The sequence below is a fragment of the Tachypleus tridentatus genome, chromosome 9, assembly GCF_004210375.1.
Source record: "Tachypleus tridentatus isolate NWPU-2018 chromosome 9, ASM421037v1, whole genome shotgun sequence".
NCBI classification, from domain to species: Eukaryota; Metazoa; Arthropoda; class Merostomata; order Xiphosura; family Limulidae; genus Tachypleus; species Tachypleus tridentatus.
The window spans coordinates 143732956-144011381 of record NC_134833.1 but is presented as its reverse complement, the minus strand read 5'-3'; the positions used below and the strand labels follow the sequence as shown (position 1 = coordinate 144011381).

General features: G+C 32.7%; 6 protein-coding genes across 13 annotated transcripts; 3 read left to right on the top strand and 3 right to left on the bottom strand.

Moving 5' to 3' along the window:
* Window positions 1-844: 844 nt before the first annotated feature.
* Window positions 845-27087, top strand: l(1)G0004 (RNA-binding protein pno1). 3 transcript variants are annotated; one of them, XM_076457725.1, is made up of 8 exons: window positions 845-994; window positions 13280-13449; window positions 14236-14385; window positions 16917-17000; window positions 17821-17881; window positions 19821-19938; window positions 20639-20709; window positions 22691-22849. In XM_076457725.1, exons 2-8 carry the CDS (start codon window positions 13297-13299, stop codon window positions 22756-22758), a joined length of 705 nt encoding a protein of 234 aa, XP_076313840.1. In that variant the 5' UTR covers window positions 845-994; window positions 13280-13296; the 3' UTR covers window positions 22759-22849. The 3 variants fall into 3 exon arrangements, with proteins under 3 accessions (XP_076313840.1, XP_076313843.1, XP_076313842.1); XM_076457728.1 differs by lacking the exon at window positions 22691-22849 and adding an exon at window positions 26273-27087 and having other exon boundaries at window positions 849-994; window positions 13278-13449; XM_076457727.1 differs by lacking the exon at window positions 845-994 and adding an exon at window positions 1075-1196 and having other exon boundaries at window positions 13278-13449.
* Window positions 27088-78956: 51869 nt separating this feature from the next.
* On the bottom strand, window positions 78957-89406 carry LOC143226573 (uncharacterized). Of its 2 annotated transcripts, none has more exons than XM_076457722.1 (2): window positions 89075-89406; window positions 78957-84096 (listed from the first exon to the last, which is right to left on the bottom strand). In XM_076457722.1, the coding sequence occupies exons 1-2, from the start codon at window positions 89120-89122 to the stop codon at window positions 82798-82800; spliced, it is 1347 nt and encodes a 448-aa protein (XP_076313837.1). In that variant the 5' UTR covers window positions 89123-89406; the 3' UTR covers window positions 78957-82797. The 2 variants fall into 2 exon arrangements, with proteins under 2 accessions (XP_076313837.1, XP_076313836.1); XM_076457721.1 differs by lacking the exon at window positions 89075-89406 and adding an exon at window positions 85913-86327.
* A 29942-nt stretch (window positions 89407-119348) lies between these two features.
* Window positions 119349-180554, top strand: LOC143226572 (N-terminal kinase-like protein). Its single transcript, XM_076457720.1, is given in 22 exon segments — window positions 119349-119449; window positions 121876-122004; window positions 129951-130010; window positions 131846-131926; window positions 134908-135033; window positions 135937-136092; window positions 136094-136152; window positions 141003-141093; window positions 144505-144660; window positions 149183-149341; window positions 150464-150571; window positions 153856-153969; window positions 158318-158410; window positions 159672-159734; window positions 160599-160787; window positions 161194-161269; window positions 166743-166901; window positions 168337-168464; window positions 168572-168697; window positions 172614-172769; window positions 174676-174778; window positions 176155-180554. Coding segments are annotated over 21 exon segments (2460 nt in total). The 5' UTR covers window positions 119349-119449; window positions 121876-121890; the 3' UTR covers window positions 176298-180554.
* Window positions 180555-181574: 1020 nt separating this feature from the next.
* On the bottom strand, window positions 181575-195488 carry LOC143226569 (TNF receptor-associated factor 6-like). 2 transcript variants are annotated; one of them, XM_076457714.1, is made up of 4 exons: window positions 195145-195488; window positions 187040-187204; window positions 186356-186469; window positions 181575-185771 (listed from the first exon to the last, which is right to left on the bottom strand). In XM_076457714.1, the coding sequence occupies exons 2-4, from the start codon at window positions 187165-187167 to the stop codon at window positions 185585-185587; spliced, it is 429 nt and encodes a 142-aa protein (XP_076313829.1). In that variant the 5' UTR covers window positions 187168-187204; window positions 195145-195488; the 3' UTR covers window positions 181575-185584. The 2 variants fall into 2 exon arrangements, with proteins under 2 accessions (XP_076313829.1, XP_076313828.1); XM_076457713.1 differs by having other exon boundaries at window positions 195015-195482.
* A 15930-nt stretch (window positions 195489-211418) lies between these two features.
* LOC143226570 (KICSTOR complex protein kaptin-like) lies at window positions 211419-240425 on the top strand. Of its 4 annotated transcripts, XR_013014675.1 has the most exons (14): window positions 211419-211632; window positions 212928-213144; window positions 213876-213958; window positions 214659-214743; window positions 215817-215871; window positions 226324-226399; window positions 226997-227070; window positions 228559-228689; window positions 229498-229605; window positions 230425-230524; window positions 231588-231723; window positions 234694-234864; window positions 237194-238161; window positions 238318-240425. XR_013014675.1 is itself a non-coding variant. In XM_076457715.1 (13 exons), exons 2-13 carry the CDS (start codon window positions 212952-212954, stop codon window positions 237266-237268), a joined length of 1287 nt encoding a protein of 428 aa, XP_076313830.1. In that variant the 5' UTR covers window positions 211419-211632; window positions 212928-212951; the 3' UTR covers window positions 237269-240425. The 4 variants fall into 4 exon arrangements, 3 of the variants coding, with proteins under 3 accessions (XP_076313830.1, XP_076313832.1, XP_076313831.1); XM_076457715.1 differs by having other exon boundaries at window positions 237194-240425; XM_076457717.1 differs by having other exon boundaries at window positions 211420-211632; window positions 228580-228689; window positions 237194-240425.
* Window positions 240426-242735: 2310 nt separating this feature from the next.
* Window positions 242736-268519, bottom strand: LOC143226571 (uncharacterized). The gene is made up of 5 exons (XM_076457719.1): window positions 268498-268519; window positions 265325-266119; window positions 254248-254371; window positions 251076-251131; window positions 242736-246246 (listed from the first exon to the last, which is right to left on the bottom strand). Exons 2-5 carry the CDS (start codon window positions 266084-266086, stop codon window positions 246109-246111), a joined length of 1080 nt encoding a protein of 359 aa, XP_076313834.1. The 5' UTR covers window positions 266087-266119; window positions 268498-268519; the 3' UTR covers window positions 242736-246108.
* Window positions 268520-278426: the final 9907 nt, after the last annotated feature.

Sequence of the window (278426 nt, the reverse complement as noted above, 5' to 3'; positions counted from 1 at the left end):
CTCTTAATAAAACCATGTTGCGTGTCCAGTAAAATATTAAACTTTATTATATGACTTTGCAAAGCTTTTTTTTCAGAATCTCCAAAACGTTTTTCGCAATATATGTCATAACTTCATTTTTGTAATAGTAATATTATCATAATAAACAAAAAAGAAATATCGCATTCATTTTTTATCAGTTTTATTCATTTTTGACAAATGATTGATGTACATTATAAATTGTAAGTACAAATAACTCGTAATATAAATAAGTATAACATAATATTTAATTCAACACCTTTTAGTAAGGTTTAAAACACTTTGTGTCGTCAGTAAATAGATAAATAACGTTTTATTGTTGTATTGTTTTTGTTTGTTTGTTTTGAATTTCGCGCAAAGCTCTTCCAGGGCTATCTGCGCAAGCCTTCCCTAATTTAGCAGTGTAAGATTAGAGGGAAGGCAGGTAGTCATCACCACCCACTGCTAACTCTTGGGCTATTCTTTTATCAACGAATAGTGAGATTGATCGTCACATTATAACTTCCCCACGGCTGAAAGGGCGAGCATGTTTGGTGCGACGGGAATGCGAACCAGCGATCCTCAGATTACGAGTCGCACGCCTTAACCCATCTGGCCATGCCGGGCCTTTTATTGCTGTAAAGCGCGAAAATGCACAAGTGAATGTTTGTGCTTTGATCACTGCCATTTTTGAAACCCGAAAATTGCTTTCCAATCTCTCAAACATTTTGCTGGGCCGTTCGAGAACAAATAAATAACAAGTAATAAAATCAGTGATGTCGAGAAAACCCACTTGTAGAGAAATATATATGCAAAAACGGCTCGTTTGGGTTGAGAAAATATTTTACATAGAAGAGCGAACAATAAGTAATAAAATCATTGCGCAAATTAAACGTAAAGGAAGATTAAGATTTTATATATTAGTGCCCTCTATTATTTTTTTCTTTCTACTTGAAGAGCGTGAAAGTGATCCTTCCACGTGTGTTCTCAGGTGTTGGTAAGGAGATTAGAATTATAAATTTAAGTATTAATATTAACTATAATCATCTGTTCATTTTTACTTGTTTTTGTGAGCGGAAGTTCACGAACATGTCATTTCATTTATCGCCAAGGGAATGTACTCTTTGTCGGAAGGATAATTTTCTGTAACGTTTCTAGAAAACAGTAATTTAGGTTATGAGTGACACTTTTCTGTTCAGGTTAGTCGTCACGAGCAGAGTAGAAATAAGAGCTTCTAAGTAAAACAGAAGATAAAGAAGACGAGATTGTATAATACCAAGCACCCCAGTGGGATTTAGTTCAATGTCGCGTTAGGTTCTACACTGCAGTAGGAAATCAGTAGTCTAAGCCTCAAAATATTATTTGATTACTGAGTAAATCACTTATTTAATGTTAGTATTACTGTAGACAGTACCAAAAGAATCTTTTATTACCATTCTTTGTTTAAGGAAAAACTAAATACATTTTCAAACGGTTCTTTTATCAGTCATCCTCTGAAATGTTTCCATTAAGTTTTTATTACTTCAAGGATACCAACACTTTATACAGTTCTTCAAAGTCTAATAGCTCATTTGTATAAAAAGATCATTACATCTTTTGATCTGAAATTAATATGTCTGTAAATGCATTTTCAAATTATATTAGCTTGTATGCTCTACTGGCTACATGATTATATTACAGGCTGTTTTTCACTGAAGTTAAAATAGAATCTATGACTTAAAAGCCTATTTTTTTGTTGTTGTTGTTTTTGTGATTTATCAGAATGGTGATATTTATAAGTGTTCTTAAGTCCTATTTTATTCACCATGTAGCTGAGTTTAATTTAGGTGTGTGAACAATATGGCATTATGCCTAATTTGTATCAATATTATGCAGTGGATCAATCATTTATGCATTGGTTATATTAAAGAATTCTTTCCCCCAAAGGTAAAAATGGCAAATATAATTTGTGACATGAGGCCTAATGTGTTTTTTGGTATCCTATACTTTCTGTTGTGAACTGTAGCTTTGCCCATTGTACTCATCAGCACAGTTTGGATCAGAAAAATAAAGAAATGCATTATCTGCCTTTCACAATGACAAGAATCTATCTTATGACTATTTTGTAATGGAGTGTTAGTAAAATTGACTTCTGAAAATTTATAGGGAGAAAATAAAGGAATGGTATGATCCATATTTTTAGCTTGTTACAGGTTTTGTTGCATATAGGATACATTTTCATGTAGAACAGTTTAGAATTTAAAAAACAACTTGATCCTAAGTTGTACCTAAAGATATCTGTCATATTAAATGAAGGGTAGTTAAAAAAAAAAAAGTAATCAAAAACAAGCTGAAAATAAGAATAAGATATTAGCAAATTACACTAACTGCCTAGCTCCAAAATCCTTGTTGAACCTCATTTTATGATATATGTAAAATACAGAAGAGATCATTGGAAGTTTCAACCATTTTATAGTGTCCAAATTCTTTGCAAACATCTTTGCATGACCATCTTTCTATGTTAACATTACTAGTTGGCTGTTTCTTAAGTCCTTTTTATTTGTTGAAAAAATAAAACGTGACCTGTTACTCTGGAAAACATAACTATATTTACACAAACATTTTGTCATTACATTTTCATCGAGACAAATAACACAATTGTTAACTCATCATAGGCTTATAAAAAAGATTTAGAAATAATTTGAGACTGCTCAACAAGGCAAACTTCAAGCAAGTTTATACAAACATTATTGTTTTAAAATTATATTGTACATAAAGCTAATGTGAAGGGAAGTGTGCATAAACAGACAATATTTTACAATTTAAAGTGTACATAAAATATTTATACAAATTAGCTGTGAAAAATAATAATTAAAATTCCATTGATTTTGTTGTGTAACTGTGACATGTTTTTTATATTACTAGGATGTCTTTATTTTCTAATTAAAAAAATCTGTTGCAATGGGTAATGATGTTTGCTGTTATGAGACAAGCCACATCAGTTTTATTGTATTTGTCAACAAAATGTTTGGCCACAGTACTGACAGGAAATTAATGATAGCAAATCCTGCCATATTTTTCTAAATAGCCATGATACCATCTGAAAACCACTAAAATTCATGGCCATTGTTTGATATCCCTTTAGATGTTGTGTTCTCACTATCTAAATTTGTATTCCATATCACAATAAAGGGAAGTCATTGGAGGTCACAAACAGTAGACTTAAACTTACAGAAACTACCTTGTTACAAATAATATACCACACACAGTTCGCATAGTGGATGGAGTAAAATTTATACCTTGGATTGGCAGTGATAAATTCATGCAGTTCATTGAGCCATAACATACCACAGGCTATTATCAAGCAATTCAAATTGATGTTCATACAACAAAACTTTTTCCTATGGTGACCAAGTGCCAGAATTAGTAACAATTTTTTTAACAGTAAATATCTGGATTACATCCTGATTTTTTTATGAAATGAAGAGAAATAGGTTGTATTAATAATTTGGTTCAATAAATTTTATGTGCAAAACCATCAAAATGTTAGGGCTACAACATTAGATGACTACAGTTAAAGTTACTAAATTACAAATAGTAAGTTTTCCAGTACAGTGTGTTATTTATAGTTTATGATCATGTGCTATGTTGTAGTGTGGGCCGAGTTTACAGTTTATCAGCATTAGTCTGTGTTAGTAATCATGCAAAAAAATACTATTTGTAGCACTGTTTGGAAATACTGTTGACTTTATACCATGGTAGTGTGTCTTTCTACCTTTCTGTCTGTCTGTCAGTTGAAACTTTCAAAAGGCTGCTGTTTGGAGATCATGTATTTGATTTTAGCAATCTTGGTCAGGTAGTCAGACATGTTGGGGTTGAATTTTCTTGATGGAACTTAGGCCTTTAAATTTCTTCTTCTTCCAGATACTTTAATCATTTTAAGGTTAGACAAAGTAATAAATAGATAGTGGTGCATAAAAGTTTCTTAGGTCAAAGATCCTTTCATGCTAGGAGGGGCATAAGCTAGAAATTCTATAAAGCAGTTGTTCTTGTTATATGTACGTCTGATCATTATCAAAATTGGATAAATTAGTAATTGGGTATAAGCACCTGGAACTTACTCATTGTTTGTAAGGTCACCAGAGGTCAAGTCCTGGAAACCTTCATAATGGTTTTCCTAACAGGAATTTTCCTTCTTAAAGTTAGACAAATTAATAAGTAGAGAGAGGTGCCTAAAAGTTGTAAATGATTTTCGGTGAAACATCATTTGGGGTCATGAAGGGACAAAGACTAAATGTTATTAAGGTCACATATTTTAAATCAGTATGACAAACCTTTTCTTTTTGTTCTTTAATCTTTAAATTGATGTTCTGTTGTAAGTCTTATTGGTTACATTATTTTTTACCTACCTGAAAAACATAATTTGGAAGAATAGGGTGCCTTTCTAAGCCTATAGCAAAAAACATTTACTGCCATATTTACTAAACTAATTGGGAAATTCATGTCTTTAATTAACATTAATGTAATGTGTACTGTGGCCTTATGACCTCTAGTGAATTTGTTTTTGCCTTGGTGTCTTGAAAATGATAGATCTAAGACCCAATAGGCCTTGCCCTAAAAATACTGAATTTTATGGCTTATGACTTTATTTTCTAACACATGCAGAGCTCAGAGAAGATCATTTATTTCTATCCCTGAAGATTCTGTCTGTTTCACCAGTACATATGGAACAATGAAATGTGCATATTAAACTATATACCACATTCTCATGACTAAAATTTCATTTTATTTATTGTAGTTTTTGAGTTTAAAGGATGGTGCTACTAGCATATTATTCAAAGTTCTACATGGTTTCTCTGTAACTCTTGATGGCAAGACTTGCTCATCAGCACACCTACCTGAGCTGAAATCTTAAGACTAATGTACAGTCCAACAAAATTTTTATTAAACTGATGTTTTTCTGTGTGGAAAAGTTTTTGCACTGTCATTGTAAACACTGCATTCATAGTTTAGTAAAAGATAAACAATAATTTTTTTTGGAATATCTGTTAATATTTAGTTCTTGTATAACTTTGAACTTACCTTCTTTAGTTGTACAAGGTTTATTGATACAGCTTAGATATGCAGTAGTAATCACACATTTAATGTATAGTGAGTGATAAGGTAAAAACTAGTTTATCACAGGGCTTTGTGATACAGTTTTGTTACAAATGAGCTGTCTCCTAAGGTAACCTGAATGAGAAGGAATGACAAGATACTTAATTTTTTGGTGTTCTTAACAATGAATTTTAGAATAGGATTAAAGTTATCTAATAAGGATGGTTACTCCAGATTGAAAGTACTGCCTTCTATTTGTTGAACATCTTTCAAATCAGTCTTCTAATCCTGTTTATATTAATGGTATGTTGTGGCTTGGTTGTTGCTTACAGGATCCCTTCTACATATTTTGTGTTCCCTGTCAGGTTGTATGCCATTTCATTTACCCTGGATCATGTAAAAGATATCTAGTACACTGATTGTATCATTTACACTAACTCTCTTAGCTCTCTACTGGCCCTGGAGTCACTTCATGTTAGTTTTCACCCTATTCTCATCAATGATAAAAAAAAAACTACTGGCCAATTTTTCTTTATCTTCTGTTTCCATTAATTTTTATGGATAAGTAACCATGTCAGTATTTATGGGAACGAGCTCTCTAACACTGCAACTAAGTCCATCTGCTCTGGTGCTGTTACAGCCATGTCTATCCCATACATGGATTATAATCCTGTATTGAAGATTTGGCTTTGTGCCAGTTGGCAAGTGACTTGGTGTGAGTAAAGTCATAATAAGCAATTTCAGATCAAACATTCTATTGCTCTTTGGCTGTCTTGTTTCCAAAAGGATCAGAAGAAGAAAATTTTTCTGGTTTGGTTACACATTAGTCACAGTTTTTAAACTCATGATTTTCTTTTATCTGGGACTGATCAACCAATGTGTAGCCTCTTTGAAACTTAAGTTACAATAAACCACATTTTACTGTCATGCCATCTTAACGATCATGAGTGACAACACTGTTTTAGACATCTTTTCTAATGGTTTATCCTTCATGTTAGAAAATGATTTAAAATTTTTATGATTCATTGGCCTTTTTAATTTTGAATCTTTTATCTGACTTTTGAATGCTGTTTAGTTTTTCACTTGATTTATTTTTACATTTTATGATTTTATCAGTTGGTTGATGCAAATAACCTAGCTGCTTTGTTCCAGAAATGCCAACCAAAGGGATACTTTCTTTGCAATCTGTGGGAAGACAGTAATATTTGAGTGGTCTGCTATTCTTTTAAATTAAGATTATCTGTCACACATGTATGAAGTGTTGAGTTTTTACAAGTCTTTTTAGTGAAATGTGAGCATGTTTTTCTTCATTATTAGTAGAACTACACTGTAGTGTTTTGTTGTTCTCTTTATGAAGATAATCATTAATATTTTTAATGTATACATCTTTATCCATGACCACAAAATCTCTACCTTTATCAAAACATTTTATAATTATCTTATGATTATCTCTTAAATCATACAAAGATTTCTTTTTACAGAAATTAATTTCTCTTTGTCTACATCACATAGCACTTATTACTAAGGAGGCTATTTTATACCTAAGGTTATTATGTTTATGCTCAATGTCCTCTACTTTTGGAGGAAATGAATGTGACTGATCAAATGGGAGTTGTTTTTTAAGTACAGTGTTACCCAGAATTATCATTCCTATTTTAAAATTCAATGCTTGAATAACTAATAAAATACAACTATGCAGTTTTCAACATCTTATATTTCAACTCAAACAGTTTTTACATTTGAACCATTAATGGCTCTCTACATGTCTAACTAATATACACTTTCAGTCCACATTTGCTGCAGTATACTCATAGTTACAGTAATGATGACATCCCTTATCCTGATCTTTAGCTCTGTGATGTTTCATATAGGTGTACAATATATGGTATCCTTGACATACCCCTAAAGAAAAAGTCTAGTGCAGTAAATATATATGTAAAAATGGCTTGTTTGGGTTGAGAATATTTTTTATGTAGAGGAGTGAACAACGTTTTGACCTTCTTCGGTCATCGTCAGGTTCACAAAGAAAGAGAGGTAACTGACCGGAAGCTGACCACATGTTTGAAAGGGGTTGTGTAATGAGTGTCGGAATGTAGAGGGCGGGCTTAGATGTTAAATGCAGTAAAATCTGACAAATGTGGAGTCTGTGGAATTGGCCTAACGTGACAAATCAACCCCCTTTAAAATATCTGATCTAGGAATTATCTGACCAGAAAACTCCAATCATGTGGAGCACCATCCTGTTGAAAGATTATCTATGTTTGCATTTCCTCCAGTTGTGTGACCACAGATTTCTCCAGCATGTCAAGGTACAAATTCTCAGTGACAGTACTCTCAGCAAAAAAAAAGAAAGGACCAATAATCCTCTTACATGTGGGACAGCATTGCACAATCATCTTTGATCCATCTCACACAATTTTATTGGTGTTATGGAGCTTTCCAAGCCACAAGTGTGGACATTATGAAGATGTACTTTATTCAAGACATGAAATGTAGCCTTTTTGGTGAGCAGTATACGAGCTAGAAATTTGTTGACTTCATCTGTGTAGTCAAGGAGATGGATTATTTACAGAATATGAAAAGCATTCTAAGCATACCTTAAAAATATATAAAAGAATAACCAACTTCAAATTTAGTAACCATTTAGCTTTAGATTATGTGTTAAAAACTGTGTAAACTGCAGATCTTTTTGTTATCATCTTCCTCATAACTTGTTCATCTTGAATTGAAAATCATAGGCATGTTTGAAAACAGTGTTTCAGGTCTACCTTTTGTCTCCCAGAAGTAACTAGCCAAGAGATTTTTGATCAGTACCAGAACTCATCATTTGTGTTAGATAATTGGCCTAAAATGAGAGGAATGTGAATACAAAATAGTATTTGCAGTTTGTTATTTTTGTTACATATTTTAGGCCTGTTGTTTTCTAATGCTTTCCTAACTTTTGATGTTTAAATTAAAACTAAGTTCAGATAAATTAAAGATGGTTTTTAGAAAGGGAAAAGAACAGTAAACAATTAAATATGATGGAAGCAAGCAGATAGAAGTAGTTAAAAGTATAAATATTTGAGATATTGATGTAACAAAATAGGAATATTCAATAAAACATTCAAAATATATTGAGGCCAAAGCACTTTAAACAGTAAATTTAACATGAAACATTGGTCAAAGAAGCAGGAAAAAGATGGACAGTTGTACTTGTTTCAAATACTTTAATTCTATAATTAATTATGAAGCAGGTATATTAGAGAGGAGAAAGAAATAAAAAAAAAAAATGAAAACATCTTACATTTAGACTAAGGGTGCCATGATTACTTGCATAACCATTTAGAGTTTGATTCAAGGCCCAAAGTGATTAAATATTTCATATAAAACCATTGTTTTTTGTTTTATGTATACTGCTGTGAAAATACATAGTGTAAGTACAAAAATGTACTTACTGTCTGATTCTACATGAGCTAACATGACACTTTTAAGCTCACCTGAACTATTCATTATATTTTGCTCTAAAATAATCTGTTTAACTTTTAATGCATGAGTGAGTAATGAAAACACCAAGGAGGACTTGGGTTTAATAAATTCTGTAACCTGTGTCAGTTCCACTAGGTGACAACAACTCTTAAACTATGTAAACTCTTGAGTTGACCCAGTTGTTTAAAAATTGGTTCAAGCATGATGAATAATATATATATATAATCAGTTACAAAAATTTCAAACCACAACATCTTTTGTTTAAACAGAAGCACCAACTTTACATTTGAGTGGATGGAAGTGGAAAGAAATAATATTACAGTTACTACAATGAAAAATAAACATGTCCGTGTGTATCAAAAATAGAGGTGGTGAAAACCTTATTTAAGAGTAATTGGAAAAGGAACAAAAACAATAAAAGAAATAGATGAGGATGAGAGATGAAGAGAGTGAAAATCATGAAATATGTAGGATAATAACTGAATAAGAAGTTCTGAAGATAATGGTGCAAAGGCAATAAAAATATGTGAGAAAAACTTACAACAAAATTGAGATAAAATTGAAAAGTATGTGTTACCAGTATAACTTACCACAGTATTAATTAGAAATTTAATGTTTTAGAATTTATTTGTCTTTGTTTTATTAAGATTATCTTATGCTGTACCACTTTTTTAATTTTCATTATAAATTATTCACATTGTAAACTTAGTTTATGGATTTAGGACTAACTAAACTGTACAAGGTCAGCTAAGCTATGTGTAACTGTTAGCAAAAATGTGGTAGTTTTTACTTGGATGCATACTGATGGTTAGAATATTTAATATACTTAATTTTAGTTATTTCTAATTTTATTATGATTATTTTGCATTGTTAACATACGTATGGACTTATGTCTAAGTCTTTTGGATTGGCTGAATTTTGTAAGATTATTATTTGGTTTATATCCAAAAGTATAGTTAACAGTGTGTGTACCCAACTGACAAAACAATTCATTTTCGTTATAAGTAGACAGTTTGAATGATATGTTTGTCCGTACGCAATACCAGTTATGTTTTTTCATTATTACTCATGTAGCTTGTTTGAATGAGAAGGTAATAAAGATTGAAGGATATATAAAGTTGAAAAGGAAATAGGAAGAAAATTACAGTAATATTGTAACCATATGATGTGGGGATATACAAGATGGAATAAAAATATATAAGATTAAGAGAGAGGATGTAGAATTTGTAAAGGAAAGCATGAGAGTGTAATAAATGTGTAGATTTGTAAGAGAGTGGAAGAAAAATCTTTCACAATGAATGGAGTGAGAGGAAAATATTAGAAAATGGGAAGATGCTAGTTTGTGGGAAATATTAATTCCTTAAATGGAAGCCAATGCTGAAAGCATTGATTCCTTATCAGATTGTGGTATTATCCAATAACATTTGTGTTTCTTTGCCTGAAAAGTAATCTAAATTATGTTGTTATCCACAACATTATAATACTAGTTATAAATACAGTAAAACCTGTTTAAGCTGGAAACTGCATAGGGTGGAAACCTGTGCAAGCCAGAAATATCAAAATTTTGCAGAATTATCTTAAGATTTGTCTTATAAAAGGCCCTCTATATGGCAGAACCTGCTTTGTGAACATTGTTAAGAATGTTTTAACAAACTGATTTAAAATCTATAATAAAATCGCAAGATGGTAACAGTATGAGAGATTCAGAAGATGAACAAAATGGAAAATATAGTAAGGAAATACAAATTCCTATTTCATCTCAAGTGTTAAGTTATATTAACAGAATCAAATTGTATGCAAAATGAAGGGGAGAAAATGAACTTCATGAAAAGGCTGTAGAATTGGCATTTTCTTTTAACCACATGAGAAAGTCCATTAAAAACAAATGAACAGTTGACATTGGACACTTTCTCCAAATAAATTTAATTAAGATTTTGTGTACTTGTGTATATTTTGTATGTCTATTTTTGTTCTTAATCTAATAAATATAGCATAAACAGTATAATAACTTTATTCACAAATGTCTTACTGCTCTCGAGTCAAGCAAGTGTAACGTTTCCCTTAAAAATTATATATAATTAAGGAAATGCATGTTCACTGTTTAAGCCAGAAAACCTGCTCAAGTCAGAAACTTTACTCGGTCTCGTGTGATTCTGCCTTGGACAGGTTTTAATGTAATTTGAAAATTCTTTTAAGGTATGTTGATAATTATTAGGATATCATATAAATACTTCTGGCAGAATACACAAAATGCTGTGGGTTTTAAACAGTTAAACGTGTATATGTGTGCATGTCTTTATATATACGCACTTATATTTTCAGCAAAGGGCATCCTCTTTCCCAAAAGCTAAAAATCTAAGATATTAATTTGATTTGACTATTCAATCTTATAGTGTGATGTATTGAGGGCAGGAGACAATTGCTTCCGTGAAAATTGTTTTTGCAAGAAAAAAAAAAGGAGCAAAAATTAAAATTTCCATTTATTTCTCAGGAAATAATTTCCCAACATAAACTTGTAAGATGCCAACAGCAGCTCATATCATGAATAGATAATTATGTTAAAAAAATAAAACTGTCTTAACTAGCAATTAACCTGCCCTTTCCAAATTTTAAACTTGTGTCCTTTTATCTGCACAATAAAGCATACAATAGTGAGGGACCTTTATCCCCTAAATAATCTTGTTTTCTTTAATGACTCCTATTTCCTCAAGAATATATAAAGTATCTTAACATATCCTCATGAAACAAACTTTATTTTCCCAGAATCATCTGAATAACCTTCCTTCAAATCTTATCAAATAATAAATATCATAAATAAGGAGTCCATATTTGTTCAAATGAGGGCTAACTAGTGACTTGTATAGAGTTAAGAACCATTTTGACTTAAATATATCTCCAAAAACAATTTAAAATTGTGGTACTTTCAATAAAGCCGTACATGTACACAGAGAAGGTTGTGATGGAAAACAATTTTGATTATCTATATTTTAGTCCAGCTGCTTATGGTACTTAACATTTTCTGTATAGTCTACATTCTTTTGATAAAGTCTTAGTTTTTGCTCTTGTCATTTGTACTTTGCACTTTGTGTTGACAACTTAGAACCTTCATTTCAAACATTCTGCGCATGGGCCTGAAAGTACATCTGTGCTGACTTTATTCACCTGTTTACCACTGCAAAGGCCCTTTGCTTTAGTCATGCCTTTTGTCTGGATTTTTATTTACATTAAAAATGTGACATAATAAATTATTAAATTTTACATTTATTACTGTGCCCATACTAATGAATTGACTCAAGTCATTCTAGATAATTTAGTACTTCACATATAATTAGGCTTGCCGCTTGTCCTGTGTTTCAGTAAAGTCTTTTCTGCCCTGAATGTGTTATCTGCTAACCATTCTAGTAGGAATTATATATGTTCTATATAAGAGTAACCACAGCTCAGTTTTATTTTCCAGAATTCAGGCCCAGCATGGCCAGGTGGGTTAAGACATTCGACTCATAATCTGAGGGTTGTGGGTTCAAAACCAAACATGCCCTTTTAGCCATGGGGGCATTATAATGTTACAGTCAATCTCACTATTCACTGGTAAAAGAGTAGCCCAAGAACTGGCAGTGGGTGGTGATGACTAGCTGCCTTCTCTCTAGTCTTACACTGCTTAATTAGAGACGGCTAGTGCAGATAACCCTCGAGTAACTTTATGTGAAATTCAAACCTGATCCAGAATTCATTCAAACTTTGTATAATGTCAATGGATGAATTTGAATGAAACTGCTTGCTACATAAGCACGCCATTATCTGACTGAATCGTTTCCTTTGATATCTGGTCCTAATAATGAGAGAAGTCACCAGAATGATTGCATCAAGAATATCTAACAGCTCAATATCATCATTAAATCTTGCCAGTTTATTAATTATGCTCCTATTGATGCTAGTGATGCAAGTAAATAAAAGCCAATAACTAATATCTGACACGCACCATTAGTAACAAAGGTTTGGTTTCACTTAACTCTATTTATAAGTATGTTTTCTCTCACTAAGCCATCCTTCAGGTAAATTTAGTCTTGCATCACCCCAACAGTGTGATTTTTGTATCATATATGCTCTGTATGGTGCTTTATAAAAAGCTTTTTGAAAATGTTACATTGCTATGTCTTTTTCTTCTTCCAAGTAACAAGTAACATCCTCACAAATAAAAGTTAGCAGAATGGTAAAACAAGATTTCCTGTTAGTGAATTCATGCTGGCTATGTTTTGAAATATTTCGGGAAATCATTTTTGTATAGTTTTTTTCTTGAGTAATTGTGTACAGGTTTAGTCTTTATTTTATATGAAAGATGTTATGCTAAACTCATGTAAATATGAATTATTAGTCAAATCAAACCTAAAACTTGCACATTTTTTCCAAATAAAATTTTGTAAGAAAAACCTTTTTAATTGCCACGTTATCATTTGTTAATCAAAAAGTATTTATAATTATAAGAGTTCTTGATTAAATTATTAAACTGCTTTTATTATTAAACTTATTAGAAACAAAAGGCTATGGTTTTTATCACTTAAATGCAACTACTGTGAAAATCACTGATGTGAATAGAGGAACACGTTCTACAAAAAGGGGAAAAGCCTCATTTGAAACATTGAAATCACCTAATTTATTTTTTTTTAAAATTGCAATCTTCATGTGGGCTAAAGTGAACAATGTTCTATTAATTTTGTATATAAACCTTTTTTTAATAGAGCTTAACAGATCAGCAAAATGGAGCAGACGTGTGATAACTCTCAAGAGCCCTTTCAAAAGGTACACAGACAGAGAAATAGAAAAAGAACACAACTAGAAATGGAAACTGCTATGGAAACTGAAGTTATAAAGAGACCAAGTTTTCCACCAGCAAAGAAAGAAAAACTCTTGGTGGGTAAACAGTAATATTTTAATTATCAGAATCTTTTGAGTACTTCCCTTGCATTAGTTAAGCAAATTTTAAAAATAAATGCTTGTCACTTGCTTCAGTAATTTTTGTAAAATGGACTAGTATTTAATGTAATAACACTACATTGAAGGCCAGGCTAAGTAAGTCCAATTTAGTAGGATGAACATTTATTTATCAATAATTTGAGTGTTGTCATGCCGTAATAAGGTAATACATTAAAGGTGTAGTATAACAGAAGGGTATGCTGTTTTGGTGGGACCAATCACTAATGATCATAAAATCTCTATTATTGCCTAAAATGCATAATTTATGTGGTAATGAATAATTGAAATTTTCCAAAAATTAACGAGTTAACACATAAACAAGATAGATGATTAGAAGTGTTTAAGAGATTAAAAATGAGACTTGCCTCTCCTGTGAAATGTGCCAATGAAAGTGACTTTGATGTTTTTATATAATATCTTAAATCATTGCAGTTGTTCACAAAAATAGCAAGTTTCCTAAGCTCCCTTTATTCTCAAGAGCATGTAAGAAATCCTTATTTGATTTGTGTTATTAATTATTTAAGATTGTGAAAAAATATAGAAGGCATCAGAATAAGTTTTTATGGCCACTTTCTGCTTCTAAAAAGCCCCACAAATTACATAATTTTGATTCATATTAGGTTAATACTTTTCTTTAGTGTTGATTTTGTTTCTTCCTGTATACAGTAATTAAAGTTTTTGATAATATATTGAAATTTTTATGCAACATTTTTGTATTCTTAGGATGGTCAAGAAGAAATGAGAAAAGTAGCCATTCCAGCTAATCGTTATACTCCTCTCAAAGAAAACTGGATGAAGATTTTTACCCCAGTTGTAGAGCATCTACACTTACAGATTCGTTTCAACCTTAAAACAAGAATGGTTGAAATTAGAGTGAGTATCGTCAGTTGGATTGCTGTGTGAAGAGTGCATTAAATAGAAATGTATTTTTCTAATATCACAAAAATGTTTCATAAGAGTCTTCTTTATATATGTAAAAATGGCTGGTTTGGGTTGAGAAAGTTTTTATGTAGAGGAGTGAACAACATTTTGACCCTCTTCGGTCATTGTCAGGTTCAAAAAGAAAGAAAGAGGTAGCTGACCATATGTTTGAAGGGGATTGTGTAACTGAGTGTAGAAATGTAGAGGGCATGATTAGATGTTTGATTATATTTATTAATATAGGTATAAAGGTGTTCCTTTGTATTGGTTTATTTTGGTCTTGAGTTGTGTAAGTAAGGCTTCTTTAATTTTACGTTTGTTTATGTTTGTTTCTTTATTTAGTATTTGGTTGTTTTCTATGGTTATGTTGTGTTTACTTGATTTGCAGTATTGGAAAACGTGTGAAGGTGACTTTGTGTTCTTTGAATCTGGTTTCCATTTTTCTACTTGTTTCTCCAATATAGAAGTCATGGCAGTTATCACATTGTATTTTATAAATAATGTTGGTGTGATGTTTGTCAGTGTAGTTTTTACATAGTATAGATCTTAGTTTTGTGCCTGGTTTTTAATAAATTTGGTGTTAACTGGAATGTCAATTTTGTTACTAGTATTTGCCAAATGTTGATTATTTTTCTGCTGATGTCAGACAATGACCGAAGAAGGTCAAAATGTTGTTCACTGCTCTAATAAAAATGTTCTCAACCCAAACAAGCCATTTTTACATATATTTTTCTTGACAAGTGGGTTTTCTCATCATCACTGAAGAGTCTTCTTTATTTAGTATCACAAGTCTTTGCTACAATAGGTTCCTAATAGTAAGAAATGCAAGTAGTAGAAATTATTGTAAGTGCCCTTTAGGTACGTTATATCTTGTTGTATTTAGTAGTATTGCCTATCAGCTTGATATTGACTTTTAATTTTTATAGCAATTTGTTAATCCCATTTGAAAATGTGGAGCTATACTTGAGTGTCTCTACTGTTGCCAAATTAAACAGTAAATTGTATGAAACTCTGAATGTTATGTGAAATGGAACACTAGTATGAGTTATCCATTTGTATATTGTTTCTTATTAGAGATATACAAAATGTGATAGTGTCATGTAATTATTTCCTGTTATTTCATATGCATCATAAATTCATAATTTTTCTTTTTAACAGTACATTTACCAAATAATTCAAGTCCCTTACAGCAGGTGCTCAGTATCTGTACCTACATTTAGTGAGCTGTTACACAATATTTAAATGTGATGTGTGTGGAACTTTTTCACCAATTTCTATGATATCATGTCTGTAACATATAGTACACAAGTGAAGCATCTTAATATAAATATTGAACTACCATATTTTTTGATGTATAAGATGCACCCCAATTTTCAAGGCTATCTTCAGGGAAAAAAATATTCTTCACAGTTATCATTTATTCATTTGTTCAACATCAGTATAATCTTTTATTATTCTTCAGAATACTTCAAAAGTAGTAGAGGCATAAAACTTTTAACCTTCAGTGTGTAGGATGCAGGAAGATTTTGAGATCCCTTTTCTTGGGGAAAAAAAAAAGTGCATCTTGTACAACAAAACATACGGTATTTCATATATACGAAAATAAAAGATCTACCTTTTGAAATGTTCTGGAATATTAGTATGTTGTTGTTTTCTTAGTTGTATACCTTACTATCCTATGTTTTAAGCAAACCAAGAATTTAACTAAATGATAAAAAATCTGTTAAGCCTAACTGTAATTTTGATTTAATTGCTTCTCATAATGTTTCTTACTATCAAATGATAATTATTTATCTATTTACCTCTTTTTTTTTTTTTTCATCAGTTGTTTACAGTTTGATTGTTAAAATTATTTGAAACCTAAATTGAAAGATATTAAACAGTTGATTGTGATTTGGGTAACTTACAATATAAGGAAGCTTGGTTAAGGTAATTGATAAGTCTGTCCCATTCACTCTCAAACAGTTCTGCCACATTAACTGGTCATGTTTTGCTTTGAGGCACAATAACTTAACATTTATGGAAATTTTGATCTGTCTGTGCTATATTTTAAAAACCCAGTTAAATTTATATACATTATATATATCAACACTAATTTCACAGAATGAAACATTTAATAGAAAAACAAATATTATAGAAGGAATTGGAGAATTGCAAGTGTGGTAAACTTTTCACACAAAATCAAAAGCTTGTGTAAACTGTAAAAGTTTGGTTAATATTTTTCAGACCAACAAACAACATCATCAACAACAAAAAAATTGTTCATCGCTTCCAAATAAAAAAAAAAATTTTTTCATACACTTTCTTCTGGAGTTGCCTTAACCCCACTTTCAAGGTTTGATTATAACTACATCCCATCACAAATATTTAATAAAATGTCCAGCTTACTTAAAAGTAAGAAGAGTAGCTGAATAAAGAGAATAATGTTTCCTGTGAAAGATTGATAGACATCCAGTGAAATTGTTTTTTGTTCACCTTTACAGACATGCAAGAACACAACAGACATTAGTGCCTTACAGAAAGCAGCTGATTTTGTTAAAGCATTTGCTTTGGGGTTTGAAGTTGAAGTGAGTAATCTTATTTCTGTATTTTTATCCCACTGCTTTATGATCATGTAGCAGTTTAATTTATATATTTGTATGTAATTGTCATGTCAGGTAACAGAATGTAATCTGTTTTATTTATCAAAGTTAAAAATAATACGAGAAAGTGACAGAAACGAAAAATATGTTAGTGTTTTCATCTTTTTTGAAGTAAATCCTTTTTAACACAAGCCTGTGATGGTTTAATTGTCTTAAAATGTTTGCATGTTGTACAATAATTCCTACTAATTGAATCTAAAAATTATATCCATTTTTCTCCATCATGTATAGATTTTTCACAAAACATCTTGCCACTTTTATGTAACTGAATCATGCTGAAAGTGTTGACAACCACTGACTATAGATTTATCTTAATTAATCTAAACATGAGAGTATTATCGTTCATTCTAGAAGCCAACCATAATAATAACAAAAAATGTTTATCATGGTAAATAAATTAATAATTGTATCTAAGAGTGTTTTTACATTCCTAATTTATAAACAATTCTAATGTGATAGAAAAAAATTAATATTATTTTCAAAATATGCACAGCAGAATTACAGAATTTCCATTATTAAAACCAAAATAACTTTTATGAAGTTTAAATATGTAGGCCTGTGTAATGTTTTAAGTATTGTGTATAAGAAGTAAATATAAGTGTTTGAAAAAAAAAAAAAGACCACAAATGTAGTTTGGATCTGAAAAACTGCAAGTAAAACAAACTTTTACTTATAATTTGTCATGTATAACTTTTTTTACTACTTTTGATTTTATTACTAAAATTTCTTTTTTTTATTATTTTAGGATGCATTAGCACTAGTAAGATTAGACGAACTTTTTCTGGAATCTTTTGAAATCAAAGATGGTAAGAAGTATTAAAATACTGAGTTAAACAATATTTAAAGAGATTTCAGCACTTGATTAGCTTATTTCATTTATTGTTAATTGTTTCTTGTTACTAATGGGTGAGGCCTGGTATGGCCAGGTGGTTAAGGCACTCGACTCATAATCTGAGGGTCGCAGGTTCAAATCCCCCTCACACCAAACATGCTTGCCCTTTCAATCATGGGAGCATTATAATATGACGGTCAATCCCCGTATTCGTGTGTAAAAGAGAAACCCAAGAGTTGGTGGCACATGGTGATGACTAGCTGCCTTCCTTCTTACACTACTAAATTAGGGATGGATAGCACAGATAGCCCTCGAGTAGCTTTGCGAAAAATTCAAACCAAACCAAACTGAAGGGTGAACTACACAACTGTATCTTATAATATCATCTTCAGTTAGTATATTTTCCTTTGCTTATGTTATAATTTCTTCAGTTGAGAATCTTTAAAACATCTCATCTTCTGAGGAGCTTCAGTTTAGTATATAGCAGTTTTAAAATATCTTAAACTTAGCATTGATACCATGTTATGAAATGACTTGTGTGTGCATGCTTGTCCACAACAAAAGTATTTTCAACTTTCTCACTCCTGATTACCATGAAACATCCCAAAGTTCTTTGGTATAACCCAAAGAGGTTCTAAAATCACTTCTTTTATCCATTTTCTAGATTTTTTTACTTTGACTAGCATTTCAATTTTTCTCCCACACTGCTGTCTTGGTGTCAGCAAATGACACACATATGCCATCTATACAAAGTCAGTGCAATGAATGTTGGGTCTGTTGTCAGGTGCCTTTACCAGTAAAGGTAATAAGCTGATAGCTATTGACTACTTTTAATGTTTAAATAAATTTAATAACACTCCACAAATTAAGCTTGATAAAAACAGTATTTAATGGTATATGTTAAGTTTTATTGTCATGCCACAGCCCAAGAAGCATAGAGAATTGTCAATAGAGCAGAGAATTTACATAAAAACTTTATGTGTTGCTGGTTGGACTCTGGCAAATTGCTGCAGACTTGAAATGCTCCCCCAATATTGTCAAGTACATCCTTGATCATGAGACCAAGACAGATAAATTTGGAAATATGAAGGGAAGAGACAGAACACCTAAACTCAATGATACTGATGTTAAGTATCTTTGTTTATGCAGCTTTTGGGACAGAAGGAAGCCTGCCACTGATCTCAAGCATGAGATAAACAACAATGTACCAAATGACAGAAAAGTGTTCAGATCTACAGTATCAAGAAGACTCGATGAGAATGTAGCAGTTTGAAAACATTTACTTTGAAGTTTCTGTTGTACTAAATATGAAGATTAATAAAATTACATATTTCTTTGAAAGAAGCCTGAAATCTAATATTTGACTTTGTCCCAACACTTTTACAAAGTACTGTAGTACATCATTTGATAGATTAAAACGCTGGCTTTCCATTGGTGATAAATAATATAGTATTAAATTTTAGAGAACCGTTGGCATTTTTTTTAAACAGAAGTTGTGAAAGATGGGCTCGGCAACTGGAACTAGTTTTTCCAGTTTATGTTTCTGTAATTAATTAAAACTGAAGACTGCAGAAATTATAACGAGTAATTTTAGTTAAATTCTGTACTTCTCAGAGGGGTGATAAATAAATTAGAAAAGGAGAAAGGCTTTGACAATAAATGTCACGATTCTCATACTGGGAAAGACTGAGGTTTTTAAAAAATATTTGAGGTAAGATGAAGAAATTAAAATTTCATATTTTTACCTTTTAAAATATTAATAGAACCAAGGATGTTTAGGTAACATAACATGGTTGTGAAAACATTTTAATGGAACGACTTTGAAAATATGCCTATTTATAATTAACCAGTATCACTTACTTATAACATTTCATTAGCATAGTTGTTATTTAAAGGTGTTTTTGTTTGTTTAGTGAAACCATTGAAAGGAGATCATCTTGCCAGAGCTATAGGAAGAATAGCTGGTAAAGGAGGCAAGACTAAGTTTACTATTGAAAATGTCACAAAAACGAGGATTGTGTTAGCTGACAGGTAGGTCTGTTCTTTAATATCCACACTTAGAGAAATCCACATACATCATAATGCATCTGAAATAAACTGCTTTACTAAAGTTAACAACAACAATTTTGATATAATGAGTTAGTTGTTACCTGAGATACATTGTAAAATAAATAAGAAAATTGTGCAGCATTTGAAATTTGGACTTATTTATAATTTTAAGTATTTTTGGGTCCAAATTGCTATTTTCAGCTTAAGAACAAACATGCCATTGTACAAAGTTGCTAATACAATGTGTTTATGTTTGTTTGTTTTATCTTCAGTTTAGAAAGGATTACCTATCTTTTTCGTAGTTTGGCTGTTAAATGTTTCATTTCTTTTGTATGGAAAACTTTTTAGGACACACGTAGCAGTTAATTTGGTGTTATCCAACTAGTGTTAACATTTGCAAATTTTCCTTTAAACCTAAAGCACATGATTGTTAATACCTTGCAATGCAATGATTGTCATTAAATGTTTCAAGTATAATACATGGAATTATATTCTTCGGGACAAATATAGCAGTTTTGTGTTATTAAACAAGTATCAACTTATGAAACTTTTCCTTGAACCTTAAAGCACATCATTGTTTAAACTTAGCTATACAGTTGTATGTGCTTGTGAAATGTCTTAAATCTTGTTTTTGTGGTAAGAATTTGATAGTGTTAATTGGTTTGATAATTTTTTCTTGCAGCAAAATCCATATATTAGGCTCTTACCAGAATATTAGAGCTGCCAGGACTGCTATTTGCAGCTTAATTATGGGTAACTACATTTCTATACTGTTTTTTATGATAATATTCCAAATGATACTGGTTGTTCTATATATTAAGGTTTAAAGTGACACAAAAGTAATTATTTAATGATGTGGTGGAATCATTACATCAATTCATACAATTTTTTTATGAGATTTACTAAATATTAAATATGTATTTTCACTTTCCTTCATGTGTACAAATTAGGGTTCCCTTAATAAGGGCTGGAACATACAGTATTCTTGCTTTTAAAATATCAAACATAAATACAAACCTGTTTCAAGCTGAGAAACATTACAAAACATTATTTACAGAAGCTCTTTCCCCAATACAGTGGTACCTCGGTTCTCGAACAATTCAGTTTTCGAACATATTGTTTGAGAAAAAAGTGTCTCAGTTGTCAAACATAAACTGGGTTCCCAAACCAAAATGTCGTGATCCGAACCTTCAAAATAATCCAACTGATGACCCGAACGACCTTTCGACCATTTTTGGCCCATGCTAAGCTTGCCTAAAACATTTTACCTGCACCTGTCACTCAGTCCACATCCCTGCTAAAATCTGCTGTGAACGTTCTCGTTTTTCTTTCTTTGTTGTTTCTCTAAATATTCTGATTAAATAAGCCACCATGGGTTCAAAGAATGATAATGAAAGCAGCAAACCAAAAAGAAAAGTTGTTAGAGCCACAATAGAGGTAAAAAAAGATCTCACTGCAAAGTATGAGTGGTATTCGCGTATCTGACCTTGCTACACAGTTTGGCATGGCAAAGTCTACAGTCTGCCCCACACTGAAAAATAAAGAAGTCATCAAAGGAGCTGATGTTGCAAAAGGAGTGACAGTGCTTACGAAACAAAGATCACAAACAATGGAAGAGGTAGAAAAACTGTTGTTGATTTGGATAAACAAAAAACAGCCTGTGATAGCATTTCTTAGACCATCATTTGTGAGAAAGCAAAACAGTTTTATGCTGACCTCCTGGAACGAGTGCTGATACAAGTGATGCCTTTAAGGCTAGTAGGGGGTGGTTTGAAAAATTTAGGAAGAGAAGTGGCACACATAGTGTGGTGAGACATGGGGAGGGTGCCAGGCAGAAACAAACCTCATTAGACAAGATTTTAGTGAGAAATAGGTCCAGTGAGTCTCAAGCAGGTTGTAGTGGTGCAAAGAGACAGAAAAGAGAAAGAACCCCAGAAGGAGAGTTACCTGACGTTTTTATGGAAGGTGACTCCCCTTCCAAACAATAATAACCCTCCTACTCTCCACGTTCTTCACCGCCTTTCACTTATGCCATCAGCTTTCCTCAGCACAGGTAAAGTGCAGTTAAATTTTCGTTTATTGTTTTTTTATTGTGTTTATAGTTTTTGTGGTTGACTTTATGCATGTAAGTATCATTATACAGATGTAAATAAGCAATATTTTTACTTAAAATGCTTCATAATGCGTAATTTATGGAGTATTTATGGAAATACTGTAAATTTAATTTACAGTATTTCTTATGGGAAAAATTTATTCAGTTTTTGAACAGCCTTTTGGAACAGATTAAGTTTGAGAACCGAGGTACCACTGTATAGGTGTGGTTAGGACATGTCTAAAGAAGTATTACTTGGAATAAGTACATGAGAATTAAAAGAGGAAAATACTTGAAAAATATTCCCTATGATTTTAGATAATATTTTTTTGATTTCTCAGGGAGAAAAAAAGTCAAATATTCATTTGAATGTTTTGTAAAACTATTATGAGGAAGCATCATGTTTTAAAAATATAATAACAATACTATTTAGATGTGATTTAACTTGAAAACTTAATGAAATTACTTGAGAAGAAAAATAGTATATAAAACATCTTTGTAGTTTGAAATGTTACAAGTGTAACCTTACAAAAAAAGTTTTACATGGTAAGATTTTTTGTTGTTGTTGTTGTTTTATTCAAGTAATTTGCTTTACTAATGTGGCTGGTAATTACTTTTAATGCTTCATTTTTGTGCATGTAGGAAGCCCTCCCTCCAAGGTTTATGGAAATCTCCGACAGATGGCAAGTCGACTGTCAGAGAGATTTTGAAAAGAACATTCTGTGAATATTTTGTATAGATAAATCTGTAAAAGGAAGTAAATGTAGATTTTCCAAAGCAGTAAAGGATTCATTAATGTTTTCCAAGTTCTCGGAATACATTCTTTCATGTTAACTTGACTTCAACTGTAATACTGATAAAATTTGATAACCAGAGTTTCCAGTGGGTACTGTGTGTATCAGGTTGGTCTGAATCTTGTAATTTAATTTATGAAGTAGGTGATTAGAGAAGCAGAAAGGACAGGATGTAGCTTTGTAGTTAATGTGTCATGTGCTACAGGTCAGAAGGTACAAAATTTGAACACATTTCACACACTCAGCTGTGGATATATAAGAAGAGTAGCTGTTAATCTTCTAATTTATTTTCAAATGAATCAAAGTGATTGTGGCAATGGGTGTTTTTTGCTTGCTGTCTTCCTTCTGGACTTCGCTGACCTGGCCATGATTTTGAGTCTCAGAGACAACAAGGTTTAACTAAAAAAACAAATTAATTTTTGAAGCTATTTGACAGAAAGATGTAGTTGTCCATCATAGAATAACCAATTCAAGTATAGAGCTGGAAATGTGAAAATGTCTGTATGTGTGTGTGTATTGTTCTGACAACATGTTGCTTTTGTTATAATCATTTCATTTAAGAGTTTTGTGTCATATGAATATTTATTAATTGCAAACAAAACCTATAAAGTTTTATTTCTTCATAGTAAAGCTGTCTGCATCTATACCTAATTTTGAGCTTTTAACCACTGGGAGAGAAAAAAACAGTAGAATCTACTGCCAACTCTTCAACTGTACCATTTTTGCCATTACCATATACCCTTCCCTCTTCCCCATTATTGTGAAAAAGTTAGAAATGAGTATATTGTATTCATAGAGCACCAAATTGTAATAATATAGATGTCCAGTCCAAAAACTAAATAATAGAACTAGATCATCTGGAACTCGTTTCTTTATTAAACATACAGATGTAATAATACAACTTTCCATTTAAAACTATGGTAATGTTGTGAAACAGTGTAGCATGAAACATTTAGAACATATAGCACCAAAATGTTATAACAGCTATTTTTCAAACACTAATAATATTTGATCCACTTCAATCAGAAGCTGGTAGAATATTTATCTTTCTGGATCATCAAAATGTAATAAAGTGTTCACTTCTAATCTATTAGTAATAATACAGGTTGGTCTAAAATTATCTTCATATTTTAAAGAACTAATTATCTAAAGAAATACAACCTTTTTAGCTGAACTCGAATATTTTTTGTCATGTTTTTCTTTTGTTATTGTTGTCTGTCTGTCACTCCAATGCGTAATGTTAGACGTGCTGAGAGCCATTATTGGTGCAAACGTATAAGTTTACTGACATGTCACTAAATACAGTTTGAGTTTGGCTACAAGATACTTAAAATTGCATAGTTGTATTTTATTAGTTATTTAGTTATTAAATATTAAAATAGGAATTATTATTTTTGCTTAATATTAAATTTATAGAATGTACTTTGATTTCAATATTTATTAAAGTGAAACATGAGTTCGTTAAACATGTTGGCACATTTTCCAATAAAAAAAAGTGATTTCCAATATACAGAGTGGCTCAAAAGCTTGGTATACAGTTGGTAATTGCTAAAGTATTTAGAGTAATTAGAATTAAAGTATACAGTTGAATGATTATATTAACAGCACTGAACATATGACATGAAATTATGGGAAAGTTATCTCGAAGGTGTTCAAACCCGTCGCTGTTCACAAAATTCTAGAGTATACCTGCTACACGTCTGCAATCTTTCTGATACAATGTCTTTCTGTCCATCAAGTTCTGTAAATGCACATGTGATGTACCCTTTTATTTGGTCAATATTTCACGATTTCCTACTGTACATTTTGTTTATGGCTGCTACCCAGAGAAAAATGTTCATACACAACTGTATACATACTACTAATTTTTTGTTCATTTCGGTTATTAGACAACTTTGTTCATCTATCTTGGTAACTAACGGTAGAAAATAGTGAAACTTGTGTTGACGAAGAAAACATAAGCATTTATACTTCTCTTGATATTTATTGTAAAACTTCATTAAATATTTCTTTAACAGTAGTTAAAAAAAACTCTTTCAACTTTATGTAGATGAGTTAAGAATCACTAATGATCGAATGTAATTAAACATGTTTCTTAAGCCACTGACAGTTTATTTCGAAACAGAAAATGGTGTGTAATTTGTGTGCATAGTCTATCCAGAAAGCTCATGCTTTTTAAACATAAATTATTATCAAGAAATGACAAAACTTGTTCACTGACTAATAAATAGTTATTCTTCTATGCGTTAGTTAAAAAAAAATAATTTAGACCTATGTGAAACTAGTTTTGAAAAGAAGGAACATGACGAAAACGTTGACGTTTAGGTAATTGTTTCACCACAGAAAATTAGGTTTACGAGAGAGAAAGTATTTATTGTATAAGAAAATCAGTATTTGCTTAATAGGTTTTTTTAAAATTCAAGCTCTAAAGGAAAATGAAAGAAAGGGATAATGATAGGATAATTGAATTTCAATTGCCTGTTATACTATACGAGATTGTACTAGGATTGAGATGAAACTTACTGTAATTGTGTGGCCATTAAGTATATCTATCTTTGTATGTGACCGAAATAAATACATTGTTAGCATCTATTATGCTAAAATACAACCAGATCACAATGCCAAAAGTGTTGATTGATGCTTATGAAATATGGTGCCATCTATATAATACCACAAACAAAATTAATATTCAAGATTCAGATAATTATAAAAATATTTGATATGTGCAGCAACCACTTATTTATAACAGAATGCAATTGTAACTAAAATTACTCTTCCCACAACAAGAACACTACTTTCACTAGGACTCCACTTACTTATGTTATTGCCCGGCATGGCCAAGCGCGTTAAGGCGTGCGAATCATAATCTGAGGGGCGCGGGTTCGAATCCCCGTCGCGCCAAACATGCCTTTTCAGCCGTGGGGGCGTTATAATGTGACGGTAAAAGAGTAGCCCAAGAGTTGGCAGTGGGTGGTGATAACTACACTAGTCTTACACTGCTAAATTAGGGACGGCTGGCACAGATAGCCCTCGTGTAGCTTTGTGCGAAATTCCGAAACAAAATTTATGTAATTTTAAATGTAGCATTGTAAAACGGAAGTCCTTAAATAAAAGATAACATTTTTAATGTGTAAAAACATTACAGTAAAATTTATGAAATTTTTAAGTTCAGTACGTTGAATCTTTTTGATGCAATGAGTTGTGTCCAGTACTTTACAGAAAAACGTACTTTTCTAGAAAATGCTTGTTTTAAGTTTTATTACGGTGATGTGTGAATACTAGGATGATTAATTATTAGCACAAACAACTGCCCATATGACAAATTTTCTGCTAGTATGAGATAATGATAGTTAATGGCACGTTCGTTGTTCGATCTAATCCGTGTGACTAAAACGTTCAGTTTTTTATTAATAGCTTTTTTCCTCAACAGGTGGCAATACGAGTCAAAAGTGACTAAAGAATCTGTGTAGCGTTATCACCCAAGGTCGTAGTCCTGTAGTTGCTCAATCCCTGGAATGTAATGTGTGACACTGTTGCTTTACCATGCGAGGTGCACGATATGAGTACATGTACATTATGGTTAATGCACATATTGAACTGTTAAAATCATATTGATTTATCCTCTTGATTGAAAGAAACTTTTAGCACTTTTCAAATATTTTAACTGATGTGTTTTCGTCCATTATTCTCTCAGATCATGTTTAAAGACACGCATACAAAGTCGCTCATTTCACAGTTCTCGAATTCATGTCTATTTACAGAAGTAATTCGTTGGATATTCTAACAGCCAAGTTTGTAGTTGTATTAATTTCTAATAAGTTAAAGTGATGTTTTAACAAATCATAATTAAGAGAAGCACATCTAGTGAATGTAGTTTTATTGCTGTAAAAACAAAAATATGATTTCGTTTAAAGACATTTTTCAAAGCTGTTATATCGTGCTCAACTGTCTCTCGTTAAGGATCCCTAAAAATTATAAAGCAATTTTGATTTATTAAGTTTTTGGTTCATACAAAATATCATTTAAACATTAATAATGTTAAAAAGTATTGCTCGTGTTTCCGAGTCTAACTCGGAAGGTTGTGTCATTGGCTTGAACCTTCATGACGTCATATAGAATAACTGGTTCCTTGTTACGTAGTGCATGACTGTACGGATAATAGTTAATGAATCATTTTCATGATACCTTATATAATATTTGCAAACAATGTAAATTCACAGCAAAAGAAATAAACATTCAGAATAATTTGATTAAAAGTGATTTCTATAAAGGCATAGCTAAAGTTTGCCGGACAGTCAAACTGTCTAATAGTAATACCCAAATGTTGAAATTATTATATAACTGAAACTTTTGCAAATGTTATTACACACGAGAAAAGTTTATAACGCAATATACAAAGTAACGTAAGAGCATTTCAGTTCCACATTTTACATATTCTAATATTTTAAATAAAGTAGAGATATAACTCTTTCTTTTTTAATACAAAATAAAACCAAATTATCTTCACCTAGTTGATGTATATATTTGAATATCATTTGCTCCCATGTTTGTCAAACTTTGGATTGATTGTTCTAACTTCTACAGATATCTTCTCTCTGCTATTCTACAAAGCAAAAGAAAATTTATATGAGTTATTATTCCGTCTTATAAATTTTATATTCCACCAAGGATATAAATAAAAGGTTTGTCCAAAACCAGTTGTGGATCATATTAGCCTAACAATTAATTGGTTTATACATTAATAGGTTGTGGGTATAAAATAAAGTATTACATTTAAACAACACTAAATCAAAAACAAGAAAATAATTAGAACGGTTAGATAACCAAATAGTTACAATTAATACTTTATGGACTACATTTTCAATGTTTTGATTAGTAAGTTAGAGGGTGCGTGAAGTTAAGATCAAGTAATTTTGTAATAGTATGCCTAAAAAGTTCCAAATTCTGTCATGAAAGTATGGTAACTTCGGGTAGTACCAAGAAATATGATTTTATTATGAATACGAAAATCAGTACTTTGCTTTCAGCGAGCAGAGAATGGTGAAATAAGCATTTATATTCTCTATTCAGTTTAGTTCAATGAAGTGTTTGGATCAGTGTTAGTTGTAGCAAATATCTAGTTTCTCGATTGATTAGCCGTAAAAATGTACAAGTTCACTTTTTGCGTAAATTATTGTACCGTTAACGAAGTATTTCGGTTTGAATGTTCTTTGTAAACCTATACACTTAAGATACAACAGGTTACAGGGAACTTGTAAAAACGTCAAAGAAAATATTAATTAATTTGTTAACGTTAAGGGGACTGGACATTATTTACACTAAATGGTTTTGGGGGTTGGATCTTATTTACACTAAATGGTTTTAGGGTTGGATCTTATTTACACTAAATGGTTTTCTGGGTTGGATCTTATTTACACCAAATGGTTTTGGGGGCTGGATCTTATTTACACTAAATGGTTTTGGGGGTTGGATCTTATTTACACTAAATGGTTTTGGGGGTTGGATCTTATTTACACTAAATGGTTTTGGGGACTGGACCTTATTTACACTAAATGGTTTTGGGGACTGGATCTTATTTACACTAAATGGTTTTGGGGGTTGGATCTTATTTATACTAAAATGGATCTTATTTACACTAAATGGTTTTGGGGACTGGATCTTATTTACACTAAATGGTTTTGGGGGCTGGATCTTATTTACACTAAATGGTTTTGGGGACTGGATCTTATTTACACTAAATGGTTTTGGGGACTGGACACTGGATCTTATTTACACTAAATGGTTTTGGATCTTATTTACACCAAATGGTTTTTGGATCTTATTTACACTAAATGGTTTTGGGGCTGGATCTTATTTACACTAAATGGTTTTGGGGACTGGACCTTATTTACACTAAATGGTTTTGGGGACTGGGGCTGGTTTTCTGGATTTACACTAAATGGTTTTGGGGACTGGATCTTATTTACACTAAATGGTTTTGGGGGTTGGATCTTATTTACACTAAATGGTTTTGGGGACTGGATCTTATTTACACTAAATGGTTTTGGGGGCTGGATCTTATTTACACTAAATGGTTTTGGGGGCTGGATCTTATTTACACTAAATGGTTTTGGGGGTTGGATCTTATTTACACTAAAGGGTTTTGGGGGTTGGATCTTATTTACACTAAATTGTTTTGGGGACTGGATCTTATTTACACTAAATGGTTTTGGGGGTTGGATCTTATTTACACTAAATGGTTTTGGGGGTTGGATCTTATTTACACTAAATGGTTTTGGGGGCTGGATCTTATTTACACTAAATGGTTTTGGGGGCTGGATCTTATTTACACTAAATGGTTTTGGGGACTGGATCTTATTTACACTAAATGGTTTTGGGGGCTGGATCTTATTTACACTAAATGGTTTTGGGGACTAAAGGGTTTTGGGGACTGAATCTTATTTACACTAAATGGTTTTGGGTCTGGATCTTATTTACACTAAATGGTTTTGGGGACTGGACCTTATTTACACTAAATGGTTTTGGGGACTAGACCTTATTTACAGTAAATGGTTTTGAAAGAATAACGTTAAAGAAAAATTTATTTGTTTTTTTCTAATGTGGTACAAAGCCACACGAGGGCTACCTGCATTAGCCGTCCTTAATTTAGCAGTGTGAGACAAGATGGGCAGCTTGTCATCACTATTCACCGCCAACTCTTCTACCAACGAATAATGGGACTAATCGTAACTTTGTAACGTCCCCACGGCTAAAAGTGCAAGCACGTTTGGTGTGATGGGGATTCGAACCTGCAACCCTCAGATTACGAGTCGAGCGCTCTAACCACGTGGCCATGCCGGACTCTTGGATAGAAAAAGATTAGCACAAATGCTAATTTATTTTTGTAATATCATTCACATGTAATATCATTTCTTTAAAATTTTAAATGTAAATGATATGATCTAAATGAAATTCAGTTTATGATCTAAATGAAATTCAGTTGATATTTTGTAGTAAATAATGAAGATTGATTTGAAAGGTCAAGTTTCTTGAAATGTGGCGAAAATATAGCCAAACAATAACTGCAGTTTAACTTAATACGTTTAGTTAAAAGACAACTTTAACGCTATAAGATATCCTGGTGGGGAAATGGTAAGTTTACAGGTATGCGAGACTACAGTCCATGGTTCGATTCTCTACACTTGACAGAGTGCAGATGGGCCATTGTGTAACTTTGCGCAAATAACTGTTCGAGGGCTATCTGTGCTAGCCGTCCCTAATTTAGCAGTGTAAGACTAGAGGGAAGGCAGCTAGTCATCACCACCCACCGCCAACTCTTGGGCTACTCTTTTACCAACGAATAGTGGGATTGATCGTAACATTATAACGCCCTCACGGCTGAAAGGGCGAGCATGTTTGGTGCGACGATGATTCGAACCCGCAACCCTCAGATTACGAGGCGCACGCCTTAACACGCTTGGCCATGCCGGGCCTGCGCAAATAATAACAGGCTTATTACGCTATAAAAATTGGAAAATCAGTTACTTAATCAAAGCTTGTCAATTAGTATTTTCATTCTAATAACTCCAGAATGTCGTAGTCCACCTGGAGTTGTTACCATTATTCTTTTGTGTAGCTACACTTAGGTGAATCTCACATTCAATTAGCACATTGCTGTAGATGAGATGTGTTATTGACGTCAAACGTGTCATTACGTTTTTATTTTATTTCCTCAAAATACATTCAAACTCTCCTGCTTGGCCCTTCCCTCTATCTGTAGGCTTCTTAATATTTTATGTCTATCATTATGTTTCAACTTAATTTTCATGTTATTCACTTGGAATATCAACGACTTAGGTTACTGTATAAAATATAATTTTCTTCACTAAATTGCTTCTGATAGGGATAGTCGTGCATCTGTTTACTGGAGTAAACACAAATAACTTGATTCATTACAATTACTAGCAGGAAGAACGCATGTGTCTAAGAAGCTAAGGTTCTCTATTAGTGCCAATGCAGATTTTCACTTGCTTGTTAAATACTGTCGTAAGTCAACTTTTGTATTCTGACTTATCCTTTTAGGCTTAGCCCATAGTTTAAAACCTACATGTAACTATATTAAATAATAATCTCCTTTTTTATCTTCACTGAATTCAGTACCCCAGTAACAGAGTTGATTAATATTTATAATTGGCTTTTAAAAAATTACTTTTTTTTTGTTATAAATGCCTAATTGTTAAGTGTTAAAGAAATGAACCCTTGGCTTTAAACCATGAGACCGACTTAGACGCCCCCCAGTGACACAGCGACATACCTACGAACTTATACTGCTAGAAACCGGCTTTTGATACTCGTGGTGAGCAGAGCATTGATGTCTCTTTGTGTAATTTTGTGCTTAATAACAAATACCAACACCTATAGAGAGTGAAATTCAGTCGCTACTTGCCGTACGTATTAATAAACAGCTGAGGCCTCCCAGTGGCACAGCGAATGGTCTGCGGACTAATAATGTTAAAAACCGCGTTTCAATACGCGTGGTGGACAGAGCATTGTGTAGTTTTGTGCTTAATTTTAAAAGCAACAACAAAACAAACCGCTGATTCACTGGATATATTTATTTGATTCTCTTCGAGCTACAAATGAACTCTTAAATAAAACATTTAGAAAAAAAAATCGACGAAACAGAGTGCGAATGTGCCTCCACCCTAGTACAGCGGTATGTCTTCCAATTTACAACACTAAAATAAGGGGTTCGATTCCTCTCGGTGAGTTCAGCAGATAGCCTAATGTGGCTTTGCTATAAGAAAACACACACACAGTCTAAATGTAAACAATTTCAGTGTCTTCTTTTTGTTTATTTTATTTGAAACATACTAGGGTCAGCTTTGGTTAACAGCATGAATTATATAAATCGAAATATATAATATGTATTTTTCGAGAAAAAATACGATTTAAATGACAAAGACTCTTACGTCATTGACACGAAATAATTTTTAACTAAAGTGGCGCTTTAACTATCCCGCTGCGACCACAAAATAATATATTCCTCTGAGAAACTTGAGCACGCGGAAACCCTCTGCAACCGTCTGAATAAATTTTATTATTTTTTTACGTGTGTGTGTGTGTTCTTCTACCTTACAAATTCATTATTTGATGTTTCAATGCTTCAACATTGTCCGTAAATAATGCTTTTATATACTTAAAATTTTTATTTTTCAAGATCTACAAAAGTTACGTTTTGCTACTAACCCTTTTCCGTACCTGAATATATTTCTAGCGTATGATTGACCTACAACAGTGAGAACATGAAATAATAAACAATGGTTGCATTAATAAATTTTAAATAACAAATTTAAAAAAACCTCGGAGGTGACCTATAAATTACAATTAATATTTTATATGGACTCTATTTTCAATGTTTTAATCTGGGTGTTATATAGAGAACGGATGAAGCTTAGATCATTTGGTTTCTTTTTAATTTCGCACATAGATTCGAGAACTATTTGCACTCGCTATCCCTAATTTAGCAGAGTCAGACCAGAGGTAATGGCAACTGGTCAACATGACTCACTACCAACTTTAGGGCTATTCTTTAATCAACGTCACATCATAACGTACCCACGACTGAAAGTGTGAGCATGTTCGGTATGACGGGGATTCGAATCCGCCACTCTCAAATTGCGAATCGAGCGTCCTAACTACCAGGTCATGCCAGGCCCTTTTAAGGTCAAGCATATTCGTAGTAGTAGGACTAGAAAATCCGAAGTTTGACGTTATGAGTATCGGGAAGTATCGAGAGATGAAGTCAGCTGTTTTAAAAATAAAGTATAAGTTACTATCAATATTTTCCGAGATCATTACTTATAAAATAAAATGCTAAATTTTCATTATTAGTAATTCCTGTGATTATTAATGCTACAATAAAACATCACAATCCTATTATCGGTATTTTATGATAACATAATGAAGACTGTTTAAAAATATAAAACTATCACTACCAGTATTTTCTGTGATCACTGCTTCTAAAAAAAATTATAATATCAAATATTCATTATCAAAATTAGAGACGGTTAATGTAGATATTCCTCGAGTAGTTTTTCCCAAAACTCAACGAATAATCACATTTTCAGGTAAGTGCTAACTGTTGTCAACATGATTAGCAAAACTAATTTAACTTAGATATTGTGTAAATTTTTACCACTTCGTACTTAGCGTGTAATACCACGACTCTCCTAAATGTGTATTTTTTAATATAACTGTTTTGACATATGTAGTAAAGAATTTTCTTCAACCTAGTATTTTGCCCTAATCTTATACTAATAAAAATATTTAACTTTTAATCATTAATAAATACCCCTATTCGTCTTCATTGATTCCTGGTTTTACTTCAATAAGACTATTTTGTGATTTGATCACAGAATTAGAGATTCGCTTATTTGAGAATTTTAGTCACCTATTATTCATTATTATACATGTTTTTATTAATGGATACAAACGAATGTATCAGTGATAAACTGCAAATACAATGGCTATACGAGAAACACTTGTTACTGCGCAATGTTTCATGAAATTTACTATATGAGAGCCTAAATAACTTCAGGCATTTGTATATGTACCAATATCAAATTTTTAACGTCGGATTACGACGTACAAAAACATTCTTGATGTTTGAAATAAATTAACTTTATTTCTCTTTCAAGGAATGTTCATTTAATAAAATTTTCCACTCTGTGTTGTTGTTTTAAATGTACGTGAGAAATGCAGTTTTACTGAGAAATATTAATATCCTCGTTCAAAAACACATTTATAAGCAGTCGGAAACTGATCGTTTCCTGTGAGTTTATCTCTCTTTACAGATATCGTCCAATCCTGTTGAATGTCTACCAAAGCAAATGGGGTGAAGGCCCGACTGGCCAAATCTGAGTTGGTTGACCCAAGTACAAGCGCTCGAACGCCACCTGTAGTCTTATGTCACGGTTTCTTGCTCATGAAAACTGCCGTGAACAAAGGAATAATATAATATATTTAGTTATTCTAAAACAAAAATGTAATGTTTTAGTTGATTGGTAATTAATGTAAGATGACTAAGTGAAAGATCGTAGATGTTGTTTATGATTAAAATTAATCTGATGATGAAATACAAATTTTATACTTTATTTCGCCACAAAGCGGTGTCTATTTCCGTTGCTAAGCAACAATCTGCTTGTGAGACGCGTGCCAGACCATTGCTAAGCGTACAGGTGTATCGTTCTTTTGTCTACGTCAGCAGATAACTTCATTCCAGACAAACGTCTAGAACAATTCCCGTTGTGAGTTTGAAAATATTTTCGTGATTAGATATACGTGCGATATTACACTCCATACATCATAACTTTATGTTCCATCAAAAACAAAACAATATATAGTTCGATAATTGCCCCCTATAATAAGAGACATATTTTAGATGCCCTCATCCCCCCCCCCAACTCACTAATAGCCAATTTCCCCATTGTTATCGTACTTGGTAAGTGACTCTGAACGTAGATAAATTAATTTTAAGCTCGCAATCATTATGGGGCGGAGAGTAATATTAGTTGAACAAAACGTAAACATCTAGAAAGTATCGGTTCAAAGTTCATGCGCAAGTCATAGTATATTAATTAGTTTATTCGTTTTCATGTCAGATGGTTTAAAAACAACAGTCCGATCGCTGACTACACCAAAATCATTTACCTCAACATCAATATGTATATTAACCATCAAAACGAGGCGTGAAATCGCTCTATGTGGAACCATTTCTTTCCTCTTTTTGTTTTTGTTTTATTAACTTGTCACCTCACTGTAAACATTAGATTGTTTCATCATTTCTCTTCTATGAATCTCCCTAAATCTTACAGCTTTGTATATTTGAATTAAACCTCAATTATTCTAGTAAGAAGTGTAGATCAAATCGTTTTTCAACGTTCAAATTCAAGTATATATTTCTTTCGACGTCCCTATCGTATCTAAACATTATCGTAGATACTTACAACGGATATAAACGTCATTTCCTGTCTTCTAAGACTAGGTTTTTCATTCACTACTACAGTAAAACGTAATATTTCCTCCTATAAAACCTGTAACCTGATTCATAACTGCTTTACAAATGTATAGAGAGGTGAAAATTTAGCACCAGCGAGTCTGTATAATTTTCAGGACCTCTCTCTTATAAAAAAAAATAAAATAAAAAGATTGATTAAAATTAAATGAATACACGTTTGATTCTTGAATTTCACGATAAAATAGAGAGGAGGTAGTCAACATCGTCCATCCCCAATTCTTGGACTGTTCTTTTCCTACAAGAAGTAGAATTGATAATAGCAACTTATTGCCCCACATCTGAAAGATTTAGCACTTTCTGTGATGGAATTCGAACCTGCTATCATCAGGTTACAAGTAGATTGTCCTAACTATTAGGCCCTTCATTGATGTTAGTAACACGTTACAACACCAATTTCTGAAGTGTGTTATTTTATTTTAGTGAAAATATCAACTGGAGTAGAATATATCACCATGACAACCCAATCAAAAAGTGAGGTCAAGGTGTTACAAGAGATGATGAAACAATTAAAAAAGGCCGAGAAGAAAGAGACAGAAAATCTAAAGAAGAGGGGTAGAAAATTATAAGATAAAGAACTAAAAACTGGGAATTAGAATGAAAAGAAGACACATAATTAAAATAAAATAGAAGACACATAATTAAAATAAAAAGAAGACACATAATTAAAATAAGTTTGTTTGTTTTTAATTTCCGGCAAAGCTACACGAGGGCTATCTGCGCTAGCCATCCTTAATTTAGCAGTGTAAGACTAGAGGGAAGGCAACTAGTCATCACTCCCCACCGCCAACTCTTGGGCTACTCTTTTACCAACGATTGGTGGTATTGATCGTCACATTATACCGCTCCCACGGCTAAAAGGGCGAACATGTTTGGTGCGACGGGGATTCAAACCGGCGACCCTCGGATTACGAGTAAAACGACTTAAACCACCTGGCCATGCCAGGCCTATTAAAGTAAAATCAAAATGTAAAGGGCAAAATATTAAAAGAAGACCATGAAGAAAAAACACAAAAAATAGAATAGTAAGTCAGGACTTTGAAAGAATGGTACAAATAAAAAGATGAAACATATAAAGGAAAAGATGTGATTAAAAATAAGATTGATGAAGCAATTTGATAGTACAGAGGGATTACCACGGCAAGACTAAAGAAGCACAGAAATAAATTAATGGAAATAAAAAAAAACATTGACAAAATAAAAAGAACTAGAAAAGTCACATTGCATACAGGATAAAGCATCTGGAAAACGAATTTCAGATAGACAAAATTAAACAACCACATCTCTTTCTGCATCTGCCCAAGACTTTCAACCCAAAATGCTTTTTTCACCAAATAGATTTTCATATTTGGTCTACACTTATTATCATTATGGGTTTCCCATCTGTCACTTCAAGACCTTCCTGGACTACTCAAGCTATGTCTTTACCAAATCCAGTTCCAGAACTTAGCTGGTCAATTTCACAACATCTCCAAATTAAGAAATCAATGCACTACGACAGAAAGGTACTGTGGGAAACGTATTAGACTTGCTTTGAAACAATTAATGAGAACTGAAACACTGGTAGCTGCCTCATCCACTAGCTTTGGAATGGCATACTAAAAGAAAGTATCTAGAGTAATGTTCCAGAACAGCATACAAAGGAAAGAAAAGATCTTAGCCAAACTTTCGAAAGATTTGTAAAGGTCTGACCAACATTCTTCTCTGGATGATGAACGTGAAATGGTGGATTAATTAGCACATGGCATATTTACTGTTGTCATAATATATGGGGATATGAGAATTAGGTTAAAACAAAATGAGAACATGTCTTTAACGGAAGTTCTTCAATTGCCAAAGAAAATGAATCCATTATTCTCACAGATAAAAGACTAAAGCACCATCTAGAGGTTAAAGGATCATCAGATCGTGAAGCATTAAAACATCAACTCTCTCTGACGATAATCTGAAAGGAGTTAAATGATTAGTTACAGAGAATGAAGGAAATAAATCACTAGAAAGTAGATGTTTCATATGTAACTTCAATGGACAGACTGCCCAATAAGAGCTCCTCCCAAAGGATACCAGAAAGAAGAAACTGTTACAGATATAGAAAGCCTGGGCATTACATCTGCGACTTACGAAATAAACCCCTGTTAATATACAAAAGAGGCAATACCCAAAATCTTAAGATTTCAAGTTCAACCAGATCAAAGGAACTACAACAGGCTAAATAATCAGTTATCAGAAACAGGAATAAGCAGGATGCATTGAGAAAAGTTCTGATAAAAACACGTCATTTACCCCAAATAAATTAAAAAAGTTTATTGTTTAAAGTAATCACCTCACGAGTCCAAATTTATTTATGGGAACCACAACAATGTTGTGATTCATGCTGTTGACTGACACTTCTACATTCATAATAGTTTGATCTACTTGATTACGAAAGGTTGGAAATTTCCTCCAACAATGATGAAAAAAGATGTAGTGATGCAAACAACAAGTACACATAAAGTTCAAGTAAGAGGGAAGTTGGAACTTGCATTAACTGCAGAAAGTATTGTCGCACCACGTGACGTGTGGATTATTAACACCGAGAAAGAGTACATATTGGAAAATCACTTTGTATGAAGATATGGATGCGATATTAGGATAGTTTCCAATGGCTTCACAGTATATGATTAGAAAATCCTTGTGCACTATATGATAATCACTACATCAGAGTTTGGACTTTCACTAACAACAAGGAAAGCAGACTCTGAACTACCATGGTGTGAAATACACATATCAGGAGTTATTAGGAATAAATTCATGTCTAGTGACTGGGATATAATAGAATCAAACACTCAGGCCTTTACTGACTAGTTAGAAAAATTTTCATTGATATGAATGATAAAGGTGTCATAATTAAAGCTGTCCTCACTACGTATCATAGAATTCGAGTCAAGTCTAGATGGGGCAATGCATGAGTAGTACTTTTACACCGAGCAACACAAAAATAGTAACCTTTGAGACAAGACGTAAGACGTCTGATTTCAAATCCTCATATAAAGAGGCAGTTTACCACCTTATTTACAAGAGCTATATCACTGAAGATGTGATGTATGAAGACGTATGACTGACCAATACTATATATTATATACTACTTACTAATGGAATATTAAAATTGAAATAGAAACCCTTATAACCTGAGCGCTTTCGAAAGGTGGACCTTTCTTCTTCACGGACAATCTGGATTCCCAACTTTCAACAGCGCTCGGGGTATAAGAGTTTCTATTTCAGTTTTATCAAGACTTTTGGACCTTCGTGTTTTTAGTACATCATGAATAACGGAATATTAAGATATCTTCTCTAATAAACCTCAATACTTAAATGACTCCCATTTGCCAAGCAGGCGTATGTTTTCAAGGAAATAGAAAGTATGAAGGAACAAGAAGTCATAGGACTGAGTACTAGTCCTTGGGCATCTCCTATCCTTCTTATGTTGAAAGACAGATCCACAAGATTCTATATGGAAGTTACAAAGAAGGATAACTACTGATTGCCAAGGATCAGTTCTACTCCAGATCAAAATAGTTTTCAACGTCCGATCTTAAGAGTCTGATATTGGCAAATGTAAGTTGACAAAGATAACAGAGAGAAGGCAATCTATACAGTGAAAAAGTTGCTTCATATAGCCAAGAGATAAAAATGTGGTCACAGTGTGATTCATTGTGCTTACAAAAAGGAAAGTAGCAGCGGACAGAAACAGTGTCCAAGGTTGGTACTTTTACAGTCTCTACATTCAACATCACTCCATCATTTCCAAAAACTTCCAACAGTTGAACACTTAGGTATTAAAAGGACACTAAAGAAAGTAAGAGAGTGTTTATTCGATTGGGTGTTCAGTATATATTGAAAATTGGTGTATTTAAAGTATGGTTAAACACGAAGATCCATAAAAGAAATAACAGACAATTACAGTACCACTGTGTTGGAGTTTATTAAAGGAGTTGCTGTCAATCTTTTGGCACAAAGTAACAGTGGGAGTGTACGTATAATGGTTTTGATGAAATATTTCATCAGATAACCAAGATCACATGATCTTCCTAACTAGAAAGCAAAAACTCTGGCCATGCCTCTAAAAAATGAATATATTTCAAAATGTAGGATGCTTAAGGGATTCCACTCAAACAGGGATGAAACTTTGAGTAATTGTTTGTGGAAATATGTCAGATTTTTTAAAAATTTAAAAATCAGATCAAAAATATTTTATCCATCTTCTGATTCAACCGAATTTTATCCTAATATGTTGATTTACTTATAGTGCAATTCATTCACTAGGAAATACTAAATGCAATGTTTAGGCTATAATTTATTATATCCTCTAACTTTTATATATTAGGATGTGTCATTACTACAAATGTATTGCCCAGCAGTAAAATGAACACTTTCAAGATATCGAAATGACCATAAATCAGCAGTGTAAGAGCTTTTTAAGCCCAAATAGCATAAGAAAACACTTTTAAGGTATCGAAATAATTAGATGGTACACATTTTCGTTGTTTGTAGTTGTATAATTTTGTAGGCCTTTTAACTTTGAAAATAACCTCCTATAGTGTAATGATAAATAAAAAGCATTAGAGACTGTTTGTTTTAGAATTTCGCACAAAGCTACTCGAGGGCTATCTCTGCTAGCCGTCCCTAATTTAGCAGTGTAAGACTAGAGGGAAGGCAGCTTGTCATCACCACCCACCGCCAACTCTTGGGCTACTCTTTTACCAACGAAAAGTGGGATTGACCGTCACATTATAACGTCCCCACGGCTGAAAGGGCGAGCATGTTTGGCGCGACTCGGGCGCGAACCCGCGGCCCTCAGATTACGAAGCGCACGCCTTAACGCGCTAGACCATGCCAGGCCCGGATAAATAAATAGCACTATAAGTTTAAAAACTAAGTATTACGTAATTTATCTATACGGATTATACACATTCCGAGTAATATTCAAAAAGGTAAATTGAGTTAATGCAATTTGTTGTATCCAATTGCAACAAAAATTTGTATATGATCTAGCTAAAAATATATTAAACAGCATTTATATTACTTATTATTTTTAAAATATTATATTTTATTATATTCCTGCGAAATATACCAGTTTGAGTTACTTATACACATCCACACACACACACATATATATTTATACTGATTCAATCGAATCACGTTTTTATAGAACATAATACCACCATTTAACATAATACACTGAGTTATTTATAGTATAATTCCTTTACTAGTAACATTATGCCCTTTCTCCGTCATTGAAAAATTCCCTTAATAATACGATAAAACACCTTTGGTGGAAAACAGTAACAGCTACAGACAGATGATGCTGGATTCACTGCTGTTTTGTTAACATGACTGCAATCAGCATTTTCCTTGTTTGTAGTGATATAAATTTGTAGGCCTTTTAACAATGAAAACCATGGCCTATGTCGACGAAGTTGACTAATGAAAAACGTACGAGACAACGTAATGTTCAGGCTGTAGCCTTATTATTTATGATAGTTCTGGATATTTTATATTTTGGAACGTGTTGCTACCTCAAACGCACCACCAAGCGGTAGAAAGATAACAGCCTAGCTGTTTTTTAAAACAATAAAAAAGCTTGTGAGAAACTTAAAACCTGATCGCAAATCGTTATAACTAGAAAAGAAGTAGAAACAGTTTGACTCTCTAAAGTAAACTGAATATTTATTTTTATATTCCATAATTTGGTTATACATCTCACGAGTGCAGAGAAAAAAATAAACTGATAAACTGCAGTTACAAATTATAAACCTTTGCATCACCTTTTATTTAACTGTAAACTTTCAACCCTTTTAACCATGTAATTTAAAAGAACTTACTTATTGACTGACAAGAGTTAGGATTAAAACAATGTAAGCAGTTGAGGGTAGTAAAAATAATTGATCTTACGATATGATGCGGTATACAAATTGTTTCGCATAAAACTACGTCGTTCTAAAAATATGTGTGAATTCGTGGTTACGTTCGCTATAATATATATTCATACAATATTGAAAAATAAACGTGAAAACACACATTAGTTATACACATACACCAATCATGAACAACAAGTAATGGTAATAATATGGTGAACTTATTTACCATATAAAACATTAAAACAGTGACGTATTTAGGTGGGGGCAAGAGGGGCCTCAGCCCCAGGGCCAATGATCTTAATGGAGGCTCATTAATAATTTGATTCTATGTAAAATTACATGGGATATAAGGCCCACAAAAATTATTAGTCCCTGGGTCCACAGGACCTTAAGTCCGCCACTGCATTAAGATAGAAAATACAAAAGAAAAGCGAGTAAGTTGTACAATTCACATATGTTTTGTACGTAAGCCCATTGACTTATTATTTTGGTGCCATGTAATTTATTAAAGTATGACTGCAAAATATTTTTCCAAATGTCCTATAGCGCTACGCATAATTTAATCAAATTATTTGGTCGTATTTTGACTTTCTCAAATTTACGTAAGCCCTTAAAGCTTCAAGAAAGATGTTCGTATAGGGATTTTTCATAGACTAAGCCATGTTTATGAGTGTTATATCGACTCCTTACGGTCAAGATGTTGTTTAACTACACTTGCAGCGTGCTTGGACCACCTGTCTTGTTTAAAGATGAATCCCCTCCCGATGGGCTGTGCTTCCGATAAAACGAAATTATTGTTAGTCTGGGCACCATCAATTTTACGTAGACCACCGGCTGAGATACAATCCCAAATTTATCCTAATCTTCTCCATCTATTGTCGATGTTGTGTGTTAACTGTTATACCATTCTCCTTTCCACCTCAGAAAAAAAAATTGTTATTTTATATTGCTGAACAAAGCGAACTCGGAGTTATCTGTAAAGAGCACGCATCTTCAACTTGACTGATTTTACTGTTTATGGTCTAATTCTCATTTGAAAATTAAGTAACATATTAAAGAAGTTTATGGCACTCATTAAATCACACTTTACTTCCTTTAATGGAGCTCTTTCGCGACTTATTTGTCAGTGTGTAGTCCAGGTAATATGATGTTATTCCAAATTCTGAACTACAGACCACAGGAAGGCAAATAGCTGGAAGTAACTACTTGACTATATAATTAATTTAATTAGTATATATTTATTAGTATTGAACACTTTTGTTTTTTAACACGGTTAAGGTAAAGAAGAAGGCCGCAACTCTTCATGTTAAATATTTTGGTAATTAAGTGTGAAGACTCAACAACTTGTGTTAATTTTTGGCTTGTGATGTATCAATAAAGAATTAGTAACTTAAAAGGTAAATAAATAGCACCGTAAGCTTAAAAAGTGAGCATAAGTAATTTATTCATATGGATTATACATTTTCAAATTAAATTAAATCGAAAAATTAAAAACTGTTGTAGAATTCCAATTTGAAATACGTTTCTTTGTTTTTTGAATTTCGCGCAAAGCTACACGAGGGCAATCTGCGCTAGCCGTCCGTAACTTAGCAGTGTAAGTCTAGAGGGAAGGCAGCTAGTCATCACCACCCACCGCCAACTCTTGGGCTACTCTTTTACCAACGAATATTGGGATTAGCTGTAACATTATAACGCCCCCACGGCTGAGAAGGCGAGCATGTTTGGTGTGACCGGGATTCGAACCCGCAACCTTCAGTCTACGAGTCGAACGCCTTAACCCACCTGGTCATGCCAGGCCCGTAGAGTGCAGAGTCTTAGATGAGAATAATTTTGAAAAATTGGACCCTGCTAAAATTATTTATAGGGAGTATCCTTTATGAGAAAGGCACTTGATTTTCACATATTTTTATATGGTAATGCAGTGTTTCAGTCTTTGAAGTCGTAATCGATTCACTCTACTATTACAGGGACAACACCAATGTTTCTACTTTGAAAGGTTGCATATTGAACTGGCACTTCCAATTAGTTGGACAATAGCCAAACACATTTTAGATCCATCGCATTACGATATTCTGCTGCAATTCATTTTCACGTGATTAAAGTACCTTTTCCTCTTGCCCTTTTTTTAATTTTGAAGTGACGCCACCGTGTTTTCAGCTACAGTTTCCCAGCAAGCAATGGGATTGACTATCACGTTATAAAGTCTCAACAGCTGAAAAGTCGACCATGTTCGATAACAAGGTTCGATCCTGTAACTCACATGTTACAAGACGAGCGCCTTATCCGACAAGTCATACCAGGGTATCACTACTACATGATAACAAAACATGTCTTGTTTATTGTCACTTTTATCAATAACAACTCTTTACAGTAGGTGTCAGTTACTTGTTGGCGATAGATTTCAATAATAAAAGGACAGCACACAATCCACTTGTTTCAAAATAATATATTAAAACTTAAGAAACATACATTACAAAGATGAATTCAAAGCTTTAAATAAATCTATTTTTCATCAAAAGTTCATACAGTCTGGTTCAGTTACTTTACTACCCAATTAACGAGACGAATTATTCTTCTATACTCTGCTATCACAATACAATCATTGATAAATTCACTTATGTTACCTTGTAGTTACCACGCTTTTATCCAGATCATTAATAATTCTCTCTTTCTTCAAAGTCCACACAGGCAGATTCATTTGCTTTTGAATGATCTTTGACAAGATAAATTATTTACCTCTATCGCTGTATTACAATACAAGCTGTAAAACACACGTTAGAAATCGCCTATTATTATTGAACTCATATGCAATCTAACTTCACTTTCACTAACTTAATTATTACCTTGGTCGTTTATATATATATTGCCCAACAATATTTTATGATGTAACAACACACACACTTAAAACAACGAGCAGATTTAGTAACATTGTGTTATATCACAAATCTGATACTATACAGCCACAAAACGAACTTGCAATAAACAGTCACTTCTAAAAATAAGTAAATTTAACACTTGGAACATACTTAAATTAAAATAGTCATGTACATGTAACAGTAAGCTCTACATCAAGAAAATATTTATGACATTTTTTACACTAAGTACAAAGACTGTTTTCTGTTCACACACAGTCTATTCACAGTCAACACCAACATTTGCAGTCTCCTTGATGGCTTCAGCGCTGAACCTATATTTCTGGAGGTACAGTACCTACTTCATGATCTTCACACTGTCAGTTTTGCACATCTGGGTTCATTCTTTCCCTTAGGGGTAGTTCTGAAATTTTTACATGGCACATATAATGGTCAGAAGCTCTCGTTCAGTCACAGAGTGGTTCTTGTCACCACTCAACAGCTCTTTACTTATTCAGATTGCTGGAAACTGTCCATCTTTATGTTCTTGTAGAATATTGCTCAGATTCCAATATCTGAAGCATCAGCCTGAACAAGTAACGGTTTTTTGAAGTCTGGAATTCTAAAGATTGTTGAACTTACTAACTCGTTCTTCAACTTTTGGAATGCCATCTGCTTTGGTTCTTTCAACTTCACCTTATTCAGTTGGTTTTTCTTGGTCATGTTCATCAACGGTGCAGCAACTGCATGGTAGTTTGGTATAACCTTCCTCTAGTATTCTTTTAACCACAGAATAATTTGACTTGCTATTTGGTCGTTAAAACTGGTGCATCTTTTATGTGGTGTGGCTTCTCTTCTTCCATGACAACGTCTACATTACTTCACAAAAGTGTAACACAGAACAGTCGTTATAACACTTAAGTGGTCTGATGGTCAGACCTGCTGCCCTTACTTACCCAAACAATTCTTTGATTTTCTTTAGGTTGTATTCCCATCTGGCTGTATGGTGCGGGATATCGTCCATATAATGCCTGATGGTGGTGGGTTTTTGCAGCCTCTTCCTTATCATTCAGTTGAATGTTATTTTTGAGTTGACTAATCCAATTAGCATCCTCTCGAACTTGTAGCATCCATCTAGTGTTGCAAAGGCTGTCTTCTCTTTGGATTTTGCTACCATTGGAATCTGTCAATAACCTTTAAAAAGTTTGACTCCATCTAATCTCGCCGTGATAGCCCCTGGGTCGTCCACAAGTTCGAAGTCAAACATAGTCAACAATAGGCTGAATTTGATGACTCGATGATTTCAACTTCTAAAATTGTCTCAACTTCTTGTTTTATCAGATATTTCATCTAACATAGCATCTGGTAGGGCTTCACTATGACTGGGACTCGATCTTTTGTTGCATAAGGTCTGTCTTTCCTGGTCTATCTATAAAGACATCTACATGCTGGTACAGTAGATCTTCTAGCTCATTCCTCTGCATGATAGTCAGTTCTTTACTAATATTAACACTTTTGTACGTCTTATTTTTACCAAGTTGTTTTAAATTTAATAGGTTTTCATTTCCCATGGCTAAGTCACCATCTTCAAGTTCTGCATCTGCGAATGCCATACCTTGAATAGTTATCTGTGTATCAATAGCTGTTCCTGTTAGGTCCCCTTCCCTCTCACAGTACCTCTTCAACACATTGGCATGGTAGGTCATTCCATCCACTTTCACCCTATAGTTCTTTCTGTTGACCACTTTTTGCACTTCAAAAATTCTGTTTCGTTGTAGGGTGAGTAGGTTGTTTGTTAATAGCAGAACCAAGAACTTCTGTCCGACTTTGATCTGTGGCATTCTTGTCAAAGAAGTGCTTCTGATTGCTTGAGTTGCATATTAGCTCTCTTCAGCGAATTAAGAGATCTCATCCATTTGATTTAAAATGTAATGGTATGTGATTTTCACTTCTGACTCTTTTTCTGCTGTCTATAGCTTTTACAATATCCCCATTGGACCTTGTACTGTTCTTCTGTACAGTAACTTGAAGGATGAAAATTCTGGACTTGCTTGTGGAGCTTCTTGATAAGCAAATAATACTGCCTGCAAATACCTGTCCCAGTCCCGTGATCTCTTTTATAACATTTTTTTTTCAGTATGCTCTTTAACACTCCATTGACTCTCTAAACTAAAGTTATTACATCTAGGGTTGTGTGGGGTGGTAAAAAGCTGCCTAATACTGATGAGTCTACCCAAATTTTGCATACATTTTGAGGTAAACTAGGTCTCTCTGCCACTCAAGACTTCTTTTGGAAAACCTACTCTTCAGAACACTTCCAGGAAGGCTTCTGCTACTCACTCTTTCTCTGTCTTCAACAGTGCTATGGATCCTTGGTAATGTGTTGCATAGTCAGCTACTGTCAGCATATACCAGTTGCTCTTGTCAGACACAAATACTAGTTTGATGAAGTCTACAGCTACTCTGCTAAACAACTCTTCTATAAGAGGCACTTCACCTAACGGTACCTTGACTACCTTCCCTCTAGATATTGCCCTTTGGCAGATGTTACTTTACATGTATAATCTGGTCACTTCTCTGATGACATTCAGTCAATAGAAGTTGCTATTGATTCAATCTGATATCTTCTTTGCTCCTAGGTGTATTCCCACAATCGATTCTTAAGCCAACTTCATCTGCCAATCCTTCAAACTATTTTCACATTCACCCACGTCATCTTGTGAAGTAATACGTTAGACATTTCACAAACTGAAGTACAGTTTCTTCAGTGTCAGGTTTAAGTTCTCTGAACTTTTGATGAAATCGTTCTTCAGTAAAGTCATAGCATTTCAGCAAGGACATTTTCAGAAGATGTCATGGAAACATACACCTGTAGGCCTTTTCCTGTGAGAAGGTAGAAGAGACAGACTTCTCAGTCTCTGTATTACTAGAGTCTAGAAGACAGAAAAATTTGTACTTTACTACATGTGTACAGAAGACAGATGGTTCATGTTGTATTAAGGTAAAGAAGACAGTGTATCTTATGTTGGTGCATTTCCTGCAGTGTTACCATGTTTACATAAAACAAATAAAGCGGGTGCAAAAGTAAAGTATCTCTTACGATATATTATTTAGAATTTTACGGATCATGTAACCTAGTAATTAGAGTGCCGGACTTAAATTCGAGAGTCCATGGCTTTCGTTCCCTTGTAGTAACATTGCGCTCGGCAACTTGGAGCTGTAGGTGCATCACATTCCACTGTTGAATTAGAATATTTCAAGAGCTGGTGGTGGTCTGGTGGATGCTGTTGATTAGTTGCCTTCCCTCTGGTCTGTCATTTCAAAATTTAAGGCTGCTAGCGCAAATGTAGTGAACAAAGAAACAAAAACATTTCTAATTTAGCGGCCTCTGGTGATAACACTATGAATAGGTAAAAATAATACCCAAAACTATTTCAACTGATATAATTCAAAGTGAGAAAGTCACATTATATTTGAATAAAAATACCACCCCCAGTGATATGATAGTGGACTTATAACACTATAAACCGGGTTTCGATGCCATGGTGGCCAGAACACAGATAGCCCATTGTGTAGCTTTTGTGGTTTACTATTAGCATAAAAAAAGAAACAAAAACTTTAAAAACTCTGATAAGAACAATCATATATTTACAACATCTTTTGTTTTTTACAAACAAATTGTTATAGTTGCTGTTTGTAATCAAGCACAAAGATACAAAACGAGCTAGCTGTTTTCTGCCCACCACGTGTATTGAAACCCAGATTTTAGCATTATAAGTTCGCAAACATATTGCTGTGCCACTGAAGGGGAGGCACAAATAAATTAGTTTTTTTTACGTATATGTGTGACTTTAAGCCAGTGATTTATAATTTATGTTTCTATTTGTATAACATGATTGCAATTCATTAAGCTAATGATTTACAATTATAAAACAGCTGACTGTCCCCTCAGCCCTCGGTGTTTGTCGTGACAAACTTGTCGGAATCGATAAAAATCGATTTTTTCCAGGTGTATTCTGTAAGCACGTGTAGTATAACATGTATCAATTTTGCGTCGTCTAATATAATGTAGAGACGATAAAAGTAGTGCACTTGTGAATAAACATGATATGTACAAGGGTGTGAAGGAAATGTGTTCAGAATATTAGCTATTAAGAACAAAAACAGCCTAAATAAAGCTGTGTAACTTAGGTTCACAAATCTGCTCTTAGTAGCACGATAGCAGCACCAGCGCTTATGCTATCTCATTTCCATTTTCCGAAACTAAAGAGCGTCTCAAAACTTGTATCAGTAAGGTAAAATAATAATAAGAAGAAAGCTATTCCATCATAAAATAACACTATGTAACAAAACGTTTACTTTTTCTTGTTTCTGAGCAGAAAGTTTTATTTCCCAATTGCTTATACCTAAGGTAAATGGAAAAGATCTATTTTTCTCTTCAAGCTTTGCTTTTGTGACCTGGGTAATGAAATTTTCAAATTTACCCATTGTTCCAGAACATTCCAGGTAGATTCAGTGCTGAGTAGCTGACAGAGAATTCTCTCGAACTTACAAGAATTTTCTAGAATGTTGTAGAGCTTACAATAATTTTCTAGAATGTTGTAGAACTTACGAGAATTTTCTAGAACTTTCCATAGTAATATATACACAGGGGCTCACCACTCACCATTTCAGTTTAGTTCTAGCTGCCTAAGTAAACACATAGACCTATCTGATTTTATCAAAAATAGCATCAAAAAGCTACAAGCATTCTCCAGACGCATTCTGCTGTGTATGTGACCAATTTATCAAGACAAGAGCGAAAAAGTACTCTGTGACAGCATCTGCTAAAATGTGTGAAGCCTACAAGACATATTTCAACATGCTTGTCAGGGATCAAGACAAACCCTGGGCACCTCGTTTTACCTGTAAGCACTGCAAAAAAACTCTAGAAGGTAAGACGGACAATTTTTTTTCCTTGAACAGTAAGATTTTATATTATATAAATAGTAAAACTATTAAAATTTAATTTTTTTTTAAATTTCCAATAGTATAGAAACAATATCACATAAAATATTTTGCATGAACCTCTCATACATCAGTTGTGGATAAAATAAATTTATTCTTCACAATAACAATTTTCTTTTGCTCTTTCGCAGGATGGTACAAAGGACAAAAGAGCGTACTACAACAAGAAGCACTGACCACAATGGACCAAGTTCTCTGTTGGGAGGCACAATGTCAAGTGCGAGCCACTAGTGGACCTGTAGAAGATGTTGTTCTCACCATTGCACATAAAATTGGGTCTTATGAAACAGTTTGTCACAGCTCTTAATAAGGTGTCTGCAGCCTTCAAGTACCTTCGAAACTTCTTCCTTAAGCTGTCTGAGGCAGAGGTCAAAGCTGGTGTCTTCGTTGGACCACAAATAAAGAAGATCCTGGAGTGCACAGAATTTCCCAAGAAGCTCAGTAGGAAGGAAAAAAGCTTTGTCGCAGTGGTTCGGGGCTTCTTAGGCAATCATAAGGCCGAAAATTATGTGGAACTTGTTGAGGCTCTGGTGAAAAACTACGGCAAAATGGGCTGCAGGATGTGCCAAAAAACCACATCCTTGACGCTCATCTTGATAAATTCAAGGAGAACATGGGAGCATACTCAGAGGAGCAAGGCGAGCGCTTCCACCAAGATATACTGGACTTTGAACGCCGCTACCAAGAAGCGTATAACGAAAACATGATGGGAGACTATTTGGGGACTGATACGTGAAAGTGATTTAGATTACAGTCGCAAATCTCGAAAAACTACTCACTTCTAAACATTTTTGTTCATTTTTGTATAACTTTACTATAAATACATGTAAATCTTGATTAATATGTTGTTTTATTCAGAACTTATGTAAATAGAAATATGCAAATTTGCCCGTTTTATATAGAAAATAGGGTAATTTCTAAATTTTATTATCCAGGTTACAAAAGCAAAGTTTGAAGGGAATAATGGCCATTTTCTGTACTTTTACATCATAAGCTATTAAGAAATAACACATACTATCCAGGAACAAAATTTATGTTACATAGCGTTATGCACATTGTGTGATTGAAAACGTCTACCTGTTATAATGAAACTGAAATTTAATTACTAACACGTGTCTCTTCCATGTAACATGTGCCCCGCCCCTTTCAAGAGTTCAGCGGTAAGTCTACGGGCTTACGACGTTAAAAAGCAGATTTCATTACCCGTGGTGGACAAAGTACAGTTAGGCTTTCGTGTAGCTTTTCGCGAAACGACAACAGCCAAACCAATTGTATATAATATAAAACAGAATGTTCTAGAATGCACTTAGATTTATATGAATATTTTAGCACGCAAGCGTTCTACCTAAAATGTACTTAGGTTTACACTGAAGTTTTAGCATATGAATATTCTATAATACATTATTTTTATTGAAAGTTTGGCACACGAATATTCTAAAAAGGAATAAAAGCACGTGGAAATTTTGGCACAAGCGCATTCTATAACATGCGCAAACTTCTAAAGAAACTTTAGTTACGAATATTCTGGAATATGCTTAAATTCATAAGGAAATTTTGACACCACAGCATCCTATGACACACAGATTTCTATAAAAACTATAGCAATGGCTATTTTGGAATGTGCTTGAATTCATATAGCGATTTTAGCAAGTGAACGTTCTATAATACACGTATATTTCTATGTAAAGTTTAACATTCACAATTCTGGAATATGATTGAATTTTAGCTGCAAGGGAGCATTCTGTATTACAACGTAGATTTCTATGGATACTCCAACATATGGCTATTCTGGAATATGTTTGAATTAATATAAAAATTGTAGCACGTGAGTATTATATAATACATGTAGATTTCTATGAATATTCTAATATATGACTGAATTCATGTAATGATGTTATCAGTACGAGAACATTCTAAAATACACGTAATTTCTATGAATATCTTTGCATATGACTATTCTGGAGGCCCGGCATGGCCAGGTGGTTAAAGTACTCGAATTGTACTCCGAAGGTCGCGGGTTCGAATTCCCGTCACACAAAACGTGCTCACCCTTTTAACCGTGGGGGCATTATAATGTTATGGTTAATTCCATTATTCGTATGTAAAAGAATAGCCCAAGAGTTGGCGGTGAGTGGTGAAGACTAGCTGCCTTTCCTCTAGCCTTATATTGCTAAATTAGGGACGGCTAGCGCAGATAGCCTTTGTGTAGTTTTGCGTGAAATTCAAAAAAGAAACTAAACAAACAATAATGCAGAGCTATTAAATGTAGTTATATTATAAAAATATCATTGATACCAAATACTTAATACAAACAAAAACATCCTTATCAATAATAAAACAAGAAGTTGTATATTGTAATTGATTAAAGTAATAAGTGTCTAGAAGGTTTTTTTTTTTGTTATTGTATTACAAGCTGTCTCTGAATTTCTAGTTTTTTTTCAGGAAGTTATTCTATAATTGTTCATTATAGGTCTTGTTTGTTTGTTTTGACTACTCTTTTACCAACGAATAGTGGGATTGACCGTCACATTATACACCCCCATGGCTGTGAGGGCGAGCATGTTTAGCGCGACGCAGGCGCGAACGCGCGACCCTCAGATTACGAGTCGCACACCTTACGCGCTCGGCCATGCCAGGCCCTCACATTATATACGCTTGCCATACGTACATACACTGAGAAATGAAATGGAATGAAATAAGATACCTGTATTCATTGTTTTGTATTTTACTAAACAATTCTCTAAATTTCTAAAATAATCATGAGATTTGTATGATATTTGGCAGTTGAGTACGTTTTGTGTGCTATAATGAAATATTTTGGTGAACTATTTTTTACATTTATGGCAAATTTCAAGTTACCTAACAATATTATTGATTTACATAACTATTTCTGGGTGTGTGTCCAAAGGAAAAGTTTTAAACCTTCTACATGAAAGAGCACCAAATTTTGAATGTTATGAACTAAGATATTTCCGGTCCCTGTAAGTGCGGTGTTTATTGGGTAGTTTTTACTTTAAATTAAGCTAGTTTAAGAATTATTTTTTTAAAAAAATCACTATTTATGAAGCATCAAATTGTATTATTTTTTTAAAAAATTACTATTTATGAAGCATCAAATTGTATTATTTAACCAAAAGAGTTGAGCTGTTTGAATTTCAAACCGCGATTCTCTTTCCAGAGAACGTTTAGCAAAACACATCCAAAATCCATATGTTACAATATGTTTGAAAATCTTGAGTATTAGAGACCACCAAACGTCTGTCTTAGAAACTAAGCATGAACATATTTTTATTTTAGGCGGAGCAACAATGTTTAAAATCACAATTAACTTGCGGGCATGAGCTATTGTTAGTGCAAAAATGTTTCAGTATTTCGATAGTTATGCGTTTTCACTATTGCTTGCAAAGAATTATTTAACCCATCATGTGGCGTTAATAATCATAATATATATAAATTCTAAGACTAATAATTATGCTCGCTGATTTAATCAACATTTTGAAATGTGAACGCCATCATGAAATTCAATTTAAAAATAAAGCAACTAAAAATTATAAGTTTGCAATAAGTTACAACTTATTTTATGCTAATAATATTATTTTTGTGGCACCTAGTAGGTATCATCATAACTATATCATTTCGAAGCCTGAGAAACAAATTTATGAGCCTTTAAGCTTATAGCTGAGCCACGCGCACGAAGTGTTTACAGCTTTATGAATTATGTTATGTGTTCCATATTAAGAAATATATAAATAAGAGGTACCTCAGTTTTGTAAATATTAGGTTGAGGAATAATTCGTGAGCGTTTTTAAATAATTTCATTCAAGCATTACATGCAAGACTATACAATACTTCAATGCATGAACACATTACACCCAAAACATTTATTATGAAACTTTATTTCATGTAATACCTAGGTATATAGTATGCATTGTTTTAAACGAAATTGCAAGAAATTAAATGCGAAAAGCAGATGGTGTCGAAAATGCTCGATTTTGTCCACTTGACATTCCAATTAATGAGCTGAAAATGAAAGCAAAAATTAAAGACATATGAAAATCAAACACACCATCTATAAGAGCAAAAAATTATCTACCAACTGACATGAAATATTTTGCGAAAGCGTTTCATTTATGAATATATTTTTTAACTTGAAAAAACGCTCACGAATTATTCCTCAACCCAATATTTAACCCGTTGATCAATTCAGTGAACATAAATTATGTTTATATTGTTATCCTTCTCGAAGAAAGAAGCGAATACTTGCTGAGCCTTGTGTGTGAATTTTTTAGAACATATGGGTGTAAGTTAATAAAAGAGCAGAAAGATGTAGAAAAAACATAATGACATTTTAATATGGCATGTCTATTAGTTGAATTAGATCACTTTACAATTTGATATTTTTTTTTAATGTCTTGTAAATATCATTGTAATCATGTATTTCCTTCGTTATTAGATAGATAGCTCTAACTCGAAACAACTCTGTTTAGTCTAGTAAACGTTGGACAATTTATAAAAAGTTCTAATAAAGTTATTGATATAACATCTCTGTCGCCATGGAGACACGGACGCCAACGATGCATCAGATTTAATTTATGCAGAAGATTAAAGTAGTGCGTTTCGAAACTTGAAAACAACAAAAGAAAGAGAACAATATATTTAGAACAAGTTTTGTGATTATATAAGATATATAATCTTTTTATGTTTGACTGCTGCAACATTTTAAAAAATTACTTTAACAATTACTCAGTAGCTTTCTTATTATAAACACATGGATATCATGAGTCGATCGTTGAGTACGCGGGAAACAAGAGTTTTCCATGTTTGGACTAATAAAGGGTCAAACAATGATAAATCAAAACCTCCATAAAGCTATTTCTTTCTCTTTTTTGTTTCTTTATTAACCCTCCCTCATAGAGAGCGTAACTCTGATTAAAATACAAATATCATTAATCTATGTATTTACAAATGTTAATAATGCTGCGTTGCTTTGAATTAATTAATGTTAGTTTGTTTCTATGATAGATAAGCACAAAGAAATACAAGGGACTATTTTTGCGGTGCCCACCACGATTATTGAAACCCGAGTTCTAGTGTTATAGACCTGCTGACGTATCGCCATGCCACTGAAGGCACAGTGATATACCTTGAACAGATGTCGTAGTAACTTCAACATTTGAAAATTAAAACCCAATATACACATTTTCCCAGTATTTCCTCCACAAAATTATTGGATAAAATTACAGCGCAGAACTTCTGTGAAACATGTTCAACTACTTTGGTTATTGCACGCATTGAAGTTCCAAGATAAAAAGGACCACGCCTTCTATAACAAACTAGTTACGTTCAACGATGTTTTATTGCATATATATTTCACAAGAACGTAACGGATTGTTTCTGTTAACAGTAAGAAAGTAAAAAATAAGTAATTTCTAAAATATTATTATCTCACATTACATTGTTTATTTTGGAATTTCGCACAAAGCTACTCGAGGGCTATCTGTGCTAGCCGTCCCTAATTTACCAGTGTAAGACTAGAGGGAAGGCAGCTAGTCATCACCACCCATCGCCAACTCTTGGGCTACTCTTTTACCAACGAAAAGTGGGATTGATCGTCACATTATAACGCCCCCACGGCTGGGAGGGCGAGCATGTTTGGCGCGAACCCGCGACCCTCAGATTACGAAGCACACGCCTTAACGCGCTAGGCCATGCCAGGCCCTCACATTACATCCGCTTGTCATACGTACATACACTGAGAAATGAAATGGAATAAAATAAGGTACCTGTAAAATTTTTTTACGAGTATGAGAGGCACTTGGCAACGTTTCTTCCTATTAGGGCATCTTCTCTGTTTCGTTTGATTTTTGAAACTTATATTCACAAAAAGCACTTAATTTAGTTTCTTTATTATTATAGTTTATTTGAAACTTAACGTTTGAGACTCTTTTAATGTTTGTTCTCTGTTTTGTTTCTGTGAATTATCTGCGCATGTCTATCTGGATTTTACTTTTATTGACGTACAACAAAGCATTTTGTTCATGTTTAAGAATGTCTTTTACTTCTTATCTTTATCTAATTTCTTTGTCTTTAAACTCGCGTGTTATTTTGTTTTATGTCCAGTTTCTATATTGAAATAATGGCTGCTAGGCAACGAATTTAAAATAGTCCCATTGGGTGTTTCAAACCACTTCGGTGAACTTATTCTAATGGCCACGACAACAACACATTGACTGAATAACTTTAAGTATATTTACTACACAGATGATGTACATAAACAAAATATATATATACATATATTCTTTATCTTGTTAAATATCACGGTTTAGCAATATATATATATATATATATATATTGAGTATGCTTCAAGAGTATACTTCCCGGAGTTTTATCTCGTCAACAATCTATGGTGTTTTGATTCCATTTTGTTCCACGATACAATAACTAAATTAATTTAGGTATGTGACTAATGTTGTGGCATCTCGTCGAATTTATTATACAATATTATGCAGGTATAATATTGTATATATTATTGTATATATATTGTATATGTATATATATATATATATACATTATAGATGTATTTTTCAACAAAATACATCTTTTCTTTTCGAATTAGTCACTTAAGTTTCGTAAACATTTTCGAGTTCCTTTTTTCGTACATTGAACCATGTCATTATATCCATCTATATACACGTTCGTTTTAGATACAAGTTTATTTATTAAATTAATTAATGTCACGTGTTTGTAGAATTGATTCACCAAAAACTCATTACAGTGATCATGTAATTTCTTCTTTCACCTCTGTAATGTACTATTTTATTACATAAAATACTTTGCTACTGAAAGGTATATTTACAAAAGTGTATATTCGTATGGAGAAAATCTCTTCTCGTGCAGTTGCGAGCTATTTGACATATTATGTTATTGGAAGTGCGAGAAACATCAGAGAACCAGAATACAGGTTTAGGTTTCATTAATAAATTGTCGTTACGCCACGTTCTACTTGCTTTACGCACTTTAGTTTATATTTTCCACTACAAAAAAAAACTCACTGAAACTACAGATATGATTTTTAAAAATTATTTGAACATTTATTACGCAAAAACGCATGCTTAAACAGGATATCAGATTAATATCCATATGAATATAATAGTACTGAATGCTGCACGTCCATTAACTACTTCGCAGAGTGTAGATGTTCACCAAAATTGGCAATGAGGTTCATTGGTGACATACAAATTTTCCGTTTTGCGGTTTTTTTTACCACTACTTTGTCCCCTATTGATGGACTTTTACCAAATTCGGCATGAAGGTTTGTTGGGTCCATGTAGAGATACCTGTAAATTTGCGGTTTCACGGTTTGTGTTTTGCAGTTTATATGGGCATTATTTACAAGTACATATAAGGAAAGCAACGTTTCATGCCCTAAGATAATTTTTCATTAATCATAAATTCACATAACGTCCATCCAGGAGACAGCTTTTCAAACTAATATTTATATGTATGGATTTCCGTAGAAATTTATAAATATTACTTAGAAATTTTTTTTTTTGTTGTTTGTTTGGGAATTTCGCACAAAGCTACTCGAGGGCTATCTGTGCTAGCCGTCCCTAATTTAGCAGTGTAAAACTAGAGGGAAGGCAGCTAGTCATCACCACCCACCGCCAACTCTTGGGCTACTCTTTTACCAACAAATAGTGGGATTGACCGTCACATTATACACCCGCACGGCTGGGAGGGCGAGCATGTTTAGCGCGACGGGGGCGCGAACCCCCGACTCTCGGATTACGAGTCGCACGCCTTACGCGCTTGGCCATGCCAGTCCTCACTTAGAAATATATAGTAGAGTTTCTACATATTCTATATTAAATGAATAATTATATATATATATTCCTTTTTCATAAATATACTGTACTTCAATATATGATTTAACAATTTATACATATTTAGGTTTGGGGTGAATTTCGTGCAAAGCTACACAAGGGATATCTGCGTTAGTCGTCTCTAATTTAGCAGTGTAAGACTAGAGGGAAGGCAGCTAGCTAGTCATCATCATCCACTCACAACGCTTTACCAACGAATAGTGGGATTGAACGCACATTATAACGCCCTTACGGCTGAAATGGCGAGCATGTTTGGTGTGAGGGGGATTTGAACCCGTGACGTGATTCGAGTGCCTTAACCACCTGGCCATGTCAGGCCACATTGGACTATCTGTGGTCTGCCCACCACGGGTATCGAAACCCGGTTTTTAGCGGTGTGGGTCCGCAGACATACCGCTATGCCACTGGGGGCGCACATATTTAGGTGTTTTATTGGCAATAATATTTAATAATCGATATTTATCAATATCATTTTTAAAAGTGCTTCCACGGGTCAGGTACCCAGGATTTTGACTGTATGGCAAGCCTTAATCTGTAACATCATACCGGAATGAGCCAAAATCTTATTTATGGCATTTTCAGGTTGAACTGAAATTTCACACGATTTAGTGATGCTGTCGCAAGTTTTTGACTCCCATAGTACACAGTTTCGGTGGACGTTCACCTTAGAAGATGTACATGTAGTGTTGTTGACTTACCCTCTGGGCCTCTTGGCTGAGTTCAAGTATAGTTTGTTGTTTTCTTGGATATTTGTTCCCCTTCTTGTTCTTTGTTTTTAAGGTAGATACGAAGACCTTGACCTTGTCATCAGTGGAATGCTTCTCATCACCTTCATCAATGATACTTTACCGCTTTCAGTGCAGCTCACTTACAGTAATACTGGAGAAATCACACTGCAGATTTTAGTTGAAAACCAGATTTCAATTGACGAAACTGCCATCTAGCTGTTTCAAAAGCTTGTCCTCCAATCTCCCCAGTCCCTTCTTTACTTGTTTGGATGTCATCGACTAACACAACAGTGGAGGCACAACTTTTCTCTGAATACAATTTTCTGGTGGAACGTTTTGTGCATCGTTGGGAAATGAGAATAATTTTGTATCATCAGATTTCTCACAAATGTTGTTTCCAATCACGTTCATAAGACCATCTAAGAGTAACATGGTGCACAAAATTCTTAACACAGTCATGCAGAACGCAACTAATCGATTGTTTTTGTCAAGATTACTGAAACCTGATGCCTTCCGTCGGGCTTCATCATTTGGAAAGTTTGATGTCGCTGTGGATTTGATACCAAAGAACTGTTGGATTGAATAGACATCGTTCCAGAGCCCTGTTGGAGTACCACAACAACACCTTGCTTTCACACTGAAGTTCTTGGATTATCTGCGTCGTTTCTACAGTGTCACGAAATCCAATGTATCCTCAAAAGTGTCGCTAGATGTTTCACCTTCATCTCTCTCCAATAAAATAACGTAATCACTTCTTATTTTCTTCTGTCTTTATGTCACTACAGCTGTTTCCCACCTTCTCTTCGTGCCATTTTGTCCTCTGAGTCTTAGCTGTTGCAGCCACATTGAGATTAAAGACATTTCTCACAAGTACCACGCATACTCACTTAACACTTAGAAGCCATTTTCTTCTTTTCCAGTACTAACATTACTTTATCAATACAAGATCAGTACAACTTACTCACTGAATGTCGATATTTCTTTTATGGCCAATCATGGATTCAGTAATCACAAAGGGTGTGGCAATTGCCTGCTTTTTGTCCAATCAGGTTTTGGTAGAAACGATCCAGAATGACTTGAAGAATTGGGTTCTGTAAAACCCTTGGTGCCTGGCCCATAGAAGCTCTATTAAATTGATTTATTTCATATAATTACATTTATATGCTTGTTTTGCATAACAGTTGTTGTATGAGTGTATTACATTTAGTCTCTCATCGAATATATGTTCCATACTTTAGCCCTATAGTAGCAGAGCGATATGTCTGGGGACTTCTGACGCTAGAAATGGAGTTTAGATATTCACGGTGAGCACAGCACAGACAGTCAGTCCATCATTTAGCTTTGTGTCAAACTATAAACAAACAAGAACCCATACCATAATACTGAATGACTTCAATAAAAATAAATAATTGGGCAAAACACAGTCAGATAGCTCATTATGAAGCTTTGTGCCAAATTATTAACAAACGAACCTGTACTATTATTAAAAATGAACCAATTAAAAATATATAGTTCCAAACAATCAACAGATGTTTTTATAATGTAACAATGTTTATGTTATATATTATTATATATTATTATTTATATTTACAACTACGATTGTCATGGAATTTAATAATTTTTCCGTTTATTCAACCTTTAATTTAAGATGTGTATATTTTGTTTGATTTTTAAATCGTTTAATGTTACTTATGTAATTTAAAACTAGTTTATGATTTTTTTGTCAGATTCTTTATGAGTAAAGAAATCACACCCTTCATATCTGTGCTATATATCACAATAGTATCGTTTCTTTGTAGTTAAACACAAGCTACACAAATGGATCTCTGTGACGTGCCCATCACGGGTATTGAAACTGGGTTTATAATAGTATAAGTCCGTAGACATACCGCTGTGGAGCGCACAAAGTATAATCATCAGCAAAACATTGTTATAGTTTCTATATAACATTAGCTTATAAAAAACATATAAGTGTTATAAATAATTTGAGTCCTAAAATACATATCAACTTCATAAGGAACTCATAACATTATATTAAAATAAACTGTATTTGTCTGTTGTTAAGCACAAAGCTACACAATAAGTTATCTGTATTGTACTTACCACGGGTATCGAAACCGAGCTTTTAACGTTAGAAGTCTCGAGCCTTATTGTTGCCATATTTGGTCATGCTCCATCTGAAAACTGAGCATCTTGACAATACCTCAGAAGTACATTTTTCATCTCAAAAGACTCGGTCATAAGGTTTTAACGTCCAAAGTACACCACACCTCCCTAATTGTTTTTATTAATCCATCTAGTGTAAGATATTAATAATTTATCAATGCTCAGTTCAACAATCAGATCACAGAGAAATTCCTAGACACTACATCCAGTAGCTTGACCAGTATGTTTCTATATGGAATAGCATGAATACCATTTCAGTCTCTACCTACATGAGGAATGTGAATGTTGAATTGGAAGTATTACTGAAAGCCATATCCTGGTGAGCCCATTGCTTGTTGGCCTTGTTTCCAGATGGACACAATTCTTTATTGTACTGTTTGCTGTCGCTTGGAGCATATGGATGGCTTTTATCACTTATCTTTATGCTAGTGAAATGTCAACTGTTACAAGATGTCACATTTTTCTTACCAGGGCTGGAGTACGCCTTATTGTAGGCCTATTTTTGAATGATCCTGGTGCCCTAAGTAGTTAATACATCTTATCTTGTTTTCCAATGTCGTTAAGTGCAAGAAATGTCCCTTGTTTGGAAATTGTAAAACCTGACCCACAAAATGTTTAATTATCTCAATTTATGAATATTTTGTGCCTTAAATGGATGTTGCATACCCTTCCTAAAGTAATCAGTTTTCTGTAGCACCACACAACCTACAAAATGCCAAGCAATGTCGAAGTAGTTCTAATTAATGTTGAATCATTGTTGTAACTGTCTAAAATAAACATGCCACTACAATAAGGGTTCAACAAGGAAAGCACATTTTATTCACACAACACTCAGAAATAAATTAAACACAATTAATAAACAAATACCTCGACAGGACTTCACACCAAAATAAATAAATAATTTTATTATAGATATCAATAATAATGAAACCAAAACAAAACAGCAATTACAATACTCAAACAATATATTTCAATAGCAATATCAAGTGACAAACACTATACCCTTCAATAACTATTTCTGATGCTATTTAACTCTTTACTGAAGGTTCTGGCAAGTATTTAATCACTGAGTATGTCAAGAGAGTACATCTTCATGTGATAATAAATTTACATTTCCTACATTAATAGCATCTGTATGTCACCGCTAGGGAAGCTGGTACCAGTTTCATCATACTTACACACACATAAATATTTACTCAAAATACAAATGATTCCATAGAAGGTAGGTTAGTGTTTTAAATAAGTGAATGACAAACACAATCATAATTGATAAAAATATATATAATTTACTATCTTACACCTGGGAATGATGACAATAATCACTTTGTGTAATGTATCTCAATTTTCGTATCCTTACTTTTAACTTCCTCTTTATACTGACATTGTGAATCTTTTAATGGTTTAAGTTCAAATACTTTACAAGAAAAACACATTTCACATTTTTGAATCTTCAGCCAGATTTTCTATAGTTTCCTGCTCTGGATAAGCTTATTGAAAGCTTAACACTTTGAAGACCAGCTAACTACAATAATTAATTCTGCGATGTGGTCCAAATATCTTTTGAAGAAGAGAGATAAATCATCAGTAGGACTCGTTGAAGGGTGAAAAGTGGACACAACAGCAGAAACCCTTTTTTTTTTTGTGAGGGGACAGCCATCAAGTCTTCTGTAGTCGATATTTTTATTTTGCTACAACTGCCTAGGACTACTATCTTCTTCACTGTTACTAGGAAAATATATTTATATTAGAAATATGAAATCTTCCTACAGCTGCATTTAATTTATGGTATTTTGATTTATACACCAATAGAATACCACACTTTGTAATTCGGAAATATCCATTCCTTCTTGAAGCAAATTTTGCAGTAGAATTATTTACTACAGAAGATAAAGGATGTGTCTTTAATAATACAAAATCACCAACTTTAAATGCGTGTAGGCATGTCTAACGGTTGTGTGCTTGTCACTGTTACTTCTGAACCTCTTTAGCGTTATTATTGCCTTCTGTATAACATCTTATAATTCTGCTGTTCGTTCATTTCATCCACTTGATCATGTAGCACTTGTAATTTAGTGGAAGAATAAAGATAAGGTTTACTAAACACTAACTTTTCTGTCGTGGTTACAATACTACACCCTTGTGCAAATTAATTGAAACAAATGGTCATTTTACAATATTTTCAGCAGGGCGGCCGGTGTAGGCTCGCTGGACCCGCTGATTTCCTTTAATAGCCATTTTTTTCACACATATGGCGTCATTAGTTGTGTTTTGCAGTACGGTCGATTTATTTTTGGGATATATGACGAAATTTTTAGGAATATTACGTCATTCGAAATTGCGTTAGAAGGGCAAGGAGACCAGTCAAAAAACAACTTCTTATCAACTCAATGAAAAAAGAACGGTATCAATGGGGTCTGAAATACAAGAACTGGACGCAAGAACAATGGAGTAAGGTGTTATTCAGTGACGAGACTCATTTCTTCGTACAGGGTCAAAGAAGTCTGCATGTTCGCAGTTCTTCAGTTAAGAAACTTCGAGAATCTCACATCAATCAGTTCGTAAAACATCTCTTGAAGAAGATGTTTGGGGCTTTTTCAGCTACTGTGGCGTCGGAAGCTTACATATCGTAGAAGGTATGATGCGAGGACCACAGTACATCAAAGTTTTGTTGAGAAGAGTCGTTCCAGAATTGAAAAAGAGATTCCCAGATGGATCTGGCATTTTTCAGCAAGATCTAGCTCTGTGCCACACATCGAAACTTGTGAAGAATTTTATGACTACAACGCGAATAAAGGTGCTGGACTGGCCTGGAAACTCTCCGGACTTAAATCCTATTGAAAATCTTTGGGCGATTTATAAAGAAAGACTTCGGGGAAAAGAGTGTACTACGAAAGATAAGCTGATTGAGGTCATAATTGAGGTGTGGTACCGCGATCCACTACGAAAGATAAGCTGATTGAGGTCATAATTGAGGTGTGGTACAGCGATCCAAAAATTAGTAAAGATTGCAGTCAACTCGTGGACTCGATGCCAAAGCGGATTAATGATCTTCTGAGGATTAATGATCTTCTAAAAATAAAGGCGGTCATATCATGTATTAATTTGTGAATAATTTTTTGGATTCTCAGAAATAAAACGCAAAAAAATGAAAAAAATCGTAATTTTCCGTCTTGTTTCAATTGATTTGCACAAGGATGTATGCACATACAAATCTGTGAGGCTAGGTTTATTGTTAACAATATTGGTATATTTCAACACAATTTGCTGTGATTATTCATAGTCTTTACTCTTCAAACCTGAACATTACAAATCTTCAATCAATATCGTTTTAAGCCTAACAGATGGAACATTTGTAAAGAAGTTTACGTTTGCTTCATTTTGCTGAAGGAAGTGTAATCCAGTAAGCCAAGATATAATCAAATCTTTAACAACAACAAAACATTGATTTGCGATGTTAATTGTTACCAACAGTTTTGCTTCAATATATCTCAATGGTTGACAGTTCGTCATTCCATCTGCAAGAATCTGTTATCTTTACTCCAAGTTTTTAGTTCAAGTGTTTCATCATTTCTCTTGATTAGTTGCTGTATACTTTCATATAATATTAAATAATCCGAACCAGTATCCATATGACCTACTGCTTTCACACCATCAATTTTTAGGGTTAGGTGTGCAGATTCATTTCAGTTGTTGTTAGATAATTAATGGAGTGTTTTACTTTCACGGAACTCAAAACCTCCATTTCTATGTTTCCTATTTAAATATTCATTTTCTTGAGACAGTGTAAAGATAAGTGTTTTATTTGATTACAAGAACAACGTCGTAGGAAACTATTAAGGTGCTCAGTTTTAATCACTTCACTATTAAAAGTTTCTTGTTAATTGTTCCAGTGAGACTCGTATTGTTTAGTAAACTTAAGCACATCAGAACTAAATGTAACAAAATGGAATTATAAGTATTCTCGTAAAGAAACGTCCAGTTGTGATATCATACATTTTACAGTTTCTCTTTCTGTAATTTCAGAGTTCCATAGCTTATAAATTTTCATAGTTTTCCTGATAAATCTAAGAACTGACTCCTCTACTAAAGAGTTCTTTAGCCAATTCGATATTATCTAACACCTCGAAATGTAAAATAATCAATATTTGTTTAACTTCTCCCCAGTGTTCAAAAACCATCTCTGATGGAAAGCTTTCCACCGTTTTAGTGCCCCCCCCCTCAAACAAAAAGTCGTAGTTTCCACCCATTTATTCTCAGGCACTTGTCTTTCGAAGCTTTTAAGAGATTCGAAAATATTAATATCTGACTTATGGTCAAACTTTTTAACAGGCAAGTGTGGTGGGTTGACTGCGGTGACGTAAATCGATCAATTTTCCTCTGGTCTTTAGGTAAAATGAACTCTTGATGTTTGTGGTTGAAGGGAGGGAGACTTAGCTTGCTTGCTGGTAAAACAGTCACCAGCCACCACGATTGTTACCATTTATACCTGTTTTGTCAACACTGACAGAAATTACTTCAAGCTTGTCACCTCAGACTAACTAATCTCCATAGTGACACAGTTATTTTCAAATAGTAATTAAGTTATATTTAACTGAACTTAAATTATTGCTAAATTAATCATTCGATTCCAAACTGAAATCCCCATGGAAAACTCTAAAGTTATAATATACCTTTTATGGAAAAATGTCCTTGTTCGGACGCCAATGTAATAGTCTAAAATGAACACATCGCTACAATCAGGGTTCAACAACAAACACAATTTATCCACAATAATAACATTTAGAAATATATTCAACGCAATTAATGAAAAATGCCTGACCAAAACTTCACACTAATATTAGTAAATAATGTAGTATAAATATTAATAAATCAACAATAATAAAACCAGGAAAAAGAACCAGAGAGAAAAAAACCTAATTCCCACCTCCAAAGAACACAAAAATTACAATATTCAAACAATACATTTCAATATCAATAACAATAACGAGTAATGAACAACAATGACTATCATTTTAATGGTCTGGGTATATGAATATTTTGCGTCTGAAAGGAGAGTTACATTCCCTTCCCTGAAGCGACCAATTTTCTCCACATTACCAAACAATATTGAAATATGCTTCTGAATCATATTAAATTACTACGACTTTACGTCAATTGTGTTTTTCGCGTGAATTGCTGATTTACACAGTGAAGATCGTTTTAACATAAAACACCAAACCCTCCAAACAACTTAAAATATATTTTAACAAATATTATGTTTATTAATGCTTAATAAAAGGATAATTTGATACAAATTTTAAAACTTATCTAACAATCAGGATTGTAGAAAATAATTATTATCAATCATCATCAAAGAAAAATAATGTCGTATATAAATATAACTAAGAAATTCTGAGTAATAATTTTTGAGTTACTGACATTTAAGGGTAAAGTCGTGAATAAAATATTTAGAAAAATATTTGATGGTAATATTTGAGTTACTGGCAGAAAAGGGTAAAGTCGTGAATACTATATTTAGAAAAAAATACTTGATGGTAATATTTGAGTTACTAACATAAAAGGGTAAAGTCGTGAATAATATGTTTAGAAAAAATATTTGATAGTAATATTTGAGATACTGACAGAAAATGGTAAAGTCGTGAATAATATACTTAAAAAATATTTGATGGTAATATTTCAGTTACTGACATAAAAGGGTAAAGTCTTGAATAATATATAAAAACATATTTGATGATAATGCTTGAATTGCTGAAAAAGAAGGGTAAAGTCGTGTATAAACTAAACATAAACCTTTTGATGTTGTTCAAGTTAAAATGAAGAAGGGCAATACTTGATAAAACACTACTGCACAAAATATGCAGGTGAAAAATAATAATGACAACCTCTGATGATAGACATGATAAAAATTAGCAAAAATGATCATCAAAAATCAGCAGATTTCAAAGGGTCCAGAAACTCTAGTGTTATCTGATAAAAAACGGGTAAAGATTTAAAACAAATTAGTAAAATAAAATATGTGACAAAGAAGGATAACACTTGATATTTAACATCATAACACCGAAACATCCTTTAGATGAATGTTTGTTGAAGATATCAATGACCACTTCATAGTTTATACTTTATCAATAGTAATATAATAATACTATGCAACTTAATCACTCCTGGATAAATACGTGAATGTTTGTTGAACTTTTGAATGAAGGTAAATCTTATTAAATAAACAGTATAATAAAACTGGAAAACTAAAGAGTCACTACTCACTTTCATTGTGTGGTAAGACAGCAAATCCTTAAGGGTCATAATGGACTTAGTGTAGGTGGTAAGAAAGGGTCAAAATGGACTTAGTGTAGGTGGTAAGAAAGTAAATCCTTAAGAACAAGAGTAGATTCTTGTAGATGATAGTGAGGGTCATACTGGTAAGACAGCAAATCCTTAAGGGTCATAATGGACTTAGTGATCTCATTGGAATAGAACAGGTCATAATGGACTAGGTCTAAGACAGCAAATAATTTATATTTGAAGAAAGTAAATCCTTAAGGGTCATAATGATGGAAGAGTAGATTCTTGTAGATGATAGTCATCTACTTGAGGATCTCTTTGAATAGAACAGGACTTTCTAACTCTGTGATAATTCTATTTGAAGATGATGGAACTTCTGACACTTCTTAAAAGTGTGGTAGCAAGGCCAGTCTCTGTCCCACTCGAACAAGGCCCATGTCTGCATTCATATAATTGCCTGAACCTGAAAGTGTTGTATAACGTCACAGACTAACAGTCCTGATTTCATTTCAGAGATGTGAGTAGGAAGTGGATGTCGAAATGGTTGGCTACAAATTTAATCCAAAGCATTTTGGTTGTGGTTGCTCATCCGTTGACGTAAAGGCTCTAATGTTGATATACATTTAAGTTGAAATTTTCAACATTTCACACTTTGCTGGTAACATAAAAATGCTAGAACTGGCGGAATTGAACCTTGGATCACTTCTGGCCAACTTTTAGTTCTGAGAATGTATTCTTAGGTTTTGAGTTGTAGCGATCCCATTGACAGTGTCACTCTCCAGCTTCTTATCATGGGAGTCCATTAGCACAGACATCTCACTTTCACTGATTTTATTTCACATTCAAGTTTGTGATATAGCAAATTATTTTTATTATTATTGTTGCTGTTTTGTTTATCATTCATTTATTATTTTCTTCTATTGTATATTTTATTTATTATTTTTTTAGTTGCAATGAAACGTAAACTTACATTCTAGCTTATCACTTGTATTTTAAGTAAAAGTATACGTATGATGAAACTGATATTAGCTTCCCTAGCGGTGATGTACATATACTTTTAATGTAGCAGAAAATTATATAAATATATGGACACATCAGGTTGTACTCACGTGTATTCGTGGGTACTTATAAAACAAGAAACACGAAGTCCTTTCACCTTTAAATGTATTAAAACTCCAGCAATCACTCACAGTTCTTCCAACTAAAAGTGGTCTATGTGTTACAATTGATAATATGAAATGTCTAAACTATGAATCTGCTGTACAGACATTCGACTGTTATTCAGATCGTGAGAGTGATTCTTACAAGAAGTCATTCAAACACATCGCCTCTGAAAATCACTCTATGCATTGGAAAGTGAGTGTTATGATGTTCTCTTAGTCTCTCGTAAACAATTATAATTTTACAATAATCAAATAGCAATGGAAGTTAATCACAACTATATCAATCAGAAGGTTGGCAGCACCATTTTTTGATCATCAGAGTTGTCTTACAGTTCGTACTGATTTTTTTTGTCTAACTCTTCATCAACATCCTAGATAAGTACATCCAATATCTTGTTCCTTATCAGCTGAGTTGAGATCATACAAAACAGTTCTATCGCTATCTTTTGGACTAACAGTTTCAACGTTTGGTTCTTGGTGTAACCACTGTATAAATGGTTCATCAGACACATATGGTCTTAGGTTTTCAATGTATTCAACATGCTTTACATATGCCACATGATTATTATAGCTTTGTTCCCAGATAAAAACCTGTCCAGCTAAAATCAAGTTGCTTCTATAATGATAGTATATACTAAAGCCACGTCTAGCCACTCTGCTCTAATGCTTGTTTTATTATAGTCTATATTTTTTCATAATGCAACTTTTCCTAAATGTAGCACAGAAGTTCATGTGCATCAGTTAATGCAGAACCTAATCTCTCCACGTATTCTTGCAGACGCTATAGCGCAACTGTTCTGAGATCAAGCTATATATAATGTTCATAGGAAGATGTACTTCTTGCGTAAACATGAACGTGTTTTGTAAACAATTAGTCAACCTACGTTACATTGAAAAATATTCCATCATGACATCTTTATTAATTCAAGTCAGTTATATCATTTTTTTCACCACACCTAACACTTCAAAGAATAATTGATTGATAGCCACCTAGTTCGCAAACATTTATTTAGGTGAGCCAAAGCATTCGAACCGGGATTTCATTAATTCATCAGAGAGGGTGCATCTCAGCACAGTTGCAGTAATTAGAATAACCATCAGATATTAAAATAGATACATTTAAAACATCAAAAGCCTCAAATCCTTGCAATATACAAATTTTGAGGTATCTCTTGCTTAAGAACCTTTGGGGGCAATAGCTGAAATACAGGTTGGAGTCATGTCTCAGTGACTGATAACTATGGAATAGCAAACCTTTTTGCATTAATAACTAATCAGCAAAACTTTTGGCACAAGTTGGATGTCGTAAATATTTCTATTTATGGAAAATGCTGCTTTCTCATTCAAAGATATTTAAAGTTCAAACACACTAGAGCTAGGAAAACACAATAAAATGCACTCGTTAAGAAATTAAAGAATTCCCCTGAAACAATTCATGTGCCCACGGCATCAAACATTCTTCCTATTACATTATTATTTAGCATTCTCATGTGTACTAATATTTCAAAAGTAAAAAAATAGAGTCACAACAATTGAAGAAAATCAGGAAATGAATTAAACTGAGTTCTCTGACTGGCTGAGTTTGAAGTATAAAAGAGATTGAATACAATGTAATAAAATAAAATAGTAATTTTTATGGTGATAGACAGTGCCTGTGGACTTGAAGCTTCTTGACATCATATTGGAAGGGGAGTGATCCACAACAATATGTTACAAGAGCGAAAGGAACTTGGAGATATTCCTTGGTTAACATTCTATTGTGGAAACTCAAGTCTTTTATATGCAAAACAATTATCAAAATCATTTGTGATCTTGAAATGTTCAACTTATTAACTTACATAACACAGGAAATGGTAATTTGTTTTACCACAATATAAACGCCGAAGTCAACAGCAAATATGCCCACTGGAATACTCCAAATTTTTTCATTTTATACTTGAAAATGCGTGTTGTCATTTCTGTACTCTTCAATATTATACTATGATGAAACAATAAATAACTCTTTCTTACAAAGTGTAAAATCTTATTTTCTACTTTTACAACGTAAATATCAAAGATTCAACTTATTGTTATAATATGCAGTGAGTTTTTACGACCACTACTAAAAATGCAATACAATATATTCAGGTGTGAGACCTCATCCATACATACCTGGACCAATAGTCTTGTTAAAAAAACTCAAACAATTTCACATTATTCTTTTTCATTCGGGAGAGGTTGCAACATCCCCATCTTTCCGACAGACTACCAGTTAAAGGTACACTTACATCTAATTAACAAAGCGAATTTTTTTCAAAAAACTCCATGGACTAATGGAAAAACCTTTTCTGCCTTTAGACTTAATAAAGATAGAAAATTATTTCCAAAAGGCTTCACGTACTAATGAAAGAAGACTTCTCTACCTTTAGACGTAATTAAGAGAGCAATTTTTCTCAAAAGGCTCAATGGACTAATGGAAAAACCTTCTCCGCCTTTAGACCTAATAAAGATAAAAAAAAAATTATTTTCAAAAGGCTTTAAGTACTAATGGAAGTAGACTTCTCCATCTTTAGACCTAATAAAGAAGAATTTTTTTTTTTTTTTAAAGGCTCCATGGATTAATTGAGAAAAAACAAAAACTTCTCTGCCTTTAGATCTAATAAAGATAGAAATTTATTTTCTTTAACAAGTAAAGGAAGAATACTTCTTCATCTTTAGACCTAATTAAGGAGAGACTTTTCTTTAAAAGGCTAGATGAACTGATGAAAATTCTTTCTTCGCCTTTAGAGCTGATAAAGATATAAATTATTTTAAAAAGGTTTTGAGTGCTAATGGGAAAAGACATCTTCGCCTTTACATCTAATAAAGGAAGAAATTTTTTTTCAAAATGCTTCAAGTATTAATTGAAATAGAATTCTTTATCTTTTGATCTAATAAAGAAAGCAATTTTTTTTTTCAAATGGCTCCATGGACTAATGAAAAAACCTTCGATGCCTTCAGACCCAATAAAAATAGAAAATTATTTCCAAAAGGCTTCACGCACTAATGAAGAAAGACTTCTCTACCTTTACACCTAATTAAGAAACTTTTTTTTTCAAAATGCTCCATGCACTAATGGAAAAAACCCTCTCCGCCTTCAGAGCTAATAAAGATAAAAAAAATTGTTTTCAAAAGGCTTTGAGTACTAATGGAAGAAGACTTCTTCATCTTTCGGCCTAATAAAGGAAGGAAAATATTTTCAAAATGCTTTAAGTAATAATGGAAGCAGGCTTCTCTATCTTTAGACCTAATAAAGAAAGCGATTTTCTTTTTCAAAAGACTCGATAGACTAATGGAAAAATCCCTCTCCGCCGTTAGACCTAATAAAGACAATTTTTTTTTCAAAATGCTTCAAGTACTAATGGAAAATGAAGAATCCTAGAAAGCAATTTTTTTTCAAGAGGCTCCATGGATTAATTGAGAAAAAACAAAAACTTCTCCGCCTTTAGACCTAATAACGATAGAAATTTATTTTCAAACAGCTTCAAGTAGTAATAGAATAAGACTTCTCCATCTCTAGATCTAATTAAGAAGGGACTTTTTTTCAAAAGGCTAGATGGACTAATGAAAATTCCTTCTCCGTTTTCAGAGCTAATAAATATAAAAAATTGTTTTCAAACGAGTTTGAGTACTAATGGAAGAAGACTTTTCCATCTTTCGGCTCAATAAAGGAAGGAAATTATTTTCAAAAGACTTCAAGTACTAATGGAAGAAGAATTCTTCATCTTCAACCCTAATAAAGAAAGCAATTATTTTTTAAAAACTCCATGGACTAATGGAAAGACCTTCTATGCGTTTGGATCCAATAAAAATAGAAAATTATTTCCAAAAGGTTTCACGTACTAATGAAAGATGACTTCTCTACCTTCAGACCTAATTAAAAAACTTTTTTTTTCAAAAGGCTCCATGGACTAATGGAAAAGCCTTCTCTGTCTTTAGACCTAATAAAGATAAAAAATTGTTTTCAAAAGGCTTTGAGTACTAGTGGAAGAAGACGTCTCCTCCTTTAGATTTAATAAAGAAAGAAAATTATTTTCAAAGTGCTTCAAATACAAATGGAAGAAGACTTCTCCATCTTTCGGCCTAATGAAGGAAGGAAATTATTTTCAAAAGACTTCAAGTACTAATGGAAGCAGGCTTCTTCATCTCTAGACCTAATAAAGAAAGCAATTTTTTTTTCTAAAGGGTCGATGGACTAATGGAAAAATCCCTGTCAGCCGTTTGACCTAATAAAGAAAGAAAATTGTTTTAAAAAGGCTTTGAGTACTAATGAAAAAAGAATTCTTCATTTTCAGACCTAATATAGAAAGCAATTTTTTCAAGAGGCTCCATGGACTAATGGAGAAAAAAAACTTCTCCGCCTCTAGACCTAATTTAGAAAAAAAATTATTTTCAAAAGACTTCAAGTTGTAATGGAAGAAGACTTCTCCATCTTTAGATCTAATTAAGAAAGAACTTTTTTCAAAAGGCTAGTTGGACTAATGGAAATTCCTTCTCCGCCTTTAGACATAATAAAGATAAAAAATTGTTTTCAAACGTATTTGAGTACTAATGGAAGAAGTCTTTTCCGTCTTTAGACATAATAAAGAAAGAATTTTATTTTCCAAGTGCTTCAAGTACAAATGAAAGATGACCTCTTTATCCTTCGGCCTAATAAAAAAACGAAATTATTTTCAAAAAACTTTAAGTATTAATGGAAGCAGGCTTCTCCACCTTTAGACCTAATAAAGAAAGCGATTTTTTTCAAAAGGCTCGATGGACTAATGGTAATTCCTTCTCCGCCTTTAGAGCTAATAAATATAAAAAATGTTCTCAAAAGGCTTTGAGTACTAATCGAAGAAGACTTCTCCTCCTTTAGAGGTAATAAAGGAAGAAAATTATTTTCAAAATGCTTCAAGTACTAATGGAAGAAGAATTCTTCATATTTAGATCTAATTCAGTAGTGACTTTTTTTCAAAAGGCTAGAACGACTAATGGAAAATCCTTTTCCGCCTTTCGAGCTAATAAAGATAAACAATTGTTTTCAAAAGGCTATGAGTACTAATGGAAGAAGACTTCTCTGCCTTTAGACCTAATAAAGAAAGAAAATTATTTTCAAAATGCTTGAAGTAATAATGGAAGAAGAATTCTTCATCTTTAGACCTAATGAAGAAGCGATTTTTTAATTTAAAAGGCTGGATGGACAAATGGAAAATCCCTCTCCGCTGTTATATCTAACAAAGATAGAAAATTGTTTTTAAAAAGCTTCGAGTACTAATGGAAGAAGCCTTCTCTGCCTTTAGACCTAATAAAGATAGAAATTTATTTTTAAAAGGCTTCAACTTCTCCGACTTTAGACCTAATAAAGGAAGAATATTATTTTCAAAAGGCACCAAGTACCAATGGAAGAAGAATTCTCCAACTTTAGACCTAATTAAGAAAGCGATTTGTTTTCAAAAAGCTCCTAATGGAAAAACCTTTTATGTCTTTAGACCTAATAAAGACTAATGGAAAAAAAACCCTCCACCTTTAGATTTGATAAAGATAGAAACTTATTTTGAGAAGGCTTCAAATACTACACGGAAAAGACTGCTTCACTTACCAAGAATCCAAATCCTGAATCTGTCCGTGAACAGTGTATCATCCATACCTTCATAACTTTCAATCCCAGTATTCGTTGGTAAAAGAGTAGCCCAAGAGTGGGCGGTGGGTGGTGATGACTAGCTGCTTTCCCTCTAGTCTTACACTGCAAAATTAGCTGATAGCCCTCGCGTACCTTTGCTTAAAATTCAAAAATAAACAAACCTTCATAACTTAAATGTAGCTACTACCCAAATCCAACAACACAGAGTACTTTCCATATATCGTAAGAACAGAACCGTCCCTCAACAACTTGGTTCTAAAACACATGTGTTGCTAGTTAATGTTGCTATTCCTTAGTTGTCTTACTTGTACTTCTTAGTTGCCATTTTACAGCCTATATTACTGTATTGTTATTTCAAATTTTATTATTTTTCAACTTCTTCATATTCAAATCCATTACTGTATTAATTTAATATCCATTGTCGTCGCTGTATGTTTTGCAATAGTAAAACCTTCATTTTCTTTACTTGCATTTGTTCGTAATATTTTAACAGTGTTCTCCGATCACTCAGTCTGCCGACAACTGGCTGTATATTTATAATTTCATTAAATAAAACTTGTCTTAAAAGCAACATAAGTTGTTCTGATGCGTGAATGGGTACAACACAAGTTTAAGATAAAAATACTACGATTATTGTGTCTTAACAATATATGTCTTGGGTGATATATGACCTTTGTGTTGAAACTACACAATCTACAAACACAGAATGAGGCCCGGCATGGCCAGGTGGTTAAGGCGATCGACTCGTAATATGAGGGTCGCGGGTTCGTATCCCCGTCGCACCAAACATGCTCACCCTTTTAGCCGTAGGGGCATTATAATGTTTCAGTCAATCCTACTATATGTTGGTAAAAGAGTAGCTCAAGAGTTGGCGTTGGGCGGTGATGACTATCTGCTTTCCCTCTAGCTTTACACTACTAAATTAGGGACGGCTAGCGCTCATAGCCTCGTGTAGTATCCCCTGATATTAGCGCTGAAAATCCGCAGACTTACTGTTGTACCAGCAAAACCACATGCACACACCCTCGTGTAGCTTTGCGCGAAATTCAAAAATAATCAAACACAGAATTTAAATACAACTTCACAACGCAACAATATATTTACAAAATCGTTATTTTGAATAGAAAACCACATTCCATGTGTGTTGTTAAAAAGCGCACAAAACCTTGGGGTTTGTATGGTTAAAATAATCTCTTGGGCTGTACTTCATATAAGACTGACTTTGTGAAACACACTTTATGTTGCTGTTGAAAAAGAGTCGATTATTCCGTTAAGAATACCAAAACACAAATTTTGTATTCCATTTATAAAACATGGAGAGAACATTAACTTTTAAATGTTTATTATTGGTGTGTTTAATATTTCTGACTTAAAGTTGTTGAGATTTTAGCCTAGTTATTTCATACTTTAATTACTTTATATCTTTAAAAATACTAATATTTTAATCTAACTTCAGGGATAACCTAAAAATGTTCGGTCTCACAATTCCGTCGTCAAATAGTAAATTATTACTGAATTCAGAGAGAGTTTTTAAGCAAGATTCGAATTATTCTCCATGTGACCTGAAATGGTAATGAATGACCATTCAGCTTACGTTCGTAAATAAAGATTTGAGATATTGGCTTTAGATCTTTACAGTTGACAGCATTCCAGTGTTATTTGGGCTATGGTTATCAGGCACAACAAGGACAGATTCGTGTCGAAGCTGATGTTCAAAATCAGTCTTGACGAAGTTATGTGGTATGCTTCACCATTTCGTCTTAAAAGTATATTTTCAAGGCCACTTGATGGAATGTAACGCATCTTCCAATAGTTCCGCTACATCTTTGGAGCAGATGATGTCTGATTAACGATATTGCATTCGGTTAATCACATCAACTAGTTTAGAATGTCCATTAGTGTGAAGTCAGACCTAACTATTTCAACTTATACTAGCAAATTGGGTCGTATGATGTGTGGCATTGATATTAACGTCTGTAGGATGGAAGTTAATACGTTTATCAATGTTTATTCCTTCCATACCTTTTTTTTTTTTACCAATACATTTGTCACATTTCTTTAAAAACAGGGAACCGGATCTGGTTTTAGATTTAAAGAAGTATGTGTCTGTCATCTGACTGCAGGATAAAGTGCGTCTCATCTATAAAACAACCACGCCCTTCCTGTTATTGGTATATTGTACATACTCTTGTTTCTACTATCGGCAAGCCATCTGGTATTTTCCTATTAGCAGAATACACATTATTAAGCATCTAGAGTACTGGTTAATCTTGTGAAGTCTGTTTCTGAACTCTTGCATACTGATACAGTGTTTAATTCTGGCTGTGAACAACTGATTAATTTTTGACGCAGGTACCCCACCCTACATCAACAGCAACAATTAGAAATCCTCTACTTGTGCTGTGAATGATAAGTTGCTTTATCCATTTATCCGAGCAGCTATACTATGGGCTTGAAGGAAACACTACATTCTGCCAAGTACACAATGAGACAATGTCCATGTGTGTGGCTATTGTTTCCTGCATCTTTATTTGTCTATCAGTATCTTAGTACTTCTAGTATTTTTTACCAGATTATCTTGTGATTAAATAGACTTGTTTGTTTCTTTTGAATTTCGCGTAAAGCTACCTGCGTTGGCAGTCCCTAATTTAGCAGTGTAGGCAGCTAGTCATCACCACCCACTGCTAACTCTTAGGTTACTCTTTTACCAACGAATAGTGGGGTTGACCGTCACATTATAATGCCCCCACGGCTGAAAGGATGAGCATGTTTGGTGTGACAATGGTTCGAACCTACGACCCTCGGATTACGAGTAAAGTGCTTTAACCACTTGGTCACACCGGGCCAAACAAGAGGGAATCTACTTTAAATTAAAGTAAATTAATCTGTGAGACTTTTTTTTTCGTCTTTTTTCTCAGCTATATTTTTATGCACCAGCAACGCCAAACGTGGCGCGCGCGTATACCTGATTTAATTATATTACTCATCAGGGTTTCTACCAGCCTACCCTCAAATTGAAATTATTCTAGGCAGGATTAACGTAAATTAAAATACAATCTTGGATATTGTCAAATATATTGATTACAATGGTTCGACCTCCTGATTCCAAAACTGTAGTTAGATCTCAAATCGATAAAGGGATGACAGAGCTATGAGCTAAAGGTTTGTACTTCAAAAAATAAATAAAAAGTCAGAACCATTCTATGAACCGCTATCCTCCCCTTAGGGGCATAGAGACATATCTGTGGATTTACAACGCCAGAAATCAGGTTTCGATACCCGTGATTGGCAAAGTACAGATAGCCCATTGTTTAGCTTTGTACTTAATTGCAAACAAACAGTCTATGAGCCACTATGCTGCAGGTAAATAACTTAAGAGCACAGTATAACAAACCCGATAATCTGTACCCTTTCAAAAGGTAAGTCCTTTTCAGAAGTTACACGAGTACCTTAGATGTTTTCGAAAGACGGGTAAGAAGCAAATTTAATAATCCGAATGTTTTCATAAGGCAGGTTCTCCCGAATTATCAGTTTTCTTAATTATGAAAGAAGTAATTTCAGTCACTTAAACATCCTTAGTTATACAACAGTTTAACGCCTGAATGTATTTCAGAATACGATGTGACATTAGTAATATTATCAGACATCCCAGTAAAAGTATTAGATTGTCCCAGTTTATCTGCACCTCTACATGAGTTATAGTTTGTCATTAAAGTTTACGTGAAGAATAATCTGATAAAAACAGATCGGATGATGCAGTGTTAATGGCCTGGCATGGCCAAGCGCGTAATGCGTGCGACTCGTAATGCGAGGGTCGCGGGTTCGCGCCCGCGTCGCGCTAAACATGCTTGCCCTCCCAGCCGTGGGGGCGTATAATGTGACGGTCAATCCCACTATTCGTTGGTAAAAGAGTAGCCCAAGAGTTGGCGGTGGGTGGTGATGACTAGCTGCCTTCCCTCTAGTCTTACACTGCTAAATTAGGGACAGATAGCCCTCGAGTAGCTTTGTGCGAAATTCCAAAAACAAAACAGATGCAGTGTTAACATAACATATAATATTTTGGGACAACAAATGACCTATTAGCCCATCTCTGCTGCTATCTTCTCTGAATTAAACTTAAACTCTTACTTTAAAATAAAAGAAAATCCCTCAAAGCCAGCTATAATAATTCATATAGTTATCAAGCTTTTTCTTAAACTCGCTTAAATTTACTGCCTCCACAAAACCTGAAGGCAACCCATTTCAGAGGCCAACCACCCCGTTAGAAAAGTAAAACTGCCTTAGCTGAAAATTACTCCCATCTTTCCAAAATTCATGCATTCCTTACTACTATCATTTTTATCATGTATGAAAAAGACGATACATAAAAACCCTTGACAAGCCTAACCAATTTAATCATATCTCCTTTAACTGTTACTTTTTAAAGAGAGAACCTTCTTCAGATTTGTATTCAATATCTCTGTAGATACAATCTAAAATACTATTCGTCCTGCCAATAGCAACAGCACACTGCTTGAGAGACAGAACAACCATTACATAAAGATTTTTACGACACTGTTAAGGTTATTCACATACAAATTATATTTATAATTCAAACTATGATAGCCCACATGTGTTATCTTGCATTTATTATAATTAAAACCCATTTATTTGCAAAACTCACTAAGTGATAAAAGTTTTTGTAAATCAGCAACATCCTTTTCACAGCTAACAACACTCAAGACATTAGCATTATCTGTAAATTTAAGTAATTTATTAACTATTTCTTCATCTTTTTCATTGATGTAAATCAGAAAGAGCAAAGGTCATAAGACTAAGCCCTAAAGTGCTCCACTTGTGATATTAATCGAAGTTTAACTGTACTCCATTTATAACAACCCTCTGCTTTCTTCCAACCAATCACTCCTCCACCTAATTAGCTAACTTATCCTCCACATCTATAGAAATAATTTTTACAAACTTTTATGTGTCACGTTGTCAAATGCTTTCTGAAAATCCAGATACACCAAATATACAACCTTACCCTCATCTACATAAATAGTAACCTTTTCAAAGTGTTAAAATATTTGTAAGGCAAGATTTTCCACTAGTGAAACCATGTTCACTATTCAATAACTTTTTTTTAGTTCTTTGTTAAGTGACTCTCCAAAGCTCCCAGTGGCACAGCAGAATGTCTGCGGACTTACAACGCTACTAACTAGGTTTCGATACCAGTGGTGGACAGAGCACAGAAAACTCCTTGTGTAGTTTTGTGTTTAACTTTAACTTTAACTACTCCTCATGTAAGTCTAATACCTGTAGTTATTGGAACAATTTTTATCACCTCCCTTGAAAATGGGAGTTACCTTAGCCAACTTCCAATCCTCTGGTACCTGCTCATCATTCAATGACTTACAAAAAGTAGTAACAAGTGACTATATGTCAAATCCCTAACCTCCTTCAAAACCCTCGTGGAAATATTATGACCCAAGAACCTTACTTTTTAAACTTCCCAATTTTTGTAACAAGCTTAGAATTAATGTAATCATTGTGTTTCCCTTTATCACCTGTTTAATTTAAGAAATACTACTTAAGTCTACGTTGGTGAAATTTGAAGAAAAAGCAAACTTTGATAACTCAGCCTTCTTATAGCCATTAGATTCCATCCGTATCTTAACATATTATTTATCCTTAATGTACTTAAAGCAATCCTTACTGTTAGTTTTATATTTTCAGTTACCTTTCTTCGGACATCTTTTTTGGTGTTCTAATATCATAAATCTCCCGTCATATCAGTTAATATAAATTTGTTTTTCTTTAATTTTGTTCCTTATACCCTTTGTGAGCCAATCTGTTTTTGTTTGTTTTTAACTTGCTGCCATCCTTTTCTTCCTATATGTTTATCTTGAATATTTAAAAATTATCCACATTTGATCAATGTTAACAAGCTGCTCAATTCACAACAGTTAATTCTTGTCTCATCTCTTCGTTGATTAAAAGAGTAGCCCAAGAGTTGGCGGTGGGTGGCGATGACTAGCTGCCTTCCCTCTAGTCTTACACTGCAAGATTAGGGACGGCTAGCGCAGATAGCCCTCGAGTAGCTTTGCGCGAAATTCAAAACAAACAAATTGTCTCATCTCTGCTACATTTTATTACTTAACCTGTTATTGGTCAGTCGCAGGAATTGAGATTTCAAGAATTGTCCAGTTGCTAACTTCAGCGTTTTTCATTTTATTTACTGTTTTAACTAAATGGATCCTTAAGAAATGTTGTATGTCTATGGTTTTAAATTACTATGCAATAAACAATAGGTTATTTACCAAATGCTAAAAAAGTGTTACTGTAATTTATACTATTTTTGATATTTTATGCTCCCACTCTAGATTTCCGGGCATTAATTCAAGACCCAAATGAAAATGTTTTTAGAAAACAAATAAATGTTACAAATGACAAATACACAGTTCTAAAATCATTAACATTGGTTTAATTGGAAGATGCATACATACTATAAAGGGGTTTTATTCATAGGAAGTATATATATATATATATAAATAATATTGAATGGATATTTGCTTACTAATTTACACTAGCTTTTCGTTTTTTCTGTGCTCGAATAGCAATAAATATATTGTCACGATCTATCCAAATCACAGGAAGGCCAGGAAATATCTAGTAACTGAAACACGATATTCATTTTCACAAAACGGTAAAACAATCTAAAATAAATAAAATCATTCAGAATGCAAATTCCTCAACATTTTCATCTATCAAAATCAAAAACATATTTTAAGAGAGCCCACTTATATTCACCTTTCACATGAAGTACTGCCACCTGTGGCTATAATCTGTAGAACAATATTTCTGACATTTAAATTTAAATTTTTAGAGGTATGGAAGAGCATAGTATAACCTTTAATGTAAGTTTTCCTTTCTTGGTGAAGAAGATATTCAAGAAAATGTTAGGAATTATAATACAAAACTGGTATGTGTATCTCAGGACAATCTGTTTACCTAGAATCTAAACAAGAGATAAAATTTATCTCTAAAACATAATAATGAATAACATCTTCCCTAGATGTAGAAACTACCTCTGACGTCACACTCAAACCCTGCAGTTATTTGTTCATCGATTCCATAATCACTTCGCGCGCAGACACGTCTGATCAACGAAATTATAAATGGAAGCCTTCTCATTCCACAGTAATATATCTAATACAATACTGTTTTAACTCATTCTGTTCTACATACTGAAGTTTTTTCAATACAGTTCAACTGTTCAAAGTAGATAAGATATTTCTCAGTAATTGTTAAGGGCCACACAAGATTTCATAGTTGTTACAGTAATTCAAATTAACAATCTCAGTATCACTATCATGTCGTGTTTTTAAACTAGTGTATTTTACTAAGGTAATTAATCAACAAATCCAAACGAATTTTTGCGGGTATTTACACTTTATAACAAAGCTTAATATTACGGAACTTCACAAATATGTATTTAGTGTTTAACTTTTTAAGGCTACAGTTTTATTAAAAGAACTTGGTAATTCATACACTTTTTTTTTTCAAAATTTATTTAGTAATAAAGATTGAATGGTGATTCAAAATTATTTCTTTTTCAAAGTTTTCTGAAGTTTTGCGGAAGATCAGAAAATAATAAAGTAAATTTTGTTATACGCTTTCAAACTAGTTTTATAAACATATTGGAATTCTGTACTTTAAAAACACTGGATGAAAGAGAACCATATATAATAACATAATCATTACAATTTTGTTTTGAAATCAGTAGTTTGCAATAAGTTTGTTATTTTACTCTTCAGTTAAAAAACAAAACAGGAGCAGGTATATTTCATAACTATACAGTAGCGTTGAAATGCAAGAATGTGTTATAAAACAAAATTTAAAAAAAAATAGAGATTGTTTAATTTAAAAGTATGCAACAAAGCAGCAGGTTAATATAAATGTACTCACACATGTACAAGAATATTCATACATACATATACATATTTACATATACAGAAAGTGAAAATTGAATCCCCACAAAACGTGAGAAAAGCAAATCTGACACTGCTGGCTTCAATGTTTTCACACTACCATTAAAAATGTAACTTATGATTTAGGAACGACAGATTGTCGATAGAATATAGGATACGCGGAATTTTTGTATTATTCATAATTCAACCACAGAAAGCCACAAAAGATGGTTTATAAAAAAAAAAAAAATTGCTTGCTTATTTTCAATCCACGCAATATTTGATGCATGTTAACAAAGTATACCCAATTATCACACTCCTATCTTTTTATGATACACGATATCCCATTATCTATCACATGTAGACAGAGAAGGGGATCGTCTAATGATAACAAAAGTGTTTAATCAAAGAAAGAACGTGTTTATTTCGAAACGCCAACAAATTATACAGGATAAGAATCTATGTAACAAAGGTTTGATGTCACCAGAACAGCATATGTATGCATGGAACAATTCGGTATTCATGTTAAAACACGTCTTTAAAATTAAATTCATATCATCAAGAGAAAACTATAAATGTTTCATCATTATCCAGTTATAATTAACAAAAACGAAATAAAAATTATCAGTTTTTAAAGCAGCTATACAACATGATTGCAATTTAATTAATTACTCAGCTAGTAGTTCTTGCTTGAAATTAAAATATATAAGCAATTTTTTTCATTCAAGGCTAATCGCCACCGATCTTCAATTGCACATTATCGCAGATCGTGCAATAACAAATAAACGAGGGAAAAATAGTTCTTGTCAGTTGATTTCTAAAGTAACTGAATCAGCCTGAGTGGACTTTTGACAAAAAAAAAAAAAAAGAGAGAGAGAATTATTTAGTTTATTGGCTTATTTTAAAACAAGTAGACTGTGTGCCGTACGTTTATTGTTAACACTCGTCGCCAACAAGTCACAGACAACTACTGTGGACGAATCCTTACCCCAACCTACATACTTAAAACCCTGACACACATCAAATATAAAAATTGAATGAGAGTTGAGAAACTGTTTGTGACTATTCAAAAATTGTTGGACCTAGAACATGCGATTGGACAGACTTGCAATTTATAACAAGATGTAAACGTTTTTGATAGGAAAGTGAGAAAACAATTATCATTAGTGTATATTTTAGATATCACGCTCTGATGTAAAAGAGGGTAACTCATCCGTATATGTCAGCGTTTATTCAAGTAATGACGTTTTTATATTTCAGGTTATAATAAGTAAAAGATTTAACAGTTATTTACAGTTAGAAATATAGTATTGGTTTATATTGTAATTACAGATAAAAATATACATTGTTCTCCTTATTAAACATCTCTGACTTGTAACCATGTATATACAAACCATCCGTAATTTAGGTTTAGGTAGCTCTAGTTGGAAAGCAAATATAAAACTACACCCTTTTTTGGTGCAATAAATAGCAGTTCTTAAAACCTTGTGGACGTACTTTTTTTAGTATGTTAGGCGTTGTTATATGCGCAACAAGTTTTAGCAACAGTGAAGTAGGCTTAACTCACTTAATAATTGAAAGAGCTAAATAAAGAGGAAAAAAGTTTATAAAAACGTATATAGATCATGGAGATCACAATTTTAAATAAATACTTGGGACTTAATTTTAGATTGATATTGTGGCCTAGGCTCATTGGTCAATACTTAACTCGAGTTAAGCCTCCTTCGCACTGGTTTATGCGCTTCACTAACTTGTAGATCCTTACTTTCTACTTGTATCACATAATATCATTTCCTACACCAAACTACGATGATTTTCTCTAGGTTTATGAAAATTTGAAGTGGCTTTTTCGTTAACAGTGATTACATCAGAATTAAATAAAAAAAATTATGCTAATAGGTCTTCTTAACAATTTCATGTTCTTGTTTTTTGTGACAAAGTCGATAAAAACGAACATACACCACTAACACTACTTTAAATTCTACGTTTGTAACCAATTACTGATCTTTAAAACCAATATTTGGTCCCTTATATTACATTACACTTTAAACTAATACTGGTATTTCTACCGGTTGATAGTATAAAATTTGGATAATATTCTAAGTTACTAATACACAAGGCTGTAACCACCGATGACTAGAGCACTTTGATTTGTACATCATGCCCCACACATTTCCAATTTGAGTCTAGTCCTGCCCTCTCTTGGTTGCTGAGATGAATATATTTAAAAGCAGTATATTTAAGAATAAAATTCCAAATATTTTTTTAAGTTAAAACACTTTCTGAAAATGTAAAATACTGCTAGTAAGTTAAAACTCCACTTTCAAGCACAGAATCACGAGACCACAGTAGTGACCTGGCATGGGGGATGGCCATTGTCTACCAAAAATCTTAAGAGCTCTTCGGCGCTTACCGGAGCTAGTTTCACGTTGGGCGGAGACAGTGGTGAATACACATCAAAATCATACAGAGACAGATCAATATCTCCGAAAATTTCTTCCCCAGAGCTCGAGTTACTGCTGGAGCTACTGCTACTTACGGGGCAAAATGTGTCCATCGAGGAGCTTGAATGACCAGATGTTGGGCTTGTGTTTGAGCTTGTATTGGACTTTTCTTCGGGCCCAACCAGAGAAGACAATGACGTCGTGACGGCCATCAATTGACTGCTGGTAGCTGGCATGAGCAAATGAAGTTGGGAGGATTCTGTCGATGTTCCAAGAGTTGTTATTGGTGTCGCAGGACTTGAACTTTCATCAAAGGATGAGTCAAAATTATTGTCAGTGGTGGCACTTCCATCAACGGTGACTGTTCTAGAACTATTACTTGACGAGGAACTGAAGTTTAGAACTGAGCTCCAATTCAGACTAGTTAGTCTGTCTCCGTCTTCATTCCATAAGGCACCAGAATCGAGACGATCGCAAAGCGTTCTGATGAAGGGGGTTAGCCTGCCCGAGGAAGCGTCAAAGTCCATCATGTACCTTTCATAATCATCATTAGGTTGATGACTGCAGCTTCCATTACAACTAAAATCATTTGAACTCTCTTCAGGTGAGGATTTTGTCCAACATTCACTCTGTGCACAATTCTTATCGTTTTCTTCTATTGCTAAAAGTTTGTTTGAATAGTAGCTGCTTATCTCTGTCACTTCTGATGATCTAACCACATTGTATGCATCTATATCCATTCTGGTGATTTCTGTGGTAGCTGGATGGTTGGAGAATTTCAAGCTTTCATCTGAAGAGTCGCAAGATTTCTGTAGAACACCGTCAACCGCTACAGGTGAAGGATCTGGAGGTGGATCAAGGGTCATCATCTGGGGGTTATAAGGTGGACGAATGATATGGCCACTGGAACCATAGTTCATTTTCACCCCTTCCTGTTCACATTCCCTTTGAATAGTACGCATGGTGTTATAAATTAGCACTGATCGTCGCAAACTGAGTGTTTGTCTCATAGGCAGTCTGTTTAGCTTGCATACGCTCATGTTAAATACTAACTGTCGTTGGCTAGAGTAAAGAGGGTGTTTAAAATCTAGTGGGTCCACTCCTGATTCTTCATCATACTTCCGTTTTGTGCCAGGGGCCTTGGTGTCACACATACTGTCTGCTACATTGATGATGGGTGTTTGGACACTCTAAAGAAAAACAAAAGGAAATAAATATGTTTCACATAATGATGTAATTTAATTTGACATTTTAGTAACTACCAGGTACACGTTGCTAATTTCCTCATTTGAGATGTATATTCCCAAATTAACAAAACTGTGATAACTAACCGAAAAATCTAAAACATCTCCATTTCGAATCAATTTGAAATTATCAACTTAATTTATATCATTTATGGCTTTTACAAACATCTACATAAAACGTTTAGTGGCCTTACATTCAGACGTCTTAAAAGACTTAAATCAACCTACTGTATGTGAACCGCCGATTTGGGAATATGACTAAATATTTAGGCTTTACACTACGATGAGGTTCAGGCTGTTCTACCTGTTTTTATTTCTGAACGAAACATGCTGATTTATGCTACAGAAAAACTGATTAAATAAGATAAATGAACGGACTTTTTTTAAAATAAATTGTTCAAGGTTCATTCGGTGCAAGCTTTCGACTACAGCAGTTATGATTCATATAGGCCTAATCAGACTGTTTCAAAACTACAGCAAATCTAAAAATGACAACAAAATGGCATATGGGTAAGCCTTCATGTTTACCGCTATGCCACTGAAAAATGGGGTTTCGATACTCGTTTTAGGCACAACACAAACAGTCCACTGCGAAGCTTTGCGCTTAACTAAAAACGTACAATTAAACTGTCTAGTTAGGCCTATACTAACAACCACGAGAGGACTTCAGCACTAGACTGGAAATCCTGCAATGAATAAATCGCAACGTGCAGAAACGTCTCTTCATTTATTTTACTTTATCTGTAATAACACGTTTCAAACAAGTTTTAAAAACTATCTTAAGTAGCTGCTGCTTACCTAAAGATTAACTCTTTTTTTTCTAGAGTATTGTAAAACCTTCAACCACAAACCAAAAATGTGCGCAATGATTTGAGACATTTAAACTTTTGACTACTAAATAATTCGCGGCTCGTTGTATCTCAAGACAATTGTTAACACAAATATAACATAGCCTTCAAATGTCCCTTTCTACATTTTACTACATTTGATAAGTGAAAGATGGATACTGAACGAATCTTCGCAAAATAAACAAAACTGTGTCCATGAATTAAAACCGCACAGGTTTATCAGAATAACGACTCTTTTTTTATTAATTAAAAATAAATAATCATGACATATAAATGTAAATTGTACGAAATTCCCAGATTATAATTATGTTTCTAACGTGCACTGGTGAAGACAAAGCCGTAAGTTTTACCTTCGCTTACAATAAACAGAAAGTGATAAGAGAAGTAGTTAACTCAAGGTTCAAATTTTAAAGCATCTCTAGCTACTTTTCACTTAAATTGGCAAACAAAGATGGCTCTAAAGTCGTAAGAATACAAATAATCGTAAACAACTTTCAGAAACAAGGTTAATTCTCGTTGTTGCGACAGACGTACTATAGTCCTATGTGAATGGCTATGAAGGTGTATCACAATGAAAAATTTAAAAAAATATATAATGCTGTTAGAATTTGAGAATCTGTATAATTTATGATCAAAATCGTTAGACATTTAACATGCAATCCTCGAAACCGAAAACTGGTTCACGAATAATGAGGCAATGAAATCATTTTGTGCAAAAGCATATTTCAGATTACTTCAGATTTGTGGTAAAAAGATAAATGCACACATTATACTTTTTCACGAAAATAGCAAATCACTTCAACCATATCTCCTTCCTTAAGCATATTACTAAACTACCCACTTCTCAGTTTGTACGTCTTATAAAATTAAAGTTTTATTTTTACACGCCTCCAGTGAAACATTTGCGGACTTACATAGCTAGAATCCTGGTTTCGATACCTGCAGTGGGCAGAGCACAGACAACCCATTGTGTTGCTTTGTGTTTAACTTCATATAAAACCAAAAGCAAGACCAATCTGATTTTGAATCAAAAACGTAGAAAAACATGCAGTTTTAAAAGGAGAAATCGAGAGTTCGACACCATTTTATGCTTAAATATAATTGATAATGGTTGAATAAGCAATTCTATTGTGTATATTTGGTGTTTACGGCTTTGCAATCGGACAGAGAACACTATTCTAATGATAAATAAAGTATGTTCAATGTATACATTTCAATACTGTTGGACGAATTATAGTCGCATAAAACAACATTATATATGATTACTTTATACGAACAACGAAAATATCTCAACACATGCACTCAAAAACACAAACTGATGCAAACCAAGAACCCCCCCCCCCAATCAGGAGATTTGCCCACGTGCTCCTAGTCCTAGACCTATTCTGTACAGTTTATTTCCTCAGCGAATATGTATATGTGTGGGAAGAGAGGCTCGTTACTGCCTTTCGCGACACTACGGAACCAAGTAGAGGCTTGCGTTGTTATTGATCGACGCAAACTTTGCAGAAGCCCAGAGATTGAAGCTAGTCGTTATGCGGAAAGGGCACAGCGGAAGAGTGAAACAATTATTGATCTGATGTTCGCGAAAGTTCGCTTCGCGTTGAAGATTCTCTCTAGAATCTATTTACGTGCTTCTCTCCGCCTATGGGAGATATTCAACATCCCCATACTACGGCTGTAACAGGGCAAATGAATCACCCTAGCGCCGAAAAGCCACAAAATCCGCGGCTGACTCAGTTCTTTATTATTTTGACATTACATATACTTAAAAGTAAATGTGTATACGCATGAAAAACAATAATCGAAAAAAATGTGTAAGAATAATTTGCAAAATTAATTTACATGGATGTAATTATTACATTCAAAATGGCCACCAGCTGGCTCAGCGACATCTGAAGGCTTATAATTCCAACACTAAAAACCGGGTTTCAATGGCTTATCATAGATGGCCCACTATGTAGCTTCGTATTTAAAAAAGACATACATCGAATGTGTGGTATTCGCACTTACTCGTAAGTATGTGCCTTAATCTATAACTGAAAATACATGGTTTTATAAAACATTAAATTTCAAAATACACAACTACTACGTTGTGTTTCTTCCAGTCATACTTGCAACTCCAGTTCCATGTTTTTCTTTTACTACAAATCACTTAACCTAGGATTCAATTAACAATTTCCATCTAATTTTATTTCATTTCCCATAAGTTATGAGCACGCAGACACACAAGTATGTATCTGCAAGACGAAACAAAATTTATTAATTGTAATTAAAATATCTCCCTAAAATAATTATATACATATGACTTTTTTTATTTAGAACATTATCCATCTACCCACTTCTGGTAATAAAAGTTTTGTGTATTGTCGTAGAACTAGTTGCTTACAAAAGCAACATCTCGTTTTTACATGTATGGAAAAAACTGTTTAAGTCAGTCTTAAGTGTACGATTTCCTGTTCTACGTCATTTGTTGTTGAAGTTGGAGCATTACATTCGCCTGTTCATTCGTCCAATAGGGGGCGCTAAGTATGGATCTTGCTGAACGTCTGATCGTTCATTACACGCAAAGTTTTGAACTTTAATGTGAGATTTTTGAAACAAAAATTCTTAAACTTTTTACAACAGCTTTAAAATGTAAGAGTTGTTTATATTGGTTCAAAAAGCTTCAAAATCCTAGATGACAAAATTTCTTGTACCTAGGTTGTAAATTAGTGTACTTAAAATAAATGTCGCATATATTACAAGCATAAATCTGTTTCTTAGTCGTAAAAAACGTTTGGGGAGAGAATATTTCAAATTTGACATTATATATTTACTTCATACCTAACATACTAATTAAGTTTTCACAGAAAAACTCAATAACGCAAGTGAAAATATAATTTAAATAGCAATAAGTAAACAGTTTTCAAAAGGTATATGCAAACAACTTTGTAATGAGTTAGAGCTGAAGTAAAACGGTTCATACATAAAACTTTACAAAACCATATCATTACTAATACCGAACTCTAACCTACATCCTCAACCTACTTCGATATTGCAGAAAGTCGCAAAGTAGCGCCATCTCGTGTACTGATGTAATAATAAACTGGCAAGTTATGTTTAAAAATGTATAACATCTTTCTTCGTGTTCTGTATCATGTTGTACCACAATGGTGAAATTTATACCTATAAATTTACGTCAGATTGACTAAAACTGAAACAGGAAAAGTTCAAATTAATGTGTTTTCTTTATTACTCGCATGCACTTTATAGAAAACACAACTCTGTAAGTGCAAAACAGTTGTAATAAAAAAACAAAGACAGTGAAATATTAAAAATTAAAAGCTTCTAATTTCCAACAATAAATGGATTTATTTTTCAGTTTTAAAGACACTGGTTTCCCTTCATATTAAGTTTTGCATAGCGAAAATAACTTTCATTTATAGAAAAGGAACCTTGCCCGAAATATATTGCTGTAGTACATTATCAAATATTTAGAGAATATACATATATATATCCCCAAAATATTGTAATTGAAAAAATAAATGTAATTTAGTGTGACTTCCTCTGAATTTTAGAACTTAAATGAATGACAAAAACTTGTTCAAACGTTTAAACAATTTTTTTATATATATGCCTAAATAATATAGAAATATCATTTTAAACAATACTGAACATTGAATTTACTTACAAAACAAAGTTTAAATTAAAAACAAAAACTATATATAAACATTTACGATCAAACAATTACACAGCATACTAACTGTTTTCCAAAGCTTTCACCAAAGTCATGTTATTAATTTCCATAAGTGATAAGTGTAGGTCTCCGATACTAACAAGTAGGTTCGTTTTATTTTCAAACCGATAAAGAACTGAATCAAACTCAAGCTATTCTCTCTGACTTGTCACATGCTGTTTAAAAAGTTTAACACACGCTCGTATAAGAACAAAAACATACAGTATGAAAACATTGTTTACAAACACCAAAGATAAAACATAACAAGAGATACATGTAAATACAGGCAATGCATGTCCAAACAGATAGAAGATCCAATAAATATATTACTACAATTATTGAGTACTAGTAAACAAACCTTGATGCCTAGCTGAGGATAATGTACAGGGTAAATCTCAACCCCCATGCCATAAACGTCCGCCGGACAAATCGTCGGAGTTTCACTTAAAGTCAAGTATCATTTATTAGTTGAAATGAAAGGAAGTTAATGGTAAGACGACAGTGTTTTATGTAGTTTTAATAATAAACTAGACTTAACTATTCACAGGACAATAGTATGATACTAAAAAAATGGCGCATGCAATAGAACAGACGTCCTAACCACGACACGAACCACGGTTAACTGACGCTCACGAGGTAGTCGACTAGCTAAACCTCGCGTATGTGTTGGGCAATGCTGAAGCTAACGCGGGGCTGAAGAAAAGTGTGTATACGCGAATGACCTGATTTAGATGACGTCAGTTTGTTAGGATTCCCGCTACCTAACCACCAGCTCAAATGAACCAATCGCAGTGCTCAGGCTTCCCACGTGATGCTGCATCTGTGGGTAGCAATATATATATATATATATGGCTACGTGTCTATAAACACCTGAGAATGGACACTAAACCTGAATTCGTTTCACTTTCTCCAGTGTTTTAAAATCGCCTTGACGTTTTGAAAACCTTGAATTATCTTTACGGCAAACTAACATACAACCACCAAATATTTCAGGGCAAATGTGATTTAAAATATAATTTTGAAACAAAACTTCAAAGTAAAACTGCATGTAATACCGTAATCAGTCTCGCCTACTGACAAAATGTTGTGAATATAATGACATTTTTATTGCCATTACATTTCGAAACATAGTCTTATTTTAACAAACTGTATAACTTCTTATCACCCATCGCTCTACACAGTCAACTTATCTCACCCCTTCATCATTCAGTTGAGCCATGAGGAAGATAATTCTTTTATAGTACACAAACACGTTATCCGCTTATAACTTTACGGATTTGAGTTTAAAACTAGGTTAGTTATAAACTTTAATTATAGTAAATATTTATATAGTTACATTTGCACACTTTATTCATAACCACATCCACATTCGAGATTGTAAATCGTAGATAAATAGTAGTTTTTAAATATGTTTTCAAATATCGCCATCCTACTCAACAATTTTATAATATAGCTCGCTGTCAAAAGTATCAATTAGTGCGCATGGGCAAATGTTTTACATATTCTAAGCTTTGTTTGTTTAGAATTTCGCGCAAAGCTACTCGAGGGCTATCTGCGCTAGCCGTCCCTAATTTAGCAGTGTAAGACTAGGGGAAGACAGCTAGTCATCACAACCCACCGCCAACCCTTGAGCTACTCTTTTACCAACGAATAGTGGGATTGACCGTCACATTAAAACGCCCCCACGGCTGAAAGGGCGAGCATGTTTGGTACGAACGTATGCGAACCCGCGACCCTCAGATTACGAGTCGCATGCCGGGCCCCATATTCTAAGCACTAATGCAGAATACAAGATTTAAAAAATAATTATTTACTATGCATAAATTTTGCGCTTCGCGAGCCATTAATTTTAAGAATACAGTTGATATTATCAAAGTATTCTTGACTGCAAACGCATAAAACTTGACACTCTACATTCAGGCCCAGCATGACCAAGCGTGTTAAGGCGTGCGACTCGTAATCTGAGGGTTGCGGGTTCGCATCCCCGTCGCGCCAAACATGCTCGCCCTATCAGCTGTGGGGGCGTTATAAAGTTACAGTCAATCCAACTATTCGTTGGTAAAAAAGTAGCCCAAGAGTTGGCGGTGGGTGGCGATGACTAGCTGCCTTCCCTCTAGTCTTACACTACTAAATTAGGGACGGCTAGCACAGATAGCCCTCGAGTAGCTTTGTACGAAATTAAAAAACAAACAAACTATACATTCGTGAAACTACCATAAATGAAGTATATTTTCAAATACAAAACTAATACACTAATAACGTTTAACAAACCTTCGTCCGTTAACGGTAAGCATATTTAATTCACAAATAAGCTTAGTTAAGAATTTACTCGCTAATCGTTTGAGTATCTGTTTGATTGTTTTTGAATTTCGAGAAAAGCTACTTGAAGGCTAACTGCACTGGGCGTGTCTAATTAAGCTGTGATAGACTAAATGGAAGATAGCTAGTCAAACCACCAACTGATAGCTAGCTCTTGGGTTACTTTCTTACCAAAGAATATTGGGATTGGCGGTAACATTTTAATTCCTCAACGGCTGAAAGGTTGAACATTCTGTGACCAGGATCCAAATCCGCGAGGGCCCGGCAGGTGGTTAAGGAACTCGACTCGTAATCTGAGGGTCACGGGTTCAAATCCCGGTCACACCAAACATGTTCGCACTTTCAGCCATGGGGGCGTTATAATATGATAGTCAATCCAATTATTCGTTGGTTAAAAGTAGCCCAAGAGTTGGCGGTGGTTGGTGATGACTAGCTGCCTTCCCTCCTTTCTTACACAGCTACATTAGGGACAGCTAGCGCAGATAGCTCTCGTGTAGCTTTGCACAAAATTCAAAACAAACCAAAACAAAAACTAATCGAATTCGCGACCCCCAGACTGTGAGCCGAGCACCCTAACCATTAGACTATGCCAAGAATTAAATAAGTAAACAAATACTATAATTGTACTTCTAACACCGAACGTTTTTGATGCTGAACTGATAAACTCACTAATTATCATTGGATCTTCACATACCAGATTACCGTGTTTCTCCGAAAATAAGACAGGACTTGTATTAATTTTCACTCCAAAATATGACACTAGGGCTTATTTTCGGGGGATGTCTTATTTTGATATATTAAAAAAATGAAGTTACAAAGTAAAAATTATAAGACCTCTAAATAAATAGAAATTACGAAAAACATTTCTTTACAGAAAGCAGTAAGATTCTTGCCCTGTGATTCCTCCACTATGCTTCTTTTATACTCGATCGAATAACATTTTCTTACATTCATCTTGTTCTGGAGTGAAAATGACTAAAAAAATTATATTCTATTTAATGTTGCAAACTATTAAACTAACCATTTAAAATAAACTATTATTAAACTATTAAACTAACTGATTAATACTTAAACAAACTAATTAACTAACTATTAAACTAATTAATAAATTAATTTTTTTTATTTCTTTCATCTTCCTGCCACTCTTAACTAGGGCTTATTTTAAGGGTAGGGTTTATATTAAAACTATCCCCAAAAATCACACTAGGTCTTATTTTATGGGTAGGTTTTATTGTCGGAGAAACACGGTACTTATAATTATGTTCTCCCACTTTTCTAAGTTTCACAATATTTCTATCTCATTACAACATCATGATTCATTAGGTATTCTAGAACTAATTTTACGAATTGTCTAGATCTTGCGTCGTCATGATTAACAGTTTCCTCCACCAAATAACATTATAGCTTACAACACATAATGTTACTTCTTTTGAATTTCAAATAATAATTTACCAATGAGCAGTTGGTTGTTCTACAGAGTTTCTAATCTAGAATAATGGAAATGTTACAGTTTTACACGTGTGTGTCAGGAGTTTGTTATATTGAAAATAATCTGACAAAATGACAATTAAAAATATTTAAGTGGTGTCTGAGTGATTGTTAATTGTTGTAGTCCCTTAAGATTTAATTAGTAAAACTTCTCCAATCCTTATTTCATTGATAGTTCGTGATTTAATATGATGACATTATAGAGGGGGAAGTATGGTTATTTTGTTTGTTTGTGAATTTCGCGCAGAGCTACACGAGGGCTGTCTCCGCTAGTCGTCCCTAATTTAGCAGTATAAGACTAGATGGAAGGCAGCTTGTCATCACCGCCCACCACCAACTCTTGGGCTATTCTTTTACTAACGAATACTGGGATTGACCGTAACATTATAATGCCCCCACTTATGAAAGGACGAGCATGTTTGGCGTGACGGGGATTCGAATTCACGTCTCTCAGATTACGAGTCGAGCGCCTTTACCATCTGGCTATGTCGGGCCTATTTTGTTTATGTTCAAGCACTTAACTGGGAGAGGGATTTGGTGTTACTTTATCCGCGTGTCTAACTTATACCCTGTTTCGTCAGTGTAGATTAACTTAAAATTATTTCATTGTATTTTGTAAATGTTTCCTGTATATCAATAGTAAAACCCAAAAATTAAACAGCTTAGCATCGCCAAAAAATACAAACAAAATGGCATGTCTAGGATGTGAACTTTGCATGAATAGATGTTAAAAACATGGTTAGGAAATCAATTAATTTTTAAACCAACACTGACATCAACAACACAGCTGAAAATTATTATCGAACTTTTTTTATTTGAACTTACTATAAAATACAAGCAAAGACTGGGTTAGAAATAACTTGACTTATATTTGTTTAGGGTTAAGCACATAACTACACAATGGGTTACTTGTACTCTTCCTACGAGAGGTATCGAAACCCGGTTTTTAGTGTTATAAGTCCAAAGACATGAAGCTGTGTCACTGGGGAAGGAGAGGGGCTTGATTTGTGAAACGAACCTTTTGTCTCGTTAACGGTGTGTTTGCGCATGCGCTTAATAGAAGTTTTGTGTCAGGTGCGATACGCTATCTTGTTATGGAATTTTAAAATGTACGATGACATTTTTTCGTAAAGTATATACGAAAGTAACCAATCAAGACGTAACTTTATGATTTTTAAGAAACAAAGGTTATTTAAAATTAGTTAGAATCAGAATATAACGAAGATAACGAATTATGTAATCAGCGATAGCAAATCATGCCAAGTTCATGCAATTATACAAGTATAGTTTACAACTAGCCGCTGGGAGGCAGTATTGTGATTTTCTTTACCAATATTTTTATCTATATAATACAGACAACACCAACACAGTTGTCGTACAGTTGCGGAATGGAGGTTATTAGGGAATAGAGCTGGAACCGTTATATTATAAAACTCCACAAGGTGATTATAGAAATAAAGAAGTAGCAAACAATATATAAGTATATATATACATATAGGTGAATGTAAATAATTAAAAACAAAAAAGCACGAAAAGATAATGCTGCTATAACATAACATTAACACATAACAGTCCGTTGAAGTATAAATTAAAATAGGTTTCAGTTATAAGTGTTAACTGAACGATGAGGTTGTCTGAATTCTACTTACTTGGGGAGAATATTGGCATTATATTTATAAAAAAAACAATTATTAATTTTTTTATCTTATAACGTTATAAATCGGTTTGTCGATATCTGTGGTGAGCATATCATAGATGGCCCATTGTGTAACTTTGTGCTTAACTACAAACAAACAAATTTTTCATCTTCTTTATATCGCAAAAAAAAAATCGAAAGAAAATATTATTTTGACCATTATTTAATAATAATTCCGTTTAGTTTAATATTACAGAAGAAATTGGGGAAATTTTATTATAATTGTTATTAAGTATTAACACTGTTTATCTTAGCGTAGAATAATCGATAGAATACTGTTGCAGCTATTATTAACAATAATTTCAAACAAAACTTATCCTAATATTATGTATATTGGAAAATAATTATAGTTGGTTTTAAGCTTGATACAAAAGACATTGATATAACATTATCAATGTCTTTTATATTAAGCTTATATTATATCAAAATCTATATAAATGTAATGGTACTATCCGGTGTATGTCCGTACAGCAACTTCGCTGGGTGTGGATGAGGTTTGAAAGCTCAAACATTAAGGTTTGAGCAAGTGAAACCGGCAAGTTTCACCAAAATTATTATGGAGATTTTCAGTTTTGCTTTTTTCGTCGTTTTTATTTTTTTTTTATTTTAAACCACCACTTCACCTCCTATAGATGGATATTCACCAAATTTTATATGGAGGTTCACTGGGTCCATGAAGAGAGATATTCAAATTTTCAGATTCGTATTTTTCGTTTTGTTATTATTTTTATAGGCGTTTTTGCGCTATCTATCATTGCTTCATCCCCTGTAGAAGGATATTTACCACATTCTAGTACGGAGGTTCGTTAGGTCAATGGGAAGATACTTACAGTTTTTTTTACTTTCACCTACTGTGTTTTACAGATTTGATGTGTTTTTTACAACTGCATATAAGGGAAGCAACTTTTCATGAATTTACACAACTTCCATCCAGAAGACGGATACTCTAGCTAGAAATAAATAAACATGCATGTGTTATATACTGATATATTCCCGTTGGATAAGTAAAGTTCTTTGGTTTTAGTAACGCTCAAATTATCATCTTGGAAATACCTATTGCGAAAGTGAGTTCCACACTGTGTAGCGATTAAGCAAGTAAAACTTGATAAATAAAACATGATAAAGAGGAGAACTGGAGAAATGTCAGTCCGTTTTGTCAACTTGATCATAGCCTAACTCGTTTAATATAGTTAAAGCAGCTTTATTATAATAAGTATTGTCAAACTGTATCCCTCAGGTGGTATAAAGATTGTTTACGCGCATCAAGTGAGTGAACATTTTGCCAGTAAATTCTGAACACATCCGTCACAACTCGTCAAGTTCATGGATATTTCTGTGAAATATTACGAAAGTTTTTTTTCTCTCTCACTATGGTGAACATTAGTTCGCATTTGTAGCAAGATACGTAAATTTAAATTATTATTTCCAAAAATTAAATCACATGATTCATTATTTTAAAATACTGAACAATTTAAATCTATCTAAGATTTAGATGCAAAATAACAACATGATACTTCAATATAAAAAGTTTTGAAATATATTCAAAAGAAAAAAGCTACAATTCTCAATGGCCCAGCATGGTCAGGTGGTTAAGGCACTCGAATCGTAACCTGAGGGTCGCAGGTTCGAATCCCAGTTACACCAAACATACTGGCCCTTTCAGCCGTGAGGGCGTTATAGTGTAACGGTGAGCCTACTATTTGTTGGTAACAAAGCAGTCCAAGATTTGGCGGCGGGTGGTAATAAGTAGCTGCCTTACACTGCTAAATTTCGAGTAGCTTTGCGCGAAATTCCAAACAAATGCAATGTAATTTTGAAGCACTAGATTTGTTGTTGCCATTATATTCCCTTTGTTTATTTTTCATACGTATGTGAACGTATATTCTTTATAAAAAAGAAATGCTGGATAAAAAGTTAGAGTTTTGAGCGCCAAAGCTTATTCTGAGAATCTAAAACCAATCAGGAGTTTCAGCGTACATGGTTGTCACTCGTGCAAATTTTATTGATCGTTTCTTTCGTCTGTAAAAAACTTTTTCTGTGTCATCTCGTTCTTCTAGACCTTTCCTCCCATTTCGATTGCTTATTAATACCGTTTGTGTTTGGGTGAACTATATTTCTGTGATCATTAATTAAATGTTTGTGTTTTCTGATAGCAAAGCCACATTGGGCTATCTGTGGAGCCCACCGAGGGATTCGAACCGGTGATTGTAAATCCGTAGACATACCGCTGTACAACTAAGGGGCGTTAATTAAATAGGCTGTTAAATGTTTTACTTATTTACCTTACCATGAATATTGGTTTTTAACGTGTAAAATAAATATTTGTCAGGGTTTTCTAAATTATCAATTTTCTGTCCTTTAACTGTTGTAATACGTCACGAGTCTAAACCATAAATGTTATCGCTTAGCGTTTTGTTTTAATCAGAAGTTAAACTTGCGTCTTTTTCAGATTGTGATATTACTGTAAAAGAACTTAACAGACGATAAAGAGACTAACCCGGCGGAAATGACTAAAGATGACATCACTTCCGATTGTCCTTAAATAGCTCTAACAATCGTCACCTCGTATTTGTTTTTCTTTCCGAAGTTATTCAATTAAATACCCACCTTTTCTATTCTTTTCGTTTTTAATGTTCTGTTATATTGTAACAATTAAATCGTTATCATAATGTTGCTCATAAATAATTTAAAATCCAAGAGGAATTCGTACTTAAAGTATAAAAAAAAAAGACACGAAACAATTGAACACTGGCGCAAGATGGCTGTTGAAGCATGACTTGCAAAACGAACTCTTCATTGGTTGGATAAAGTTTGTTCCTAAAATTCGCACTAAGCTATACAAGGGCTATGGCCTTTCATTTTGAACTGGAAATCTAGAAAATAGATAGATAATTAAAAGCGTCCACCTCCAACTCTTAGATTACTCTAATTGTGAGTTCTAATTGTCAATCTCATAACGCATCCAAAATGAGTAACGCATTTTTGCGGTAACGAGAGTTGAACAAAGAAATGTACTTTTCTGTCCCTGTAGTCTATAGAGGTAAACAAAAATATAAGCATTGAAAGTAGTTTTATATGACGTTGGAATGTTCATATTGTAGTGACAGCTAGAGTTACAAAAACTGTAAGATCCTTCTTAACAAAAAACTTGTTCAAACACACTTTATGTTCTGATGTTGTTGTTTGGAATTAAGTGCAAAGCTATACAATGGGCTATGCGTGCTCTGTCCACCACGGGTATCGAAACCCGGTTTTTAGCGTTGTAAGTCCGCAGACATTCTGCTGGGCCACTGTGGGGGCGTTTTATATTTTGAATGCAGTTTGAGACAAAGTTTCGAGCAAAACTTCTGCCTTACGGAGAAACTACTTTGGGCAAGATTTAAATCAATTATAATGTGTAAAACCATTTCACTGTGGACCATGTTTTCATAATAAAAGGAGTTCTTAAGAAGTTAAATTAGTTGATGTATTCATACAAAACACCATTTCTTTGTTTCTATCATGCTCTTCTTTTTAAACGTTTTCTAAATATATTCGCGTAAAATAATTTTATAATGTTTATTGCCAGAAATGAAATTCTGCAGGTAGTGATCTGGGAACTTATTTTTTGAGGAGATAATAGTGAAGGGACTTAACTTGAGCTGTTTTGTCGCGTTTATATTTACACATAATTTTTCGCCCCCAAAAACAGGTTCACTTTATTCAGCCGAGAAACTACTTTCTTTAAAAATCCGTCCCTAATTTAGCTGTGTAAGACTAGAGGGAAGGTAGCTAGTCATCACCACCCACCACCATTTCTTGGGCTACTCTTTTACCAACGAATAGTGGGATTGACCGTCACATATAACGCACCCACGACTGAAAGGGCGAGCATGTTTGGTGCAACGGGGATTCGAACCCGTGACCCTCAGATTACGAGTCGAGTGCCTTAACCACCTGGCCATACTGGGTTCTGAAAAGTTGTTTACCGCTCTTATTTACAAATTTTGTTTGTTTGTTTGTTTTGGAATTTCGCACAAAGCTACTCGAGGGCTATCTGTGCTAGCCGTCCCTAATTTAGCAGTGTAAGACTAGAGGGAAGGCAGCTGGTCATCACCACCCACCGCCAACTCTTGGGCTACTATTTACCAACGAATAGTGGGATTGACTGTCGCATTATACATCCCCACGGCTGGGAGGGCGAGCATGTTTAGCGCGACGCGGGCGCGAACCCGCGACCCTCGGATTACGAGTCGCACGCCTTACGCGCTCGGCCATGCCAGGCCATTTACAAATTAAACACGAGAAAAATAAATAAAATGTATGTTGTTTACATAAAGTAATAATTTCTGTAGTCATCCTTATGTAACTGTACAAATATGTTATTGTTACTTATTTAAACCCTCACCAGCTTTATAGTGTGAACTGGTTGTCACTTAAATAAGTTCCATAAAGAGTACTACTAAAATTCAGACGCTAAGACTCAAAACTGTGTAGACCATAGGTACTCAGTAAAACAGGGAAGCTGTGAAATCAGCGACGAAGTAGGCGGTAAGTTACAACAGCGACTCGCGGACCTTGGTACACAGGCCAATTCCATTCTACGATAACGGGGGTGAAAAATGAAATATACATGGATAACTTTGTGTTTTATTGTCTGTGATTGTAAGCAAGTGAAAAATGCTTTGTTCTGCACCAGTATTCAACGTTAGATTTATAATATTACAATATCATAAAGTATCTAATAATATTACACTGTAATAATCCCGTGACACAGAAAGATACATGTCATGTGAGGTTCACGTACTCTCACGCGGCCCTCTAAACATAACACTGTCGTTAGAACACAGTCTAGGATACTTTGTTTAAACAACATCTAGTATATGTACCTATAATATATTTATATGTTGTATTTCTCTACACTGAACGCTGAAACTCGACTAAAAGAATACAGATCATACTACTTTATCACAGGTTTGGTACACACCTTAAACTTTTATAAAATGTTTAGTTATTTTTTAAGTATTTCGTACGATTGAAGTAATCATTTTAAAATATGAAAAAAGTGCCTTAATTACTTCTAAGTTAAAAATGCTTTAATTCTATTGGCATAATCTTGCAGGTTTAACACTTTCACCTATTAACAGTTGTTGAAAATACTTTCACAGGTACACGTACTCAAAGCTTTTATTTCTCTTTAATTTGTTTATAGAGGTTTAATACGAAGTCATAGACAGAAAAAAAGTTTAGATTTAATCGGTTTTAAAGATAACAATTAAGTATTATTTTTAAAGTATTATCATAAATAAATTTTTATCCTTAAATCAAACTAAATGTGAAAGGAAAAATTAGTAAAATGCTGCTGTGAAACGATATTCAACTGGTTGAATACTTCGTTTATAAGAGAGGTGCTAATGAAATTAATTCGAGTTTTCTTTCAAGATGAAAAGTTTAGCAATGAAATTGTAGTTAGGGTGATTTGTGTAAAGTTTTAAGTGCAAGATTTGAATCATAACGGTGTTGTACTTTAACAGACATTTTACATCGGTATCAACTATATGTGGCCTTCACACAGACAGCATTCTACATACTTTAATATTATTGGTTAAGTGGTATTCAAGTCTATTCTGATTGGTTCATTGAGCGTGCTTGTTGTCTGCTGCGAGATTCAACACCTACATGCCAGTCATCCATACATAGACTGAGGCTTATAGATAGGGCTGTCTAGGTTTTCCTTATTTCTGTTCGTGTATGTGTGTTTTATTATAGCAAAGCCACATTGGGCTATCTGCTGAGTCTACCGAGGGGAATCTAACCCCTGATTTTAGGATTTTAAATCCGTAGACTTACTGCTGTATCAGCGGGGGACATTTCTCTTTGTATTGTAACTTATATAAATATACTAAAGGATTGAACAATGTAGAACACTTCAAATTATAAGTGAAAATCATGGTTATCTCATGTTAAAACAATTGCTGTACACGTGCTGTTAATTGTTTACAACCTGTCATGTTTGTATTATGTATTAGTACAAATAAGATTAAACCATTTTAAAGATATCAGTAATCGGAACTATGAAAAACACGTATAATACATTTATTTATTTTTTACGGCCGTTAAAAAGAATAATATAAATACGGTTAGGTGTAGATTGAAAATTATTAATCAAAATGACAAATTGATAAAAATCTAAAGAATCATCTAAAAATAATGTTGTATAATCTGTCTTATTTGTAAAATTATGTAATAGTTGACGTTATCGAAACAAAACCATCAACATTAAGTGGGGCGAACTCAAAATATTAGTCCTACCGAAATTTGCTGGGTGTTTGGCAATTTTTGTTTTAAAAATTAATTGTATATAACTAATAATCAATTTCTTACCAATACATTTTTTTACAAACAACTACAGTTAATTAGTTAAAAAAACACTGATAAATAAAAAGTTAATCAAAACCTTTATACTCCGTGTCATAAAGTTTGCATAGACTTTACATAACTTGAAAAGTGATCAAATAGTTATATATAGCTTAAAAATACGAATGTATAAAAATAAGTAATAAGTCTTCTGATGCATATTTTTATACTAACCTGACTGGTATCTCTTACAGATATGTCTTTGATCAAATTCTAGTTTGCTTGTTCTGAAGTTGTACCTCATCTTCTACCCTGCCCAAGATTTAGGAAGAGCATTACTTTTTATAATTATTTCTAAGGCATTGCCTAATTTGCTGTGTTGTCTTTGAAATTATATATATATTTAATAGTAATAAAATATTTATTTCTTGAAAGCCTTATATTTGTTTCCCAAACATTTAAGGATCCGCAGACACGATGTTAAGCCTCTAACAAAAATCGATTAAAATTCTAGATTTTTGCCATCTAGCGATCAACTGGCGTACTTGTACTCTCCAAATGTATTAAGGAAGATTGCTCGATGTCTCGCTTAGCTTCTGAGCATATAAAAATCGTAGGAGGAAATTTCTCACTAGTAGTCAGTCAGTCACTGCTAGAAAGCTGTGAGAAAAAAGATAATAAAAGTTATTTTTCGAGGTTTCTTATGTTAAATAACGAGATGTTAAGTGCAGTAATAATTGTAATTTCGTATACTGTGTAAAAACTCCATAAAACAAATAATTTAGCAACAATTCAACATAAGAAGACAAGCACAACAGTAGGGAAGAGAACTGGGGGCTTTAATATATTTTCTGACTTTATCCTGACATATTTCATTTAAGATAAGAAATTAAAAGTACCAAGTGGAAAGTAACTGCAGTTAAACACGACGGAAGTGAGAAAGGTAGAATTAAAAGATATAATAATTTGTTTGTTTTGAATTTCACGCAAAGCTACACGAAGGCTATCTGCGCTAGCCGTCCCTAATTTAGCAATGTAAGACTAGAGGGAAGACAGCTAGTCATCACCATCCGCTGCTAACTTTTGGGCTACTCTTTTACCAACGAATAGCAGGATTGACCGTCACTTATACGTCCCCACGGCTGAAAGGGCGAGCATGTTTGGTGTGATAGGAAAAGATATAACAAAGAAATAGTTTCAAAAAATGTAACAATATGGAAGAACTTGAATTAGTACATACACACATCACCGGAACAAAATTGTATTAATTATCAAAGTATTCAAGCTAAAAATTATTCCAAGAGATATAAATGATTAAATGTAAAATTGTCATAGTATGAAACTAGTTAATTGATTCAGGCATCTGTTGCCTTAACTTTTCTGTGATTGGTTTGAATACTGTTTTATAGTTAAATAGCCTGAATTAGATTTCAATAACACGAGATTTTGGGTATGAACCAAACTTACGGTTGCTTTTACCAATAAGAACTAGCGAAACAGATGTATCTAGAGAGATCAGTAAACAAATAGCAAATACAAACTTACAAACTGATAGTCAGATATATGTTGCCATACTTACAGTTTATATTTTAGTTTAACGGAAACGCTTGGGTACCTCAACTAAATTTTAAACTCTCCAAAAACGTATTGTTGTAAAAAATGAAAATAAGTTATTATACAATTATTATTCTCTGTACACATTAATTACAAAGTAATAACTGAGAGATAGTATAAATTTTAATGGATTTACATGTCTACTGGGGCGTTTTACATTTGAACACTTGCCCATCACAATTCATGACAATTCTTTTTTAGTCTCATGTTTAAAAGTTACATTGTCATTTCTTGGTTATATTCTCCACTATGCAGTGTAAAATATAATTCGAAATAGTTGATAATTTAGATCCATTTCAAAAGTAATGACAATAAATATATTTAGTCGTAAACACAAAAGCGAAACCTATCACAGAAAATAATTTTCTATAAAATTATCCTGTCAAATTCAAAAAAACAAATTATTCAAAATCTGTCATGTTTTGAACTTAAAATAATTAACTTTAGACAAGATACTGCTTTTAACTACTTTTTTCATTTTCTTTTTTATCAATGGAAGGTTTACAATTTCATATTATTCAAGATATTTTTTCGAAAACTGAAGCGATTAATCAGTTGATACGATAAGTGAAGTTCTGTTATAATGCAGAGTGAGGCGTTTGACTCATAATCTGAGGGTCGCGAGTTCGAATCCCCATCGCACCAAACATCCTCGTGGGTCCGTTATTATGTTACGGTAAATCCCATTATTCGTTGGTAAAAAAGTAGCCCAAGAGTTGGCGGTGGGTGGTGATGACTAGCTGCCTTCCCTATAGTCTTACACTGTTAAACTAGGGACGGCTAGTGCAGATAGCCCTTGTGTAGTTTTGCGTGAAATTCAAAAAAGAAACAAAACAAACAATAATGCAGAGCTATTAAATGTAGTTATATTATAAAAATATCATTGATACCAAATACTTAATACAAACAAAAACATCCTTATCAATAATAAAACAAGAAGTTGTATATTTTAATTGATTAAAGTAATAAGTGTCTAGAAAGTTGGTTTTTTTTGTTATTGTATTACAAGCTGCCTCTGAATTTCTAGTTTTTTTTTCAGGAAGTTATTCTATGATTGTTCATTATAGGTCACATATACATGATATAGTCAACAATGTTAGGCCTACTCTTAATGGCTTCTTTCGAATTGTATAATGGATAGGATCAGCAACATTAGACTTGCTCTTCAAAAACAATAAGTTAAGTAGTTTAAATGTTTTACTTTGGGTTTTCTTCCTTAAGAAATTTTTAAATGTTATCGTTAATTGGTAGAATTTTCCATTCAGTGTAAAATAAAAAGTAATCTACTTCTAATAGTTATCTGAAACGAAATTTTTCTAGTGTGAAATTTATTGCTGCATAGAGATACGGAGTTGTCATAGTTTTCTCTACGTTTTATTGAAAATGTAAGTTATAGTAACGAGTTAACATAAAAATTATTTCGTGTGACAAAGTTAAAGTATTTACCAGGTTTAAGAGCAGTAACTAATTAACAAATGAATTATATTTTAATTTTGATGTAAATGTTTTTTAAGTGAATTCCCCCAGTAAAAAACCGTGTAACAGGTTTACACTCAAGTATACATAAAAAACTGTGGTAATGTGAAAAGTATATACGATTTAAATATACATATATACATGAAACACCTTCAGTAAGTGGAATATTATTTACAAATTTAAGGTCGGATTTTATATGTTTATTATGTTTCAATGATCACAACTGGAGAGATGTTGGGTGGCAAAAACAAAAAAAATAAGAAGAAAAATTTTGGATGGATACCATTAAGAATTGGAATGGCAAGAATAGTGGACATCATCATGGTTATAGGAATTGGAATAAATAAACTGACAGTAGGTGAATTAAGATCCAACTTTTATACATGAAAGAAATGAAAGTAAATATCATATCTTCATAATTTACTTGTGGTTTCATCAACATTTGAAACCAAACTAATCTTTATATCTTGTTGTAAACGTATATATGGCAATTGAATACAAATGTTTATTTTGCAAATAATAAGTGTTCATCTTGATTAAACCTAAGTAAGTAAATATATTTTTAACACAAGTAAGTGACATCAGTTTGACAAACTGTTGGTAGGAAATGTAGATGTTATGTTGTTTTTTTTTTTGTAAATTAGGTTTTAGAGCCAAATCCTCTTTCCTTTCTACACAAATGTAAATAAAACTTTCATAAAATGTGTATAAATGTTTCATTAATTTTGTTGTTTCTGCATACAAAAATAAGGTCAGCAACAAATGAAGGAATAGTTTGTTTTTTTTATTTCTACTTAAAACCTATATATGAACATTTAGAACTCTGAAAACAAATCAAACTCACAATCCATGCTGAATATTTTACAAAATAAAAACTGGATGTCAAAAGTAGTGCTGGTATTTAAAACAAAACCAAAGTCAATATTATGTATTTTCTGAAACAAGCTATACACTAAGTGCACCAGTTTTCAGGAAAGTACTGTGTAATCAGTAGCTGTTAATGCATGGTGGATCAAATTACTTTTACTTCCAACGGCTCTTTTGAAACATATACTACATGCACTTTGAAAAAAAAAGGAAAGAAATGCACATTAGTAAACAATATATTCTCCTACATTTCTTATCCTATAGTTTTATATAGCATTGCAGTAAATTGTGACTTGTAGAATAACAAAATTTTAACATTGAACATAATAAATGTAACCTAAATATAACATATGTATATTTATATACCAGTTACAGAGATACGCTGCAACTTCTCCCAGACTGTAAAATGCAAACCTACTTCCATGGCACTTAATATTTTGATTTTAGTAAGTAACAAAATTACACAAAATCTTTGCCACCACTATGTATACAATTTATTTTCTAAAAGTAGATTTGATATATCAAATGATTGAAAATTCCTCTAAGTATTCCTTTATTAATGCAATTGTTCTAAAAGTTTGCAAATAAATGATAGCTTAGCAGTAGAGAGTACAGTTTTTATTAAAACAACAAATGGATGTATAACCTTTCTAAGGGAAGGAGTTTGAATGAATCTTAATTTAATACTGATTAAATAATATTGCCCCTTGAACTGTTCACCTGACAACCATTCATGTCCCTGAATTTTTGTGTCATAATTACTCAGGATCAACTAACCCACTCACTCATCCCAAACTGATAACAAACCCCATTGTTAAAATTATAAAATAATCAAAAACATGAGCAGTTGGATGAACACTTTTAAGCAATTCAATCTTGAATGACAAATACAGCAAAAAGGTTGTTTGTTCGTTTTTCAAATACACATGTAATCGTACTGAATTTTCTATGTATGCTTTTAATATAATTATTTAGGTCTGATTATTTTCAGTACAAACACAGAAGTGCACATTTTTCTTTTGTTAATACTACTGAAGAAAAACACATTTTATTGCCACACACAGAAGACATTGCTAAGCAGGAGTAACTGTTATGAGTAATAAGATATTGATGTGCAGGAGTAACTGTTATGCGTAATAAGATATTGATGTGCAGGAGTAACTGTTATGCGTAATAAGATATTGATGTGCAAGAGTAACTGTTATGAGTAATAAGATATTGATGTGCAAGAGTAACTGTTATGAGTAATAAGATATTGGTGTGCAGGAGTGACTGTTATGAGTAATAAGATATTGATGTGCAAGAGTAACTGTTATGAGTAATAAGATATTGATGTGCAGGAGTGACTGTTATGAGTAATAATATATTGATGTGCAGGAGTGACTGTTATGAGTAATAATATATTGATGTGCAGGAGTAACTGTTATGAGTAATAAGATATTGATGTGCAGGAGTAACTGTTATGAGTAATAAGATATTGATGTGCAAGAGTAACTGTTATGAGTAATAAGATATTGATGTGCAGGAGTGACTGTTATGAGTAATAAGATATTGATGTGCAGGAGTAACTTATGAGTAATAAGATATTGATGTGCAGGAGTAACAGTTATGAGTAATAAGATATTGATGTGCAGGAGTAACTGTTACGCGTAATAAGATATTGATGTGCAGGAGTAACTTATGAGTAATAATATATTGATGTGCAAGAGTAACTGTTATGAGTAATAAGATATTGATGTGCAGGAGTAACTTATGAGTAATAAGATATTGATGTGCAGGAGTAACAGTTATGAGTAATAAGATATTGATGTGCAGGAGTAACTGTTATGAGTAATAAGATATTGATGTGCAGGAGTAACTGTTATGCGTAATAAGATATTGATGTGCAGGAGTAACTTATGAGTAATAAGATATTGATGTGCAAGAGTAACTGTTATGAGTAATAAGATATTGATGTGCAGGAGTGACTGTTATGAGTAATAAGATATTGATGTGCAGGAGTAACTTATGAGTAATAAGATATTGATGTGCAGGAGTAACAGTTATGAGTAATAAGATATTGATGTGCAGGAGTAACTGTTATGCGTAATAAGATATTGATGTGCAGGAGTAACTGTTATGCGTAATAAGATATTGATGTGCAGGAGTAACTGTTATGCATAATAAGATATTGATGTGCAGGAGTAACTTATGAGTAATAATATATTGATGTGCAGGAGTAACAGTTATGAGTAATAAGATATTGATGTGCAGGAGTAACTGTTACGCGTAATAAGATATTGATGTGCAGGAGTAACTTATGAGTAATAAGATATTGATGTGCAGGAGTAACTTATGAGTAATAATATACTGATGTGCAGGAGTAACAGTTATGAGTAATAAGATATTGATGCAGGAGTAACTGTCCATATTGTAGCGTAATAAGATATTGATGTGCAGGAGTAACTGTTATGCGTAATAAGATATTGATGTGCAGGAGTAACTTATGAGTAATAAGATATTGATGTGCGGAAGTATCGCATATAGGAGATACCAATATGCAGGAGTAAGTGTCCATATAGTAGATATAACAGATATAATTATGCAGGATTAATTGCCATATAGTAGATATAACAGATATAATTATGCAGGAGTATCTGTCATATAGTAGATATCACTATCCAGGAGTAACTGCCATACAGTAGATATCATTATCCAGGAGTAACTGTCATATAGTAGATATCATAATGCAGGAGGAATATGTCATATATCTGTCATATAGTAGATGCCATTATGCAGGAGGAATTTGTCATATAACAGATATCATTATGCAGGAGTATCTGTCATATAGTAGATATCATTATCCAGGAGTAACTGCCATACAGTAGATATCATTATCCAGGAGTAATTGCCATATTGTAGATATCATTATGCAGGAGTGACTGGTTGCAGTGCAGCTGGCTACTTTTGAAATGACCGTGTTAATAACTGTTGATAAATGCACACTGTTAATATAGAAATGATTTTAAAGTGAAGGCTAGCAACATCATGGTTCTTCCCACATCTCCCACTTATTACAGTTTAAGAAAATAGTAAGTGTTCCAGTTTTGTTTGCATGAGAAAGTACTACAGTAATTATCAATGACTGAAGGACACTGTATTATAATATACACTATCCTATGCTTCTATAATTTTTTTTTAGTTGCAAAAAATTATTTGAATACACACAAAAAAGTTTGATGTATGTGATTAAAAAAGGCCAGATGTAAACTTCTGATCTACAAATAACTTTTCAGTAAAACAAAAATGAGCTACTTAATACAATTTTAAAAAATGAGTAAAAAAATACATTTCTATAACACTTGTGTGGATAGGTTGAGCTTGTATATTACTGATAAATTAAAAGATGTGTGTAAATCTACTTTACACAAATTTTATTAAATTATGTGAAGTGAAAATCGGTTTAGAATATAAAATAAAGTGATAAATCGTACTTCACTCTTAAATTCCTGTCAGTTACTCCCATGTCAGATCAACCAATTCAGTACAATGTAGGACACTTACCAGAAAGGACCATAAACTCGTTTCTTAAGAAACACATTAATCAGATTACAATGAATACTTAATAAAGTTTTCCTAAGTAATTTCATTTGATCTTGTTTAATCGTTTAAAATATAATACATTTTCCTAGTAATGTCACTGTAATGAGGAACGCTCTTAAGAAGTATATATGCAAGTGAAATGGGTAACAAATCTGAAACACAAGCAGTATGGGATATCTTGGACAAGTACTGATTTTCATTAATTTCAAAATGTGTCAACCCAATGACTTGAACAAAATGGATCAAGACTTCACGACGAGAACGTAATCAATACTTCGTATATGAAGTCATGAATTAGTTCTGAAGATGAAAAAAATTCTATACATAGAAAATAAAAGAAATATAACAGTATAATATATTCATGTTAAAACATGTCTATTACAACAAATATAACACAATGCAAAATAATATTTTGTTAAAATTTCAATTGTAATTTCAATATTAATCAGATTTAAAACACCCCCGCCAGTACAGCGGCAAGTCTACGGATTTACAACGCTGATATTAGGGGTTTGATTCCTCTCGGTGGGCTCAGCGGAGAGCTCGATGTGGCTTTGCTATAAGAAAGCACCCCAAAGATTTAAAACATTATTTTTTAAATATATGCTGCAGATTTTAAAACCGCTTATTAATTGTCAGAAAGTTCACAAATAGTTTTCTGTTCTTAACAATAAAGGTTCTGATATCTTTAAACAGATATGTTACTTTTTAATGATTAAGAGATTCTCGCAACTTATAATTCTATCAAAACTTGAATGTAACGCTTAAACATCTCACTTCAGCATCCACAAACTCCATGAACATGTATCAAAAACTAAACACTCACAGTTCCTCCGACTCATAAATATGTCGCTCTCTATTATTACTGCATCATGTAAGATTAGTTATATTTAAAACATTTAAAAAGTTTATTTTATTAAAGTATCTGGTGAGTATCACAATTATATTTTATTCTTATTTCATCTGAGGTGAGCTCAAAAATATACAAGTACTGTGTAACCTACATTTCAGTAGCAAACAGTGCTGCCATCTGTTGGACAAAAATATATTGAAATAATTATCAACTTAAGACCCAGTAGATATTAATACAATTAACAATCGTAACTCTTCACAAGCTTAACATGGCATATTATAAGCTCACTTGATGAAGCCTACATTAAGAGACATTAGTCTGATCAATAATAAGTACCTGGGAATGAAATAAGAAATGACAACATTTTAATAAATCAGCAGTCATTACTAAACCAAGAAAACAAAAATAGCAAGCCCTTCTTTAAATGCAACTAACATCTTTGTTATGAGTCTTATCTTTACAAAGATAAATTTACCTCAGTATTATTTGTCCCATCTGCATATACCTTTTTATATCCCTTTGCTTTTATTAATTACAGATTTAACTCAGAATTGGCTAATTACATGATTTCATTGTGAAAACCTTTTTTTTTTTTTCAGGGGATGAATTTTAGTAACATTTCTCACTTGTCAATCTTGCATTAAAAACTAAATTTTCAAATATTTAGAGAAACATCTAAAACTTAAGACAGATATGAGCAATGACACTTCATTTTTTCTTCCAGATTATAACTCTAGGGCTTAATTGAGTCACCAAAATAAATTTTTTTTATGCTTTTAAATATAGTTTTATCTCAGAACAAACTATTTTGAGACACATACACGTATTTCGATGTAACAGGTATTTTTCTAGCCCAATATTTGTAAGAAGCAGTTACCACAGTCACTCCCTTACTTACTTTCATGGCTAACAAATAATACAAAAGTTTCTGAAAATTATCATTCTTGTTTTCCACATACTCATGTCCCTTACATTGAATGGCTTTGATATAATTCTCATACTGCACATCAAATATATAGGTGAGCTATAAACATTTTAATGAAGTACAAATTAAGCCATACGTTTTGCTTACCAGAGGAAATGTTCTAGTCTTATTTGACCAGTCATCTTAATGTGCTGCAGCACTTAAAATTAACAAGAGAAAAATGAACTAGGATTAGTCTAAAAGCAACACCAGCTTGTGATAAATAATGACAAGTTAGTTCTAAACATTAGTCAGTTTATAGAACTCTTGTATCCTGAGATTGTCACTAATGATTATGAATAAAACCATGAAGAAACTTTGTAGAATGGATGGCAACTGCCTGTTGTGGAGACATAAGGTAGAGGGCGATGTTTCAAAAGTCTTCTGCCCTTCGTCTTCAAGTCAGTGTGTGTGTAGGTGTTGTTGGTCTTTTATAGTGTCCTGCCTAAACAATCTTTCAAAGAATAAAACCATGTTTTACAAAGAAAACGCCCTTTACTAGTAATTTCTTTTCTTAAGAAAAGGAACAGTACCCTGAAGAACCTTATTAAGAAGACAGTAAGAAACTGTATTGTCAGTTATGCACAAAAACTGCAGTGCCATTCTTAAGCTTGTGTTTTTGTTCTTGATACACATCATTTTGTACTTTCAGCAGTTCAGGTATACCTTGTAATCAGCTGAGAATATTTATTGGTAGCATATTAATTAGTTCTTACTTAATCCCCTTGGTGACATCTTATACAGAAGCTCTTCATCATTGGACTAGATGACAATTTTTTCAGACCTCTTTTGATCTACTGAATGATGGCTTATTCAGAAACTATTCATTTCAAGATCAGGCCATGATAAGCTGGATAGGAGTTTTTGAAAATATTTAAAACATTATTTGATTTCATTATATTTATAAATGTCTGTAGTGTATCTCCAACACTTGCTTTGAGGAGAAATCAAAATTTACTTATCCCATTTTTTGGATGAAAAATAAAACCATTGGTTAAGACCTTGGAATGAAGCATTAGCATTACATACATTTGCCTAGAATAACTAGAAATTCTGAGCAGACTTTCATTATTTACACCATTTTTCCCATAAACACATCAGTATAAAATCCAACTCACTCTAATTGCTTACATATCATTTAAAATTCATTGGTTAAACTCATAATTTTTACAAGAATTAATTCACAATGGAACATTCCTACACAGCCTGATTCCATCCACCTTTAGCACAGTATGTTTTTAGTGAAATCACTTAAGCTAATTCTCATTAACATATTCAATACATATCATTTAGGGTATCTGTCCATGATGATCTCCCTTGCTCAAAGACACTGAGTTTTTACGTAACACTAATTACTGATGTTACTTCCTGAAAGTTTTCTGCCTTACTTGTATTGATGTCCAGTGACAGTATGTGCACTATGTAAAAGGAGATTTTTGGAAAAGGTAACTAAAATCATTTATTACATGTCTCTGTAGATTAATTAACAAATCACATTACAGCACATTATAATGAAACTGTTAAATAAATGTAGTTTTTCCTGGATCAATTGTTTTTTTAATTTATTGGTATTAAGATATTAAAAACCTTTATGTGTGATATACTCATTACTGTTTTGCTTGGCCCGACATGGCCAGGTGGGTTAAGGTGTGCAACTCGTAATCTGAGGGTCGTGAGTTCGCATCCCCGCTGCACTAAATATGCTCACTTTTTCAGCCGTGGGGGCGTTATAATGTGATGGTCAATCCCACTATTTGTTGGTAAAAGAGTAGTCCAAGAGTTGGCAGTGGGTGGTGATGACTAGCTGCCTTCTCTCTAGTCTTACACTACTAAATTAGGGATGGCTAGTGCAAATAGCCCTCAAGTAGCTTTGCGTGAAATTCAAAACTCTCTTATGATTGAAAAATACAAAAGACATAAAAAAAACAATTTTGTCTGAACACAAAGTAGTAGGCAGTAGCATCAATCCTGATTGTGCAGAAGAGTTGTGGTCAACCCCCAAGGAAACGTGTAGGACATACCTCTGCTGAGCTTCAGAACTGACTCCACACACTTTGCCAGGATTACAGTTCTGGATGCAAAACAATGGAAGCATTCTGAGTGATGCAGGATACACTATTATGTTCTACATTAACTCTGTGAAATGAATTATCAGCTGACTCTGCTAGTGATAAACCATGTCCTATTATATATTATAATGTGCTATAATTGTGTGTGTGTTACTATATATGACATATCCGGTAATATTGTACAATAATTATTTTTGGTAATGTGAAATTTAAGAATAAAACAATAAAAAAGATTTAATACATTTCTGTAACTTTTTGCTCTGGTGAGACATTGTCCTGGATCTGAAGTTGGAGGCTATCCTAATCAAAGGAGAGCCAACAGATAAAGAGAAGCATAGATTGTTGGAAATGGCAACAGGATTTCAGGAAAAACACAAGTTTTTACCTGGAACTTGCCATGGTTACATATGCTAAAAATGACTTTCAGGAAGTTTAAAAGAGTACTTTTTAAGTGAAAAGATGTGATTTTAGTTATAATGAGCTTATTCTGTTTAGCAACAAGTTTCAGCCCTTGGTTTCTGCAGACGAGGAACTCTTGAAGGGAAGGAAAATAAAGGGTCAGAGAGTGATGTAACTGATAAGGAAGTTATAGATGATCCATTGTTCAGGCATGTAGAAAGAACAGTCTGTGGGAAAAACAGGGAGAAAAGCATCAGATTACGTTACCCAGGGGCAGAGGTGGAGGATATAACTGATAGCAGAAAATACAATAAAGGGGGCTAGCATAGATGCAGTTTTGATGATGCATGTAGGGACTAACAATGTGGGGGATATTAGGTTAGAGGAGCTAATTAATAATTACAAAGGGTTGATAAAGGCAATTAAAGTAAAAGGCCATAACTTAATTTTGTCAGGGATATTGCCCAGAATTAACTGTGGGGATGAAATTAGAAGTAGATTACTAGAGCTAAATATTAGGCTTAGGTTACTATGTAAGGATGAGTAGATTGGCTGACTGAACTTCTGGGATCAGTCTAATGGGAGAAGGAACTTTTTGGAATGGATGGTTTATATTTAAATAGAATAGGCACTGGTTTGTGTACTAAGGCTATTAATTTAGCTATAAGAGAAGTTTAAAACTAGTACTAAACAGTGGTGAAGGCCTGGAGAAACCAAATGTAAACAGAATAAGAGGCAGAGAAAAGTTTAGCATAAGAAATGAGAATAGAAGTAGTTATAAGGATAGAAGGAATGGTTACATTGTAATACTAGAAGTATAAGGTATAAAATAGATGACCTTAGAACATTAGTAGTAATGGTGAATTTTGATAAAATGTGAATAACTGAAACATGGTTAAACACATAATTTTGATGGCAGAAGTTTCTTTGAAATACAGGGTTACAGGCTATTTAATAGGGATAGAGCATTAAAGTGGTGGATCAGTGGCATTATTCATAAAATATGAGTTACATTCTGTTGAAATAAAGTATATTAAAGACAAAAGCAAGAAGATCGAATCCATTTGGGTTTCTGTTAGTGGATATAAAGAGAAAAGGATTTTAATGAGAATTTGTTACAGATCACCAAATGATACTGATGAAATTGGTGAGAAATTTTACAATGAGATTAGGGTTTCAGTTGTTAATGAAGTCATAATTATGAGTGATTTTAATTTAGTTGTATAGATGGGGAAATGCACAGTCAAACCATGAAGAGGAAAGGTTTTCAGAAACTATTCAGAATGGCTTTCTTCACCAATTAGGCAAGGGAACCACTAGAAAAACAATGCCAGTTTAAATTTATTGTTAACTTCAAATACAGAAATTATTGAGAAAGTAGAAATTGGAGACCATCTGGATGCAAGTAATCATTCCTCTATTAGGTTCAATGTTTTGCTGCATATAGATAGAGGGAATAATGATATTTTGGTTTTTCTTCAGTTTTTACTAATGAAGATTTATTTAACCAGTATTCCAAGTCTTGAACAGTTGGTAAATGAAAATGACATCAAACAAGATGATTGGATTAATTTGGAGCTAATTAAGAAAAGTGTGAAATTTAAAAAAATGATAAGGCTCCTGGGCCAGATAATATTTCATCCCAAGTTTTGAAAGAGATTCAGTATTGGATAAGTGAGCCACTATTTTTTTTTGACAGTCCTTGAATATTGGACAAGTGTGACAGGCTAATGATTTCCTCAAGGGAGGTGATAAAAATTGTCCCAACCAATTAGTTTTACACCAGTTGTGGAAAAAGTTTTGGACAGTATATTAAAAGATGTTTGCAAAGTCATTTAACAAAGTTTAGAGTTTTATTGGATCATCAACATGATTTTACTAAGGGAAGATTTTGCCTTCAAATCTTTTGACATTCTTTGAAAAGTTTACTGCTTATGTTGATGAGAGTATGGATGTGAATTTGATGTATCACGATTTTCATAAAGCATTTGAAAAAGTGCCACATAAAGGCTTGTAAAAATATTGTCTCTGTAGATGTGGGAGATAAGTTAGCAAATTCGATAGAAGAGTGGCTGGATGGAAGAAAGTAGAGGGTTGTTACAAATGGAGTTCAGTCAAACTGGATTAATGTCAAAAGTGGGATAACTCATGGCTCAATCTCAGCACCTTTGTTGTTGTTGTTTTTATATACATTAGTGACATAGATGAAGGAAAAGTCAATAAATTATTTAAATCTGCTGATTACATTAATGTCTTGGATGTTGCAACCTGTGAAGAGGATGCTGCTGATTTACAAAACGATTTATATCATTTAGTAAGTTGGACAAATAAATAGCAGATGAGTTTTAATTGTAATAAATGCTAGATACTGTATATAGGTTATCATAATTTTAATTATAAGTATAATTTGAATGGGAATAACCTTAACAATGTCATAAAGAATAGGAATCTTGATATCGTAGTTGATCAGTCTCTTAAGCCATACAAACACTGTGGTAAGGCAAATAGGAATTTAGGTTCTATCTAGAGAAATGTTGCATGTAAGTCTAAAGAGGTTATAATTTCATTGCATAGGTCACTGGTTAGGTCACATTTGGAATATTACATTCAGTCCTGAGCTCCTTAACATCAAATTGTTAGAAAGGGTCATGAGAAAAGTTATAAGAATGATGGTTGCCTAGGACACAGGAGTTGTCAGATAAGGAGAGGCTGAAATCTCTCAAATTTTTTTCTCAAAACAAGAAAAGTTAGAAGAGATCTGATTAAAGTGTTTAAGATTGTAAAGGGAAGTGATAGTATTGACGTATCATATTTCTTTCACATTTAACAGTGAGAACAGTAGGACTAAGAATATAAATGTTGGCAGGTTAGGAGTCATTTTCAATTAAGACAGTTTTATTTTGCTAACAAGATGGTTGGTCTTTGGAATGGGTTGCCTTAAGGTGTTGTTGAGACAATAAATTTAAATGAGTTTAAAAAAACTTGATAAGTATATAACTGATAAGGTCTAAGATTGTTTTATTTACTAAGTTAGAGTGTAGAGCAGCCAAGATATACCAATAGGTCTCATGTTGTCACAAAACAGTTTGTTAATCTTTCTTTTGTACCACAGTATCTTGTTGTGTTGTGTCATTAGTCAGTAAAAGAAAGTAAAGATGCACTTAACGTTTGAATATTTTAGACACTTCTCCACATTCTGTGATGTTTTAAATTTATTGTATTTACCTTTTTAATTATCCCCAAATGTCATTTTATTAAGTCCTTAATTATTATTCTAAAGGTACAGTTGTGATGTGCTGGTTTAAAAGTATAAAAACAAAAGTGAAGAATACAACTATTATAACTTACATGTATATATACCATTATTAAAGTTTAATAATTCATGTCTTAAGTTTTTAACCCAGACTATATACTATATCATCAGATAAATAATTCCACAAGTTATTTAAAAGATGGTAAAATCCCTTTTCAACATTTGCATAATTTTGACAAGTTGATGTTGTTATAAAACATTTTAACATTTTTTTCAAGGCAATAAGAAATGAAGTTAAAATAATATCATGCTAAAATCTTTCCATTTCTCTCCTTGTTGGAAAACTTTCCCTTCAATAAAAAAAATATATTTTTTTGTAAAAATGTTACAATCTTATGTTACTCACTGACACACAACACTGGCACCATTCATAAGCAGATCATTCAAGTATTTTAAAACATAAAAAAATCTAAATCTACAAGCCAATGTCAAAGAAGAATTTCTTAAAACAAGTTTCTCTTTAGTGCAAGGGCAGGATTGTTTCAAAGGGAGCCACATGGGATCCTGACCTCCCTCTAGGCTTCCAATGAATTTTAAACTAGGAATGAAATATGAATGAGGAACGTTTGTCAAGTCTATTTCTCTAGTACAGTCCAATAGTTTTCTCAAGAGCTGGTCATGATTCCACAATATATAGTTTACACTACATGTTAGTTTTATCCTCACCATGATGTAAACTTAAATTGAACTAAGTATAACCATTCTATATCTACACCTACAGTCTCCCCTAGCACTGCATTGCGACTTCCTCTCTTTCAAATGTTTTTGACTTTTAGAACCAAATTCTTTTGGCTATAGGTCAAGCTTAGAATCCCATAAGAAAACAAAGTATGTGAACTGCATAAGGTTAGCAACACAGATAGAAAACAGCAAAACTGAAACCATCCAAAACTACTGTTTAATATGCATTATATTGTTGTTCTTGGCAGGTTCTTTTAATAAATTTTATAACCTTTTTAGAGTGACAAAAAGGAGCTTGTTAACCCTTCCAGCTTTCAACTACAACCACCACTTACTATTCATGTATTTGTCTAATTTATTCTTGAACTCAGTTATATTTTCTGTTTCCACCACCTTGTTTGAAAAGTAATACTGTCTAAACTATAAACAACTCCTACACTGTCAAAATTTGAACTTATGACCCTTTGCCCTATTGTTTTTACTGCTAAATACAAAAAAAAAACTTTTGACTGATCTGTATTATCATTAATAATCTTAACCTCAACCAAATCCATTTTGACTCTTCTCCTCTCTTGGAAAAAAACAAGTTTAGAGATTTTAGGACAATCCCACCATCCCAGGTATCATAAGTGTAGTGGCTCTTCCCTGAATCTTCTCCAATTCAATGTCTTGCTTGAGGAAGAGAGCCCCAAAACTGTACACAGTACTTTAAAAGAGCCTTAAGTGCGACCTATAAAGTGAAACAACATCCTTTTTCTATAGATGTTACTCAAAATCCTATTAGCCTTAACACTAGATACAATACATTGTATAGATGACTTACGTGGTTTCAACCACAACCCCAAGGTATTTTTCTTTATCCACAATATTTAATGCATTCCCATTTAAATTGTAACAATAACTTGAATTATGAAAACCCACATGCATCATCTTACATTTTGAATAGTTAAACATCATCTGCCACGTATCGGCCCAGTGCATCAAATATAGTTAATACAAATCACAAAGAGGACCCAGCACAGAACCCTGAGGCACATTACTTGTAACTGTGATCCAGTAAGATCTAACACCATTTGTTACTGTTCTGCTCTTTCGTAAATTTTCTGTCCAATCTAATAGCATCCCACAAAGTGAAAATAAATAATCTAACATCTAGTCCACGAAATGATAAAAAAAAATATTGTTTATTTCCTCTTTTAACATTTCTACGTTTTGAATAGTTGTACGGTGTCATATACTTTTGCAATCCTACATTACAAATAACGTTCAAGGTACTCTAACATTAATATCAATAGAACGTACGTAACTGTACGTAACTCGGTGACTGATGCAAACACCGATCCAAATATTTCACGAAAAAACAATGAATGTTTTAACTTTCTATCTTAAAAGAACAAACTAAACCCTCTCTTAAATATATACTACGAAGTTCGCATTGAGGGTTTTATTGGCTCCAGCATTTTCAACTTATAGAGACCCCTCGTGTTAGAACCTCTACGTGCAATACAGTTATAGTCATAGTTTGATGCCCCCTAATTAGTATACTACTCTTGATGCTTCATAGAACTTTGCATTGGTAATACACTTTCGAATATACTAGAAACTTTTACATCACATCTTTATCATTTTACAAACTGAATGCCCATCAGATGAAGGAAATTAGATTATTTTTTCCCCCAAATTATATCTAAATCAACGTTTTATGAACACGTTTTATAATAATTGTAATCTGGTAACAATATATCTATGCACGAATAATTACTCTCCTATTTCATGTATTTCACGAAAATACCATTAATAATTCATATTTGGTAATTTCCTTTAAGTATTGCTTGATTAACAGTTTGACTTCTCTATATTTAAGTTATTTTTAAATGTTCTTTTCGGTAAAGCCTTATAAATAGAAACGTAAAAAATTATTCTCAAAGATATATTGCTATTTGATTAACTGTTATAACACTGCAAATTTTTTCGTATAGCAAAGCTACAACAGGTTATCTGCTATGTCTATCGAGGGAATCAAATCCCTGATTTTAGTGTTGTTAACCTGAAGACTTACCGCTGTCCCAGCGGGAGGCTCTGTGATGGTAAAGTGATCTTTATTATAATTCCGAGGTTTTCGCTTTAGGCAGTTTTCCTAGTTTTGGCTTTGTTAGTCTGCTGAGCTGAAGAAGTGAGCTCTAATTTGAGTATTTTCAAAATAGAAATACGCTTCTCGTCAAACATGTGGGTTGTTATAGACATATAGCCGAGAATTCCAATTGGACAAAATTTGACGATGTTCCATCAATATATCTGTTTGACAACCAAGCAAACGTAATGCGGAATTTCAGCCAATGAATATGATTTTTGTGTGCCAGCAATTCATCCAGTGGAGCGCATGTATACCCAATTCAATTTGATTATTCACCACGATCTCTACAAACCTACTACCTTCAAATTCATTATCTACATTATTTTTCGATCAAGAAGCCAAGACTATTTTCAATAGGAATAACATTTTCTATGGGGCAAACTCTTCCCAGCTTCTTACAATAATTAAATTCTGAATACATGTTCAAATCACAGAGGAAAATAATGGGACAGAAATAATTCAAAATATATCCTTGATGATTTGTTTAAGTCATTCATTTAATTTCGCATAAAACTATACAATTGAGCTATTTGCATTATATTCGCAACGAAGACTGAGCCTCGAATTTTAGCTTTATAAGACATGAACATTACCGATGAGCCACTAGAAGACATCTTCAATAGACCTTACTAATTATATAATTTTCTCTCAAACGGGAAAAATCGTCATTTGTCAACTTTATTTCCCTTTGTGATACTTATTAAATTCAACCAGTTCAATAGGACAGTTAACACACAAAGCAACATGATGTTTGTGTCTAAAAAAAAAAAAAAAAGGAAAGGCCCTAAAAAGGGCTAATTACCTATTAATCTATAGTGTTTATTTATAAAGTTAATTTAGTCGCAGCGTAGCGCTGATGATCATAGAAACTCAGTGCAGTTTGCACAGATGGTTGTGTCGTCAGGCAGATAGAGTTGGCACCTAATCGAATAAGAATTTGATGTAAGGTTATTGATATTTCCTTGATTTTGTATTTTTCTTGTTGTTTGAATGTTCTGTGACAGTATGTTTGTGCAAAAAGTATCATAACTTAATTAGTGGAAATGTATGAGATAAAATACATAAAATGCATATACAAATTAAATTTTTCGTTACCTAACTGCAACTTGCGAGTGCAAGCATTGCTCATGCTGAAACTATAACTCACATTATAAGTTGTTATCAAAATATTTGAAATGGTTGCATCGTTTGAGTTCCAGAAATTCCTAATTTTCTGTATATTTTTGAGTTCAATTAAATTTCCCAAAATATATATACAAGTACAAAACTTTGCCTTTGTTTCTCATGAAATTATGATGTACAATTACAACACTAATTTGTGGATGAATTGAACTTGAAAACATCTATTATTTTCTTTATTTGACAGACTGTAGTAGTTTTTTGCAAATTTGGAAAGTTGTTTATAGCTATCATAAAATATGAAGCTTTCTACATTAAATTAATGAAAACACTGGTGACCCTTCAATAGTGTCCTGTGTGTAAAAAAAAAAAAAAAAGCTATTAAACTACAAATCTTAATATGTAGAGTAGAACTGTATATGTGATGTTCTTTAGCTTCTGGTGTATCTACACCTTCAAATTTATGGAACATTTTATGTAATACTTAAGGGTTGTATTGTCATTCTGTTTGAATTTAGTGTAGAATTATTAGTTTCAAAACTGTATTTATTTATTTTTCACCTGTATGGATATTTTGCAGTCATTTGAACAAAGCATAGCAGAAAATTTTCTTTTATATTTTACAGCTTGAAGAAATTAAAAATTTATATATTAAACAGGAAACAAGTAAACAGAATTTAGCATTTAAACTCTGCTAACAAATTTTCTTTCTTTTTCTACTGTAGTAGTAAATTATTTTACTCAAAAATGATTGTTGGACCTCATGACATACTTTTTATCAAAAGTATGTAAGCAGTTTTTAAAAATAAATTCTTACATGAAAGAATGTATAAGCATATCATGGCAGAATTTTTTAAAATATGTATGTAGCAGGTTTAAACCCATGTGGTAGTAGAATATTGTTAATATTGTTAGAATATTCAGCATAGTCCTGAAACATAAAATTTGTAAAGTAATATTTTTGTGTTATTCTATATTATGTACCTGTTCAATGCACCTAATTATTTGCAGTGGAATGTTACTATCAATGGCTAGTAGCAGCAAACATACAAGCTTCCCTTAGCCCATGAATCTCACTAAAGTAAGGAACATGTGCTTGCTGCTACTGGTTTTTACCAGTTATACCTAACTACTTCCCAACAGAATAGTACAGGGAACAAGTAGAGAATTGTGGGGAGTGATATAGGGGGATGAGATCAGAATGTAGTCTCCTCCTTTTTATATGCACAAAGCACCTGAAAGTGCATGTTAAGTTTGGTTGTGATTGGTAAAAACATCTAGGAATAAAAGGCTGACACACAGGCAGACAAAACTTCTAAGAATGTCTGTAAAGTATCTTGGAAAAATTTACATTCAGCTTGTATGATACTAATTAAATCCTCTAACTCTAAAGTAATCCTTCAAGTCTGGTGTCATTTGCTGATATTTTTCCAAATCAGAGTTTCCTCCTGACATTTTATTGTAATTAGCAGAGATATCCATTTAAGCTGTATTCTTAATGGTATCATTAACATAAATAATAAACAAAAATTTTGAAACCAAATTATACAGAACTCTACTGGTGATGTTTCACCAATAGAGTTCTGTTTAATGATGGTTAATAATTAAAAATATGTAAATATAGAGATTTTTCTTTAACATTATCCTTAAAATTACTGCTTATGAAATAACTTTCTTTGATGTGTCTAATGAAATACCTTATGAAAATCTAGTTAATTTAACAAAACACTATATACTTATTTTTAAGAGTTCTAATTAACTTGAGTTAATGTCTCTATTTTGTATATTTTTCCAGTTAATTAATTTTTCTGTCTATTACATATGCATTCTCATATGTTTTCTCATCAGACTGCTGCTCATAAAGATTCTCCTGACTTTGCCATCTCTATAGAGTTAGAATGTACACAAAGTTTCACATTTTAGTGGTGGTTTACACATCTTATTAATGAGCACCTGTTTTTAACTATTTATGTATGATATCAAAAATTCAAATAATCTGTGCCAAAAAAAACATTGGTACTATTTCTTTCAGAATATTTTATTGTAAGGTAAAAATGAAATATTGTTCTTGAGCAATCACACACAAAAATAAATCAGCTCTATATTCAAATGACCGTTTTGTTCTTTTGATTTTATTTTGTTACTATAAACATTATCCTTGTTTAGGTTTTAACTAACATAGTATGTGAGAGAAGTGTACTATGCAAAACAGATTGGTTTCCATAAATATTTTTTTTCAATATTATAAGGTATGATCCATAGAGATGTGGTCTTTCTTCTCAAGAGATCCTGCTCGTGACTTTCCTTATGAAATTAGTGATGTTATACCTGGCCTTGAAGAAAAATCAATATGGCAGATGCATAAAGGAAAGAAAAAGGTTTGTGATTGCTATTAACTTACTAATTTACTTGTTACTGTTTCTTTTGCTAAGTCATCAACCTGTGTGTTACTGGTCCTCTAGTTAAATTATCAACTTGGCCTTGAGGAAAGATCAATATGGCAGATGTATAAAGGGAAGAAAAAATGTTTGAGATCACTGTTTTTCTGTTAAATTATCAACTTGTTTTTTTTGCTAAGTTAGCAACTTTCATATTACAGTTTCTCTTTTAAATCATCAACTTGCTTGTTACTGTTTCTCTAGCTCTTGATCAACCTGTTTTTTACTGTTTTTCTGGCTTTCTTTCTTCTACTTTTGAAAAGATACCAAATTTTAAACATTTCAACTAGAAATTTGATTCTAATTTTCTTTGATTTTTTTCCTGTTAATCAAATAGGCAACATTTAAACCCATGTTCAAGTGTCTGTTTTGTTAAATATTCTTCAGTTTTGTCATTATGCCAATGACTTAGGTCTAAGTACCTCTGACATGCTAAATTTTATAACAACTAAAAACAAACTTAAGTTGGTTTCATAGATGATTTGGATTACAAGTTTTTGTGATTTTAACATGTCCCAAGGTTTCGAAATTCCTGGTTAGGGATCATTCACTATTCCAATGGTTACTGGAACCACTCTGAAAGCATGTGATTGTTAATACCATTGTGCACTAGGTAGCTTGACCTACTCTGATCTCAGATCCAAGAGTTCCAACATCCTGTTTTTATTATTTAAGCTTAGCCTGTTCCATGATTACTTAATTGACTGACTGACTGTTTCAACTTTTCCCTACCTTCCACTTTTCACCTTACCTAACTGTAAATGCCATTGAACAGTGCCTTCATCCTATTCTAGGGTTTTATTCCTGTTTTATGTTGTTCTTATGAACACAGGAGATTGGTGACCTATCATAAGATCGTCCTGTTTTAACTTTAATTATTCCTCAATTAAAAATGAGGAGTTGGGTACTGTTTCAGGATGTGGATAACCAGGATTGATATTTCAGATGCTTTTTTCACATCTTCCCACCTTTTGTTTCCCTCAGTTCATCTACAGTATTCAAAAAATTTATTTACAGCCCTTCTCTTTGGGTTGCTTACAGTCTTTGATGTTTTCAGTTGAGTTCAGTGAAGTTTTCCAAAGAGGTTGCATTCATTAGACTTCTTGTTCCACTGCTATATGAACAATTGGCCTTTACTTGTCTTATCCAACATGGCTTTCACTGTTGTGACTTCTTTGAATATAGTAATCTCATTCTTCAGCTCTTCAGTTCAGCCTTGACTCCACCCAACATATCATTCATTGTTATGGCTTTCCTTCTCCTTCTGTGGACATTTCATTTGAGGTAGCTGTTCAGTTGTCCAATCCATTCTTGATCTCCACTCAGTATCTTATTCATGTTGAGGTCTTTCTTATTTATTATGAGGCAGACTCAGGCTTTATCTATATGTCTTCAAGATGCAGAGTTTCTGATTACCAAGGCTCTCCTGTTTCTCTCTCTTTCTGTCTATGAGGTTTTGTATCTTTTGGGGATACTTCTCTTAAGTCTTTTGTTATTATTGGATGTGCCTTACATTTTACTTTCAGTGGACCTTGGCCTATCAGTGCAGTATGGCAAGAAGTTCACCATTTTGTGTCTTCGTTATCTCTTACCGTTGTGGTGACTCAGTTGATTACACATGACCCTGGTCATCCTTTTTGTTTCAACTTGCTTAGACTTGCATCTATTCAGAGCCCCCTGGTTAGTCAGTGATAAATCTTAGAATTTATAATACAATAAAATCATGTTTCTTCAGTTGTGGATGAATTTGGTTCATTATTTACCTTTGTATATAAAAACAACACTTACATAAAACCTTTAAACTGATGCCTCTGTGTTTGGACGTGGTGTGGTTCTGGACAGCTGTATCACTTTCACGGCTTAATGTTCATAGGAGCAGTCTCTCCTTATCAAAATTCTCAAGATGTTAACTAATCAACATGTTTGCTATCATCTGTATGGTCATCTTATCATGATTGAATGAAATAACTCTTCTGTTTTTCTTGTATCAACTGATAGGGAGACATTTTCAGGACCTTTGTTTTCCTGCTCTAACTTTTTTCTTTTGAGCCTAATGGCCACCACATATGATTATTAACATGTCATGTTCTGGGAGCTTTGACTCTGCTGGTAGATCAGCTGTCTCACCAAGACTGGATCCTTCCCATAGATTGTGGTTTCTACATTTTCTGGTGTTTTCATTGAGTTTTCTCTACTTTTGTAGTCCCTTTATCACTGCTTTTATGATCTCTTTCAATGCTGGTTTTTCAGTTTTTTGCACTCATGTCTTGAAGTCTTCCCTGACCATCCTTTCTTTCTTTCTCTGGTTCTTATAGATCACAATTAAACCTTTTTTGTCAGCTCTTATCCTCATTCAGTTTGTCTTCCAAACTGAAATCTTTGTTTAGTCCTCAGGGCTCCTGTATGTATCTTATTCAAAATATTGGCTACCTGCTTTCTGTGCCATCTTTTCCTTAAGACCAATTTTATTTCCTCCTTGCTTGTGGAGGACATCATTCTGAAATTTATGCCTTAGATGCCTCCTACACTACCACAGGGACAGGGTTGTCCAAGAATGTTATCAGATATTTTCTTCAGTCACACTTATATTCTTTCAAGATCTCACAATTGAAATTGTTTTTCTTGCTGTGGTATTCCTCTTCTTCTTGTCACTTCTCCTCTTTAACAAATTGAGCTCAACATCTCAGCCAGCTTATTTGTTTTTTCCATGGTAGAGAATGCTCTTTGAATTTTTCATATCTTCACCCATTTTGTTTGTCATCTCACATCTTCTCTTGAAAGGAAATGAGAAGATAACTTATTTAAATAAAAAATAAAGAAGCCTTGGAACTTTCTTACTAGCAGAAAAGAAATGTATTTGTAATATACTCTTTATTTTTAAATTGAAAACCTTTTCTTCAATGTTTGAAAAGTTAAATTAAGAAGGAAAGATGCTTATCTTACAAACATGTTAATATTATTGGATGATCCTGAGGTTTTTTTTATCAAGCTTCTGATATAAAATGTTATACAGAAAAAGATTAGTGTTAGTAAGTTAGATTCTCACAGAACATGTAAAATTAAAAAGTGGTTGAAACACTGGCTTAGTGGCAAATATCAGAAAGTAGTGTTAAATATAAATGTGACTAGTTTATTTCTTACAAGGTCAGCTTGGGACATTTGTTTCTCAACAGTTATATTAACTGTTCAATGAAGACTTGTTCAGTAATATTTCCAAATTAACCCATGATAATAGAAAGTTATGAAAAACTTATTTTTGTAGAATAATTTTAATCAGAAGAATCTTTGCTGTCTAGGTGAGTGAATGGGTAAGTATGTGGGATACAAATTTTAATACTGAGAGAAGTATAAATTATTATTTCTTAAGAAAAACAAATGGCTTTAATTCTGTAATGATAGGTGAAAGGCCATGTAATGTGTTTTTTGACTCATATTCAAAATTTTATTAAACTACTATTTTATGAATGTACGACAATAACTTTGGTATCAAATTGTAGATTATAACTCAAATTTTAGTTTTATACATTAGCTAATTTGTTAATGTAAAAGTAAATATTAAAAAAGAAATTCTAAGTATCAATTTTTATGTGTCATGTGGTATGTTAAATGTGGCATTGGTTCAGATTAGATGTTTGTGATGTTCAAGTACAAAATTATATAGTTTTTTACAAATTAGGAACTTATAATACCAATATTGACAAGCTAGAATATAAAATAAGAACCTTTTAACTTTTCTGTTTGTTGAGATATCACAATTTAGTTAATCAAACAGTGGTCCATTTCACATCTTTCCATTTTGGAAACACTGCCTTGTGTACACTAACTCTGTTTATGATGTGAATATCAGTTGAAAGCTCAAAATTTCCCCAAGTGACTTTTTACTTAGCCATTTTCAAATATTATGATGTCATATCGTTACTTTGATACAAATCTTCAAATTGGTAAATTGAGTCTTTAGTCTATTCAAATTTTTTTTTTTTTTTCAAATTTGGTACGTTGATAGAACATTACAACCTAAATTTAGGTGTCACATTTGGTCTAAATATAAGGCTCTTGTGTACATTTATTCAACAAAAACTGCTTGAATTTGACAAAACATTTTGCACATGTCTACACTAAATGTCACATGAGCTATTTGTTCAAAGTTTTACCACAGCTTCACCAAAAAGTAAAAGTGCAGCTGTTTTTATATTACATCACTCAGATTAAAAACAACTGATTTAGTGCAGCAAAAGTTCAAGGTGAAAAGATATGCAGATACATAAGTTTTGGTTAGGCCAAGCAAACTAGATTAGTAGCTTCTAGCTCAAGTTTTCAGAAGAACAGTATGAGTGAATGTTTATTATTCATTCAAAGCTTTTAAAAACAAATTAGCAAAATTTTTTGAAATTCTCCTAATTTAAGAGCATTTAGCAACATATGATATTATCTTAAGCAGTTGGTGTAAGTAATGATTAATTAGTGTTAATAACTTCCTTTATACTGATGCCATGGAATCTAAATTAATAGTTTTTTGTCATCACCCACATGTGCTCAGTACAACTATATCAAAGTGCATGTTGGTGATGACAACAAACTATTAATCTAGATTCCATGGCATTACTATAAAGGAAGTTATTAACACTGTTTTACAGAAAAAAACAAAAACAAACTACCACCACACATTTTAAATAATCTGGTTGGTTCTGTAAAATATATGTTTTGAATAATAGGATTATGATCTTAAAACTAATATTGGTTATTATCAAGTGTTACTTTCTTACTTGCTGTAGTTTGAGTGTATTGAGAAAAAATCATAATATCTAATTAAAAAAAATACCTTAAGTTTGATAAAAGGGTGCAGTCAAATGAGGTTTGAATTAGTGCTGTAGTTCCAAGTTTGGTTTGTTGCACTCTGAGCTTCTTCAGGTAGAAGGAAACAATTGTCCTGTTGGTTGTTGCTTGCCTTCCATTTGTAATTCCAGTGTCTTACATGTGGCAACCTTTTAGATTGGGTGTCTGGTTCTGTAATTTAAAGTTCAATTTGTTACATTTTGTGCTTCTTCAGGTTTGAAGTAAGGGTTTGTCCACTTAGGTATTGCATGCATTCTCTTTGCAATTCTGGTGGCTTTACATGCAACATCCTTTAACTTCAGGTTGGATTCCCTTCATATAAATATCTGTTACACATTTAGATCATACTGTGCCCCCTTGCCCTAGTTACTAAACCTTGGATCTAGCTTTGAATTCACAGTCATATAATTCAAATGACAAAATGTGGAACCATGGTAATGAATAGTGTTGACTTTGTAGACAGTTGGCCTTTACTGCTCATGTTTAGATTTCACTTTACCTGGGCATAAAACAAACCTATTTTAGAAGTAGTGGTGATCCCCACTGGTGTGCTTTATTATATCGTAATATTGCACATCTGTTTTTCTGTTCAGATGCTTTCAATGTAGATTTTTCTCTCATTGGCCCATTTATCTGGTCAATGTATGTTGCAGAGGTTTATATTTTCCTATGCTGAAAATATATTTCTGGTAATATTTACTTTCTCTTACACTATCCCTGCCCATCCTCTCCATGATAACCAGTGTTTGGGTCTGATAACCTTGCCAGTCTTGAAAAGGTGAATATGAAAAAAAACAAAAAAGCAAGGGAGCTTATATATGGATTGAATATAGAGATTGCCTTGACATAGGTGGGAGAGGGTCATGAAGTTACAGTCACTTGGGCAGTATAGTTAGGTATAAAGACTGGAGCAAAAGTGTGAGAAGACTTAAGTAACTTAGTATAGAAAAATGTAAACTTTAAAGTCAAACTAGAAAGAAAAAAGTGGTAATTTACATTTATTTTCATTTTTTGATGGTTACATGATTAGTCAAATTAACCAACCTTACATATAGTTAGGGTAGAGAAAATAACAGGTAAAATATAGAGCTTTACTGAGGTTTCAGAGCTTAAACAAAGGACATTTGGAATTTTTGAGATGAAAAGTATTTTTAATCATAACATTACAGTCACTTAGTACTGGGACTGGTAAAAAAAACTTTATTCATAATCAAATCTTTAGTAAACATATTTAATTTAAAAAACAGATATTATGTGTTCAAATGGCTTGTAATGTTTACTAAATATCTGCCTAATTTTGTGAAGATAAACATGCTGCATTAAAACTATATAGAAATAGAAGTGGTCACATGGTTGGTCCATGTGACTGAGTCTTTATTAAGAGAGTTTGTAATTGGTTCATTGCTAAATGTGCAGCGTGTGTACTATATGCTTGTAGTCCTTTCTAGTTGGTTGTGCTGCTGACACCAACTGGAGAATTCCAAATGTTATGAAGAGACTACTGCAAAGTGTACATGTATATGATTTGTGCATGAGAAAGTGTGAAAATACAGTATGCCATTTGGAGGGATTTTCCATACAATAAACTATGGCATTGGCATATCAAATTGAAACACTACAGCACTTTCCTTGAGTTGTGGGAGGTCTCAAAGACAACATACAAGAGAAGGAAATTATTTGTGTATTATGCTAAGCAAAGAGGAAAGTGATTCACAACTAGAGTTGTTTCAATTTGAAAGTTGTAATGTAAACACCCAGATATTTTGTCTGCTGATATGTACCATTCACCTGCAATCATCTGTTCATTTGAGTTCAGGTGAGCATTTTCTAACAACTCGTATCTTCCTGCAGTGAATGACTTTCCAGTTGAGTTGATGTGTACACTTTTCCTATTGAAGTCATAGCTGGTGTTGACCCAGGAGTCTGATGGTACTTGCAGTTTGTGTTAGGCCAAAAGTCTGACAGTAGAGTTGGGGTGAGACCCTCCAACACTACACACTATATGGCAGGAAATCTGGTGTTGGTCTAAGAGTTTAACAGCAGAGGTGAGAAAAATACATACTAAGAATTCTATTGTCTTCCTCCCACATCCAGTGTTGGTCTGATAGGTCTTGACAGTAGAGGTGAGATGAGCACTAGGAATGGTCAAAACACACTCCAACTGTCCTGTACACTTTGGCTCTTGACCTCCTGTATGGACAGTACTTGCACAGCTGTGTTCATATTCTGCCCATACATGCAACACATAGGGTTTGTTTGCCTACTCTTCTCTTCCAATCTCAACATAAAGTGTACTCTGGAAGAGATGGGGTCTCCCATTAGTGTGCCATTATATAACAACTGCCATCTGGTGTCACACTCCATGGGTTTCCTTTGAGCACTTTCAGAAAGGAACTTATCAAGGCAGCTTTTACACCATATTAGTGTGGGATTCTAACCTTTTGTCTGCTGAGGAGTGTATCAACTTTTCTTTACCTGAAAGTGTATTTTTGATACATATTTGCCTTCACAGACACTTCCCATTCTCCTCCCCTATTTCCAGTGCAACTTTGTATTCCTTGCCTAATCACAGAGTGAAGATCACAAATGCAGGGAGCTGGTGTGCAAGGCATCTGTATTGACCTTCTGTTAGTGAAGGCTTTTTCCTGTATGATAACTTCATTATGCAGTAGTGCAATTTACAAGAAATCTCATGAGTTTAGTTGAGAGTTTCCTGAAAGCTTGTAGCAAACAAATCTCTGAGGCAAATGCACTGGAAATACAGATTTCTGTATGTATAGGAAAGTGTGTATCAAATATACATTTTAAAATGAGGAAAACGATAACATTTGAGGGAGAACCATTGCTTGAGTTCTTGAAGGGCCCACCAGGATTTTTGCCTGGTTGTTCAGCAGGACAGTCCACCACTGTTCATTACAACATGTGTCTAGCTAGCAACTGACACTTCTTGTATAGCTTACATTTGTTTAGTATTATATTGAGATCTAGTTTCTTACAGATTTATACTATGTTAGCAAAGAGACAGTATCTAATGAACTTTGTTGTATTTCTAGGCTAGTGGTGAACCTGTAACTGTATTTGTTTTTGAAGTAAAACCAGGTGGTGAAGATTTGGTAAGTCAGTTACAAAACAAAACAAAAGTTGAAGTTTCACTGAATATTACTTAATTATATAAATTTCTGTATATTTAATATTATTAATCTTTTTAATTAATACTTAAGAGAAATATAAACAGATTATTTCTGTGTGAGAATAACTTTTGTATATTATTATATTTTAATTCATAGTATGCAAAATGCCTATTGCAAAAAACATCAATACAAGTCCAAACCTATTGCTACAGTAGTTAATATATTACATAGTAATAATAATGTGCAAGGTGACCAGAAAGACTGGAACCATACGCACTTCATTGAATTTTGCAGAATGTGTTCCAAGTGCTGTTCTTGTAATTTGAATCTAGTTTGGATTAATTTGATCTTCTCCTGCTTTGACAGTGCTCTAATCAGTTGTATATGGTAAATTATACAAAGCTGAAAATCACCTATGGTTCATGGGTTTTCAGACACCTTGTATATGATGAACTTGTTTAGAAATTATATAGACTAAATCTTGAATTAAAGGTAATAATTGTAGAGATTAAATACAAAATAATAATGTGATGGTTCCTGTTCAAAAACATGCAGATGATTTACGATGCTTATAGTTTATTTTTTCTTCCTGTATTGACTTTAATGTTAATTTGCTAGTATAAACAAGAGAAGAATTTAATTAAATATTGTGAAGCTAGACTATTAAAAAGAAAATTTAATTTATGAACACCTCCTGCTCTCTTAAAGGCTTTACTCAAAATTATAAATCAGATTTTTTTCAACCCAAGTTACCCTATACAAATGCTGTGAAGTGATGGCCTATTTTCCGAAACTGTTTACTGTATAGCATAATTTTTGCTTACTAAGGATAATGGTTTCAGAGTTATTGCTGATCTTTTTTTAAAAATTAGAGAGGTTCTGTCAAAACTTGCAAAGTCTTTGAAATAAATGAAACTAGAGAAAAGGAATAATTTCAAGTACATGGCATTTTAATATATATATACTGCTTGGTGTTAACTAGTGGTTATTGTGCTGAACTGGGGATGTAATGATCAATGATCACATTCCATTGTTTTCAAAAATGAAAAAAAGTGTGCTCTGCATTTTGGAGCCATGAATACATTAGAGGAAAGATGGTTCCATCCTATTATTTGACTAGAATAGCTTTTTAATAGCTGCTTTCCCTCTAGATTGGTTCAAAATTAGGAATGGTCAGCATTGTATAGCTGCAAGTGAATATATGAAATAAACCAAACTACTTTCACATAATATTTGTTAAAACAAATAAACTCTGAATGTTTTTTGATTTACATGATATAAAAACCCTATAACCCAATTTATTTAAAAATGGAGGATCTTTCAGGACAAACATAGTTTCTTAAGTTAATTTAAGCTCACGTTTAAAATGTATTTTAATGTAATTCAAACTGTGGAAAGACAAAACATATAAACGTAAATATAAGTGTTAAATAATATACAAAGTCATGAGTGTTGTATGCCTGTTCTTTTACTGAAGAGTTTATTTGATAAACTCTTTTGTATTAGGTTAGTGTATGTTTTTGTTTTAATAGATCTTTTGGTGACAAGTAAGGGATATTTCAAGTTCCACACTTATTTTTGTACAACTTGGAGAAATGTTATTTTCATTTGTAAATATTCAACTATTTATCATACTACAGCTGATAAAAAACCATGAATGAAGTAGCATTTCTTTTATGTGTTTAATTACTAAGACTACTAATAATACATATTCTATGATTTTGTGTTATTTGATGCTTTTGTAAAAGAAACATTTTTTTATCCTTTTTTGCTAATATCTAAGGAACAAAATTTAATTGATTTTGTTCTTGGTTTAGCTCGAAACAGCAAAGTCTGCAGTTAAACGTCTGAAAACTCTGAGACATCCCAATATACTAACTTACATTGATAGTTTAGAGGTAGGTAAATATTAAAAATAGAAAGTATACTACTTTTTTATTCAACTTTCTATTTAATGAGGGATTTTTCTAGTTAGTTTAGTAGATAATTTAAAATGCTCAGGTGCAATGGGTAAATCCAGTATGGATTTATACAGTTCTCAAAACAACCAATGGATCACCAAAATCTATAATGTTATAACTATTGTAAGGCAAACGCTTGTGTTAGAAAATATTTCAGTCATCCCTTACAGCCTACATTATGAAAACTAGATATATGAGTGTCAGTTACCTCATCTGAAATCTATATCATTGGTCATTCAGTCTGTCTATACATGTAATCTATTTAAGGTGGCTTAACTTAATTGTTTTGAAGTGAAGTACAGAGCTTAAAATACTCCATGTTAGTTACGGCTGTAGCTAGATTTCACAGAAGAATTACAAATTAGAAAGAGTCTGGGCAATATGTAGAAATGACTTTTTTTTTTTACTAAACAGTGAGTGTATGATATAGAGGAAGATGAGGCAGAACAGATTGCAGAAAGGATAGTGAGAACCAGCTCTTGGGTCTGGGATTTCACTGTTTCTGTAAAAGTCTGACACCATCTCATTGCAACTGTAAGCCCAGGATGGAGAATGAAGGTTATCTAAAGCAACTAAAGAGCCTGAGAAAGTTCTTCTCCAGAGGTTTAGGTTTGATGGTGCTAGAACTGGACAACTGAATAGCACCAGGGTGGCAGGTTATCTAAGGTGTTCAAGACTTTGTAGAGTGGTCTTTATATAACCTTTGATATTTGTCAATTTAAAAAAAGAGCAGAACCTTGCCTTTGGCCAATGCTACCCATTAAAACTAGGGAAGAAGTACAGCTAGTAGATGACCTCCACCAACATGATTTGTTTTGCTGACAGATTAGACAATAAACACTTGTTGCTAAAATCTGCAATCAGTAGAGTAGTTGAAAGCCTCTCTGTGCTCTAAAGTATCATACTGAGGCAAGAACTAGACAGAAGGTGCTGTTGGCAGATGAGGGAGCTATTTTGGCAGTATGTGTGATGGTGGTCTCTAGTGCAAGATATCAATGATTGGTTAGGTCATAGAGAGCTTCTCTGTGAAGGGAGATTCCTAGGCCTTTAAGCAGAAGGGAGTGAACTACTATTGGTGAATAAATACTATCAGCATGAGCTGTATAAATAACTGGCAATACAGTGAGTACTCACGGAGGAGGAATATGCAGGGTGGAGTAAGAGGGACATTAATCAACAAGGGAAAATAATTATTTAGACAACCAGTGTTGAAACCTGTGAAGGAGGTGTGGCCAGTTTCAGAGATTCTGGGATCAGAACTGACACTCATGAGAGTGTAGGTGCTACAAAATATTTCTCACTCAATGATATCTCATTGTTGCTAGGGGTAATTGGTCTCAGGAAAAGGTGATATAATATCTGATTCTAAGTTAGACAGCTTGGCTGTAGATGCTTTTATGTACTTTATGGAAGCACATTTTGCTGATTAGGGAACAGTCTTGGCCAATTTGCATCAATGTTTTTATCCAGAAATGAACTCTCCACGAGGCTGAACTCAGGGCTCACAATACTGGCCCCTTGAATAACTTGAGTGCCTTCACTGATGATCTATTCTGGTTACACAGAAAGTCATGAATACCCATTATTGACATTGGCAGACCATGAGGGCAAATTTGTCAATGGAAATCCAAGTAAAGCTATGGGGCATCACTTAGGAATATGGAATATTCGTACCTCTATTGAGTAATATCAGTGTTTACCTTGACAAAGTTGCTGGATAAGAAAAGACCAATGGCAGCAGCTGTTGTGATACCATAGCCAACACATCAAGGTGTCATGCCACAAGCAGACTAGTGTCCAGTAACTGGGTAGGGTTGCTCATGCTTTCCCTTGTTGCTTATGCCCAAGAAAATATAGCCAGTGCTTTTATTACACATTACTTTACTATGGTGAACCCAACCATCTGTTAAGGTTGTGGGCTGCAGGAGCATTTTCTCCCCACATCTTGTCAGATAAACAGATTTTTTCAACCTAATTGACTGAACAGTAAATGCATAAGGATCAGCAGGGAGAAGTTGCTGTAATTTCTCAAGCTCTGGAATACTAACAGTCTGAGTGGAGTCTTGTCACTGGTGGTTTGTCCATCTCTTTCAGGGTTTAATGATGATTGGTATGTACTTGCAAGTTTTCACAGTGGGACATTGGAGTTCTTGGTTGACAGGGACACTGGTAACTGCTGTGAATCAAGCACTGTAAATAAAATGCCACTTCAGTCAGTGAATACTCACTCTGTTCTATATAAAGTAGAACTCTTGGTGTGAATGTAGAAGTATGTTTCTGGATACCTCTGGTCCATGCGGACAACAGATTGAAGATCATTCTTGCAATACTTGGGTCTGGCTTTGACATCCTCGAAATAGACATAATGTAGAGGCTCTCTGCTAACTTGTCTGTGCAACAGGTAAATTGAGTTTTGTAGAAAAATTGATCCAATCGTGGTTACAATTGACCCATGGACAGTGTATTATTTATGTACATTTAAATGGTTATTTCAACATGTTTTTGATCTAGATAGATGTTGTGGCTACAGTATAATTTGCTTATTTTTAATCCTGTTTCATGAAACTGTGCAAGTTTTAACTTTATATTTCATGATACCAAATGTACTTTATCTTAAATTCAAGATAGATATATATATATAAATAGATGGGGACTATAGCACAGTTTGATCTTTTAATCCATTATGGTAAAGCAAAGTATTAATGACTACAGCATGCTTCAAACCTTTAGTAAAATTCATATATTAATGGTACTGTTGCAAGTTGTTTTTGGTCCAGACATTTTGCACTTGTAGTATTGTATAGTAATCTAATGCAGACACCTTAAATACTTTGTAATTTAGTTTCTTTAAGAAAAAATGATGTAATGTTTTACTTTATGTATTTTAATGGTGATTATTTTCTTCCCCACCAATCCAGACAGACAAGATAGTGTACTTGGTTACTGAACCAGTGGAAACTTTGGAATGCCACCTGGCAGATGAAGATGTTTACACTGAAAGCCAGAAAAAGCTTGCGATTTCTTGGGGTCTTCATCAAGTTGTGGTAAGTTGCATGACAGCAAAGTAATGTTTAGAATAAGCAATGTGAATGGTACTGTTGTCATATAAAGTTCTGGTGTTCAGTACACTCATAAAGATTACTGTAGACTTATCTGACCATTATATTTGTTTTGATAATTGTGTACAAGGTTTCATAATTTCATCTTTATTTGTGTTTTTCAAGTAAAATCTTTTGAGCATCTTAGAAATTTAATAGAAAGAAAACTACGTAACATATTTTTATTTTTGTTGATGTTTTTCAAGTTTTTTTTTAACTTTTAAAAGGCCTCAGCATAGAGACCAAAATGTTATGAAAACACCTTAGCTATTTTTTGTTCACTGAAGATTCTTAAGATTGTTATCTTTCTTTCACCAGAGTTTCATGATAAAGTACAACAGTTTGTTAAAACATTTTTAAATAGCTGTTTTATGTTTTAGTTTATTGTGCAAAAACAAGGTTACATATATGTTATGTATTTTTTAATTTATTGTTCAAGAGTAAGTTTCTTTATAAGCTGATGTATGTCAGTTTATTTTTTAAAACCTAGACTGTATAAGATGACTTATCATTTAATTTATTTGATCCAAAGCAGGCTTTTATGTAATGTTGTGTGTGAATCAGCTTATTGCTTAAAAACAGGTTTCTGTGTAAGCTGAATTATGTTGTAGTTTATTGTTTGTAAGGAAATTTATATATAAACTGATTTATGTTGTTCAAAAGCAGGTTTCTTTATAAATGGTGTATGATTTTTGTTTATTATTTAGAAAAACAGTTGTGTATAAAGTGTTTAGGTTTTGAGTTAACATTGAGAAGGAACTTCATGAAGATTTAGAAGTTTTAAGGTAGACAAAGAGAAGTTTCATAAGTGGTGTTTGAGTTTAATAATTTTGAATTATTTTCCTTTAGAAAGGCCTGAGTTTTCTCATCAATGATTGCAGTCTGGCCCACAACAATGTCTGTTTATCATCAGTTTTTGTGGACCAAGCAGGTAACTGGCGACTGGCAGGTATAGAATACATGTCACCAGCTTCAGATCCATCCCCTTTCAAATCTGTTCGCTATCTGGGAGAGGTATAACACCCCAGAAAGAGGTGATCCTGCTAGAAAAAAAGTTAGTAAGTGGTAAGTCAGATAATACAATTTTTTGTAGCTCAGTTAATGGGTGGATTTTTTTGGTACAAACTAATAGTATAAAATAACTTGTAAGTTAAATTAAGTGACTGTTATAATCTTACCATCATGATAATTCTTTTTATTAAAATATATAAATGATTTTAAACATTGGAAAACAAAAGTTAACATTATAAGACCATGATGATATATATTGACCTCAATAAACAAATCTGGTGAGTTACATACATATTTAGATATTATATTAAATTTAAAAAAAAAAAAGAAAGACATGTTTTTGCTTTGGAAAAACTCGAACAGAAATATATTTGGCTAAACTGACTTCACTTGCAGTTCACAGACTTGTTGCAATGAGGCATCTGAGATGATTCAACACAATGACAAGAATATTTTCTGATGCAAAAACATTATTTAAATATTTCTGTTTATTATTAATATACATGCCAGGAAATATAACATTTTTTCCAATCTTTTATATTTTTAGCAGTTTTTCAAAACACAGTTTTTTGAAACTGTTAAGTGACCTTAGTTGTAAATGGAAGCGTGATTAACATTCTTATCTTATAATCTTTTATGAACACCATTTGATCATTTGTTTGTTATTGGAAACAAAAACACCAACTATTAAGAATGCACTAATTTCTTTTTTGTTGCCATAAATGCAAGTTTTTTGCATTTAATCTATTCCTAGGAGCAAAATAGGATAGCACAAAACCCATAGTTCATATTGATAGAATAGGTTGTAGCAATGATGTGGTCCTAATTGTAATTGAAACTTAGAGTTCTTTGTTGAAACTTATCCATATTTTAAGTTCTAGTTGATATTTTACACTGATTGAAATTTGCAGTATGAACAAAGTAAAGACACATAGATTATCAAGTAATTTTAGGAAACCTATAAGAACACTGAAGTAGTTAGAAGTCATAACACAGTGTTAAATAAGGAATTAATGTATTCTGTTGTGTCAGTTAATGTATTTAAAAGATTTGAATTAGTTGATTAGGCCATGTGATTGAGGCTGTTGTGCCATTAGGCTTACCTACATAAGGGTTTAGTGTGTGTAAGATGATGGGAATATTTGATAAGAAAACTAGAGCAATGACAACAGAAATCCCTAACTGGTAATGTACATTTTTAGGTTCATACTTATTTATCACCTTTTTTAAAATCAACTCATATTTCTGGCTTAATTTGGAAGAAGTTTTAATATTTTTGATTTTTCAAAGTTAGTAGATATATTCATAAATTTGCAGCTTCTCTTTGTGCAATATAATTTTGTTACATGTATGAACAACATCTGAATATCTTGTCAAGTAAAGCCCATTCCAAATTTTATTTTTGATTATAAACTTAACAAAATATAGGATAAACAAATGAAATGTTCTTAGTAAGTTCAAAATTTGAAACGAGAAATTTGATGATAAAGGTGTTTATCTTTATAGTCTGAAATTTCTGGTCAAATCTCAACTGAACTTAATAACAATGTTCATTAATTTGATCTTTTGCTTGAGTATGGATTATTATGTGACATATTTCAAATACACACTGATTTAATGTACAGAAGATATTCATCAAAGCTGTTCATAAAATGAATGCTGGGGATCTAATCTACATATACAGCAACCTGAACTGTTGGTAATGAATATATACATGAGGCAATAAGTATTATAAGTAGGAACAGTACATTTAGTTTCAAAAGTTTATTTTTCAAGGTATTCACTTTCAACTACTGTTGAGCAGGTACCAAAATTTTAGGGAATTATCCTTCTAGCATAAATTTTGATTTAAGAGAAAAAAAAATACTAATATATACAACTAAGATGTTACACACACACACACACACACATATATATATAAAGTAAATATGTTAATAAGCTAGTGTTCATTACACTATTCAATTAAAAATGAAGTAAGTCAGTGTACCCTCATACTCTGTGGTATTACTGATCCACAAATTTTGGTCTTGCAAATGGGTCATTTTTTTTTCTCCATGAAATCAGAAACTTTCAGTGAGTGAGGAATATTTTTGACTTGTGGTTTGTATAACAAAAATGCAATAGATGAAGAAAGTTAAAAAGTAAGAAGGGAAGTAAACATGAGTGAAGAACATGGGAGTTAGGTTGAGCTGGAGGGCACAACAGTGTGTCTCTGGACTCACACTACAAGAAACTGAGTTTTGATATCTGTGGTGGGCATAGCAGAGATAGCCCATTGTGTAGCTTTGTGCTTACTCCCGAACAAACAAACAAAAGCTCAAGGTTATGTCACATAACGTGGCTTAAGTTTGTTTGTTTGTTCTGTTTAATATCAATATGCACACACACACAAAAAAGAATTTGTGTGTCATATAAGTATTCAAGCTGCACACATAAAATTTTGTTTTAATTTTGGTATATTGCTAATAAAGTTTATTTTGTGCACACAGTTACAAAACTGGATATATATATATATATATATATATTTGTTTACTATAAAGTGGTGTGTGTATGTGTGTGTGTGTGGATTGGAAGGTCTATAGTTTGAGCCACAGAATGATAATGAACATATTACATACTCTGCACTTTCAGCTATAAGGTTGCTATAGCTGTGACAGCCTAACTATAGTTTTGTTAAAAGTAGTTCTAAATTTGAGTTTATTGTGTCTAAAACCTTAGAGGTATATGACATGCCTATATTGCATATGTATCACGTAAGGTTCTGTTCAGAGTCAAAATACGTGTGTTAAAGTTTTTTGTATAACAATTCTCATAAAAAAAACGACTAAAAACATGAAATCAAATTTATATGTATATAAATATATTTATAATTTTTTTTAGCTAAATTAATGTTAAAATTGATTGGGATACTAATTAAGACTGTGTGCTCTATCAGGTATTAAATGAAGACCTAACTGTCTCATGTACATTCACACACAACACAAGTATGTTTATTATGTCTTTGTATTCTGTTAGAGGTGGTATCATCAACAGTGTAAAACACAAAATGAATTTTATGAAATAAATATCAACAGTGAGAATTATAGACCAGTCATGGGTAACTTTATTTATAATGAGAATAAAAGTCTGTATTCAAATCAAACTACAGTATAACCTAAGGCAGAATCGCATGGGACCGAGTAAAATTTCTGGCTAAAATTTCTGGCTCAGACAGTGAACATGCATTTCCTTAATTATATATAACTTCTGAGTGGAACATTATACTTTCTTGACTTAAGAGAAGTAAGACATTTGTGAATAAAGTTATTATACTGTTTATGCTATATTTATTAGAATAAGAACAAAAATAGACATTCAAAATATACACAAGTTCACAAAATTTTAAATTTATTTGAAGAAAGTGTCCAATTTCAACTGTTTCATTTTTTAATGGGCTTTCTCATGCGGTTAAAAGAAAACACTAATTCTATGGTCTTTTCATGAAGTTCATTTCCCCCTTTCATTTTTGCATACAATTTGATAGCATTAATATAACTTAACACTTGCAATGAAGTATGAATTTCTATTTTCTCACTATCATTTCCATTTTGTTCATCTTCTGACTCTCTCGCACTATTATCATCTTGCCATTCTATTATAGATTTTAAATCAAGTTCATCAGTTTTTTGTTAAAATATTCTTGTCAATGTTCACAAAGCTTTCTACGTTCACAGAATCATCTGCATCAATCTTCTCAGAGTTTGGATTTCACTAGAATCATCATAACAAACAACTTCTCCACAGTCTCCTCCATTATAAAAAATAAATCCACAGTTTTAAAGGCACTTTATTACGCATTCATCTTTTACACATTTGATTGAATGACTTAAAAATGCAATTGCATCTAACACGTCAACTTTCATGGTTGTTTCAGATGTTCCTTTACAGATGTCCATGTTTGCAATAATATGCTGATGCATCAATTTTCTGTATTTTAATTTTATACATTGTATAATTCCATTATCTAGTGGCTGTAGAACTTATATTGTACTTGGAGGTAGAAAGACTAAATGAACATTTGAAAGTTGAACTTTTGGGTGCATTATCTAGGTAAAGTAGAATATTCCTATTTTCTTGTTCCATTGTTTTGTTTAATTTCTTCAAAAATTCCTCGAATATAGCACTTGTCATCCACCATTTATTATCAACTTTCCATCCCACAGGAAGTTGATTCTTCCTTAAATTTTTGAAACAGCACAGATTTTCACTTTTACTTATTACCCATTGTAAAGTTTCCTTAAATTTTAAAATTAGGGAAGATAGTTATTTTTTTTCATGAGAAGTACTTAAGGAGTAGAATTTTGCACTTAAAAGACAAATATATTTCTACAAATCATGAATCTAATTTAGCTTCAAAAATAATGATGGCAGAAAAAGAGCAGTATATATTCAACCAATACTTATTGTAGTAAAATGTCCAATAATTTATTAATATTTAAAGAAATTACTAATTAAATAAGAAATTTGTATTTTTTAAAAAACATTTTTTTCCACCTAACTCAGGTTCTAATTCTACTTGCTGAAAGATGTGGTAGGTGAGAGAGTTTTACGTTCACATTATGAAGGTTCTGCCATATAGAGGGCCTTTTATAAGAGAAATCTTAAGATAATGCTGCAAAATTTTGTTATTTCCAGCTTGTACAGTTTTCTGCCCTATGCAGTTTCCAGCTTTGACAGGTTTTACTGTTTATTATTGTATTTTTGAAATTAAATACACTTGAGATTTTGTATGTTAGGCAGTTATTTTTCTATACATTTGTATATAAAACCAATAACTATAGCTTAATGAGAGAAATATTTAACAAGAGCATAATTTATCCAACTAGTTTAATATTTATAAATATATGCATTTTGATATGTGTTAGGTCTACAGACAGTTGGGGTTTAGGTTGTCTTATATGGGAAGCCTTCAATGGTCCTCTTCCAAAACCCACATCTCTGAAGTCTTTAGGCAAGGTTGGAATATCTTTGGTTTTAGATTACAAAAAAAAAACATTTTAAAATTTATGGAATATTATGTCATACATAAATTACATTAAAATGCCAGATAAGTTACGATAGTTGTAAGACATTGTCTACTTTTTGCATGTTATTATTCTGTGTTCTTTGGTATATTATTTAATTAAATAAATTATTTAGGGAAGTAGTAGTATAAGAAAGTAGGGATAAGTGATTTCCAACTTCTGTGATGAGATAATTAGACACAAAATACAAAGGACAATAAAACAATAATATTAATTATAAACAGATATAAATTGTTATGATCATTAAGCTTTTAAGGATAAACAAATGTAGTTTTTTGTCACAATTTGCAGTCATTTTAAAAATAAAAAGGGTGATTTTAGAGATATTTCATAGTTTATGGTGGTTAAGTGGCTCAACAGATTGACTGAGTACATATAGAGGTGGTTAAGTGGCTCATCAGATTGACTGAGTACATATAGAAGTGTATAAGTGGCTCATCAGATTGACTGAGTATATATAGAGGTGGTTAAGTGGCTCATCAGATTGACTGAGTACATACAGAGGTGGTTAAGTGGCTCATCAGATTGACTGAGTACATATAGAGGTGTATAAGTGGCTCATCAGATTGAGTGGCTCATCAGAGACTGAGTATATAGAGGTGGTTAAGTGGCTCATCAGATTGACTGAGTACATACAGAGGTGGTTAAGTGGCTCATCAGATTGACTGAGTACATATAGAGGTGGTTAAGTGGCTCATCAGATTGACTGAGTACATATAGAGGTGGTTAAGGGGCTCATCAGATTGACTGAGTACATATAGAGGTGTATAAGCAGTTCATCAGATTGACTGAGTACATATAGAGGTGTAGCAAAAATGAGAGATAAATATAAAGTTTAACAAAAAAAAAGGTTGATATTTATTTCGGAGGTTTCATGGCTACATAAGTAAAATTTGAAAATCTTCAGGTAAAGGAAAACATTTTGAATATTAATATGAAAAATCACTTTGCAGTCAGAACAGACAACACTTGGACTCCATTTTTCACATGAGAATTTCAGTAAAAATGTTTAATTAAAAGATTATATTTTTTTGTGTGCAAAAGACTTGTAATGTTTACTTAGAGTTTGTCAAATTTTGTGAAGATACACAAAGCAATTTAAAAGTTATAATACAGGAACTCTAATGGTTCTCTCTGAGTTACAGGGTTGGTGAAATATACCGACCCCACAGCAGTGTTATCAGTATAACAGTTGATGTAACTGGTTTATCATCTACAAACTTTTAGCAAACCAAAATTAACCTATTTACAGTAGAACCATCCTAACAGACTTAAAAAACAAGAAATATTAATTTAAGTTAAAAAAAAAAAAGATTAAAAACATCAGTAGCTTTTGGTCCAAGTAGAATGAAAACACCAACCAGTTTGAAAGAAAAACCATTTAGAACAATCTGATATATGTTAGTAAAATAAACTTTTAATTGTGATATTAGTGTTTATTTACGTTTACTAAATGTTTACAATGTAATTTAAAACTAACTTTTCACGTAATTTTCATTAGTTCACCATTTGACAAAATGCTAAGCTCATTATGTAATAATACAGTACAATTTCCAGTTATAAATCTTGCTGAAAACTTATTCAACTGATTAACTCTCCGAGCCTGGGTTAGATCAGTTTAACTGAACATGTGACCTTTTATACTTATTTAAAAGTCTTTATAGGTTTAATACTTCAAACTTTCAGTACAGTGTGTGTATTATTACAAAATTTGGCAGCCTTTCACACACAAAAATATTTTTATTGAGGTATTTTTAACAAACTAAAATAATGACTTGTCAATGAATATACTGAAATCCATGTGCAAGGCAATTTTCCAGTTAAGACTAAAAATACTTTTATTCCTCTCAAAAATCTTAGATTTCTTTTGTGTAATCCCTAAAACCTCCTAAATATATTTCAAATGTTTTTGTTTTTTCAGTAAAACTTTTCTGTTATTCTTTCTACCCCATCTCAAAATGGAATCATTCAATTTGATTAACTTCACCAAAAATGAAATAAATCTAAAATACCTTTCTTATTTCTAGAATGACTTCAGGTTGTAACATGAAACTACCTTCTTTTATTTTAATGAGTTTAAAGCTCATAATCTGTATACATCTATAAGTAAATAAATTTTATTGGCCTTTAAACTGTCTAATTATTATAAGTTGTAAATCACTCGGGACACATGCAGCTCATGTTATGCTGTCGAGTTACTATAAGTTACTTACATGCATACCTAGAGAAACCTTTTTATTATATTATTTATTTTATCTAATATATATTTTAACTCATCTAAAAAGATCCCTGTTTTTATATTTTAGTTATATTTACAATAATAAAAAATAAACATGAAAAACAAGAAATAAAGTACTTAACCAAACATTTCTTGTTATTAGTGAAGCTTAAGCTTATTGTTTTATACTGCTGAAAGTAATGCATTAAATAATTTTTATTTAATTAAATAATGCATCAGAGAATACAAACTAATAAAGTGCAAAAGGCAGACAATTTCTTCTAAGAATCACAGTTTTTCTGGGTTTCTAATTATGCGACAAGAGCTGTTACAAATTCATTTAAGCTAGCTGTTCTGATTTCCATGAGAATTGAAGTTGTATTATAAGTGAAATTGATGCTTATCTGTTTAAAACACAAGGTAATATAATAAGTCATTTGATAGATGAAAACCTAGACTTTCTATTGGTTGTAGGTAATAAATAATAAAACTTAAAACATGTGTTGTGACATGTGGGTGTGGCAGGAAGGATCTGATTTTCTGTTCAATAACTCTCTAACCAAACAAATTAAAGGCTATAAAAATTGTAGTTTGTCTGAGCAATAATGATTTCATAGTGAGGAATTTACTCATAATTTCGTACTTTTTGAAGAGGTGATGGATAAAATAGAGGAGATGCCTGCAGAAAATGTGTCATGAGTATCACACTAGAGGAAATTTTGAATTTCTAAAAATATTGCTTTGTAGAATTAAAACTTAAAACGTCTATACTATTAAAATATGAATTATTAACTAAGATTCTATGCTATATTAATTGGTGTAACATAAAACAAAAAGTAGTTTAATTAAAATTTGAATGTAAGACACTAAAACTTTGTATCATGTGCACTAAAGGATACCTTGGGTGAGAGGGTTACAGGAATGTAACTCTTTTATTGCCATCTTCATTGTTGTAATTGTTTTGTTGAGTTTTCACACCCTCTTATTTTGTACTGAAATGTGTTTTACTCAATATGTGAATGCTGTATTAGGTGTAAAATTTGCATGAGGTTAGTTCAGTAATTTTTTGCTACTTTTGTGATAGCTTCTGTGTATGTATTATGTGAAAAATTTATATTTTTTTAGATACCTAAAAACCTATCTGCACATTACTGTGAATTAGTTGGAGCAAATCCTAGCAGCAGACCCAACCCAGCTGACTTTATAAACAAGTGTCGTGCAAGTGGTGGCTTTTTCAAAAACAGTTTTGTTGATACAATGATATTTATTGAAGAGATGCAGGTGAAATAATTTATGATGTTTTAAGTGTTTTATTATTATTATTATTGAATTTAAAGTAATTCTATCTCTTAAAAGTCAGTTTTTTCTGAATAATTCTATTTTTAGAAAATATTTTTCATTATTTCTTATATGAGTTAAATTGCTTTCAGAATGTGTTACAATACTGAAACAACATTCTTTGGCTTTTATGTCATACTTGTCACAAGTTAAATTCTTACTTTCTTACAAATGAGCAAGTTTTTATTTGGGCATATCTGCCAACAGTGTAAAGCACATTTTGTTTGGCACACTTGTCCTTAAAGTTTAAATACACAAGAATTTATTCCCATTTTCAAAGTTTTAGTACATGTGTGGTACAAATTATCTAGCTGTTTAGGTATTACAAATCACAGTTAAGATTTGATGATGTGGATGTGGTTATTATTATTTATGTGATGAGTAATTCTTAAACCACTGCATATTGTGGTATCCTGCTGACTGCTTCTATTGTATTTTAAGAAAGTATGTCTTTCATGGAGGTAAGAAGAATGTTTAGTTCCCACCAATGAAAATGATTGTTAATAGTTCAATCCAGCCATAAGTTGCTACCACACTTTTTCAGCTCAAAGAGCAGTTTGTAATATTTTTGTTGCAGTACATTCTAATGCAGTTTAACTAAAAATATAGATATTTATTTAAGCTAAAGTTTTTGAGTGCAATTGTTGAGGCTCTTCCTGTCAAAAACCTGATGTACAATTCCTGATAGTTGTTGATTGACATCATCACTATGATTGCTCTGCTTTTCAAAATAGAGTAGTATGGTCACAATAATATTGTATCCTATGTTATAGTCCCCCAGAAGCTCCAGAACATTTTTTACCTTCTTCTTGTGGACTATTGAAGTCCTTGCCACTAACCACTTCCTAGCACTGGGGTAGTATACCATGGAGGTCTGTCTTCCTGAGTGTGTACAATACCACTCATTTGAGAGTGGGGCAGTGACATTGTGCTAGTGTAGAAAGCAGAGACCGAGTGTTGGTTGTAGCTGGGCCAGCCATGTTAGTCCTTCCATGTGTTTGGATGGTACTCTCCTCCCACTATGGAATGGATTATGAATTCCTAATGCCACCAGGATTTGGACTGGAGATGCAACCCCAAATATGGGTCTTTCTTCCTACTATTTGTTGAATGTTGCTTCCCAGTAAATGTGGTGTTGGTCATAGCTAAATGAGACATGAATTTTCATATGTTTGAAACTGCAAAAAATATTCCCAATGCTGCCACGTTTTGGACCAGAGAGGAACACCCATTTAGATTTTACACCTTCCTTCCATTTTTGAGGTGAAAGGTAGAGGGCTGTCTTCTTACCAGAGTATCCCATTATTTATGTAATTTTTTCTTAGGGTTCTTTGTTTCTGCCTTTTCTGGTGACAGCGTTACAAAAGGATGAAGTGTATACCTGGCTCAAAAGTGGTACAGTCTCCCACGTTATATTGTGTTTAAATTCCCTTTTATACCTCATGGTTTTTCTTTAGGTACTTCCTAAATGGGGATCATCTTGCCATTGACCCTCCACTGGTTCAGTGTGAGATTCTAGCTTTTTGTTAGTGGAGTTTGTTAGTGAAAACGTATTTCCAATTGATACTTAACTCTACTCGTATTTACCCCGTCTTCCTCAGTTTCAGTGTAATTTTATGTGATTTGAAAAATCTTGGTGGTTAACTGCAAGATTAGAGAAGGCGCTAATTATGATAGGGGTAATGTTACACTCCTATTGGTGGAAGATTGCTACATAATCATTTGCATGTCAGTAAGCAGAGACAAGTGAGAGTTTAAAGGTTAGGGGTGAGCTCCAATAGGGTGAAGAATGAGTCAAGAAGAGGTAAGATATCAATAGTTAATTTTTAGTGTCTATCAGAAATACCTTTTCAGTTTGGAAGAATGTTAGCTTTTTAAAATATAGCTTGTATCACACTATCATTTTAAAATAAAGAAATTACTGCAGTCAGTGTGAAGAAGTCAGAATGTTATTTGTTAACATAATAATATATGAATAAACTTTCTATTATATTCTTATTCATTCTTTAATGATTTTCAAACTTTGTAACAGTTGTAACTATCAAAAATTTAATCTTACAAAATAAATTGATGTATTCTAACTTTATGATTGTTGACATTCAATTTTGGCTACTTGAAGAATATCAGAAAAAATTAGGTTTTTCAGATGATGTCAAGAAAACTCACTTGTAGAGAAATATATATGCAAAAACGGCTCGTTTGGGTTGAGAAAATATTTTACATAGAAGAGTGGACTGTTCAATTTGCAAATTGGTAATTTCTGATTACGTGAACCTGAAAGCTGTAAACATGCAGTCACAGAGTAATCTTGTTGCCACGATACTTGCATGTATACTTAGGCTTACTGACTGATACTTACAAACTATCACTTAGATCAAAAAAGCTTAGAAGCACGCCTATATTAAAGATGTACATTTCGGCTACTGAAAAAGCCTACATCTAGGCCCAATTATGTAATTCGATTGGTAAGAACACAAGAATCACAAGAACAAACACACAATTTATAGGCCTGTGATGCAAAAAAACAATTCAACAGACCAAACTGTAGGGGGGGATGATTTTATGCACCATACCCCCCACCTAAAATGAAGGGGGGTTGTATCCCCCTATGGTCTATGCCCCTGGCTACGACACTTAAGGCTCCAACACTGTTGTGAGCATGTGAAGCACTACTGATTTGTCCAGAATAACAAACCTGGCAAAATGTGTATTGTAAACCGTATTGCTGTAATATGTAAATAAATATTTTTCTCTCTCTTTCTTTTGATCTTGAACAATGCCATTGCTTGCTTGTATGGTACATTTTCACATACTGAGTTTAGGACTAAAAAGTAACTTAATTCTAAGTTGTGCCTGAAACAGGAAGGAACTATATCTAAATACTTTTAACTCAAATATTTTATAATCAACATTGTTTCATTTTCTGGCACATATTTTGCATAATTTATGAAAGAAAAGCTGATATTTTAATTTCTGCATAACTGCAAGGAGTTTTCTATTTTGCATGTAAAAAAAAACAAAACTTGTTAATTTGTTTGACCTAATTATCACTTGAGAATATATTATCCAATTCTTGATTTTTGATTGTTTCTTTTCGTTTTTGTACAGGTCTGAGTTGAAACCTTGCTTTGATGCCACAGCAAGTGGTTTACTCATTTATTAATAAAACATGGTTAGAAAACAACTGTGAAAAAAATTGTCTTAAAAGTAAAGTAAATATACAGGTCTAAGTTTTTTATAGTTTCTGTAAATATTTCTTTCAGTTCTTTTTTATTTTTGAATTTTGAAAGTATTTGTGTGTGAAATTATATGAGTTTTAGATAAGAAATTTAGTTTTTGTTTTCATTTTTAAGTAACCACATAATTACATTATAAAGTACAAGTGCATTTGTTTCAAATGTTTATTTGTAATTTCATTATTTCTTTCAGGTGTTATTAGGATGTGCAAGTGTATTTGTTATAACTTGTCAAACTTTTAAAAAAATCTTTAGACAAACATCGTATTTTAAAAAAGGAAAATGGTATTGCCAAAGTTACTTTTTGCTTTGCTAGTCCTTAACACGTACATTTAAATATATACAAATTCTTATAGTGTCATAAAGAGAATCATCACATGGTATATAGATACCTACAATACTGGGGAAACTGCTTTAGAACAGTTATGAACTGTGACAAGTTTTAGGTTGATAATAAAAATGTAGCTTTATATTCATATAAGATATCAAATAAGGTATGTCTTTCATAAATTCTTCCTAGTGGCACAGCAGTTTGTCCTGTGGACCTTCACTAGTTGAAATTGGATTTTCATACCCGTGGTAGGCAGAGCACAGATAACCCTTTGTGTAGTTTGGCGCTTAACAACAAATAACCACCCAGGAATATAAGCACAAATTATATTTCTTCATGGCAGTTACAATTCAGATCAGCTATGCTGATGAGAACTGAAATAGCTGAAAATTGCAGTTATGAGCTGACTGGGATATTATGAAAAGCAAATGTTTCCATAATGTTTGCTATTTCTTTGACACTGTTGAACAATATTATATAGATCAAATAGTATGATATAATGCTGGCATTCAAAGCAACAACTGTGAGCAAATTAACAATATTTTAACACAATTTAGGTAAACAGTTCTGTATAATCATCATAACTGTAAAAAGATACGTGTTAAAAATACCTAATTGTAAAAAAGTAACCATATTTAAAGAATTTAGTTGTTAGTAATTCCTGATTGTAAAAAAAGTACATATGTTTAAACAGTTTCTTGATTAATGATACCTGTACATCAAAGGACAAATTTGTACTCTATATTTTTACGTTATTTGTCATGGATATTTTACAAAAAAATCTTGTGGAGTATGTGTGTTTTTTATTGTTGAATTAACTCTTATACAACATAACTTGAAATTGAATGTATATCATTGTTTATTCATATAAAACATCAGTACTTTTACTTTGTTACAGATCAAGGACAGCCATGAGAAGAGTCGATTCTTTGCAAACTTAACCCCTTTACTAGATTCGTTCCCACAAAACATATGTAAATACAATATTCTTCCACAACTTGTAAATGCTTTTGAGTTTGGTGATGCAGGATCTGCTGTTCTGTCTCCAATGTTTAAGGTACAGATATATACATGAAGATAAATCTTAGTATATATTAACTTTAGATACATATGTTTTTTTACTTCAGCACACCCTGATGCCAGTCAGTAATAAGACTTATCAAATGAGAAATGGAAATCTGGTACTGTCAGTCTAAACATGCATTTATGTGGTATATTAAATAGGGACAAAAACTTAAAAATGTATTGCCACTTCTTTTGTGCGTTTCTTTTTTGTATTTCCATACTTTAAGATTTAGAGAAATGTCTTAAAACAGTTACCTTGAAGAAGGATCCTCAATCTTAAAAAAATAAAAACTTGTATCTAGATTAACAGTTAACTGATAATTTATAAAAAAAAAATAGTTGAAACTGATTTAGCAGACAGAAAACAAATTTTTGTAATAAATATTATAGACAACTTTAAAATTCCTAATTCCAGAACTGAAGGTTATGAGCTCTTTATTAAAGAAAACCTTTCCATTACCATGTTGTTAATATTTATTATTAAACTATTTTTCTTAAAAAAATTAAATATGAGTTCCAAAATAACAGTATGTGTTTGTATTGTTTTTTCAAAATGGAGAAATGTTTTTGTATCCACTGGTAAATCAAATGAATGTAAATGTGATGCTTTTGACATTTATAAATATCAGTAGTTTAATGTTCTCACTTCTCCAAAAATAAAAAAAATAGAGAAATTTATGAGTCTCATCTGGGATTCAGTTCATTACTAATATCATTTTCAAAGCAAGTTCATTATAGCGTCAGGTTCTAAATGTTTCGTCATTTAGAAATTTACAAAGAATACAATTTAAATGTCTAGTCCACTGAAGAGAAACAATGAAAACCACTGTTGAATAGTTGAAAAAAATAAAAAAAACAACATTTATTAATGCAAGAATATCAGTTTATATGAATTATCAACATTTAGAAATATGTTTTCAAGGATAGTCATAATTATTCATCAAAAAATATTTTTAGAAATTATCAGTAGATAAAAAGTACCATGCAAGTATAATAAAGTAAAATATGTATATTAATAGGTGTCAGACATTTTGTTTACTTGTTTTATTTTAATGTTTTTTTTTATTGGAACTTGTCTTTCATTGTTCACATTAACTTTTATTTTTTTGACTAGCTTGGTAAGTTGTTAGATACAGAACAGTATCAGAAAAAAATAGTTCCATGTGTGGTGAAACTGTTCTCTTCAAAAGATAGAGCAACAAGAGCTAAACTTCTGCAACAGGTATATCATATTTACTGTTTTTATTTGCTTTGTATCACCTGCTAACTTTTATTGAACTTAAGGATTTGTATAAACCTAGAATTATGTCACATTTTGGTGTTTTTTCAGAATTAGTTCTGAAAACATGTATACTTGAAATTAAATACACAAAGGAGAAAACTGTGTATAAACTTAAAACAACATGCTGTTGGTAAGCTTTTTATGGTAACCTTTTTGTTATAATTGAAAAATAAATTTTGATTCCCTTTCACATTATAGATATATTACTGTGAGAATTTGTTCAATGAAATATGGATACAGTTTGCAGAAAAGGATTTCTAAAAACAAGTTAATGACTTTCTGTTTCATGCAAACCAAAGGTATTAATATTATATATGGTGAATTTTGACTGGTTTCCACTGCAATGAACTTGGATCATTATAATTACTGTTATTGCTTCTGTGATCAAAGTGGACAGAGGTTGTTTTACTCCTAATTGTTTGTGTGTTTGTTAGCAAGATGTCCTGAAAACAGCTGAATGGAAAGTTAGCCTTTGTTTGGATAATGATCCACCTTAGAAGTGATTAGTTTTTAAGATTATGTAGAATATTATTTCTCATTGTCCTGCTAAAAATGATCTTTGTCTATTAATAATGATGAACATACAGACATATGTTTTGAAAGCCAAATATAGTCTTTACTGCATTGTGAAGGTATGCACTGTACCTAGTGCTTCTGTAGTTATTATTATAAAGAATAAACACAGGTTTGCTGTAAGATTGTGGTAATGTATTTATCATTGAACAGGTTCTTCCACATTAATCTGTTAAGAATAATACCAAGTCTAGTCCATGTAACAGTACTGGCTTAGTTTTCCTTCTGTAATTTTTTACAGGCTATGTTACTTCTGACACTAGTATTAGGCCTAAGTTCACAAGCAAGCATTTCAAAATAATTTCTGAAACTATTGTAAGCCTAATACATTAATCAAATGTAACAGAAATTTTCTCAATTGATAACAACTGACTTACTGATTGGTGGAACAAAAGTTGTAACTCTTATTGAATTACTCAATTAGACTTCTCTTAGTTATCAACTATTTGTATTTATTCTAAACTTGCATCCATCCTGCAGGGCCCAGCATGGCCAGTTGGTTAGGGCACTCAATTTGTAATTTGAGGATTGTGGGTTCTAGTCCCTGCAACACCAAACATGTTTGCCCTTTCAGCCATGGGTGCAATATAATGTGACAATCAATCCCACAATTCATTGTTACAAGAGAAGCCCAGTGTTGGTGGTGAGTGGTGACGACTAACTGCCTTCCTTCTAATCTTATACTGCTAAATTAGGGATGTCTAGCACATATAGCCCTCATGTAGTTTTGCATGAAATTCAAAAACAAACAAATAGTCCATTATTTGCAGAAAGTTTGTTTTATTATTATTAATATTCTTGATTTTAATGCCTTGTACTCTCCAGCTAACACTTAGATTGAAACACTGAGTATATAGCTTACAGTATTTTCTAGATGCTTTAATATACATAGTTAATATTTAAGCACTGAAGTTACTGTATTACTCATGTGGAACATAGTTTTCATTGTTTTTTGGTTATATAAATAAAAGAAAGGAAAACTACAGTGAATATGTAATTTTCATTCTGCTTATCACTAAGTGTTTATTTATAATCCATTTTAACAGACTGAATACAAGTTCAGTTGGTATTCCAAATACAATGTTTTAAAAGTGGTTGTAAAAAACACCAATATATGACAATTCTGTTTTGTATTCTCTGATTATAATTATCAAATTTTACTTACTTTGAAAGTTAATATCATTAAATACAGTAGTACTTAACAGTAAAGATCACGATGAAATAAAATGGTGGCTATAAAAATTGCTTGTTTGAAACCACTTTAAAATAGCTGAATATTAGCAATGGCTACTTTGCAGTATTGGCTGAGCAAAACTAAAGCTTATTATACTTATAAAGCCTCCTAAGTTGTTATATACTATGTTTATAGAATAAGTTATTGAATGTTTCACTATTTCAGGGAAAATATATATCAAAGTGAATATTCCAGACAAATGTACAGAAAAAATGACAAGCATTACTGCTTTTATTCTTTTACGGAACTCTTCTGTCTGAAGTCATAATGATTCCTTTGTTATACCAAAAAGGATACGTGTGTGTGTGTGTATGTATGGAGGTTAAGACTGATAGATGGTGTGTCCCCATTACTATGCATGTCCTACTTCTTCATTCACCTCAAACCTAGGGTACCTTTTATAATCCCACATTGTAGCTTGTACCTTGGGATCTCTTCAGTTGATGCAGCGATTTTTGTTTCGGCTTGTTTTTGAGCTAAAATAACAAATTATAATTAGATAAAGGTTTGGATTTGCTGTTTTTAATACAGTCCTTTCTTATGATTTTGCTTATTTTACTGTTTAACTTCATTGAAATGTAATTACTTTCACTGTATATACATAGATGTGGACATACACACACATAATGGACAATGCACTATTTTGGGCATATAAGTAGATTTCAGTGCAGATTGGTAGAAATTTTGATGAGTAATAAAACTGAATAAGGTATACACGTGCTCCACACTTGGCATTGCTGGCACAGAAAAATATAGCTAATACAAAGGAAATAAATAAGTACAATAAAACACATTTTAAATTTTATAAAGACAAGTATGGATTGATATATATGAAACATAGCTAGCTATGGTAATATAGAAAACTTTAATGCTACAAAAAGTTTTGAAATAAAGAAGTCAAAACTATAAAAATTGAATAACTCAACTAAAAAAACTTTTATCCCTACTTTAGCTGAGACCAACATAATTACAATTATTTCTGATTACTTAAACTGTTACAGAATTTAGAATGCCAAGCAAGCTCAAATTAATTTCACTAAACTAAAAGTACTAAAATCAGTGTTTCAAAACTTTTACTATATTTAAGTCGTAAAAATAGTGAATTGTTTTTTGTTTGGAATTAGTTTAATTTTGAAGAAAACAAAAGTTTCTCTTGTGGACTGAAATCTAAAATTATATATGTTGATACCCACCCTCCTCCCACCCTAAAAAATTAGGAGCAGATTTGGAACAAATTTTGTTATGAGAAAATGAAGTAAACATTTATTTTCTGTGTAAGTAAATATAAACTAAACTTGTATTCTTGCCAGTATACATATGCCATACAGGTAGGTTTTTAAATATTTACAACATAATGTTTGAATAATTATTCCAAAACACCTTTTAACTCTGTAACTTTATTTATCTTTCTTAACAGATGGACCAGTTTGTACATCATCTTCAACCTTGTCTTATCAATGATCAGATTTTCCCCCAAATCATCCAGGGATTCATGGACACTAATCCAACCATTAGGGAGCAAACAGTCAAAGTTAGTAAAGTGTATTACACTGAAATTATCTCTCTTAATTCTTTGTTTTTTAAATCAATGTTTTAGTAAAAACTTTCTATTATTTCTTTCAAATGTTTAAGTGTGTTTTTGCCATCATTTACAGACTAATTTCAGTCATGGTTTGAAATCATTAACCATTAATTTTCATGAGGAAACATTAATTTGACTTAAGAAAGACTCAGATAAATTTATTAGCACTAAAAGTTATTAAAATTGTTTAAAATGTCTCACATGTGTAGACGTTTTCAACACAGTAAAATTAACATTCCACAAACATTTTTTCACTTGTATATTAAATTTCCAAAACACAATTACCTTCTCTCATAGTTTAGTGTTATTCTAACAAAAAAAAATTCTCTCCTATGCCTGTCTAAGGATTGGTATGAGTTATACCTCACTTGCTCCAGTCTTTATACCCCAGGATATTGCCCATAGTGATTTGATACATATACTTTCTATATGTAATTTCACATTAATACTTCTTCTTCATTTTTTTCTCAGTGGCAGAAATTATGTTCACTATCTTATGGGTTTCTCTTCAGCATTATTACTAGGTTTTCTTTTGGTTTCTTTAAGACTTGTTTTAGTGGGTTTTGAGTTTATTGCTTATTTTATTTATCTTACAAAAACAATTTGGAGACATTTTTTGAATTGGAATATATTTGTTCACGTCTTAGATGTGGAGGAACATTTGATACTCTGCAGGCATCTGGGGTGGGACTGCCTTTTACAGAGGACAGACAGTTCCTAATACACAGAGGTAGAGTCTTACATGCTTTCTCATATTTTTTCTCCCATGGACTGTGAGGCTGAGTCTGTGGTGGATGAATGGTAGACTGATGAGAATTTAGACATTATATTCTTGGCACCTTCCTTTGTTGAGTCATAGACAGATATTCCTCCTTTCTCTCTGTTTTTGCAAATAGTATATCAAGTTTGCAGTGTTTTGAGTAGCTCTCCTGTAGCTTAGGAATTTTCTCTTTCTTTATAGAGGCATAATCATTTGTCTGATTATCTGGTCTTTTTGCCTTTGCCAGACATTACTGTGCATGCGAAGATATTTTCTGATCATTTGCCTCATCCAATGCATTTATTAGATTAATCATACCTTGGCCTTCCATTCCTTAAAGAACCATAATTTGGATTCTCAAATATTAGATACTCTTCTTTCTATATGGGGTCATAAATAAGATGCCAGGTTTTGCATTAGTCAGTCTCAGTTTTCCAGAATTTGTCTGTCACAATAGTTTTGCTTTTAGATCATTTCTGCAATTGTTGTCTGAGGCTACTCGGAGATCTCCTGCAGAATTTTTATATAATATTTTTTATTTATTGACTTCTATTTTGGTCAGGTTGTTAGCTTTTGCTCTCTCCTTGGTATCTTGGTTGGTTTATTGTTGTGATCTTTTGGAGAGAGATGCCTTGGTGGAGGGAATTTGCTTTCCTGCTTTGGCTCTTAGGGATATCAGAGAAACTCCTTTTCTCAGGTAGCCTATATTTGCTGATATTCTTGATTCCATGGAGTTATGAGTGGATGTGGCCCACCTCTACTCTTTTCATTCTACTCTGGCTTCTTAACTGTCACAAAGATCTGCAGGATAGTTTCTTGTTTAAATTTCCAAACCTTCCTCAGCTCTGTGATCCATTGGAACATGAGTGATTCCAACATTACCAGAGGGTAACCTCCTCTGAGGTGGAATGAAGACTTACAATGTTGATGACTATCTTATAGGGTCAGGTCCTGTTGGGCTTTGACCTGGAGATTTTGTGCTAGTATGAGACCTTTCACCACAGATCAGTGGGTCACTCAAGTTCTCAGGAGAGGATTGGTCATTCATTTCATATTTCCTTCATTGTCTCTCATACCAGTTGGCTTTCCATTTCCTAAGGATCATCTCATCAAGCTGTTGAACTCGAGCCATATAGGATGTTTTGCACTCTGAGAGTTTTTATTCCTGGCCATTTGAACTACCAAGAAAGATGGCAACTGACAACTTATCCTTGACCTTTTTCATATCAGTTGTTTCCTTCAGCCTTTTTGGTTTTCAGTGTACTTGATTCTGTCACTTTGGTGGCTCTTTTCATCTGATCTATGGAATTAAACATTTGATATTCCAACTGTTTACCTTCATATTCTGGTCACAAAGTCTTCATGACATTATTTCCATTTTGTGCACTACAACCAGGTTTTCAGCTTTGTAATCTTCCATTTGACCTTGCATTGACCCCATACGTTTTTTGATGGAGTATAAGTTCCTTTTCACATGATCTTCACAATTACCATAAAATGGACCTCTGACTTCTTGCTCCTTCTCATTACTTTTCTGAACTTTACACTCAAATGCTGTTATAAGAATCTGAGAGATGGATTTCTTATTAAAAAGGAGAAACCTATTTTTACTCACATACAGTACCTTATCCATTTATAGGTGTTTTTCATTTGCAGACTTAGTAGGGTTTTGTCACTCACTAGATGAAATTGTACAGGCTGGTATGTGGGCAAAACCTAACACCTTCATATCTTACTATTTACATGATTTAGTGGTTTACTTCTTGGATGGGTTTTGGCTACCAATTAGCTATCTATTGTGAGAGGGGTGATGTACTTTATTTATTGTGTGTTATTCTATTCCTTTTCAGGATCCCTCTTGTCATTATAATTTGGATCCCACTCAGTGCTAAGTGTTGTCTGGTGAGATATGTTTTTTTCAAATCCACACTAGCTACAAGTAGACTAATAAGCAAAATTCTTGGAAACAAAAGCTCTGTTGAGATTGTGTATTTCATGAGATCATCTTGGTGCTTTCCAGGTATTGCACAATTATTCAGCACCAAACATAATATACAATAATGGACTGCTACTTATGGACTATCAGGAATAAAGCATAAAGGAATTTTGCCCATTCTGCTCCCCCACGGGTTGAATAAATCATGGTTGGTTTGCTTTTAAACATAGGGAAAATGATTCATCTATTGCACTATCACCTCATGACTCTCCAGTGCAAATTCTTCCCCCATTTCTTCATAATCAAGCATTGGAGTTCTTACCACTCCCAGTTTCCAGTCATTGGAGAGGTGGACAGTGATGTGTGAACACTATTCTACTCAAAGAGAAGAGGGCAAAGCTGAATAACCTCCCACCCATAACCCTAAATGATTTTTCACAGATGTTTAGTGGGAACAGAACTAGCCTAAACGGGAATCTCCTTGCAATTCTAGTTCAGAGTTGACATTGCACTATCCAGATGGGTTGAGTGTGGCTTTTCTTTTTAGTCATCATATTACTTTCCATGGTCATCAAAGAGGATTCTTGTCTCCTCATAATTCTGCACGTGGAGTGTCAAGTTCTTGATCCATTGGTTGAACATCTTTTGTTCCACAACCTTCTAATTCGAGGGGCAGTGGTGTTTACTTGTCTCTAAGGTTAAGGAGTTAAAACTCATGTTTTTAATCCCAGGCTGAATGATTTATATTTTTTTCAGGTTCAGATTCTTAATTCTCAGTTTGGTTTGTTGCATTCGGTGGTTCTTCAGGTTGGGGAGGAAGGCTTGTCCACTTAGGTGTTGTTTGTCTTTGCTTCTTAATTTGGGGGGCTTGCATGCAACATTTTGTAACTATGAAGTTAGGGTTCCTTAATACCAGATGTATCAGGTATTGTAGCAGGAATAAGTTTTAAAATAGATTCCTCTCCTTGCATGTTTCTTCTGACAGTGTTATAGTTTCAACACTTTGGCTCATTGGCCTTTACCTCCCATATTTTAGATTTCACGTTATCCAAGTGAAAATCGTACTTTTTCCAGTGTGACCTTAACCAGTGTTATATTGTATCTCAGTTTTTACACCCATTTTTCTATGGAGATGTTTTCTGTGTGAATCGTATGCTCACCGGTTTCTTCACCTTGTCAATTAATGTGTAATTTTCACATAATCCCATCCATTGTCCCACAGTGGACAGTGTTCAGTCTGATAATTTTGCCAGTCTTTAAAAAGTTTAGAAGTAATAACGCAGAGCTTATGTACAGGTGTAGTGCATTGACATAGGTGGAGAGAGGCACAAGATTAAAATTACAAAGAGCTATGTAGTGGGGTATAAAGACCAGAAGAAGCAAAATATAATTCACACCAATGCTTAGATGGACATTAAAGAGAAACTTTCATTGGAATAAGGCTAAAGTGTGAGAAGGGGGTAAGTATTATCAGAAATATGTTTTCAGTATAGGAAAATATAAACTTAGAGGGAAAGAAATCAGTGCAAGTAGTGAATAAAGCATATCCTCTGGTTTGGATGTGTTTAAGTTTTAATTGGAGTTTTCTTTTCCTATTTTAGTGCATGCTTCATTTGTCTTCAAAGCTCAACTATCACAACTTGGATGAAGAACTACTAAAACATTTTGCTCGACTTCAAGCAAAAGATGATCAGGTCAGCAGTTTTTTCGTTTGTTCATTAAGTTATAATTCAACAGGTGTCCAATGGTCAAGTTCTGTTTTGTCATTATCTTTTACATACAAATTCACTAAAAGCTGAAGTCATTGAAATGAAACCAGAACTGTGATTTTCAGAATCCTAGCATCAGTATTTTTCATTTTCTCATGTAATATTGTTGGTGCTTTTTTTTTTTTTTGTAATCTCAAGGTCACTCTCATTTCTTTTAAATGTAAAAGTTTATTTTAAATTATGGAAAGTTATATTTTAAAAAAGGTTACCATACATGTGTTTTTGAAGATGAGTTTTTAATTTCTAACAGTTAAATATGTAAATGAATGGTACGGTCTGTATATGAAATTGTTTGAAACTACTGGTAGACAGTGAATGTTGAAATTATTTAGACCGGACGAGAGGACTGACTCACTTGGTGGTTAGTATGCTGGATTTTTGATCCGAGTGTTTGTGTCGCATTTCTACTAAAACGTTGATTAATGTAGCTCAAGAGTTGGTGGTGGCACTGTTGGCTGGGTGCCTGTACACTGGTTCATTAGTTCAAATGTAGGAATGTTTGAGGTAAAATAACTGTTATGTAACTTTGTGCAAAATTCTGAAATAACTAAAGTCTTTTCTAACATTTTGTTTAACCCTTTTAACTACATTTTCTAAGTAGATTCTGAAGAAGGTGGTTTTAACCCTCTATGTAGATGTGTGTTAAAGCATGGAACTAACTCATCTTTTAACATATACTTTTCAATATTTGTATATATATGGTGTCAGAATTATGAACTATTAATTTTACCCAGCATTGTTTGTTTAGTGACAGTTTATCGTAGAAGAGAGTAAGTAACAGATACAATATATATATATATATATAAATCCTAAACCAAATTATAGATAAGCATTTCATAGGCTCTAGACATTATGCAAGCTGTACAATGGACAAAAGTACTTTTATTCTTCACATAAATATAACTTTGCATTCCAATTGGTCAGTTTGAATGTGACTGACGTTGTCAATTCAATTTATCTTGAGTACAAATATCTTTTCAACACATCTAATTTTTGTGTGTAAAACTTGTACATTTTGTGCAAATACACACTATAAGTTTAGAACTGTAGTTCAGTATTCCTTGTCTAGTATATGGTCACTTTAGTGGACCAAGTCTATGCATATTTGCATGAAGCATTAAAAAGTAAACTTAAGAATGCACTTACTAAAACATTGTATCCATGGATATTTTTTTAATTATTACAGGGAGGAATCCGAACAAATACGACAGTTTGTTTGGGAAAAATAGCAAGTTATTTGCATCCACAGGTAAAGTTTATTTCTTAAGTTTGTTTTTGTGAATATCTTTTGTTGTTTTAAAAAGAATTATGGTATAGCTATAGAAATTTTATGGCAGGTTTGAGGAATTTTTGCTGTTATTTAGATACAATCAAAAGAGTATTATTTGATAGAGATTTTAGAAATTGTCATATCACCAGATTTAGAGATAATCAAGAAATAATACTTAATAAATTGTCAATAAATCTTTTTTGACACTGCAGTCGAACCATAAGAAAATAATATTATCCAATACAGTGGTTAGTGGAACATTGCTGGTTGACATGAAGATTTTAGCCAGTCCATAAGATGGTTGAAATAAAGCAAGCTTTAAAGTATATGTAGTGAAATATATTCTTTTGTAACAAAATTTAAAAGTGCTTTTAATTTCTTATGAAGTTGCTCATGAAATTTTAGGCCCAGAACTAGTTGGCTCTCAAATTTTTTTTTTTTTAAAGTGTAAACTATAAAGATTTTCATCATCATGTTAACATGTCATGAAAGACATATTGTGTGACATGTAGGTTTTAGAAATGCAACATTTACATAGATATAATCAAGAACGAATTTTTAAGATATGTAATATAAACATTGTAATTGCTTTAAATATTAATTTGTTTAAACCTTTAACAATAAAATTTGTTGTTTTAAATTTAGGCTACTTTTTTCCACATTTGAATGAAATTGCAATAGAAAGCTAAAACAGCTTTGAAATGTGTTGAAGAAAGGATAAAAATTTTAAATATGGTATAATGAAGTTTTCTGAATCTATTTCGAAGTAAGACTGTAGTAACTATTTTTTATTGTTTAGAATAGTTGGACTCTCTGAGTTGTGAAATATTTTGTCGTTTTCAGACGAGACAAAAAGTTTTGATACCTGCATTCTCCCGTGCGATGCGTGATCCTTTCCCTCCTGCTCGGACAGCAGGAATTCTTGCACTTTCTGCTACACAGAGTTATTACACCCTACGAGACTGTGCCACAAGAATTTTACCAGCTCTTTGTGCTTTAACAGTTGATCCTGATAAATCTGTAAGAGATCAGGTGTGTAGCTACTCTGAACAGTCAGAAGTTATCATATTACAGTTTCTAAGCTATAGATCAGATATGTATCAATCTTGCTGCAAGTTTCTGAGCTAAAAATAAGGAACATAATGACTGTTTAAAATTAGAAGTTATCCATGCTGCAAGTTTCTAAAGAAATTAAAGAAAATTGGTCATGTTGTTTGTAAAATTTTCATCAGATATCACATCCATCATAAAGTATTAAAAATTTGTTCATAATTTCTAAAAACTGAGAAACTATTTTAGACTTTTTTACCACAGAACAGTTTTAGGTAACACTGTAAGGTTTTTTTATGATTATGTGATTTAAATTAAGTCTAATTTTTATAAGGATTGCACTCAGTTATTTGTAATATTATTATTCTTTGTATTTATTTTCCTCCAGGCATTTAAAGCGGCAAAAGGTTTCCTGAGTAAACTGGAGAAAGTTTCGGAGGACCCTAGTCTAGCTGAACAAATGGGTATGTCTGAATCCTAGTGTTAGGAGGTAGTTGAGTGCATATTCATTTATTGACTCCTCTGAGATGATTAAAATAGTGTATTGATAAGAAAGGTAAACCTACAGTTTAAAATATTTGAAAAATGTTCAGCTAGCAAGTTCTCACACTTTCCCACTACATTTTTAAATAAGCAAGTAAGAATATGTAGAATACACTAAATTAAAAAGTTATATATATGAATAGTCAAGTAAAAAATTAAATTATGCAGTATAAAATTAGAAGTGTCATATAGATTTTTAGTTTAATCAGTTAAAAATAAGATTCAAGAACAGTATAATATAGTTCCCATGAACAAAATTTGACTTTATTTCTAAAAAAAAAGTTTCATAGATTAATTATGATTAACTAAAATAGTACAAAAACATTTAAAATTATTAATCAATTTGAAGCTAAACTCCATACATTTCTGATTAAATTTACATATATTTCCAGTTCAATAAAAACACTTGTCAACCAACCAGCCATTTTATTAAATAAACTTCTTAATATGTTATTTGATAACATTGAAAATGTAAGTGTCAGTGATAAGAGACACACATTTGGGTGATAAAAAATAACCCATTTTAGAATATCAAAGAAAATTGCGAACAAGTAAATAATATTCAAACATTTGATTTCACCACATTGTACACCACAATTCTTATTTATAAAATAGTTCTTGTTATAAATTCATTAACAGAACAGTTCTATTATTCTTTCATGGAAGTGGAAGAAAGGAAATTTACTTTCAGAAACATAAAAGATACTCAAGTTTTTGCATTTATAATAATTATATTATTTTGTCCAATGACCAGCTATTTAAACAAGTAATAGGAGTTCCAGTGGGAGCTAACTATTCTACTTGTATTGGAAATATGTATCTTTATATTTATGAAAATAGGTTTATTTAGAATTTTATAACCTGTACACTTTTGCTTTAACTTAGATGAATAGATGATTTAGTGTCAATAATCATGAGATAATGTTATTAACAGTATTTATATGGTAGGTTTAGAAACTGAAAGTACTTCAATATCTGATGTAGAAGCACATTATTTAGATTTAGAAATTAAAATAATTGATAATGATATCAATCTAAAAAAATTTTTGATAAAATATTTTGCTTTTCCATTATATGGTTTCCCCTCTTTTAATAGCAATGTACCATACTGTTCTGTTGTAACTTCATACTTGTTCAGATTTTGTAAAATTTGTAATAAATTACAATATTTTATTGTTAATGTTGAAATATTAATACAAAAATTAATATTTAATAGATGTAATAAAGAAACTATACAAAATATTCTGTGATAAATATAAGAGTGTATTAAATAAATATAAAGAAGTAAAAATTAAGAAGAATTTACTGAAACATTTTAATTAGGTCATTTAAACAATTTTCCTCTACTTTTTTGTGTATGAACACCTTATCACACACAAAGACTTGTGTAGAGTCTGAAAATTAGTAGTTACAGTGGGCTTAATAAGTGGTGTGTAGGAGTTATACTTAGTAGTAACTGGTTGGGATTCTATATTAGTATAATTTGTCTACTATTCTATTAATTAGTGCTTTACTACTATAATGGGGGCTGGAATGCCAGTTTCAGGAGGTAATTTTTATCTTGCTCCCATATTTTAGAAGCTTAGTTTACTTTGGAGAACAGTCACCTTCCCACAACTGTCTGTAGGCAGTGGAGAGTTAATATAGATGTGGGATGTTGTGGGCTTGAGCACTCACATCTTACTCTCCTAATTTCTATTTCTTTTGATTATTATTATTTATTTGTATGAAATTCTTCATGTGAGATTGGCAAATGGAGGTTAAGGCTGAAAGAACAGGTATTCCCACCACAGTGTGGGTCTTATTTTCTCAGTCACCTATAAAATCTAGGGTATATTTTACATCCCATATAGCCTGTACCCAGGAGATTCTTTTGATTTGTCTTTGGGCTTTGATTTTTGTTTGGCATTGTTTTTGTTTATTGTGTGTTTATATATATTAAGGTGGTTCTTAGCTTCATGAAGCAAATTGTTTTTAACACTCCTACGAAAAGACGTTTCTAGTCCTGATTTCTTCAAGCCTGTTCCCCTGGCTATGGTTTCGCTAGATAGTAGATAGGGACAATGGGAATCTCGTTAATCCATTCATTAATGGATTTAAATGGCAACTTCATTTAAATACAAAATTATTAGCCTAATATTAATAACCTTTCAAGTTGCTCTGGGGCCTATTAGGCCCCACTTTTCGTAGGACTGTTAAATTGTTTTTACTCCTAACCTTTAATTTTTTTGTTGTTGAACTAAAACTTCTGCACATGAAATATTTTTTGAATACATCAAGTTTTAGGGGTTGTGCTGTGACTTTAAAGTTTTGATGAATATTTCGATTCAGGATACTTTCATAATAATAAAAAGGAGAACTTTAGGTGGCCTAAAAACACAAGCACTTGGGTCCTCCTCCCTAAAGAGGGAGTATTAGCCACTGAGAGGTGAGGTATCATGGTTGCCAGCCATTCATTGTTGCCTGATAAGCATAGATTTCCTAGAATAAGGAAACTTCCTGCAGTGTTCTATCACAACTAGAAGCAGATACTGGGTTTTGCTGTTCATCTCTTCTCAGGAGACAATTGTACTCTTCAATGAGAGCAGCTGCATGCTCTGCATGATCATTTGTGTCAGTGAGGCTGTTGACAACCTTGAGAGCCTCCTTATAATCCTTTCTAGCTGGCCAAATGTCTGGATCCTGTTCTAAGAAATCAGTGGACAGATGAAGTTTTTTAAAGAAGGATAGAGACCCTCCAGTCACAAGATCAAAGGACTGAAACTGTTCAATAGCTGCTGGATTGGCTGTCTGTCACTTAGGAGGATCTTCTGTTCTTTCAAATTCCCTTGTTGCCCTTGTCATAAGCTTCTTTGTAGAAGAGAACACAGATGGATAAAAAAAATGTAAAGGCCACCAGCTCCTCTGACAAGCACCAGAGGTGTGATGAGAACTTGTCTAGAACAGTTTTTAATACAGTTGTGTTGACAGTGGCATAGGCATGGAGAGCCTTTAGAAGATTCAGGTCATTGGTTGCTGCTGATGCAGACAGAGAAACTTCAATCCATGTCCATCTGTCAGTTTGAAATGATCATAAAAAATAAGAACTTGAGTGAATATATTTTCTTGGACATCCACCTAGCATGGTGCTTGGGACCAGATGCAATAAAGTGGATGCCCTGTGGAGGTGTGGCTCCCATGAAGATCAATAAGAACTGTATGAATTTCCAGTAGTAGTCATCACACAGATACTTTTGCTCTGTCAGTGACCTTTCAGCCCAAGCCACTAGCTCTGGGTCATTGATGAAATCAGCTATCTCCTTTCAATCAGCTGCATTTGCATATTAATTTCTGTTAATAAACTCCCACTGATCACTGTTGTAGCACTTCCCCTAATTGTTTTTCCCTCCTTAATGTGAAGGTGCATAAAGAAGGAAAGAGGTTTTGTTCCATCAATCCCATCACCTGGTTTGCAAAGGTAATCATTAGAACGAGTTGTCGTGACCAATCATGGATAGGTAAAAATTATTCTGAAAAAAAGTATGTGAAATTGATTAGAATTTAATGAAAAAAATTACTGTAAATAATAAATAAATGCTAATACTAATTGAATAAATAAATTTATCCCACAGGTCTGCTTGCATCAGATTATAACTGAACTATACAAAATTAAAAACTTCAAAATGTGCAGTACATAGCAAGGTCAACTAGAGAATGGTCAAAATCATAAATATAGCAGTGGAGAATAAATAATCAACTCCAAACATTTATGCAAGCCACATGTGTGAATTTACAAACTGTTTGCAGCCCTAAATTTAGTCCAAATGACTTAAAATTTCACCACAAGGGTTTTTCATACATACAAAAAATGTTGAGGGTTAGGAGCATTACTTTACTAACTTCTATTTTGAAGAACCACTTTCATATATATATAGTGAAATTAAATAAATACATTTAAATGAAGTTAAATAAGTAAACATAATCATGAAAAAGGCCTGTATTGGAAATAGCAAATGCCAACCTCTGATTAATTATATTATAACCATACATTTTTAAAAGCCAAAACATTGTAGCTGTACCCTAGGATCTTTTTTTAAAAATGCAGTGTATTTTGTTTAATTTTTTAATTTTAATGTGTTTTGTTTTGGCTTTTAAAAAACTGTGGTTATAATATATGTATAGTTTATATATATAGTTGAGCACTTTCAAAAGGTAGATTTTTCTTCAGGTTTTAAATATATCAATGAAAAGTAATAGTCTTTTAAAGTATTTAGTGAGTTTAAATCTAAGTTCTTTTGATTTTTGATTAATCCTAATAACAAACAAATTCAGTGATTTAAAGCCACCTCTATAATTTAACATTTATAGAGTAAACTTGAAAACACTATTTTTTACTGAAATGGGAAGTTGAAGTTATTCAATGCAAAATGAAAAGGAATTTGCAACTGAAAATTTAAAGATGTGGTTCATGCTGGAATGTGGATCTGGATGGACCACTTCTGTAGTTTTATATTAATATGAGCATTAGATATAAAAGTAAGATCTACACTTTTCATGCATACAATAAATGTGTTTCCTGAATTAAATTGAGATTTTGTGTATTTGAAACGAGAAATGTGAATATCTGCATTTGTTTTTTTTTACCAAGATATTTATAAGAAAAAAAATAGAAGCTTAGGAATTTTGTAAGTAATGTGTTGAGAGCACTTAATATTTATTAAAATAAAAAAATGTTAAATACTGTTGTTAATCAAAGAAGTATAGATTGACCAATTTTAATTTCTTTAAATATCTGAAACATTTTCATATTGACTCTAAACTGAAAAATTGATATTTTTCATACATGTTCTTAAAAACAGTGAGCACTTGTGTATGTTATTCCATACACTAATCTTCTGAGAAATACCAAATTGCACCGAAAATGATTTTTCTAAATGTATTATTTACAACAGAAATGTTTAGTTCATTACTCATTAGCAAACCTTGATCTCAACATATACACACATGGACACATTTTGTGGCTACTGTAGTGTATGGGCCCGATATGACCAGGTGATTAGGGCACTCAACTTGTAATCCGTAATCCCCGTCACATCAAACATGCTAGCTTTCTCAGCTGTGGGGGCGTTATAATGTGACGGTCAATCCCACTATTTGTTGGTAAAAGAGTAGCCCAAAAATTGGTGGTTGGTTGTAATGACTAGCTGCCTTTTCTCTAGTCTTACACTCCTAAAGTAGGGACGTCTAGTGCAGATGGCCCTCTAGTAGCTTTGCATGAAATTAAAAACAAACAAACAAACAAAACAAGCAGTGTATGAGCTTAGTTTCATCTGAATTGTTTTTAAGTGTAGTTAACTGTACAAGTATATTTTAAAATATTGTAAATGGTTATAATTTATATTCTGTATTACTTAGAGGCTGATGTTAATGCTGTTGGCTCTGGATCTTCTACTAGTACAGCAGCCAGCTGGGCAGGTTGGGCAGTTTCTTCCTTAACAGCTAAGTTTTACAAGTCCAGTCAACAGTCTCCTTCTAAACCTGCTACTACTCAAGCCAGTTCTCAGTTACCAAAACGTGAGACTATGATGCTACTTTATATTTTTTTTCTATAAGTTTGATTAGTGATGATCACATTTAAAAATTCCTTGTTTGCATTTTACATTGTTTATTTCTCAATTTTTGTCATTGTGTAAGTGTTATGTTCTCTTTCTACACTTATTATTTTCCATCTCTTGTTCTAAACAGCATTAAGTACTGTTTGTTGTTTTCTATTCCAATATTTATCAGTTGTCCCCTAGTGGGACAGTTGTAAGTCTTCAGATTTAGTGTTAAAATTAGGGTTTGATTCTCCTTTATGTATACAGAAGATATCCTTGTATGGCTTTACTATAAGAAAAATACACATACTTACCAATCTCAATTTGTTGTTTCCACATACCTCTGTCATTGTCCAGCGACTGTTTCCACACACCGTCATGATCCATCTATTGTTTCCACACACCGTCATGATCCATCTGTTGTTTCCACACACCACTGTCATGTCTGTCTGTTGTTTCCATGCACCACTGTCATGTCTGTTTGTTGTTTCCACGCGCCACTGTCATGTCTGTCTGTTGTTTCCACGCGCCACTGTCATGTCTGTCTGTTGTTTCCACGCGCCACTGTCATGTCTGTCTGTTGTTTCCACTCGCCACTGTCATGTCTGTCTGTTGTTTCCACGCGCCACTGTCATGTCTGTCTGTTGTTTCCTTGCACCACTGTCATGTCTGTCTGTTGTTTCCTTGCACCACTGTTGTTGTTTGTCTATTGTTTCCTCGCACCACTGTCATGATCCATCCATTGTTTCCACACACCACTGTCATTGTCTGTTGTTTCCTCGCACCACTGTCGTTGCTTGTCTATTGTTTCCTCGCACCACTGTCGTTGCTTGTCTGTTGTTTCCTCGCACCACTGTCGTTGCTTGTCTGTTGTTTCCTCGCACCACTGTCGTTGCTTGTCTGTTGTTTCCTCGCACCACTGTCGTTGCTTGTCTGTTGTTTCCACGCACCACTGTCATGTCTGTCTGTTGTTTCCTTAACACCACTGTCATGTCTGTCTGTTGTTTCCTTGCACCACTGTCGTTGTCTATCTATTGTTTCCTCGCCCCACTGTCGTTGTCTGTCTATTGTTTCCTCGCACCACTGTCGTTGCTTGTCTATTGTTTCCTCGCACCACTGTCGTTGCTTGTCTATTGTTTCCTCGCACCACTGTCGTTGTTTGTCTATTGTTTCCTCGCACCACTGTCGTTGCTTGTCTATTGTTTCCTCGCACCACTGTTGTTGCTTGTCTATTGTTTCCTCGCACCACTGTCGTTGCTTGTCTATTGTTTCCTCGCACCACTGTCATTGCTTGTCTATTGTTTCCTCGCACCACTTTCATCCTCCAATTTTTTGTGTTTTCAAACCACTTTACGTTGGTTTTATTTACATTTTACTGTTGTGTTTTTAACATCTGTCTTTTGTGTTTCTAGCGTCTTCAGATTCTAGTCATTCTGTGGTGTCTGATCATTCTCATGCTGCTGCAGCCACTATTAAAGATGATCATCAGGATTCTGGCTCAGATTATGAAGAAGAGTGGAATGATTGGGGGGACATAGAGGCTAGTATCATACTTTAAAACATTTAGTGAGTGACAAATGCTTGGAATTTGTGTTGTGATCAAAGATAGAAACTTATGTTTTAATTTTGTTTTTTTCCCCCTACAAGGACTCTTCTGTTACTTCATTAACCACAGCTGTGCCTACTCCATCTTCAAAACTAGAGGGATGGGATGTGAATGAGGATTGGGAAAGCTTTGAAATTGATCCTGAAAGAGCAGAAAGCAATAAAATAGTAAGTTTTATTTTGAATACAAAACTGCCCTCCAAGCTGAACTTGATGGGAAATAAACATTCAGTACATTGGACAAATTTATGGAGTGTTTTCCTGATTGTGTAAAACTTGTGTAATGTAGGTTTGTCAAGCAGGTCCCACCTCTTACAAAACCTACTGCAAAGTTTGACTCATTGTATTGCTTAATTTAAAATGATTTGCCTTAATAATTTCTTTTATTTAGCTTCTTGAACTTAAATGTTAAACTGAATATGTATGGAGTAATTTGTTTAACATCTTTATCATTTCCACCCATACAGTTACACATGCTAGACACCATCTCCATCTGTACATTTACACCAATTACAGTAATAAAAAAAAACAACTTTTCCATGGATGATAAAGGGTTAAAGAGAAAAATGAAATAAAAATGACCAAAAATTTACATTGCAGAATTTCTGATGATATCTTGTTCCTTAATAGCTTGTGTCAAACATGTATGTATAATGGCTTTCGATTGTAAATTACATAAAATCTGTTTAGTATACCTTTTGTTCTTTCTTTATATTTTCACAGTTGAATATATAGTGACAATTTACTCTTTCAGTTAAGAGCAGGTTATCTTAATTTAATAGCAAGATATTCAAGTTTTCTAAATTGGAATTCCTCCTAAGAATGGAGGATGATGCAGGAAACACTGGAGGTGAGTACAGTGGTTTTGATGATAGTTGATGACACTACTGATGGTGTGGGTTTCAGCATTACAGTGTTCTTTTATTCAATAACAGAACTTCCTAGTGTTTGGTCCATTATAACCCTGGCTCATCTTAGGTATGCAAATTTGTATTCTGCTTGTGAGCTTTTCCAGCTGATGTTGTTTGTCTTCAGAGTTGAAGATTCCTTTTAACTTGGGCTATGTTTGAAAGGTATATTTTACTTGAACTACTGGATGTACTATTTAATAATTTTCTTAATCCAGTATGAAATTGTACCAAAGTAGAATTTGACTGATGACATTTTTGGACATTTTACCACAGATGAGGTATTAGGTTTTTCAGTTTTCTGTTTAGAAATGACATTGGAAAACAATTTATTCCAAGCAGTTGCTTAATGTTCCCAACTTCTGCTTCAAAACGCTTTTGGTTTACTGATGTTTTAAACACTTTTTGTATAGCATAATTTTGATCAGATTTTCTTTAACCCTCTTGCATTGGATAAGTCAAAGTGCACGTCACAACCTTTTACAGAGTTACATTCAAAACTTGATTAAGCCAATTTATTATCATTGTATTAGAATAAATTTGGCATCAAAATGTAGTTGATAGATAAAATTTTAATATTTAAGTTTGCTCTGTCTTCCCTCATCTCTAATGTATTTACCAGCTCTCTGAGAGGTACAGAATTTGATGTAAATTATTCATTATGATAAAGTTCTAATACTCAGGTAAAGAATAATTTTTGTAGCCTTCAATACTATTTGGTTTCAGAGCCATAAACTAGAAAATCAGACCCATCCTGTTATGCCTACCTGTCACATCCTCTCTTTTACAAACTGTCAGAGTTTTATTCTATCAAATGACATATGATATTTTTTTCTGTATAGAGAATTGTCTAATTTGCTTATAACTCAAACTTTATTCCCTTGGGAAACACAAGTGAGCTCAGCTGACTATTTAGAGGTTTTATCTCATAGTTAGAAAGCTAGAAAAATTATGATAGTTATAGAACAGTTTGCATTTTCATGTTCTGTTATTCTGTGTTCTTAGTGTATTATTTAACAGATTACTTAGTGTTGTAGTATCATTAGTATAAAAGTAGGATTCATTTTAGTTGATAGTCAACAAGAAAAAAGTGCAGTTAAGCACTATATTTTTGTTTTTCATCAATATTTATTTTTTATTATAAAAGTACCTAAAATGAGAAAGTAAGACTCGTTGGGTTAGATATACTTGCAATTAATGTATACTTACATAGTTTGGTAGGGTAATGTGAGCTACACATGTGAGCTGAATGATTTACAACTAGTGTGGCAGGATCATTAATGAGACATGGTTCAAACGGCAATAAAACAATGAAATTAAATATAAATAGATTTATAATGATACAAGCTTTAAGCTATTTAGCATAAACAATTGTGGTTTCCTGTTACAGTTTTTACAGAACAAAGGAAAGGATAACTAAGAATTATTTCCTTTTATTGTGATTACAAAGTCTGTCAAATTGACCAACCTTATACAGAGTTAGGTTATAGAAAATAACAGATATAAAATGTTTCTAAAAAAACATTTGATATTTATTTCAGGGATATGCAAAGGAAATTTGAATATTTCATATGTCATATGAAGAAAATGTTTTAAATCTTAATATGAAAATCACTTTACAGTCACAACAGTCAGCACTCTAACACCATAAAATTCTGAACAGAATTTTAGTAAAAATACTTAATTTAAAAATTCTGTTTTTTGTCTACAGAATACATTTAAAGTTTACTAAAAGCTTGCCAAATTTTGTGATTCTTTATGTACTTTCAGAATCATTGTGCATATACCATTATGATTATGTGGTTATCGTCATGTAAATACATGAACCCATTACAATGAGGTTAAAGATTGTAGGAATGAAGTTTTGAAATGTGAGTGACATCCAGTGAAATTAGACTTACGATACACTTTATTGGCTAGTATACCCTGGTTTTAAAACATAAACATCTAAGACTTTGTCTTTTTTATATTTTCAATGACAAAATTTTTAAAAAAGGTGGAATTTGTTAAGTGACTTGACATGTTAAATATCGAAAAAGTGTCACGAGTTTTTCTCTTGTAATACTCAGGCTTAACATGTTCAGGAGAGGAATGTAATAAAACATTTTTTTGAAAGCATGGGAAAATGTTAAGAAGGTCAGAAGCAAGATTAGAGCCTGTAGCTGCTCCATCAGTTTATTCATAAATTTTACCAGTAACATAATATAGGTTTATTTGGTCACACAATGTGTTTTGAAAACATCATTAGTCATACTGTATACAACTTTATTTTCAATAAACACAAGGTTGAAACATAGGTCAATCAATCGTTTTATTTAGAGGTAAATTTGAAAAAAAGAGGTTCAGTACCATAAACCTATCATCATCAAACTCTTTTAAGTTAATGATTTATTCAAACATATTCTTAACAGAATATGCATTTTATACAAAATATTTCAAAAACGAGATGAAACTTGCTAATGGCTGATGACAGGTTCATACAAAACAATTGATCTAACTGAAACTCCCTGTTAGCTTTAAGAAGTCCATATAGAACCCCACACTGAGCTGTGGTTTGATGCTTTGTTATGAAAATATAAAGAACATAACGTGAACTCCAGTTGATAAATATTAGGAGGACTAAAAGCTTTTGCTATAAGGTAAATAAACTCAGTGCTGTGTGGGAAATTAAATATCTGCACTGTTGTGCTCTTTGTATTGACACTTTTGGAATATGTTATTTATTTTTGTGTGAAATATCCTGTAATGGATAGAAATGTTATATCTGATTAATCATTCTGATATCACTTCCATAGAGAGACCAATAAACAGGATATTGTTAAAGATATCAATTTTTATCCAGTTATTAAAAGTAAAATTTCAGGAAATAGTGTTGTCTCGCCAAGTTGCAGTACTGTTTTCAAACTACTTTATCATAGGCCTAGTTCTGTTTTTAAATTACTTTATCATAAGGCCTAACCTACCTCTCTTACACTATTTTAAAACCACTGTCAGAGATGTATCCTTCCATTTGCTGTACTAATTTCACACTACTCAATTGTAGGCTTAAATATTTCATTCTGGTACTGTTTTAAAATTTCTGTGCTTCAGGCTTAAAATTTCCTTACATGGTACAGGTATAATTTTTTAATGAAATTAATCTATGTTATTGTATTTTAATTAACTTATTTGTTTAGGTTTCTTCAAGTAGAGGGGATTGGAGTGAGGGTTTGCATGAAGATTTTATTCCAGCAGACCCTAAGTTAAAACCAGCTAGTTCCTACAACTGGAAGACCCAACCATCTTCAGTATCAGATGATGTTTTCTCCTCTCTTGGAGTTTCTTCCAAAATGGTGAGTTAAGCATTCTAGAAATGCCTAAAGTACCACTTCCAAAGGATATTGCACTTTCACATGTATTGACTTGTGTGACCAGCATGACTAAAATATAAATAAAACATATTTGATGCATAAAAACCTTGAACCATAATTTTTTTGCATTTAAAAGACCCAAAAGACATTTTACAGTATGATTTCAGAAAAAAAATATTTATGCCTTTAAATAAAAAGCAAGATTAATAACTGGCAATCATTATTACTTTCCAATAATTCAGTATAATCACATCTTTTGTAGTTTCGTCACTGGTGAATGTGTCATGTACAAAATCACGTCTTTTGTAGTTCTGTAGCAAGTGAATGTGTCCTGTACATAATCACGTTGTTTGTAGTTCTGTAGCTAGTGAATGTGTCCTGTACATAATCACGTCTTTTGTAGTTCTGTAGCTAGCGAACATGTCCTGTACATAATCACGTCTTTTATAGTTCTCTAGCTAGTGAATGTGTCCTTTACATAATCACGTCTTTTGTAGTTCTCTAGCTAGTGAACGTGTCCTGTACATAATCACGTCTTTTGTAGTTCTGTAGCTAGCGAACATGTCTTGTACATAATCACGTCTTTTATAGTTCTCTAGCTAGTGAACGTGTCCTGTACATAATCACGTCTTTTGTAGTTCTGTAGCTAGTGAACGTGTCCTGTACATAATAACGTCTTTTGGAGTTCTGTAGCTAGTGAATATGTCCTGTACATAATAACGTCTTTTGGAGTTCTGTAGCTAGCGAATGTGTCCTGTACATAATCACGTCTTTTGGAGTTCTGTAACAAGTGAATGTGTTTTGTACATGCGTTTTGAGGTTCTGTAGCTGTTGTAGATGACTTGTGCATTCTTGACTTTTAGAAACATATATCTAGTTTGCATAACATTATACATAGTTAGAATCTTTAGGAGTTTTAAAAAGTCAGTCTTTAATGTTAAGTCATAAAGTCCGTGGCAAAACAAAAGCCATTGTAGTTGCATTAAACAGAACACAACACCATGGAAAATGCCATGATATGTCATAATAGTAGTCTTCAACATAAACACATTTTAATACACAAGTGATATAAGACAAGCATACTTACCAAGCTAGGTAAACAAAAAAACTGACTTAAGGTTTTTGTTTTACTTAAATATTTTTGGTGAATTCATAAAATCAGAAGTAACTATTCAAGTTAATCCTTGAGCATCAACTTTGTCACATCCTGCCCATACAGTAACATTCTTCATTTTTCAGATAATGTAAAACAGAATGCTTATTTTCTTTATAGTAGCTAAAATCTGTCAAACTATTGCAAATTTAAGAAATAAACTTTTCCTCCAATAGTAAAACATTCAGTAATCCAAAACAAAACTACATATTATGACAGTGTATGTTAGTCCTGGTTTTGAATCATGTTCTGATTTAAACAAATAAAATCTAAATTCTTCAAGCCAGAGAATTATCAGTCATTTTAGTGAGTGGTTTATCACTGAAAGATGGCCAGTGCTCTAGAAACTTGCTTGCAAATATCTGGATTGATAGGCCTACGCATTCAAAACAATAGTGTGAACATTTGCAGTTTGAAATGATTGTATCATTTAATTTTTCCAAGTTATTTATCATAATTTTTATGTAAAAATCTTAATATCTAATGTTAATCACAGGATAAATTAATGAATTAAAGGATAAAACAGTTAAGATTTTTTTTTCTGTTGTACTTCCTATTTATTAAAAAAAAAGTTGCAGCTTTTCTAGTAGCCTTACTCTGCCATTTGTAATGTACACCTGTTCATAAGAATCAATAGTTTTATTGTACTCTTTCATGTCTGTGGTATCGTCTTTGGAAATGATTGATAAAAATATCCTGTATTTATTTATGTCATCGCTATGTATATTTATTCAGGAAACAAAGAAATCATCAGAACACCAGAGTAGTAGAATAGAAAACCAGATGGTTACAAAGTCAGTGGATGACAAATGGGGTGACTGGAATGATCAGTTCCAAGGTAATTGAACTGTTATCAAAACTATGCTTACTTAGGTCCTGAAAATCATATTCAATTTGTACCTATTTAGTGGAGAAGAAAATATGGATGAATGCAGTGTAGTACAGTTAGAAGGTTAAGTCTAAAAGCTCAATAAGTATGGAATGAATTTTGTGTAATTGCACTGTAGATTTATAAAGATTAAAGAAGACCAGGTAAAAGTTAGGGTATCTGTTTGAACAACACATGAAAGGGATAGGAAGCCCAGTTGACCTTTATACAAATTATTAAACAGATGAAAACTGAGAGGAATTTAGATGGAGATTAGTTGACAATTGGCATTGAAATTTCAATTGCCAAGAAGTAAATATCTAGGGTGCTTAAACATAGATTTATCTTCCTCTGCCCTGCATGAGGAAATTGTTGTTTAATTAGAGCATATTACCTATTGAGGAAGGGTAATTTTAGGTGTCACGATGTAAGATTTTGATGAACGAGGTGTGAAGCAGAGAAGACAGTTTCTGGTGAGGTTGAATGGATGATAAGACCAGAAAAAAGTATGATAAAAACAAATATTCCAACAAATGGTTCTTTTCAGGGCATGGCAGGAATCATTGTAGTTGAGCTTTATATGAAAGCAATAGTCTGTTTCTATGACACTTGAAAGGGTTAAGGGGCCTGGTTTTCTATGTAATAAGTAAATATGTTCTGTACACGTGTTTTGAGGTTCTGTAGCTATTGTAGATGATTTGTGCATTCTTGACTTTTAGAAGTATATATCTAGTTTACATTACATACACATAGTTAGAATCTGGGGTTTTAAAAAGTCAGTCCTTGATGTTAATTCATAAAGTCCATGGCAAAACAAAGGTCATTGTAGTTGCATTAACCAGAACACATCACCATAGAAAATTTAATGGAAAATCTATTTCAACAGTTTAGGAAAGGTTAAAGATGATCCCAGTATGGAAGAGTAAGGCCTCTTTAAACAACTTATAAAAGGGAAAAGAGGTCCTGTAGAGCAATGAATGGATGAGTAAGTTTGTTCAATGAACAAAATATGGAGGAGTTGTAAGCTCTGTTTCATACAGGAATTACATTTTGTTTTTTATATGCATAACTTAGAAACCATTAAGCCAAGAGCAAAGCTAGAGATTGAATAGATTTAATATGCAACTAAACTGGATAAAAATGGTTAATGAGTACAAGTTTCTGTAAAATATTTTGAGTTTGGGGAGAGAAGGTGGAGTACATTGATAAAATTTAGTTTACTTGTTTTAAAATTTTTTAAATGCCATTTGTGTAGAGTATCACCAGAGTTTTCCATACACGTTGTTTTTCTCTGGATGTGTATCTGTACGGCTGTAAAACTGATAAAAGTGACCGTGAATTCACAGATAAAACACAGAATAAGACTGAAGAAGTAAGGAAAAAACGAGAGGAAAGACGACAACAGAAACTAAAAGAATTTCAAGCAAGAAAAGCTGCTCGACAGGGAACTAGTGGTCCAATGAAATTGGGTGTTAGAAAAGAGCATTAATGTTTGAAACAGACTTGCAGTAAACTTATCCTTTCTACCGACTGTGTATATTCGTTTCACAGCTATATGAATGTTTAACTGAAGCACTTGATGTGTGTATGTATTAAACATGACTTATTTTTTTACTTGATAGCAAAAAACGTCTGTATTTTTGACTTGTGGAAAGTTAAATAACACTTTGTGTACAAAAACAAGTGCAGTGTTTATGTAAACACACTGGCTTTGAATACTTCCCTTATTCATTTGTTTTCTTGCAATATTTTGGACAAACACAGAGGTAAAAATCACAACAGTATAATCAGTATTTTGCAGTCTTTAAGAGGTTAAGTTCTTGAAGTACAGTTTTTAAAATCTATGTTTCATACTTAGAAACCTCTTTTCTTCCACCAACTCTGTTTTCACTTTCGCCTGCAGTATAAATTAAAACTGTGTGAAAAGCAGGGTGAAAATATGTATTTGGTGTGTAGAAGCTTATTTGTAGTAACGAGAACGGAAAATATAGTTTATATAAGGATTCTTCAGCATTGTAATACAGCTCACTATTATTTTCACTTCTTATAATCAAGCATTACAAATGCTATTTGTGATGGATTAATGTATATTTCCAACTCTCGTAACTGTACTAGACTTGCTTTAACAAACAGCCAAAATAACCATGGAATATAAACATGAGAGCCAAGACCATTCAGATTGGTAAGGTTTTAGTGTGTCCATTCTTACTCTGAAACTAGGCACTGGGTATATTTAGTGTTGTAGTGTTATGTTTGATTTTTTAATTGAGTATTCTTATGCTGAAATATGTATGTGTGTATGTATATATATAACTAGTAGGTTATTTGTACTATAATCAAACACTATAGTAGTTCCACTTGCTTTAGTAAATACCAACCCAAGTTACACAGGCAAACTGTAAAAGTTTATATTTTATCATTTGAAATAAGAAACCCTTATTTATTATTACAGTTAGAAAAAGTGAATTTCTTATTTGTAGAACTGTCACCCCTAATCCTGCACAATGAAAGACTTGGTCTCTCCTAGACCTCAGTAAAGTCTGGTACATTAACATCATTACTGGCATTATTTTCTTAAGAATGTTTTATTTGACCTGATGCAACCAATTTGGTGAGGCATCAGTCATGCATACTCCCTAGAATAACAAAATAAGGTAATTTTGTTAATTAGTTAACTGCTTTGTTAATTAGATGAGTCATTCATCTTGGTTATTGAACACAGCACCCAAATGTCATTTTGATTTAGTAAATTATTCTTATATTTTGAGCAAGAGGTTTTAAATAAATCATGTCTCATTAGCAGCAAATAATAATTTAGTTTCGTGATGTCAGAAAAACACATAGGTTCAATAAGACTTGATAGAAGACGAAAACCCTATAACCCAAGTTCTTTTGAAAAGTGGACCTTTGTGAAACTTAATTTCGTCATCTTAATGCTAATTGTAATAACCATTATTAAAGCATAAGGTTTAATTGTTGCTTTATTCTATGTCATGGCTGTTGTATAGGGATTCTATCATTTAAAAAAATATAAATACACATTTTTGCAGGATTATACATTAAACTGTTTAAAAGACAATTCAAATCTACAAGTATTTAGTTAGGTTCCAATATTCCCATAATTTAAAGTTTTCATCAACCAGAGTTTAGGTTTTTTTTACATCAAACTAACTTTGTATTTCAGGTGAATAATAATAATAAAAAAAACTATTATACTAAAAATTATAGAACCAACATCCAATATTAATATTCAACAGTCAAGTAAAATAAAACCAAAAGGAAGAACTGCATTAAAATTAGCAAATCCAAACCTCTGACTAGTAGTATTTTTTAATAAGCAGAAATAATAATTTTTGTGATGTTTTTGATTATGCTTGTTTTTATTTATCTGAAAAGATTATTACTCCCACATTATAGGGCCCAGCATGGCCAGGTGGGTTAAGGCATTCGACTTGTAATCTGAGGGTCGCAAGTTCAAATCCCCATCACACCAAGCATACTTTCAGCCATGGGGGCATTATAATAGTGGTCAATCCCACTATTTGTTGGTAAAAGTAGCCCAAGAGTTGGCAGTTATAACTAGCTGCCTTTCCTCTAGTCTTACACTGTTAAATTAGGGACAACTAGCACAGATAGCCCTCATGCAGCTTTGTGTGAAATTCAAAACAAACCCCATTATAGCCTGTAGCATAGGAATCCTTTTAATTTTTGTTTAATAGAAAAAAAAAATATATTTATATGAGGCCTATTAAATTGTTCTTCCAAGGTTGCAGTAGTTATTATAAGCTGGTTTATATCAGAATGTTTTAGTTTTGCTCAGATTAAATTGAGTTGGATGAACACAAGAATTTTTACACAGTTGGGTGTGAGAGTTTATGTAAAAATTCAGTTGCCTAAATCATGGGTAAAAGTTTAGTAGCTATTTACTTAATTTAGGCTTCATTGGGAGGATGAGCACAATCTTTTTTACTCATAGCATAGTCTCTTCCAGCTTCACTAATTATTTTGAACATACTGGAGTTGGGACCACATCATATTCACTTCATCCAGTGGTTCCCAACCTTGGATTCATAAAGGTAACACAGTCTCATTAAACAAGTTTTATAATAATGCTATTTAATTGCACACTCAGTTATACATGTATTTTAGTTTATAGTGAAAAATGGGAAAACAAGTAAACTATTAGTTAATACAAACAGTTTGTCAGGTAGATGGAATCTTTCAAAAACATGGGTTCCATGGTGGGAAAAAAAATAGTAAAAAGGGGTCCTTGGTGGTAAAGTGGTTGAGAACCACTGACTTAATGCATACCAAAAAAATGCATGAACTGTCCTTGAACCCAGGATTAGAGAATTCCTTTAAAGGATCTCCCACCTGATCCAGGACATTTGACAGCAGAATGCATAATACAGGACAGTTCAGGAAACTGGATATGACCTTTAAAACTGAAAATACTTTAATTCTCAATAATTGTCAGAACACAAATAGAAGGTGGATAGACTGATTATGATGAATAGTTTCTTTTTCAAACTTCTTGAATGTAAGCCTGTGAACAATAGAAACACCATTACCTGTAGCTTGAAGACGTCATCATTCACTAACTTCAGTAGATGTAGTTGAAGAGTTATTGATGGCAATATCAATAAAGTAGTTTCAAATCAGATTCTAGCCTGAGTAACTATAGCAGTGAAACTGGTGATACAGTGCATCCAGAAATAAAAGATATTTCACAAAGTTTTCTTTGAAATTAAGTGGAAAAAAGCTGTTAAAGCAGGTGTATAGTCTGGTGTAGGTAGGTTTCTATTAAAGACGTACATCAAAACATTCTCGTCTGTTGAAAACATGTCAGGAAAAAGTTGAATATTCACACTCAGTGTTAACATATTCAGAATTCAAATATTTTACACATTTCACAAACTGATATTCATTTTGAAATATTACAAGCACGTCATTAGCATAGCAACCGTAAAGGAGCACTTTGAATTTAATACAACAGTTTCTCGGCCATGGCAGGTGCTAAGTTTGACCCTATCAATCTAATGTTGAACTGAAATCAGACTTTCATGGAAAATTTTACCTGTTGTCTGAAAAGTTTTCCACTTCGCCCTTTAACAAGTTGATTTTGGAAAACACGAGTAAGATGCAGGCTAAGTCTCATCTAGGGAAAGGTTACTAAACAGAGTTGCAATATCTAAACCAACATCACCAAGCTTCAAATTGCTAACATAATCAGAATCTTTGGTAACCCAAAAAAATGTGCCAGCATGGAAATCAATGGTTCCAATGTCATTATGAAAAATACTACTACTATTAGGACTACTGAACTCAATATAAGAATTTTTATTTCATTATCCCCTTATGCAAGTGTTCTCTTTTTTAATGCAGTTTAACATTTGGGGCAATGGAGACTGTTTTAATAGTATTGTTACCCTTACACTTTAATATTTATATTTTTGCACATTTATATGCTAGCTTCTCTTATTTACATTAAGCCTTACCAAGTAATTAATTTGAAGGTGGTATTTGAAATAAATGGAAACAGACAATGAAAGTAGGTTGATTTTGAACTTAATTGTGTGACCTGTTTTATGAATAACTAAGTTTTTAAATTGGGTATATAATTATTAAAACAACTTTCATGAGATAAAACAATTTTTGAATATAGTTTCTAATTTTAAATAAAAGTTAAAATTAAATAAAAAAATAAGAAAAATGTATGGATTTTGAATAAAAGCATCATTGTGACTGAGGTTTCAGTGTGAAACTAGACTGATGTTAAATTACAGGAATTTTATATAAAATACTTCTTCAATTTCTAAAGTACACAACTATGTTGAGTGAAACTATCTTTCCAATATATGTCAGCATAATATTGTGTAATCCACTGTACATATCAAATGTAAAAGAAAAATTTGAATTCATTTCCTCATCCACTTTTATAAGAACAATCAAACTGTCTTTCAAAGGATAAATGGAAACATTGCAGTTGAGATGTTTTTTTTGGATTGCATGAATAAATGCTGAGAACAAAACTGCTACCCAGGCAAGATGTGGCTTATACATTTTCTCTGTTATCATAAAACAAAAAATACATGTCATTAATAGCTAAATTTAATAAGTAAGTAATAGAATAAAATTGTCATATTATTTGTTACTGTATTAGAATCTTTACTTTAAAAATCAGCCATTGATGATAGAAATTGAGTGAAACAAAAATGAAATGAGAACTTGATGAAACTAACCAATATTGTCATCTCCAGCTATTGTTTCTGGCAAACATGTACTTAAACCACATTGTATCTCAATGATTTTGGTAGTTTTTTAATACACAACTATTTTTTTGAAAGAAAGTTTTAATTAAATATTATGGTCATTTTTGGGACAACTTTAAAAAATACTTTTAGTAAGCTTAGAACCAGTATTGACCAATGGTGAAAACATTTTGAAACAAATTGTTCATGTAAATCTACACAAGTAGCCTTCCTAATTTTGAACTGATAGACAGAAGGGAAGGCACATCTAGTCAACAGCATTTACTGCCAACTTTTGGGCTACTCTAATCAAGTAGCAGGATTTTGATTGTCACTCTTACAACACATGAATGATCCCAAAGCATGGAGCATGTTTCTGAAGCAACAGAACACAAATTTGCCCTTGGATTTATGGTTTGGCATGCTAAACACCAGGTCACACCCAGACAAACTTTGATAGATTTAAAAACAAGCTTATCTGACAGTATGTCAGCAAGGTACACTTATTGCACATATTATAGAATCCATTAACTTTTATTTCCATTATGCTTTTACAAACACTAATATCCAACTAATGTTCACAATAACCCTTCCAAGAGATCAGTGAACTACAATAGAAAATATGTCCTCAAAACAAGTTTTTGATAACTTTAAGTCTAAGTATAGTAGTAGAAAATAATTACCTAATACCAGAATTAGTTTTCCACAGAAACTTAAAATATAGACACTTTAGTTTGATATTAAATGTTTCAGATAATGTACAACTCAAATCATTGCTTGTAATGTTCTTGTCTTGAATATAAGATTTATGTTCAATAGTTTTATTGTGAATTCAACAATCACAAAAACAGAACTAATTCAAAGGTTGCCTCACTTTTCAATATATTTTGTGACAGCTCAATCAGGATGCAAGCAATTTTAGTTGTTTAATATAATTCTAAAAGTGCCAGCAACCTACACTTTAATATCTTTAAACTTTTTTTTTTCTGGATGTAACATAAAAAAAGCCCTCCAACAAAACCAACATAAATATCACTCAAATTTCCATTACATGATAGATATGTGAAAATTCTTCAAAGCTAAACCAGGTAAACAAAAGACATGGTCAGGTTAAATACATCTATTTACATTCTGCAGTGGAATTTTAGAGATAATACCTCCCACATACAAATTATTTTGGAAGTTATATCACAAACTTTTGTTGAATATTCATTATTCACATGTAGCTATTATTAGAAAATAACCAGTTCTTTCCATTGTTAAATGTCTAGTTACTGAACTATTTTATGTTTAAATAACTTGTTTTATTGGATTTTTTATTCTTTTTTTTCCAATTTTTAATTTGCACTAATCATATCCCCAGTTTTTAAGCTATGGCCAAATTATGTCTAGGGCCCCATAAATCTGGAAAAAAATTGAACAAAAAGGTTTTTTAACTAGTCATTATTACATGTCCTTTTTTGTGTCAAAATGTTATTTTTTTTACAATTATACTTTAACGTTATACATTAGAAGCTTCCAGGAAAACATTTGTAATTTATAGTTTATTAATTATTAGTAGGTTCCTTGGTCCTTGAAAGTTCCTAATAATTTAGAACAAAGTTCTTTCGCTATTACATTTTATAGAAAAAATACCAAAATCCTTTGAAGGAAAAACATTTATAAAAAACCCAACCAAAAATCAGATGTCTAACACTGGGGGTTAAGCACTAGCACAGATCACTGACAATGTTAAGAAAAAAAAATATAATAAAGAATCAAATAAAGTTGCATGTACAGATTACGGCATTTTACAGTGAGTTACACTAGCAAACATACCACTGCTATGTCATTATCACCCTGTTGTAATCAAGAATATGTGAGGATATTAAGTTTCTAAAAAAAAAGTGTCGTACATTTTTGTAAATGCTAAAAGTGTGAAAACATTAGCCATATAAGGCACTCACTCATACTCCAGACATAATTGCAATGCTGTTTTTTTTTTTGGGGGGACACAACAAGAAACAGGAATTGGGTTAGTTTTTTCATCCACTAAGAAATATATCTTACTGACAGGAGGATACTGCAATTGAAAAATATGCACCAGACTGTCAATGTACTTTTTCTTCATCAAATTCTCTTATAGAGAGTAGAATAGATAAATATTTTGAATGAGAATAAAACTTAAAACCATCAGAGAGAATTCTCAAAAGGAGTATTTGCTACAATACAACACTTAGCTAAACCAGGCTTACCATTTAGGGGTCACAATTTTGTTTTAAGAATAATACAAGTTATTAAGTATTATGAATACCTTAACAAGTTTGTCTTTACACACATACAGCAAAGAATCTCACAAGACAAATTTTAGGAAACACCATATTACTTAATTTTCTTTGATATCTGATGAATTTATGTAACTCCTAAGTGATATACAAGAATCTTAATTTATAAATAAAATAAAAAGAACAGTTCTTTGCAATCATTGTAGACTGTCAGACTTTACATCCAGTTAATGCTTATTTGCAGATATGGAATATCCAGTGGAGACACTTGTTTACCAATAAAAGTGGAAAACTTAAAAGTTGCTAGGTTTTGACATAATAGACTGCAGAGGCCAAAGTTATGACAATGTATCAACTATGTCTGGTCAGTAACAAGGACTACAGATGAGAATTAAAACTCATATACCTTGTTTAAGGCATCCATTAAATGTGACTGGAAAAAGTGCAGCTGAATACTGTTTGGGCACAGTTACATATTTTAATTCAGTACAAAGTTTGTGTATTCTTTTGAACAAATGAGCTGTATTAGAAAAGTGCTATCAAAACTAGCAACACTTAACTCTAAAATGTTTATCAATAACAAGGTGGTCAAGCTTGCAATGATAATATTAAAGATCTCAAAACTGAATTCAAAGTGAGAAGGCAAGGTGTGATGAATTTTTGATAAGAAGAATTATTGTTAAAGTATAAACTGCAGAAATAGAAAATAAATTGAACTCATTTGAACTTGTGCTACAAATAGTCAGCTGAGATTATATTTTAAATCATTTTGACATGACATCAAAAGCCTTACAAAATATAACCACTAACCTACAAACTGATATCTTCATTGTAGCTTGGAACAATTTAATGAGCTTGCCAGAGAAACATATGACAAAGAGGCAATCAAAATAATTGGAAAAAAAACTTGTATAAAAACAAAATGGAGGGGAGATAATTTTTTTTCTTCTAATGATGGTTCAAGTACAAAAACGAATTTTACTTTAAATGCATTTGTTCTTATTAATGTGTTTACATAATATGTGACATGCTGTTAGCTGACATAAGGGAAAAATCTGAATCATTCATACATCCTAATAAAATCCAGACATCAACATTATGACCCGAGAACAACAATGAATTAAAAGTTTTACAAAAAATGGATATACCTATAGATTCTGCAATTTTCAAAATCATAAGATGTTAATACACCATAAAAAATCCCTAAATCAAATCTCATGGTTCAACATCAACATTCCCTTATGTGGAAAGAATTCTTCACCAAAAATCTATTTTTATATGGATTGCATTTTGTGACATACGTCTTGCAATTTATAAAATAACACATTTTTTTATTAAAAATAAAATTAATTGTTTTGAACTATTTTTTAAATATTTTCTCTTCACCTATATACTAAAATGTATTTTATATTTTTTTATTCTTTTTGGCAATTTTGCTAAAATTTTATGATTACATAGGACATTTGAAGTAATGGACAATTACATATCAGTGACTCGAAAATATTTAGGCATATTTAACCTGTGTCTTTTGTTATTTATCATTTTAAAGATGGGGTCCAACTTTTTCCGGTTACCTGTGACTCAATTTTCTTAATGTAGCCCTAAATTAGACAAATGACAGAAAAACTGAATTATACTTTAAAACAAATAGTTTGTACTATTTCAAATTTATAACTGATAGATAAATAACTACCTACTCTCAGAATTAACTAAAAATTCCAAACATTTTCTCCAACTTATAAACATTTAGTAAAATCTGAGAGTTTGTAAATGAAGCTATCCACAATATTTTTTCCTTAATTCAGTATAACAAACAATATTAATCTCAACTATAACAGTAAAATATTAATTTTAAAATTCTGATATGCTTGTAGTGGAGTACAACCTTATGACATTACTAACCTGTAAAAAAAAAATTAATGATTTTTAATGTTTATTCTAAATAAATTTATTATTTCTGTACTACACTGAATAACCAAACTGTCATAGTATCAGAAACTTGTAACTTCAAGGTAACATATCTTCCAGAAACTAAAAAGATTATTAAAAGTTCAGTTAAAAACTGATGCTGAATAACATTTACATTATGTACACTATTAAAAGTAATGAAATTCACTTTTTTTTTCCCCACAGACATACACACACAAAAATGAAACATTTGTGAAAACCAAATATATTTTTACACGTTTATCCTTTCAATTTTATGTTTTAGCAACTTATAACATTCTGGCGAATACTTCACCGAGATGTACAAAAGCACGTCATTTTCTTTGTTTTCTCAAATGAACGTTTGAGACAGTTTCCCACTGCTTGGCCAATGCTCGACTTCGTGTCCTGCACCTAATCTTTCTTTCACTGTTTGTAGGAGACAACACTGACACACTGCTAGCACTTCTATGACTTTTTTTTTTTGAGGTTCCAATTTTTACTGGAGTATGAGAACATTTCCTGGAGAATAAGTTATTATTTGATATATTTCAGATGTATTAACATCTTAAAATCTTAATATTATTACATTACAAGGAATTTAGAAATCTTAAAGTTTCACAGTTATATTTAGAACCTGAGTATTATTCTCTTCTTAGTAGAGAAAATAACACAAAAGTTTGCATTATATGTAGGTTATATATTTATTGTTTTTAAACACAAAGTTATAAAATGGACTATCTATGCTGTGCTCACCAGTCTAGTGTTTCAGCAGAGTTACTACTGTGCCACTGGGGAACTTTAAATTAGCTAGTGTACATTTTTATCTTACAGGAAGATAACAGCTTATCTTCATCATGTAAGTACGATATATTATTACTGGAAACAGCCTTCCACATAACTGCTGAATTATGTAGCCCTCATGTTATGCTACCCTACTATTATAAAGAACTTTATATAAATGTTTCAGCATACACTTCAAGATAAGGACTTGATAATTCACCAACATAAATAGCAAGTCAAAAAAGGCATTTTTGTAAGATATTAACAAACATTCTGATAAATTTACACATTAAACTTTAAACTATATACCTAATTGAACTTACTTCAAATGGTCACTTAACTCCCATTCCCAGAGTTCTGTAAAGCAATTACTATTTGGACACTGTGTTACTCCTAACATCTTCTGAATCAATATGTTATCTTCTGGAATGTCAGGCCTTTTTATCAATACATAAACAAAGTTTAGTTTTGATTATCAGACAAATCAAGGAATCTCTAAGTTAAGAATTCTATAGGCTAAGAAGCAATAAATTCCAATACCTGATAAATCACTAACAAAGTGACAAAGTCACTAACATATACAGTCAGAGCTAGTCAAAATTAATTGAATGGACATAATTTACTTTTCAAACATCAATACATAGTGGATACCTCATATTTCAATTTTTAAAAAAACGATTAATTCACATGAAAAAAAATATATATTTTTTCATAAGTAAAAATAATTATGCCTTAGAATCTTGCCATGAAAACACAATCTACAGTGGTAACAACAAAAAAGTGAAAGGTTAGATTTAGGTTGAAACATTGTCTAAATTTTAAAAGGGAGCAGTCTCATCTTGTTATATATTTTAATTACACCTTGTATTTCAACATAGTTAAACATATTCATAAGGTACAAGGTTTGAAAAAGTTTCTATTTTAGTTGAAAGAAACTAAAGAATTAGTTGTATACATATATACATACAAAGAATATTTAATATGGACTTTACTCGTTACATACAAACCTTTTAATTGGAAACACAGATGGTTTTTGGCATGTTGGACATTTGGACATGCTGGTTCTTAGACTGCCATCTTCCCTATTGTACAAGCACCCTATACATATTCTGTGTTGGCACATTCCTGTTACCATTTTCAGTCGAGGTGAGAGGCACACAGGACAACTATACCTTGAAAATAAAACATGACAAAATTTTCCTTTAAAACAGACATTTCATCAGATCCATTCTGTATCTTAAGGGGGAAAAAAAATGTTCAATTTTAATTACTTCAACCCACTGTATGCCTCTTTCAGAAATAATGCAAGAAGCTTTCTTTGACTTGAAATTTTTATAAGTACATTTAATGATTTTCCTAACACTAATACCACATTATTACTGTTTCAAAATTAACTTATTCTGTTTATAAGATGCAGAAAAGTTATAAATTTTCTTATACTGAAAATATATTTTCGATAGGCACTTCCCTCTCTTCACAAGATTAGCTATGTTTGTCCAGGGCTTCCCTTTATATGTAACAATTTTTTATGCATGGCACAAAGCTGCTTCTCTCCTTTATTGGAATCAAACGATTCAAACATATCTCTCAAGCAAATTATCATACATTACTTCACCACCAAGGGACATGAGACTTGCTCTGTACACCACAACCAATTACTTTGAAATTTGTAAAAGATGTAAGCACAGAAGGAAAGTGAGGAGGTGGGATGGGAACTGCAAGAAGAGGGAAGTATCTGTTGAAAATACATTTTCATTACATGAAAATATAACTTCCGATACAGTACATCCCTTTGTTCAGTTAGAATCCTACAATAAAAAGGAAGCAGAATTGGTGTGAGAGAATGACAGAAGAACCCTTTAAAATCATCCAAATGATACCCCTGGAAATGAGTGTCAGGTCCAAAGATCAGATAATGAGAATGCACCACTTCTGAACCAAGTATACTCTTCACCCATCTGTGTAATGCGTAGTAAACAAGGGAGGCAAAATGAGAGGACTATATCCAAGTTGGAGAGGACTGTGGCAAGACAATGATCCTATCATGTAAACATATATGTAACAATCTCTAATAGTATAAAAGTGGGCAAAACAATGGATGTGCCCCTAGGTGTGAAGTGGCTAGGACACAGTGTACAATACTCAGAAAGTCAATTACATCTAAAATCCATGCAAAGATAGGATGAGGATCATACCATCTTTCTCTCAAGTTCAAGAGACTGGAGGGAATCTAGAACCACTCCAATTCTAGAGTATGATGTTAGCTTTGATACATCAATCTGGGGAGCCAATATCTGGTATTGAAACAATGTCTATGTAATAGAAATCAACTTATCCATGAGTAAAACTGACTGGAACCATCCAAAAAGCAATAACATCCTTGATAAAAGATACACGAAGGAAAGGAAAAAGCACAGAACTGTAACCCACAACAGAGAAGGAATATAATCAAGGGAGGAATACAAACAACCATAAACATGTGTGAGGACTTGTGTTGATTGGTTCTACACTAAATCTAAAATCATACCATAGGTGCCAACATTCACCTGGGAGACAGGATGATGGGATGTGGGCTCCACATCAAAGGTGATGAACTGCAATTTGATGTCTCACTTCTTAGTTATTGTACAATGCATAGTGGAGGATTTCATGTCATCTACATCTGCATTAAATGCTGGTTTTCTTTGAAACTTTAGGGCTAATGATAAAACATTTCAGTGCAAATGATGTGCCCTCAAAAAAAGATGCAAGTCATCTCTACTGATTAATTTGCTCATTGTTTCCAAATATGTTTTTTGAATATGCATTGTTTTGTAAAAGCATCTTGAAGTAGTAGAATACTTTTCACGTAGCACTACCTAGTAAACAGTTGATAATTTTGTAACCTGTAGCTCTTTTTACATCTGAATTTAATAAATGCAGTGCTCAAGTTTTTGCTTTTTATAAAAATTTCCTGAATACATAATTCAGAATTCTGCTTAAATGCCACTTCTCATATACTGTCTTTGGTTTCATGTTAAGATTAAAAATACTTTTCTGGATCTCCAAAATCTCAAGTTTCATCTGTGTAACATATAACAACTTTATAAATAAATTTCAAATATATTTTTTCAGTAAAAGTTTATATTCCATTTATTATTTTCTCTATCCTAACTCTAATATAGTTTTTATAAGGTTGGTCACTTTGGCTGAACTTGCCAGTTTCTTTCCTGTGGAAAACCATCTTGGACTCGGCAAAATTAAAAATTACTTGTAGAGAGAACATAATATAATATTTTATAGATTAAAACCTTGTATTTGTATTAGAATAATTAGAATAACTGATAATGGTAATCACGGTTATTAACAAATAACTCAAATGTCAAGAGATTCTTGTTCACCATTATCCACAAGCTAAACATCTAAGAAAGAGTAGCCATGAGACTTCACAGCAAGTTCTAATTTAAAAAATAAATCTGATTAAAAATACCAAACTACTTTAACATTCTCTCTATAGCTCATTTCAAAATTGGAAAACATTAATTCAGATATATTTGTCCCACTTGACAGATATAGAACAGTTCCACACACAATAAAGGACAAATGAAATTATTCTATGAAACAGTAAATAGCTTCCTTGCCAAAACACTACTATGTAAGGTAATGTAGTGAGGCTAAATTATAACATGATCTTAATTTGGTACAACTATGAAATGTATACCATAAAAGAATAAGATATGTGGTATTTGTAAACCATAGGGCTTCAACCTCCATTACCACAAAGAGTTCAGTTTAATTTCATAAAAGTCACTTAATCTTTCAATGTTGTATCAAATGTTTTCCATGAGTATTCCCCTGTTATTAAATTGCTATTGGCCTGGCATGGCCAAGCGTGATTAGGTGTGCGACTCGTAATCTGAGGGTCACGGGTTCGCATCCCCGTCTCACCAAATATGCTTGCCCTTTCTGCCATAGTTATAAGTGATGGTCAATCTCACTATTCATTTGTAAAAGAGTAGCCCAAGAGTTGGCGGTGGGTGGTGATGACTAACTGCCTTCCCTCTTGTCTTACACTGCTAAATTAGGGATGGCTAGCACAGATAGCCCTTGAGTAACTTTGTGCAAAATTCAAAACAAACAAACAAACAAAATTGCTATTGCTAAAGTATACAAATTCACTTTGTAATTATCAGTAAAGTGACTAAATGAACAAATTATGCTTCCAATTGAAATAAAAAATAACATTACTGAAGCATTACTAGTGGTTATAATAAACATCTTATCGAATGATGAAATGTATGCTTGAATTGAATCAATTCCACTTTCTATTAAATACTTGTATGAAAAGGAATAATTACATTTTTATGGGTTACTATTATGTAGTGAGTTGAACAAATCACCTACTATCACCATGTTATTAAGTTTTTATTTTAACTCTTAAATTACTGATTTGTTTGTATACAGTTTAATAACTGTTTTGGTTTGGTTTGTATTTATTTTTATCCATATAGTACACTTTCAATATTATATATTAAATAAAATATAGCATTAATATTTTCTATCTGCGAGTACTTTTACCTTTACTTAAATGTTAGAAAACTTTCTGAAGCCAGTAACCTAAAAATCTCATGCAGTAATGCAACTAGATGAGTTTAGGCCAGTAGTTCCCAACCAGGGTTGCTCACACCCCTTGGGGATGAGAGATAGCGTTCCAAGGGGTGCAAGATAACATTTGTTTTAGCCACCTTCACCTTTATTCTTAAATGAATAATTACTGTGAGGGGTGCGAGAACATATCAAATTTTTTTAGGGGTGCAGGGCATAAAAAAGGGTGAGAACCACTGGTTTAGACTAAGGATCTGATACTCAGCAAGTAAAGTGACAAAGTAGATGTACAACCCAAATTTTAGGCTAACAATTGGTCTAGCATAAAAATCATGCCCAAGGGCTCTTGTGCATTCCTGATGAGAGTGTTTAAGTATGATGCAAAATAACTGATGTCAAAAACATGCATTTTAGTCTTTTTTTTGTAGGTAACAGAAATCCAGTAATGCAATTCACCTACATCTAGACAGAATACATCACTTTGGATATAGATTATAAATATGCATACAGTTGCAATTTTAAAACATGTTATTGTGAATAATTTAAGTGGTTTATTTTGTTGAAATAATTGGTTCTACAAAATACCACAAACACATCACCTAAATCTAGACCAAATATACAATTTTAGGTGAAATGGCACATGGCATAGTATTAATTCTGTAGTCATACAAAATGCTACAAGTAAAATCTTACTCAGAAAAAACATTTACTTCAAACTTTCCTGTTGGATGCTGGAAATAAAGTCATAGAAAAAAAAATTCACCTACATCTAGACAGAATACATCACTTTGGATATAGATTATAAATATGCATACAGTTGCAATTTTAAAACATGTTATTGTGAATAATTTAAGTGGTTTATTTTGTTGAAATAATTGGTTCTACAAAATACCACAAACACAAATTATGTTTGACATCACCTAAATCTAGACCAAATATACAATTTTAGGTGAAATGGCACATGGCATAGTATTAATTCTGTAGTCATACAAAATGCTACAAGTAAAATCTTACTCAGAAAAAACATTTACTTCAAACTTTCCTGTTGGATGCTGGAAATAAAGTCATAGAAAAAAAATAATTTTTTTTTTTAAATTAAAATACAGTGGAAAGTAAGACAACAAAAACATTTTAAAGTTAATTATTTATTGCAATAACAGCATGACATGTAACATTACATGGAAAGTTAGTTGGTTGGTTTGGTGTTTTATGGTGCAAAGCAACTAGGCTAACTACGCCTACGTGAAAAGTATGACATATGCACATTAATAACACAACATACATAATTTTTACATAAAGTAAGTGATGAACAAGGCTACTCACTTGGCTTACTACTAAATGAAGAATACAACTTTACATTTGATCCAAGAAATGTTGTGCCTAATCTGATATTAGCCAAGATTACAATCCTGGATGCTGCTTCTTACATATCCCACATTATATAATGAACTTACTGAAACATATCTCATCTAAACACTTCTTCATTAAGATTCATACCATCATGCTTTTGGTCAAAGTATTTATAAATGTTGCACTTTTCAGGCACATAAAAGGTCAATGATTACATGACTTGTTGTAGTAATTCAATAATTTAATTTCTGTGGCTTTAAAAATTATAAATATACATTTAAAGATTGCAACGTTTTCCCTACATTCCTACTGGCAACATAAAACAAGTCTCAATACTCATCAACAGAGACAAATATGAATCAACAGCAAATATCTGAAAGAGACATAGATCATTTTTTTGTTCCGATCAGAAGTTAATATTAATTGTCAATTTTGTTTGGTTAGTATATAGCTTATCAGAAATAAAGGGGCAAATATTCTTCATCCCCACCCCATAGTATACCCTAACCTTTCATAGCTGACTAAAATAAATAAATTTTGCAAAATCAAGCTTTACAACAAAAGAGACAAATGCATTTAAGCATTAGTAAATTTCTTTGTAAGTTTATCAAAATTAAGATTGTTCATGAAATGAATTTGTAGTTTATTCATAGAATAATTCTTGTTAAAAATCAGATTAACAACTTCAAATATATAAAAAAGCCAGTGCATTTTAGTACTATGTCCCAACAATAGCTTTTATGTTATGTTGCATAGTAACAAAAGTACAACTGAATATTAATCCATAATGACGAGAAAAACGCATGTAAAAACGGCTGGTATGGGTTGAAAAGAGTTTTTTTATGTAGAGGAGAGAACAACGTTGTTTGCTTCTCCACATAAAAAAATTTTCTCAACCCATACCAGCCATTTCTACATATATATAACTGAATATTCTTACTATTCTATGTACTAAAAGTGAAATTAAACGTACAGACAACAAAACTGGAAAAATATGTGTTGATTTTTTTAATTTATAGTCTTTGCTGGTTAAAGAGGTTTGTTTGTAAGATTAAAAACCAGTAATATACCAGAAAATAGCTTGATTCAGATACAATTTAAGTTGAATCAATATTTTTACTTTTGTGATAAATTTTATGCACTTTTCTCTAAGCTAGGTAATCTCATACTACTATTTACTTTAGGCTTATTATACTAATACTCACTACACTTAATGTTTCACAGCACATTCCCCTTCCTCAAGGCTTCCTGTCAGTAACATCACATTGGACAGACAGTAATCAAGCTATTATATTATATATGAACAAACTCAATGAGGCTTTTATGACTACTCCTATTTCAGGAAATTCGCATGTGACGACACAAACTAACTTTTATGTAGGTTAGAGTGTCAGATGAACTAAACATGACATGTTATAATAAAGTATCTGATTCAGATAATGACAGCAGCAATAAGCATGCCTATTCCACTGAAGACAATGTTTCACTTTTGGTGTCAATACAGGTGTTGACGATTTTCATGAAAATGCATGTGGTTTTGGAAATACATATAATCCCTTTGCAGCTCACCAAAAACATAAAATAAATTATACTACAACTGAGTTCAGTTTCAGTTACTAAATTTTAAACTTTCTACACACATAACCCCCCCTAAACAATATTTTAACTTTTGTATATCCATCACCTTTGGGTCTCATTGAAGTACAATAAATTTATCATGGTTTTGAATACATACAAATACTATTGTTTACAAAGTAATGTTTGTACAAACAATAATATTTCTGATGAGACTTTCAAAAGGTGGAAGACTTTTGAAATGTTGTACTCTACATCTGTGTCTCCACAACAGGCAGTTGCCACCCATTCTATAAAGTTTCATCATGAATACTCTTGCCTAAACAATATATCAAAGAAAGATATTTTTTTCTGCATTTACGAATACTAAATAATGGAATAAAAACATTATTTATTCAACACATATACTGTGTTTATATGCTAAAATATTTAACTTATACTTTATTCATAAAAAAAACAAAGAAATCTTGAAAAATAAGTGAGAAAATGTTCAAATTAAAATATAAACTATTGTATATTATAAATAACAACCACCTTGAACAAAGTTTCCTTTGCATTGAGTAGGACTGATAAAGGCCTTTTCAGCATTATATTAATACTCTTTAGCACAAAACGACACAGCAGTGAATCATCCACCACTGTGTAACTTTGCACTCAAAGATAAACAAATGTAAATGGTCTATTAATATTAAGCTGAAGTAAAAGGTTTCCATCAGCCCTAATTTATAACACAAGTCCAAATTCACAGGCTACACTGAATATGTAATTTTGAATATAAAATAAGAAAGACTGATTGCAACTGACAGTGTAAAAATTCACTTAATCAAGTCAATGGACTATCTACATGGATTTGAAAACTAAAATTTTAGTATTATAGCCATAAGCTTAGACTTTAGACTTGTCATTTAACCAATGGTGAGCCATTTATGTGATGCATAATTTTTTTCACCTGTATTTGCAGTTATATTCCTTAATCTAAACCCGAAATTATAATATAGTCTAGACTTAAGTAAATCGTTCTACCAGTACCAAAAAAAATCACATTTCTCTCGCTTCTATGTTTAATAAATTACTATTATTTGTAGCACTAGCATTATTGCAATGCAAGTTGTAACATGAAACACAAACTTATATCTATAAAATAATTACTACAATATTTTTAAAATGAAATAAATTTGAAACCCTTAGTTTATGAAATCAATTGTTTCTTACATGTTTTTTCTGAGATGTAATTTAAAGTAAATACGTACGACTTCTCAAATTTAAAATTAGTGGTGTAATAAAAAGTTGTCTGCAATACGTTAGGCCTACACTTATAATTCTATCCACTGATGGAAATAGTATATGATTATTAATAAACTTCTGTGAGGGTTAAATTACTAGGCCTAAAGCATTAGTTACGTCAACGTATGACCAGAATGGTAAGAACAGCTAAACTACATTTCTTTGAAAACAAACTAGAATTATCAGTACCTGAATTCCACCATTTCATGAGTATTTCGTTCGCTTTCATTACTCATTTCATAAAGGTTTTTAACTTACACGGCAGTTTTGAACCTTATAACCATTTAAACAAATACTTTATTTTTTAACCAAAATCTACCTTTCTTATTTGGGCTCGTCTCATTCAATGCTCCCGCGATTTTAGACTTCGACCTTTGATTGGACAGAAATTAGCTTGCTACTTTTTATGGTACGTAAGCCTATTACCTAGATTTGTACTGTTAAAATAATAAAACCAGTTTTCACGACATTTCACAAGTTTAATATTAAGTATTATTCTTATGACTGTGATGTAATCTACACCACCTTTTATCAAGTTTTTCTATCTATTTGTTAATGGAACAGAAGCTTTGAACTCTTATTTTAATGAAAAAGAAGTGGATCAAAATGAAAAGAAACAGTTATATCTTATATATTGTTTAATCTAAAGTGTTTTATCAGGCGTAAAAAATCATTAAATATACAAACAACTAGAGTACAGTCTCTAATGTATTTTCCCAGGAATTTTGTGCATTACATAACACTATAAATGGAGTAAGCTCCTAACGATGAAGTAATAAACGAAGTATTATATATCCTGATAATAGAGTTAATGTACAAATTTAATTATACATATAACTGTAAGTCAATTTGAATATTAGGTTTATTTGTTTTTAAGCGCAGAGCTGAAATGTCGAACCACAATAAATAACTGTTTAATTGGGGTATTGTCAGTACTTTCATCAATCAATAAACTTTTAGGCATTCTAACCATCCCTAATTACAAGATTTAAAGGTGAATTTTCAACAAATTTAATAACTGCCTTAGAAACTGTACTTTGGTTAGGTATAATTCCTGTGTAGTTGCCATATTTTTAAACACCTTAGTTTTTGAGTAAAAATGAAACAAAATATGCGGGTCCTCGAACTCAAGTTCCTCTCGGTCGTTCGGCTGTTTCCGTGACGTTTTACAACTATGACGTAATAGTTGCCAAATACGCTTCATTGCGCGCCGACCATTTTTCTCCTTTCAGTGCTGGTGTTTTATGTAAATCTATCGGTGCTTTTTTCGGATTACATACTTTGTGAGACTATTTTTTGTCTTGATATTGCTACTTTATGTTTGTTTTATGATACCATGATTTACTGCGTTGCTAATGGTTGTAAAAACGGTTCGGCATCGGGCAAAAGCTTCTTTTCGTTTCCGTGCAATAGTAAGAACTAGACACTTTCACACCGTGCAAAGCTTTGTCAAGATCACTTTGAACGCTCATGTTTTGTGTCAGATCCCACTGTTTTGGATTCCGTGGGTTTCAAGCCAGGCAGATTGAGACTAAAAAAAACATCGGCAGTAGACAGGATCGTCCCCACCATCTTTCCTCACCCTTCTAAAGCCATCCCTTGCCATCACGAAAAGAACAAACTTAAAGGTATGTGTGCAGTATAAAGCGATAAACAATAACTAGTATAATATAAAAATTTAAAAAGTACACGTTTTTGAAAAATGTAACTAGACATACACATTTCACATTCATGAGCGTGTTTTGCATTTCTGGCACCTGAAAGTCAGTGAAACCTTGATTTCCTGGTCTAGACAGTGGACAAATCTGTCCCAAATAGAGTATATTCCAAGTTTAAAAGCTAGTAGATCATTCTGTAGATGTTTTTGTATCATTTTTACACATGAAAAGTTTGAAGAATACCATTTTTCAAATTTAACATTTCAAGATGAATTGAAATAAGACTATGTCTTGAACATGTTGAAGTAATCAAGTACATGTTATGTATTTAAAAAAATTGTAGACTTGTAAAAAATAAAAGACTCCATAACAGATTTCCATAACTCATCATAATAAAATTAATCTTAGCACAGTACTTTGACATTGTCATATTAAATGTAAATCTCATAAACCTCATAAAGCATGTTGTTTTAATATATAATCTTATATCTTCGGTTTTTGAGGAAAGTGCTGCTGATGACACAGTGCCTACTTTTGAAGAGGAAGTTGTGACTCAGCCCACCCCTGATGATGACTGCCAAGACTCTAGAGCTGACTCATTTCAGAGTGTGTTTGTTCAGACTCTTGTAAGTAGATCATGATTGTTAGATTAAACATTCATAAGTTGAAATAATTGATGAATAATTTCATTTACATTAATTTAAATCTAACCGTGAAATAATGTTATTATTTCAATACCTAAATAAAAGCCTATTGTTTTAGCCTATCCCAAGTATTCCAAGAGGAACACAGACTGGCTGGTATTCTGTTTCCAGAGGAGTACAGGTATTCCCATCTGGCTTGAAGACTGTAGCTACCCAGACAGAAAATCTTCCAACAATAGATTTTGCTTGTGGTACTGGTAAGTTAGTTTGAATATGAATATGACATTTTCATTCATGATTTAACAATATTCAATAGTCAGATTAGTCTTGTTAATATTATTTTGATTATTTATTATAAACTATTGCTGGTAAACAGTACATTGTTCATATACATAAATTCTTTTACTGATTTTTGCAGAATCATCACTTGCTGCTAAGAAGGCCTTTGTATCACAAGTGACAGATGCTGATGATACTGATGATGTTCATATGAGAGATGATGAAGGTGCTGATCCTGACTAGAACTTGTCAGATCTGTGTCAAAAGTAACTATTCTAGGTTCGTTCAGAGTAGATTTGAATTGATATGGCACTACTCGACACTGTTGAGAACACAAAGTCAAAACAGACTCCGCCTCTGTTTCTCCGTATGCACTGGCCATGTTTATTTACATTAAACGCGCTGGCATTTTGTTTGGCAACTATTATGACACAATATTTTTCCCAGAGGCAAACGTAAAAACTAAAATGTTCGGATTGCCGCTCGAAAAGAGCTCTTTCTGCACCAAGTTCTATGTTTCATTTATTAGCACACATTTTCTATAAAATATATTAACCTGTAAAATAAATCAGTAGGAGTAGTTCTTTTGACTGAAAAGTTTTCTTTTTTTCTGTAAAATTCACCTTTAAAAGCATTAAATTTACTCTCGCATCAGTCAGGAAATTGTTTTAGCTTTCCTTCACTCCTGTAGAAATACTTACGTAGTAATACAGAAGACTTAACCAATTAGTAAAGAAACAATTCAATTAACATTAAAATACTTGTAATAAATGTAATTATAATAATTAATAATTTTACATAAAGTAAATAGTTTTTTTTAATTTTGCGCTCGAGGTCTATCTGCGCTAAGTATATTGTAAAACACCCAAATATTCAGAAATTAAACTCCGCAACAAACACTATTTGCATTTCAACATTACAGCATCATATATATAATAAACAACCGTTAACACAAGAAGATATACTGAAACAGACCACTGTATACAACTAAGAGAATAGTTAAGTGATGAAATTAGTGTCCTGATTCATATGAATATCTTCAGAGGCACTAGCGTAAGCTATCCATTGTTCTTCCTACACCTCAGCAACAGAGTGCATAAGGTATTGACCAAGGGACGTGCCTTGACTGACTTAGTGAAGAATAAATAACAATCAACATGTATTATTTACGTCAATATTTCGAGAAAAGAATTGGCGATATTCAAGGTTATTCTCCAGAATGGAGAACTAGCAGTTCTTTGCTGGAGTTTACTGTGTCTAGGTCAGGTTTACTTCTGTTCAGCACATGTGGTGCAATACTTGCACTAGTGCTAAATATCATAATTAAAACATAGCTAGTAGAAACATTGTTCAACATTAATTCCAGTGCTTGTGACAACATAGTAATTTTTAATCTTTGCATTATTTAAATCACAGAGAATTTGTTATCCTAGGATCCTGGGCACCGCTAGCTACAACACAAGAATCACAGTTAGGTGGTTGGCAGAAATGGTACTATTCACTTTTATGTACCTTTGATTGCTTTCATGAGTGCCAAAGACTGCACGTTCCCACATGATGTTTCTCATTCCATGCTTGTCACATGCTATCATGCTGTGTAACAAAAAGCACCCATGCTAGTTCTGGGTCCCTTAGTTGGTCTTCACAGAGCTCTTGACATGCAAGTTTTCGAAGTTTTACTGCAATGCAATATCCTAAATTAGGACATTCACTAACAGCTCTTTTGTTTTGCCTCCTAGATAATGCCATATGACCATGTCATTCTCTTGTAATCTTATAATTCAACATGGAGTAATTCCTTCCACATTTTTAAAGTTCATGGACCACTTTAATAATATATTATATTGATTCATCTTGAGGGTGAACTTTCTTAATACAAATAATATCAGTAATGCTTTATAAAGACCACAACTGCAAGTAGTTCTTTTATCATTATGTAGTATTGGTATTCAGAATACGTGAGTGTATTGTCTGTATACATCATCACCCATTTAACCCCATCTTGTAAATGTGTCACTACTCCTCTGCTTATATTATCATTGGTATCTGTATCCAACAAGAACTCACAGTCTTGGTATTATATGCCAGCACAAAAACTTCAATAAATATATACTCCAAGGAGAGCAGTGCATCAGGTTAAGAAATAGAAGACATTAAGGTCGTAATATTGCGAAGATTATCCATGAGAAATTGATAATATTATATGAATCCACGGAAACATCAAACTTCTTATCTCCTCACGGTTTGGGGCCAATTTAGAGTGGCTAGGATGTTTGCAGGGTCACTCAGCTTAGTATCTCTAACCACAATAGATTCTATTTACATGTGGAGGATCCCACACTTCCGAGGTTTTAACTTTAATCTTGACACTTTTATCCACTGAGAACTAATTAGGTATGTGGTTCATAACCGACTTAAACAATTAGCTAAATACCAAGACATCAATCATTAAACTCCATCAGTTGCTCCAAAATATCTGAAACATCACACTGGCCGAATTACATAGTTTAGAACTCATTATATCAAGTGCTTAAAGCAGTTTTATCTATTATTTCAACATCCATTTCGAGTTTTCAGTATCTGTGAATCAGGTTTAGAAATCTGAACTATTGAACACCTTCTAACAAATCCGCATATTGTTATATTCACGTCAATGAAATACAGCAACATGGTTCATTCTGCTTGCCCTATAAATCATGGCACACCACCTGTGTAGATGGCTGTACAGAAGTACAGTCCACTGTTTCTGGGTTGGTAATGATTTGCATTGGACACCAGAATTCCACTCATCTGTTACAAAGACAAAATTGACCAAGGGTTTCTGAATTATGTATATCCCTAAAATGCCAATGTCAAACAGGATTTCCAACAACTACTTTCACCTAGTGTGAGTCAACTAACAGACCAGAGTTCTTCCTGCTCCTGTGTAAATCAAAAACTCCATTGATATTTTATATAGCTTCATAATTACTTACCAAGCACCCTCACTCCCGAAAATACTAGGTTAATCACAACACCCCTTTCTAGATAGTCTTTGATGTGCTCCCTGGGCCAGATATGAGTTGGCATCACCTGTATTGCAGAGTCTGAATGACAAAAGCTACAGCTCGCTATCAGCTCTCCTGCACACCAGCCACACAATCAGTTTGGGAAAATATCCCATCTATGTTGATTTCCAGCTAGATATTGACAATTTGTATTTTTAATGATTTTACAGTCAACAACCATAGCAAATGCTCTGGTTCTCTCTTCTGTAGTGACATTCAAGAAAAGACAATAGTTTCATCTGCTGTGGCAGAAGCACCATTAAGGGACCTATTAAGCCTTGCCCATTTAAAGGATACCCGTTTATTTGTGCTGAAATGCTATGTGTTGTCAACTGTAGTTCACTTCTGAGAGAGGCTCAAACATGATGGAAAGTACTGGCATGAGCATAACGGCTAGTTTTGGGAGTTGCCACTACAACTACCCATGTCAAATTCCTCCTCTCTTGTGACTTGTCCTCGTTGAGCAGTTCAGTTCTCATCAACACAGACACTGCTGGCATCAGGATACGGGCACAGCATAGCCAGGTTATTAGGGTATTTGTGTCGCAATTTGAGGATTGTGGGTTTGAATCTTTGCTTCACCAAAGATGTTGCTCTTTCAGTCGTAGGGCTTTATAATGTGACGGTCAATCTTACTATTCATTAGTAAACGAGTAGCCCAAGAGTTGGCAGTGGGCAGTGATGACTAGCTGCTTTCCTTCTAGTATTTCATTATTTAATTATGGTCATCTAACACAGATACCCTTTGTGTAGTTTTGTACAAACTACAAGACAAAACAAAAAACTTTATTAGGGTATAACCATACTGCAGCCCAAGTGTTGCCTCGTGGTCTCGATTAGCTGTCCCTTGACAAAAGTATTCACAAAAATGTGTTAATAATATGTTGATATCATTGCAGGGTACGTTCTTCAATGTAAATGGTGTAAATCATTTGTAAAAACTCTCTTGTTCTGCGAGGGACCTCTTTCAAACCTTGAACTCAGCCTAATTCATACCTCGGTTTTACTTTATGTAAGAATACTGTTATAGCTTTAATATGAATATATATTAGCCCCATAATTGTGTCTTTGTTAAATGCTTGACAGTATCAAATGCCAGGTCATCAAATCTCAGGACCAGACATAACATTACCTGTTTATGATATAATTATTTCGAGGCAATGGGTTACCTGAAATGACTTAATAATATCCAGGTCCTTCAATACCAAACAGGAAATCTTACTTGGCTTCAGTATTGTCGCATTTAGCATTGCCATAGCTCTCTCTCTCTCTTATTAACCCACAGTCTGTTGTGACTGAGTATTCTTATATAATAGAAGTACCATTTAGTAGGCAAGATTTAGGAGCCTCACACTTTCAACCTCAGGGGTACAAACTTACTAGCTATAGAATATAACCAAACTGTGAATTATACCTAATCTCAGGTTGCTCCTCAACCTGCCGTTTTCCTGGCAATTCACCTCTCATCACGAAGAGGGTTTCTACTGCCCCCAGATCATTTCATTTTCCAACAGACGCCTGCTGCTGATGATTTATGGTGAAAATCCATTAGCAGCATTTTGTTCTTTGTTTATGATTTGGCTGAATGCCTTCTTTCATGAAGAGACTGTTATGGTAGATTATGATTTTCATTATGGAATTCGGGTAAACTGTACAGTTTTGTTGTCTAAAGGGGTGTAATGATATCATCCACCAGAAGACACTTCAACTGTAACTGAGGCTCTGTGGAAGTTTGTAAAGACTTTTTGAAAGTAAAAGGGCTGTCAGAGCTTTTTGTTTATTTTCAGAAACTACTCGGATTAAGGAAGGTCGGATGGTTTCAAGAGGAGAGCTTGTGTTACAGTTTGTTCGGGAGCTCCAATTTTAGTGTTACCTGCATTCTAGGAAGAACCGAATATATGAGTGACTATTTAAATTTATTGGAACCTGAAGAAGACTTTCAGTGTTTACTAGGTCAACCCATACTGGGTTTTAACTACTTAATCTTGTTGGTGTTCACCAACTGTGACAGAGGGAAGCAGTATGTTGATCTTCAAGGACAAATCCAGGATCTTACTTAGATTGCATGGTTGGTGAGATTGTACATGTTTAAACTGTACAGAACTAATATGAAATTTAATCTGTTTTTATTGTTGTTAAGGCATCGCTCAATTACATATCTATATATTCACATTACTTGTTGAATGTTGTATTTTGAAGTAAGAGACTAAAATGTCTTTGAATACGGAAATTGTGAATATAATACCTATAATCCAACAGCTGGTTATTGGTAATGTTTAATAATTGAAGTTTCAGTGATTGTGATTATTTTGTGTTTTGTAAGTATCAGTATTCTTGTTCATTTTGTAACCTAGTTAAATCATGTTATTTTGTCTATATAAAGTTGTTTGGTGTAGAATACCAGAACTAATAAAAGTCTTAAATGACTTTCTTATTTCGGTTTAATTTTGTGTCTTGGGTTAGAGTTCGGTTTATGTTTATAGTACACTGCAGTTTCTTGTTAGTGATCTTTCTACTGGCATTAAGTGTAACAAGATTTGTATGGTATGTGTAGAGATACCTTTCTGCTTCAGTAATTGCTGAAATTATTGGCGAGTGCACACTGTCTTCTCTGCTGATAGCTCTTATTGGCAGACGTTGTCTATGAATGTCACCTCAGTCATCTCTTCTATTACTGAAACAACCCCTGTTGGTGGCACACATCAAAGATTCCTCATTCCTCTCCTGACTATTTTTGATTGAGAGAAGTCTTGAATAGAGACAACACTCTGTATCTCTTTCTATAAATACATAAAGATCTATATAAAGACCAGGGTGTCTCAGACACCCTAAATCATTCATATGATCCTTAATTCTTGAGGTTACATACAGATCGAGACTACCCCTGCTCCATGAATGTCACACTCCATGGGCTTTCCTTTTTTGATGCTGCTTTCAGAAAGAGCTCATCTCTATAATTTTTCTGCGTGGGCCTCTCCATCATCTTCACTGTGGAATTCTAGTACTTTGTGGTGCAAAGAAGAGTAACATTCCATAAGTTAAAATTTCCACACTTGAAAATATATTTCAGCTAAATACTCATCTCTCTGCACCACTTCCTTAACCTTATAAGCTCACTCAGTCATTTTGGATGTTCCAGGTGGCATTCATTCTTCATTATGAACTCATAGCGTCGGGGGAGCATCAGAGCATCATCAAAAGTCCAGAATACAATAAAGGATTTCCACCACACCTAATCATTCTGTCTGTAGGTCTCAGCTTCTCGACTCCCAATTCTTCTTCCACCTTGTACAACCTCTGAGCTGTAGAAATTTCTATTTCCATAAACTCAAGGAGTGAGTATACTGTACTAGAACATTAAGATTTCTTATTTCACACCAATTCGAAAATCATAGAGCTGTACCATAAAAATAATGGTTACGACAACAATATTTGTGTTAAGGAGTCACATGTGAATAACTCACATACACAATTATTTGTCCTACTTTATCTTGTAAATGCAATAACACTGCTTCTCTGACTCCATTATCACCAACACCAGTACTCAACAAAATCTCATAGTTGGATATTTCAGAACTGGGGTTTTATTAAAGCATACTTCATTGACGAGAATTTTTAATCACACTCCTCACTCCATCTTAAACGAGTTTCGAACTTAGTGAGAGTCAATAATAGTCAGTGATCTTGGTGAAATTTCCACAAGTGGTTGTTAGTATGGCGCAAAAATCAAAGAAACTGCAAACGTTTTCCTTCATCACATGATTAGGTAAGAATTTATTTACTATTACTTTAGCAATATCCATGGAGACTCCATATCTATGCACAATATGAGCAATAAATATCATTTTCAGGCTCTCAACATTTGTGTGTTATAAGTTTGAATGATACAATATGGTTCCGTTTACCTGACTACTGGAAGAACAGAGTGTAACTCTTATATATCTTTTCTAGCCCTTGATATATCTTTATAACTACCAGACTATTCTGAAATATTTACAGCAGAACTCTAAACTATTCTTCTACTTTTTAATTGAATTCTTAGAAGGTCATTTGTTGACATTCTTGCAGATTTCCTGAGTTCTCTACAAGCTCTAAGGCTTTCATAATTCTAAAAATGATTCATCTTTAATTTACCAATGTAATTGTTTTGTCGTTGTACCCCCCGCTAGTACAGCAGTATGTTTCCAAATTTACAACGCTAAAATCAGGGGTTCGATTCCTCTTGGTAGGCTCAGCAGATAGCCCGATATGGCTTTGATATAAGAAAACACCTTTGTCTTTACAGTTCAGTGGCGCATTTAGGTACGGGCTAAAGGGGCTTACCCCTTGGCCCATGGTTTTAATGGACGCTCATTGATAATTTTATTCTATGTAAAATTACATTAGATGTAGGGCTCACAAAAATTATTAGCCCCTGGGTCCACATAACCTTAAATCCACCACTGTGACAGTTAAAACAGCTTTGCTGTAAATTCCCATTTTTTATAATTTATAATCCTTGTCGCTTATGAATTGTAGAGCATGAATATGCTGGTCTTTTTACTAAAGAGGCGTTAACAGAACATTTAATAATTACTTTTTTCTACTTAAAGTAGAAGTGAGTCTCATCATATTTTAAAAGCCCATCTAAATTATTCCTGGTCACAGGCCTAGATATCTTTCGATACTTACGGGCCCCCCCAGTGGCTCAGCGGTATGTCTACGGATTTACACGCTAAAATCCGGGTTTCGATACCCGTGGTGGGCAGAGCACAGATAGCCCATTGTGTAGCTTTGTGCTTAATTCAAAACAGCAACAACAGCAGATACTTACGGAAATTACCTTACAGAAATTTTACTTTCCTGTTGCTAAACTCAACATCTTGTCATATTTTCAGCATTTTTTAGACCCGAAGTCGTTTACAACCGTTGATGAATTTTTTATGCTGATACATCACTGGTGATTCTGGGTGAAATTTATCTGGTAACGCCCAAGTACCCTTTAGGTAGTCGTCCCCAATTTAACAATAATAGGCTGGAGAAAAGGCAGTTAGTCCACATAACCTACCCCAACTCTTGGGTTATTCTTTTACTAACGAATAGTGCGACCTACTATAATGCCCCCGCGTCTGAAAAAAATATAGGGATGTCCAGCAACGGCGAGTTTCGAATCCGCTGATTGCGAATCGATTATTCCAAAAAACAGCAAGGGGAGGGAGATTTAAGTGAGGACTTCGTAGCTCTAGGCTCACCATAAAAAAATTATAATAAAGAAACCCGTCTTCATTTCTCAAGAAAATGTTTAATGAAAATCATTCTACAGAGTCTTTTTGTTTTTGAAAAGAGAGAAAGAGTCTGTGTGTGACGTGATAGACCTATCATGTCATGTATGATGCAGAGATTTGATTGGCTTGACTCTAAAGAAAGTACAAGCTATGCCTAGTCACGCTGTTCAAATAATAAGCAATTGCCAATCAAAGTCTCCTCATTCCATATTTTAATTATGCCGTCAAGTAGGCTCTTCCCATGGGTTGTACTTGACACGCCGTTTCTAATCACACGAGTAAATAATAGGCCTATGACAGGACTACGCCTAAGGTGCTACTCCAGATTGAAGATATCATCCGTATTTTTCGATTCTTCATTCTCAAAGGTTTTGGATATTGTCCAAGAAAAGAGTTCAGCTCTCTATAGCAAGGTTATTAACAATATTGTAAGTTTTTAGGATATATTGTATTAACGGTTTTGTTTGTTTTTTTGTTTTTGAAACAAATATGTAGCAGTGTAAGACCAGAGGAAAGGCAGCTAGTCATCACCACCCACAGCCAACTTTTGGGTTACTCTTTTACCAACAAATAGTAGGATTGACCGTCACTTGTACGTCCCCACGGCTGAAAGGGCGAGCATGTTTGGTGCGACCGGGATTCGATCCCGCGACCCTCGGATTACGAGTCGAACGCCTTAACGCACTTAGCCATGCCGGGCCCCAACTGTTTTTGTTTCTTGAACAGAATTTGCAAATTGTTATTCACGATGACAAGACACCCACTTGAAACAAAAATGTATCTCAGAATGACTAGTACGGATATTAACACTTTTTTGATAAGCAGAGAACAGCTGATCAATGAAAGTGTTAATACCCATACCAGCCGCTCTGAGATACAAGTTATTATTCAGTAAAAATTACGTAATTAGTTGTGATACTTCACTGGCCCACGTATCAGCTGTAAATAACTAGTTTACAATTTAATAACCACCATGACTTGGATAATTTAACTACAAAACCAGAAACCATTGAGTTAAATACAGAAAACGATACGCGATCGTTGGTTATAAAAGTATTATAAGTAGCTCATTCTGAATATCACTCTCCCGCACCTTATGCCACACACAAAAAGTGTGCTCACGCATTCACACACGTTATTCATTAAGAGTTCATTTTATGTTACACACACTTCCAAACGTAACAGCGGTTTGGAAAACTAAAGTCAAACAAAGAGGAGGAAAGAAAATTAGAGAAAGTATTAGCTAAAACTAGTAAAACAACAGATTTATGGACTTTGCCCTCCACTGCTAAACTATCGCTAGTTGAGACAGTAGAAACACCGTAGACGCTGAATCTCTAGATGCCAATGACCGTCAACCTCATCACATCAAATCGTGTTTTCATCCTCAATCAGAAAGAGCTAAAATCATATCCACCAACCAAGACTGTGAAAACAATAATTTAGAGACCACAACTCACGACACCAACGTCTGTCAATTTCGTCAAATTTAACCACCAGGAAGAAATCAGTTATTGAAACTGAGATGAAGATACTGCTCGTCCTTTACATTCAACACTGGAACATGGACACAAGTTTCTGATGAAATGAGAGATTTTTGTTTGTGTGTTGGAGATTACTGCTTACCAGTACATGGATGAGGATTTTAATGCGTCTATAAAATCGATTCCGGGTAATAGGTATAATCGCCAATGCTTAAGTACTCTTTATTGTGAGCAACTGAATGGAGAAAAGCTGGCATTGCTTTGTTTGAAGTAAGGCACAAAGCAACATAATGGGCTTTCTATACTCTACCTACCATAAGTATCAAAACCCAGATTTCAGTGTTGTAAGTCTGCAGACATACCGCTGTGCCACTGGGGACATTCTGACTTTGCCAATAACCATGGAAGGGTCTTCTGGATTATCTGCAAATCGTTTCAACAGCAATAATTTTTTTTCCCGGCAGCAACAGGTTACTCTGACTGGTAACATGCTGAAAAACAAGTTCGATAAATCAAAGCTATGTTACCAGTTTATTATTCGTAACAATTAAAAGTGGATAAATCGACAATACTTTAACAAAACAGATGGAATCAGAGAAGAAATATGGCAACAAGTTTTAGAGTGTTGTCTCTTAGTCATAAAGTTTCTATCGTGCAGAGGGCTAACATTCAGAGAAAGAAATAAAGTAGTTGGTTCAGTGGATAGTAGAAATTACTGATAATAACTGGATCTGTTGGTTGAGTATGGTATATTTCTTACTGAACACATTTAAAAATGTGCAAATAAGGGAAAATGTCATTTCATACTTAACCGTATGTGATGAATTTTTAGAAATCGTGTGAAAAGAAGTTCTCACAAATATTATAAAAGAAACGTCTCAAGTATTACTCAGTGTCTGTTGATCCTGCTCCAGATATACTCCACATGGATCAACCGACAATGATCTTTAAACGCATGCTGCATGACGGTCCTATAGAGAAATTTGCCACATTTTCACCAATAAGCAATCACACAGGAGATGCATTTGCTAAAATTTTCATTAATTTTCTTGAAAACAATGATATAAAAATTCACGATTGCCATGAGAAGTTTTATCACAATGCATACAATATGAGTGACAAATATTTTAGCATGCAAGCTTTGATCAGAGTGAAGAACCCTTAGCACACTATGATTTCTGCTGTGTTTATTTACTCATTTTGGTTGGACATTATACTGTGTACCGTTGTACTGTAGCTTGTTCATTTCTTGCCTTTGTGCAGAAACGTCAAGTGTTTTTCTCGGCTTTAACCACCTGGAAGTATCTACACAGTGTTTTTGAAAAAAAACTAGGGTTTCTGACGACAAAGAGATTATCAGCTAGAAGATGTAGTGCCCATTCATATGCAATACGAGACTCAAAAACTGATTACAGATAATGAACCCGCAAAGCCTGAAGTGTGCTTAGAGTCAAGAACTCTTATGTTACCACTGGAAAAACTAAAAAGAGATATATGATGAAATTATAGAGCATTAGACAGATCGTTCATTACAAAAAAAAATTCAATTAGGTGTCAGTACAACCTTTCATCTACCAAAATCTGTCGAGACATTCGTGCAGGAATTGCAAGATTCATTTCCTAAATATGAGAAAAGAGGTCAACAACTGTCACGATGCAAGACAGAAATTTAAAAGATTAAGAAACAAAATGCAGTAAAACGAAGGGTATGCTAAGGATAGTGAATTTTCACCATCAATTTTCCACAAAGCTCAGATTTTTCTCAGCAATAATTGAAAGACTGTCACTTGTTCTATACAATATAATAATGACATGTAAAAACTTCAGTTGTCTAACGGTGAAGAGGCAGGCCGAGTGGTTGGTTAGGCTTAGCCGTTAGAGCTTCGACTATACTACCTGTTGTTACACAATTTATTTATTCTTAAGTGAGGATACAGTGGGCGAATGGAGCACTTTCGAGACTTTACAGTTACAGCAAGAAGTCTGAGACTAAGATTTCAATAACACTTTTTTATTGGCTTTTTATGTGCTTAATAGTTACATTCAACAGACATTTTCTCAAGTTGATGAACTTTGACTATTTTAATACCACTTTTGCTAGACATTCATTAATTTTATAGTACTTAAGATAAATAATGCTTAAGAATAATGGTATTAAAATACTTACAGAGAGTTCGGGCGAGTAACAGTCTGACATTCCATGTTGAATAGGAATCTCATGCAGAAGTAGAGACAATTTCTTCTTCTGGAGGGAGAGAAGGATAGCCATTTTTGGAGTCTGGGAGCAATTTATTTCTCAGGAGAGAGTGCTCTGACTTTTTGGCTGTTATATGAGGTTTTATATGGATTTTTCCTAGAATCTTCACGTTCTATCAATTAGCAATGTACACCACCTACAACTAACCTACAGCTAATAACAAAAATAGTCCTACTAATCCATTGTCCATAAGTGGAGATAATGAATCACCAGCCTCTTCTCTTGTATTTCAAAGTACAAGCTGGCTTCCATTTTAGGAAATTTCAAGCTCGTTAATTTAAAGTTTATTCCTGGTTCCACTTGTTAATACAGCGTTAATATCTTGCATAACCCATTTACTGACCTTGGTAGCGTCAACTCATTACAGACTAAATATGCAGTGGAAAATTTCTCAACATGTTTTCTAAAGTCATCGTTGTTCTATAATAATCACTGTTTTAAACACGTGTGTACTTATACTTCACTGTTTCCTGTATTGTATTTCTTCTTATTAGGCATAATTATAAGAGACATTAAAATATCTAGCGATGCCTCAGTTGCACATTTGGGATTCTCCAAAACTTAGAGTCCATGGTTACAGAGGGCCTTTACAGTTTCACCAAAACCTGATCAGTACATATTCTACAAGCTTGGAGAGTTGCACAGAAAAATAAATTGTTTAATCTGATATTATCTACAGAGAAGGACTCTTTTTACAAAGTCGTTAGAATCCAAAGAACAAAGTACGCTGTGAGTGATATGCGACCAATCTCTTAAATCAACTTTCCAAAACGTTCTAATAATCTTAAGGATGTACTTGCGTCTTTTGTCAAGCAAATGCTCGGGATAAAAGTCGATCTCGACACAAAAAATGATAAAGAATTCATTTCGATCAACAATGTGCCAAGAAAGGTTAACTGCACTAATTTTTTTTGTACACAGTAAATTACTTGTAAGAATAGCTTGACATAAATCATAAATACCTTTGTTACAAAAAACGTGCAAGGAAGATAGTAGTTTAACCAAGTACAGATAACATGATCTGTTAATACTATTGGGCATAGTATGAGATTACAGGTGTCATCTAAGTGTGTGTATGTTTGTGCGTTTGTTTGTATGTGTGTATGTAAATACGGGAGCTGTTGAGATTGTGTGCACGAGGTTTTTTCTGTCTATTCACTTTATTGTCCAAATACAAAATTTGTCTATGTTAGAGCACCACTTCTACTGTTCCAAAAACATCTAATGTTATTCATTAATTTGTAGGCAAGTCTTTGAAATATATGGGTATTATTTTTCTATTTTCTCGAAAAGCAAAGAACACCTTGAGGGTTTTTACCTCATTTTTAGTCGTGACCATAATAGGCTCGGTAGAAAATTTTTGCCTCAGGTCTCTTTGACATATAATTCGCTTCTGATTGTTACTTTCCGTTTACATTTAGTCATGTTATTTCTTATTGTATTGTTTATCCCATTTTCTGGAAAGTTTGTTTTTAAATTTCGCGCAAAGCTACTCGAGGGCTATTTTCGCTAGCCATACCTAATTTAGCAGTGTAAGACTAGAGTGAAGGCAGCTAGTCATCACCACCCACCGCCAACTCTTGGGCTACTCTTTTACCAACGGATACTGGGATTGACCGAACTTTATAACGCCCCCACGGCGAAAGGGTAAGCAAGTTTGGTGTGACGGGAATTTGAACCCGCAGCCCTCATATTACGAGTCAAATGCTTCAACCCACCTGGCCATGCCGAGCCTTTTTGGAAAGAGTTATGTGGCTATTTTTGACATTTTGGAACTCCTTTCGCTTTGAAAAATTTATTCGATGTTTTCACAGTTTTTCAAAATAGTTCTCTCATTCATGTTCTATAAATAGTTTATTAACCTATACATAATTTCAGTTGCTTCTTATAGCAAAAAAAAATTATAAATTTATTTATCATTTTAATAACTTTTTGATATGCTGGCTGATGTCGTCCTTCAATTCTTCAAACACCAAGCGATTCAAAACAAGTACAAGTTGAACTTACGTAGAGGTCTTCTGGAAGTCCACTGCTCGGAAAAGTTTAAACGTCACGTGGTATCTATGCGACTAAAACTTGGAGACAAAATATTTAAATAATTATAACGAAGTTCGTTGGGATGTATAATTTGTCTAAACAATTGTTCATTTCTGCCTCATAATTGCATATTTAAGGTATGTTATACTGGCCTTCAGCGTCGTCTTCGTTCTAATTTGTGTAAAATTGTTGGCATTAGTATTACATAACATTGTTACGATTACTACTATACTAGTCTTCAGAAATAGTATTGCTAATTATTATATGTTATTAAATTGTAGTCTACTACTGATAATTTCTACCGCTATTACTAGTGAAAGAATTATTTATCTCCAAGTTCTATACGTAGAGTTCAGCGTATCTGATATAATCGTGGTGTTACTATACACTATTGTTACACCACTAATGCAATCGCAGATGTTAAATTTAATTAATGTAAAAACATGTACTTTTTGTATCACTCACTCAGTATTAGATGTATTGCTGAATAGCTTTCAGGTGTCAGACAGAGAGAGGCGTAGATTCTGGGAGGGGGAATGGTGCATACAATCATCCCACCTACAGTTTGGTCTGTTGAATTGTTTTATTGCATCATAGGCCTACAAATTGTGTGTTTGTTCTTGTGATTCTCGTGTTCTTACCAATCGAATTACATAATTAGGCCTAGATGTAAGCTTTTTCAGTAGCCGAAATGTACATCTTTAATATAGGCGTGCTTCTAAGCTTTTCGATCTAAAGCGATAGTTTGTAAGTATCAGTCAGTAGGCCTAAATATACATGCAAGTATCGTGGCAACAAGATTACTCTGTGACTGCATGTTTACAGCTTTCAGGTTCACGTAATCAGAGATTACCAATTTGCAAGTTGAACAGTTCACATAAGTGGTTGCAAAAATCATCCCCTCCCCCATCGGGTGTAAAAAATCCACTGTCAGACATTGGTGAATTTTGATGTTACCTTGAGTTTAATTTTTCTTATGATTTTCTTTTAGTGCCTTCTAGTATAGTTAGCTTACATAAAGTGTTGTAAATTTAAAAAGAGAAAACAACATGAAAGAAGAAATTATATCTATTGTGTATTATGATCACTGAGTACAGTGCAGGGTAATATTAATATAATTAACTAGAGTGACTAATATAACATTTGTTTTATAGTTAACTGTACTGTTAGGGACCCCTGAAATTTCTTTAGTAAATGTTCTAATTTTTAAAGATCCATTTGGATTTATAAGGTAAAGGTTAGCCAAACAAGAAGCAAGGAGATAATTTGTGGTATGGTATACTACCTCTCACCAAACTGAAAGATCTCTTGACATAAATATGTATTAGTATTTCATTTCAGTTTCCTTTTGAAGTAAGAACTGTGCTTATAAAATTGTAAATTTATCAAATAATTTTTAATAGCATAGTTAATTATCTGTACACTTCTCTAGGTGTTAAATATTTTGAAGTTTTCAATGGACATTTCCTTCCAAGAAGCTCATTTCTCAGAATTACCATCTCAGGGTAATATTTATGGGCTTTCTTCTCTAACTGTGGGAACAACAAACAAGGCTTTGGTTGCTTCTCTTCGAAGAAAAGTTTTTTGTGTGGATTATGCACAAACCCGTATTCCTTCTACTAGAGAAATAAATTTTACATACATTCCAGGTAATTGCATTTCTATAGAGAAAACTACACAGTCAAAAAATGTGTGTAATATATTTGTTATATGGAGGACAGAGGCATGGAAACCAGGAGAGGAAATAAGGTGCTAGTGCACCTGTAAAACATAAGAGCTTGTGGTTCACATCTTGGTTTGCACAATTATTGTAGCTAGAATTATAATAATTGTGTTTATGATTAATTTTCACTTCTTCTGGACATCTAAACAAATTGTCAGCAACTGCAGGGACTCTGCCTCTCAAAGCCCCTGCATCTGGGATCACCTTCCAGGGTAACTTCAGGCTTGAGTTAAAATGTCTTTCTATGCCTCTGGAGGAAATAGAAACAAAACAACAACAACAAAAAAAAACGTTTAAATTTGTGACTTCATATATTTAATCTTTTCCATAAATAAAGGGTTTAATAAACATTGTAATCTTTATGTTTGATAACAGTGTATAAACATAATTTTAGAGCAGTAGAACTGGCTGATATTTAGATATTTTTACCTGAAATTTGGAAAAAATATTAACACTGGTATATTAGCTTTTAAGTTGGAACCAACCTACTTTCATTTTTTGTCTTTCATAAATGTTAAGTTTTTTTTGTTTTTTTTATTGAGTTAAATGCATAGTTATCTTCAAGATACTAAACCATTTAGTAGATAAGTATAAATCTGTTTTGTTTCAAGATTGTTACAAAGATACGGAAAATAAAACTTTTTTTTTTTTTAATAGCTGGAGCAGAAATAATCTCTATTGATGCTTTCAACAAGTCATTAGAAAATCATGACTTTGTTATTGGAATCACTTTTATAAAGGTAAATTCTCAGAAATAACTTCCTGTATTGTACATAGTGTGCTACTTTGTCGAAAACTTTTTATCTTTTTTAGGTCAGCAGATTGTGTTTTCCTACAAACAGTTATTTGTAGTAAAAGATATGCATTTAAAGGAACAGCACAGATATGAAGAGTATTATTTGTTTTAGTTATTTTAGAAATTGTCTTGAAATGCTTCTTTGTAGTTTTATACGTGTATCATTTTGGAGTTGCAGACCATTATATATGTGAGGATCAGTGACTAGACAGTAAAAGAAAAATATCTTAAGTTGTCCAGTTCTTTAGTATGTGTGCCCATGGCTTTAATACAATGAATATATCGCATAGAATATTACAATTCATCAATAGAAATTAGTTATCTTGAGTTCCAAATTATTATTAATGGATATTATTTCAGTCAGTTTTGTAAAATAGTTCAATAGTCACTTCATCTTAGCCATTCATGAGTTGCTTCATTGCTACTAGTGAGGAAAAAGTATTGTTTGAATGCTGTGATTCAAGTATAATTTGTTCATGTCTCACCTGAATAATTTCAGTAAAGAGATGAAATTTTTTTGAACTCTAATATCATGTTGGATTTCACTAATTATTTTAAAGTATTGTTTTTAGAAATATAATCCCTAAATAGAATTAAATTCTTCCTCTTTTGAAAAAAATGTGGGTTTATTTTGTCTTCTATAGAATTCTGAAAGTCAGTCAAGTCAGTATTTGAACATTTACTCAGACTGGGAACCAGGAAGAGTATTTGATCTGGACACCATTGCTCGTAAGTATGTAGCATATACACCTATAAATACTCTTTCTGTACAAGAAATGATGTAGAAAATTGGGTGTTATCTGTTCATTTTTCTGGATTATTTCTGTTTTTTTAATTATGAAAAACAACAAAAGCAAAGAGCAACATGTTGGTTATGAATTGTGTCAGTCTCTGGTCCTACGTTTTTTAAACTGTAATGTGCAAAATGTGGAAGACAGCTCTAAGTTTAATGGCATGCTAAGTGTGATGTTTTTAACAAAATAAAATATATTATAACTTGCTATTTACTATTTGTTTTATGGTTTTGAGGAAATTTAAAATAATTGATACAACTTAAGTTTTTACAATAATAATAATAATAACAAATCTGAAGTTTTCATGCAAAACTGTAGTTTTGAAAGTAGATCTTGTTCCAAAATGTATCGGCTCTTTTAGGGTTTTGTTTTACTTGTATTTGTATGGATTTTGTACATACATTTAATATAAAAGAAATTTAAAAACTCGTTTCTACATCATGTAATGACCAATGCATTCACCTTTCTTTATTTGGACCTTTAATATTTACAAGGACCATTGGTGTATGTATGTATCTTGTGTAAAATGATGTGTGCTGTATTCACATTTTCAAGAACTATCAGTATATGCATGTACCCCTCTTATTACCAAACTTATTACATACAAGTATACAGTGGCCATTGATGGATGCATAGCTGTGTTATGATTAAATTGTATTTGTGTTATTGTTTCTGTACGGTGTGAATTAGTTTGCATTTTAATTTAAAACAACAACAACAACAAACTAATGTTCTATCACCTGTACCCAGAGCTTTCTTTGATTTACTACTTAAAATGTCTTTAGATGGAAATGTATGACACTTTTTCTCACCATTGCTATATGAAATAGATTTTGATTACAAGTTTGTTAGTAATTAGAATCTCTCTAGGAAAGGTAATCTTTTAAAACCTGTATTATTATATGTTACAACAGAAGTAAATCTACAGTTTTCCCATAGTTATTGAGTTAAAAAGAAGCAAGTTTATGTACATCTTGATGTTTGTTTATATTGATTTAATCATTTCAGAGGGTTGCCAGAGCCTAGAACTTGAGTTTATTCCATACCAGTTAACACATGAACGGTAAGCTACAGTTGATGTCATTTCTTCTTCATCGATATAAATAAAAAGTAAAAGAAATATCAGAGTTGTAGTAAAGATTTATTTTTAAAACCAGTAGGAACTGCAGGAAACACTATTTAAATACACCAAATGAACTTTGAGTAACAGTATGATTACATAGCCTAAAATTTACTGGCTGTGTTTTCATCCATTTTGAAGGGGTTGGTTGGTAGTTAAATCTTACAACTAGTGTTATTTCTGATGTTGATAATTGTAGCCAAGTGTAAATGTATAATAATAATAAATTAGAGTGTGTCTGCCCATTTTATTAATATCTGTTAATTTAGTTGGTCTTCTAAACTTCCTGTCTTGTTGGTAGGTCTTTTTAAACTGTTGTATTGTATGCTATATTTCTATTATGTTTTCATTTGCAGAATTATAGAAAATCAGGAGAGTTGGTTAAAAAGGATATAAAATCTAAAGGCACATAAAGAAATAATAACTGAAAATGTTAAAATTGGAATTCATTATTTGAGAAATGGTGAAGGAAGGAAAATTATGGGATAACATAACATGATGTTTTGGAACAACATGGAACCTACTGGTCCTTCTTGGCTGTTTCATATTCTAACCTAAAATAAATCTTAAAGCCAGCTTTTATTCTTTGTAAACTTATCAAGCTCTTTCTTAAACTCACTTGAATGTACTACCTCTTCAGCATCTAAAGACAACACATTTTAAAGGCCAACCACCCTTTTAGAAAAATGAAACCATCTTAGCTGAAGATGACTTCTACTTTGACATAAATTTATGATAACCCACATGCATTATCTTGCATTTATTATAATTAAAACCCATCTGCCATATATTTGCCTAACTTAATAAATGATCCAAATCTTTTTTGTAAATTAGCAGTGTTGTCTTGACAGTTAGCAACATACAAGACACTAATGTCTTCAGCAAATGTAATTAATTTATTGACTATTTTTTCATCTGCATCATTGATGTAAATCAAAAAGAGCAAAGGTTTTAATATTGAGACCTGAGATGTTCCACTTCTGACATTAGTCCACTTTGACTGAACTTCATTTGTAACAACTATTTGCTTTCTTTCAGTTACTCTTCTAACCAATTTGCTAACTCATCTCTCATACCTATTACAAGCCTTTTACATGACACTTGACAAAGAATATTAGTAAGTGGATTACTTATCTAATGTTCCCCTCGGTGTGGATTCCTGTACGGGTTGAGGGGACCTCTAAGGAAAGATTCTGTTCTTTCATTTTGCCTCCTCTGGGATCTAAACATCCATCCATGTGTTTGCTGTGCGTGGCAACCCATGAAAGGGGGGAGGAGAGGTTCCTGGTGGTTGAGGGCTCCAACCCTAACACACCACTTTGTCCTTGAATTCCTGTAGATGGGGGGCCTTGGGGTGGCCCCCTTGGGTCAGTTGGCTGGTCCACTTGGGCTAGGGTCAACCAAGTACTAGTGTTGGATGTTCTCAACAGGTGTTGTGGACATTATATTTGATGCTGGTGTTTGGGTATAGTGCTCACGAAACCTTGGCGTTGCTGCAGTGTCCTTGTTTGATATTGTAGTGCATTTTCTCATTGGACTTCATGGTGGGTGGGGTCAGTGGGCACCGATATTTCCTTTTCTTTTATTATGGATACTCCAATTAAAAATCTTAATAAAATAGTGAAAACACAGTCTATAGGTAAACGACCACGTCTTGAAGATTCTGAGCAGCAATCCTCACCATCTGTACCACCTGTTGTTTCTCATTTTCTTATATTGTACTCACTTTCAAACAAATCTTTAGGGCATATGTCTCCCTTTTTCATTCAAAAGGGACTAGAGGGACTTGCTGGCTCTTCAAAGTCAGTAAAAAAAAACTTCGATATGGTGACATCTTGGTGGAAACATCCACATCTTAACACAGTGAACTCCTGTTGCATTCAAAGGCAATTGGGAATATACCTATAGAGGTTACACCTCATGCTACTTTGAATTCATCACGAAGAGTTATTGTTGAGAGGGATTTGAAGAACAACCCAGAATCATAGAACCTGGCTTGTTTCTCCACCCAAGGAATTTCTTCAGTCAGGGCATCTCCACTTGCAAAGATGGAATTATGGTGCCGACCAGTGCCTTTATTCTGATACTTGCGTCACCATGTCTGCCTGCCACCATCAAGGCAGGTTATCTTAATTGAAGAGTGTGGCCATACATTCAAACCCTCTCTGATGTTTCCAGTGTCAACGGTTCAGTCACTCAAAGACATCATGCTGTGGTTCCTTGATTGTGTTCGTCTCTTCTTACAGGAAACATTTCTGAAACCTGCAGTGGCAAGGACCATGATGCCTACGCACTTCTGCTTGTTCCTCCACCTTCTTGGCCATCAAGACTTCGGGCAGAGTGTGTGAAATGGACCCTCATTGCATCAATTGCAATGGCTCTCACCTGTCGACACTCCAGATTGGAAGTACCATCTTTTATTTAATGAACATCTTTCGAACACTCATTCAGTTCCCATTTATACAGATGGTTTGAAATCAGATAATTCAGTGGGCTCTTTCGTTCTTATGCCATTAAGCAGTACTCCAACTGCACTATTTTAATCTCATTTAAGTGTTGCATATTTATTCATTACACCTTTTTAATTGTGGTTCCTTTTTTACAGTTTTATTCTCTCGTTCAATTTGACATTGGAAAATGGCCAGAACATTAAATAACTCGACACCAGGACTGGAAAGGCCAACTTCAGATGACTAACGCTGCTGTTTGAACTATTTGTTTGCCAGTCCTTTTTAACTCATCATTTTCCTGAAGTTGTTATTATACTTTGCTGCATATCAACTACTGCTAGTTCCTGGCGAAGTTGTTATTATACTTTGCTGCATATCATTTCACACTTTTACTACTTAAATTTTTAGTACTGGCCATATTGACTCATAACCCGGAACCAGGACTGGAAAGACCAACTTCAGGTGACTGACGGTGGTTCTTATACTTACCTGTTAGTCTTCCTGGCAGGTTATGATCATTACCATTCTGCTACAGGTAGTCCTTTACAACTTTGTAGACTGGATGTCAACATTGGTTTTTATGCCATTTTCTGTTTCAATTGCTGTTTTGTTTTTACCTTCATTTACTTTTACAAAGTTTACTCCATTTACTTGACTTTTATTTTTTTACTGGACATTTGGCTACTCATTATTACGATTTTGCTATGTGTCTTTTTAAACTTCTATTCTTTTACATTTTGATAATGGCTGCTATGACACAAAACCCGGAATCAGGACTGGAAAGGCCAACTTCAGGTGACTGATGGTGGTTCTTGAACTTACCTGTTAGTCTTCCTGGCAGGTTATGTTCATTACCATTTTGCTAGAGTAAGTACTTTACAACTTCTTTTACTCTGCTTTATCTCTTTAACGTTGTAGACTAGGTGTCAACATTGGTTTTATACTTTTTTGTTTTACCTTCATTTCCTTTTATGTATTTTACTACATTTACTTTATTTTTACCTTTTTACTGAAGGTTTGGCGCAGATAGCCTAGCTGCTTTGTGCCATAAAACACTAAATCAGTCAATCAATGGTAAGTACTTAGTTCTTCCTCCATCCCCAGATATTGTGTATGTGCAGGGAACTTTTCTGCTCAGTTTCATGAAGAGACAGCTATGCCATGCCCACGATGTTTTTCAGAACAACATACTTTGGCTTACTACCATTAGGTGGAAACATATTTCAGAAAATAGACATGTACTACCATCAGGTGGAAACATGTTTCAGAAAATAGACATGGAAATGTGGAGCTCTAGAATGGAGTCTGTGGTCATCTTGAATAGGTCACAATTTTCTAGGATTTATCTGACCCTAGCTACAGTGCTGAGATATTTGTCAATCCTACACCTTTTTTCAGAAGTTTCTCCTTTCAGTGATTGCCACATCAGTTTGATGACAAGTCGAGACCACTGTTATCATCTACCTTGGTTTAATTGCAATTTCTGCACTTTCCAGTCTCTTGGTCAGTATGTTGTGGAGCAAAGATGTGCTGTTGGAGGATGTTTGTCTACCTGCTTTTGCCATCCATGAGTGATGTGAGGCCTCCTTTCTCTGACCCTTGATTCTTGCAGATAGTCCTTAATCATTGATGTTGCTGTCTGCATTCAACCCTGTCATTTTTGGCATCTCATCTTCTCTCAGCTCCTACTTCTGTAAGGAGTCATAGTTCCACCCCTGTTTGAGTATCTCATCCCCTGACATCAGTTTCTTGTTCAGTTGGTATCCAAGATTGATTCTGCCCATATCCACGAGATTCTTCAATTGGAATGATGCTGGTGATGATGAGTACAGTACAATTTTGGGATCTGTGTGGCTGTGCTCTGAGGATTTCTAGACATGGAAAATCTTTACAGTAGATCCATTGATATACTACACATTGTTGCATCAGGATTAGTCATTCATTTCACATCACTGCCACCATTTTTCCACTCATTTTGTAGTGTTCCCATCTCCCACAGATCTTCAGGTTTTGAAACTTTGTGTTCCCCAGCTATTGGAGATTTATTGAGGGTCAAAATCATCATACTTCATTCCAACAGTTCCACAGTGGTGTCTTACTATTTTCGTTAAGGGGTCACTTGGTCCAGATCTCTTTACTATTGAATATTGGTCTTCTTTATTGGACCAACTCTCATCATGTCATCCCACTAGCTTGCTCTGTTCTGGTGGTGATGAATATGGTGGCAGATGAATTTTCTTGACTTAATAGAATTCTCCCAAAATAATGAATGCTTTTTTGAGAGGCCTACCATTGGATTTGTTCTTGGTTAAGGACATAGATGATCAGTGCATTTGCCAATAGTTGGAACACCCAACTACTGGCATTTTAGTCTCCAGTATCTTGAGTAAAGGATAAGGATATTTTGACTGTTTGCTGATCAATGGATTGCATAAATCATTTTGCTTTTAAATATTTAGTAAACTTGGTTCAATGTTGCATTGTTTTTAGAGCATTGCTCCTCAGGATTTCCCAACTGTGCATTCTCCCCTCTCATATTCTACTAATGGAGCTTAGGAGCCCTTAGCTCTTCCAGTTTCCAGTCACTGGGGTTGTGGTTAGAAGTTATTCCTCAAGAGTGTTCTTGTGACTTTGCTCCACTCTTGGAAAAGAAGGCAAAGTTGGAGACCATCCTACCCAAAACCCTGGAAAATGTTTTTTTTAGATGTCTCTGTGGGAGCTTACTTGTAACACCAGTTCAGATTTGATGCTTGGCTATCTGGTTTGGTTGAGTGTGGCTCTTCTTTTTAATGAATATTGGTTTTTGTACATTGTTCATGGAAGAGGGCCCATTGTCTCATAATTCTTATTGCAGAGTGGTCATTGATTGTTCCCCATTGGCCCCATAAATTTGGGAGCAACTGGTATTTACATTGCTCATTTAGCTGGGGAGTGAGGATGGGTGTTCATTATTGTGGACAAAATGAGTTCTGTTTCTTCAGATTGACTATGGTTATGGGATTCCATTATTCAGGGCCTTTGGTGTTGTCTTTCATTTTTCTTCAGGTTGAGGAAAGGGCTTGTTCACTGTGGTGTTTGCTTACCTTCTTGTCATAATTCCTGTGGCTCAGAATGCATCGCTATAGTGACAGGGTGGGATCCACTTACAATTATATATTATTGTGGTCCAAATTCCCCAGCTATCAACATGAAATTTATAGATCATGGCTCTGTAATTCCAACCCCAACCCGTGGGACACAGCAGTGCATGAATTAGGTTCTGGGTGAAGAGCATACTTATTCTGGATGCAGTGTGGTTCTCCCACAAGAACTCTTAATATCACTGGTTTACAAAAAAATATTTTTTGTCTGAGGCAAGAATGTGAATAGGTGTTTTTTACTAATTTGGGTGTGCTGAATTCAAATTTATAAACAGTTTTGCTCTATCACCTCTAGTTTTCTGGCTTTTAAATAGTCTCATTTTAGTATATACAGAGTATATGCGTGCTTATTTCAACAGTTGCAGCAGCTTATTACAGATAAAACAGGATAGATAAAGAACATTGACGGAATAAATATACTTGGATGACACAATGTACACAATTCATAGTACCGCAGACAGTTAGAAGTGTGTTTTCTTAGATGATCTGGTGTATTTTGCCTCCGGGATGTCACGCAAGAGCATCCAGCAGAAGTCTCCCATCATGCTGGGGTTCCACTTGTCTTGGTAGTTGCTCTCCATCTTCGTAATGTCTTGGTGGAATCTTTCTCCGTGCTCACTGCTCCAAGGTTTGGAGGGAAGAAGTTGAGGTGGGAATGGAGAAAATGAATTTTGAGTGACATTTGGCATCCCATATCCTCATAAGTCTTTAGCAACTTCTCAATACAGGTTTGGTAATTTGGTACGCGTGTGTTACCAAGGAAGCCACTACAGACTGACTTAAATGCATCCCATGCTCTCAGTTCCTTTAAGGTAAGAAGCTCCTCAAAATCAGTATCCTTCAGCACTTCTCGGATTTGAGGTCCGACAAAGATGCTCTCTTTGAGCTTAGCAGCACTGAGACCTGGGAACACAGTAGACAAGTGTTGGAAGGCAGCACCATTTTTGTCCATGGCCTTCACGAAATTCTTCATCAAACCAAGCTTGATGTGAAGAGGAGGAAGAAGCACCTTTTTCATGTCAACCAGAGGATTCTCCTTGATGCTGTGTTCGCCAGGAACGAAAGTGCTTCTAGACCCCCAGTCTTTCTGCTTGTAATGCTGGGATACAGCTCGACTATCCCAGAGACAGAGAAAGCAACAGTACTTTGTGAAGCCCGCTTGCATACCCATAAGAAGACCAATGACCTTGAGGTCCCTACACAGACTCCACTGGTACTGGTTGTACTTAACTACTTAACTAAAAGAAGCTACATATTGTCATAGGACTCCTTTAGATGGACAGAGTGTGCAGTGGGAATGCTGGGGTATTTATTCCCGTTGTGCAGAAGCACAGCCTTGAGACTTCGCTTGGAAGAGTCTATGAAAAGACGCCAGTCTGAAGGATTATGTGGCAAACCAAGGAAAGTGAACAAGCCAGGTACATTTGTGCAGTAGCACAACTTGTTTTCCATGTCGAAAAATGAAGCAAGGTCTTTGTTCCGATTCCTGAGGCCTGGCATGGCCAAGCGCATAAGGCGTGCGACTCGTAATCCGAGGGTCGCGGGTTCGCGCCCCGTCGCGCTAAACATGCTCGCCCTCCCAGCCGTGGGGGTGTATAATGTGACGGTCAATCCCACTATTCGTTGGTAAAAGAGTAGTCCAAGAGTTGGCGGTGGGTGGTGATGACTAGCTGCCTTCCCTCTAGTCTTACACTGCTAAATTAGGGACGGCTAGCACAGATAGGCCTCGAGTAGCTTTGTGCGAAATTCCAAAACAAACAAACAAACAAACAAACCGATTCCTGAAAATGGTGATCCTTACATCTTCCTGGACTAGGTTCCACTGTTTAAGCTGAGAAGCCAAGAGCTCTGACTGCTGTTTTGACAGATACAAATCACGAGCAAGGTCATTCAGGTCTTCTTGCGTGATCCAGTGTGGCTCGTTGCCACTTGTTCCTGAATAAGAAGAGTCAGTATCTTCGGAAGAGATTGACTTGGCAGAATCTTCCCTTGGAGGCATTTCTTCATCTGATGAGGAAAGATCCTTATTTACTGGAGGTGTTGGGACAGGAAGATCATCTGAATGGGGAACGGGTCTCATAGCAGATGGAAGGTTGGGATATTTGATCTTTTTTCTAGAAGATGCATTGAAACCAGTTATATTTGTTAGACAAAAATAACAATCATCTGCATGACTTCGTGGCTCTCTCCAAACCATCGGGACTGCAAAGTTGAAAGCCGCTTTCTTGCCATTAAACCAAGCAGTTAGTCCATTGTAGCAGGGTTTACAACAGATGTTTGGAGCCCAAGATTTGTCCTGATCACCAATTTTACAGTCAAAATAATGAAAGTAGGCAGTTCTGAGGAGGGAAGTGATGGTTCGACGCTGTGCAACTGTCGTGAAGTCCCCACACACGTAGCAGAAAGAATTGGCCTTGTTGAGGCATCCTCGGTGTTTTGACGAGCTTGAAGCCATTGGAGAATCTGAAAAAAAACAAAGTAAAATTAAATCATATGTAAGGCAATAATAATTATGTGCGTCGTTGGAAATTGTAATACAAATATATACCCAAAAGATTGTGTAACACAATTGTCGAGGGACACCAACCTCCTGAGCTGACTGCCAGTGCACTACTGGCTGTTGATTGAGACGTGTTGGCTACGCTTAACTGCCAAAATCCGTCTTGATATATAGCTTTATATATAATGTAATGCTATCACTTACATTTATTGCATAATAACTAAAAAAGAAGACATAAGTCACACAATATTAGAAATTAACCCTGAATGCATATACGCCTTTATGTACAGTATGTGTACAAAATTTACAGTATGCATATCTAAAAAACTAGAGGTGATGAGTAAAAACGGATTTCAAATCTGAATTCAGCACCCCCAAATTAGGTTAAAACAGCTATTTTTGTGCTTGCCTCAATTTCTTTGTAAACCAGTGTATTCTATTGGCATAATTCTGCTCTATGTAGATGCATTTTATATGAATAATACCCTCACTGGTCCCTCAACATTATCAATGTAGTATTCTAAAATGTATTTCTAATAATACTAACCTTCCCTCACACTACAGCTATTACTTGACTGCTAGGTTTTATTTTCCTTTGCCCATCTAAGTATTGGTATGATTTTTCTCTCTTGCTTCAGTCTTTTGGAGGAGTGGAAGAGTGTAACAGAAGGTGAGTTATATTGGAAATACATTTTTGATCCAAAAAAAAATGTTAACATTGGAAGGTTATAAGAAGTGGTGAATGATTGTATTAAAATACCCATATTCATGTGTCTTTGAGCAAGGGCCAGAAGACTGGAATCTAGTTAATATTATATCTATTTTTATGGAAGGTGGCATTGTCCATGTAGTTATAGGCTAGTGATTCTTGTATCTATGGTGGCAAAAGCATTGGAGGAAACTGATTAAAAGTGTTTTGCAAAATAAGTTAGTAGTGCTATAGAACAAGAATGTTGGTGGTTAGTCGATTTGTTTTAAACCATCCAGGAAGTGTTTTGTTGCCAGTAGGAAAATGAATAGAATCTTTGGTTGCATGAATAGGAATATTCAATGTAAGTAAAAGATGGTTTTCTATTCTTTGTACAGATCTCTGGTTAGGCCTTAAAGAATATTGTATTCAGTGTTGGGCTACTTTAAAAAAGGCATTTGAGTTGTTAGAAATGGTTTAAAATAGGTTACTAGGATGATTTTTTGATTGGAAGAGTTGTTATATGAGGACAATTTTAGGTCTTCAAAAACATTAGACGAGATTGATTGAAGTCCTTATAATTATAAAGGGAATAGTAATGGTGCATCATCTAATTTTGTTTAATGATGAGTGGTAGGACTAGGGGATAATGTTTTAAAATTATCTGCAAATTATACGGTTTTATTTGCAGACAAAATAGGCAGCCTTTTGGATAGATTTGTTTCAGATTTGGTTGGTGTAATAGGATTGGGAAAATTCAAGAGAGGGTTTGAAGAGTTTCTGGGGAGTTGGAGTTTGAATATAGACAAATAGATACTGAAATGAATAGAACAGTCTTCATGGACCAAGAGGTTTCTTGTTGTCCTTCAAATGTGTGTTAAGAATTTAATATTTTATTTATATTAAAATATACTTTAAGCTAGGACTAATTTCTGTTTCACTTTCACTTGTTACTGAGCAGGGATTAAAAGCAACCTTTTAGTCTTATTCTTAAACTATATACTTGAATGATAATTGATCATAATAATAATCTAGCTCACTAGCTACTTACCTTAATCTGTGGCTAATGCAGTCTTTTATCTTACTAAGGCTCCTTGACTTTTGAAGAAGTTTAACTCATACTTGTATATTGTGTTAGAATGTGTTGACTTTTGAAGAAGTTTAACTCAAAACCACTTTTACTTTTGGAAAATTTGTAAGATATTTGAGAAAAATACAGTGCTATGACAAAATGTGTACATCATTAGAACACTGCATCATAATTGAAAATAATAATTGATGTGCATTAAACAGAATGTTTTAAAAACCTGTTGTAATAAAAACTCTTAATTGCAGTATTGCATTATAGATTAGAATGTTTTATGGTGAACAAAATTTGTTTCAAAAATTACATTTTAACTTTTTAAGTAATGACTGTTTAAAGCTTTATTTGCAATGTGAACTTTGGTTATTAAAAATATTATCTTGATTAAAATATTGTAGGCATCAGGATTAATTTTAAGCATTTAATTATATGGGAAATGTCTTGTGTATGTTTTATTTGGCTTAAATTATTTATCAAACATTTGCAAGTTTTCTTGTACATGTATTTTGTGTATATGTATATATATTTTTTAGACTCTACACCAGTGAAGGAACAGAAATTGTATGTCTTCTCAGTGGGAGTGATTGCAAGGTCCATTTGTATAGAGAGGTAAGAAAGAATGTGTTGTAGATTTTCATCATTCACTAATGATAAGTAAAGCTCAGAGAGACTGAAAACCTTTCAAGAGTAAATCTAATGTATAAGTTAGGATTCAATACATAAAAGTCTTTGTTGTTAAACTGGTGAAAGTTACAAATTTTAAAGATTTTATAATGAAGTAATTAGTAAAATCATAACCAGTTTGAAGTACTAAAAATAATGAATGAACAAAAACTATAATTAAACTCATTAAGTGGCATATATGACAAGTATGTTAACTGTTGTTCATAATTACTATATGGAAGTGAATATGATATCAAATGAAATGAACAAGAAAACACGAGTTCTTATAGTAGTGACTTGGATATAAAAAGTTGTGAATAGTTATCTAAAAGTGAACTTTCTGACTGTAAAATAAACTGTGATAAACATTTTAAAGTGTTATGTATCTTTAACTAGATTCTTCAATGAATTGCAACAGAGGGAGTAAAACATTTTAAGATGTTATTAAAGGATAATTAGTTTTTCTGAAAGTTAACTTGATGCATTTCTTAATATACTTGTTTAAGCATTTTAACTCTAAATTTTGAATTTTTTTTAACCCAGGATCACTCCCAGCAGTGTTTTTTTGAACAAGCTACGGCAGACTTCTTCCCAGAGTTTGATGATTTACCCAGCATGTAAGTTAGAAAACAATCCTCAAACAACAGTTATTATGATTAATTTCCCAAGTTACAGAAATACTACAATAAAGTAAAAATGTTTAGTATATAAGTGACTTGAAAGTTAAACAAGAGTGAATAATCAGCAGCTGTGGCACTTGAAATTTTTTTAGACAGAATTAGAGTAAATTAATTTGAGACCTGTTTTTATTAGCTATGTTTTTAGGTACCAGCAATATCAAGCATAAGGCACAGGTATGCCTGATTCAATTTTATTACTTGTCAAGATTTCCAATATCCTAACCTTCAAATGGAAATTCTTTTAAGTAGGAATATAGCAAATTAATCTACAAAACCTTGGGCATGATCAAATACATAAATCAAAAGGTTTGACATTCTGGGTCTAGAACTGTATTTACATCTCAAATTGGTCTAGAGGTGATGGAGCTATGAGGTAAATGTTTATATTTGAAAAAAAGAGAAAAACCTAGAGCCATTCTATGAGACACTATGCCACAGCTGAAGAACACTTAAGATCAAACAGGTTGGTAAAGCACATTGTTTGTTTTTGAATTAAGTACAAAGCTACACAATGGGTTATCTGTGCTCTGCCCACCACAGGTATCAAAACTGGATTTTTAGCATTGTAAGTTTGCAGACATACCACTGAGCCACTGGGGGGGTAAAGCACATTCAAAAGACAATAAAGTTTTAATGGATTTCTTTGTCATGGACAAATGTTAGTTATTTTTAGTGTAATGACACCTTCCATTAATTTAATTTTTTATACAGATCAATGGGAGAGATGCTTATCTGTTTTTCAATCTAAAAATTTAAATTGGAACTGATGTTATTAGTAGAAGTTGACTACTAGATTATTTAGGGCTAGGTTTGTCATTGTCAGTAACTTTGTTTGTGGTATTCTGTGGGTGTCTGGAATTATAGGCACACCATGAAGTATATAGAATGAAATTCACACACTGTCCTTGTCGTTCAAAACAAGTGTAGATTAAAATTAGAATTAACTCAACCTGCTTGTGCTTTGATAACACCATAATTGGTTATGTATATGTAATTAAGAAGATTCAAATTAGCTGTGGTTCCAGACTTTTCAGATACACTGTTTGCTGTGAAACATTTGTATAAAAATTCATTTTACTTGATTATCAAAATTGGAGAAAAAAATATAATGGAATTATTGAAATAAGGAAGTTTTTACCTTGTATTTTAAAATAGACCAGGCTTAGTTCTCACTAAGATTAATTCTTGTTGTGAAATAGTGCTCTGATCATTCATTCTTGAGTCTTTTGTAAAGCTTTGAGTTGTAATTTATTTTCTAATATGTTTACTTGCATATTTGTCCTTTCACTGTTGTATTTTTTTCCAACGTATTGTATAGTATATCTCTGATTTGATGAAATATATGGATAACTTGTTAAGTAAAGAAAATGTGGATATCCAAACCATTAAATCTTTCTCAGGAAAGAATTTGACAGTAAAAGTTAGACTTACTTCGGTCTTTTCTAGAGTTCATACAATCAGTATCTGTTATATTGAAGAGAACACAAAGAGGTTGACAGCTGTTGGTTGTGAGGATGGCTACATACGAGTGTGCATTGTTAATGTGAATAGGAATGGTTAGTACTAACATCTTCCTCAAGCTTTGGTATGCTACCACTTTCATGTCCATTTGAATTTATATAAAATCAATGTAATAAATTGTTCAATGTTATATATTCTGTTCAATTTTGTTTTACAGACTAAATGAATTAATTCTTGAATAAGTGAATATTAGTAACCATTAACAAATAAAAATGCATGTTTTATTGGCAAGCCTTTTCACAGACATTCTCCATGCATTTATTTCTATTGATACGTTTTTGTAAATGTTTTTGTTCAATGTTCTATATTCTGTTCAATTTCGTTTTACAGACTAAATGAATTAATTCTTGAATAAGTGAATATTAGTAACCATTAACAAATAAAAATGCATGTTTTATTGGCAAGCCTTTTCACAGACATTCTCTATGCATTTATTTCTATTGATACATTTTTGTAAAGTGCTAGTTTTTCTTTGAAACAGACTAAAAATAACTGTTGCTTGAAGTTTGATACATGCAGGCATTTTGTTTCTTCAGCCAATAAAAGAGAGAGAGAAAGATATGAATGGAATGTAACCTGTTAACTCCAAAATTCACTGAAAAATAAAAATGATCAAAAATACATTTTATGAAATCATTTTCTGAATTCTTATGCATAACAAACACAAGATTTCATTCTAAGAACATGTGTCTGAAGGGTACATGTCTGTACTGTGAGGATAGACATTATTTTAAGTAACTGTACAATCACAGGTAGTGCATACTTTTACAATATTTTGAATAATGTTTTGATTATTCTTGAACTTCAAACCCAAGTTTTAAGTTTTTCTGTTATATCTCGTAGGCCCAGAAGTTTTGACAATGATGTGTACTGAGCATGACAGTCCAATATCACAGGTTAAACTTTTTACTGAGAAAAATGTTTGCGTTCCTCCATCTTTTATCACAGACGGTCAGTATATTTACTCTTGGTTACAACATTAACTGCTAAAGTAACTGCAGGAACAGATTAGCAGAAATAGGTTCTAGTCTTTCTTTTTCTTTCAACAGATATCAAAAGTTTTACAAAGTATTATTTCTGTGAAATTGTTTTTTATAAGTTCTGATTTAAAGCTTTTTTTATTTTGAACAACTTTATTTTATTCATTATTTGTGAGATGTTTCAGAAAATGTTTAGTAATGTGGTAAAATAACTATATAAGGATTCAGTGATAATAAACATGGAAATATGAAACTGAATTAATAAATGTAGAATAGGGTTAAATCCTGTTAGCTGTCTTAATATAGTGTTGTAGTGCATTTTCATACTTAATGATTTAAATTATTTTTAAGTTTCTTAATTTTTGTGAATATTTTAATGATATTTTAAAAATTACTTAGTGATTTATCATTTGTACTGGCTTTTGAAACAGAACAGACAGGCTTAAAGAATGCATGCATTGTAGATAGGTAGGTCTTTTAGGTCAAAATAACAAAGGGTATTTTAAAGTAATTCTGATAAATGGTATTTAAAATACAGTTTTGAGGTGGATATTATTTAACAAATACAATACTTTGTAAAATAATAATTTAAAAGTAAAAGTAGAACTGAACATTTTGTCAAAAATTGTATTTTTGTTAAAAAAAAAGTAAAATGATGTTGCAGCAGTATCAAAGATATATAACGATGACAAAATATTAACAAAATCTATGTATTAGTTTAGTGTTTAAATAATGCCCATTTTGAGTGAATTAGTTTTTATTTCATTCATTCTCTTTTTGACACATCTAGATGTGCTGAAGAAACTGAGAGGTGATAAAGAAATAACATTCCAATTACCAGAAATACATCTTCTGGTTGTAAGTACTCTAGAACCATCGGTTGTTTACTGGTAAGTTGGGAACATTTTGAAAAATCAGGAGTGCAAGAAATAAATGATTTAGATGGCAGATCTTCATACACAAGGTGTGAAATTAGCAACTGTTCATAATTTCCAGTTTTTACCTCAGACCCCCATACCTTTTCCAAGAGGGAAAAGTCTAACAGAAACATTGTTTTTACTTATAATGAGTGTTTTTTACTGTGAAGGACTTTCTTCAGCTTGCATGTGTTCTAATTGGACATAACTTATGAATAATAGTGTATCTTTACATGTTTTGTTTTCACAAAGTGTTGTTTGAATATTTTTGTTTTAAGTTTGTGTAATTTCTTAAAAAATATGAAATTGAACAAATATTACGTAACCTTCTTTTTGTATGTCTTAAGTTATATCTAACATTCTGCATAGTGTATCTTCAAGATACAAGATCTGTGTGACTGTCGTAATGGAATCCATATTTTTAACGAAAGTTTTTTGGAATGAAATGTTTTTTTGTTGTGTATTTCTAAATGATTAAAATGTACACTTGATTTAGGTGTTGTAAACTTGATTTGATTAAAACTATATAATTAACATAGAAAAAGTAGACTGACAAGTGGTTAATTTACAGAACTTTTGCAGAAACAATCTTGAAATATGACAGGTAAACTTTAGTTGAAGTAGGACATTTCTGAAATTTTTCAATATATGCTTTGAAATATCAGTAAATTATAAAATAGTTTTAATTTAAAGCAGATAAATTTTGTTTTGGACATTAAATGTTTTTTTGTAATTACACTTATTGATATGGTGGTTTACCAGTTCTTTCATAGATATTTTGTAATGTAAATAAAGAGCTCTTTACATGGTAACTATGTTTAAACCTTACACAAAAGATATACAAAACTGTTTAAGTAACTTGCTATTTGAAAAATATATGCTGAAACACATAAAGCAAGTTTAACTGTCATTTTTATGAAAACCTGTAACTGAAGTAAAACGTGTACTAAAACAAATTTGTGTGTTTTTTACAATATACAGAATGTTCAACCACATTTTCATCAACACTTGTATATAATAAGGTCTCTATTGGCAGGAATGTTTATGAAGATCATCTGACTCAACAGATAATTCTTCCAGAGAGTGATTATTATGACTGTGTGACGTGTGGGATTGTAGCTGACATTAATATGGATGGAAAAAATGAAATAGCACTAGGAACTTATGGGCAGGTCAGATTTAAGTGTATTGTATTTAGGGTGTAGTTTTCTGTTGTATTATCTATGACACTGTATTAACTTGCAAAACTCATATTTAGCTGCTTGTAGTCATAAGCTATTAAATTTTAAGTTCATGTATCTGTAATAATTAGCTTTTGCATTTTAGAAAATATAGATTTTGAAAGATGTTAATATAATTGACATTTGACAGCAGGTTGCAACTCTGCCTGGTGTAGAGGTTTTGAAAGTTATGGTCTTTACAAACATGACTGCTACTCTGCTTGTGAGGCTGACCATCTCAAATGTTTGTAGTGATTTGTCTCACACTTCTTACAGTGAACTAATTGTTGTTCATGCATAGCATAACTGTCTGTTGTATTCAATGTTAGTGAGGTCAGAAATATGAGAAACCATTCAAGATGGTTTTTTCCCAAAACTGAACAGGAAGCATACTAATAATAAGGCCATTTTAGATATATTGTTAACTTCTAATATATATAAATAAGGTGGATAGTGTGAGAAAAGCTGATAGTCAGTGATCATTTCTAAATATTTGTTATTTTACTGTATAAAGAGATCAGGAATATAATAAAACTTTTGGCTACAAATTTTGAGGATTTGACAAACATTATTTGTTGTGAATTGGGCAACTGAATTATTTGGAGTTACTGATCAGACATGAAAAAATTAAATATTCAAGATAGACATGTTCCTTATTTAAAAAAAAGGGGGGTGATGGTAAAAGGTGTAAATGGTAAAATTAGAAATAAGCATCTTGAAGAAATTTAAATTGACTGGTATGACGAGGTTTAGAAGATTGCAAAAGATAAAGAAATGGGTGAAACAGTAAATTAGGAAATTATCATTTTTCTTCTTTGTCTGCAAGGTCGGTTGAAAAGGTAAAACCTAACGGCACATAATTCATTAAATACATTTAAGGTGGAGCAAAATGTGCAGCTGGGAGTAAGGCCATCCTATTAATCAAATATCAGAAAGACAGATATTGTATTGTTGGATGGCTGTGCTAGCAAACTCTAATTTGTATTCCATTTTTACTGATGGATATTATTTATGAGATGTTTGTCATGCCAAACTTTTGCTTGATGGAATTGAGCAAACATGATTATCATATTAATTCTGAATGTGTTTTAAAATATTTGGAAGTTTAAAGAATGATAAAGTTCTTAACCATTTTATAATTCCCCTATGTTTTTGAGAGAAGTTAATAATTAGATATGAGAGTAACTTTCAATTTGTGTGTGTGTGTAAGTCCTTGACAAGTGAACAGGTGCTAATTGGAAAGGTGTATGAAAGTCTGATAGAAGAGTCTTTTCAAAGTCTTTTAACAAAGTTTAAAATTCTTTTGTATAATCAGGATGGTTTCAAATGTAGATGAGGGTAATGGTATAGGTTTTACTTACTTATCTGGATTTTCAGAAAGCATTTGACAAGGTGACACATAAAAGCCCTAAAGCTGTATAAGCTGTTTTATTTGATAGAAAAGGGTTAGTATTATAGTATAGGTTGAGAACTCTCAGACTTTGCTTTCTATTGAGAAAAGAACTAGGGAAGATTTGATTCAGGTTTATGACATTGCTAAGAGGACTGATAGTGTAAATGTATCATCATTTTTCCCACATAATGAGATTGCTACAATTAATGGTACACAAGTATAAATACTTGCAGGGTTATTTAGCAAAGGCAGTTTTGTTTGTCTAACAGTGTAGTTGGTCTTTGGAATGAATTTTTTCATGTTTCTTAAGGCTATTACAGAGAAGTCTTGATAAATATTAGAATGATACAGGCTAACTTTAAGTTTTTTTTATATATACACTGCTCCTACAAATTAAAGGATAATGAAGTTTATTTAAATGTATACATTTTTAGTTTATAAATCTTTTTCAAACTTAATACTGTAGAGGATTATGTGTATCTTACTTAGGGCTTGCAAATTTATGCAACAATTGTTTCTTATGTAATAGGCTTTTATGAAAAAATGATTAAAATTATGTAAAGCAAAAAAGGTTAGTTTTGATTGATTATGGAATATATCTACTGTTGATACAATGTTAAGTTTATGGATTTTTTTTTATTGGTGTTGACTTGTGTGAAGACTGTAAGCTATTAGAAATGAATGAAATTAAACTTAAGTTTTGAGAACAACTCCATTGCTACAGCAGGGCTGCACCAAGACTGAGGTAATACGGATCCTGAACATCTTGCAGTTTGTGGTTATTAAAATGTTGTATAGATGGTGTATAGCTTCTAGGCCACAGAAGAATACTCTGAAACATCTGGTCATAGTTGCAGAAGGGCTACAGGTGTAGTAGACAAGAGATTTCTTCAAAACATAGCCCTTGGAAACCATACCAGCAGTACTTTGGGTCTTAAAAAATAAGCTTAATTCTGTGTCTTCAGTGCCATTTTTAAATCTGCTTCTGTGCTTCTTACTGGGTTAGATTGAAAATTTAATTAAACCACTTTAATACAAACATATTTTAATATTAAGGACATTATAACTTAGTTTTATGTTATCTTAATTTGATTTATTTATTTTAAAAATAAATATTTAAAACGGTAATTAAAACTGCAGTTTTTGCTGTCACGTGATCAGCTTGTGGTTTCAAGTCTAAACTTTTAACAAGCTGTTGTATGCGACACTGATAATATTATAATGAATGTTGGCATGGAAAGCCAAATTAAAGTTCCACCTGTCTTTCATTACCATCTGGAAAATTTCGAAGCATTTCTGTGTAGTGATTTGATATTCTAATATTTCTAAGCTTAAGGCTAGCCTTTTCTGTAGACTTTGAAAACATATCAAAGCATCTCCTTTAATTCTGGTTAATGGATGGGACACTAAGTATAACAATGGATCTCTTGTTGTCCTAAAATAACTTTATAAACCAAATAATCTACACTTTTCATTTTACTTCAATTAATTTCCTGCATTTTTGATGTTTTCATAACCATTTCTCTCAGCAATTGCTCATCTACAAATCAGAGAAAAAAGACGACAGCCCAGGATGCTATAAACTTGTTTTTCGTCGATCATTTTCTCATCCTCTTTTGTCCTTGGCGTACTTGGACATCATAGGAGATGGTGTTAAAGAATTGTTAGCCTTTTCAACAAAAGGACTGCATATTCTTCAGGTACTAGTCATTATAGCTATGTACATTTAATACACAATTTTAATACAAACCAGACTGAAATTCTAAGGATTTTATTCAATAGAAATTGTGATAAATATTTATTAAAGAATATGGAAATAAAGTACCACTTATCCGTACCTGCTGTTTTATAGTTATTACTTTGGTATCTATTATGACAACATACACTTACGTTAAACCTTGCTTTGTATTTAATTATTTACTCTTAACTTCATTCTAATTGGTTATTGTCTCGTGCTTCACTCAGTGCACTTTTGTATTGCATAAAAGTATTCCTGTAATCCTCATGTGTTAGAAGGTTGTTTCACACATTTTATTCTTTTCATAGGAACATAAATTAAAAATACTACAAAAGTAGACAAATAACTCTAGTGATGTTTTTAGTAATTATGATAATAGTCTACTGTATATTAAAAAATGAACAGTATTACTCGTCAATTTAGTATTACATGCCATAGTTTACTGTGCAAAACCTGTTCTGTTATAACTAGTTCTAATGCAGATATTTCCAAATTTCTATATTTGTATGGTTTCCTGGAAAAGTTTTGGGGTTTTTTAAAAACCTTTTAATGTTTTAAATGTATTTTTAAATTAAATATTACCAGATATGTAGAAAAGGTTTAAATGTTTAAAGAACAAGCAAATTACGAAGCTGGAAAATAATATTTCATGATCAAAATTCTTTATTTTGTGAATATCTTAAATTGTACCATATTCTGTCAAGATATGCTCTGTCATAAAGGAATCGTGCTCTTGTGATGTTTTATCACAAGAAATGGCAAAGAAATGTATAAACAATTGTTATAAAGGTTTTATTTTAAAACTCATCTTTAATTCTTAAATAGTGGAGTATTAATGATAAATATTAATCAATGTATATTTTCTTTTTTTTCAAGCATGTGCATATAGCTAAATTACTTTTTTTTTTTCCCACCTACTGTAACTGTCATTTAAAGCACACTATGCCTACAATGTCACTCAGTGGAAGCACTTTCAACCCTAGTGTTTTCAAGTCAAACAGAACTTAAGGATCCTTTACAAAATTTAAAGTTTTTTTAATGTCTATAATAGACCTGTAAATTTGACTTAATTTCATAAATGAAAAATGATATAATTTACACCTGACAAACTTAAATTATTTCGTTAATTAAATGAAGCACCAGAAGGCTTATTGGATGTAAAAACTTTAAAATGGGGATAACTGTTTTTTTTTTTTATAGCAAAGCCACATTGGGCTATCTGCTGTGTCCACTGGGGGGAACAGAAGCCATGATTTTAATGTTATAAATCTGAAGACTTACTGCTATCCCAGTATATCTCTTATGTATTGGTATTTCAATGTGAACATTATGACATGCAACACAGAGACCCCTAGAGTTTGGAGATAGTTGTCTATAATCTAAAACTACTGATCACAGGGAGAGCACCTAGTCAGCAGGACTCATCATTGTATGGTTATTTTTAATTATTAAAGGGATTGACTTAAACCTTGAATCTTCTGATCCACAGCCTAAAAATCTAGGACTTGGAACCTATTACATTACAGTGGCAATAATAGTTTTATCTAGTGTATGTGAACTGTGATGATTGTTTTCATTGTTTGACTGTCATATATAATTAATAAGCATTTCAAACAATACTGTTGGTGGAATACTCAGTTTTCCTTGGTTAAAAATCTGTGTGAAATTACATCAGTGTTGTTATAGTAGGTAAAAAATCAACTGGTAGCTGTTTCAGATATCTACATAATAGTATTAGAAAAAAAACATATATGCTAAATATCTTAAATTCAGTGTTTAAACAAAATGGAGAGTTGTTTGGTATTACTCTTGTCTTTTGTGTAGCAAGTATTTAATTAACCCTTAAATAGCAGCCATCATCAATTGATTCTGCCACCTGCAACATTCCTGCTGTTTAAGGGTTAATTATTATGCTTTTAAATCAGATCATAAAAATTGCCATTACTAAATGATTTGCTCTTTAACATTAAATTTAAAATCTGATTTTTTAAAAATATTTCAATCTATTTCTCATCTACTTGCAGAATTAAAATTTAGAGATAGATTCAGATGCTTTTGTACTGGATTTTTTGTAGGTTTAAAAGTAAAGATCAAATTGTGTGATATTAAGTTCAAAAAGTATTTTCAACTTTCTTTTCAGTGTATTAAAACCAATTTATTCAACAATGAACATGTTTTTTTTTTGTCTAACAAACCTTTTTTTTTTATCAAGACATGAGTGCAATTCATGTTGCATACAGTGATGTATTTTCCCACAGTTCACGTAACGTTTTCTTCCCTCATCTTTTTAGCATGAACTGAAGAACGTTGCTCAGCTGTGTCAACAACGATTAAAGAAGCTGGTAGCACTACGTCACTGTAGTTAGAGGTGGCATACTGTATTCTAACTTCGGACACCTTCTTCATAATATATATTTAAGTATTCTGTAAAATCCATAATATCTTTTCTGTTACTAGATATAGCAAAATCTTGCACTTATTGTTTTGTGATAATGGGAAATATGTTTATTTTTAATGGTAATTGGTAATCTTTTCTCCACTCGCATGAATAAACATGCTCAGGTGGACCTAGTGCTAAGGGTAGGTGGCAATACGCATGAATAAACAAGCTCAGGTGGACCTAGTGCTAAGGGTAGGTGGCAATATCCAACCCTTAATTTAAGACACTTCTAAATTAAAACTTCATTTTGTAATATTTCAAATACACACAATTTGTCTGGCCTGACATTCTTATGCTTTCAAGATCTGATATTTTTTTTGTCTCTTTCTGTTTTCTCTTTAAAACTAACTGTGACAAATGAATACGGTAAGTAGGATTTGTATAATTTATAATACATACATATGTATGTAAAGCATTTTAAATGCCATTAGTATGGAACTGCTATTATTTGTATTATGGTACTAAGTATAAAAATATGCTTTTACCAAATTAATAAAATTTAAAAAAAACACACAAAACTGATAAAATGTAGAATACTTGTGTTTGGAGCTGCAAAAGTTACCTGGCACTTTTTTATTAGGAATAACAAAAGCTCTCACAACAGCTAAACTGTTATATTTGGAGCTGCCAAAAATATTGGAAGAACTTATTTTTATTGTAAAAACTTAGTCATTAAATAACAAGCAATCTTAGTAGTCTGTGATAAAATAACAGCTTAAAGTGTTCAGCTTAGAAACAGATAAACATACAATTGTACAAGGTTTTGTAGTCTTAAGAAATTTACAGTAAATAAAACATGGGTACTAAATTTCAGTTTTTGTGACCAAAGATTTAGTCGTGTGTGTTAAGTCAAAATGCATAATATACAAGGAAGATGCATTAATTCTGAATGAACCATTGAGAAGCAAGCAAACCTTTTGTAGTTAAACTGCTATTACAGAATTGAGGGGGGGGGATCGACAAACACATTATCAGGTATTGGGGAAACAAATGCCTTTAAAGTTGTGTGAAATGTACAATTGTCTTTGTTTTTCATCTCAATTTTGTAGTAATGAAGTTTCACCAAGTAACAGCAGTTTGAAATATCAGTTACAAAAATTTATACTATATTGTAGTAATATCCTTTTGTTCATGGTATCTCGTAAGCATATTGTGATATTCTAGTTTCTACATTGATTTAACAGAAATATTTTTTTTATGTATTCCAAGTCCCAAAAATACCATGTTAATGAGATATTACTCAAAGATCTACCACAAAATTACCCTGGTATTGAGGTAGTATATCCCACTGTACCATTTTAATGAAAGATAATATAACGTATTTCTGTAAAACTTGTATTGAAAATGTGTGTGATGGTTTACTACAATGTTTTGTTACAGTACTTATTACATGAACCTGGCACAGCCAGGTAGTTGGGGCCTTCAACTCGTAGTCTGAGGGTTGTGGGTTCAAATCCCCATCATACTAAACATGCTCATCCTTTCAGATGTGGGGGCATTATAATGTGATGGTCAATCCCACTTTGTTGGTAAAAGAGTAGCCTGAGGGTTGGAGGTGGGTGGTGATGACCAGCTGCCTCTCCTCTAGTCTTACACTGCTAAATTAAGAACAGCTAGCCCTCGAGTAGCTTTGCACGAAATTAAAAGAACTTTTATATGAAACTAATTTGTTAAAACATTACAGGTGCTACATGATGACTTAACACGTTATTACCGTGGTACGAAGATTTTGTAAAACTGGCTTTTACTTGTTACAAAAATTAGGGTTAATTTGTTGTTAACATTAAGTTATTGAAGTAAAAAAAATAGTGCATTTATCACTGATATACTATATATCAATGTTAGGTTCTTGAATTTACAAATTATTCACTTTGTGCACATGGCTAGCATTTTATGTAAGATAGTTTATTTTTCTCACAGTAGTTTGTCATAGTACTTGTTCAAAAATACGGGTGTGTATTGTAGTTTTGTTTTGTTTTATTAAATACAACAGCCATAAATGTTGTCAGAGTTCTAAATTAAGTGTACTTTCACAGTTCCCTGAGTGTTCTGGAGATAAAACCACAATATTACCAACAAATATTTTAACATACTGCTTTTGAAGTTCATACATCATGCTGTGTTGTTGCCTAACGAGTGCATTAGATTATCCCTCTCATGATTCCTGATGTCACAAGTTTTACTGATATCACGACAAAATAACCTGCAATGTTAAGCATCCCTCATGTGGCATCATTGTAGTGTTTACTGACAGACATGCTAGTGTACAGTGGTGTGAATGATTAAAACTGACCCTTCCAGGCAACCTTTGGCTCTTTGTGAGAAAAATAGGCAACTCTACAACAGTAGTAAGTTAAAAAGAGAAAATCTTTAAAGAAAATGAATGATGAATTACAAAATGAATTGATTTTATGTAAAAATTAAAAATACAGCTAAGGAAACCTGTGAATTTAATCCTTGTAAAGATATACAAACATGAGTGTTTGTGATTTACACACACAATCATATAGTTAGAAAAGGTTTAATTTCAGGTGAAAAAGAACCAGATTTTTGGTAGAAAGTAATATTTGATTAATTAATGTTCATGTTATGATTCTTGTACATTTATTTTGTAATGGAAGTTTTGTGTTCTGCACAACACATTCCAACTGAATTGAAGCTGTGTATGTTTATGTACATAAATATTCCATTTACAGTAACTGTGGTATCTACAGACAGTGCTAAAACAAAACGAGGGATGAGGCTGTAATTAAATCTGCTACTAGTGGTTTAAACATAAAAGAAAATCAGATCTAGTGTTTATTTTCTCATATTAACAGTTTATATTTTTGAATAGTTTATTAAACAGGCGATGTATCAGATGTTTTATGTGAATAATGTTATTTTGTTGTCATTATTTATTAATGCTTAAGTGTGAAATATGAATGAGGGAATTACATACATGTTGATTTAAAAATCTTGGAGGAAAACTATATCTTAACTGTATTTTAAAAATATTACTTTTATACATAAAATTAAGCAGTCCTTTCAGTATTTTTATATTTAAAGTGTGTATTGATTTATAAAGAGATCAAATTTGTTCTAGTTGCTTTTCATAATCATCTATGGACATGTAAGCACATCAAGTTATATTACAAAAATCATAAGAAAAGGAAGCCACATTTTACCCTTGTATTGATCTTCTTTTCATGGTACACCAGGAGTTGGTACTTTGTCAGATTATGTTTTACAAGTATGGCTAAATTCCATCTTATAAGTTCATAGGAGCATGAAATGAAGGAGGAAAGGTAATGCTGTAATAAAACATTTTTAAGTGTCTCTTTCAGACTGAACACTTTAATTCACTCAAAGAGCCCACTCTGCAGGTTGGGAAAAAATAAAATGCTTGCACACAGTTTCTGTTTACATGTGACTTAACCCATGCTAATACAAGTACCTCATGTGATGAAAAGGAAAACAGTTACAAACCTCGCACAGAAATGGCCAAACCTTCCCTACAATGCGCTTAACAGGTTTGCAATAATCCACATCTACAAAATGAATGCAAGCATCTTGCATTTAGAACAAGATGCAGCAAATCAGTGTCAACAAATTATTAAAATGTGTATTCAGTTGGGCATTTAGTTAACTTGCCTGCCAGTACTCAACTTCTGTTTAAAACAGCATTGGAAAAAAGAATAATGGATAACTTTATTAAAGCAGATGTATTTAATATTTCACATTGCTGTAAGAGATTTTACATACAGTTATTGTTTACTTCCAGCAAACTTGGAACTTTATCAGAAATCATTAGTTACATTATACCAATGTGAACATAGTCTTGTCTCATCTCACTCTCTCCACTACAGTATGAACCATAGAGAGTGTAAAATAATTTGAAGAGATGAGACAGTTGAGATATAACAGATAAGGAAGCACCTGTAAAAACGTTGATAATTGCAGAATGTTGAATGAAAGACTTTAAGTTATATGCACAACCCATTACTTCATATGATACACAAGAATTTTTACCCCCTTTATCAGTAGATTTTACCATTTAATTTCAAATCAATTAAAGCATAGAATATGAAAGAAGAGAAATTAGTATTTAGAAATTTAAAAAATTCTACCACAACTTTCATATCTATCCAGTTTCAAGATGAACTGATATCTTTCATTTTTGAACTACAGAAACTAAAGTATTACTTGAGAATATTGAACCATTGGAAATTTATAATAATTACACCAACCAAATGGAGCCAAGAAAACCTTGCTTTCATAACTCCATTACATTTGTAGTCTTTTTTTTAAAAAAATATGCAGTGAAATTCATATTGAATACATAACCACACAAGTTTAGTATTTGTGTCATATCACTACTTGTAAAATATTTCATCAATACACCACCAGATGATTAGGTAACTAACAATGATTTGTTGTTGTTGTTGAAGGCAATTTTTTCTCATTAATTAGGCACAGTTTTTTTAAATTAAGATATATTTTTTGCTGACTTCTAGTTTTCAGATAGTAATGAACACACGACAAAGAGAGAGTACAATATTATGATAGAGACAATTATGAATTTCAATAACAGCCCAACAGTGTTTGTGATTCATGCTATAAAAGGTCCTGTAATCAACATGTGAACCTATAAATAATTGTTTGCTGTGCAAAGCAAGTTACTTTAGGGCCCTCTGTATATTTAGAAGTTTTAAATTACAGCAAGGCAGCTAGTCAATGCTAACCATTACCAACTCTTATTAAACTAAATAGATGGAGTCAACTGTCATTCTCACAATGCACCCATGGCCACAAAGTTTTTTATTATTATTATTCTATAAGTAACAGGACATGAACCACAGTCCAGCGTGCTAACCACTTAGTTGTACTTAGCCCAATTATAGACATACAATTGATTTTGGTGCAAAAATAGTATCATTGTATTTACAAACCAACACAGTCCATAACAAGGCTACAACTCCCAAATTACATTGCCTAATGGCTCTGAACTTTCACCAGGTAGTAGGTACATATCCTGAAATTAACAGTATTCTTTTTATTCTGTTTCTGCCTCTTTGGCTTTTCACATTTAAGATTTTCTAGGTGTGGTTTCTAATGCATCATAAAGTACGTTTTTTTTTGTTTGTTTTTAAATGCCCCACAAACTCTCAGGACAATTTTGGGTAAATTGGATTTGTTCTGACTATACAAAACCACATTTATGCAGTGAATTCAAAAAGTTATAGATGGACTAATAATAGATGTACTACAAATTGCATATGTGAAGAGCCATCAAATTGATCTAAGCTATACCTTGAATGACAGTGAAGGCACGACAAAGTGTAATACATGCCACACAAATCTTATGTTCACAGATCACACAAGTTTTGTTTGAAAAGATAAGACTTTGTGGATACTGTGTATTATTACTTTTAATTACAAAATGATGTAGTACATGTTTGTATGTACAAATAACAAATAAAAGGTCTCAGAAACAATTGAAGCACCAAATATTTAATTGTTTAAAAGAAATCAACCTAAGATATGGAAACATTTTTAAAATAAATTTTTAAGTGTTCGAGGCAAAAATATAAAAGGAAAAGGGCAGATGCAAGTAAAAACACAGGTTGGCTCACAAAGTGTACAAGAGATAAATTTAAAGAAACATCACAAATTTAATGAATTTTAAATGACAGCAGATCAAGAAAGTTGGTGAAACAGAAAATTAGGACTTCAAAAAGGACATATGAAGAAGTCTGAAAATGTAAAAATTAATAAGGACTTCTTTAAATGCACTAAGGGTAAACAAAATATTAGAATGGGTGTAGGACTCTTAAAGTATTATAAAGGAAGGCTAGTATGCGATGGTTAATGTGGCTGGGTTATTCAATTTTGCTTTTTCTTCTGTTTTAACTAATCAAGATTTAAGCAGTATTCCACATTTTAAACAGTTGATAAATGGAAATGAGATCAAACAAGATGACTGCATTAATTTTGAGCTGGTTAAGAAAAAAGTAGAAAGTTTAAAAAACAGTAAGACTTGTGGTCCACATAATATTTACCCATAAGTTTTGAAGGAGGTTAAAGATTAGATGCTTGCTACTATTCTTTGTCAGTTCTTGAATAGTGGGTTGGTGCTAGAAAATTGTTAGCAAGCTGATGTAACTCCTTTTCAAGAGAGGTGATAAAAACTGTTCTAGCAATTATAGACCCATTAATCTTATATTAGTTGGTGGAAAGTCTGTTAAAAGATACTTTGCAAAGTCATTTAACAATGTTTAGAATTTCATTGGATAGTTAATATGGTTTCTCTAAGGGAGAATCTTCCTTTTACAAATCTTTTGACATACTTCGAAAAGGTTACTGCTGACATAAATGAATGAAAGAGTAGAGTTGGTGTATATGGATTTTCAGAAAGCATTTGACAAAGTGCCACATAAAAGGCTTGTAAAACAAACTGTCTCTATAGGTGTGGTGGATAAGTTAGCAAAATGGATGGAAGAAAGCAGGTTGTTATAAATGGAGTTCAATCAAACTCAATTAACATTAGAAATGGTGTAACTCAAGGCCTGATCTTAGGACCTTTGTTCTTTTTGATTTACATCAATGACATAGTTGAAGTAACAGTCAATAAATTACTTAAATTTACAGATAATATTAAGGTCTTGGGTGTTGCTAGCTGTGAAGAGGATGATGCTGCTGATTTACAAAAGGATTTAGATCACTTACTAAGTTTGATAAATAAATGGCAGATGGGTTTTAATTATGATAAACACAAGATAATACATGTGAGTAATCATATTTTTGGTGGAAATAACCTTGATAGTCTCTTGAAGGAAAGGAATATTGGTGCATCAGTCAATTAGTTTCTAAAGCCATCCAAGCTGTTGCCAATGTTAGGGACAAATAGGATTTTAGGTTGTATCAACAGAAATATTGAATACAAGTCTAAATAGGTTATAATATCATTGTACAGGTCACTGGTTAGGCCATATTTGGAATATTGTGTTCAATCATGCACTCCTTACCTCAGGTAGAACATTAAATTGTTGGAAAAGGTTCAGAGAAGGGTTACTGGAATAGAGCCTGGGTTGAAGAGTTTGTCACACGAGGAGAAGTTTAAATATCTCATATTGAGGAAAAAACAGAGTTAATAATGATATATCTGAAGTAGATAAGATTTGTAAAGGGAATTAATAGTGTTGATTATCTTAACAATGAGAATAGTAGGACTTGGGGAAACAAATATAAAATTTGGGTTTGTAGGTGCTAAGGCAGTTTTATTTCACTAACAGGGTGACCGACATTTGGAATAGGTTGCTTTCAGATGTAGAGGCAGTAAGTTTAAGAGAAGGTTGATAAGTATATGAATGATAAGAGCTGGGTTCAATATTTCACGTTTATATTAGTTTAGAGGATGGGCCAACAGATCAAAACATTATGTTAAATTGACTTTAATACCTTTTTGAGAGACTAAACAAAGAAAAAAAGAGTTGAGTTCTCTGTATCAACTGCACATTGTAAGAGAAGAAAGTATTTACCTCAGAGTATAGCAAAAACAAGTATAGTGGTGCACATATCTATGTTTTTAAAAGCAGCCGAGCATGTTTTTTAACTTATGTTATATATATAAACTATTATAAAATTCCTTGTTTCAAAATTAATTGATATTTGTTACTGCATTGTGAAAGCTCACTTATTATGAAAAATATGTTGCTGGATTAATTTAATAGAATTTAACAAAACAAGAATTACTCTTAAACATTGCAGTGTATTTATATTTTACTTATTGAAATTTCACTTATAATAATTTATGAATTTAACACGTAAAAATTTATTCAAACTTACCACTTCTTCCAGTGGATGCAAGCTTTGATTTTCTCAGTACTTAAATTTAATTAAAAAACGTTGTTTGTTAAAATGATTGTAGCTGTCGTCAATCCAGAAACATTGTTATAATTCTGTAAAAAAATTAAGGACTAATACTGCAAATACTAATAAACAGGTCTCTAATATAATAACCCATATTCTAATTATTTTAAATGTATGGCTATTAGATACATTTCTTTCCAAACTTAATACTTCTGTTTTATCTATAATTTTAAATGACACATTTTGACTAAAACACCAATATAAAGTGTATATATGCAGTCAAGTTTAATTTTATTCATATAAAGTTCATTCTTAACTGCTGATTAGTTATATTCATATAAAAATTTAATGATATAACAAAACATTTCAAACACAAACAATGCTATTTCATTAGAATTAATATTTTTACCAATAAGTCCACTTCTTACACTTTTTACACAGTCACTCAAGATTCATACTAGAAAATACATTTATATAATCGCTTACCTACTTTTGCAAAGAACTTTTAATTTTTTTAAATAAAAACTAAGGTTTATTTATTCAGGTTACATGTTGTCTATCTAACTTTTAATTGCAAAAACTACAAATGTTTGAACAAGAACCCTACAATTTACACAGTTACATTAAAACAACATCAGCCTCTGCACTGTTGTTTTTTTTAATGCTATACAACTTTGCCTGAATATCCCCCAACCCCACTAGGCAAAGATACATTTTAAAACTACTGTGATAGAGAAACAAAATTCCTTGTAAACTGTCACACGAGACAAGCCAGGATTAAACACAACTTGGGGAACAATATTCAAAGTGATGAGATTTTCTAATTTCGTTGCAGTTTGCATTTGCACAGACAACCAAAATTTTTTTTCGTGTTCCTTGTGAAAGAAGTAACAAACAGGAGAAGAGTCCAGACTTTCACCGAAGCCATAGTTTGAGTCGAAGTGCATCTACTCCATTCAAATAATATCTAAAAAGTCGTTTGTCACAAACAAAGCCCAAGTTTTCATAAAGTCGTAAAGCTGGTTTGTTGGTGATTTCTGTCTCTAGGACAACCTGCAAATAAAAGTTCATTTAAAAATAATGTAATATCAATAACTACGTGTAATGTGAAAATTCTTATCACAGAACAAGAACACATCGTAAATTTTCTTTGTGAGTGGAAAAGCACAAGGTCCTTCCCAATCTCAAGATGTGTAACTCTTGGATTAGGTGATTCCCATTTGTTCTTCACCTACCTTAAGAAGTTCAATATATAATTTGAAAAATATATCTTTAAGCAACATTAATATGAGAAATTACAACATTAGCCTAGTATCTCATTCAAGAATTGCTTAATCATTTGTCATTAACACAATACAGTGATATAAATTTATGAACGTTGTGATCATTCTAAACTTTAAAACTAGCATATTTTGTGTAGATCAATATATTTTGCTATTCAAGACAATACTTGAACCAGCAGAGACAAATAAAAACTCCTACATAATAACATTCAGGCAGCTATTCTGTTTCTCTTGTAATTCATAATGACATTCAAGCAACTGTTCTGCTACCTTAGTAACTCATAACATTCAAGCAACTATTCTGTTTCCCTAGTAATTCCTAATGACATCAAACAGCTATTCTGTATCTCAGAACAGCTGGTATGTGTATTAACACTTTTACTGATAAGCAGAAAACAACGTTTCAACCTTCCTAGGTCATCTTCAGGTTAAGAAAGAAAGTGTTTGAATGTGACCGTTGATGGACACGTCTTGGGGATGAGAGTATAATAAAGTACAGGATTGTAGGGGGTGTACTTAATCTGAAGATGACCTAGGAAGGTCGAATCGTTGTTCTCTCCTTATCAATAAAAGTGTTAATACTCATACCAGCCTTTCTGAGATCCATTTTTATTTCAAGTGGGTTTCTCGTCATCAAGAAACAGCTATTCTCTTTCCCTTATAATTCATAATAATACTAAGCAAACTATTCCATTATATTGTAATTCATAATTACTAATGTTTCTTTACTCCTTTCATCTTGGTCAGTGAAAAAACTGTGCACAAACATTAATAACAAAATAACACTGCAGGGATACGTTCACATACAAGCAAAAAGAATAAAAGATAAAGAACTGGAAAGAAAAATTAAAAACAAATAAACTATAATTGAAAAGAGATAAAGATGTGAAATTACACATATTAAAAGTTTCAAAGAATGTTACAAAAAGCTAAAAGATATGCATGCATTTTAATTTCCTACTTTTAAACTTTTTATTACACTGTAGTTATTATCATCAAATAGAATATGGTAGAGAAAAGGGAAAATGAAATATAATTATTTATCTTAAAAACTTTAGATACTAATTCAGAAGGTTCTAAAGGTCTTGTAAATGAAATGTGAAAACTGTAAGATAAAAAAAAATAGTATTTTTACACTTAAAATCACAGTGCATCTAAATTATTTAGTGTATAAGTATATATAACTACACTAAATAACAAGTTTTGTTATAAATAGTAGAAAAAAAATCAAATTTTCTGAAACTACATACTTTTAGAACCAGTTCATGTCAAATTTAAAGCAATTTCATCCACTATTTGAACTATTGTAAACAATATTTACAACTGTTGCATTACCTACTTACATTGTAGGTAATTGTCAGGCTCATTAATCAGTTACCTTCAAATAACTAATTATTTTTATAAAGTTAATCTTCATATTTTCAGGTTTTCTTTTAAATTAATTTTTTTTTAACTACCCTTATTAGTATAACAGACATCTTCTGGTGATCCTCATTTAAAACCACATTTGGTTGAAAAAGGTTATGCTTTATCTAAATCCTTTTCACAAATTGTTTTCAAAATAATCTAAATATTTTGTACTTGGTGAATCACTGTTGTCAATTTAAACTTAGTCACTAATTTCCTTGTTTTTAAACTATGCAGTAATCCATCTCTAATCTTGTATAAAATAAATTTTTAAATCAACTTTTAGTATTGTTGATAATGGTAGTGTCCCCGAAATGGGGTTGAAAGCCATCTAGAGGGGTCACACCTTTTTAAACACTTGCACCTCTATACAGTAGTATGCTATCAGTCAGTAGATGTTAAGATGATGTCACAGTTTCCAATTTCTACTGTCACAAAGCCAATAAAATCTGTACATTCCACAAATCATGCCATATGAACATGAAAAGCGAGAAATAGAAATATTCGTTACTCTTAGTTTTGGTTTAATTTACTCTTGAAACAGAATAATTTTGACGACCCTGTAGAAGTAATATTCTCATTTAAATCATAATTGAAATTAGAAACAATTAAATAGCTAATTAATCAGTTTACTCATGTACGTTTTTTTGAAATGAATAAAAATAATTATATTAAATAAATAAAGAGTTAAGTCTGCAGGTTATTTTGTTCTCACCTGCCATGCTCACTAAAAATAATTAAGCTTCTCTAACACAATTCAGATATAATTAAACATACAAACACTTTCACATACTGAAAATAGCATTCAGAGAACTATGGAAACATTTCCAGCTCTGTCTTATCTTCAAAACTTCCACCTGAATGCCTTTGGTCAACTACACAGTAGCACAGACTAGATATTTTCCCACAAAATCAACTTTATTTACTCAGATATAAGTGAAAACTATAATTCTTGTTCTATTTAATAATATTTAAACTTCCTTTCTGACTGTTTACAAAGCTGAGTTTCATTAAGGTATGATCAAACCACTAGATGCAATATTAAAAAAGGGGGTCAACCAAAGCCTGAACAAAATATAAGCAAAATGCATTAAAACTGAGAACGAATGATGGTTTCTCAAGGAAAAACTATTTTTTGGGATGGGCAGAAAAATTATAAACAATACACAATAGAGCTGTTTAAATGTGAAACTTCTTGCAGAAATTAAAATTTAGATAATTTTTCTTTACCAATTACAATAAATAAATGTCAGACAAATCACAAACAACCGAGTCTAAAACATTTGTGTTACAACTCTAAAATTGAAGTTAAAATTGACTTAAAATCTGACCCAAAAAATTCATTAGAAAAACAAAATATGAAAATCCAAGTACAAATATTTTAAATTTGGTTACTATTTTAAGTACTAAATTGTTTTACATAAAAGTGTACCATACATACGATGTACTACAGACCTTGTAACAAGCTTAAAATGTAACAAATAGTAGTTTTATGGAGTTTTTCCTACTAATCTTCAAAATACCAATATAACTATTGAATTTTTGTTGATAGATATTAACATATTTGATTCTGCAATTTTAATCAATATGATAATAATTTCAGTCAGTCAATTATTTTAAGAGTTGCTAATCGATGTATTTGAATTAATCACCCAGTTCTGTTATTGATATGTTTGTTCTGAATGAGGAAGAGATTATATGAGATCAAATACTTCTTGTTCAGACCAACGCATATTAAAAAGTATCTAAAATATCTAAATCAATAATATGATAGGACTGCAGACTAAAAAAACACTTAAATAATATGTAGTTTCAACAATGAGCAAGATGTAAGAGTAAAGAATCTTAAATCATCAAAAAACTTAAACCAAAGTTGAATTATAATTCATTACCAATTGATATTCTCCTAGTAATTCATAACAACAATCAGGCAGCTACTCTGTTTCTCTCATAACTTACAATGGTATGTAGCTATTTTGTTTCTCACATAAGTTACAATGATATGTAGCTATTTTGTTTCTCACATAAATTACAATGATATGTAGCTATTTTGTTTCTCACATAACTTATAATGATATGTAGCTATTTTGTTTCTCACATAAATTACAATGATATGTAGCTATTTTGTTTCTCACATAACTTATAATGATATGTAGCTATTTTGTTTCTCACATAACTTATAATGATATGTAGCTATTTTGTTTCTCACATACATTACAATGATATGTAACTATTTTGTTTCTCACATAACTTACAATGGTATGTAGCTATTTTCTCACATAAATTACAATGGTATGTAGCTATTTTCTCACATAAATTACAATGGTATGTAGCTATTTTCTCACATAAATTACAATGGTATGTAGCTATTTTGTTTCTCACATAAATTACAATGATATGTAGCTATTTTGTTTCTCACATAAATTACAATGATATGTAGCTATTTTGTTTCTCACATAACTTATAATGATATGTAGCTATTTTGTTTCTCACATAACTTATAATGATATGTAGCTATTTTGTTTCTCACATAACTTATAATGATATGTAGCTATTTTGTTTCTCACATACATTACAATGATACGTAGCTATTTTGTTTCTCATGTAACTTATAATAACAGCCAGGCAACTATTCTGCCATTTCCACAACAACAGGCATCTCTTTCGTTTCTACTAATTCTGTAATTTATAATGACAGTCAGACAGCTATACTATTTTTCTCACAATTCTTAATGATACAAATCTATCATTTCTCTTATAGTTGATAATGATAAATTATTCTATCCATTAATTGTATTACTATATAAAACAAATGTGTGATTCTATGTCAGTGAAGCAATATAAATTAAGATAAATTACTGTTATTCAAATATTATATGAAATACTACTCTTCAGATAAGCCATAAAAATCTTACACTAGATAACTAGCTTCAAAACAGTTACAACTTGAATTAAAACTAACTTCAAAACAGTTACAACTTGAATTAAAACTAACTTCAAAACAGTTACAACTTGAATTAAACTATTGTTGATTATCCTTATAGATGTTTTTCAATCATTAATATAAACAGAAATTAGTCAAACAACTTATGGTTTCCTTCCAAACAAGGTTACATACACAACTTATAAAAAGTGAAACAAATCTGTACTTTGATATTAAATATATTCACGTACATGTTTGTGTATACTAACCTCATCAGCTTCATCTGCTACCATGGCTCGAATTGCCTTTAGTACCAGATTTGAGCCTAAAATCAGAAATGTTAATTAAGTAATCATAATAAAAACAAACTAAATTTCAAATTGCCATCTTGGTGATAAGAAACATTTATTTAAGTATAAACTCACATATACACCAAAATTTATTTTTCTTCTTTGCCCTTTGCTACCTATGACAAGTAAGCAAGATGATTAATCATTGAAACACAAATTGATACATTAAAACAAGAATTCAATAACTGAACAACTAAGCAAAATGTAACTAGAAACAAAAATGTGACAAAACATCAAAGCATAATATCTGATAGTACAAGCCTTCAGATATGACCAATATTTGTATAATAGTCACAGTAACCTCAGATGCTAAGGGTATTAAAAACATGTGTACTCAACATCATTAAGTTTACCATACCAAAGAAAATAACTTACATTAACATCCATATTATGAACTGATAAAATTAAATGTGGGGAATTGGGTGGGCAACTAGAGAGTTTAATAGTTTATAGTGTCCAAATCAGAACTGAAAAATGTGCACTACAATAAATAGTTTCATCTACTCACTTTTGTTCCCCAGTGAGAGTATGACAAGTTTAGGGATTTACAACACTAAAATACAAGTTTGATTCCCTGCAGTGGACACAGCAAATAGACCAATGTCTCTTCAAGGAATCTGTACAGGCTGTTACTGAATGACATGACAGGTTGTTTATCATTAGCTTTTGCTAATGATTTTATTGTTTTATTATTTAGTTTAACATGGTTCAAAGAATAATAAAACAATAAAATTAATTGAAAGCAGTTATGAAAGTGTTAGACATCTGAAACTGTCACGATAAATAACTGTGATTATCTGTTAATATATGCAGTCAATTAAAAAAAAAGTACTTTTAATTTTACATTTTTCAAATTTGCATTTCACTGTGTACTGATGATTGCACCATAGTTAGTTTAAGGGTAGAGAAAACAAGGAGCAAAGTCCTAATGAAAAAACAACAACAACAATGTTCATTTAAGACATTCTAGAAGTAATGCCAATGAAATAACATAACTAAGATGAAAGGTATTTTTATTTTTATATAAAACACCTTTTAATCACCCATAATCAATAAAGATTTCATAAATTCACAAATTGTTAATACAAATACTTTATTAAAAATATTTTTGTGTTCTAGACACTTGTAATATTTACTAAAAAACTTGCCATGTTTTTTTGAAAATACACTTAGTACATTAAAACATGACTTCAAATTCTTCAGTGAAATAGCAATAATTTCTTTGGATCCTGATTGTACAGTGCACGGATTTCCTACTACACAACTGGCATAAATACAGTCTCTAAATAGTAAAGTTCATTTCTGCTTTACTAAGCTCTACATGAAGTAACGATTTCCCAGTATATGAGTAGCCTGCAACAAATAAAAAACCCTGCAAAGAACTGTTCAGATAGAAAACCCTTATCATCCTGTAATTGATAGCAAGTTACCATTTGTTTTGTCACAACCATTCACACGTATCTGGCCACATCCAATGAACTTCCTCTGTCATGTGTAAGGTATTTTTTGTTCAGTTTTCTGCTGTTTTCCTTTCTCTCACCAAAATTTCTATAAAGCAGGTTACATATTCATAGTTTAAGGTTTCTTACTGGAGAGCAACACCTTTGTGAATTAACTTGTACGTGGTTGATTACGACATAAGCAACTTGTTAGCAATCACTTTGTTTGTATAGATAGGGATGGCTCATGGATGAAAAAATTTGAAAATTTTGGATAGAACAGAAACAGATATACATATGGTAGGATACTACTCAGGGAGGTTTACAACTTCAAGGCTCAAATTCTGTTCTTGAGTTTTACCATGAAAAATTGCATCTTACATTTTGTGTTCACAAGCACATGAAAAGGCTGGCTATACATATTTTTAAACATTTATATACGACACTAAAACTCACTTGTACATTATTTTTTCCTTTCTTTTATGAAAATGTTTTCTTAAGAGATAATATGCAGGAAATACTAAATCTTCAAGCAAAAAGTAATAAACACATTAACATATTTTCTTTAAAACATTTCCTCTCTTATGACTGATTGTTCTTCTCTTATTGTTGATCACATATTCTTTTGCAACTGATTCACTGTTATTAATAAACCAACTTCCATTTTACTCATGAATATATTTTAATTTTCATAATCCTTAGATAGCTGTAGTATCCACCTTAGGTACAGGATACCAGTTAAGAGTCCTTATACTAACTCCGAAAACCAAATAAATTGACATTATCCTAATAACATGTCACCTGGACACTTTAACCATGGACTCCCCTACTGTTCATAGATGAAAGCAGGTTCTGTGTATCTTCAGGTGATCAGCATGTGGTGGTCTGGATATATAAAGGAGGATGATAATCAGCCTGTAACACTGTCTATCATGATGCCTTGAGGGTTCAATCACAGTCTAAGATAGTACATGTATGAAGGATCCTGACGTTACATGGATGAGATCCTTCTTTCCATTGTTTCCCTTGTTATGAATAGCAGTTTGAGATAGACAACTTACTCCTACAACTGTCCAAGATCTCAGAGCTACTCCTATCTAGGAGTAGACTGTGCTGCCCCAGCAAGTCATCTGAAATGTCATCAACAGTATGGGACACAGGTGCAGAGAAGTCAAAATATAGATGGGATCTACCAGCTACCAGACTCATGTTTTATTGTTTCTTCATCTAAATAAGGTTTTTTTTTAATACTTTACAGCAAAATATTGGCATATTTCATTAGTTTTTTTTATTACTTGTAAATGAATTTTCACCTTGCTTGGTATTTTTTACCTTTGATAGTTATAGCAAACCATTTTCATCAATACTAAATGTCTCTGTGTTGTTTAATTCAAACTTTGAAAAACATATCAAAACCTCATTACCATTCAATCTTTGTAAACCATCCATACAAATATACACAGATGTATAAGTAAACCATTTATAATGACACCTGCAAAATTTTAACATGTCAAAACCTAACATAGAATTACACAAAACTCTATATTTATTCCATGAGGACTTACCAGAATAAGTTATATTTTGTTACACTGCACCTAATAATTAAGTGTTTATGTTTTATAAGATTAAAAACATGATTCTTTCACCTATACCTATTCTCTGTTTCCTATAGTTTTCATCCACTGCTAACATAGCAATATAGCCTCTTCTTATCAGCTTTTTGTGAACGTCCAGCTTGCAAACAATGGCACCTACACATTTCTTCCCATCCATGGCCTGGGAAAGAAACAAAATACCATTATGAAAATATTAGACACAATGACAGAATACATACACATTTATATATAAAATTTGTACATAGTGTCAAATAAATTCTATGAACTGCTTATGTAGAAAGAAAATAAAATAAGATGATATACTGGCATTAGAAATGTATTAATACATTGGTAACAACCATACTGGCAAATATTTCTTCACACGATCCTTGTGGTTTGTGAGTTAAATGAGTATTTGTGTGGTGTGGAGAGAGGATCATTTTTTATGAGAATTTTTTTCTTCTGAAATGGAACTTTGAAAGTTCTCACAAAATTAATAACAGTGCAGGAAAACAAACTTTTTCTTGAATTTCTTAAAAGTGCAGTTTAGAACATTTTTTCCCCAAGGTGTTCAATACCTTCTTCTCTACCAAAGATGGCACATTCTGCTAACTTAATATTTTATCATCTGAAAATAAAAATGGGAATAATGTAATAGATGTATGGCTTCTTTCAATTTCATTAGCCACATACAGCTGTAACATAACTTATGTACAGATTCTTTTGTTAGGGTTATTTACAAGTTTGTTGATTAAACAATTAAACTCAACCTGTAAGACAATTACAGCACATCGTAGTTAGGTTTACACAAGAATAAATAATCATATAAAGATATTTTATGTTCTGTATAGGTTGATCCAGTCAAAAAAAAAAGAGAAAAACAAAAACATCTCAACCTTATTAAATGCCTTCTAAAAATTCAAAAATACCAACTTGGCATCACACCCTCATCTACATAAGTATTAACCTCTTCAAAAAATGTCAAGAAATTATTAAGACAAGATTTATCCCCAAATGAAGACATGCTATTCAAGAAAGATTTAAACTTTGTTAAATGACTTTGCTAAGCATCTGGTATTAGACTTTAAAAAAACTTTTTCCCACTGCTGATGTAAGACTAAGAGATAAATAACTACGAGGACAATTTTTATAACCTCCCTTGAAAACAGGAGTTACATTAGCTAGTTTTCAATCTTTTGGTTCACATACACAATCCTTAATCTCTTTCAAAACCTCTGGGTGTATAATATCCAGTCAAGATAATTTATCATTCTTTAAACCTTCTCTCTCTCTCTCTCTCTCTCTCTCTCTCTTTTTTTTTTTTTACAAGTTCACAATTATTGTGATCACCCAGTTTAACCTTGTTCCAGACTAAGAAATGTTGCTTAAATTTTCATGAAAAAAAAACTGATGAAAAAGTAGAACTTAATACAACTGACTCATCACTTCACATTCATCTGATATTAGCCTTCCAGTACCACTACTTAAAGGTCCTACTCCCATCCTAACATTTTATTTACCCTTAACAAATTTGAATAAATTCTTTCCAATTTTTAAATTTTCAGTCAATCCTTTTTCCTATATTTTTTAAATTTTCTAATATCCCATAAAACCAACTTAATCTTTTATAACCCTTCCAAATCTTACACCATTACATTTTATATTTATAATTTTTTTCCACATTTGATCAGAAAATCTAACTAATTCAGTTGCCCAATCCACAGCACATAGTTATTTTATTGTTGTTTCTTAAATTTAAAACCAAAATTTCATTATTCTTTATCTCCACAAGCAGCAAAACATCAAATCCATTTGAGCAATATAACTGATCACTTGCATCCACATATTCCTCACCATCCACCATCAACCATTTCCTTATTACAAGCTAACACAAAATCTAAAATAGCATTATTCCTAATAGGCTCTCTAACTAACTGTTCAAGAAAACATTCCTGAACAGTTTCTGAAAACCCATACTTTTCATGATTTGTCTCTTAACATTTTCCAATCCATGAGCCTGAAATTAAAACCTTCCACAATTATAACAATACTGAGAGCCAAATCTTCCTGTAGAGCTTCTCAATAAGTTTAGTAGTTTCATCTAGTGATGTGTAACAAATTCCACCTAAAATCCTTCTCCCATCATAACCACCAAAAGAAACTCTTCCCTGTCATTTGTCTCACGTACACCACAAAGACTAACTCTACTACCACTCTATGCTATATCATTTGATATATCATTATATCCTCCACTCCTGCCCTTGAATGGCATAATCTAACTCTTTTGCTTAGCCAATTATTGTAGTAATCACTTGAAAATGTTTGAAGATCTTATGATTAGTATCAAGCCTAATGTAATAACTTTAGGCTTAGATATACACACAGTAATGAAACCTAAAAATGCCCTATACTAACTAAAAAAATACTGAAATTAAACCTCCATTAAAAATATTGAAATAATACTTATTCAGGAACATTATATAACCTACTAGCTACAATTACTTCTTTTCTCAGAGATACTATAGACTGCAGATGTGTTATTCAAATAATTTATTCTACTCTTGATGACGAGAAATGCTGTTCTTTGCTTATCAATAAGTGTTAATACCCATACTAGCCATTCTGAAACAAATTTATTCTATACTAATTACTCATTATACCTGCCATTTTTATTTAAGATACAGTGAGTTCCAAGGTATCTGTATTCAACATTATTTTTTTACAATTACTGGTTTCATTTATTGGCCAAAAGGTAATATTTTTCAACCAAAACTTGGACAATAAAACATTTTCACAAAATGAGCTATGACAAATAAAAAGCCTTGCAAAAATAGTCAGCAAATGGTGCAGTAGAACAGAGCACAGCGATTAACTCAATATCCTGTAAAATAATCAAAATTATAATATCTTGGAAGCAATCAACTAATAAAAATTAAAGTTTCTGATTATTAGTTTTCAGTTATTTCAACTATCCAAGCAGTTAAAATATTGTTATAATGATTTCTTATTATTACATTTGATTAAATCACGTTTGTTCAGACTAACCATGGCCCGGCATGGCCAAGAGTGTTAAGGCATGCGACTCGTAATCTGAGGGTCACTGGTTCGCATCCCTGTCACACCAAACATGCTTGCCTTTTCAGCTGTGAGGGCGTTATAATGTGACCGTCAATCCCACTATTTGTTGGTAAAAGAGTAGCCCAAGAGTTGGCAGTGGGTGGTGATGACTAGCTGCCTTCCCTCTAGTCCTACACTGCAAGATTAGGGACAGCTAGCGCAGATAGCCCTCAAGTAGCTTTGCACGAAATTCAAAAACAAACAAACAAACAGACTAACCATCTAACATCATGATTTATGAAAATAATAAACTAATCAAAATTTGTTTCTGATTATTACTATTCTTAATTATTCTACATATGCAAGTCTTGTGTGAGAATAATCAGATTGCATTAATCATAAAGTTTATAGTGAAATATTATAATATTCTAAGGAGAAATGCAAAAAGGCCACTAAAGATTGCTGTGTGAAAAGTATTTATCAGTCTTACGAAGTAATACTAAACAAACCATCAATCAACAAGTCATGCTTTGCCAGTCTGTGTATTACATCAATAAGATACTAATGGCATAAATTATCTCAAGAAGTTAGGAGTGAAAAAGATCTAGATTACCAGCAGTAGTGATAAAGAATAAAAAAACAACAACAAATTACACAAACATGTAAAAAAAACACACTAAAAAGTCCTATATTTATCCAACGGTTAGAAACAATGTTGAAATACATATACAGATGTACAAAGCAAATAAATTATAAGAAATGATAAACAGAACAGTAGAATTTAATAGAAAGTACTGAACAACAATGGGAAGCCAGTTATTAGAAATCTCTATTAACAGCTTAATTAACTCAGATGGCTTAGGTGTTACTGATACTGGTTTCCAAATTCTTTTAAATGTCTGTGAAATTTTTGTCTTTTTGTTTTAATACTATTATCATTATTATCTAAAATCTTATATAATCCAGTATATTTCCTTGCTGATTAATAAGTATGAAGCTAAGCCTCTCACATCAACATTGAGAATGTTAATTTAAAATTTATTAACTAATACAATACCTCAATTATCTCATTGAAATTTTAAAAACATCAAACATTTATTCCTCCCATTAGATAACTAAAAGAATGTAATATTTCTGACAATATACTGATAATAAAGATCCATCTGGTTCTTCAAAAAGACTGCCCTTGGGTACTAACTTTGAGAAAAATAAAAATTTAAACCCACCCCCTTTTTTTTTTTTTTCAAATCATTGATTCTCCTTTTACATTCCTGTGAAGTGCCAATTTCTACTACTGCCAAGAGCAACTTATTAGATACATCAATCACCACTCTGGAAGAATGAAACTGTCTCAAGTAGAGCCTGGTCTGCTTTTTTCAAATAATAAACTTGTGTACTTTCATCCTATTATTTTTTAGAATATAGACAATGAAAATGGAAGTACTTATCCTATCAGTCTTCCAAATAATCACCTAAATTTTAATAAGATCAGCTCTTAAGAGAAAATTAAGATTAACTGGTCTACAAAATAACCATTACATTGTCATATTCATCCTGGTACTCCACCTCTGAACTCTTTCTATTATGTCACTATCTTTTTAAAGGTAAGGAGACAAAAACCAGCCTGGTGGTAAGGAAAGCCAACTTATAATCTAATTTTGTGGGTTCCAGTCCCTATCACACCAAACATGCTCACCCTTTAAGTCATGGAAGTATTACAATATTATGGTCAATCCCACTGTTTGTTGGTAAAAGAATAACTCAAGAGTTAGCAGTGGATGATGATGACTAGCTGCATTCCCTCTAGTCTTACACTGTTAAATTAGGAATGGCTAGAGCAGATAGCCCTTGTGCAGTTTTGCACAAAATTAAGACTAAAGCCCTATACAGTATTCTAAGTGAGGCCAACTAGTGATCTGTACAGTCTAGAGTTAATTAGCTCTTCTGACTCACAATTTATTACTTTTAGCTTTACTACTAGTACAACAGAACTGCTTAAATTGCTTGAGTGACTTATCAACCATTATGACAAGATTTTTTTCTTGAAGATCACTGTTAGTTGGATTCCCACTTACATTAAATATTTGAACCAAATTATGATAACTTAAATGCATTAACTCCCACTTACTATAATTAAATATCATTTGGAAATGTTTGTCTAACTTATCAATTTATTTTGTGATACTGTAATATCTCAACATCCTCAAAAGAATGACTAATGACCAAATATGGAAAAAGAGAAAGGAAGCAAATCTTACCCATAATATGAATAAAAACTGATCTGGCCATGCTTATCATTTGTTTTACCATTATGCTTGTCTATCTTAGGAGTTGAAATTAGTGCAGCATTGTATGCATAAACAGGTGAATATGTTTTTTGAATCATCACTGCACAACAAGAATGGTTAAACTTTCCCACTTCAGCAACAATGTTGTTATTAATATTACAGTTTACCACATTTTCAGTAGTTTCCTGTATATGATGCAAAAATTACTTCATGTAAGTAAGAATCTCAATTCTCACTAGTCAAACAATTGGAAGACAAAGCATGGGTATAGTATGACATCATCCGTTCTTCAACTGCAAATAATGCAGGGAAAGACGATCAGTTTAAACAAGTGTTATCCAATTATCCTTAAATATCCATGAGTTTAAGTTATGCAAAACTGAAGTGACTAGTAGAAATGTTTATTCTTGTGATATGAATAAAACAGACTGGTATGACTTGTTAAAATTTTGATAAGCATTTTGGGTTGTATGAGAGCAGGTTGAAAATTAAAATTTTCTCTCTCTCTCAAAAAAAAAGTCTTATAAGCTCAAAGAAAATAAAATCCTTATCACAAGCATTTTTATGGGCCCAATCTCTACTTTAAACTTTTAACTAACCTTTAACATTTTTTATTTGAAAAAACCCCTTACTGTCAATTATTAATCAAATTTTTTTATAAGCTCCTTTGGGTTTTCTAAGTTATTTTTTTTCAAGAAATCCATATTTTTACTTAAGTTTCATAAATCTTTTTTGCTCTATGTCAATTCATAGTTCATCACTTACCACATTTATCATGATTTTCTCATTATGTTTTAGCAGCCAATTCAGTTTGATTTCTTCTGATAACTTCTGTACCTGATTTTTGAGAACATGCCCATCTTAAATACAAATCCCTTCTAATGTATCTCAGAATGGCTGTTATGGGTATTAACACACTTACTGATAAGCAGAGATCACTTCTAATATTTTACCAAGTCTTTTCCACATCAGCTTTCAACTCAATATCTCAAATCACTAATCATATCTCATACACTCAAATTGGTTTTCTGAAAATTAGGAAAAATCAATCCTTATTAAGCAATAATTGCTTATTTCCAGTATGCTTCCCTATTTCATCTTTTGAAACCATATCTTTGTTAATGATTAAAAACTAAAAAATTATTTCCCCTCTAATCATTTGGAACATAAAACATTCTTTATGAATTCAAGAAATGTATTTTTTTCCTCACTAGTTGACTCTTTACAATACCAATCAATGATTCTTAAAATGTCTCCCAAATGACTGTACCAATATTCTTATTAGCAACAATTTCACATTTACTTTATCTGTTGGATCAAGTGGTTGTCTACAACTATCAACTTAAAGTTTTCTACCCTCAAAGTCCCCATCTGTAATTTGTAACCCATACACAATCAGCCTTTTGACTACTACTTTTTATTGTATATCTTCAGTACCAACAGATTGCAGTTCATCCCTTGTATTATAAGTCACCCCACACCCTCTTTTAAAATGTCTATCACTATTAAATAAAAATATCCTGGGGTTTCAAAATAATTCTTAACATCACCATTCTCCAAACTTAACTTAATTTTAATAATTCTTATACTTCAACTACAGCTCTAAACTCATCCATTTTCTTCCTAATATTAAAATTACAGCAACTAAGTTTATTCTTGAATCTATGATACATACACTGCTGGCCAAAATTTAAGGCCAATGAACATAAAGACAAAATGTGCATTTTGCATTATTAGACTCAACCACTTATTTGAGTAGAACTTCAAAAGATGACAATAACAAAAGGGAAAATAAAAAACTTGATTAGCATTTAACAGGGAAAATGTAAACACTATGAAATTAGCCTAAATACCAGCTGGTCAAACATTTAAGACCATACCAAAAAGAAGTCCTATACAAGGTGGAAAATGCCCAACAAGAGGTTTCACTAGTGAGATGCACGACCGTCATTGCAAATAACTTCAAACATTCGCTTTGGTATGGTCGATGTAAGCATTTGCAGAAGGCTGGATCGAATGTTATTCCAAGTGGTGAAGATGGCTTCACGAAGATCATGCACTGTTTGGAATTGACATCCATTTCTATGTACTCCCCTTGTCATCCACCTCCAAACATTTTCAATGAGATTCAGTTTGGGCAAACATGCTGGATGGTCCAAAAGAATCATGTTATTTGCCATGAAAAAGTCCTTTGTCCTGTGGGCATTGTGGATTGCAGCATTGTCCTGCTGAAAAATCCAGTCATTTCCACACAAGCGAAGGTCTTCAGTCAATAAGGATGCTCTCTCCAACATGCCAATGTAGCCAGTTGCTGTTTGACGCCCCTGTATAACCTGAAGCTCCATTGTTCCATGGAAGGAGAAAGCATCCCAGATCATGATGGAACCTCCTCCACTGTGTTGTGCAGAAAATGTCTCAGGTGGGATATCCTTATCGTGCCAGTAATGTTGGGAACCATCTAGACCATTCAAGTTAAATTTTTTTCTCATCAGAGAACAAAACCTTCTTCCATTTTTCTACATCCCATGTTTGGTACTTCTCAGCAAAGTTTAACCGAGCTGTTTCACGGTGTAGAAGGAGGCATGGCCTTTGAAGACATTTACAGTTTTTAAAGCCCTTCTCTTGTAGGTGCCATCTTATTGTTCTTGAGCTACATTCTGCATCCATAAGGGCCTTAATCTGGTTCAATGATCGGCTGGTGTCTTGCCGAACAACCAGTTGAATCCTCCTGCTCAACGCCAGCAAAATTTTCTTGGGCCAACCACTTGAAATTCTCATTCCGTATCCCTCAGGGTCTTTTGAGAAATTTGCAACAGCAGTTTTACTATGCCCAATCTCACGAGCAATGGCACGCTGAAAGAAACCTTGCTTTTGCAGCTCGACAATTCTGACATGTTCAAACTCTGTCAACTTTTCAGCCTTTGCCATGTTTTTACCCAATGTAACACAGGAGGTATCAGTGGGAGATGTTGACAATGCTAATGCTTGAACACAAATGACTAAATTTCGTTATGTGTTTACCGATTAATGCTCCATTTCAGTACGGCCTTAAACTTTTGACCAGCTAGTATTTAGACTAATTTCATAGTGTTCACATTTTCCCTATTAAATGCTAAAAAAGTTTTTTATTTTTATTTTCCCGTTTCTTATTGTCATCTTTCGAAGCTCTACTCAAAGTCTAACAAAGCAAAATGCATATTTTTTTCTTTATGTTCACTGGCCTTAAGATTTTGGCCAGCAGTGTATTTAATCTGACAGACATAATTTTAAAACTTTTATTCAGCTTATGGTTCTAAATCTTTTTCTAAACTTCTGTTTGTCTATTTTAAATTTTTAAAGTCTATCACCACTATGAAAATTTAACTTGCATTATATTCAGAGAACATCTATCAAACATCCTACTACTTAACCTTTTTAAGTCCATCTTTAGCAAAGTTTACCCTTAACCTGAAAACCATCATAAAGGTTCAGTAATCTATCATTTTGAATATATGCCTGACAATCTTTTAGTTAACCCTTGAATCACACTTAGTAATTCATTATCACACCTTGCCTATGGAGCACTACTTTCAAAATGGACACACACCTTCTCTCCTTGTACCTCTGAAGAAATTATTTATATTTGAAAATTACTCTTCCAATATATGACTTCTAACATTTACTTCTACATGTACTACAAGAAGAGAATATTATTAAAAACCAATAAACTGTCAACACAGTCTATACTATCCTGTACTTTTATCACCTGGCAATCAAATTCTAATTCTAGTTTTTCTATGCTTTCCACTACTTAAAACACTTGACTAAAAAATTCTTTCTTCAAGCAGCCAAAGGTTCAAGTCTATTATACAATGATACCTGAATGCTTACTAAACATGCCTCTGTAGCCTCAACTTTATAAAGTATTTTTCACACTGATAAACTCAACACACTCACTGTCACCTCCCTGAAAGCAACCTTTACCATACCTTTCATCCTATTTCATTTATTTCTGTCCCTAATCTATAATTTCTTCCTCTAACGTAACAATCTTCCTCAAAACAGTTTCTAACTTATCCTCAAGCAAACAAACTCTTCAAGTGTACTATGCGATGTTTTTCTGAACCTCTTGAAAATTGTAATTATGTCAACAATTCTCAAACACTGATAATATCCTACAAATTCCACTGTCACTTATCTTTCAATTATCTATGGCCATACTGAAGTTTCCAAACTAGTCTTTAATCTCTATTTCTAATCAACACAATCAATAACTGTATATTTAATTAACAGATTACATATTAACACTACAATACCCTATTACCTGGTACTGGCACCATTACTCTGCAGCACTGTTGCAATAATACAAACTGTATTTCTAAAATTTTACATATAACAAGCTATTAATTTAAATAATTTAATAATGTATTAAATTATCTGAAGCTTAAAAAGAATGGAAACAATTATTTCAGCTCTCAAGAGAAGCAAATTATATTTCTTACTTACTGAAAGCTCGTGATAATTGTATATTTCAATCTAATAATTAACAACTGTGAAATGTTATCATAACTTAGTATTACAGTCTCAAAACAACAGCAAGTTAAGCCTAATGTCATAATTTTAACTGTATCAGTAGTGATAAACTAAAGTTGCCAATCCTAACTGATCTAAATATAACAAACTAAAACCACTACTCTAGTCCTGAACTATAATGATAGCAAAATAATACAGGCAGTTTAAGCCTTACTTTTCTTTTTTAACATTTTGTTAAGCAAGTAATGAAAATATAATTATTGCACACCACTGCAATGAATTATACACGCATTTAATTTGTTAGTAAACAAAACAAATAATATGTAAAAAACTGACAGATATATTAAATAATAATATTTTTAATTTTATTAAGACATGCTAAAAATTTGTATAGATTATTTAATAAACCAAAAGAAGGTATTTTCAGTTGTGATAAAAGAACTATGTCTTATATAATTTAGGTTATAATAAAACTAAGAAACAAGAAATGTTTTTTTTATTAACATCTCATTTAGTTGTAATTCCAAGAATATATCTTTGAAAATGTGTAAACTGTGGTGAATTCCATACTGATAAAACAGATAATGTAATAAATTTACATAAATTCAATGTTAGATGTTTAAAGAAAAGAGTCCACTATATGCCAGGAAACATTTTAATGAATATATCTTGGGAAAATTCAAAATGCTAAAAGAAATAAATTTTCATGTTCTCTCTTATAAACATGTGAAACACTAAATATTTTTTAAAAATATTTTATAAATTTTTTTACACCGCTTTAAACAGACAGTGGTAAGACGACAGAAGTAACATTGTATAATGCCAATAAGAACTGTTAAACCATGAAAACAGTTACTAATACAAAAACACTTTTAAAACAAAAGAGTATGAAATTCTAGAATAAATACATTTATTTCCTATAATAACAAGAGAAGAAATAACTAGATTAAGATTTTTTTTAAAAAAGAAAAGTATAGTGACTAATTTTATTTATTTTTGAGCATTTTTAATGTATTTAATTCATACATAAAATGTATTATATGTTTGTACATTTGTAAAATATATGTATTTAATCTAAATCATTCATGCTTAGTGGAAAAATGATCTTTGTATGTTTTCATTATACATTCCTAGTAAAAATATATCCTGAAGAGTGATCTTTAAATTTAAAACACCAGTAGAATAAAATGAGAAAAAAAACCAACAAAAGTGTAATACTTCAGCATTTTCTAACATACATACACAGCAACATGGTATGGAAATGTTTTTTACCTTACCAAAAAACAAAGCTTTGGCCAATTGTGAATGAAGTATCGATAAGTATAAATTGAATAAGGTTCCGACAGGTCCTTCTGAATGAGCTGGATTATTTCTGGCATCTGTTCTTCAGACTCATATCCAATGTAAGATATTGAAGTACATTCACATCCTTTTGACACTAAGCTCTCTTGCAGTTTGCCTTTCAATGAAAAAATTTCAACAGTTTTATTTTTCACTTCTTGCTCTTTATGTATACTTTCACTATCACAAGTACTTAAAGCAGTGTTTACATCACTCTTTGTTTGGCAACTTAGTCCAAAGATTGGCTTACTGTGTACCCCACAAACAAAATTTTGGTTTAAAGTAGTTTGACACTTTTGTGAACACTCCTCTACAAAAGCGTTTTGTGAACTGTCATGTGGAAAAATTTGATTCTCATGTAATTTGTCAGTCTTGTAACAGAAAATATCACTGCCATCACAATTTTCCCACGACACGTAATCACACTGTCTTAGCTTCTCCAGAGCATGTTTTGCTAGACCGTTGATGGATGCTGAGTCCAGTGACTTGTGACATGAGAGACCATCAGAAATACAACCATTAACAGTGGAAACTTTAGAACTTGCTTCATTTTTACTTGATATACTATCTGACTGATCTTGTGACTGTAGATGCAGTTTTTCTTTCATTTGACAAGAAATGTTGGCTATGTGATTACTGTCATTACTTCTATCAGAATCTGCTACACTTGTGGTCTTGACTTGTAAGTTTGGATCCATTTCACTTGTCCCAGCACACACATCTGTATCAACCTTCAAAACATCAAATGAACTAATTCAGTGAAACAATTAAACAGGTCACTACACAATGCACACATGTAACATTTCTAAAAAAGTAAAGTTATCATTCCACATTTATTTAAGTAATAAAGGATTTTAATAGGGATTATATGTCAAGAGAACTTTACATTGCTGATATAAAAACATGAATGTCCCTCAACAAAGGTAAACAATTCAAATTACTCTCTATATAAACATAATAGTATTGTCTGTTGTATGTCCATGTAACTACTTATCTAGATATATATATAATAGTACTGTCTGTTGTAGGTCCATGTAACTACTTATCTATTTAAAGATAATAGTACTGTCTGCTGTATGTCCACATAACTACTTTGCAGGGTGTGAATGGATCTTCAACAAACAAAATTGGCATGGAGGTTCATTAGATCCATGCATAATTACATGAAAATTTTCACTTTTGCGTTTTCAGCACATCCCTCTGTTGATGAATATTTGCCAAACGTGTCTTGAAGTTTTGTTTGGCTCTTGCTGAGATACATGCAAATTTGCACTTTCACATTGTGTTTTGCAGTTTTTATGGGCATCTTTGCATTTTGTTAACAACTACATATTAGGGAAGCAATTATTCACGTCCTAAGATAACCCTTCATTAATCATGATTTTACACCCAGGAGATGGATACTCCAGCTGGTGTTGAATAATTGAATTAAATTAAAATTGGTGATAGAAAAAAAATGCTATAAATTCTTTGTCTGCAACACATAAATATGTAGGCCTTATGAGAAAAAAACAAATCTTTATTGGTGAATACCTGTTTCAAACTCTTTATAAAGGTAGTAAATAAAAAATAAAATATTAAAGTTATTTTACTGTCACTTAAAGACCCATCAACTGCTTTTTATAAATATGGAGCATACTACACAGTAGGCAGGTTAATAGTGGCTGCCTGTGATTATGGATTACGTTCGTTAGTGCCATGTAAAATAAATAATCAAAATTAGCATTTCCAATAATTCCAACTATTCAGCAATGAAAATGAAATCACTGTAGTCACAAAAACATCAACTAATGAAAAATTAGTGTTTTAAATTATTCCTGTTTTTCATTACTCCAACTATCCAAGTAATATGTCTGTTTGTTGATTAATACTAAGCTACACAATGGGTCTGTTTGTGGTTTCATGGGTTTCAAAATTCAATGTTCACCATTATAAGGTAATTTTTTTGTCATCTCATGTACGAATAGTTGATTTTTTTTAATATCATTTTAGTCACCTTGTGAGAATAACTGGTTAATGAGCTGTATGACTAATTTATTAGCAAGCTCCACTATCACCCAGCTCTACTTTTTGTAAGATTTAGTAATCATGTGCTAAGATCTATATTCATCAAACTATTAAAAATTTAAAGGTAATAATTAAAGAATGCTACAGAAATGTTGAAAAGAAAAATAGTTACGAGTCCACACTGTCCGAGCATCATGTTAAAACAGATTATATAACTCCACAAAACTTAACTGCTGTTTAACTGTTCCTGAATTTGAAACATAATTTTTATGAATTAATAAAAAAATATAAATATTTGAGTCAAATTCTAATCTTAGACTTTAGACTTGCCAGTTCCATTACAAAATCTTGGAACTCTATATTTAAGAATAGTCCAATTATTTTATAGGGCAATTTTACGTATAGTGAACCAGTGATTTACATCTATTACTTTCCACCTTTTTATTATACAAGACTACTAGGTGTCTAGAACTACTCATGAACTACAATTTGAATTTTTCACATCTAATGATGAACATTATGTTTTAGCCAACAAACACATGTAAGGGAGACTTGTTTGTCTCTTGTCTAAACTTATGTTGAAATCCTTATCTACCTCAAAAAACATTGTGTGATAATTTTATAATTGTTTGCAAAAGATTTCTATAGAGAAGTTTAAAGAATGCTCATATATTACTGTACAAAATGTAGATATATTAAAAATAAACTATCAACTAAAATATAAGAAAGTTATCCCAATGATCCTCAGGAGCTTAGATCAACTTAATGATACCAATCAAATTACGGACAATACTGTCAAGAACAGAACTTAAGTAATTCATAAATACACATCATAAGTAAAACTAGCAATGTGTAGCAGTCCCCAGACAGAAAATATCATATGCCACCTACAGAAGGTTGAATACATTATCATATTAAAATGAACCATGGTCACTGTAAAGCCCTGATAAAATGTAATGAATCAGAACTACATTTTAAAATGTTTTAGGTGGTGTGATGACATAAAAAAACTGATCACTTTGGGAATGGTATGTAACAGCCTTGTATTTAACAGCAATGGAAAACCAAGGAATATTAATCTACTTGAAGCAACAAGTCATACCCTGATATTGTTAAGCAAAATGTAGTCTTATAACAGGTGAAGGTCTACAGAAACAAAAGCCAATGGCATAAGTGGTACATGAGTCACAAATAACAGTATGCATCATAATCAAGAATAATTTCCATCTGAAAAAAAAAAGAAACAAGTCACATGTACACAGATTGCTTCCACCACATACACATATACAGATTGCTTCCACCACATACACATATTTAACTCTCGTGTGTATCAAGCAACTGCAGAATGAAACTGGTATTTGTGCTATTCCATTTACAGATGTACCATTTAAGCCACAGGATGCAGTGCCTATTAATTTCTCTGTAATCAGACCACTCAAATGATAGATTACGAAAGGCAAGCATGGAGGAGTGGTATGCTTTGAACATGACATTTTTATAACAGAACCTTTTCCCAGTGGAAATTATTCTTCAGAGCTATTGTCCATGTTCATAAAATAGAGTATAACCAGAGATAAGGATAGAGTGAAGTTCCAAAATACATTTTGATATATTTAACTGAACTAAATGTTTTTTCACTGATAATTCATGTAAGATGCAGGTTGATCTCATATTTTACAATACACTTTGTAAGCTGCATAAGAAAGTAATAAAAAATACACAAGTCAGAAGTAACTATACCTTCCATCAAGATCTTTACATTACCAAATAAATGGTAATGGAAAAATTAAATAGACCACATATTCAAATGACAATTCTAGAAAAATGGCATAATTGTATGTGCAATTTATCACACTGAAAGAACATAAGATACTTTTTGACATATAATTACTGTAACTGTTTAAAGGTGATTCATGAAATCTGTTAGTGTTACACTGCAAAATGTTTAAATAATCAGGGTATAACCACTGAACTAATGAATGCACATATAATAATTTGCTATAAAAAATTCGCGAGTTAGATAGAGTAACGAAACATACACTGGTACTTTTATTTTTATAATGCACATTTGTCGTGTTAAATAAAATTATTAATTAACTATAAGTTGTAACTTGTAGTGAATGTTCTTATCCTTAATCTTATATTTCGAATAAATATGTTCACCTTGACTAACAAAGCAAGGAATTACTGATGAGTGAACTGGAATGAACGGCAACCGCCTGTTGTAAGAAACACAAAGTGTAAAGAACGACGTTTCGAACGGCTTTAATACTTGTCCTTTCCAATTTACTCCTCATAAACACTCTGCCTAAACAAGCTATCAAAGAATACCATGGAATTATTGCTGGAGCACCAACGTAAAGCCTGGTGAAAAATTCAATTATACTTGATTTATGTTATCATTATCACCATCGTGGAATACGTGTATTCTTAATTTATATATAAATTATAGGCCTACGGGTTACAGGTAACTGAAAATCGTTTCGTACCCTGTCCAAGTAGCAAATTGGAAACAATGGTTGATCATTCGAAAAATAAATCCATTTACCGTGATATAATTATTATAATCGTAATAAATATATATACATAATGCAAATTACTATTATTTATAACTTTTTCACCAAAAACAGTATATAAAAATGAACGATAATAACAACCTCAAATCTTAACACACTCGTTACTTAATTCCACTCCTACATAAATTTTTTGCAACTTCAGTGACACCTACTTTATTTCTGCTATAGTTTACTAAGAGCAAGAAACCCCTAGAACTATACAAAGATCAGTGTAAAAATGTCTAACTTATAATAATTCTTTTTTTCAAAATCGCATCTGAAATACACAAAATATCCAGCTCAGGTTTTTACTTAGATATAAACAATAGCGCATTCACATATTTAAGGTACTTCGCGTATTAAAAGAAACATATATATTAAGACTAAAAAACAAAAAAATACAAAACTAATCAAAATAAATGGATGACGTGTAATAACTTTATAAAATATATAGTAAAGATCTGTCTTTAGACGGAATAACAGATTTCGTAATATTTTATTTTTATGTTTCACCTTTTCATTTGTCAGTAGTTCTAATATACATACACTACTTTATTTCGTTCAGATTGTTTCAGCATTCTCGTAAACTTCTCCTTCACCTGCTAAATTTCTTAATTTTACCTTGTAACTACTTCTTCCCGTGTTTTATGTTTTTATCACAAAAATACTGTTTGTCTTCACTTTCTTGTATATTTTATTAATTTCATTTTTATGTGACATGGACTAAAACGTGCTACCATCCTGCCACCTGTCTTCAAAACTGTGATAACTTTTTTTAACTCTTATTCAGAATCCTCAGCCCGGCATGGCCAGGTGGATTAAGGCGTTCGACCCGTTGGGGCGTTATAATGTCACGGTCAATCCCACTATTTGTTGGCAAAAGAGTAGCCCAAGAGTTGGCTGTGGGTAGTCTTACACTGCTAAATTAGGGACGGCTAGCGCAGATAGCTCTTGAGTAGCTTTACGCGAAATTCAAAACAAACAAACAAACAGAATACTTAGTATTATTTCCCTGAAAGCGGGCCGAAGACCGCCTAAAGCGGTTGCCTGTCTTAACCCTCGAACCACCATACAGTAGTGTTTCGTTTGTCAGTAGACGCTAAATTACGTTACAAAAGGGACGCTTAACACTAAAATTTGTACTGCCGTGACGTCAGTGAAACGTGCGCATGTCATTAACCATGAGAAGAATGATATGCGAACCTCGAAAGCAATAAATAGAAATACTTGTTACTCTTAAGTTTGGTTTTATTTACTCTTGAAACAGAACACTTTCGAAGATCCTGCGGAAGTACACCTCGTAGTAATTATTTATTTGGACTTTGCTCTTCAAGTACAGTGTATTTTTTTTTTATATTATTGTTTCGTTGTGTGTGTTTTTTGTTTGCTTTTGGTGACCGTATTTTTTAAAGTTCAATATTTTGAAAATTCTGTTCCTGTACAATTGGCTTCATATATATAAGTTTTAACGTTTTTTTTACATTTTAGAATTCAGTACATCAATTGGATCACATTAGGTTTATGGTTATGGTTTTCGCTGTCATTATAAATACGAGATATAAGTATGTGGTTCTAGGTATCCAGCACAAACCTGTCAAGTTTTGGTAAAAAGGTCAGATTGTTTTATAAAACGTTACCCATAAAATACCGAGCTTGGTAATTACCCAACTCGTTGTCGTTTCATGATTTCAAATATTTGTAAGCATGAAACACAATCGGGTAACAAAATGTATCTAAATTATTCATTGGTATTAAACTTTGTTTTTCTCTCTTGAAATGTAGCATATGTACATGTTCTATATTACTTTATCTTGTTTGTGTTCTGTTTATTTAAACGCTTTGAATATTAAAGAAAACGAAAGAGTACATGCATGGCGATTTTTATACACCCTATATTTTGTTTAACACATTGAGAATTACACAATAATTGACACAAACACTAGAAGCATTGAGGACATTCAGTGGACTGTGAACGACATGTTAAATATGTCCTCCTTGTTGTTATATCACAAAATGTATTTCTGAGTACAGAGGACAACAAACACTTTGAACTGCTCTTTGGGAAATTCCATATTCCACCCAAGCAACTGTACACTCTGGATAATATGTAGGTTATTTTCGAATAACTCCAAGGCAAACATTTATAAGGATTACAACCAGATGACAATGGATATCAGGACAATCCACATGTGTAGACCTCGGGGATAATGTTTGAAAGGAATTTAGATTGTAAGGTTTCGCGAACAAATTCCAACACAGTGTTTATTACTGTGCTACCATCTATCGCACTAAAAATTTTCAAGTGTGAAATGCAACGTTGACAAGTTGCGTACAGTTGAGGTGACAGAGTCGCCCCCCAGTGGATCAGCCGTATATCTGCGGACTTACAACGCTAAAAACCGGGTTTCGATATCCGTGGTGGGCAGAGCACAGATAACCCCTTGTGTAGCTTTGTGCTTAATTAAAAAAAAACAAAAAACAGCATCAGAGTTATTACATATAGAAGATAAATCCCCTGTACTTAACATTAGTGTTATTCTATTCAGCTTCAAGAACGAAGATTTTTTCTAGTTTAGGTATTCTGAAACAATGTAAATTTAAGTAAGCCTTCTGAGAAGGTGGGAAGCAAGATGTTTTACTCTAGGAAAATATCCTGTTTCCCACTTCTCAGAACATCAAAAAAGAAAAAAAAAAGTGTGGAATGTATCTAAAGGTAACCGTGCCTTAAATCACGTGTGTGTGAATACAGCATTATTACAAAAACATGAAGACCTTCAGCGACCCTAATGTAAGTATAGGTATTAGATAATTACGAGCAAACAAAAAAAAAAAAAGAAACAAAAGTTGGCAACCTGCATGTGAAACAATCATCTAGACACAGATGTTTTTGGAAAGTAATATCTACAAATATTAAGAACAAAATTATCGTTAAATAATAGTTTATATGAGACTAGCTACAGAACTTGAAAATATGAACCTGTCAAGATAGGTATGGAAGTGGACATATAACTTGATATGTATAATGATCACGTAACAAACTAAGCCTTCTTAACTTTACATGAAGAATAATTTCGCTGCATTACTCGTTTCCTCATTTTGTATATCGAAAGTTTGGTGTCTGAATGTTATTTCAGTTTTCATCATTATACCTTTCCTTTAGTTAACTTTATAATACTACTTTAATAACTGTTTTATGATGGAGTAACATTTCAAGACTAGAGATTTTGGAAGCCGATAACGTAGGAATTTTATTCTTTATGTAAAGTTGAGACAACCCAGTTTGTTATGTGATCGTTAACCGGATCAGATCAAGTAATATGTTTACTTTCATTCCTGTCTTGTTTGATTTTTTTCGACTTCACTAGCAAGCTCTACATAGTTTTATTTTATTTATTTAGCAAGTATTTTTTCTTAACACTTGTCATTTACTTTTTAAGAGGGCGTACGTGGGTTATTAGTTATAGTGTATTCTAAATATTTATAACGTTTGCATAGAATAATAGTAAAATAAGTAAGTTGTCAAAGATCGTGAAAACTATAAAATTATAGTGACTGCTACAACTGGGTAGGCGCCAAGCCTGTTGAAGAAAGATGATGATGAACGAAAATAAGAAATTTCGGTCTTAGCTATTCGGCGGTTTACGACTCGAGACACTCTGAGTTACTGAAAAGCGGGAAATACAGCGAAGATAGAGCGACTATCTCAGGTATCTCTTTATATATATCTTCTGATAACCTGTAAAGAAGAAAATCCAGATGACTTTTGATTAACTTTAATTTAGGCATCCGTGTCATCACTATATAAAAAGTGCTAGAATACTATCTAATAATCAAATTTGGTAGAAAAAGAAAGAAAACTGAAACACATTACCAAATAAAAAGCAGTGAAAATAAGCAGTTCTTGCAGATGAAGAGCTTGTCTCAGAGAAAACAAAAACCTTTTATCTAAAGTGTTACTTTTATACCTTAAAAGGTTCAAAAGCTTTTTCATACACACACTCAGATTTACAAATCAACTTTTCACGTAAAAAGACAAAAATATATATACAATCATCACACATGAAAAAAACAGTAACTATATAAAACCAGATTCAAAATACATTTTGGTTTGAATTTCGCGCAAAGCTACACGAGGGCTATCTGCACTAGCCGTCCCTAATATAGCAGTGTTAGACTAGAGGGAAGGCAGCTAGTCATCACCACCCACAGCCAACTCGTGAACTACTCTTTTACTAACGAATAATGAGATTGGTCGTCACATTTTAACGCCCCTACGGCTGAAAGTGCGAGCATGTTTGGTGTGACGGGGATTCGAACTTGCAACCCTCGGAGTACAAGTCGAGTGCCTTAACCACCTGCCTATGCCAGGCCAATACATTTTGTATTTGGTCTATGAGTAGGAAAAACCCATTGTTTGTAACATAGGGGGTTTTGCTATGTGTGTGGCATTGTTTGGTAACTCAATAAAAAAAAAAGTATTCCTTTGTTGTAGGCGTAGAATATCTGGGACATAATTTGGCCAATAGAAATTTTTTATTACAATACCGGTTATTTTTTGTAAATTGTTAGATAATTATATAGAAAAATAATGAACTATTGAAAAGCATTTCGATAATTACTTCTCAGCAACAAATAATTATTAATTTTAGCACGTATTGTTTTCAATAATTCTGAATACGTTCGCTTTAATAGAAACAGACTCATCTTGCCAGAATAATTTTCACTATGTTACACACGCCCGCGCGTATATATTAGTATACATTACTAGGCCATCCGTACACTCAAGCATTTTTTTTAAATAATATTCGAAAGTTAATAAAGAAAACGTTTCCTGCAGGATATTCTAACGCTGCTAACGATTTTATCTCGACAGGACCACAAAAAATTCCTCCCTAGTCAATAACTTAGGAGAAAATGCACGTTGCACACTTCTATAAATAACCCACTACTTTCTTTTCTAAGATGTCTAAAAATAACCATCTTCTCATCTGTTGATGGCGTTTGGAAACGATCCATCGTGTTTTGATGTTTTCAGGGAGTTAAAAGAAGTCGATATTGTTATTCTTAAGCAAATGAAAGAGTTCCAAACAGCCAGTAAAAAGTTACTGTAAAAAGAAAATGAGTGAAGAATAAATAGAGCCATGAATACATCCCAAGAAACGAACACAGCCATACAAGGAGTAAACACTAAATCACTGATACAAAAAATAACACGAGCCACCCACGTAGAGTTCCAGCACAAATACAAATCGGCAAGTAGATGTAGTACTACACATCAATTATAGTATTGACGTCTGGTTTGTTAATTGTGCAAAGACCTCAAGTTTTGGTTGTGAAACAAAGTGATTCATTATATAAACCGTAAATTGTAAAACTCAGGTAAAGTTGTTGTAAAACATTTAAGTTTTACTTTCAACAAAATCAGGATAGCATCTTGCAACCATATACACAGAGAAAAAAGTGTTAACTTTTTGCAGAGAATATGGTGTTTCCTACTTCTCCCCACCCATATTTCCTCAAGTTTGATTGGTCTTGTAAAGCCTTGCCTTAATTCATGAACATTTAACCAGGATTGAACGTATAGTCACATTATAAAAAAATGGGAGAGTTTTAACGATATTTTGAGTTTTAAGGGATCAAGAGTACGTGATTTCCTAATTAATTATTTCGGTGCTTAAGCACCTAACACATAAGATTCCTTATCTCACTTTTTCTATTGGTGTAGCTACAATATTATTAACAACTACAGGGACACCCGGTGGAGCGCATTTCTCCTCCATGGGCGCTCAAAAAATACGAAAATGTGTCCGTATGTCACTCTTTATCATTGAACACAGAACAGTTTTAGCTTGGCAGAACATTGAGAAATAATATTCTACATATATTCACCAAGATTCATCTAAACCAAATAGTTTTTGACTGAGTTATAGAGCAAAAATAGCCTCAACAATTGGTCCTCATGTTAACAGATAGAGATTTTTTTAAATTTTCATGGCCTTTGATTATTCAAAAGCTATTCATTTCTAAGTTGAGCCATAGTTCAAAAGTATACCGATTTTGTCCAAATCCATTCAGCTGTCTTCGAGGGCCCGGTATGGCCAAACGTGTTAAGGCGTGCAACTAGTAATCTGAAGGTCGCGGGTTCGCATCCCCGTTGCGCCAAACACGCTCGCCCTTTCAGTCGTGGGGGCGTTATAATGTGACGATCAATTCCACTATTCGTTGGTAAAAGAGTAGCCCAAGAGTTGGCGGTGGGTGGTGATAACTAGCTGCCTTCCCTCTAGTCTTACACTGCTAAATTAGAGACGGCTAGCACAGATAGCCCTCGAGTAGCTTTGTGCGAAATTAAAAAAAAAAAACTGTCTTCGAGAAAACTTGTTGACACACACGCACACACAGGGAGAGAGGAGTGAGGACATAACCTCAATTACATTGGTCTAATTCTCCCACTTTCATTTTCCAATAATGTTAGAGAGCATGCTTCGATATAAATTAAGAGTTGTTGAAATGCTCCTTTACACATGTACAGATATGTAGCAGCAGATCATGTTTTTAACATGCAACATTACTAATATCAAAAACCGCTTGGTTAGCACGCCTTACTTCTTGGTTATTTCTGCATCAGGACATGCCTTTCACTTTACCGCATGTATTTAACCTTCCTTGCGCTTGTACACGATCACAAGATAGTGCCAACAAAATCAGTTCATCAACCTTTTTCACAAATTTATACTCGTGCAATTCTATATTTAGCAATAACAGGACAGCACGTGTTGCATGGTTTGTGATTGTAGGTATATATTTCTTTTATTTGACTATTATTAAATAGAAAACGATTTTCGTGATAGTCCTCAACATTTCGTATAATAGATCCAGAATTGGATCTGAAAACAGCCAAGAAGGGTCACCTGTTTCAACCACTCTATCCAGGTTGTCCGTTTTAATTCACTTCACCAACTGGTCCATTTAATAGCCAGGGACTGTAAAGAAGTATCCATATTGTCAAATCACAAAAACACGTAATCAGTGACGTAACTAGGTATTGTAGAAACTTTCAGGAAGTGTCCCTCCTCCTCACAGATCATATAATCATAAAGAAAATCAAATCCTCTTGTTATTTCCTCTACCGAAGGTATTTTTTTTTGTATGTATGTGTATTTCTCAGAAAGATCTCTCGAATGGATTTGAAAAAAAAGTTGGTATACATTTGGATCACGATCCAACTTAGAAGTGATTAGTTTTAGGACGATCAAGGTCACGAAAATCAAGAAAACACCTATCAGTTAAATTGGGGGGTGTATATTTTTCACTCCAATTTTACTCTACTCAGTCAAAACGTGTGATGAAACTTGGTGGACGTATTTAGAATATTATTTCTCATTGGTATTTTTCATTATTCCTTTTTTTTCTGTGAGGGTCGAATACGATCGATGCTGCGTAGTGGAGGTATGCGCTCGCTCTTACCGAGTGCCTCTTCAGTTTTAACTGCACTTATACCTTAAAGTTACGAAGTAACAATGAACAAAAGTCTCGCCAAAATACCGCAGAGCCTTGTTTAACAAAGTACACGTCTTTCATCAAAAGAGGTGAAGAGGTCAGGGTTCCAACGTTTTTTATAAGTCAATATCACTAATAGTATATGGAAACGTTTCGCAAGTCATATCACCAAATTCTGTTCTGAAATATCTTTTAAAATAGATGATTGTTTGTTGGTTTGTTTTGAAGTTCACGCAAAGCTACTCAAGGGCTATCTGCGCTTAAAATAGATGAAACCCTGCTTCCCCTTCTGGACTGTGTCCGAGATAGCTGCCAGCTCGAACCCCCTTCACACAGTTACGCTTCTGCAGGTACCTAAGTTATCACTACTAACAGCTTTTGATAAAAAAAAACTAGAAAAGCAGATCAGAACTGAAAATAACTTAATGAATAATGTAACCATATTTACACGATGGAAACAACATTTTTATTTTTTTACAAAATTTATATATTACTATATTTTCAGCTCGGTCTAGGTCTCTAGGACGAAGAGTTATTTATATCCTTTACCAATCATGCTAATTATGTGAGTTTTAACTATCCACTTTCATCCCATTAAATGTTATCAGAAACCAAATAAAGGCAAACAGTGTCGTAGGTGCAAATGACAGCAGACAAATACTTTGCCAATAAACCAATTATTTTTTGGAAGAATTTTGTCAAGTACTTTTCACGTGCTTCTGACGTATTTTATCAATCACCTTGACCTTTCTTTTTAAATCACGTTATCAATTTTGGGAGTAAATAAAAAGCGTGTACATGGAGTTATAAGCTACCTTTTCAATGTTATAATTTGGTTATTTTCTAGAGGAAGCTGTTAATCATAATGATGTAATAATCAAGAAGTTTTGTGGAGTACATATAAAACCTGTACAGTTATAAAAAAAAGTAATTCAGTATAGTCTTGATATTTATCGCGTCTCATTTCAAGTTACTTTAC

What these genes read in the sequence shown, in the direction of transcription:
- LOC143226573 (XM_076457721.1), bottom strand. Translation starts at nt 85,966, where the DNA reads ATGGGTTGTCTGTGCTCTGCCCACTGCAGGTATCGAAACCAGGATTCT. An exon ending in GAAACCAGGATTCTAGCTAT is followed by an intron (nt 84,097 to 85,912) that starts GTAAGTCCGCAA and finishes GTTTTTCTTTAG; the next exon opens with AGTGTCCAAACACCCATCAT.
- LOC143226569 (XM_076457713.1), bottom strand. Translation starts at nt 195,061, where the DNA reads ATGAGTAATGAAAGCGAACGAAATACTCATGAAATGGTGGAATTCAG. An exon ending in TCTGTGTTTCCAATTAAAAG is followed by an intron (nt 186,470 to 187,039) that starts GTTTGTATGTAA and finishes ATTGATAAAAAG; the next exon opens with GCCTGACATTCCAGAAGATA. An exon ending in GAGTTAAGTGACCATTTGAA is followed by an intron (nt 185,772 to 186,355) that starts GTAAGTTCAATT and finishes CTTATTCTCCAG; the next exon opens with GAAATGTTCTCATACTCCAG.
- LOC143226570 (XM_076457715.1), top strand. Translation starts at nt 212,952, where the DNA reads ATGGACATTTCCTTCCAAGAAGCTCATTTCTCAGAATTACCATCTCAG. An exon ending in AAATTTTACATACATTCCAG is followed by an intron (nt 213,145 to 213,875) that starts GTAATTGCATTT and finishes TTTTTTTAATAG; the next exon opens with CTGGAGCAGAAATAATCTCT. An exon ending in TCCATCTTTTATCACAGACG is followed by an intron (nt 229,606 to 230,424) that starts GTCAGTATATTT and finishes TGACACATCTAG; the next exon opens with ATGTGCTGAAGAAACTGAGA.
- LOC143226571 (XM_076457719.1), bottom strand. Translation starts at nt 266,086, where the DNA reads ATGGATCCAAACTTACAAGTCAAGACCACAAGTGTAGCAGATTCTGAT. An exon ending in GGCCAAAGCTTTGTTTTTTG is followed by an intron (nt 254,372 to 265,324) that starts GTAAGGTAAAAA and finishes TTTCTTTCCCAG; the next exon opens with GCCATGGATGGGAAGAAATG. An exon ending in TAGCAGATGAAGCTGATGAG is followed by an intron (nt 246,247 to 251,075) that starts GTTAGTATACAC and finishes TTTTATTTGCAG; the next exon opens with GTTGTCCTAGAGACAGAAAT.